Consider the following 288358-nt stretch of genomic DNA (forward strand, 5'->3'; position numbering starts at 1 on the left):
TTTTGATTTTTTTATTGAGATGGTCTCTTTATGTAGACCTGTCCTAGAGCTCATATGGTGAGCTCCATCTGGTGGCTGGCCCCCAACTCACAGAGATCCGCCTGCTTCTGCCTCTGGAGTGCCAGGATTGCCACCACCAGGCTTGTAGTGATTCTTCAGAGGGTCAGAGGATGGTGGTTAGGCGTTGCAGATCATTTGAAGGGTTAGGAATGGAGCTCAGTGGTAGAGAGAGCACCGGCTAACATACGCAAGGCCCTGTGTTCAGACCTCAGCACCACAGAGTGAAGGAAGCCGTTTGTGGTGCCACACTACCACAATCCCACACTCGGAAGGCTGAGACAGAAATGAATGTTTGAGGCTAGCCTGGGATGCACAGACCTTGTCTCAAAAAAAAAAAAAAAAAAGCAACACCTCACCAAGACACTGGGAGCAAGTCCAGGCCCGGCCCTGCAGAGTGGAGGTATGGAAGAAGTCAGCAGACAGGCGGGGTCTTTGTTCCCAAGTCCATGGTACGGTGTGGTCAAGGCCAAACTGCACGTCCCTTTATCCCGGGTCACTCAGTAGAGTCAGAACAGTGATAGTCTCCTGCAGGTCATTCGTGGAGGACAACCCTACAACAACTCCCTTCCTAGGCAAGAAGGGAAGCATCCTCCAGGTTAGAGGTCTCTTACTTTGGGCTTTCCAGTTCTACTACAGCCTGAAAACATTTGAGGAACCTAATTATTTTTAGCAGTGGTAGCCTTCTTTTTCCCATGTCCACTGGAGCTATTTATAGAATGAAGTTCTGAATTGTTATTTGAGGCCCATGGAGCTTGTCCTGTGGTCAGGCATTCCTCTCCCCTTTCCCAGGCTTCCCTGAGCTCTCTGACCGTCGCTGAGTCCAGGTCCGCCTTAAACTGGGAGAAGAACAAACCGGTGGGGTGCCCGTGTTTGCTCTGTAGTTGTTTGTCCATCAGAGGCCCTGCCTGTCGTTGACCAGCCCTTTAGTTTGGGGCTAGACATCGAAGCCTGTGTTGTCAATGATGCCTTGGAGCATTAAAGCTTTGTTCTCCTCCAGTTGGAGCGAGGCAGCGTTGAGATGGATTAGGCTAAGCCCTTGTGTAAACTAAAAGGATTAGTGTACAGGCTGCCTGCCCTGTGCCTCTCTTACTCACAGCAGCCGGATCCCCGCTGAGTCACTGAGTCACAGCCAGGCTGCTCCTTTTGCTTTCTTTAAATTTCCACAAATACCTTCTGTGTAGAGAAGTAGGAAAGAGTAAAAGGGTATGTGTGCATTTTAAAAGTAAACTGAAACTCCACTGAAGGTGTAGGTTAGTCAGTAGTGATCGCATAGGATCTGTGAGGCCCTGAGCTTGATCCACAGTGGATGTGATGGAGCATACTCATAATCCCAGCATTCCTAGGATTGGGGATGTGGAGGCAGGAGGATCAGAATTTCAAGGTCATCTTCATCTACTTACTAAGTTTAAGTCCAACCTGGACTACCTGAAACCCTGGATCAGAATGAAGTAACTAAAAATGTAAGTTACTCGACTTTACCTTAAGTTAATGAGTGAGCATGGTTGTCCTTGAGAAATGACCCAGCCAGTTACTGCTGCCTCACTCTTGGGACGCCAAGGCAGGGGGATTGCGAGTGAGTTCTTGGCTAGCCAGGGCTACAGTGTGAGGCCCTGTCTCAAAAAGCCAGGCATTTCCCGTGTTTCATCCTAAAACAAGCTGGCAAAGGCCGAGACTTGTGTTACTTGCAGTATGCCTTCTGGACACCTTCGTCTCCCCGGCTAGTCCAGATTCTGTCATTTGGTGCACTTCCACCTGGGCATACGTATTAAGACTTGGTGAAGTTGGGGGTTTTAAGCTACACTTTGTCAGAGCCAGCCGAGACTGACATAGGTGTTTAGAAACTGTCCTGGTTTCCTGAGCAGAACAGAAGCCTGGGGCCAGAGTCCACACTAGCTTCCACTTCAGTAGACCAGCCGCTTTGATCTCTAAGACTGACGGTTTGCAACAGCCACAGGCAGCTTATTCCACCAAGCCAGTGTTGGGGAGCAGCGACGGGGACCAAGATTGGGGATTACATCTTTGGGACTGTGCTCATCTGTTGCTTGGCAGTATTCATACCCAATGGCACTTACTGAGGCTGGCAGAAAGGCAGCTTGCCATCCTGAGCTTGGAAACGACTTTAATTTATAGTAAGTAAAATATATGTACTGTAAGCTACACTGTTACTGCTGTAGCTGACCAGGTCTTCATCTCTGAGCCACAGTCACCTTCCCCTTGGAGTAGGGCAAGCACACTGGCGGAATAGGTGGTAATGGTCGAGGTGTGTGCCATCACACGGAACCCACAATTTGCTGGTAAGGCCCAAAACTGAAGCTGGAGCGCTCTCTTGTGGAGAGCCCATGAAGGCCAGCTTCCAAGATGCCTCTGCACTGGAGTGTCCACCGCTGGAAGCCTCCCTGGGGTTAGAATGGAGCCTTGGGCGCTGTCACACCTCTATTGTGGATTTTAGATGTTTCTGCTTCTCAATGTTTTCTCTTTTTTCCTGCCTGCTTGCCTGCCTTTTGGACTTCTTGCTGTCTAGGGTGGCAGATGAAGCTTTCTACAAACAACCCTTCGCTGACGTGATTGGTTATGTGTATGTTGCAAAACTAATTCATTTTCTTGTTTTGATTCTTTTTGTTTAGAGTTAATGCTCCTTTTTGTCACAAGTTGCTTTGCTTTTTAAAATATTTCACATTGGCTCTGTGGGGCTGCTTGACAGTTGATAAGCTAGATATGGCCACTGCTAATCTTGTAGAATTATCACTCCACACATTCCCTGGTGACCATTTACATACTTGGGATCCTGGAGGGAAGCAAGCTTTCCAAACATGGTCCTTCATGATCTGTCTGGGAAGGGTCTGGGGCTTGGATGGCTCTGACCTCTTGTGGTTGCCGCCACTGGTTCTGCTCCAGGCCCTGTTGCCTGCCTGTCTGCCTAAGGTGGGAAGGTGGGTCTCCCCCATGGAGAGGTGATGACCCAGGATGTTAGGAGCCATGGACTGCAGCTCCATATCAGGGAGTTTGGGACAGAGAGGGGGTGCTCTGCCTTGTCAATTCTTGATCCTTAAAGAATGTGAGGTGAGTGTTGCTCACTCAGACAAAGTGGGTATCGGTCACTGTTTTTCTCTGGCCTTAGATAGCAGAAATTGCTCATTTAGTGGTTAGCTTCTGGTACCCCGTCTCCTACCCTAGCACAGATGCCCCTGCTGTGAGGTCAAGACAGTCAAAAGTGTCCAATAAGAACTTCTTCATTTTTTCCCCCAGAAAACTATCTTTCCTGGAAAAGCTTTTTTTTTGTTGTTTTTAATAGGGATCCTTATTAATGAAAACAGTATTGCTGAGGACTTGGAAATAGTCCTCACTGATTTCCTTTTTACACAGAATTAGGGATAAAAACAGCAACCACTTGTGAAGGTGGGTGGTAGCCGGAGAGCCTCGTAAGGCCCATGACCCTGAGATGGCCACCTCATTAGAAGACAGAACGGGATGAGTTTGCAGTGAGACTTGTGAAATGCTGGACTTACAGGTGGTGTTTGATTCAACTTTTACACTCTGTGGAGTAGAAATGGAGACTGGAAAGGTTGAGTCTGGGTTTGCTGGGCAGCAGGGTGGCCCAGCAAAGCCAGCTGCACGTCCCAGGCATAGGAAAAGCGGCAAGGGCATGTCTAGCTTACTGACCATCTGCATTGAGCTCATTCTCATTTTCTGTATCTGACTTAAAGTTTCTCCTTGTTTCTTTTCTTCTCTTCACCTTTAAGCACAAACATAAACCATCCTTGCTACAGCCTAGAACAGTTAAGTAAACCTTTCTCACTGCCCTAACTGTGTGTGCCATGAAGTCGCAGTGTTGTCGTGGCTCTGGGCTTCAGCAGTGTTGCCACGGTCATCCCTGGGATGGTCCACCCCGTCCCCACAGACCAGTCATCTCCATTGCTTTTGCTTTGCCCGTGATGCTTGTTGGAGTAGATGACATACATGTGTCTTCCCACTTCTACCACTGTCCTTTGGGCGTGTGCTCCTGCCCGGCAGGCCCCACTGTGGGTGGGCTGATCGCGATGTGAAAGAATGCTGGAGTGGTAGCCTGCCAAAAAGCAGCTCCTGTTGGCTCTCCTGCCAGGGTACTCCCTGAGTGGCACCAGGCACCTGGCTGGAGAGAAAATGGCAGACTTTTGGCTGAACTGGTGAACGTCCTAACAAACCCCTTCCAGAATGGCTTTAGTCTCTAGTGCCTGCTAGCATGGGAGCTTGGTCTGGAATGCCTTTTGCTCTGCCCTGTTTCTCTCCAGCCTTAGGAGTAAGTTTCAGGCTCTTGGGCGATGACCCGAGGGCTTTCTGAAGTCTCACTTTCCTTAAACCTCAGTGGAGCGCAGCACAAGCTACTCTTCAGGCCCCCGACAGCCTGCTGCTGTGCTCTGTGCAGGAAAGCCGTGCATAGGTGGCCAAGGACGGGCTTGCTCGGGCTCTGATGAGGCAAAGACAGCCATAGGGACGGACTGAGCCCTGAACCAAACACCTGTATTCCACCATTTCATACAGCAGCCTGGCTACCTGTACCAAGGAGAGCTAGCCACTTGTCTGTCTGCCCCTGCTTTGACCTGAGCCAGGGGCTCATACACTCATGCCCCTGAGTCAACAGACAATCACTTACTTTGTAGTGAGTTGTAGCAAGGCAGCCACCAGATTGCTCAAAGGTTTTTTTTACGTTAAACCAACATACTTTGTTATTGCTTCCAGGGCAGCAGAAGAAGCCTTTGTAAACGACATCGATGAGTCATCCCCAGGCACTGAATGGGAGCGGGTGGCCCGCCTGTGTGACTTTAACCCCAAGTCCAGCAAACAGGCCAAAGATGTCTCTCGCATGCGCTCAGTCCTCATCTCCCTGAAGCAGGCCCCCCTGGTGCATTGAAGAGCTACCCTGTGGAAACACTACGTCTGCAATATCTTAATCCTACTCAGTGAGGCTGTTCACGTAATTGGATTAATTATGTTGAGTTCTTTTGGACCAAACCTTTGTCTTTAGAGTTGATCATTGTTTGTGATTGCATGTTTCCTTCAACTGTGTTCTCCCTGGCATTCAGAGAAGAGAGGGGAGGCGGAGGAGGGGAGGGATGCTCCCGACAGTAGCCTCAACCCATGCTTTTGTGCATTATTCTGAGAATAAATTTCTGTTTCAAACATTATACTTGAAGCATCTTTATTGATCTTGAAATGGTGCTGCAGTGTGGAGGCAGGCTTAAAGGGGTGGGAGTGATTCTCAAGTACTTTTGGGGCTGAGAAGGCACAGCCAGTGAGCATCCAACTCTCCTTAAACTATGGTAACTCCAAATTGCTGGTGTTTGGGGGGTAGAATAGGAGTACTGGAGAGTGAACCTAGGGTCTCAGGTGTACTAGGTAAGCATGCTACCACAGCCCCATCAACACCCCTTTTTTACTTTTTGAGATGGGGTCCAATTTAAGAATGTTTAAAGGCCCCTCCATAATGCCTTACTCCTCTCCCCTGAATTCCCATAATCCTAGAACAGCTTGGTTTGGGTACCGTCTACATGCCATTGTTGACCTAGAACAGCTTGGTTTGGGTACCGTCTACATGCCATTGTTGACCTAGAACAGCTTGGTTTGGGTACCGTCTACATGCCATTGTTGACCTAGAACAGCTTGGTTTGGGTACTGTCTACATGCATTGTTGACCTAGAACAGCTTGGTTTGGGTACTGTCTACATGCCATTGTTGACCTAGAACAGCTTGGTTTGGGTACCGTCTACATGCCATTGTCTGGGTTTCCTGAAGGCAGTGTGACAGTTCTCATCTGAAATTGTCCAGATGAGAAACTAGAGGACAGAAGTGATGGCGTGTGAGTCCTAAGGCTAGACTGTAAAGGGCAACACAGCTTATGGCTGATGTGTTCAAATTTTCTACCTGGTAACCCTGGGCCACTACGTGAAAAGCTCTACTGCCGTGGAGCCACCATGCTGCAAGGAAACCCAAGTTCACCTAGAGACCACCCAGGAGACCCCTTAAGGAAGAGCAGTGCTTTGTCTCAGCTCTAGCTACTAACAAGCAGAAAGTAACTAATACAGTGGCATTTGTTAGCACTTATTTCAGGGGACAGTTAATAGGCAGAACTTTTGACTATGTATTTTGTCATCAATGAAAGAATAGATTTTAAGCTGGGTGTGCTGACTCATTGTCTATAATCCCAGCACTCTGGAAGCTGCGGCAGGATTGTTGGGAGTTCAAGATAAACCAAGGTTCTGAGTAAGACAAGTGAGATTCTGTCTCAAAAACAAACACATACAACAAAAAGCACAAATTCTAATTTAGTCAGTATTCAGACCCAAGGCTCTGAGCTCTAGGTGTTTAAGATACACACACACTCGAACACTGACTCCACTGACCAATTCTGGGTCACAGGGAACAGTGAAAAGCAGGAGGGGCAAAGTATCTGCACTTAGAAGCAAAGACCCTATGTGGACAGCAGCTCCCCTTCCAGAAGCTCTAGTCCTGCTTGCTTTCTCTGGGAAGATAAGACAGTCACCAAGGCCACCATGATTTGGACCCCAGTTTCTCATTAACCCTTATGAGTAGCTGGGCGGTGGTGGCGCACGCCTTTAATCCCAGCACTTGTGGGAGGCAGAGGCAGGCGGATCTCTGTGAGTTCGAGGCCAGCCAGGTCTACAAAGTGAGATCCAGGACAGCCAGGGCTACACAGAGAAACCCTGTCTCAAAAACAAAAACAACCTCCACGAATGAAGCATCTTTCAGCAGACATTGGGGTGTGACATCTGCCCAGTCCCTTGATTCTGGTGGCTGTTTCACAGGAGTATGCCTATGGGGAAGGCTGTGAAATGTGTAAGTTATGTTGTTAAAAACAGCAAGCATGCATTTCCCGGTGAGCTTTCCTTCATTGGGTGACAGGCTCTCTTTCTGTGGTCTGAGGAAGACTGTTAACCCGAACCTTCCCGTGATGCTAGCATTCTGAGGTCTACGGGGGTCCTGAGGCTTCAGGTCCACTGCTGTTGCTCCTGGGTGCAGGAAGTGTCGCTGGAGCCCAGAGTTTGCAGTCAGGCCACCCCATCCCCACAGCTCTGCACAGGCTCACGGGAAAGGTACACTTGGAGGGTGTGAAGCTATTCTTGGTTGTCAACTTGCTTACATCTGGAATTAATTAAAACCCAAGAGGCTAGGTACACCTGGGAGGAATTTTTAATTAAATCATTTGAAGTAGAAAGATCCACCTTTAATCTAGGCCACACATCCTGCTGACAGCCTATATAAAGAACATGGGAGAAGGAAGTGATTGCTTTTTGCCTGGTTGCTCCTGCTCTCCCTTCACTGGTACCGGAGCCTACTTCACGATTCTGATGCCCACTGAAGACCAGCTGAGACGTCCCCCTCATGGGCTGAACAACTGGATTTCCCTCGGGAGACAGCCATTGTTGGACCAGCTGGACCCAGCCTGCAAGCTATCCCAGTAATCCGTTTATACAGACCGACAGATTCCTTCCATCAGTTCTGTTCTAGAGAACACTGACTTGATACAGAAGGGCAGACAAGAAGCAAAGCTACTTCTGCAGGTGTTGCTGGAGGTTAATATCAAATTGGCCTTTTAAAAATAAGATTTATTTTGAATCACGTTTGAGGGAGGGGTATGTACATTTGAGTGAAAATGCCCTCAGCGGCTGAGGCCTTGGATCCCCTGGAGCTTGGCTGTCAGGCGGTCGAGCTGCCCTACATGAGCGCTGGGAACTGAACCGGGGTCCTCGGCAAGAGCAATAATGGCTCTTAACCACTGAGCCATCTCAGCAGCCCCGCAAATCTGCCTTTGAAGAAGCACTGATCTAAAAGAACCTGGTTCCACTAAGTAGCTCTTAGGTCTCGGTCCATGTCCACTCCCAGGAGACCTAGTGGATCCTGCGGGTTGTGTAGTCCAGAACCATGCTGGCAGCGCCAAGCAGGGCCGGGTCAACCAAATCTGAAACCACCACATCCACATCCTGTACGGAGGACAAGGCTTGCTGGCGGATGACATCCTTGACGATGTGGATATAGTGACTGGCCAGGACTCCAGACAGGATCACTAGGGAAGGGTTCATAGTGTGGAGGATGTTCACAACTCCAAGTCCCAAAGCAGTTCCAGCTGCAGGAGAGCAAAAAGCAGAAAAGTTTCCAGGAAATGCTAAATCAGACACCGGGAAGTTTAAAAGCTACGTTTAAAAGCTGTCTGGGAAGACTGGTCTGGTAGTACACAGCTTTAGTCCTGTCCCTCAGGAGACAGACGGGGGTGGGTCTCTGTGAGTAGGCCAGCCTGGTCTATGCATTGAATTCCAGAACAGCCAGGACTACATGGACAGACTCTGTCTCAAAAAACCAAAACCCAAACCAAACCATGATTTCCTCTTCCTTACATCTTGTTTTTTACTTTGAGACAGACTCTTACTGTGTAATCCAGGCTGACCTCCAGCTCTCAGCCATCTTTCCCGCCTCAGCTCCCCAGTCCTTGAGTCTCTGAGCTGCCGTTTTGTTTTAGGACAGGAGTCTCAATTACACGGCTCAGAACTCCGGGGATCAAGCAATTTTCCTGCCTCAGCCTCCTGAAAAAGAGAGGCCTATAGGAGTGCCATGACTTATTCTCCTTTGTGAGACAGGATCTCATCTGCAGCCTAGGCTGGTCTTGAACTCACTTATCATGCAAGCTGCTACCTAGCCATCTAGAGCTGATGATCTCCTAACCTCCCTGGGCCTCTCAGCTACCATCTTTCTTTCCTGGTGTCAGCACAGACAACAAAGTGAGATGCCATCTGAGAAAAAAGAGGAATGGGGGTCTAGCTTAGTGGCAGAGTGCTTGCCAGAACGTATAAGCATTGCAAAAATAGGTAAACAAAATTTTATGTGTACTGTAAGATATAATCTTAATTATGTAAACATTACAAAAACAAATAGACTGGAAAGACATTCTAATAGTTGGTGATTCTGAGTGGTAAAGCTCAAGATAGTTTTGCTTACTATTATCCTATACTCTAAATACCTATAAAGTGAACCAGTAATATTTTCAGTATAAAATAAGAATTAAAACCCATTTAAAGGCAGTGCTTCTAAACATCTTCAACACGTTTCCCTTTTCCAGGAAGTAGAAAGAGTACCTCTGAGTACACAATGCAGAGCACTGCACCTAAGGGAAACCGAGGCTCCCTGGGAGCCCTGGGGGTCTGGGACCTTAGGCTTACCAGTTCGTAAGATGCTCTGGGCCTTCACATTGCCGAGCTTGGCAGCTTGGATGAGATGGAGGGCACCCACAGGTTCGTCTTTCGGCACTGACATCCCTTCCACCAAGAGCAGGTCCTCTGAAGGAACACAGGAGAAAGAGTCGTTCGTGAGCAGTGAGCAGCCCTGAGGGAGGCCTCCATTATAGCTGTGCCTACCAGCAGCAAGCTCTAAGGAGGCATTTCTTTTCACAGCTCAGAGCTATTTATCACTTGCAAACACCCACACATTGCCACCCAAAGCCTTTGCTACCCTCTTGCTATCAGTCTGAACTTACCTACTTGGAAGACGCTCAGATCTGAAGACAGCCTCCCTGCCTGCCGCTGCCCTCACGTCTCATTCCACTCTCATTAATCTCCCTTCTCTCTCTCCACCCTCATTCACACAGACAGACACAATGCTGCACTCTGAGGTGGTCTACAAGGCACTGGCAAGGCTGAGGCCAGAGGGACATGCCTGGCCAGTACCAGCTCAGATCTGTTCCTGCTGTCACTACTGGCTACACAGGCCAGCCTACACCATTTCCTTTCTATAGGTTTCTCTTTTTCTAGAAGACTGGGATAATAATACCTAGAATTATTTTGGGAATTAAATATAGACAGTGGACATGGGTTATGTACAAAGCTGACTAGATTAAGTGCTAAATAAACAGTAGATACCTTCTTTTTGTGTGAGTGCTGTGTTTGTGTAGGTGTAGGGTGTAGATCAGGTGTATGTGTATGAGTGGAGATCAGAAGTGGATTTGGGTGTCTTTCTCAATCCCTTTCCACCTTATTTTCTGAGTCGAGGTCTCCCATGGAACCTGGAATTCACCACCTTGTCTAGACTAGGCCCCAGGGGCCCTCCTAAATCCAGCTGTTGGGATTGCAGATGTGCACCGCCATGCCTGGTTGGCTGTGGGTGCTGAAGATCCTAATGAAGTCCTCATTCTGTAAGGCAGGCACTGTACTGACTGAGCCATCCTCCAGCCCCAGCACTGGACATTCTGCTGGTCTCTGCAGCCCTGTCTTTCTGTCAGCCAGGACCTGCTGTGTTTGGGTAAGTTAAGTCACTAGGGACACACTGAGATGCTGGGTCCCCAGCCCTAGCTCTGCTTCCTTCTGTCCACGAGGTGATCAGGCCCCCGCCACGTGCTGCCATGATGACTGGGCCGGCATGGCCGTAGTACAGGGCCAGACTAGTCAGACTGAAGCCTGAACTATGAGAGCAAATGTAGCCCCAACCTTCTAAGCTTTTTTAAAGAAATAATTTAATTTTATGTGCATTGGTGTGAGGGTCAGATCCCCTGGAACTGGAGTTACAGACAGTCGTGAGCGGCCATGTGGGTGCGGGAATTGAACTGGGTCTTTTGGAAGAGCAGACAGTGCTCTTAACCACTGAGACACCCCACCCCAGGCCCAACCCTAACCCCAAAGTTTTCTGAGGCATGACCTCACTTCCTACCACTCCTGCTTAGGTGTCCTCCGTGCTCTCCCCCTGGGCCTCACTCCAGCAGCTGTCTCCCACTTCACCAGCTCCCACGCACACCTCTGACAGGCAGCATTCTTGCACGATTTTCCACACTGCAGTCTTCACTCTCCGGCCCTCTCTTGATCCTTTACCTTGTTTGTAGCTCATCCCCACCCCCACCCCCACACACACGCCTGACACAGGAACTGCACCCTGCTCTTTCCTGCATTCTCAGACTTTACTCCCATCTCGCTGTGTCTCATGTGCTCGCAGACACTAGTGCCTCAGTCCCAGCTTTAACAACCCCCTCAGTACCTGTGACCCCCCCAGCCCCCCACCTCCTAAGCATTTGCACGTGGCTATCCCACAGCACCCCACTGCCATCTGCCACCTATACCTGTTTCTCTTAATATTCCCAACTCAAGAGGTCCATCAGAAAATTAAACATCACTCTAAAACTACCCTACTTAATCCATCCTCTAGTCAGCTACCATTTTCCTCTTAGAAATCAAGAGTTTGCCGGTGGTGGTGGCGCACACCTTTAATCCCAGCACTCGGGAGGCAGAGGCAGGCAGATCTCTGAGTTTAAGGTCAGCCTGATCTGCAGAGTTCCAGGACAGCCAGGACTACACAGAGAGACTCTTGTCTTGAAAAACAACAGCAAATCAAAAGGTTATGGTTCGTTGAAGAATCTGAAATTCAGAGCAGACTTCCCTGAAGGTTTTCAATGGTTCCTCTGACCTGCTGGTCCTCCTTACACACTGTACCATTTACACACCGACACCACTGTCTCCACCCTGGAAGATTCCTTTTGGCATCAGACTTGCCTCCCTGACTCACGTATTCTCTAAAGCTCAGCTCCCAGGACGGTGCCCGACACCTCCTTTCCCTGTATGGAGGGCGGGCAGGGAAGGAACCCTGGTGTCCTCTGTACAGGTAGCCACCTCCTTGGCCACTGTTCTCAGTGCATTTGGTATACTGTAAGTTGTTCATCATTTATTTTCTCACTATAATGTATGTGGAGTTTGAGTCCTGTGCCGACTAAATGGCTGAGAAGCAAAACTCAAAGAACTCTCCCCTGGTGTCTTGGAGCTGTAAGGACAAGTGTAAGTCTGGTCAGGACCAAGGATGCCCTAGATGACAGCAATGAAGACTTAGCTCAGAATCACGGCTTCCAGGCTCAGTTCTCTGTAATTTCTACTCCCAAGTACTCCGTCTGCATTTGGCTAGTTACTTCTGAAGGAGAGGGGTACGAACCATCATGGAGCTTCTTTGCTTCCCTCTGCAAGGCCATCCCAGAGGCATACGCTTCAATACAGCCATGGCTTCCACAGGAGCAGTCAGGCCCATCCAGAGACACCACGAGGTGGCCCAGCTCTGCCGCACAGAAAGAGCTGCCGTGGATCAGCTCGTGCTGGTGGATGATCCCGCCACCAATCCCTGCAGTGAGAGACAAGTCACTGTGTGCCACTACCTGTCCGCAAGCTAGGCTGTGCCAATGCCCCATCTCTTCAGCCAGGCTTCTGGGGTTATAAAATGCCCACCTCTCTAGATCCTGAGGCTCACTAAGCACCAAGACTTTACTTGGTGCCTCTTTGGAGCTGCTGTAGATTTAACGTCTGGTTGTCCATCCCGTGGCTTACTCTGACTTCATCTGACCCACCCTGTGTGTGTGTGGGTGTCCCTCAAGCTCACACTGCCTAATCTGCACTAGAGTGAAAGGTCCCCAGGTGAGACAGTTCCCAACAGTGCCCGGGAGATCCTGGCTCTTACTGTCTTGATGGGACTTGCACAGTACACCCCTAAGTGGCTTCACTCCATTTTACCTTCCCCACCACTTCCTGCCAGCTCCCAGGTCACCTCCACAGGAAAAGGCCCACACCCAAGTCCTGTACAAGCTCTGCTTCAAGGGAAAGCAAGATAGGACAGTCTAATTGTGTTACAGGGCTTGCTTCTAGAAGCACAGAACATGGAACAGGATTCTGAGGCCATGTCTGGAATTCTACCATTCTAAAATCACAAAGACGAGTGACTGTCTTATGATGGAGTACTAATGCATTAACTCTCTAGCTAGGAGTTAAAGGACATTTTACCTTTGAAGCCTCCATTTTTTCCCCCCAAGACAGGGTTTCTCTGTGTAGTTTTGATGCCTTTCCTGGGGTCTCACTCTGTGGCCCAGGCTGGCCTCAAACTCACAGAGATCCACCTGGCTCTGCCTCCCGAGTGCTGGGATTAAAGGTGTGTGCCACCCCTGCCCAGCCGAAGCCTCCATTTTTAAGAGCTGTCCTGACATCTATTATTTTTAACTTTTATGTGCATGGGCATTTTGCCTGTGTGTATCTAATTGAAACACACGTGTGCCTGGCAGTGCCAGGGAGTGTACTGGATGCCCTGGAACTGGAGTTACAGATGGTTATGAGCCACTGTGTGGTTATGGGAATCGAACCTGGGTCCTCTGGAAGGGGAGTCCATGTTCCTAACCACTGACCTATGTCTCCAGCCTCCATTTATTACTTATTTTTGGCACTTGTTCCTCAATTCTTCTCCCTCTCACTGTAGCTCCCTGACTGCTCTGAGCTAGAAAATGGTATCCAGCTTTGTTAAAGCTGTTCAACACAAAAAAAGGACGTGCATGTCAAGACACAAGCTTAGTCAGGAGTGATGGCAGGCCATTTGAACCCAAGTCTGGAAGGCTGAGGCAGGAGACTCAAGTATTCTAGGCCAGCCTGGGCTACATGAGATCTTTCTCAGCCCAAACAACGAACAACAGGAGCCTAAAAGGAAAGTGGAATAATACAAAATTTAAGAGCTATGTAGCCATGGTTAACCTGGACATTTGCAGCAATCCTCCTGCCTCTGCCTCTCAAGTGCTAGGATTGCAGGTGTAAGCCACCATGCCTAGCTAAAATTCTTTATTCTTCTTTCTCTCGGCGATACTGGCGTCAGAAGATAGGGCTTCACATGTAGTAGACACATGCTTCTACCATGGACCGCCCAGAGAAAAGGGCGGAGGCAGCTGACTTCTGGTGTGAGCATCTCCTCGGCGGTCTACTCCAGTGGCAGGGGAAGACCAAGGCGTAGTTCCCTGAGGGCTGAAGCCAGTTCTCGAGGCCGTCCCCCTCACCTGTCCCTGTGATGAGCGTCACGAAGTTCTCCTGTCCTTTTCCCTGGCCAAACTTCCTTTCTGCCATGGCGGCACAGTTGCCATCATTGTCCACCCACACAGGGAGGTGCAGGGTGTCAGAGAGGGGCGTCCTGAGGTCCACGGAGTTCCATTCCTGTATCAGTTTGGTTGAATGCAGCACAACTCCTTCCTGGGGATTCACACGGCCACCTGTGGAAATGCCTGCGCTCCATGCCAAACAGGGAAGACAATTTTGATTACCATTTTAGGAAAGCCTGCCAACTTTCTTGGCTCCAAACAAATTAATTCACCCAACATCTCCTTGCAAATTACCAAGGACTGCAAGGGATCAGACATTTCTGAGCTAAATCTACAGCGCCCACAGACCGATAGAACCAGCCACGCTTCTCCCTAATGCTTGGCGGCATGGGGCATGCCTGGGGCCCAGACAGAACCTGGAGCCTAGTCACAGGCAGACACCCGCCCAAGGTTAAGTGTAAGGACTTGGTGAGCTGTGAACACAGAAAGGAACGTTCTTGGATCTGTAATTGCAAGTCTCACCTACTCCTAGAATTCTGCAGTTCAGTTTCACAGCCTCGGCTGCGGCTTCCACACACATCTGCAGGATTAAACTAATCCTCTCTTCGTAGGTTTTAGGATTGAACTGAGTGTACTTCTTAACTATTTCACCCTAGAAGATGAGAGAGAAAACAAAACACAGGTCTGTCTTGGAGGCCGTAGCTAAGGAGCACACTCATCCTGTGAATGATAGTCAGCTTTTTCCAGGGACAATCAGCCCTCGTGGGACGTTGCTGCCGACCGGTGTGAGCAGGACTTGTCCCTGAGATGAGCCTAAGTAATTTCCTGGACTCCATTCCAACACAAGGTTGCTGAAACAACAGCAACTCCACAGGCACGGAGGAAGACTCTCTTAGACTTGTGGTCAGCGGTGGGCAATCTAAAGCCAGTTCATTAAAAGGTCAGTTCATAAAAACCTTTCCAGGTTGACACAGTTCTCTATGTTCAATAGGGGGGAGGCAACTAAATGGTTTCCCTAGTGTTTGCAGTCAGTCAGTCATCTACTGCGTCTGAAGTCAGCAATGGTGTGACCAGGGAACTCACGACAACTTTCTGTGTGGACTGGCATTCACCATAGTGTACAGAGCACCATGCTGCGGGCTGTGACTTAATTCAAGACAGAGATAGTCCCTCCCAATTATTCTTAGTGTTCCAGGGCTTTTTTGTCTTGGGGTTTTTGTTTTGTTTTGTTTACTCACCTCAGCTGTGTATTATTTTGTTTCAGAATAATGTTATTAAAAAATCCCAAGCCAAGCGGTGATGGCACATGCCTTTATCCCAGCACTTGGGAGACAGATCTCTGAGTTCGAGGCCAGTCTGGTCTACAGATCGAGTTCCAGGACAGCCAGGGCTATACAGAGAGACCCTGTCTCAAAAATAAAAAAACCAATCCCAATAGCTTATGATCACTTTATGAAACTAAGATCCCATTGAAATGTTGACTATAATTACATTAAATTTATAATCCAATTGTGAAGTGCTGACATTTAAAATACTCAACACTTTCACCAAGGATATCTTTTCAGGCCTTTGTATGGCACTATTTCATAACTGTATTTATGTAAATAAAAGTTTTATGGTTTCGATTATTCTTAGGAATCTGGGTTGGTCTGAATCGGCTCTCCTTTTCCTTTGTATTCTTTCCTATTAGTGGAGTTTTCCACATCAAGTACAAGGGTTAAAGCTGTTTATCATTAAAGAAACTGACAGGAGCGCTTCTCAGCCTTTACTGTGATGGTCGGCAGAGCACAGCCATGCTGTCCCCAGAGGTTCCAATGTAATTAGTCCGGGCAGGAGCCAGACACTGCGAGTATTACAGCGTCTGAGCTAATGTAATGCTAATGTGCAGGCATGTCTGACACACGGTCACATAAAGAGACCCAAAATCTTTGTCACAAATTCACATAGCCAGAAATTTACTGATACATATTAATCATAACATCCAGTCATTTACTGGATCATCCTAACTTTATAATCCAGTTAATTTATTCACATGGCCTATTGACGATATTTTTGTTATGTATAATCTCCATTTTTGCTGTCCCTTGCTTTATTCCTTATTGTACAGAAAACTTTTTTCTCAATTTCAATAGAAATGTCTCTATAATTTCACCTCTAAAGAGGTGTTGGTCACTGATAAAAATCCTATGTTAAGAGAATAGTCTATTAACTTTTTAAAGTATAGGGAGGCCTTTTGGCTTCTCTTGAGAAAACTATGTTTTATTTTGCTTTTCATTAATTGACCTAATAGCAAATTTCTAATAATTTGTGTTTAAAATCTTTGCTATTTTTCAAGGACTCTTGCAACTTTACGTATCTGTGATGTCGAAGCAGATTTTCCTGTGGGCTTGTTTCCCACTGAGTCAGTAAGAGATCATCTGAGCAGTTTACTGTTTGCACAAAGCTCTGCCCGCCCGCCCTGGCAGACAGAGCTCCGGCAGTGTGCTGGTTAGCAGAGTGAAGGCATGTGTGGGCCTCTGTGAAGATCAGCGTCTGAAAATGCAAACTGGGGGAACACAGCTCACCCTGCTCCAGAAGAGGACATTCCTTCACCTGTGGGGCTCTCATCTAGGTGGGGAGGTGATCACTGGACTCCACGCTCATGGTGTCTTCAACTATAGAATTTCTGTCCTCCTGAGAGCAAAGCCCTCTCTCGTGTCTAAAAGGGTCCCATTGCCAACTCAAGAGTTACCACATTGGCTCCCTAATGGTTTACTTCTTTAAATGTCTGTTTTGTTGTATTTTCGTCTTTTGAGACAAGGTCTCGTACTGTGGCCCAGGCTGGCTTCAAACTTGCAGGAATACTCCTGCCTCAGCTTCCCAAGTACTGGGATCATAAGCATTAGCTACCACACCAGCTTGAAGTGTTAACAACCTGTAGATATGAGATAAACATTGTAATGGAGCCAAAAGTCAGCACTACAGACAAATGATGACAAACTCCCCGTGTGATTTCTAGTTCTACCTCCCACTTACACATTTTAAAAATCAATTACTCAGCCGGGCGTGGTGATACATGCCTTTAATCCCAGCACTCAGGAGGCAAAGGCAAGCGGGTCTCTGAGTTCGAAACCAGCCTGGACTACAAAGAGAGTTCCAGGACAGCCAGGGCTGTTTAAAAAAAAAAAAAATCAACCACTCATGTGAGACATAAAGTTAAGTGCTTTGCAATGACTTTACCTTCATGCTAACTATTGCCACTCTGAGATTTGTCCCTCCAAGATCAACAGCCAAGGCACTCAGAGTTTCAAGAATATGGTCAATATCTTGAGAGATGTTCTCCTTCACAGGAGGGAAGCAGAATTTCTTCTGTAGTGGCTCTTGAAGGTCAATAGATTTGAGAAACTTTAAAATCCTTGGAACAGCATTTCCATCCCCATATATCTTTGAGCTGCAATATCCAAAACAGTCAGTTCAGTGAAACGGTTCTGCCCCACACGGCAGGCGACACCAAGGGCAAGGGCGCTGAAACCGAAGTCTCCAGGTAGAAACAATGTGTACTCTTTAAAATAACCTCTGGGCTGGGGACTGCAGATGTGGTAGAGCGCTTGCTTGACAAGCATGAAGCTCTGACTTCAGTCTTTTGTACCACAAAAATAAAATAAAACAACATCCCCACAGTATGTGTGTGTGTGCTTTAAAATGTGATACACATGATAAATCACACCGCAAATTTATTTCCTGTCATTAAAAAACAAAACAAAAACCCAGAAACTACAGTCGGGCCTGGTGACATATACCTTTAATCCCAGCAAGTGGGATGTAGAGGCAGAGGGAGCTCTCTGAGTTTGAGGCTAGCCTGGCTTACACAGTGAGTTCTAGGACAGCCAAGGCTATACAACAGAGATACCTTGTCTCAAAACACAAAAACAAAAACACAACAACAACCCCACAAGTCATAACTATGTAGAACTAACTACAGTAATATCTGGACCTTTTGACCACACCGTAACTTAATACCTGAATTTGGGGCTTTCTGTCTTGATTTGTTTTTTTGCTATTTTAGAAGTTTTTTCTTTACATTTCTGAGAAATTACCATATTGAAATAGAAGGAAGAACAGCCAAAATTAAGTTTTTTTTTTTGTTTTTGTTTTTTTTTTTTTTCTCGAGACAGGGTTTCTCTGTGTAGCTTTGCGCCTTTCCTGGGACTCACTTGGTAGCCCAGGCTGGCCTTGAACTCACAGAGATCCGCCTGGCTCTGCCTCCCGAGTGCTGGGATTAAAGGCGTGCGCCACCACCACCCGGCCAAAATTAAGTTTTAAAGAAAACCCAATCCACTGTTTTCTAATATGTAGTCAAATTATACCAGAGAAACACACTGTAGGGGTAGTACCATTGTAATTAACAGAGGCAAATTTTAAAACTTCTCCACGGGAACCTGGACATCTTGTCTTCCCAGCAGCTAGGGTGCACTAATGTAAGAAGGAAAGTTCTGTAGAAATGGTTAAACCATGATGGGCCAAGCTTCCCTTGGTGCCTGAGGTAGCTCCCCTTTTAACCCCTCCACAATGAAAGGCCGTATACTCACCAAGGGTACTGTTTACCGAACTGGAGGTGGAGTGCTTGTAATATTTTATCTTGAGTGTCAGCATCCCGGACATGAAGAACATTCTCCCCTAAATAAATCCACAGACATGTTAGAAGGACTTGAAGTGTGACTATCCACAGAAAACCAAATAGCAGTGTGCCGGATTCATAACTGAGTCCTAAAACCCAGCAGACTGAAAGTACTGCTGATAAGACTTCCTTACTTAGTGAATGCTTGCTTGGTTTTGGTTTTAGAGAGAAGGTCACTCTGTAGACCTGGCTGGCACCTAACCTGTGGCACTCCCCAGTCCCCCCAAGTGACAAGATCACAGGTGTGTGCCATCACACAGAGGCTTGTTTATTTTGGCAGTCCTGCTTGACAGCCTAGGTTAGCTTCGAACTCATGTCCATCCTGAGTGGGATTACGGGCAAGTGCTGCCACACCTGGGTAGGGAGAATTAATCTAACACTGACAAACTGTTTGCCTATCTGTCTACCGAGTCCATTCTCAACTAGGCCGTCATTCGGTCAGCAGCCAGGTAGGGCTGGCCAGCTGGCTCTTGGGCAGGCATTTTCTCTCTGTTCGTCCCTTGGCCAATGTGAAACAGTAAACATCCCGAACAGCCAGGCTTCCGCCAGGCTCGGCTAAGAGGCGTGGAAGAGAGGCGTCTGGAGAGGAGGAGGACCAAAGGAGGGATGACTTCCGGAGAGCCTAAGAAGGGATGACTTCCAGAGGGCCTAAGCATGTTTGGTGGAGAAGTCAAGCATGCATGGAAGAGAAAGTTGACTGATGAGCAGGTAGGTCCAGAAGAGGCAGGAGGGGTGAGGATTTTGAGCAGAGGTAAGAAGATGAGCAGTAGATAAGCAGGAAACATATTCATCTCCCTGACCCCTGACTCCACTGAAAGAAGATTAGGAGGAAGGGGATCCTGGTGGGGAACATACATTCATGTAAGTGCAGTGACAGGAAGTACGGAGACCATACTGCCAAATCCACTCCAGAGTTCCGGGGCCACGGGTGTGTGCCACCAGGCCTGCGCCATCATGCCTAGCTCCTGTGACCTCTTATTTGGGCTCATAGCAGCTTTCAACATCATATCCTGGAAACTTTCCTTCTGAACTCTAACAATAGCACGGTCTTCTGGTTTCCCTATGACATCACCGAAAGTTCCTTTTCGGTTTTCTTTTCTGGCCTTCTAGTTCACTGTTGAACAGTTTCAAGGTTGGTCCTGGCTGCATTTTCTGCCCTATTTAGACATTCTCCCTGGATTCCTTGGTTTTAAATACTGTCTATAGCAGAGGGCCGTTAGCCTCAATATCTTTTTTGTAGTACTAGTGATGGAAGTTTTAGCTGGGAATCTGACTGTCTACCCCAAAACTATTCTTCGGCCTTCCTTGTAGCTGGATGTAGCCTGTAATGACTAGGTTCTGATGGATGTAAGAGGAAATACTTACAACTTTCAAGGCAATTGACCCTTTCTTCCTTTCCTAAAAAAAAAAAAAAAGCTAGAATACCCACCAAGAACTTAGGCTGCTTCTGATGGCTGTGGAGCTGCCACGCCAGGAAGAAAAGACTCTAACTTCCTGCTGCTTCGGGGCCTCTGTACGGCAAGTGAACTGATGTCCTACCAGACACCATCTACAGCCACCAACTGTCAAACTCATCCCCGTCTTTAAATCTCCCTGACACAGTCCGGCTCCTTGTCCTCTCTGCTTTGATGATCTAACTGGCAGCACCTGAACATGGCAACAAGCCAACTCTTTATTCCATTCTTCCCCACTGTTTCTTCTTCAGCGCCCCCATGGCATGAAAGTACATCCCACTGCTCAGTACAAAATCTAAGCATTACCATCGGTTCTCTCCATCTGCAGCTCACATGCACTGGAAGCTTAGTGACAACATCCGAATGTAATTTTTCTCTATCTTTAATACACCACTGTCTTTCTTTGGGTTGTTATTGCTGTGAGGAAACACCATGACCAAAGCAACTTGAAGAGGACAGGGTTTATTTGACTTACACTTCCACATCACAGTTCATCATCAAAGGAAGTCAGGACAGGAACTCAAGCAGGTAGGAACCTGGAGGCAGGTGCTGCTTACTGGCTTGCTCCTTGTGGCTTGCTCAGCCTGCTTTCTTAAAGAACTCAAGACTACCAGCCAAGGCATGGCACCACCCACAGTGGGCTGGGCCCTCCCCATTGATCACTAGTTAAAAATGCCCTGCCGTCTTACTATAGCCTGACCTTACAGAGACATTTTCTTAATTGAGGTCCCCTCTTGGGCTGGAGGTCCTAGGATGTATATATAAGAAAGCAAACTGAACAAGCCATAAGAGCAAGAAGTAGTTCTCCTCCATGGCCTCTGCTTCAGTTCCTGCCCCAGCTTCCCTTCATGATAAACTATAAGCTATAAGAGGAAATAAGTCCTTTCCTTCCAAAGTGTTTGCCACAGCAAAAGAAAGCCAACTAGGACATCAATATTTTAGCTTATAAGTCTGTCTCAGTTGGGGTGGTAGTGCGCACCTTTAATCCCAGCACTTGGGAGACAAAAGCAGGTGGATTATTGAGTTTGAGGCCAGCCTGGTCTACATTGCAAGTTCCTGGGCAGCCAGTGCTACACAGAGACCCTGTCTGGAGGCGAAAAAGTTTGCCTCTCATTTTTTGGGCAGAGGGAGAAAAAGGGTCTCTCTACCTGCAGTTTGCTCTGTAGACCAGGCTGGTCTTAGCTCACAGAGATCCTCCTGCCACTGCCTCCCGAGTGCTGGCATTAAAGGCGTGCGCCACACACCAGGCTCTCATCTGCTTCTTAGCTAATAGTTTACAATCAGGCTGACTTAGTATCAAGATTATATCCTTGGCATGGGCTGTTCATCCACTTCTGCCTGATCTCAGCTGAAAGTGTCTTCTTTTGAAGAGGCCTCCCTTCAGCGTTTAATGTAGCCCATCCCATTACCTTGTATTATAGTCTACACAACACCTAGAGAGCCTAGTATCTTCCTTTTGGGCTGCTTATTATCTTCCCTACACCACTAAAATGTCAATTATACAAGAGCACAACACTTGGCAGTCTCTACAAACTACCATGAAGTTCTGTTGGGTCTGCCCGTCTTTCTGAGTTCTGATTCAGAAAAGCGTAACTTTCCCTTTTCTTGATTTTCTGTTTCTTTCTTTTGGATGCTAGTTGAGCCAAAGCATACCTTTTTTTTGTTTGTTTGTTTTGTTTTCTGGTAATGTGGGCTTCCTCAATCCTTCTTTTCTAAAGCTTTCCTCCCACCATGAGGCACCTAGCACTCTTTCAATTTCTTCCTCAAAGGAAGGGTCTCACACAGCATAGGCTGGTTTTGAACTTGCTATGTAGCCAAGGACACCTTGAACTTCTGATCCCTCTGCCTCTACCTTCCGAGTGCTAGGTTTCCAGGCGTTCACTGTCACGCCTTGGTGCTGGAGACTGACCCCAGGGCTTCCTGCTTGCCGAGTGAGCACTCTGCCAACTGTCCTCATCCTTAGCTCCTTAGTCTGGTACTGCTAGCCCAGTGCCTCGTACACTGTAAGTGTTTTCTTAACAAATCTGAAAGAATCTCCATCCTGGACTTCTATTTTCCCTATAAAACAGGGAGCAGAGTAATACTGTGGGTGTGACGTAAACATAATAGAAACACAGGGCGGTGATGACAAAGAATGGAAGAAACAGCACAGGTGGAACTAATCTCCTTCGTTCTAGTCCAGTTCTTTTTCCATTAATGACATGCATTTTCCCATTAGCTACGGATACGTATTTGCACGTACACAGCATTAGAACCTGACTAATGCTGATCACATACATAGATCAGTTAGCACACGCATTAATAATCCTACTTACACTGTCATTACTTAGGACTGTCATACTCTACAGACTGAAAGGACATCGTACCAGGCTAGAATACAGACTAGCAATCATTCATACACTCGACACATTCAACTACAGTCTCTCTTAAACAAGGCCAAAGACCATAATTAAGAACCATTTAGCTCTAATTGATTTTACAAAGCAATAAAAATGCAAATAGAGCTATGAATGTGGTAATCATCTGTTATTTATAGATATTGGGCTACAATTGGTCATTCACTCACCTACTTGTTCACAAACATGTGGCCAGATATACCTAAGTATAAAAACATATACCTACACTTAACATCCTGCAACAGAGATACTTGCTCATCCAGGTTCCCTGCCACTCTACTCACAATAGCTAGGAAATGGAAACAACCTACATGTCCTTCAACCGATGATGGGTAAATCATGAAGTGTGCAGGTAAACAGACAGGACTAGAAAACACCACACCGAGGGAGGTGACCCAGGTGTAGGAACATAAACACTGTGTTCTCTGATGACCACAAGGAGAGGAGGGACAGTGTGACAGGCGCTGTATGGGGGAGGGGAAAGGGGAGGCTTCAGCTGCGGAGGGTGGAAGGAAGGTAACACAGAGTGAGGGGGAAGAAGGAAGGATGACTAACACCGAGAGTGTTGGGAAATGCGCACTCGCGCACTTTTTAAATGGAGTTATGCCACATGAGGTGGTAATGTTCTCCCTGCCCCCCACACATGCAAGAGACATAGACTAACACAATCCTCAGGGCCAAGAATGGGAAACATCCCTTGGAACTGTTGGTCGGGGGTTCAAAAGATCCCAAACAACATAGGCTACTGCCTTCTAGAAGTGGGACATAAAGACCCATTGCTGAATATACCATGCACTCTGGCCACAGGACTTAGAGGAATCCAGCTGGAACGGACCTAGGAGCCTCCTCCCCGTGGACTGGCTCGCATAGCATTGGAAGGTGCTATGTCAGAGGCCAAAGGAGAACGCCATCCATCGTCTTACCGGATGTAAAGCCTCCAGCGCACAATGACCGGGGACACGTCATCCCAGTGGTGCAGCAGTGGCATTTCAACAGCAGCTGCTCCACTGGACTCCAGGCCACTCAACAGGGGGATTCATATAAACTCAGCCAACCGTCAGGAGCTGGAGATGTCAGAGACCCTGCAGGAGAGCGGCCCCGCTCCTAACCCATAGAACGTCTACCTGCACTCTAGCTGTCCTTGTCCCCAAAGAGAAGTGTAGCTCTTCCCCCTCATCAAAGCAGCGTCTTTTTGCATCAGACAGAGACTCTTGCAGAGATTCAGAAGTGGTTGAAATGCAGAGAACAAGTGACTGTGGGGTGGCCGTCCCCAACTGTGCATCTACAACACAACCCTAGACCTAAGGCTCAGGGAAAGTCACCCAAGCGGGTGCAGAAGGTTTGAAGGGCCAGAGGACCAGAACATCTACGTTGAGATAGTGTCTTCCAGACATGACAGGGAATCCACACCCATTAAATCTCAGCAATATGGTTGCCTAAATAAGACCTGCACAATGGCATCATCAGCTGACATAACACTGTGGATGGGGGAAACTTCACAAAGCCTCACCCCTAGATGAAGAACTACAGACTCCATGGTTGTTGAGAGGGAGAATCAGGTTTCCCCAGGCACAGGCTCCTTCATAGGCTCAAGTGGTCAGCCCTGAACACATACAAATAAGCAACAGTAAATGGATTCAATAGGGGTGTGTGTGTGTGTGTGTGTGTGTGTGTGTGTGTGTGTGTGTGTGTGTGTGAAACAATAAATCAGAAGAAGTCATGGATTTGAGAGGGAGTGGAGGGGGAAAACAGGAGGAGTTGGAAAGGAAGAGGAGTAGAAGTGATGTAAATACAGCACTCATCTGTGAAGTTCTCAAAAAATAAAAACGTGGCCAGCACCAGTCCATCACATGGCTACCGAGATGAGAGACATGGTCAGCTGAGACATGGCGAAGGTAAACACCTGTTTCTCGTCCGATCTGGCGTGTGCCCAGGTTGATCACAGGTGTTCCAAAAGCGCCCACCTCTCGCACTCCACAGCTGCTATTCCCAATCATACAGCCAGCGTGGGCAACCAGCTGTATGAACTGGTCAAACGGGACGTGCTTGACTGCCCGGAAATTGGGGTGATGCTCGATGCCCTTCTTCCGCATCACTCGGACCATCTCCTTGCTCCCTGTGAAACGAGAAGGTCGAAGGATCAGAGGCAGCCATTTAATGAATGAGACAAAGAAATCATTTGTAGTGGCCAGTATAGCCCTAATCCTCGTACCAGTCATTAGGAAAACTGTCACTGAACCCCCCCCCATATTTCCACTTTCTGGTGCTGGGGTTTTCAGGAGCAGCATGTAACACGTGTAGTCAGCTCTCTGCGTCTCATCTAGCTCACTCAGTAGCAGCTGGGGGTTTCACACAGAACTCAGCAAAGAGAGTTTATTTTATTAACGCCTCAGTATAAACGTTCACCTTAATTAAGAGGCTACCAACAAGCCAGCAGTTTCTAAGCAGGAAGGTCATAGATGCCATACATGAGCCGACTGAAGTGGCTTTGCCTAACTCTGCTCCCATTTCCCCGAATACAAACTCCCGCCTTTGGGAACTAAACTTGGAGGCAATGTGGATAGGGTCTGATACCACAGCTGGTATTTCATTTTAAAATACAGCACTTTAAGACAATTTACAGCTCTAAGAAAAAGTAATAATCTCCCCTCCCTTCCTTGGTTTTCTTTTCCCGTGTGTGTGTGCGTGTGTGTGTGTGTGTGTGTGTGTGTGTGTGTGTGTGTATGTGTGTGTATGTGTGTGTGTGTGTTCTCACATCTCTGCCTTCTTAGGCTGGAATTACAGGGAGGTCACCATGCCCTGCAGGCATCTACTTGTGCACATCGGATCTAAATTCATGCCCACTCTTTCATGGCAAGTTCTTAGCTACTAAGCCATATCCCAACCTCTTCTTTAGCTTTGGGGCATAAGAATTTCTAAAAAAAAAAAAAAAAAAAAAAAAGACTTACTGACTTACTTATGTGTGTCTGTTTGCCTGTGCAGGTTTATGGTACCTCCTGCATGCAGGAGCCCACAGAGGTCAAAAGCACATCAACCCCCTGGGAACTGGAGTGCAGACCACGGTGAGCGGCCACGTGGGAACTGAAGCCAGGTGTGCTGCATAAGCAGTCCACTTTTAACAACCCTAACCATCTCTAGTCCTGCTTCCTTATTTTTTGAAACAAGGTCTCACTATATAGACCAGGTTGGCCTGAAACTCTTTTCCTAGAATTTAAAAAAAAAAAAAAAAAAAAAAGATCTTTGATTTTATCCTTTTTTACTTATGTGTATGTATGGGTGTCTCTGGGAGGTATGTTCGTGTTCATGAAGGTGCTTGCTTATGGAGGCCAGAGGGGCTGACTCTGCCTTGGAACTGTAGTTACAGGCAGTTGTGAGCTGCCCACCATGGGTGCTGGGAAACAGACCCGGAGCCTCTAACAGAACAGCACAAGCTTTTAACCCGAGTCACCTCTCCAGCCCTGGCCGGGAACTTGTGAGCCTCCTGCCTCTGCCTCCTGGGTGCTAGGATTCCAGGTGAGTGCAGGCACACCGGGCCTCGGCTGTTCCAGTCACTCTCTTCTAGCCATGTGAGGACAAGTGGTTTGTCTGCCTTAGGGCAGACAACGCCCACACGACGCTCACCAATGGACAGAAGTCATCGGGCCACCAGAAGCTGTTTTTAAAACTTTCTCTAGGTGGCAAGACAGGTAGATGGGCTCAGGATTCCCACTCCCTGGAAGGTGACTGGCCACCTCCCTCCCTAAATGCCAGCCCTCATCTACAATGAAGGAGAATATGGCGCTCCAGAAGGTCCTCCTAATCCAAGGCTCCACTTTGGCTGAAGCCTAAGCCACGTGCACTAATCTAGTCTTCCCAGGAGCCCACCTCCCTGGAACCACAGGCACACGGGGCACTGAGCCACAGACTGACAGAGTCCCCCGCTGCTCCATGGACAGCAGAGGTGTGTGCAGGGACATGACTCATTTTCCTTTAAGTCAGAATGCTTTTTTCTTTGAGTCAGTGTCCCAAGGGATCTTCCCCTCAGCCCTGAGTAGCTGTGACTGCAAATACATACCACACTACACGTCAGGGTCCATTTTTTTTTAATAGAAGAAAACTATCTCTAATTCTAACATGTACACATTCCGGAAAGTTACTACGAACAGAGCACATCATTCGGAGGTAAGCAGATATATTATAATTACTTATGCAGAACTTAAAGGAACCAAAAGAATTAGAAAAGATTTTGAAATATTGCTGTATTACCTGATCAAAATCTGGGTTGAGAGTCCTGTTTTTTCTAACAGAAAAGGTTCTTCAGAAGTAAGATGGCAACAGCTTAGCATTTCAAAGAAATGTCCCACTTCTGTTACCAAAAGAATCCCAAGAGCGCTGCAGTGAGCGATGTCAGCTACAACAACGGGGATGTGAAAATCCCTCCTCCTTGCCTAAGGTCTCAGCACTAAAACTCACAGCTATCAGGCTGTGATCAACCACAGCAGGCCTGAGGGGGCTGGGCCTCGAGATCCAAACTACTTAAGCTCAAGCTCATACTTGGAAGCATAGCTAACATAAACAGGAAAGAAAACAAAAATTAACAATGAAGGCTATCTACTGCAGCCAGGGGCATCTTACTTGCTTAGAGACACTCTTGACCTTAACCTCTGAGGCTCATCTCTCACACCCTTGGAATTTATTCTCTGTGGAAACTGGAGGGGCAGGCTAAGCATGAGAGCAAACTGCAGGGCAGTGGGGTTCTTATAAACATTTACTTCCTGTTGTTTCTACCAGAGTTGACTAAGACATCACCACATCTTCATCTACAGCAGGATGGGTAACCTTGACTGGGATGCATTTCCAAAGGGCCTTTAATGATCAGTTGGGCAAGAACAGGCGACAGTCGAGAGGCAAGTGACAGAAATTAAGGTTTGAAAAGGCAGACAGCATAACTTCATTAAGTTCCATTACCTGCATCAATATTTGGAAACAGAACTAGGGTCCTCTTGTTAAATGAGATAAGTGCATCCAGTGTTAATTCAAACATCTTTATGGAATGCTTAATGTCAGTGGTCACGGGGTGCTGCAGTGCAACAATGTAATCTTTACATTTTACATCATCACCTGTTTAAAGAAAGGCGAACCACAGTGCTTCATTAGTTAGGACTCTTCTTGTTGTTGTTGTTGTTGTTTGTTTTTTTGAGGCAGGGTCTCACTGTGTAGTCCTGATGGCCTGGAACACATTTTCAAAAGTGAAAAGGGAGAGCGCCCTTCCTATTAGGGTTAGCAGAGGTCTAAAGGATGCGCTGATACAGGCGCAGATGATCTGCGTGCCCGATCCCCTGTGCCATGGCCCATAAGGCAGCACAGCTGGAACCCAGTGCTGTGCCGTGACTCAGCTCACTCCTGACCGGTAGCCAGAGGAATGCTGTCAGCTTTAACATGGGAGCTGGGGGACTTGTAATTATCCCTACAGTAGCAGCCAGAACACAGATGTCTACGGAGAGTAGTGTGCAGGACACAACCTCCTCTCAGTCTTCGCCCCCGTCCTCCATCTTCATTCTGCGTTTACCTATTATCCTGAAAACATGCAGAAGGCGAGTCTCTCGTCTCTGGGCTTTCCAGAGGATTTTCTCTGAAAGTGAGAGGATTCCCCCTCACACCCCCAGGGGCCTGGGAATTAAACCCAGAGTTCACTAGTCAGTAGCCAGCTACAGCCCCGGGGGTTGGGCTGTTAAAGAGCTTGTAAGGGACCGTTCTATACAATGTGTTGGTAAGGAGTACACACAAGCCTCAGGGGAAGAATTAGAATGACTTCTACTTCTCATTTACCTTCTACTTCGAGTGCAATTTTTTAAAAGCTTTATTTATTATCATTATTAGTGAGGGTTCATATGCATGCTATGACTTGTAGAGCATACCTTGCAGTAGTCTCCTTCCCTCACGTGGGTTCCAGGGATCAAACTCAGGCTTGGGGGCAAGTGCCCTTACCACTAGCTGAGCCATCTCACCAGCTTTTTTTTCCCCCAAAGATTTATTTATTTATTATGTATACAGTGTTCTGCCTACATGCATGCTCGCAGGCCAGAAGAGGGCACCAGATCTCATTACAGATGGTTGTGAGCCACCATGTGGTTGCTGGGAATTGAACTCAGGACCTCTGGAAGAACAGTCAGTGCTCTTAACTGCTGAGCCATCTCTCCAGTCCCCCATCTCACCAGCTTTGATTTTTTTTTTCTTTTGAGACAGGGTCTCATGTATTATTGCAGGATGGCCTTGAACTCAATATAGCTAAAGACTACTTTGAACTCTTGATCTCCTCCCAGAGCTAGGATTACAGGAATATGCCACCATACCTGGCTAGGTGTTTTCTGTTTGTTGTGGGTTTTTTTTTTTTTTTTTTTTTTCCATTCTGAGAAGGAAAGCTCAAGCCATTCTGTTGTAATATGACTAAATTTAAAATGTAGCTAATTTGGGCTCGTCAAATTATCTATTCCTGGCAGTGAAGACTGATACTTGCTGTTGGGATGCCTCTCATTATTAAAGCTTAACATATCTTTTGACCTTGCTAGTATTTTCATTGGGGTAATAGTAATGTTCAGGTGGCCAAGCTGCATGATATAAGTGGCCTGTAAACACGGTGAAAACAAAAGAAGCTGCTAGCAGAGAAGCAAATTGTGTTATCTGTACAAAATGTGTTGTTGCCAGATACAGTTTTGGTTCACTGTCTTATGTTTTCCATTTCACCGGTTTAAAATTAAAACAAGAAGCTGGGCATTGTGTGCACACATGTAAGCCCAGTACACGGGAGAATGAGGCAGGGATGCCGCCACTTTGAGACTAGCCTGGCCTATACAGTGTGCGCCAGGATAGCCACAGCTACACAGCAAGGCCCTGTCTAAAAATAAAGGAATAAATATAAAAACTAAAAACCCAGGTTTTGCTCTTTCCATAATGAAGTATAAACGGTCAAATAGGGCTTTAAGCTTGTATTTACAATCTCACTGCATTGTTTTCTTGATTTTTAAAAAATTAGGATTCTTTTGTGGGCCTGACGTGGGGGAGTGTCCATGCTACTGCACACATGTGGAGGTCAGAGGGCAAGTCTGTGGAGCCAGGTCTCCTCCACCTCTATGGGCTGTCCGGACTGCACTGTCGAGGCGAGTCTTCGCCTGCTGGGCATCTCGCTGGCCCTGCACTCTGGCTTTCTCATGGTTTCTTTTTATTCATTAGATTCTCAGTGACATATTTTCCATGATAAAAGGAAAGCTAACGGTATGATCAGAGCAGAATGCAGGAGTATTTACTCAAAAGAAGAATGAACAGACAAAGAAGAGAGAAGAGACCAGCTCACTCCACCAGCATTACCTAGATGGGACCCTTGACGGCTGCACATCTACCCAAGGTTAAGACTTACAGAAAATGGATCAATCCCTTTTCTGTTGTGATGTGTCTAAACTAAAAACATAGCTAATCTGGGCTCCTCAAGAAGCTCAGTGGGTAAAGGTGCTGGGCCTTGCTACTGGGCCTGACACCTGAGTCTGAGCCCAGGGGCCCACAAGGTGAAAGAATCGACTCCCACAAAGTGTCCTGCGATCTCTGAGTGTCCTGTGGGGTTTGGAGAGATGACTCAGTGGGTAGACTGCTTGGTGTGCAAGCCTGAGGACCAGCGTTCAAATCCCTAGAGCCCACATAAAAGACAGGTTTGAGCCAGGCATGGTGGCACGTACCTTTTATTCCAGGACTTGGAAGGAAGGCACAGAGAGGAGGAGCTCTGTGAGTTCAAGGCTGGCCTAGTCTGAATAGCAAGTTCCAGGCCAGCTAGGGATACACAGTAGACCCCATCTCAAAACAAACAAGCAAACAACAACAACAAAAACAACCAAAAGCCCAAAAACCCTCAACGTGGCATTATGTGCCATAACCCCAGCAATGAGGTACAAGGGACAAAAGAGTCTCTGGGGCTTGTTGCCCCCCAGTTTGGCCAAATCAGTCAGCTGCAGTTTCAGTGAGAGACCAGGTGTCAAACAAACAGCAACAGAGGAAAACACTAGACATCCACCTCCGGCCTCCACAGAGTGCACATGTGCACACACAAAAGTAAAAACAACAATTTTCCATACTAAAAAATAAAATGCAGCCAAGCGGTGGTGGTGGTGGTGGTGGTGGTGGTGGTGGTGGTGGTGGTGGTGGTGGTGGTGGTGGTGCACACCTTTAACCCCAGCATGCGGGAGGCAGAGGCAGGCAGATCTCCGGGATGGAGGCCAGCCTTCCAGGACAGCCAGGACTGTTACACAGAGAACCCCTGTCTTGAAAAACCAAGAAAAAAAAAATAGAAAAAGTAAAAGTACCCTAAGCTTACACTGGAAAATAATAAAATAAATGAGGTTTACCTACTTTCTAACCTTTTCACTATTACAGCTTTTACAGAAATGGATCATAGTATACACACAGTTTTACAGTGTACTTCCCCAACACTGTGTGCCTGTGTATCCATGTGCATGCATGTGCTCATGTGGAGGCCAGCGGGCAACACTGGCTATCTCCTCAGGTGCTCTCCACCCTACCTCTTGAGACGCCTCTCTCACCAAGTCCAGAGCTTACCAATTCGGCTGCACCGGCTGCCCCCACTGTCTCCTGCACCCCACCCCTCCCCACCCCACCACGCTAGGCAAGGACATACCACCACAGCTGGCTTTTTGATGTGGATCTTAGGGATCAAACTCAGGTCTTCATGCATGTATGCCAAACATTTGACCCAGTGAGCCATCTCCTTCTCCTTTTCTCCATTTTTTGATAAAGTAAGAATTGTGCTCCTGGACAAGTATGGTAGCATATGCCTGTAATCCTAGCACTTAGGAGGTAGATGCAGGAGGATCAAGAGTTCAAGTTTATCCTGAGCTATACAATAAGTTCAAGTCCAGACTACACTAGATCCTGTCTCAAAAAAGAAAAAAAAAAAAAAAAGAAAGAAGGAGGGAGGGAGGAAGGAGAGAGAGAGAGAGAAGGAAGGAAGGAAGGAAGGAAGAAAGGAAGGAAGGAAGAAAGGAAGAAAGGAAGAAAGGGAAAGAAAGAAAGAAAATGGAAGGCCAGCAGGTTAAGTCTGTGGACCTGAGTTCCACCCCAGATCACACTGTGGAAGGAGAGGACTCCAGAGGCTTGTGCCTGACCTCCACACATATGCACATCACGTTTTGGACATATACACATATGCATGTTTGCACATAATACTAAAATTAATTTTTTAAAAACTTCATCAATCCATATATTAAAACTGTTAAAGAACTATCCTTGTGAACACTACTCACTACAATATTTAGTGGAGTAAAAGCATTCCGTATACACAAACATAGCATAGATTTTAAAAATCAATCCAGTATTTCTATTTTATAGAAAACCTTGGAGGTAAAAATAGACCACAAAGCAAGAACTGTGAAGTAAAATCTTAGCTCTCTGGTCTCTAACGGAATATTAGGTCTATGAGTTTCCAAAAAGACTGAAATATACCCAACACTTTCTGACAAAAACAACCACTGGCATGGATAAAGTCTGACATACGTACCGAGCCACATCCGAATGATGCTCATATAGTCTTTATTCTTAGCTGAGAGCAGTTTGTCGTAGGAAGGGCAGCCTGCCAAAAGGATGCGGTCATGGTCCTCGCACATGGCTATCAGGTGCTGCTCCGCACTTCTGGTGCAGCACACGTGGTAATGAGCCAGTTTGGTGATAGCATGTCTGATAGAGTCATCAATGGTCCCACTGACCTCTCCCCCTTCAATGTGAAGGATTCGGATGTTCATCAAGGCAGCAGAGGTAGCCAGAGCCAGGGCGTCAAAACGGTCTCCATGAACGATCATGATGTCAGGCTTCAGGCGATTAAGGACATCCGGTAGCTTCACTAGAGCTAGGCCCACTGACTCTACCATGGCTGCTTCGTCTTCCCCTCTGACGATCGTATGGAGCCTGGTGTTGATGTCAAAGTCATCTTGCTCAATCATGCGATAAGTGTTTCTAAAGCAGAAGCAAAACAAGGGTGTGACCCCATGTTCTGACAAAAGGAAGCAGCAGTGATACTAACTCTGAAGGAGATACCTGTTGATATTTTTGCTTGCTAAAACAAGTCATTGAACTGAAGTATCAACTACAAATAAAGAGCAAAGACCATAAATGTTCCTATACCTGATTCATGCTGTTACACAGTCAGTCCCTCCCGCCCAGAACAAGATAAAGCCTCCCCTCGGGAGGCTCCGCTGTGCCCCTCCCAGGCAGAACCAGGAGGGAAAAACAGTGAGAGAGAAGTTTTCTTTTGGTCAGGGCTTTTACTTTTTATCACTCACCTATTTTTTTTTAAAAGAAGAAATTGATACTTTAATGGGGGGGCAGTAATCAAAACAAGCTCTTTTTTTTTTTTAAACCAAAAATTAATTAATTAGTTAATTAATTAAAAGGCAGGGAACCAGGATGCCTGGCGTGGCACTATACTATACATTTCTCTTAATTTTTTAAATTAATTCTTCAGTTAGTATGCAAAAAAGTAACAGGCTCATCATGACATTTTACACACACATACCATTGTATTTTCTTCTCCCCCTCTCCCATTCCTCCTCCCCACTCCTTAGCATCTCTTCTGCTCTCAGATCACAGAGTCCATGGCCCTCTCTGGTCCCCTCTCCCCTTCAGACGTCACCCTCCCTTCAATCCACTTTCTGTTTCATGTCTATGTATAGACAGTAATTCAAATCTATGTTCTACATGAGAAAGTGAACAGGCAGTCTGTCTTTCTGAATCTGGCTTATTTTGCTTAACATAATTCTCAGCAGTTCCATCCATTTTTTCTGAGTCATAATTTCATTTTTTTTTTTTATGGCTGGATAAAATTCCACTGTCTACACATACCACCTTTCCTTAACCTATTCATCTACTGGTCAGCATCCAGGCCGGTTCCGTTACTTGTCTATTGTGAATGGTGCCATAATAAGCATGGGTATGCAAGGATCTGCTGAGTACTGACTCAGATTCCTGAGAAGCACGGTGTTTAATTTCAAATGGTTTCAAACATTCCTAGTTGTGTTTTTGTGACTGAATGAGTGATTGTTTCTCATCCTCTGCCCATGTGTGTTCGTGTGCACACGCGCGCGCGTGCGCATGTGTGTGTGTGTGTGTGTGTGTGTGTGTGTGTGTCTAGGGACTGAGCTTAGGGCCTCTTGCATTCTAAGTAAGTACTGCACTATATCACCACACTATATCCCAAGTGCTGGTTTTATTTTTTATTTTGAGACAGGTCTCACTAAGATGTCTAAACAGACCTGAACTTAAAATTCTCCTACCTAAATCTTGAGAGCAATTGGGATTATACATCCACTAATTTAAGAATATTTTTCCAGAGCCTGTAAGGGGTAGCTATGGGAGAATTACCTCATAAAAGCTGTTCTGACACTCATAGAAACTGTAACTGTTTTTCTCAAAGAGTATTTTGTAATTTGAATTGAAGATTTACTCCTAATGTTTCTCAGTAATCACAGCACTACAGGCCGCACATTTATTTCTTATGATGTAAGAAAATGATACATAAAATGATCTATTTTAATGTCTTATAAAAGTAAATTATACAAGCCAGTAATAGGAGTATTCCTAAGTCCCACCTATTTGGGACCAGAGGCAGAAGGATCAGTTAAGTCCAAGACTTGGGAACCAGCCTCAGCAACAAAGCCTAAAGGAAATAAAAGGCAGCAAGCTGATGTATCCCACTATGTGGGAGGCAGAGACAGGAGGATCACCACCAGTTCAAGTCTAGCCTGGACTTCCTAGTGATTTCCATGTTAGCCTTGGCCACATAGAGAGACTCTGTCTCAAAATAAATAAAGATAGATAGACAGATAGATAGATAGATAGATAGATAGATAGATAGATAGATAGATAGATAGATAGATAGATAGATCCAGTGATTAAATAAATAAGCAAGCAAGTAAGCAAATGCAGCAAAAATAAGCCAGGCATGGGCACATGCCTGTATTCAGAACAAGGTCATCCTTGGCTACAAAGAGTCTGATGTCTGCCTGGGCTACAAGAAACCATCTCACAAAGCAAAACAAAAATCTCCCTAAAACAAAAACTAAATAATAAATAAAATTTGTAAAATGTATTCACATAGTTTAAAACTGAAAAGGTACAAGTTATGCGAAGTCTCTTACATTCTTGTCTCTCGTTACCAAGTTCCTTCAGTTAGAAGGGGATTTACACGTACATTTTCCTAAGTACTAGTTGATCTTCCTAGTCAATAGTCTCACCATCAAGTACCACCTTTCTACCTCAGTTTCTGTAGCAACTGCCACTTCCCAGGGAGCCTCCTTCCTACCAGCCTTCCTACACAAGCTCCGTCACAGAAGAGAGCCTACTGAGACTCTCACCTCTGGCTCGAACTACAACATCCTATCACTCAAGTAGACTACCTAAGATAGCCAGATTCATTTCAATGAAAAATGAATCGATGGGAGCTACCCATAAGCCTCCTCACCACTCCTAAACTGGTTCTTACAGAAAGCGGCCACTTGGAGTTTAGGAGCCGGCAGGCATTCTGCTGACTGCTCTGGCCATGCATTACCGTCATGCTTTTAAAGTAGTCTGAAAATGAGTTTGAGTGAGCGCTAGCTTCTTTCATACGTGGTGAGGTTCCAGCGGTCTTTGGAGGCTGCATGAACATTTTCATACCACAAGGGTGCACTAAATGTATGCAGAGAGCAAAGCCAAGGCTCCTTCCTGGTGTATTCACTACACTGTTCTCTCTCAGATGATCCTTTAATTTTCAAATATACTCTGCTTACAGTACAGACCTTAATGCCACACACATAAGTTAACAACCTTGACAATATAACATTTTAATTTACCTTACAGTAAATCAGACTTTTGTAGATCTTGTTCTATATAGTACTTTACATGTGATTAACCTGTAAACCAGGGTTGTTTTTGGTTGTCATTTTGTTTATCTGTTTGGAGACAGGGTCTTACTATGCAGCCCTCACTATGTAATCCGGGCAGGCCTCAAACTCAAAGCAATCCTCCTGCCTCTGCTTTCCAAGTAGTAGGATTACAGGCACACACACAGTTCAACAGGCCATTTTGAAGAACTGCCATCAGAACTCAAAAGACACCGTGGGGTGAAATCAGGGTGTCCTGTGGGAAAGCACAGGCTTAGCTTGCTTGGGGCTCTGGGCTCACCACCCACACACACACACACACACACACACACACACACACACGGTGTTTCTTCTGTGTGCACTAACAGCAGTATTTCCAGCTGTCAATTATCAAGTATCTACTGAAGAGCATCACTGGGACAGGCTTCATCACCGTGTTGTTTTTCATCCCGACTTATAACTGAAGTAACAGACTCTTCCCAAGTTCCCCACGTACATAGAGACTAAAAAGATCTGGGGTTTGACAGTAGGTCCATAGGCCACAAAACCCACGCTCTCCCAGACACACTGCTGACGAAGCGCAGGCAACCCTGGTCTCACCCATAGTCGTCTATCAGGTGAGAGCCCAGCACCACCACATCCAGCTCAAAGAACGAAGGCTCTGTCTTGATGCCGAACATGATCGGGGCCAGTTTGGAGTAATCTGCGCGGTTGCAGGTAGCAACGCAAACCCGAAGCTTCCGGTTATTCCCGTTCTTCTCCATGACTTGCTTTTTTTTAGTTGAGAGTTTCTTGAAATAGAGTTCCTAATGACACAAAAAGGAAGTTATTGTTTGTAACTGCAGAAAACTACCACTTTTCAGCTGAAGCACTGTCGGTCAGTGTCTGTGACCTTTGCTCCGCCCCTGACCCTCCTGCACGGCACCCTCACTGGTGTGTCAAGTGAGGAGGACACTCCAGCAGGCTGACCAGACTCCTCCCTTTCTCTCACTGGCGCCCTGGAATACAATTTTCATTCAAAAGATAAATAATTGAATTCTATGAAAGTGGCCTAATTGAACTAAATGGTACATGTGTGTGTTTTGGGGGGATGTCTGCCTGCATGAGCATGTGTTCATGTACATCCTCTTGTGTACATTGCTTTGATTGACACTTCTATACTTTCTTAAGATTGTAAAAGAGATTCTGTAATTTGACTCAAATGATTAACCAGTTCATCACTTCTGGAATCATTTCTCATGATGTACTTTTTCCAAATAGTTCCGTCTTTGAAAAACAAAACCTAAAGGACTCCATATCATATGTATAAATGTCTGTGAGCCAGCTATGAATCTCTTTGCCTATTTTCTTGTGCTTTATTTAGCTTTCATAATTTCTTCATTTTTTAATTTATTTTTTATTTTACAAAACCATTCAGTTTCACATAACAGCCACAGATTCCCATGCTCCCCCCCCTACCCCCACCCCCCCATTCCCACCTCCTCCAGAGTCTGTGTGTTCAAGACCATACTAAGGAACAGAGCCAAATGTGGTGACACATGCCTTTAACCCCAGTACCAACCATAGAGACCTGGAGGTCTGTACAGACAAGCAGTGACAAATAAGTGAGGTAGCTAGGCTAAGAGTCAATGAGAGGGCAGAACAGCAAGGAAATAGAAGCCTGGGTAGACAGGAAGTCGAGCATTTTGGAAGCTGCAGAGCTGGTGAGGTAAGGTTGGTTGGTGGCTCTCACTATTTCCCTGATCTCTAAGGCTTTCATCCCTAAAAAAAAAAAAAAAAAGATAAATAAATATCAGCATTAGCTTAAAGGTACTTACTAAAAATTAAAAACAAAAAAAAAAAAACAAACAAAAAACAAAAACACTTGGTATACTCACAAGTGAGCCCAACAAAGCAGACCATAGAAATCTGGGTAGAGAATCATCTATCTGGTTAACTCCCTCATTTTACTAAAGGGGAGACACTGGTCTAGAGAGAGAAAATGACTTCCCCAAGATTCAGATCACGTCTTGGGAGAGCATGTCTTGGCCCTCACACAACACGCTCTCTGGGGAAGACAAAGGTGCGCAGAGGGAAGCTCCACCTCTAAGACCTGGTCCGCACCTCCGTGCTGAGCCTCCAAGTCGACTCCAATGCCACCGACAGCTCGGCTGTACGTCCCCAAGGCCCCTGAAAGCCAGTGTCCCAAACTGAACTCATTTTCTCCTGCAAAGCTGTCTCTCCTTGTTGTCCCCTGACTCAGTGATGCACTAGGACTCAGCCAAAGGCCGCTCTCTTGCCATTTCCGCTTCAGTTCCTCACCTCCTAAGGCCATCAATTCCCCCTCCAGCTTTTGCCGTTTCCTCCAATTGACCCCCAGCCCTTCCCTTAGATGAGCCTCGTCTGTCTGGGTCTAAGAGTTGTGCCCGTCCCTGTCCTGCCGTTCTCCCAGAGACTCTCAAAGTGACGCTTACAAGTTCATAGGTCTGACTGTCACGCCAACCAGCAGACCTCACTATGGGATAAAATGCAAATTGCTAATCTGGACCTCATCGCATTTTTTAAACCACATCTCTCCGACCTTTACTCGTGTCAAAGATCCAGCACATCAAAATGCCTGTGGTCCCACGAGTGGATCTACGCCAGCCTTAGATCTCAGCACCCGCACCTACACCTTCCTTTTTCCCCTGCCCACACTCTCCTCCTCAGGCTTCAAACCCAGCCAAGTGTCACCTGGAAAGACTTCACATAAGCCCCAGGTCCTTCTCACCCCATCCCTTTAGATGCCACCTCCCTTTCATCACTGTGGTCCTGCCACATACATGAAGACACTTTAACTCCTCTGCCTACCATCTTCCCATCTGCCCTCACCCCACACCCTTCACTTATAAAGTCAAAAATCAGAACAAGCAATGTTTGATTTAGGGGACTTGTCTCTACACGCCATGTATCATGTAATCCCAGCACTTAGAAGGCTGAGGCAGGAAGACCCAAAAATCTTGGATGCCATGAGATGAGGAAGGGACAAAGAGATGGGGGAGGAGAGAGCCACCAGGAAGGGCGGGTGGGACTTGTTTTATGAAACACTTTAAACTTTCCAGTAGCAGTGTTAAGTTTACCTCATGGATTCTGACCTCAGTGCTTCGGTTTGAGGAAGTACAGCGATATCTGGAACTTGAACTATGAACCCAAGATGTGATGGGAGCGGTTCTGCCCCCCACCAGGCTCAGCTGATGGGAGTGGTGCTGTCCCCCGCCCCCTGCCCCCACCCCTGAGGCTCAGTCTTCTGATGTGGGTACACTTCCGAGTGAGTTCCCTGACGGTGCAAGTGTCCCATGACGAGGACCACTCTGAAAGCATACTACCCAGCAGAGGCTAATCCTACCCAATGAAAAGCTCTCTAACTGTCAAATGAGCGTTCTGCCGAGAGTCTAAAGCACTGCCTAATTGTTAGAGACAAAACCGTTCTTCCAGAATGGATGTCCTAAGTGTTCCTGCACATAACCCTCCCTCCACTGACCAAATGTGAGCTGACTAAATTGTTGGGACATTTAACTTGCTGGGTGAGGCAAAGCAAACAGCTGGAGTTGGTCAATTTATTTTTCGTGGAACAGTAAATATTCCATCTGGTAGAGCTTTGTGTTTACCGGGTTACTGAGCGATTGTCCTAACTAACCCGTTAGGTATAAATTATGAAAGCACAGGGTTCTTTTTCTCTTTTTAAGGCAAAGCATTTTAAGAAAATAAAGTAGATCTTAAAACCTTTTAAAGAGGAGTAGTTCTTGAATATTAAAAATTAATTATTTCATACTGGACATGGTAGGGCACACCTTTAATCCCAGCACTTGGGAGGCAGAGGCAGCTGGATCTCTGAGAGTTCCAGACCAGCCTGGACTACACAGAAGTTCCAGGGCAGCCAGAGTTCCATGGTAAGACCCTGTCCCAATAAAAAAGCAGATAAATAAATAAATACACAAATTCATGATTGGGTGGTATATCCACATGGCTTCAGATGAAAAAGCCACAGCACACCTCAGAATACGAAGTCTGCCAGGCTGTTCTCTCTGCCACATGGCTCTTCCCCGAAGCTCACAGGACTGCTCTGCTCTCCCTTCCTTTCTTTGCCGTCTCCTTGCCTCTCCCGGTCCCCTTCATTGTTATCTGGGCTTATTTGTGTTTTCTTATTTGTTCTTTTTGTTTCTTTTTTCTTTTGAGACAGCCCTGGCTGGCCTGCCCTGGCACTCATTACATAAGCCTCTGACTCATGGTATCCCACCTGTCTAAGCATCCAAAGTGCTGGAATTACAGGCATGCACCATCCCCCTATATATATATATATTTATTTATTTATAAATACATATAACCTATAGTATGCAATTGGTAACATTTTACAAGCTGTTGCTGCATTTTTTTACTTTTAAAATACTTATTGTTATGTTTCTGAATTAAATGGGAACACGGAAAATTTAAAGGCAATGGAAACACCAAACCGACTGTGCCAGGTGTCAGCTTTTCAAATAAATGAAGGGTTATAAGAGCCTTGAAAATAAAACACTGACTGACTAAGAACTTACTGAGTCTTTAGTCTGTGTAGCGCACTGCACAGAAAACTGAGGTCAGTACGGAGCTGAGAAAGGCCTCATTTCTGATTTTAGGAACCAACATTATGGAAGGTGGCCCCAGAACACAACAGACCCCAACCATTTTGCTTTCACAAATAAGAGCAACAGAAATCAGAAACTTTAACAAACTATCTGTTATTTGTTCTGGATAAAATATTTCCAGAGGGCTGGAGAGATGGCTCAGAGGTTAACAGCACTTGACTGCTCTTCCAGAGGTCCTGAGTTCAATTCCCAGCAACCACATGGTGGCTCACAGCCATCTGTAATGAGATCTGGTGCCCTCTTCTGGCCTGCAGTCACATATGCTGTATACATAATAAATAAATAAATCTAAAAAATGTTTATTAATTAAAAAAAAATTCCCAGAGGCACTTTTTTTGTTGTTGTTTTTTGTTTTTTGAGACAGGGTTTCTCTGTGTAGCTTTGTGCCTTTCCTGGAACTCACTCTGTCGCCCAGGCTGGCCTCGAACTCACAGAGCTCCGCCTGCTCTACCTCCCAAGTGCTGGGATTAAAGGCGTGTGCCACCACTGCCCAGCTCAGAGGTACTTTTTTAAAACCTATTATTTGTATTTTTATTTATTATGTATACAGTGTTCTGCCTGCATGCATGCCAGAAGAGGGCATCATATCTCAACACAGATGGTTGTGAGCCACCATGTGGTTGCTGGGAATTGAACTCAGGACCTCTGGAAGAGTAGCCAGTACTTTTAACCTCTGAGCCACTTCTCCAGCCTGTTTTTGTATTTTTGAGACAGAGTCTATACATCCCTAACTGTCCTGGGATTTTCTCTGCAGACCAGGCTGGCCTTGAACTCACCGAGATCGGCTTGCCTTTGCTTTCTGAGTGCTGGGTTTAAAGGCTCACACCACTAAAGACACATTTTTATACTGAAGATAGTGACCAGCATATAGGATGAGTAATGTGACAAAATGGACTTAAACTACTTAAAGGGAATTTGTTTCATAAAGCACAATGTAAAGCAAGATAAAATTTGCTTCTTTACATAGTGGAATATTAGACAAAATTAAAATCAATCAAAAGTTGTCAGTGCATACTATATATCTCCATCCAAAAGTCCGAGGCCCCAAACTTTGGAGAATGCAAACGGTTTTGAGCAATGGAGCCAGTGGAATGGAATGGCCTGCGGGTAAAAGTGGAGGTCAAAGGACTAACTCCAGTATCAGTCCCGCAAGCTGAAGGAGAGTTAGGACACACAGACAAGGAGCGAACCAGCATGCTTCTGAAAGACTTCTGGGAGATGGGGGGCACCACAGGAATGCCAAGGCAAACACCCAAATAAACAAACACAGCAGGAAGGAAAGGCTGCCAGGCTGAACACTGGATCAGTGGACCAGACAATAAGAGAAATGGGAGGACACAGGGGCTTCATAAAATGCCCAACCCAGAGCCCACCTGCAAGGACTTCCAAATCTGGGGCCCATCCCATCTCAACGGGGGCTGTCAGCTTGCTTCAATCGAGCTTTTTACTTCCTTTCTCTGCCAATTCTTTGCCTGCCTCACCAACTCCCTGCTACACTTTCACCTTGTTAGAGACAGGCTGTCTGTTGTCTCCCCGGCCCCTTCCAGGATCCCAACATATGGGACTGCTGGGATTACAGCCGTTTGAATTATACAACTGATTTCACCCGGTTCTGAGGACCCAGACCAGGTCAAGTTTTCAGCTTGACACCCTCCACCAACCACCACCGGCCATCTCCCGGGCTCCAAGAAATGGCAATGCTCCATACCACATTCCACTCAACCGTGCTTTAAAAATGCTGCAAAAGGTGGTAGTGTCAATGTCCCAAACACGAGAAAGTGTTTTCTGTAAGGACGCTTGTGCAAGTAGTCACCAGCTGAGGAAACCATAGTAAACACTGCTAAGCGCTTTCAGCCAGTACTGTGCTAACAGAGCGTTATAAGCATCGTTCCACCCTATCTTATTCACTCCACTATACAGGCAGGGATACTGAGGTAAAGAAAAAAAAAATCCTCTTGCTCTAAATCACAGTTAAATATAGTTAATGACTGACAGAACCACTAAGGTCACTGCCCTACACACCCTCTGCCTTGTGTGTACACTCACAAACATCTACGAACGCAAGCCTTTCTGAAGAACTTGACACACACCTTCCTTTCCTGCAGAGCAGATGGAACTCGCCGCAATAAAATGGGCTGCAGAGTTCTCAGAACCCCGCGGCCCCGCTGTAATTCAGTGTGGCATTCCTTCCAGAGCCCCGACAGTTGGGCTAAACCATTATCTTTACGGTTAAACTGTACCCCCGCCACACCCCTCCTATCTGAGGAGCAAAGCCTAGCCCTGTGCTCGGACGATTTTACAAGCTTGTTCAGGGATGGATCCAGACGCCTACTAAATTCCCAAGGAGGCCAAGAGGCCAGATGGTCAGTGTTGGGCGGGTCTCCGAGCTCGTTTCCCAGAGCAAACCCTCTCCACCCGGGGCAGCGGCGGCCCAGCAGCTCTCTCGCGCCTCCACCCCGGGACCCAGGGCTGCTGCGCTGCCCGCTGCCCGCTGCCCGCTGCCCGCTGCCCGCTGCCCGCTGCCCGCTGCCCGCTGCCCGCGGGGACGGGCCGGAGCCTGGCCAGGCCTACCTCTGCACGCGCCGGGGCCCATTCACCCGCACGCTGAGCCTGACAGCTCCGGGATCCCACGTCGGAGCCCCGCACCCGGCGGCAGAGGCGCCCTGCCACGCAGACCCGGGGCACACGGTGGTGCGAGGCCCACAGCCGCAGCGGGAGGTGTCGGAGAGCGGCGCGAAGCTCCGTGAGTCACCGACTGACTCGTGGCCCTCGCCGGGCTCGTTCCCTCGGGCGCCACCTCAGCACTCCGCGCTCCTCTAGCCGGCCCGGACGAGCGCAGCCCCGGGCTTCCGCGACGCGCGCGACGCTCGATGACTCGGCGCTCCACCGGGCCGCGGCGCCGGCCGACGTCCCCCTGCGCCCCCATTCCCGCGGAGCGCCGAACGGTCGATCGCCCCGCCCGGCCACGGCCCCGCCCCCTCCTCGGCGTCTTTCTGGTCGCCCCGGGCGGTTGCAGAGAGCGCCTTCCGCTGTCGTGTCAGCTCCGGCAGTGGCGTCCACCCGGGTTGCCGATCCCAGGTCTCGCCTGGGGGGTGTCCTCTCCTCTGGCGAAGCCCACAGTGAAGCCCGAGTTTTCCCACGAGATGCTTGTTTCAGCCTCGCACTCAAGCTGGGAGTCATCTCATGGCCCAGGCACCAAGGCAATGCTCTGTATTCCTATTTCCAGAGTGGTCTCTGGAATTCAGACTTGCCAAGCCTGCCAGGAGGCTCTGGTGGGGTGCCGAGGGAGAAGACATACTAGCTGAGCCGAACAGTCAACTATGCGTCTCCGACCACTCCAGGGAACTAGGCAATTCTGGTACCGAATCTGGGCGTCCTTGCTTGTGCCCCGAGAAGCCAGGTTCAGGCACCCATCTTCCATAAGCCGAGAACAGCCGAATCAATAGCACAAAAAAATTAATTCAATGTGGCCATATTGGAAAGAGGAACAAAGAGATCCAAAGATACGCTCCCCACTCCCCCCTCGTTTTGGAAGCCCTAAATTGAGGTTAAAATACAGAGAGTTGGGGAGATGTGCACATCTAAGCGGTCCAGGCCACGCTGTAGTCCTGTCTGTCCATCGTTGTCTGGATTCCAATCTCCCCAGTAAAGTGTCCCGTGTGAAGTCTGTTTCCAGCACCAGGATTCAGCCTTGTCCTTCTCCCAGCATGAAATTCTTGGGGAAATTCCAGTTTGGCTCCATTGTTTAAATAGTCTGATAGATTGAGGGACACAGATGTCTCTGCCAGACTGGTGGCAACTCCGAGACCCAGGAAGGGGAAGAGGGACCTGTGCAGCTAGCTCCTGATGAAGTGCTGGCTTTTTTGTTTGTTTGTTTTAAGATTTTATTTTATTTTTAGTGTGTATTTGGGGTATGTGCACATTAGAGTGCAGGTGCCCATGGAGTCCAGAAGAGGGGATCAGATACACTGGGACTGGAGTTACAGGCAACCGTTCCTCCTGACATGGTGGAATTAATTGGCCACACCTTGTGCAGGAGAATGAGGAGCCAGACAGTAGTCTGAGCAACATACCTGCTTCCATGTCTCAAACAAGAAAAAATCATCACAAGTGAAACATTTAAAGCTATTTTTTAGTTTTTGGACACAGGATCTGACACTGTACCCAGCTAGCTGAAGCTGGCAGGGGATTCACTGTGTGGTCCAGAATGGTCTTAAATTCACAACAGTCCTCCCGACTCAACTTCTAGATGCTGTGATTAGAGGCTTGATCCACCAGCCTGACTAAGTGGCACCATTTAAACAATCTAGCAATCCTTGGGGTTTCTTGCTATAAAGCTAATGGCAAACCGCATCGAACTTTTGCATCTTGTAATCTGCTTCAGTTAAGGATGAAGCTCTGGTTTGCATGATATTTATTGTTGGATCCATGTTGGATCCAGCACAGGTCACATCATCCTGAAAAGTACGGTTAGTGGTTTTGTACAAAGGTGCCATCATGTACCTTCCTTCCTGAGGTCAGAGTAATCCTGTGTTTGTAGGACTAATCCTACTCTGTAGGATTAACCAAGCTGCCATTCATGTTTCTAACACACTTCAGATCACGTCTTTTCCAAATATCACTTGGGCTGCTTGGTGGAGAATGGACTAGCTGAGAATCAAGAATTGGTGCCAGTGAAACTGGACTGAAGTAGATAGATAAATAATTTATTTGGCTATAAGACTGATGAAACTTATGATTGATTAATTATAAGAAATTAGTAAAGAATGACTTCCAGGTTTCTAATTTTAGTAATTGGTTGGATGCTGGTGGCACTCAATAGGGTGACAAAGGCTAGGATGATGAGCAGGTTTGGGAAGAAAATATAAAAGCTTTCATTTGGAGTATGATATATCCGAGAGTCACAGGCAGCTACCAAGTAGCTAATAAGAGATATGAATCTGGACATAAATTCAGAATCCTCCAGACAAAAAAATGGCTTACTAGTTCCTACCATTGCTGAAACAAAGTGCTACAGTTTAGTGCCTGACAACAATGTGCATTCCTTAGCTTAGGCTTCTGAAGGTCAAGAGTTAGCACAGACTTCCGGGGACTGAAATCCAGGTGGTAACAGGGTACCTGCCTTTGGGAGGCTGAAACAGAGAATTCATTTGCCTTTCCTTGTGGAGAGTGACAACATTCCTTGCCTTGTCAGCACTCACAGAAAGGCTTTCCCTGCCTACGACTCTTCTGCTTTCCTTTCACTTAAAGAGACTCTTAGAACAGTAAAGTTGAGGCTCCCCAGTGGTCCAAGGTTAGCTTCCTGGCATAAAATACTTAATCACATCTGCAAATTCTGTCTCCAAAGAAGGGATAAGACATTTCACAGGAGCCATTATGTTGCCTGCCATGAGTCATATTGGAAATCATGGAAGATGTTCAAGAGAGGCATCTGGCTTTTAAAATTACATGCCACATCACTACATAGCCAGTGTAGAAAGTTAAAACAAACTAACTTCAAAAATAATGTTTAGCTGGGCATGGTGGCCCATACTGTAATCTTAGCACTTGGGAAGCTGAGGCAGGATGATTGCCATGAGTTTGATGTCAATCTGGGATATAGAGAAAGACACTGCCTTATAAAACAAACAACAAAATAGTGCTTGACAGGTAAGACAGTTCAGCAGGTAAATAATGGCACTCGCCACCAAGCCTGCGGCCTAAGTCTGATTCTCAGGCCCCACACGGTGGTGGAAAGATAAAATCCACGCCCAAGGGTTGTTCTCCAAACTCCATGTGTACACTGTGACATGTGCACACACATAAATTAAATGTAATAAAAATTTTAAAAATAAATAATGTTTAATGCTTATTTTTATTTATCATGAAATCTAGAAATGAAAATCAGAAACAAAAGGGGGCATAACAACAGATACTGAGGAAATTCAAAAAATCATCAGGTCACACGTTAAAAACCTGTATTCCACAAAATTGGAAAATCTAAAAGAAATAGATCTGGATCAGGCCCTCTGAATAGGTGTGACAGTTGATTGGTTGAATCAAGATCGGGAGCAATAGGCAGTGTGACAAGTCCTGTGCTCATTGCATGAGTTGGCTGTCTGAAACCTGGTGCTTATGCAGGGACACTTGGCTCAGTCTGGGAGGAAGGGACTGGACCTCCCTGGACTGAGTCTACCAGGTTGATCACAGTCCTCGGGGAGGTGGGAATGGGGGTGAGCTGGGGGTAAGGGAGGAGGTGGGAGGGGGAGAATAGGGGAACCCGTGGCTGATATGTAGAACTGAATGATATTGTAAAATAAAATTAAAAAAAAAACTGCACAGAGAAACCCTGTCTCGAAAAACCAACAACAACAAAGAAATAAATACTTTTCTCAATAGATACCACTGACCAATGTTAAATCAAGATCAGATAAACAGTTTAAACAGACATATAACCCTTAAGGAAATAGACTTTATTAAAAGTCTCCCAATTTAAAAAAAAAAAAACAACTACCCAGGGCCATATGGTTTTAGCTCAGAATTCTACCAGACTTTCAAAGAAAAGCTAATGCCAATACTCCTCAAATCATTTCACAAATTAGAAACAAAAAGAACATTGGCAAAATTTATTTTATGAGACCACAGTCACACTGATACACAAACCACACAAAGACTCAACAAAGAAAAAGAATTGCAGGTCAGTTTCCCTCATAAACAGATGCAAAAATACTCAATAAAATGCTTGCAAACCAAATCCAAGAACACATCAAAAAGATCATCCATCCCCATCAAGTAGGCTTCATCCTAGAGATACAGGAATTGTTCAACATATGAAAATCAGTCTATATATTCCTACCTCTGTTATAAATATCTTGTGTATTGTCACAATTTTGAAGTCATCGTTCTTTACCATACATTTTCTTATAGACTGCTTACCTTGTTTACATTTAGCCTTAGTCCTTAGGTTATTTCGGTAGATAAGACTTATAGATTTATAGTCACCTATGCTTGTCATCTCTATAGTTACATTATTAGGTTATCCAGATTTACAGATACATAGGTCAGATGGACAGGTAATCTTCAAACACTTCCTAGACCTAGAGAATATGGCATTTAAATAACTTAGAATTCTGTTGACATGAGACACAATTGCTCCTGGCAGCACTAATTTGATCCCAAGAGAATGTTGGGCTTCTAAGACATTTCCATTTGGAAGTTTGTCTTCTTGGCACAAAATGGCCTACTGGGCAAAGAACTGCCCTTGCCTCGAATGCTGACAGTATGAATGCTGTCCTTTCTGGACAAGCGGGACACAAGGAAAGCAACCACTGTACCCTGCCAAGACAGGGTAAGATGGTCTTTCAGAATTCCTGTTTCTGAAAATGGTCTGTCAGATACTCTAGGCCTGTAGCCAATTTGAATGTACCAACAATGCTGAGAAACATTAGGTGACTGTCCAGGCTGCCGGCTGTTTCTGTCTACTCTTGCAACATTCCTGAAAGTTGCTTGCATCCATCTACCATTTCTCAGGTACCATTATATTCCTTCTCAGGTCTTTGATGGGATTGAATACTAGCAGTTATAGTTACAACTCAGTATGTATATATAATATCTTAGATAGAACATATTAAGTATTAGATTCAGGTTCTTTGGGATAGGACACCTTTTGGAATGATCTTTGTAACATACCATTTACCTACACTCTAGACTTCTCTGGATTTTAGTATGTGTTTCTTGCTTGATATTGTTCACATTGATTGTAGTTCCATCTTATCTAGGTCATTATCTCTCATTACTCCTGGACAATATTTGATAACCATTCCTTTGTATATAGTCTTGTATTAAGTTAGAACCTTCTTATTTAGACAAAAGGGGGGAGATGTAGTGGGTAGCCATTCCAGCTTTGGTCTGGAAGTTCCAACCCCCATTGAGGCTTCCGCAACTATCACGCCTACAAGGCAGGGCCAAGAGAGGGCCCTGAAGACCCGAGATCCAGATGCACCGCCCTCTCTTGGTTCCCAGACCCTGGACGCTGGAGGTTGACTGAGCAGAGTTCTCCTGAGAACACCTCCGGACTGCGCTAGGGTCTTCCCAGACCCTGCGACCTACCTATACCTTCATTTGTAAGTTACACCATTAAATAAACCTCCCTTTAACTATGCGGAGTGGCCTTAATAATTTCACCAATAAATGTGATCCACCATACAAACTGAGAGAAAAAAAAAAAACACATGATCATCTCATTTGATGATGAAAAGACCTTTGACAAAATTAAATGCCCCTTCATGATAAAAGTCTTGGAGATTAGGCATAAAAGGGACATACCTAAACATAATAAAGGCAATTTACAGCAAGCTGATAGCCAACATTAAATTAAATGGAGAGAAACTCAAAGCAATTCCACTAAAATCAAGAACAAGACAAGGTTGTCTACTCTCTTCCTATCTATTTAATATAGTACTTGAAGTCTTAGCTAGAGCAATAATACAACTGAAGGAGATCAAGAGGATACATACTGAGAAGGAAGAAGTCAACATATCATTTTTTGCAGATGATATGATAGTATACATAAGTGACCCCAAAAATTCTAACAGGGAACTCCTACAGCCGATACACACCTTTAGTGAAGCGGCAGGATACAAGATAAACTAAAACAAACAAAAAAAAATCAGTAGCCCTCCTATACACAAATGACAAATGGGCTGAGAAAGAAATCAGGGAAACAACACCCTTCACCATAGCTACAAATAATATAAAATATCTTGGAATAACTCTAACCAAGTAAGTGAAAGACCTGTATGACAAAAACTTCAAGTCTTTGAAGAAAGAAATTGAAGAGAGTATGAGAAGATGGAAAGATCACCTATGTTCATGGATTGTTGGGATTAACATAGTAAAAACAGCCATTCTACCAAAAGCAACCTACAGATTCAATGCAATCCTTATCAAAATTCCAACACAATTCTTTACAGACATTGAAAGGACAATAGTCAACTTCACATGGAAAAATAAAAAACCCAAGATAGCTAAAACAATCCTGTACAATAAAAGAACTTCCCAAGTTATCACCATCCCAGATTTCAGACCATACTACAAAGCTATAGTAATAAAAGCAGCATGGTATTAGCATAAAAACAGGTTGATCAGTGGAATTGAATAGAAGACCCAGACATAAATCCACACACACCCATGGACACCTGGTTTTGATAAAGAAACCAAAAATACACAATAGAAAAAAGAAATCATCTTCAACAAATGGTACTGGTCTAACTGGATGTCTGCATGTAGAATGCAAGTAGATCCATATCACCTTGCACAAAACTCAAGTCCAAGTAGATCAAAGACCTCAACATAAAACCAGAGACACTGGAACTAACAGAAGAGGAAGTGGAGAATAGCCTTGAACACATTGGCGAGAGGACCACTTCCTGAACAGAACACTGATAGTAAAGGCACTAAGATCAATAATAATAAATGAGACCTCATGAAACTGAAAAGCTTTTATAAGGCAAAGAACACTATCAATGGGGCAAAAATGCAGCTTACAGATGGGAAAAGATTTTCTCTAACTCCACATCTGACAGAGGGCTAATATACAAAACATATAAAGAACTCAAGAAACTAGACATCAACAAATCAAATAATCCAAACAAAATGTGTACAGAACTAAACAGAGAATTATCAGATGAATCTCAAATAGCTGAGAAACACTTAAAGAAATGTTCAACATCCTTAGCCATCAGGGAAATGCAAGTCAAAACAACTATGAGATTCCTTCTTACCGTCATAATGGCTAAGATCAAAACCACAAGTGACAGATCATTCTGGTGAGGATGTGGAGCAAGGGGAACACTCCTCCATTGCTAGTAGGAGTGCAAACTTGTACAGCCACTTTGTTTTTTTGTTTTGGTTTTTTTTTTTTTTTTTTTTTTTTTGTTTTTTTTTTTTTTTTTTTTTTGGTTTTTCGAGACAGGGTTTCTCTGTGTAGCTTTGCGCCTTTCCTGGAACTCACTTGGTAGTCCAGGCTGGCCTCGAACTCACAGAGATCCGCCTGCCTCTGCCTCCCGAGTGCTGGGATTAAAGGCATGCGCCACCACCACCGGCAATGTACAGCCACTTTGTAAATCAATACGGTAATTTCTCAGAAAATTGGGAATCAATCTACTTCAAGATCCAGCTACCACTCCTGGGCATATACCCAAAGGACATTCCATCCTATCACAAAGACACTTGCTCAACTATGTTCATAGCAGCTTGATTCGTAATAATCAGAAACTAGAAACAACTAGATGTCTCCAAACAAAGAATGTATAAAGAAAATGTGGTACATATACACAATGGAGTATTATTACTCAGCTGTTAAAAACAATGACATCATGAAATTTGCAGGCAAATGGATGGAACTAGAAAAAAAATTCTGAGTGAGGTAACCAAGACCCAGAAAGACACACATGGTATGTACTCACTTATAAGTGGATATTAGCTGTAAAGTAAAGGATAATCATATACAATCCACAGACCCAGAGAAGCTAAGTAACAAAAAGGGTTCAAGGTAGGACATATGGCTCTCCCTGGGAAGGGGAAATAGAATAGATTTTTCAGGTGGAGTGGGAGTGGGTGTGAATGGGAACAGGAAGGACATAGAGGGATGGAGGGAGAGAGTACTGGGAGAGATGACTGAAATTGGGGGGCATTTAGTGGGATGTGGAAACCTAGTACAGTGTAAAGTCCCTGGAATCTACAGTGCCTCTAGTGAAGACTCCTAGTAATGGGGGTGGGGGGTACAGAGCCTGAACAAGCCATCTTCTATAACCAGGCAAGGCTTCCAGCAGTGGGACTGGGACATCAATCCAGCCACAAAACCTTTGACCTACAATCTGTCCTGCCTGCAAGATGTGTTGGGGTACTGGTGGTGGAGAATTTGTTGGGGTGGCCGACCAATGACTGGTCCAATTTGAAGTCCATGCCATGAGAGGGAGCCCATGCCTGATACTGCCTGGATGGCCAGGAATCAGAGGCTGGACAGTCCAGAGACCCAGGATAAAATTAAATATAACTGTCAAAAAAAAAAAAGGTCTATGAAATGATTCCTAATGATATTCTGCTATACTCATAGATCTGTGCCTGGCCCAACTGTAATCAGAGAGGTGTCATCCAGCAACTGATCGGGGCAGATGCAGAGACCCACAGACAAACACTAGGCAGAGACAGAGAAACCCTGCAGAAGAGGGGAGAAAGGACTGTAGGAACCAGAGGGGTCGAGGACACCACCAGAACCTGGCCCACAGAATCAACTAAGCAGAGCTCATAAGGGCTTACAGACTGAAGTGATAATCAAGGACCCTGTCAGAGCTAGGTCCTCTGCATATACATTGTGGTTGTCTAGCTTGGTGTTCTTGTGTCTCCTAACAGTGGGAGTGGCAGGTGTCTCTGACTCTTTTGCCTGCTCTTGGGACCCTTTTTCTCCTACTGGGTTGCCTTGCCCAGCCTTTCTATGACGGTTTGTGCCTAGTTTTCTTGTAACTTGTTATGCCATGTTTGATTGATATCCCTGGAGGCCTGCTCTTTTCTTTCTTTTTTTGGTTTTTAAGGGAAATGGAGAAGAAGTGGATCTGGGGGAGAGGGGAGGAGGGAGTGCTGGGAGGGGTTGGGGGAGGGAAAACTTCAGTCAGGATGTAATGTATGAGAAAAGAATAAAATAATGTTTAATGTTTATTTTATTTATCATGAAATCCAGATGCTACTGGCATAATGTTTAGCTTTGTACAACTTCAAATTGCACACTTAATATGCATGTACTTAACATTCATGTATTTAATATGAATGCACTTTTTGTATGTATGATACACAGAAACATGTTTCCATGATATTAATATTAATAATGTATTTAGAGCAAGGTATGATTTATACCTGTAATACCAACACATGGGAGGTAGAGGCAGAAGGGTCAGTTCAAGGTTATCCTTAGCTACATAATGAATTTGAAGCCAACGGGGTTACATGAGACCCTGTCTTTAAAAAAAGAAAGAGAAAGGGAAAAGAAGAAGAAAAAAGGCTGTATGCAGGGGGATAATGTAAATGTAAACACACTTTTAAAATCACAGGCTATGGATGTAGCTCAGTGGTGGAGGGCTTGCCTAGCATGTGTGAGGAGCTAGGTTCAATCCCAGCTCTGAAAAAAAAAATGCATTTTTAGACTCTGTACATACTTAAGTACAAAAAAACTTGTAAGTTTTTTTTTTGGGGGGGGGCTTGTTTGTTTGTACTTAACCAATGTCAAAAATCTTATATTTCTATAGGTAGGCAATTAGTTAGGTGTTTGTAGAGTCATTTAACATTATGTGAAGTGACCTAATCTTTTGAATTTTGGGATTTCAGAGCCACACAAGAACCTTCCACGGTGTTGTCTCTCGGTGATTGCAGATCGTTTTTCTCTGTGCAGACGAAACTGCACTTCAGGGCTTCAGCCGCTTTTCTAGTCAACGGTATGAACTGGCATATCCAAAGTCTTCCCAAGTCTACCATTTGTTTGCTTTCATCCGACTCTAATCTAAGAACATGCAGTTTATGATATATAAGATCTTTCTACAGCCGACTCATCAGCTGCGGCATAAGTGAAAACATCAGAACACAAACAGTGAAGAATATCAAGCCTTCTCATAGAAGGCCAGCCATTTCTATGGGATCCCTGACAGGTACTTAGCTGGCATTTTGGCAAGGTTTCTTACCATGGATTTCTTTTGTTCTTTTACTTGGTGATTTAATTATTATAAAGTACTCCCCTGCTCTGTATTCTACCCATTGTAGTAGTAACTGCTTGTTATCTATGTCCAGGGCTCATAACAACCTCCATGTGTTCGTCTTAGTGTTCCTATTTAAATTATTTATTGTTTTGGCTTTTGAGACAGGGTTTCTCTACTGTTCTGACTATCCTGGAACTCACTCTGTAGACCAGGCTGGCCTCAAACTCATAGGGATGCACCTGCCTCTGCCTCCCGAGTGCTGGGCTTAAAGGCACATGTCGCGATGCCCTGCAGACTTCTTTTGTACATAAACAGACAGAAGCCCAGAAACTTGGCCACATAGTGAGTTGGGGGTCACCTTGGACTATGTGAGGCACTACTACTGAGAATGTCGCTCGGTTGGCAGCGTGCTTATCTGGCATGCATGAAACCCTGGGTTCAATCTTTGGTATCATATAAAACTTGACAGTGCCTGCCTGTAATTCAACAGGTCAAGTCAGAAGGTTCAGAAGTTCAAGGTCATCCTCAGATCTGAAATACATGAGACTTGGTCCTCATTATAAAAAAATAATAATAATAAAAGGAACTTAAGGGGGGAAAAGGCAGTTGGAGGTTTATCTTAGTGTCACAGTAGTTGCCTGGGCTCAATGCCTAGCATTATGCAAGAGGTGTCAGGGGGGTGAGATCAGCTTGGCAAAGCTCTTGCATGTGTGTGCAAGCATTTGCAGGCCAGAGGTCAACCCTGGGTATTATTCCTAGGAATGTTCATCTTTGATTGTTTGTTTTGGAGACAGGGTCTCTCGTTGGTCCACAGCTCACTGATTAAGTCAGGTTGGCTAGTCAGCAATCCCCAGAGGTTCACCCATCTCTACCTCCCAGCACTGCAATGATAGGCTTGTGCCATGGAACTTAGCAGTAAGGGCGATGGTATTGAATTTTCATTTATTTATTTACCTATCACAATTTTTTATTGATTCACTGGGAATTTTACATCATACACCCCAATCCACTCATCTCCCAGTCCTTCCATATCCACCATCCACCCATGTAACCTCCCCCCAAAAGAAAATCAGGAAAAAAATTAAAACTTGAAAAACAAGTCTTGCTGGCCTCTCTGGGCATGTGGTCTATCAACCATAGTGCTGTGGACATCACTCTGTATTCTGTGACTGTGTGTTGCTCTGATTTAGTTGATAAATAAAGTGCTGATTGGCCAGTAGCCAGACAGGAAGTATAGTATAGGTGGGATAAGCAGAGAAGAGAATTCTGGGGAACAGGAAAACTGAGTCAGGAGTCATTAGCTAGACACAGAGGAAGCAAGATGTGAAGGCAGAACTGAGAAAAGGTACCAAGCCATGTGACTAAACATAAATAAGAATTATGAGTTAGTTTAAATGTAAGAGCTAGTCAGTGGTAGGCCTGAGCTAACGGCTGAGCAGTTTTAATTAATACAAGCCTCAAGTGTGTTTACTTGGGTCCAAGTGGCTGCAGGACTGGCAGGTGAGAGAGATTTGTCCTGACCATGGGCCAGGTGGGACACAGGAAAACTCCAGCCACACCACAGCCTTCTCTCACACCCATCACAGCTGTTGAGTCTCCAGTTCCGATGTGCATTTACCATTCTGTTCCTCTACCTTGCCCGCCTCTCCATCATATGTCCGTTTGTCGTAGTGGTATTGGAAGCTGTGTTGTGTCACTCGGCGCCCCCTTTTTCCCAAACAGCTTTACTTGCAAATGTTCATGACAATGAGTCATTGGTCTGGTTCATGGCTTCTGCCACCCCATCAATACTGGACCCTCACAGAAACTTCTCCCAGATATCCTGCTGTTTCCCGGAGTCATGGAGATCCTGGCTCCTGCTCCGGCAGTTCACAGATGGGGTAGATGCTGGATGGGCCAACTCAAGGCCCTGGATCTGGGCCTGGGTACCAGCTGAGTTGATCAGCCCACCAGCTCCTCTGTGTCCAGGCCACTGGGGCCAGCTCATCCTGTGCTGTCCAGACAAGGGAGAGGGCCAGCTCTCCCTCACCCACACCTCTGCCTCTGCACTCCAGGGGGGCAGGGCTTTAGGTAGCGGTACAGACTGTGGACATAAGCATGGCTTTGGGCCGTCACACTGGCCATCGACATCAACACAGACCCCCAGCTGCAGCAGGGCCGCAGATCCAGATGTGGCCCTCAGCAGCAGCTTGGGCCCGGACATGAACATGCTCTCAGGAGGCAGCGTAGGTCACCACATCAATATGGCCACCTGCAGCCGCACAGCCTACAGACATCCACATGGCTTCAGGCCACAGCACAGACCACGGACTTCTGAATGGTCTTTAGTAGTAACTCCAGCCATCGACATCAACGCAGACCCTGGCTGTGGTAGGGTCACAGACGGAGCCCTCAGCAGCAGTCTGAGCCTGGGCATAACTATGTCCTCAGATGGCGGCACAGGCCTCTCACCTCAGGCTGTCCCTCACTAACAGCGCCTATCCAGTTCCGCCTCTCTTCACAGCACACAAACCATCCCCCTTCTCCTGCTCTCCCCTCTCTCCACCACAGACTTAGCTTCTTTAATGTAAGCATCAGGTAGCTAGCACTTACCAGCTGAGCTATCTCCTCAGCCCACAAAGCTAGTGCACTCTCTCCTTCCTCCCTCTCCCTCCATATACACAGTATTCATGTGTGTGTGTGTGTGTGTGTGTGTGTGTGTGTGTGTGTGTGTGTGTGTGGTGTATATTACTGAGATGTGAACAAACAGGTAAATCAAGTGCTGATTTTGCGTTTTCCTGATATGGAAGCCGCCGTGAAGCTAAAGAAAGAACACATCCTCAGTGCCTACTCAGAAGGTGCCTGTCCGTTATCCCTGAAGACCTAGCAACAAGGCTGTGCTTAGCAAACACGTCAGTAACGGCTGGGTGGTCTGCACTAGCTCTCGGCAGCGTTTAGACAGCAGCAGACAGGGACTGGCTAGCTGGACATGAGTGGGAAAGGGGGGCATATTAAAGTCACAGACACAGATGCTACATAGGAAGCAGGACAGGTGAGCATGAGGGGAGTCCAGGGCCTGGCTTGTGTAGGACCCTGAACAGCTTCTCGCTGTCAGTGGATTTGGAAGCTGGGTTCATTTTCCTTCCCTGTTTTCTGTTTTGTTTGTTTGTTTGTTTGTTTGTTTGTTTGTATGCATGCTAGCGCTCTACCACTGTGCCACCTTCTGGAGCCTGATGCCAATGTTTTATCATTACAATAACTCTTCCTCTTCAAATGCCTGTTTCTTGAAGTCATGCAATCAGAAGACACAACAGAGCTGAAAGTCAGGGAGAAGCCCCAGATTCATCATTTTGGTCCCCAGCTCCAACTCATGATGCTGGCTGCCTGGAGAACTCTGTCAAAACAACTGCGTCTGAGTAAGAGTGTGACTGGAAAGAGGCCCTGCGTGTGCTGTGCTGTCTGGACAGGGCCAGGAGAGAGGTGGGGTGGTGGTATATCCCCCGTCTCTGCTTTGAGTCATGAAGAGGATAGTCAAGGGGTGGAAAAATGGGTAACCAGCTGCACATGGTGAATTAGGCCTGTCTGGCACCCCAGCCCTCCAGAGGCCAGCCCGGACTCCAGGGAGCTGAAGAGTATCTTGGACTACGGAGTGAGTCCCTGTTGCAAAAGCAAAACAAACAAACCAACAAAACCCCTGAGTAACCAGTTACCGTGTGCATCTGAATATTCATATGTAGTTAACAACCTTCATTTAGTTGATCTCACTCATGATACTTTGGATTAACAGGTTGTCTAGAGTGTCTAGGGTAAAGCCTGCTGTACACGCTATTGTTTATAATCTCCTCATGAAGTAGAAGAAGGTAGAAAGGATCAATTATCACACACTGACTTGTTGGTATATTTAGTGAACCACTTAAAACACTGCTTGTACAGCCTCTTGCCAAGCATGACTTCGCTTGCTACCTGGAACAGAATGGCGCAAAGGAGTAGCTGAAACAACACGCTGTTCTCTGAACAACCTGACTAATCTTGCTGCCTCACCTCCGACTGTGGTGTCAGGGTGTAAAATGAGAACACATACTGGCCCCAGCACGGGGGCCTTCAGGAGCTGGCCTGGCTTCGGCCCACCAGTGACACCGCCTGTCTTCCACTCCCATTGGTGTTGGGGTGCTTACTCTTGAAAGGTTCCTGTAGCATTCAGAACGGAGAACGGCTCCTATTGCGCTAAGTGGCCTTATACAGCTGCATTACCCCAGGAAAAACCATAAGGATTAAGATTACATTGTCTAACCACCACTTAGCCTACTCCGGGGAGTTCCAGGTCAGTGAGAGACTGCCTCAAAACAAAACAGAACAACGTGAACGGAACTCGAGGAATGACACCTGAGGGTGACCTCTGACCTCTACACAGCTGTGCACAATGTGCAAGTGGGCCTGCATATACATATGCACTCACACACATGAATACACAAACACACACACACACACACACACACACACACACACACACACACACGATTCAGAAACACACTGAAATATCAACTTTAGTATGAGATTAAAAGACAGGCTGGCAAAAAGCCTGGTTAAGGTATTCATAACTGCAAGGGGAGCCTTGCTGAAACTCATATTTCAGAGCCTCTTAATGATTCTTCATCGCTGAGGCCACTTGTCATCATGCTCTTCAGAGTTCCATGATGGCGAGCTGACTCTATGCTAATGTTCCCATGACAGAAGAGACATGTAAGTAAACACAATGTTGTTGTGTTTGCCTCTATGGAATATTGTCCTTTCATTGGGATTTTAAAATGCAGTTAGAGAAACACCCAGCCATCCTTGCTAATAAAAGTTTAGAAATCGGCACTTCCTGGGAAAGTGTGGGGGGAAAATCTAGTTTGCTTTTAACTTTGACTCTACAATATAAAGTTGAGTCAACATAATGGTTCTCTAAAATAATGTCTCACTGAAAATTATACAAGTTTGTTCTGTTGAACTTCCTGGTACTTAGCCACAGTCAACAGCACTCAACGTTAACAAGCTTCGGGAGAAACTTCATGATTTCCCAACAGAGGCTAAGGAAATAAACGTGGTACTGGTCCTTAACTCCTGGCGAGGAACAACCCATGTTTGTTGCATAGGAACATGTTGCTCAGCTGTGCTCCTGGAGCATCCGAGTCATATTTGTTAGTAAGCGTGCAGCTAGGATGAAGGAAAGGCCCCACGGGATCTTGCCGTGTAGTCCAGGTTAGCCTCAACTCTGTAGCCCAAACTGCCATCAAACTTGCTGTCCTTGCACCTTGGTCCTCGAACGCTGACATTACAGGAATGTGATACCAGACCTGGTGGTCCAAGTGGGCTGTTTAATGTCTGTGTAAAAACGGGGTTTATTGGCTCATTCTTGGAGGAGCCTGGGCTATGTCTTAAGACTCCATCTCAAACAAAACAAGGCTGCATCAATGTTTAAGGCATATCCAAATACATATAATTAACATCTCTAAAGCCTTGGCATGAACATAAGGCCTCACTGTCTCTGTTCTGTGTCTTCCATGCCCCTACTGGGATAATAACACCAATTTTATGTTTCAGATCACTTCTTTTTCTTCTCTACATCTTGCCCTGTCTCTGAATGTGAACACGGCCATGAGAGTGCTCCTGCCCTCCATGGTCCTCTATGTACTAGTCTTCAGAACTTCTTTTGTTCTTAAGCTTTCCATCATGACTTCCATGTAGACACGACCTTGGATACACACTCCAGCAGCAGCCTTCCCAGTCTGGGTCCACATGTACAGTTGCCATCGAGGCATTCCCCCACCTCGAACTCAGTACCCAGCGACTTTAAGCCCATTTCCCTCCTTTCCTCATTTTTCTCTTCTCTTTTTTCTTTCTCTCTCACCTCTCCTCTCCTCCACTTCCTCTCTCCAGGATCTCATGTGCACCAGGCTAGCCTCATCACTCACTCTATAACAGAGGACAACTTTGAATTTTTAATCCCCCTGCCTCACCTCCCCAGGGCTACTGCACCATGCTCAGGCTGATGTAGTGCTGGAGATAGAGCACAGGGCGTTGTGAATGCTGGACAAGCACCCCACCAACCGAGCTGCATCCCAGACTGGGTTTCTCTGCCTTGCACGCTTCCTTCTTTGATTCCCATGTTTGTGCTGAACGCTTGCAAGACCGAGCCCTGTCTTTCCTTCTTGTGCCTGACTTGAATTTCCAGTCCTATTTGTTCTGAAACTTAATCTGAACTCTCTATCCAAAGATAATCCTACCTCTGCTGGATTTCTGCAGCATTTGGCTTGAGTACCCATTTCATATTTATTAACTATCCAGTGCTTTAAAATGGATATATTTATAACTGTGATATTAAACATCACAGTTGGTATTCTGTGAAAACCAGTCATACTAACTACTTCCTTATCTCTGACCTAGTTCTCTAATCAGATCCCAAATTCTTTGAAGTTAGTCCTATATGCTTCTCTCTGATAGTTCCCTAAATCGGTACCTATTCAATAAAAACTGAGACATCTAACAGTGGTCCTGGATATCTCTGGTTTTTCTCTATGGCCCAAATCACTCTTTAATCAGCCTCCTTGGTCATCCTCCATCAGTTAGGCTTAAATATTCCTTTCTAAAAAAATAAAAACCATTATCACGGTGTGTGCATATGTATTTGCACACTCATGCATTGCTATGACACTCATGTGGAAGTCAGAGGACAGTTTTGGGGAGTTGGTTCTCTTCTTCTGGGTAGGACTTGAGGACCAAGCTCCAGTGGTCAGGCCTGCACAGTGAGCATTTTATCCACTGAGCCGTCTAGCTAGCTCCACAGCCCTCTTTATTGCCTGATCTTTAGAGTGATCAAGTATGAAAAATAGTAGTGAGCTGAGGAGCAAGGAGAAATTCAGTGTTGTTATAAGTAGATGTGTGGAGGCAGGAAGTAGCTAGAGATGTGGCTCAGAACAAGGCCTTGTCAGCAAGGGCCGTGCATAGGATCCTTTAATGAAGTTGGGTATTCTCTGTATTTTGAATTGAGTGATGGATTGGGAAGAGGAGCGACTATAGGAAAATAATATTTCCAAGTGATGGTAGCAGGAATTAAGAAATAGAATCCTGCTGGATGTGGTGGCACACACTTGGACCTGAAGTGGGAAGATTGTCCTGGGTTCCAGGACAGCATGGGCTACATAGTGAGATCCTGCCTCAAAAGAGAGAAGAGTGAGTGGAGAGGGAAGAGGAGAGGAGAGAGAGAGTGAATTCTGACAATGGAATCAGAAGACTGTAGAAGAAGAATGACTAGAACTGGATGGTAAAAATGAGAGTGAGGGATGGCGGTGAGTGGCCAGTGTTCCTATTCCAATATGTGAGTGATTTGGCAATGCTGGTATTGAACCCGGAGAGAGACAGACTTGGGGATGAGCGCTGGATGGGAAGGTGGGTGCTCTCGGTTTGGGTTTGCTGAGTCTGGAGACCCTTAGGGATTTTCATTAAGTTAAGGATCTAGAGGAAAGCATGGGTTAGAAATACAGATTTGTCATGGGCATGATTAATTCCACTACCTAATATCTGTTTTGTTTTGTTTGTTTATTTGTTTTAATATACTGCTCACTTTTAGCCCAAGGCACCACCTAACTATCTTTCTGGTTTTGTTTTCTCTTGTTTGTGTTGACATTGTTATTTCCAGTTGAGTTGCCCACATTTGGGGAAATCTCAGGAATCAGCACATATAGAGTGCAATGGATAAACGTTGTCCCGGGAAAGCCACCTTGGTGATCATGGCATCTCTACTGCCAGGTAAGGATCCAGAGTTTTCACCATCCCCCTTTCTCTGCCCTGACTCCTAGTTAGCGTTCCTAAGAGTTGACTAGTGTCAATTCTTTTTACAAAATTGCCTTCTGTACTTGCAAGTTCCACATCCATATTTTAAGAGTTATCAAATTTGAGGGAAAATGTGTTTGTACTAGAATGCATGGGCTTCTTTCCTTGTCATTATTTGTTAAATAATACAGCATAAAAATTGCATAGTGTTTCCATTGTACTAGTATTGTATGTGATTTAGAGGAGATTTAACTATACAGGGTGATGTGTGAAGGTCATCACTATGTGAAAATACCCTCTTTTTTTTTTTTTTTTTTTTTTTTTTGGTTTTTTGAGACAAGGTTTCTCTGTATCGTTTTGGTGCCTGTCCTGGATCTCCCTCTGTAGACCAGGCTGGCCTCGAACTCACAGAGATCTGCCAGACTCTGCCTACCCAGTGCTAGGATTAAAGGCGTGCACCACTGCTGCCCGGCCTAATACCCTCATTTTTTATAAGGGGCTTGACGATCCACAAATTTTTGAAAGCCTTGAGGCATCCTAGAGCCAACTCCCCCACCCCACCTCATGGAGACCAAAGGCTGACTACTGTTGATGTTTGTTTGATACATGTTTTGACTGTCTGACTCAAACATTATGAAATTGAATTTAATGAACTAGAAAGTTCTGTAGAAACCGCACCTCTCTCTGTGACGCTTTGTCCTGGACATGAGTGTGCTTTTGTGGACATGTCCCCTTTTTCTAACTCACTCTCTCTGTCCACACAGCCCAAGCCCCTGTTCCCCTCCAGTGGCTCTTCACATAACATTTTCTTTACATTAAGGTCTCCTAAACTACTTTTTTTTCTATTTTTCTTTTTGAGACAGAGTGCCATACTTGCCTGGAACTCACTATGGAGTCAAGGACAACTTAAATTCCAATCCTCCTGCCTCCACCTTCTGAGTGCCAGGAATTGCATGTATATACACAATACACGTGTCTTTCTCATTCTGGAAAACGTTCCACTTCCTGGGCTCATGGGACACCTACTTCCCATCTGTCTCTAACCTCTCTGGCCAGTGCACTGCCCGGAAGCCCTGTGTAAAAAGCTGGCACCCAAGATTATGATCTAGTCTTTTTCACATGTCATTTTATATTTTTGGTTGTGAGCCTAGTCTTTAACGGCTGAGCCATCTCTCCAGCCCGACATGTCATTTTAATATTCATGCTTGATCGCGTTTGCTGGAGTGTCTTAGCCATCATTTAAAGTGATTCCAAATCTGAAAACCTAGCTGAGGCTTCCGACACCAGGCCCACTAACCAGCTGTTTAAAGGACAGCTTCATGTGTCCCTGACACCTCCAGTCAAACTAGCCCAAATCCAGACTTCTTTGTCCTCATGAACCTGGGTGTTCTCCTCGACCACAGTGAATGGCATTCTAGTCTATCCAGTAACCTGAGAGACATATTGCCGCCTCGCTGTCCTTCCTCTCTCATGCTCTGCAAGCCATAAACTCTTAAGACACTTAAAAATAGGCAGAGTGGTGACTTAGAATGACTCTCACCCTTGTAATTACAGACAACCGGTGCATACTAGATCTCACTGAAGGCATGGGGGGCGGGGAGGAGGGTCAACTTCGTGTTAGCCAGAAGCTCAAAAAGTCTAAACTTGAATTTAACTGCTAAACAATAAAAATAATACTTTTCATTGAAGGCAAACTGAAACCAGCCCTCAGTGCCTTGGTGGCCCAGCTAGCTGTAGACCGTAAAGGAGGGCAGCTTGGCCCACCACTACACCACCCACCTAAACTACTGGAATGAATGACCACCATTTTTTTTTTTTTTTTTTTTTTTTTTTTTTGTGACTAGCTAATGAGCCCCTCCAGCCCAAAAAGTTCTTTTTAAAAACTTGTTTCTGATTTCTTTCCTTTGGGGAAAAAAAAAAAAAAAAAAAAACTACTGGCACATATTCATAAGACAGAGTAATGGGCGTCATAAAGACGATTTCTTTCCAGTCGTCTTGGAGTTTGGCCAAATTCACCCCGCCTCACACACACACTCCCTTCCTTCCTCCTGCCTCTGCTTCTCATTCCTTCCCTGACAAGTCCTTCTAACAGTTCCTTAACTGTAGGTGAGTTTCGCACTTAACCGTCCATTTAAATCTGACGGTGCCCTAGAGCATGTAGCTGCTCATATGCTGCAGTCAAAATTGAGCTGAAATATACATTCTAATGTAACATGCTGTGTGCTGTACCTAAATATTGATAAGCATGGAAATTTCTTTTTATTTTAGCTTAGATACTAATTAACTCAGAGAAAGCATGCCCCCCCCATATGGTCATTCAATGACTCTGGTTTGGGGTATCAATTAAGGTGGGTCTAGGTGTCATGTTTCAAAACCCAAAAAATAAGTTACACCAAACACTGTACCTTTTGGAAAGGAACAGTATTTATGAAGCAAGAAATTCAAAGAGTAAAAGCAAAACTTTTTTTAATCTGGTAAAAGCAACAGGAATCGAGAGGAAAAAATTTATTTTTCAGAAGTGGAGCAGATGGGGGTGCAGAGGGGAGGTGGGGGAGAGACTAGGAGGAGAGGAGGAAGGGGAAACTGAGGTCAGGATGTAAAAATAAATAAGTAATAATAGAAGAGTTTGTTTTTGCCTTTCTGTTTGGAAATGCAGAGACCGTGCGTGCCAGGATGACGGCAGAGACAAACGAGAACTGTACAGTGAGTGACCATAGTCACAAGCCAGAGTGAGCAGGGCAAAGACGTTTAAACATGAATAGATGTGACAGATTTAAAACCAAAGCTTCCCCCTTCCTCCTTTAGATGGCCTTGGTGTCTGACCGTGAAGCCACAGTGCTGGAGGGGCCCTGCCTTACTCACATGAGGTCCTAGGTAGCACAGTTCCCTGTGGAGACGCCTGTGTGTCTCCATCCTGTGGCACGGCTGTGTCCCCGAGATGTGGTTGGAATCGCTGAGCAACTGTCTGTCCTCCTGGTCTAGCTGGCACGGAGTGGTCATTAGTAAGCACCTGCGGTCCAGACTAACCCTTAAGCTCTGCCTCTTTGAAAAGGGGCGGAGGGTGTGGCCCTGAACTCTTCCTGTGTTCCTGGACAGTGAGTTTGAAGCAGGAGGAGAGCAGGAACCTGAGCGCCACTTCCCTGTTCGTGATATGTTGACTCAACTCGGTGATTTTATTTCCAATTAAAAAAAAAAGTGTCGGATACCTATAATGAAAATTTCTATTGTCCTTTTCACACGGTTTTCACGCAGGCACATTCAGAACACCCGTGGACGCGTTACTCTGAACAAAGCAGTTAAGAGATTAGAGACTTACTAGGATTCCTTAACAGCCACAAACCTCTCTGTTTAGAACCTTTGGCTTCTTAGACTGAAGGAAAAGCAAATCACTTTCATCTCAGCTCTGTTAGGATAGAAACTAGGCTTCAGCTTACAAAGAATGCACTTTGCCTCTTTAGTGTCCAGGGACCCCCAAAGGGATTCAGGCTAATGATCAGCTTGTCACCAAACCCACCCCTCCATTTCAATGGGAAACAGTCATTTGCACAGTTTCCTCCTGCACTCAGCCTTTTCCACCGCACGCCGACGAGGATGTTCCGTCCCACTTAAGGAAAGCACTAACTAAAATGCAGTGTGCCTTGCTGGGTGCAGTACGTTCCTGTGGTCCCAGCACTCCACAGCGTGAGGAGGGCCTTGAGTTTGAGGTCAGCTTGGAAACAGCCTGAGCTGGCGAATTTGATGTCAACTTGATGTGGGCTGTAGTCACCTGGGAGGAGGGAACCCTAACTGAGAAAATGCCTATAGATTGGGCTGTAGGCAAGCATGTACAGCATTTTCTTGGTTAATGATTGATGTTGAGTCTGGCTGTGGGACTTGCTATAAATCACCTTTATTATGTCTAGGTATGTCCATTGTATCCCTAATCTCTCCGGGACTTTTATCATGAAGGGGTGTTGGGTTTTATCAAAGGCCCTTTCTGCATCTAATGAGAAGATCATGAGGTTTTTGTCTTTACTCTGTTTACATAGTGTATCACATTTATTGATTTTCATATATTTAACCAGCCCTGCATCTCTGGGATAAAGTCTACTTAATCATGGTGGATGATCTTTTTGATGTGTTCTTGGATTTGGCTTGCAAGTATTGTATTGAGAATTTTTGTATCTATGTTCATCAGGGAAATTGGTTTGTAATTCTCTTTCTTGAGTCTTTTTGTGGTTTGTGTATCAGGGTGACTGTGGTCTCATGAACTGAATTGGGTAATGTTCCTTTTTGTGAATTTTTTTTTGTGAAATAATTTGAAAGAGTATTTGCATTAATTCTTCTTTGAAAGTCTGAGAGAATTCTGCGCTAAAACCATCTGGCCCTAGTTTTTTTGGTTGGGAGATTATTAATTGCAGCTTGTATTTCACTAGGAGTCATGGATCTGTTTGAATTGCTATTCTGCTCTTGATTTAATTTTGATAGGTGGTGTTTTTTAAAGAAAGTTATCCATTTATTTTAGATTTTTGAATTTTGTGTGGTACAGGTTTTTAAAGTATGGCATTATGATTCTCTGGATTCCCTCAGTGTCTGTTATGTCCCCCTTTTCATCTCTAATTTTATTAATTTGGATCTTCTCTTCTCACCTTTTAGTTAATTTGGCTAAGGATTTGTCAATCTTAGTCATTTTCTCAAAGAACCAACTCTTTTTTCATTAATTTTTTAAATTTATTTCTATTTTATTGATTTCAGCCTGGAATTTGATTATTTTTTTGCCTTCTATTCCTTTATTTCTTCTTTTTGTTCTAGAACTTTCAGGTGTGCTTTAAGTTGCTAGTATGAGATCTCTCTCTTTTTATTTTTTGGTTTTTTGAGACAGGGTTTCTCTGTGTAATAGTACTGGCTGTCCTAGAATTCGCTTTGTAGACCAGGCTGGCCTTGAACTCACAGAGATCCACTTGCCTCTCTGCCCCCCAAGTGCTGGAATTAAAGGTGTGAATCACTACCACCTGGCTCAATTTACATATAGGTATTTAGCACTATGAATTTGCCTTTTAGAATTACCTTAATTACATCCCTTAAGTTTGGGTATGCTGTGTGTTCATTTTCATTCAATTCTAGAAAGTCTTTCATTTCTTTCCTAATTTGTCTTGTGTAACACAAATCTTAAAAGGTCTTATAATAAAAACCCCAAAGCCAGACATTGGGGTGAAAGCTGAAACATCAGAGAAACAGAACAAGCCAGCCACACGTTCTTACCTCCACGAAACCCTCAGTCTCAAGACAGTGAGTTGCTGTTTCCTCACGCCTTATATACCTCTTTCTGTCCTGCCATCTCCCTTCCTGGGATTAAAGGCATGTTGCTTCCCCAGCAAAGGTGTGAGATCTCAAGTGCTGGGAGTAAAGGTGTGTGCCACCACTGCCTGGCTCTGTTCCCAGTGTGGCCTTGAACTCACAGAAATCCAGACGAATCTCTGCCTCCTGAGTGATAGGACTAAGGGTATGTGCCACCACTGTCTGGCGTCCATGTCTAATCTAGTACTGGCTCTGTCCTCTGATCCCCAGATTTATTGGGGTGCACAATATATTACCACATTCTTGACCTATTTTTCATCCAGTAGTGAGTTGTTCAGTTTCTGGGAGTTTGTGAGTTTTCTGTTGGTTTTATTGTTGCTGATATCCAGCTTTAATCTGCGGTAGTCAGATAGGATGCAGGGAGTTTATTTCAGTTTTCTTGCATCTGTTGAAAATTGCTTTGTGACTGAGCATGTGGTCAATTTGGGGGAAAGTTCCATGAGGTGCTGAGAAGAAAGTATGTTCTTTTGTGTTTGGGTGAAATGTTCTGGAAAGATGTGAGAGGGCTTTCCTAGAGAAGAGGGACGGTTTGGACTCACAGCTGCTCGTAGCGGGGAAGGCACAGCAGAATTTAGGGGACTCCTGAAACCTCCCAGGACCAGGAAGCAGAAACTGACGTGTGTGTGTGTGTGTGTGTGTGTGTGTGTGTGTGTGTGTGTTGTTTTAAGGAAAACTCAGATATAGAGAGAATATATTCCAACTCCCAGAAGTATATATTACATAAATTGACATTACAAATTTTTATATATGTTTGGGATTATTTTAGTTTTTGAAATTATGTAATCCAGTCTGGCCTTGAATTTCTGGTTCTTCTACCTCCACCTTCCAAGTGTCGGGATTAAAGGCATGTATCACCATGCCTGGCTCAGTATCTAGTATTTGCTCTGCCCATGACCTTGGGCTATAGGGCTGGAAGGATCCGTTGTACATGACCTCTTAAAAGGAAAGGGAGAGGGGTCAGTCAGTAAAGCTTGAGACTCTTAACCTCAGGGTCATGGGTTCATGGCCCATGTTGGGCACCAGATAAAGCGATAAATCCACGGGAGTCTGTTTAAGAAGTTTTAGGAAATTTATTAGGGTAAATTGAGGAAATACACTCATGAAAACAGAACAGAGAAGACAGCTGGAGTCATCCTCTGATCTGACCAGGAGTGAATCCACCTTGTAGGCAGGAGCAGGAGAAGGCCTTCTCCCTCTCCTTTAAGAGGTCTCGTACAATGGCAGGAAGCACCGCCTCCTTCGGGCCCACGGTCATAGGTGAAGCAAATTCCACTATATTATCTTGATTACAAAATTATATTTTAGAGTGTACATTTTGAGAAATATGATCTTGTGCTATAGTCAAGGCTGACTCAAACGCATAGCGATCTTGCCTCTGCTCCCACTGCTGGAATTAAAGGCGAGCGCTACCACGCCCAGCTACTGTGTCGTTTTTTTGTTGTTTTGTTTTGTGTTTTTGAGGCAAGGTCTCACTACATAGTCCTGGACGGGCATGCTCAACATTTAGCTACCAGGTCATTCTAGATCCTGATAGGCTGACAGTCGACTGCAGCAGTGGAGGCTGATTCCATCTCATGATGCTTTGTCACATCTGTGGACACTTTTTTTCAGATTTTGCAATACTCAGAGATTTACAGACCTATCTGTTGAAATTTAATATGTTAATTGGCTGGACCACCATACCCAGGTTTTTGTAGTTGTGGGGTAAAGGGAGGGACTGAACCAGGGTTGTAGACTTTCTAGACAAGCATTCTATTACTGGGGTAAACCACAACTCCAATACCCACATATTTACTCAAAAGTTATCCCAGGTAGTTTCCTGGGGTGTTTGAAGATGTGATTTATATTTAAAGGGATGGGCTTGAGTACAGTAGATTGCCCTCATAGCATGGGCAGGTTTCATCCAGTCCAGTCCAAGAAAAAAGCTGACCTCTCCCAAGCAGGAAGGAGTCTGTCTGTCAGTACATTCATGGGCAATATGGACACTTCCTGGATTTCTGGCCCAATTGCCTTTGATTTGAACCACAAGTCTCTCCTGAGTCTAAACAGCCTGCCACCTTCAGCCATCAGGTTTTAAGCGCAACAAGCTGCTGTGATCAACGCCTTGAGATAAATCTCTTTACAAGTATGTACAATTGATCTGTGTGTCTGGTGAGCCCTGACCAATACAGGCTGTGGTAATCTCTGGGGCCTCTTTCCCAGAGCTTTAATTCTTTGAGTTTTCTTTCAGAGAGGAAGCTTCCAAGGGAAGATTCCTTTATCAAATCCCTCACAGTGGCTCATCAGACTCACCACTGACTTCACTGGAGCCCAGAACCCTCCCTTCCAGGAGCCGAACAGCATTCTGTATGCTGATTCGCCCTTTCTCCTGGTCTAGAGACTGAAAGAGAGAAGAAACAAGGCTACTGCATAATCGCCCACAGCTGTGCTTGAAGTCAGCCTCTGCCGGTTACTCGTGAATGATCTTGGACAATTTAGCATTTCTAAGGTCCATCCTGTTCCTGGACCAATGACCGTAAAGAAGTTAGCTGGAGGGGCTGCCTAGGCAGAGCGTGTGTACACACACACACACACACACACACACACACACACACACACACACACACACACACACACGAGCGTGATGCTTGAGTTTCCTTCCTTTCCACACAGCCAGAACGATGATACTGGGTCTCCATGTCTACCTGTACTAAACACTATCTGCGATATTTTTATTTTTTATCTCTCTTAAAATCAATTCTCCTATTTTTGCTTTGTTTTTCAGTTGAGATGGGGTCTCATGTCGCCCATGCTGACTTGGAATTCACTGTGTTGGCAAGGCTGACCTTGAATTTCTGACCCTCCTTCCTCTCTTCCCCTGAGCTATGATTACAGGGGTACACACTCTCAGAACACCGTCCAAGAGTGGAGTGGTGCGAAGTGAATTCCGGGTGTTTGTGAGAAAACTCCAAGAAAACAAGAGTCTTACAACCTCAGGTTCTTCAAAAACATGGAATTGTTCTTGGGTTGTTCTTTCGTCCCCCTCCCAGGTGTAGTGGATAAGAGTGAATTTACTTCAGATTATTCATTACAACTGGCTGTTGTTATTTGTTTATATGCCTCCATGGAAACATGTTTTGTTTTGTTTGGGTTTTGCCCTGTGCAACTTGATTATGTACAGCTTGAACTCATGAGACCTTTATTTAAGTGACCATTCTTAACCCCCGGGGTATAAATTGTCTGATGCTCTGAATAAAGTTGCCTGTTGCATGAGACTTTAGTCTGCCTCATCTTTAGGCTCCATTCTCCCAGTTGCGGTGAACATACCACCAGCCCAGTTTTATGTGGTTGAAACTGGGCTCTATGCATGCCAGGAAAATGCTCTACCTCCAGCCCTTCCTTACCTCAAAATAAAAACAAAACAACAACAACAAAAAAAACGGCCTAGAAAATGGCTCGTTAAGTAAAGGAGCTTGCTGCCGCGCCTGATGACATTAATTCAGTCCCTGAAACCTTCATGGCAGAAGGAGAAAGCTGACTCCTAAATGTCCCCCTCTGACCCCATGTGTGTGCCATGGCAGACACATGCCCACAGACATATACATGCACACAAAAGAAATAAATAAAAACATCATTTTAAATGTTTAAACTTAGTTTTAATCAAACACATTTACAAAAATCATGTTTAACATGCTAATTTTCAGTACATAATTGTAGTTGCTGTTTTTGCTCTTTTACTCTTTTGGGGGGCCTGGCACCCAGATCCCAAATAAATCCCACACGGAGACTTATTCTTATTTATAAATGCCCAGCCTTTGCTTGGCTTGTGCCCAGCCAGCTTTTCTTAAATTAGCCTGTCTATCTTTTGCCTCTGGGCTTTTACTTTTCTCTATTTCTGTATACCTTTTCTTTCCTTCTTACTCCATGTCTGTAACATGAATTGATAAATAGTCTTATTAATAGAAAACCCAGGGCCAGATATTGGGGTGAAAGCTGAAACACCATCAGAGAAGCAGAGCAAGCCAGCCACAAGTTCTTACCTCTATGAAATCCTCGGCCTCAAGAGAGCGAGTTCCTATTTGCTCATGCCTTGTATACCTTTCTGTGCCCTGCTATCTTCCTTCCTTCCTAGTGCTGGGAATAAAGGTGTGTGCCACCATGCTCTGTTCCCAGGGTGGCCTTGAGCTCACAGAGATGGATCTCTGCTTCCAGAATGCTAGGATTAAAAGCATGTGCTACCACTGCCTGACCTCTATGTTTAATATAGTGGCTGGCTTTGTCTTCTGATCCCCAGGCAAGCTTTATTGGGGTACACAATATATCACCACAATGTCTGGCTGGGTGGCTGGGTGGCTGGCCCCTGAAGTCCTCCTCTCCTTGTTCTCTTGTTTCTTCTTCTTTTCCTCCCAGATTTCTCCTTCTGTTTATTCTCTCTGCCTATCCTTTCTCCAGCCTTGCTATTGGCCATTCAGTTTTTTATTAGATCATCAGGTGTTTTAGACAAGCCCAGTAACACAGTTTCACAGAGTTAAACAAATGCAGCATCAACAAAAGTAACACACCTGAAAATAATATTCTACACCTAATAGATTCATTTAGTTACTCATTCAAGACATAGAAAAGGTTTGTTTAGTGAGATTAAGAAGTTAGTTATGTACTTTTTTCTAGAAAAATTATAATGAATACATTGATAAGCATTCAGCATATGTGTACATGTGTTTATTGTATTGTATGTGTGTGAGTAATATGCATGCATGTGTGCAAATGCACACAGGCCATGGTGCACATGTGGAGGCAGGAGGACAACTTTGAAGGGCCATTTCTCCTCTTCCACAGTGGGTTTCCGGCATTGAGCTCAGGTTGCCAGACTTGTATGGCAAGTGCTTTTACCACGGAGCCCTCTTGTGACCCTAACATGCCTTTTATGTTAAGTAACTTAGCCTGGCTTTAAGTTCTGTTTGTTTATGTTTGTTTTGTTTTGTTTTGTTGAGTCAGGCTGTCTCTGCATAACTCAGACTGGCGGGGAACTTTCCATATAGCCTGGACTGGCATTGAATTTGTGAGTCTCCTGCCTCACAAGTACTGGGATTATAGATGTGTGCTACCATGTCTGGCTTGTTGTAAGCCCCTTAGTGCCCAGGCCAATCCCCAAGCCCCTGTATACTTACAGATGGGTAGACTGAGAGCTGAGGACGTCTTTACCAAGGAGCCAAGGGAGGGTGCACCAGATCCTCTGCTTTGGGCTGGAATCCTGCTTCTGCTCTTTCCTTGCCTCCGTGGAGGGAAGCAGAGACGGGGAGGGTTAGGCAAAGTGGGGCCTGTGCAGTATTATAACTAATGTTAAAACAGACCCTCTCTCCTTGCTTCTTCATCTGAAAGAAAAATGACCGAAAATGAAATGGATTTGAGGGCCCCTGCCCGTGTGTGTGTGTGTGTGTGTGTGTGTGTGTGTGTGTGTGTGTGTGTGTGTGTGTGTTCTCATCTGTCCTTCAGGTCCCTTTTCCACGCAGCTCACTGGTTCAGCTCGCACAGGGACAGTCCCACTGACCATTGCTTTATTCCTGGCTGCCTTCCTCCCTGTGTGTCGCAGGTGTCTGGGCTCATACAATGAGCCTTCAAACCACAAGGAGCAGCGAGAAGACAGGGGTGAAGGAGACGCCAACTACCGTGGTTAATTTAGCTGTCGAGCCAAGGGGATTCAGAAGCGCCATGGACGCGGCCCTCTGGGCGTGTCTGTGAGGAGTTTCTGGATTCGCTTCGTTGAGATGGGAAGGTCCAGGCTAACTGCTGGTGGCAGCAGGTGCTTCAGTCACGTGTTTCCTGCGGGGACAGGAAAGGTCACTACTACATCACCGTTGGGCTAAGCTTTGATGGCCCTGCCGCTTTGCCAGACCCTGTAACCCCAGAGCTTTAACTAACCCCATGGCTCCCAATCCCGTGTGATTTTCCAAGCCTCCTCCTGGCTGGGGCTGAGCCTCTGTCAATTTCTTTCTTTCTTTTTTTTTTTTTTTTTTTTTTTTTTGTTTTTCGAGACAGGGTTTCTCTGTGTAGCTTTGTGCCTTTCCTGGAACTCGCTTTGGAGACCAGGCTGGCCTCGAACTCACAGAGATCTGCCTGCCTCTGCCTCCTGAGTGCTGGGATTAAAGGCGTGCGCCACCACCGCCCGGCACTTTCTTTGTCTTTTACGTGTTCGAGGCTTTCCTTCCCCCTCAGGGCCTTCCTTCTGTGTGCTAGCATGGCCTTCTGTGGCAAAAACAAAATCCACCAACCCGAATCGTTCTCCCGCTCTCCCATCCTTCCCCTGAGGGAGCCATCTCTTCTTCCCTGCTTTCCCAACAAACACCAACAGAGTGGACGGGACGGGCTTCCTGCAGGATCTGCACTCGCCAGCTGTCAATTCTTACAGTCAGTTTTCCAGTCTGAGTTCAGCCCCACCACCACCTTCCTCCTACTACTGTCCACGGGAGTGGTGGCCTCTCGCGACCTTGGTCCAGCTCCGTAGCCAGTTACCCTGGGACCCTGCCTTAGCTGTGGCCCCAGATAACTTGACACTGGCTCGCCAAGGCTACTCCTGACTTATCGTCCCTCCCTGGCCCTGTGAGGTCATGGGGCCGTATCCTCTGACCTACTTTCCTATCTGCTGACACTCCTCCTGTCTCAGAGAAAGCCAGGTGTGTCATCCTGTGTCTCAGCAGTGTGACCTACCACCTGTCTTCTAGTCAGGGGGACAGTAACATGATTCATTTTCAATCTCTCTCAGAGTCCAGAGCTCAAAATGGGAATCGGAAAGCCTCATGACGAGGCTTCTGGGAAAGCCAGTGAGAGTAAGTTTAGGTTTTCAGAGGAAGTGTGATTGTGAGGCCAGTGGCTCAGAAGAACAAAAAGATGTGGAGAGGAAGGCACTCCAGAGCCAATGCTTTCTGTTAACCGGCAAGTGCGGTCAGCTGGTCGGAGGTCCGTGCAAACAGAGGCCCCTGGAGTGGAGAGCATTGTCGAGCAAAAGCTACCATAGTAGCTCTCTACCCAAAGACACCCAGGGCAGGAGAGATGGCGTAAATCTCTTTTTCCTGAACTGCTCTCCTGTTTCTAAGAGGTCTCTTTGCTTCGGTCAGCTTTGACCCTGGAGCTGCCCTCCAGCCAAGGAGCACACGGGTGCCGCTCTTGAGGTGGGGGAGGTGCTGAGGAGGAGGTCTGATGTGGACTCTAAACTTGCTCTCTTGTTCAGGAAGGTAGACAGTGGAGGGAGGAGGGTGTGTGTGTGTGGGCGGGTAAGATCTGCTCTGAAGTGAAGGCTCTAGAAACAGGATCTCTAAAGGAAGCAATTAAGAGCACCACCCAAGCGTTGGCACTGGTTTTTCTAGTTTATGACGTTAATCTTGCTCACTGTCCTTTCGCTCACCTGCTCCTCGTATTTAATATTCTGCCTCCAGCACACCCTTTTAATCGCTGGCACGCACTCTAAGTTTCCATTCACATGACTGTCCGTGCCTCCCTATCCATCTGCAAAATTAGGGCAATATCTGATTCCAAGACTTCCTGGAGAAGCTAAGCTCGGTGGTTGGCCCACACCTGTACCCCAGCATTTGGAAGCCGAGTCAGTAGGATCACTGAGGCATGGGTTCCAGGCTAGCCTGGTCAACATAGTGGATTCCAGGCCAGCCAGGGATACTTCGTAAGGCTCTGCCTTGAGAAGAGGAGACTGGGAGATGACTTATGGGTAAAAGCACTTGCTATACAAGTGGGACGTGAGTTCGAATCTGCAGAACTGACATAAAAGCCAGATGCAGTAGTGTGAGCATCTGAATCCCTCATCTCCTATGGGGACATAGGAGGTGTGGACAGGAGAAGCTCCAGAAACTCGTGGACCAGCTGGCCTGGCATCCACAGCAGAAAACCAGCCAAGAGACCCTTTCCCAGTCAAGGTGGAAGGTGGTCTTCTGAACTCCACCTTCTGAACAAATGTGTCTGAATACACACACACACACACACACACACACACACACACACACGTATATAAAAATTTATTTGTTTTTATTTATCCATTGTGATGCTGGGGACTGAACTCAGCTCTTATTCATGCTAGGCCAGTATTATACCCTAATCCTATAACATTTTAAAATGTAAAAATGTAACTTTTGTGCAAATGTAAAATTAAAATAGGGGCCTGTAGAGACAGCTTAGTAGTCAAGAGCACTGGCTGCTTTTGTGTAAGACCTGGCTCAGAATCATTTGCAACTCCAGTTCCAGGGGATTTGTGTCCTCTTCTGACCTTCCTGAGATCCTGTACAGGGTGTACATACAGAAACTTAAGCACACACATCAAATAAATAAATAAGTAATTTATTTGAACTAAATTAAATTAAAGCTTTAGAATAAACATGGGTGAAGGCTCACACTCACCTTATGCAAAGGTGCCAGTGAGCTGCTAAAACTGTCTGGTGCCAGGCATGGTGGTATATTCTTGTAAATACCAGCATTCCAGAGTGGAGGTAAGAAGATCAGGAGTTCAAGGCCAGCCTCGGCTACATAGCAAGATTAAGACTAACTTGGAATACCTGAGACCTTGTCTTTCAAAAAAATGAAAAATTTGAAGAAAGGAGGCAAGAAGCAAAGATGGTTTTGCTAATAGAGTGGCTTTCCCTCATCCACAACAGGCCCAGGATGTTGCCCAGAAGCCTGCAGCCACATGCTGAACTGAAGTATATACAATAGAAGGTCCTGTTTTTTAAAAGATATATTTTATCTTTTGTTTGATTGATTTTTGATACAGAGTTTCACTGTGTAGCCCTGCCTGATGTAGAACTTTCTATGTAAACCAAGATGGTTTGAACTCACAGAGATCCTCTTGCCTCTACCTCCCAAGTGCTGGGATTAAAGGTGTGTGCCACCACACCCGACCCTATCTGTTTTTAATTATGTGCATGTCTGTCTGTCTCTGTGCATGTATGTGCACATGAATGTAGGTGCCCACAGAGGCCAGAAGAGGATGTCAGATCCTCTGGAGCAGGAGTTACAGGTGGTTGTGACTCACCCACTGTGGGTACTAGGAAGTAAACTTGGGTCCTTTTGGGAGAGCAATAAGTACTCTCAACCACTGAACAATCTCTCCAGTGCCACAAAGAAGATTAACAACAATAATAATAGTTATAACAGTATTTTGGTATAAGTTATTTGGCTCATACCTGTAATCCTAGCATTTGGAGAGGCTGAGGCAAGAGAATTGTGTGAATTTGAGACCATCATGGGTTACATAAATCCTATCTCAAAACCAAACCAAAACAAATAATTGTTTAAACATTTATACCCAAAAGCATTGAACCTAGAAGAGACAAATTCCATGAAGGATCTCTTAGGTACCAAATCATTTATTGTAAGTAAAGAAAAGTGGGACAGATTTGGGAATTAATGGAGACTGAAAAGTTTAAACATCACTGGAAAGATTGGATATGTTGATGGAGAGGCTTGGTCTGCTAATGGTGGAGAGGCTGGGTCTACTGATGATGGAGAGGCTCATTGTAAACAGAGGCGGAGTTTTTTTTTTGTCCCAAGACCCAATCCCGAATAAACACACAAAAGCTTATATTAATTACAAAATGCTTGGCCAATAGCTCAGTCTTATTACTAACTAGCTCTTACATTTAAATTAACCCATGGCTCATGGCTTTACCTGTCCTCCAGCATTTTGCTTCTTGGGCAGCTCCCTGGCATCTCTTTTGACTCCACCCTTCTTTATCCAAGTCCTCAGGCTGATTGTCCCACCTAACTTTATCTGACTTGCTATAGGCCAAACAGCTTTATTACTAACCAATGAGAGTAATACATATTCACAGCATCTCTCCTTTGCTATCTAATCAAAAAGGAAGGTTATAATTTTAGCATAGTAAAATTATATACAACAAAACAGTTATCAAGCAATAATTATAGTTACAATATCTAGTCTATTTGTATTTGACAAAATCAAAGAAAACAATTATCCATCTTATCTTGGTGAGTCTAAAGTTTCATATCTAATTTATCTTTTATCATAACTAAGGAAAACTATAATTATTTAGTCTTCAACTTCATCAAAGACATGAGAAGGAAATAATATTACCTGAATAAGCAGGATGTGCAGGCAAGTGACTTCCAAAAAATGTGAGAAATGACAGAAACAGCTGGCTGACTAGACAGTCACTCAAGGTTCCTCTGTAATGTTGGGGCATCCATCTTCAGCCTACAGGCCTAGCATATCTGACAGACTTTCCTATGAAGCAGGGAATTTGGAAGGACTGTCCTACTTTGTCTTGGCAAAGTTCAGCAGTCACCTTTCTTGCATCTTGCTAGTCCAGTTTGTATAGTATCTGTTAGCAATTGAAGCAAGGGCAGTTTCTTTGCCCACATAGCTAGCCTTTGCCATAAAGAATACAAACTCCATAAGGAATTTCTTTGATGCCCATCATCTTTTCTGGAGTATAATGGTGCTGCCAGGAGCAGACATGTCTCGATATCTTGAAAAGCCTAAGTTTTTAAAACATTTTAAATACCATATTCTGTAGACCTTTGAAGTATTTGAAGATTACCTATCTATCCGAAATATATCTTTGTATACCTAGAAAACCTAACATGACTGATAAGTTTGACTATTACAGATGACTATTAATCTGTATTTCTTAATTATACATTACAGTTTTAATTGAGCTGCATTAAACAAGAGTAGAAATATACATATAGTATAACAAAATTAACTTTAACTTTGTATCAATAAACTAAAATCCATAACAATGTAAAGTATTTTGAGATTAACAGTTGTTTTTTGTATTAAAATAGATTCAATAATCTGCCCTTTTCCCTACCATTTCTGTATCATATCCCCTTTCTTTTAGGAAGAGATTGACTATGACCAATAACAATTTGTAACCAACCCTCCCTAAATGAAAACAAACATTTATAACCAATATTTTCTAGACTACTTCCTACTGATTGGGGGCACTGGTAATCTTTGAGGGACTGAGAAAATCAGGATAATTGTAAAGACTTGGCTGGAGTATTTTGTGAGGTGGATCATCTCAGTCAGCAGCCTTGAAGCAGTTTTGGATGCTGGATCATCCGGGCCATTTTTATTGGTGTCAGGTCCCCTTGCTCTGAAAATACACAAACTTTTAAAGGTAACATATATATCTGTATTAATACAAATATAAACTGTACATTATATACAAGCCAGTCAAAGATAATTTTTTGTTTTATGTTTGAGCAGGTAAAATATATGTCATGTGTCTTGTAGTTACTTTAGGTTTATTTTTTCATGTCTGTAGTCAGGATTTCAGGGAGTCTTCCTCGATCAAACCTGATTTTCCTTAACCCAGAATGAATCCATAGCCTCTTATTTCTTGTGGAAACAAAAGCATAACCTCTCCCGCAAAGTAACATATCTTTTGACTTAAATTTTGAAGTCAAGATAATTTAAAAATATATAGGTTAGTTTAATTTAATAGCTTTCACAATCAAATGTCTCTCAGTGTTTTCACCCATTAACAGTTAAAAAAAATCCAAAGAAAACATAATACAATATAGAATCAAGACTGTCTGTGTATTTCCCATCTTTATGTGGCTTATCATATTTTTATTACTCTATTCCCTTTTAAAGTATTTTACTATTTTTTTTTAAATCTATGACTGTTTCTACCCTTTCTCTCTCCCAAGCCTATGCACATTTTTCAAACATACTGTGACCCATTTAGAGACCTTTTTGTCTGAATCTCTCCTTACTCTGTCTCTTTAACTCTTTTTGTCTGTATGAGCAAAAACCTTAAATCTACCACACAGTGCATGGCTGGGTGATGCATCTCTATACTGCAGCCTGTGTGAGACTACATGAATCTGCCATGCTGCAGCTTGAACCCACATGCCACAGCCAGGGGACATGTCTCTGTACCACAGCCTGCATGAGAGACATGAACTAGGAAGCTGCACTTGGCTCCATTTTTGTGTGTTTAGAACCTTTTTTTAAGCTTTCTCAGGCTTTATGTAGATGTATGTGTCCCATGTTGGGCACCATATGTAAACAGAGGAGGAGTTTTTCTGTGCTGACCACCTGGTCCCAAATAAACACACAAAGCTTATATTAATTACAAAATGCTCGGCCAATAGCTCAGTCTTACTACTAACTAGCTCTTACATTTAAATTAACCCATTTCTATTCATCTATGTGTTGCCACATGGCTCGTGGATTTACCTGTCCTCTAGCATTTTGCTTCTTGGGCAGCTCCCTGGCATCTCTTTTGACTCCACCCTTCTTTATCCAAGTCCTCAGGCTGATTGTCCCACCTAACTTTATCCTGACTTGCTATAGGCCAGACAGCTTTATTATTAACCAATGAGAGTAATGCATATTCAAATCATACAAAAGGCTGCTGGTGGTGGAGAGCCTGGATATGCTGATGGTGGAAAGGCTGGGTCTGCTGATGGTGGAAAGGCTGGGTCTGTGGATGATACTCCTTACACATTCTAAGTAGACCAAGTTGTTTAAGAAGGATGCCTTTCAAAGCAAGTCTTCAATTAGCTGTTATGGGGCATAGCTTATAGCTGGAGAGTTTCTCTCCAGCTCCCGCCAAGCCCCAGCAGTCCCGCAGCCCACTTATAAAATAAACACACAGATGCTTATATTATTTAAACTCTTTGGCCTAATGGCTCAGGCTTCTAGCTATCTAGTTCTTACATCTTAAATTAACCCATTTCTATAAATCTATACCTTGCCACATGGCTTGTGGCTTACCAATATCTTACATGTTGGTACTCATGGCGGTGGCTGGCAGCATCACTCTGCCTCAGCCTTCCACTTCCCAGAATTCTCCTCTCTCCTTGTCCCACCTATACTTCCTGCCGGGCTACTGGCCAATCAGCATTTTATTTATTAACCAATCAGAGCAACACAGTTAACATACAGAACATCCCACAGCAATAGCTTACACATTCAACTTGACCACGGGTATATGGAGTGAATACATAGGATTCAGTACTGTCTGTGGTTTCTGGCCCCCACCAGGAGTCTTGGACTATGTCTTCTATGGATACAGGGAACCCTTCATCTCTGTTGCCTGTTTCTATGTCTTGGACAGTTTGTTTCTCCTGATAACAAAACACTCTTCTTGTGGGCCATAAAGCCAGTCTGGTGCTGCCTGGATCCAGACATACTGGGTCTCTCCTGATTTGCTTGTTACTCCTAGTCGCTGACTACAGGGACTCTTCTCTTATTATGGGGATTAAGGGAGGTGCTTAGGCAGCCATTTGGGCATTAGTTATTTCATTCCTGTATGAGGCAGCCTGGGGGTTCGCTGTCCATGGCCTTCCGCCAGAAACTGCCCCAACTGGCTGTGCTGATTTCTCTCTCCCTTGCGAACTCTTCACCTTTCAACCTTGCAAGCCCTCGACACAAACCAGGAAAAGAAGTCACTGTAATCTTCAATTTGCAAACCATATGACTTGCTATAATCATGCTCCACCTCGGGGCTGTCTCTTGTATCATAGTTTTCAGCTCATCTAGAGCTATGAATCGTCCTTATTTCTTATGTTTTTGATTAAGGTGTATTTCTTTGGAAGCAGGAATGTTTTCCTCTACCACCAACTGACATGGCTGTTAAAAGACATTTATTAAACCAAGTGTGGTGGCACAAACCTGTAATCCCAGCACTTGGGAAGTAGAGTCACGAGGAGCAGAAATTCAAGGTCAGGGCTGGAGAACAGCTCAGTAGTTAAGAACATATGTCGTTCTTGCAGAGGGTCTGAGTTCCATTTCCAGCACCCACGCCAGGCAGCTCACAACTGCCTAGAACTCCAGCTCTGGGGGAACCCGACACCTACTTCTGGACTCTGAGGACACCTTCATTCATAAGCACAAACCCACACATAGACAGACATAGACACACAATTTTAAAAAAAAAAAAAGAAAAATTCAAGGTCATGCTTGGCTACATACTGAGTTTGAAGCCAGCGTGGTATACATCAGACTCTGGGTTGTGGGGCGGGGTGAGAGCACACTGGGCATGTAACTTGTTTGGCATTGGTAGAGGGCCTACCCAGCATGCGTGAAACTGTGGCTTGGGATCCTCAGCACCTTATACTGTGGGCACGGTGGCACAGGCCTGCAACCCCACCCAGCACTTGGGAAGTGGAGGCAGGAGGATCAGGATTTCAAGGCTAACCTGGACTACATAGACATAGTCTCCCCCCAAAAATCAATTAGATAGTTTCAGAGTAGTTCTTTCTTTCTGCCTTCCTTTAGGATAATGACAGTTTACCAGAGAGAGCCCAGGCTCCCCTGGCTGTTGTCTGCCTCCTGCCAGGCCTGACACAGACCAGCACAACAGTGGCTCTTCTAACCAGGGCCGGTCTTTTACTTCACCATCAGGGCTTAACTCTGGTGCAGTTTCTTCTATGAAGTTCCCCCAGCTACCATGGGCTGGCAAGAGGGCACACTGGTAAAGGTGCTTGCCGCTGAGCCTGATGACTAAGTTCACTTCCTAGATCCCATGTAGAGGAAGGAGAAAAGAAACTCCTGTCTGCCTACAGGAGCTCCATAGCTTATGCACAGACAGACAGACAGACACAAATATGTAAATGTCTTAAGAAACTGCCATAGTACTTGCCCTCTAAACAGTGAGATGGCACTGGGTGTGGCTGTATGAATCCACTTATTGATTCTGTGATCTTCAGCAAGTCAGGGTAGGAGATCAGAATATGTCACCCCCAAATACACCTGTTTGGCACAAGGAATACTTTGAGGTGATTGTTTTTAAAAACACACACAGGAGAAGCTCGGCAAATGAGGGAGTAAGGAAAGTTTAATCCACAGCAGAGTTCTCCATTTGTAAGGTGTCCTCCTTTCTGTACCATGAAGAAAGATGCCTCCAAATTTCTGGAACCCCTTACCTGGAAAGTGGGCAGTGGCAGGTCTGCATCACAGACCTGACAGTGTGCTCCTGGCCACCTCCTCTACCAGTCTATTCCACGATCTTCCTCTCCACTTATTGACGATGGTATTTAAACCACAATCCAAAGCCACCCTGTTAAGATTTACCTATATCTGGCTATCTTCCTTTGGTACATGAGGTGTTTGTGTTACTGATCTTGGTTCTTTCTCTCTGGTTGACTGTCTTTTGTTTCGAGGGACCCCTTGTGACTATGAACAAAACAGAGTAGAGAGAAAATTCTCTCTCCCCTCCTGTGTTACTAAATCATCCATGCCTGGTTTTCTAATATCAAGTTGGAGGTTTTTACTCACATACAAACATGGGAGTGTTTGTAAAGATTAAAAAGCTGATCCATGCAAAGTTTGAAAAGCTGCATAAACACAATAATTGCTAAGCAAGAGTCATCCGAGTTACTCTTTCTGGGGTGCCATGGCTTTTCACTAGGGACTCACAGAGTTCGGATGCTCAGTGTGTTCTGCCTTGTGTACATTTCATTTACTTTTCACATTCTGCCATAAACCAGACATGGTGGCTCATGTCTGTAACCCCAGCACTTAGGAGACTGCAGCAGGAGGGTCACTGCAAATCGGAGGCCAGCAGGGGCTACAGAATGAGACACTGTCTCAAAACAAACAAAACAAAAACAAAGCCAGGCATTTTGCTCATGGTATATGAAATCTTTTAAAATCACCAACTCTATGACTCTTGCATTCCCAGGCATGTTTGGTCTGTTGTGGAGGCCCACAAAGGTCTCCTAGTGAGATCTGAGCTTGTATTACCTAACAGGGATGCATTAGAGGATATCTTGACCACGTGTGTGGTTACCAGGTGATTTGAAGGGTCTGCACTTGGCTGTGCCCTCGGGGAGGTCTTTTGCTCCACCCCTTGGCATTCCTATAAAAGGCATTTTAGAAGAGACAGGAGGGACTAATGGGTATTGATCCAGGCCCTCCCGAGGCTCTCCTATGTCTATCTGTTTCTCTCCCCATCTGTCTTTCTACCTAATATTTCTTATCCCTCTCTCCTCAAGAGTACCCTGGGTCCCCCACAGTCTGTGGTGTGACATTTGGCTAGCACCGGCCTTGTGCTAAAGCTCCAGGATCTTTACTTCATACATCATCTTGGATGTGTTTGTCTTCCGGGTGGAAGTCAAAGAAGCCACCCCGTGAGTCAGTGTGTCCAGCCTCCTAGAACTCGCAAAGTTGGTGTTGCGTGCATGGCAGTTACCACCGGCAGGTTGTGTGGCCTTGAACAAGTCAGTTCCACAGCTGTGAGGTTGTCCCTTATTTTCACTTGTGTTAGATTGCCTTTGTGGCCCCTCAGTGCCGTTTTGCATCCCTTGTGTCCGGTGTGGCAAGAGCTGGCTGGGGTTCCAGGTTAGAGCTTGCCTGTAAACTACGTGGTGAGGTTTAGAGGGAAGGGCAAGGAGCGGCTGTGCATGCACCAGTCTGCCGGGGTGGGTGTGGACTTCAGCTGTAGAAGCCAGTCTGTTACCAGCAGGGGCCCTGATGAAGACCTGCCCGCTCAGTCCTGAAGTGCCTGAGCATCTCGTTCCTGGGTGCTAGTTTCGTTGCCTTCCAATCATTTCTAAGAGAGCAGAGCCTTGGAATATGATATAGAATGTTTTTGTCCGGAAACCTCATTCCTCCTTCCCCGTTCCCTTCCCAGCTTCCAGCCTAGAACCGCCAGGCACTTCCTGTCTGTGTGGATTTGTCTTTTCTGAGCATTGCCCACCTCTGCCTGGCACTCTGCTTCACAGAACTGTGGGGTACCACTGCCTGGCACTCTGCTTCACAGAACTGTGGGGTACAGCTGTATGTACTCTGCTTCACAGAACTGTGGGGTTCTCTGCGCATTGGAAGTTTGTGGCAATCCTGCTTTATCAATGCTCTTTTCCAACAGTGTGGCTCACTGTCCTGTGTCACCTTCTGGGAACTTGTGTATTTCAAATATTTTCATAGGTTGTGGTGCTTTGACGTTGCTACCATAACTGCTTTGCTGTTGTATGTTCTGACGGTTCCACCAGCCAGCTGTCCCCTGCTGCCCTCTCCTCGGGGGACATGATTCATAAGGGAAATGTCCCCCACACACTCATGTGTCCAAACACTTGGTTCTTGGCTGATAGAAAGCAGCAGAACCTATCGGAAGTGGGGCTCAGCTAGAGGGCTGGGTCCTGGGGAGGGAGCTGGGAGGGAGGGGGGCTTTAGGTTTTTAGCTCAGTCTTGTTTTCTGTCCATCCTCTACTTCCTGTTCCAGCTAAGATGTGAGCAGGCAGCCTCATGTCCCTGTCACAGCCAGGAGTGCCCCCCAGCTCCATGCCTCCCCCATCATGATGAGCCCCAGACCATGAGCTGGATAAATCTCCTCCAAGTTATTATCACCAGGTGTTTGGTCACGATGACAAGAAAATTAAATACACACATAATATTGAAAGTAGCTGGTTAACAACCCAACAGTGACCTCAAGTATTTAGTGTTTTCTACATTTTCAATATCCAGACCCGACTGAGCTTAGAGAGGCAGGTGGGCTGAAGGCCGAGCTGTGACAGGAACTTGACTTCCCAGCGTGAACAGCCAAGCTGTGAGCACATCGGAAACGTTTTCCAAAGAGAGGCATCTCCCTAGACATGGAGTTGAGGAGACTCTCTTCTGAGTCCCAGAGTAAGCGTTAAATCCCCCAAACACCATTGTGAAATCCCCTGTCACAGTGCATGCACCAGGCAAGAGCCGGGTAGAGAATGGGCAGGCAGGTCGAGAGAGCCCTGTGCTGGCCACCTATGGGTCCAGCAGTGCTTGAGAGTCCCCGGGCCAAGGTTCCCCTGTGCTTAGATGAACCCTTCCCAGAGCTGAGTAAAGAACCTAGAAGTCTGACGCCGACTGTTCACCAGGGCCTGGGCCATAGAGTCGTGTACAGGCTCTCTCGGCAAGGCCTGAAGCTGAAAGCTCTGATCTCTGAGTGACTAGACTGGGTTGGGGGCGGGGGCTGCAAGGCGAAGAGAGCCTGCCAGCCAGTAAATTACGTCCTCCAGGGCAAAGAGTGTCGCAGGAAGAGGCTAGACAGGAAGGCGCACTGCCAGAGGTCACCCCAGAGCTAAGAGTCTATAAACTAGCAAGGAAACAATTACCCCCGATTTTTATCAAGTTTGGCTTTTCCTTCCGTTGAGAATGCGGGCAGCTGGGGCTGGGGAGATGACTTAGTTGGTAAAGTGTGTGTCACAAGTGTGGGAAACAGAGTACGGAACCCCAACGCATGTAAAATCTGGGTGGGAGTGACAGCCCACCTTTAATTCAAGAGGTGGAGATGGGCTCCTCGAAGCTTGCCTTATGGGTGAGCTGTGAGTTCACCCGAGAGACCCTGCCACAATGAACAAAGGAAGGAATAATCAAGGAGGGCTCCATATGTCTGCCTCAGGCCTACACAACATACATGCACGTGTATGCACTTACACACACACACACACACACACACACATACACCACAGACATGGGTTAAAGAAAAGAGTTGTGGGCAGCAGGTGTGCCAGCATGTGGAGGCAGAGGCCGGGAGAGCGGGACCAGCCAGGATCATCCTCACCTACACAGCAAGGCCTCGCCTATGTCAAGCGAGACACATGCCTCAAAACAAACAAATAACAACAGCAAACCAAACCAAACCAAACCGGGCACGGAGTCACTTGCCTTAGTCCCAGCACCCAGGAGGCAAAGGAAAGTGGATCTCTTTCTGTGAGTTCAAGGCCAGCTTGACCTAAAAAGGAAGTTTCAGGCCAGTAGAAAAAAATAATCGCTGAGCATCGTGGCTCATGCCTTAATCCCAGTGCGTGGGAAGCAGAGGCAGGAGAATCTCTGTGAGTTCAAGGTTAGTCTGTTCTACATAGTCAGTTCCAAGACGGCCTGGGCCAAAACCCAAAAACAACCAACCAACCAAAGCCAAAAAAAACAAAAACAAAAACAAAACCCAAATGAACAAAAGCAGAATAGGCAAGAAATTTGCCTATTAGGGGCACCTGCAAGTTCACCACAGCTCGGAGTTTCACATCCCCCTGTGTGTTCCATGAACCTCAAAATACCTTTTAGATTCATTTCTTTGGAACCTGCTGGTAGACGGATTGCTCACTCTTGTCATTGAATACATTAGGGAATCACTATTTCTCCTCCACACCATAGCTGCTTATATTTGGGTAACTGTGTGTCAGAGTGATTGGCCTCATCTGGAGTCCCTTGCGCTTGGTTTTTTTTGCCTTAACAGCTGGGGGAAGGTCTGAGTTTACAGCCACAGAAGGTTAAGCCCCGAGAGCGGCAGCTGCCTAAGGGGAGGTTCTAAAAACAGGAGGTAGATGAAGTTCCGTTTCCACATCCTTTTTAGAAGACACAAGCCTTTTGTTTCTCATCTCTGTTGCCCTCTGGATTTGACCAAGAGCCAACTTGGAAAACAGGATGAAGCTGTGGGAGAGGAACGCTGAAGGGCCACTGTCCCCAACATGCAGCATGAGGAGGATAAGACCCTCTGAGGCCTGGACAGGGGGCACTGGCCTGTGGTGTTTTCCAACTCAGAGCCATCCATTTCCTGTGGAGAACTGCCCTCCAAATGATACAGATGAGTTTGACAATCTTTGATGATACCGCCATACGGAGATTTTTATCAGTGTGAGTGAGTCAATCACCCCGCTCCCACTTGAGCGTCACGGGCTCCCTGCTTCATTAAGAAGGATCTTGTGGGCACTGGAAAGTGGCTCGGTGGGTATGAGTGCCAGCTGCACAAGCACTGGGACCTGGGTTCCAATCCTCAGTGCCTACGTAAAATAGTTAAGCGTGGCTGCATCCTGTTGGCCTGTAACCCTGGTGCTGGGATAGGTGGAGTGTTGTTGGGATTTGCTAGCCACTGGCTTGTCTCCAGAGTCAGGGAGAAACCCTATCTCAAGGAAATAAAGCTGAGTGACAGGCTCGAATGCCAGGATCCTCCTCTAGCCTCCAAACACAAAAGCAACCCTATACACCAATATATATTTGTATACCCACCATACAAATGCCACACACACATACACACAGCAAAAAAGAAGGCTCTTGTGAACTTGGTGTGGTGGCCCTTGCCTAGAATCCCAGGATTTAGAGAGGCAGAGGAGGATCAGCACTTACACCCTCATCCTAAGCTACGTAGCAAGTTGGAGGCTAGCCTGGTCTGATGTACATGAGGGTAACAAAAGGCTATTGTGGAGTCCAGCCACGTGTCAAGAACACGTTGACTCTTAGGACAACCCCGTGTCTTCATGGGTCCTGAGTGATGGGAGGGTGAAGCTCTGGAGCCGACAGGAAGGGGCGGGGCTGGACCAGAGGCAGAGGCTTTGAACTGGTTTGCTTGACTCATACCTAAGACTGGGGCATGAGGCTTAGCCCAGGGGCTCTGCTGCCCGGTTTCCTGCACCAGATACCTTTGCCTAGTTACCCTGAGGGAGGAGCAGGGGTTGTAGGGAGGCAGCTGCAGTGTGCACAGAGCCCCGGGTTCTTATTCGGTGAAGCTGATGCTTCCATAGGGGCATAGTGAAGAGGAAGTACAGGCCTGTTTCCCCCCTAGAATCTAGTGTTGGAAAAGAACAAAAAGCTATTGATTTGCTGCAGAGCAAACAGATAGATTGCTGGCGGGGGAGTTAAAGATGTCACGCCTGTGCTCTCCACCACCCAGCAGCGTTTCAAAGCAGCTCCTGAATGGCCGGTGGTCACAGTGGCCACCATAACAGAACATTCATGTGATGATTATAGATGCACAGACTTCCATCCTATTAAGCCTCACACCAGTGACAGCAGACAGGAACACCACACACCAGTGACAGGAACACCCACACCAGTGACAGGAACACCCACACCAGTGACAGGAACACCCACACCAGTGACAGCACCCACCCACCCCACCCCACCAGTGACAGGAACACCCACACCAGTGACAGGAACACCCACACCAGTGACAGGAACACCCACACCAGTGACAGCGGACAGGAACACCCACACCAGTGACAGGAACACCCACACCAGTGACAGGAACACCCACACCAGTGACAGGAACACCCACACCAGTGACAGCGACAGGAACACCCACACCAGTGACAGGAACACCCACACCAGTGACAGGAAAACACCCCACACCAGTGACAGCGGACAGGAACACCCACACCAGTGACAGGAACACCCACACCAGTGACAGTGGACAGGAACACCCCACACCAGTGACAGCGGACAGGAACACCCCACACCAGTGACAGGAACACCCACACAGTGACAGTGGACAGGAACACCCACACCAGTGACAGGAACACCCACACCAGTGACAGGAACACCCACACCAGTGACAGTGACAGGAACACCCACACCAGTGACAGTGGACAGGAACACCCCACACCAGTGACAGGAACACCCACACCAGTGACAGGAACACCCACACCAGTGACAGGAACACCCCACACCAGTGACAGGAACACCCACACCAGTGACAGGAACACCCACACCAGTGACAGGAACACCCACACCAGTGACAGGAACACCCACACCAGTGACAGCGGACAGGAACACCCACACCAGTGACAGGAACACCCACACCAGTGACAGGAACACCCACACCAGTGACAGGAACACCCACACCAGTGACAGGAACACCCACACAGTGACAGTGACAGGAACACCCACACCAGTGACAGGAACACCCACACCAGTGACAGTGGACAGGAACACCCACACCAGTGACAGGAACACCCCACACCAGTTACAGGAACACCCCACACCAGTGACAGGAACACCCACACATGACAGAAAAAAAAAAAAAACACAACAAGTGACAGGAAACACACCAACAAAAACACACCAGTGACAGGAACACCCCACACCAGTGACAGGAACAACACAACAAACAACACCAGTGACAGGAAAACACCAACAACAAACACACCAGTGACAGGAAAACAATGACAGCAAGGAATACTAAACTCACTTCACAAGAGGAAAGCAAAGCTCACTGAAGTTAGGAATTGATCTCTTCACATGCCCTGCCTTCTAATTTAATTTTTGTGAGTTTAAATTCCCTTGTTTTTGGCTTGAGCATGTCACACATTGGCATGGGGAGCTAAGGACAACAAGACTTTCTCCTGTGTCCAGGCTTTTCCACAGGGGAGAGGACTTGGAGGCAATGGGCCTACCTAGCTAGCCAGAGGTCTGTGTGGGGATACAGTCTTGGGAAGAGGGGAGCGGAAAGCTGGTCCCATGATAATGTTAGTCCATTTATTTCTAAAATGCTATCGCATAATTTTCCTCTGATTCTAAAAATAAAATGTGATTGGTGAAAAATTCAAACTTAAAAAAAAAAATCTGAAAGCTGAACATGGTTGCATGTGCCTACAGCATCCTGGTATTTGGGAGGCGGAGACAAGAAGATTGCCGAGTTGGAGGCCAGCCTGGTCTTTAGTCTCCTGCCTGCAGGGTTTGCAGGCAGCCCCCGCACAGGGCCCCCATCCAGTGTTTATGGATGCTCTCCTTGGGGATCTTTCAAACTTCCTGAACCTAGTAAGCTTTACAGTGGCCCGAGGCCTGGAAACCTCCGAAGCTGCTTCTGTTTTATGAGCTTACCCAGGGATGGGTGTTTCAGTTGCCCAGGCAAGGGGTCCACAGCCCTGGGCCAGTGGCACCTGCTGCCAGCCAGCCTTGGCTCACTACCAGCCTGCCAACCCTCCGCTGTTTCACAGGTGGGATGAACATTAACGCCAGCAGGTCTGGCTTCATAGACCTTAGCCTGTCCAGCAAATGTGGCCCAGCCCCTTCCTTGGGATGGAGAGGAGCTAAGCAGCTATTAGCTATTCTCAGACTTGGGGGCTCAGCTCAGACGGAGGCCCCATACATGCAAGTCCAGCGACATACAGAACTTGACATACACACTTGAACTTCTCTACTTTAGTGGCTGATTCTTGAAAAATGGCTGTCACCTTGGCCCCCTGGATTATCTACCCAGTCCCTAAACAGGTTCCCTCCCAGGTATCAAACTGGGAGTAGCTTGCCACTGGACAGCTCAGTGTATGCCTCGGGGCGGTGAGTTTCCTGTTTAATTAATGGTTTTGGTGAAAGGGATAATGCCGCAGTTGTTAATCAAAGAATTCAAGAGGCTACGTCAGGAGCCAACAAGCTTCGGAGCTAATTTAGGTCTTCGGCGCCAGACCCCCCCAGCCCCCCGGGCCACACACTGTCGACCCTCGTGTTTCTGGCTGGGTTCTTGTCTTGCCCTCTTTAAGAATGAAGTAGGTAAAGAGTTAAGGGTGATAAAACCAGGAGGATTTCATTCACAGGAGAGAACAGTTCAAACGGAAAACAGAAGGTCACCATGTAGGAGTGGCAAACGTGAGTGGAGGAGCAGAAGCCCTGAGCTCCTGGAAGCCATGGATGCTAAAAACCTGACAGGGCTGTAGTTCTCTCAGGCGGCCTGGGGATGCAACTGAGAACAGTCCTTGAAGAGCAAGTCTGGAGAGCAGGTTGCCTAGGCAAGAGCAGTAGGGTCTGTTCCCAAAGCAGGAGTGAGTCCCCTCTCTGCAGCAGGAATGGCAGGTGTCAGGAGGGTCTCTTTCTAGAGGGTCTCAAAAGCAGAAGCCTTTCCCTCTTTCTTGTCCAATGAGAGGGCCATCAGAGTCTGAAAATCAGAGAGTATCTCCCCTCTCACCATCCGGCAGAAGTCTGAGCCTAGCCAAGAGCCGGAATAACTGATGTGTTCGCTCTGCCCATGGGGTTTATAGAAGTTCTGAGAACTCTGGTTGGTTAGATGTTTGTATGCAAATGAGGTGAAGAGTAAGGACCAATCAGGAGAGAACTTGTGAGCCCCTAGACAGGAAAACAAAACCAGTTCATAATTGGGGTGGAGTCTCAAACAAATCAGTAGTTTTATTTCCCTTGATGCTGTGGTGTTTGCAGGGATGGGAGGACTTGGCTGTCAGGACAGGGGGTGGGAGGTGGGGACGGGGGTGGGGGCGCGGAGGTGGGGTGGGGGAGACACTGGGGGGTTGGAGCGCGGACATGACACGACAGTGCGCAACCGGGATTTCTGCATCTGCTACTGACCAGCCAAAGGTTTTCTTGCTTCCGTCCAGAGGCCACTGGCTCTGATGGTTGCTGGGGCTCCTCCTACCCCATCTCACCCTCACATTGAGACGGCTGATTCTCCAATCAGGTTCTTGCCTTGCCCTTAGTTCAAGGATAGAGCCCGGTGGGCAGTAAAAGTAAAACAAAGAGGAGAGCTTTGAATTGCCACGCAGGAGCATTTTAAACAGGAGGGATGGGAGAGTGGATACAGTGTCAGCCAGTCAAGACGGGTGAGCAGTGTTCTCGGCAGGCTTCAAGATGTCCTGCCGAGAGGCCAGCCCCTAAGAGCAAGTGTGCAGATCTGCAGAGGGCAGAGCTATGCGTTTCCTGTTTCCGGCAGGTCTCAAAGGCTGGGGCAGTCCCTCCATTCCTGTAGTAGAAGCTGCAGATCTTGGCTTGTCCGGGGGCCATTTATTTATTTATTTATTTATTTATTTATTTATTTATTTATTTATGTATTTATTTATTTACCTATCTATCTATCTTTTTATTTATTTATTTATTTTTATGTATATGGATGTTTTTGACTGACATGTATGTCTGTACACCACATACGTGCCTCGAGCCCTTGGAGGCCAGAAGAGGCTGTCAGAACCCTGAGGTTAGAGTTACAGGTGGTTGTGAGCTGCCATGGATGTGCTGGGAACAGAACCCAGGTCCTCTGTAGAGCTGTCAGTGTTCTTAACGGATGAGCCATCTCTACAGCCCTTCCAATAAATCTTATGTCTTCTTCCTTCCAAGAGTACCTTAGCAGCCTTGCCCCCCACCTTTAGCTACCTGAACCGTGAAAAGCCCTTGCGCAGCCTGGTCTATAGAGCCAGACAGGCCCTGAGGGGCTGTGTGTATACACCGCCGAGGAACAGACTGGAACCAATCAGGAAGAAGCTTTCAAACCTGGACAGGAGGGGTCTCATTTGAGTCCATGCTCTGTGACCCTTCCTGCCATGGGGTTGAGGCAAGCGGGTACTGAACCACTGAAGGGCCTCACAAGACAGGCTGCCCTTTCTGGGGGCTGGGGTGATGTTCTGGTCACCTTTGCACACTGGGCTGCCGTAATCTCCATCTGGAACCACCCGTCCCCCGTCCCCCATCCCCCCCCCCCCCCCGTCCCCCTCCCCCACTGTCACGGCTTACTCCAATAGGATTCTTCGCTGCGCACTGGGCATCTGATCTCCGACAGTGGTTCCAAGCTGTCAAGCAATCTGGCTGCCACTTTGAGGACAGATGGTCTCCTCCTACCCCTATGGATGCCACGCCATTCTCCAGTGCTCTCAGGATCCTTTGATAAGGTACCTTGAAATGTTACCTGAGGCAGCCAGCCTCCAGGATGGCCCCGGTGATTCCAGTCTTCTGGTGTCCACACCCTGAATTGTTCCAGGGTTGGTCTGTGTGACCAATAAAATTTGCCAAAAGGCATGTGTCTTTGTCTTTCCACTGCTATAGCAAATATCATAAACTGGGTAGCTGATAAAGAATGAATGATGGGGTTTACTTAGCTCTCGGTGCTGAAGGCATGGCACTGCTGGACAGGCTCTGGTGAGGGCCCCTCACTACATCATGACATGGCAGAAGAAAGCTCATCAGGTGAGGCACCTTGGGTCTTACTTCTTTTCATAGAAGTACTAATGCCATTGTGAGGTCCCACTCCCATGACCTTTTCTAAACCTAATGTCCTCCCTGTCTCCGTTAGGGTATCTATGGCTGTGAAGGGACACTGTGACCATGGCAACTCTTATAAAGGAAAACATCTAGCTGAGGTGGCTCTCTTACAGTTTCAGAGGTTCGGTCCATTATCATCATGGTGAGACATGGTGGCGTGCTGGCAGTCATGGTGCTGGAGAGGTAGCTCAGAGTCCTACATCTTGAAGGCAACAGGAAGCGATCTGTCTCACTGGGCCTGGCTTGAGCGTATATGAGACCTCAAAGCCCACCTCCACAGTGACACACTTCCTCCAACAAGGCCACACCTCCTAAGAGTGCCACTTCCTTTGGGGGCCATTCTCTTTCAAAACCACCACACTCCCTGAGGCCCCATCTGCAAATGTCATTAGCAGCGAGCGTATGACTTTGGGAAGTAAAGTTTTCAGTACGGAAGCTATGGGTGACAAGTATTCAAACAGTAGTTTCCAACTAGAGCACACCGTTTCAGAGATTAGGCCAAGGTTACTGAATTCTGAAAGATTTGAGCTCTGGTGTGTGTGTGTGTGTGTGTGTGTGTGTGTGTGTGTGTGTGTGTACGTGAATGTACATATGTGTGCATGAGTGCCTGTGTGTGTGCCTGTGTACACGTTTTGTGTGTGTGTGTGTGTGTGTGTGTGTGTGGTGGTTTCTTTCTTTCTTTCTTTCTTTCTTTTTTTTTTTTATGATTTGCTTTAGGGGGAACAAATCGGGGGTGTGACTGGAGCCGTACAAGAGGCCATAGGTTGAAGAACTGACTGAGCTTGGAAGCACGCAGCCCAGCTGAGGGCCTGAGTAGAAGCTCTCCAGAAACCCTGGGCAGCATGACCCGCTCGGGCTACCCCCAGAGCTCTGACCTCAGACCCTGGTGTGCTGTTTAGTGCCGTAAGCTGCCAGGAGATTTGTCCTGCAGCAAGATCATGACATCCTGCCGGGTCACCTGGCCTCTTGCTCAGGATGTGTAAACTGGACACAGGTTATCTTTCTCTTTGCCTCCCTCCCTCTTTTTCTTTATCCCTCTTAAAACAAGACAAAAACAAACAACAACAACAACAACAACAAAAATTATCCTGAAGTAAATCCAGTCACCACATTCTCCACAACATTCAATTGTTTTGTTTTGTTTTTTTCATGATTAAGAAATTTTCTACTCACTCTACATACCACCCACAGACCCCCCCTCCCTCCTCCCATCCCCCAGCCCTCTCTCCAAAGCCACCCCACATCCCCACAACCCCCAAATCAAGATCTCCCATGGGGAGTCAACAGAGTCCAGCACACTGAGCCTAGGCAGGTCCAAGCCCCTTCCCACTGCACCAAGACTGCGCAAGGTGTCATACCACAGGCACTGGATTCCCAAAAGCCTGCCCGTGCACCAGGGACAGAATCCGATCCCCCTGTTTTTAAAGAACAGCAGCTACCAACTGGGTTTGTTCTCGGTTAGTTTTAACACAAAGCCAGAGGAACATGAAGCATCATGGGATTTGATTGGCTCAGCGTGGAGGCTGGAGGCTGAGGTTTGGGGAAGATCGTGAGTGCCAGTCTGGACATGCTGAGCCGGGAGGCACTGGCCTGCAGTCAGAGACTCCAGAGAAGGAAGACTTGGGTATTGTTGACCGTTGGCAATAGCTAAAGCCAAATGTTTAGAGGGGTCACCTTGCAGGAAGGACTCTGGCTGAGAGCTCCTGTGCCTAGGAAAGGACTTGATTCTATTTTATTACATTGTCTTTACTTGTTTATTCATCCAGGTGTGTACATGCATGTGTCACGCGTGTGAAGGTAGGACAGTGTGAAGCTGGTTCTCTGCCTTCGCCATGTGGATCCCAGGGCTCGAACCTGGATCGTAGCCCTTGTCTGCAAGTGCTTTTACTCACTAAGCCATCTGCCAGACCTTTTCCCTTCCTTCTCTCCTCCCTCCCTTCCTACCTTCTGAGACAGTGTCGCATGTAGCTCAGGCTGTCCTCAAACTCATTATTAGCCAAGGATATCCTTGAACTGCTGCTCCTCCTGCCTTTCTCTCCCAAGTGCTAGAGTTACAGTTATGCACCACCACACTTGGTTTAGGCTGTGCTGGGGATGTAACCCGGGCCTCCAGCGTGCCAGGCAAGCCCTCTACCAACAGAGTTCATCCCCAGCCCCCAAGCAAATGCTGCTCTGTTGAACTTGAGGCTCTGTGGTTTTTATTGTTGTTGTTTTGAGACAAGGTCTTGCTGCACAGCCCAGCCTGGCCTCCAAAGTGACTTTCCTGCCCCGGGCTCCTAAATGCTGGGGTTACAGGCTTTTTGCCAACACACTCGGCACTGTTTAACCAAACATTTGCATGATTGCGTAAATCAGTCAGGACACACTGTTCTGCCTGTTACAGAAAGCTAGGCAGAGAGAAGCACCCATACAGGTGCTCTTCTGGCTCCCACATCCCCCATACAGGCGCCCTTCCGGCTCCCACATCCCCCATACAGGCGCCCTTCCGGCTCCCACACATCCCCCATACAGGCGCCCTTCCGGCTCCCACATCCCCCACACCCTCCGCTCCCACATCCCCCATACAGGCGCCCTTCCGGCTCCCACATCCCCCATACAGGCGCCCTTCCGGCTCCCACATCCCCCATACTGGCGCCCTTCCGGCTCCCACATCCCCGTACAGGCGCTCTTCCGGCTCCCATGAGTCAGAGGACGCACAGATGCTGGCATTTCTCAGTGCGTAGAGCAGCGATGTCAGGGGTCCATCGTCCCCTTCTCCTGTGCTTTCATGGGGCAGTGTTCTCTTCAGGCCAGCGTCTCTCACGAAAGATGGCTATAGGTAGCCATCAGGGTTACACATGATCATGTAGGGAGCAAAGGAATTCTGGGTCAACATTCTAAGTAAATCTTACAAGATTCATTTGCCCTGTGTAGGTCACAGGGCTGCCCCCAATCCTGGCTGTGCCCAGGGCAATGGATGTTCCTCGTTGTCTTTAGCTACCAAGGGCTGACTGGGTCAGGCTTGGGATACATTTCCTCCTAACATGTGGTGCATTGGGCGAAGTGCCTGGGAACTTTTAGAAGTGGGGAGCAGGGGTGGATATATGATAGGCAATGGAAGCATCTGTCGGGTAAGATGTTGCTTATTTATATAGTTAATTTTGGAGACAAGGTCTCCTTGACCTTCGGCTCTCCTGCCCCTCTTGCCTCTACCTTTTGAGTTTGGGATTTATAGGTGTATTCCACCATACCTGGTTTTGCACTCTGCCAACGGAGCTATGTCCTCAGTCCCACGCCATCTTAACGATCGAAGAATCGCCGAATGCTCTAGTCTTTTACCGGGACAGGGGAGTCAATGTTTCACTCATTGCTGAATTTCAGCCATCTGTCATCAATAGGTAGTTCCCGAATCTTCTCTCCAGACCTTCAGGGACTGACGTTGTCCTCGTAAGGAGTGTCTGCACTGACAGACAGACACCAGCCAGCGCTTGGTACAGGCACCGCTGTCATCCCCACCGAACAATTGAACTCTAGCCTTATCGTGCTGTACAGAGGAGTCTCGTCATCCAGCAGCAGTCTGAGGAAATGGAGCCTGGAGAAGTTCCGCGAATTCATACAGGTGTGTGGCTGCACAACGGGATCCACGCGGACACTCCAGCTGTGGCTCAGTTAGCTGAGTCAACCACCGGGAATGGGTGCGAGGAATCCAAAGAGCCCCAGGGTAGGGATGCAGGCCAGACAGGAGTCAGACTGAGGCCAAGCCTTGTGCCTCTCTGCCTCTCTCCCTTCTTTCCCTGGCCCCCAGAGGATTTCCTGTTACCCCACCCATCTTGGCCTTGACCTCTCTATGTAGTTGAAGTGAGCTTTGAACTCCCGACCCTTGTGCCTTTACCTCCCAACTTTGGGATTGCTCGGTGAGCCACCAAACTCCACCAAACAGCCAGAAAGGGCCTTTCAAAAATGTTTTTGACATTCGAGGTTGAAACCAGACATTCCTACAAGCCAGGCAGGCGTGTCTACCCAGCCTCTTGTTTCAGCTTCCTTCTGTCTCACAGGCAGGCTTTGTGCTTTGTGGGAGAAAATGGTCACTCAAGTCACTGTCTTTTTCTGACCCCGTTCCACCTTCTGTAGGAGACCCCCGTTAGCCTTGTGTGCGCCGAGTGTGTGGCTGCTGCCGTGGCCCCATTCTGAGTGGATATCATGGACTGCATGGCGGCTAACCCCGGAGAGCACCCACTCTAAAGGTCAGCCCGCAGGGAGCACAGCTATGTGAGCTCCTTCATTGCCTCGCACTCCCAGCCTGTGGCTGCTGGAAGGAGCCTAGAGGCAGCGGCGGCAGCAGCAGCGCCTGCCTGCGGATCCCCCACCCCCACCCCAGCTTCCTGGTCATCTGTCCAGGCAGCGCCCCAGGCTGTTCACTGTGTAGATGTAGAACCCTGATTAAGTAGCCGCTTGAGGTCCACACTTTAACTCCACCTTTGTGAGACAAATCTGGGGTGGTTTCTTCCAGCATGGCCATGGTTCCGGGTGGGATCTGGGCGGTGTATTCCTAGGAAGAGTCACAGGAAGCCAGTCCTGGGGGTTGGGGTGCACAAGGTCTCTGGGAGCAGTGGCCTCCCTGCTGGAGCCCAGGCTATGGGAGAGCTGACAGCATTAATGCTCTCTGCGCGGGCCACACTGGCTCCTGCCTTGGTGCCTCTGGGAATGTGCTGAGGATGTGGGTACGACTCTCACCCCAGCTGGATTATCACTCACCTGGGCCTAACTGCTGGTCCCACAGATCTGAGAAAGGCCTGGGGCCCCCAAGCCCGGGGGCACTGTTGTAGTCCCAGCCTCGATCCCACGGCCAAGCAGTATTTGTTGACTTTCTGTCAGGTATGGGCCCACCCAGAGCCATGATACTTTGTCCAGAACAGCACACTCCAGTTCCTGTGGAAGACAGGGCTGCCCCAGGCTGGAGCCAGCCATCCTCCATGAACCCATCTGCAACCCTGAGGGCCTCTCTTAAGAAGTCTTGGCCTGGGATCCAAGCTGCAGGAAGGAATCTCTTTCTGGGGGAAAGGAGCAATGGGGCTGTGTTACCAAGGAGACCATCTGAGTCAGCCTCATCACCACAGTGAAAACGTTCCTAACACCCAGGGTCCACACTTCTCTCCAGCTCCATCAGTCATCCGAATTGTCTGCTGGAAAATGAGCATGGCGGTACATGCCTGTAATCCCAGCGCCTGAGAGGCTGAGGCAGGAGGATCTCAACTTGTAGGCCAAGCCAAGGATGGGCTACACAGTGAGGCTCTGTGTTGAAACAAACCGGTCCCACATGTATTGGCCTGCTTGCACGCTCTCCTCGCCTTTCCGCATGCTTCAAAGCCTGCTCCAACTCTAATGTTCACGCCTCAGGTAGCCGACCCCACCAGCTTAGCTACTCACCCCGGAGCTATTCTTCACTCCCTCATCCAAGAATCACCTTGGGTTGGGCCCTATTGCTAAGCTCTCAGGGTAAAGACGTTAGCAAGCTCAAGGGGCCTTACTGGCTAGTGCAAAACACACAAGCACACATGTGTGCACAGCCCAGGGAGAAGCCATGCTCAGCAAAGGCTTTTCAGTCAGAAGGGTTGGAGTGGCCCAGAGAAGGGCTGGCCCCAGTTATGGAAGGCTTTTGGGAAGAGGTGGCCAGAGTCCTAAGAGAAGAAAGGGATAGAGTGCCCCCAGCAGGCTGAGGCTGCCAAGGGCAGCGTGCAGGGCACAGGTGTCTGCAGAGCTGAGACGGGAGGTGTCCTGGAGCAAGTTAGAAGTTTAGACAGGGAGAAGGCATCTGAGATGATGGGACTTCGCCCTGTAGGTAACAGAGAGACAGTGAGGAATTGGGGTTTGTGTTGAAGTGGATGCTGAAGGCAACCGGGTCAGAATGACTCATTTTGGAGGCTGTGAAAGGCTTGGCTATGAGTACAGGGGCGGCCAGGTGTGGTGGCACACACCTTTAATCCAAGCACACAGGAGGCAAGGTGGATGACCTGAGTTTGATCCTTAGGACCCAACTCCTGCCAGTGTCCTCTTTTACACACACACACACACACACACACACACACACACACACACACACACAGCACAGAGAGAGAGAGACAGAGAGAGAGACAGAGAGAGAGACAGAGAGAGAGAGAGAGAGAGAGAGAGAGAGAGAGAGAGAGAGAGAGAGAGAGAGAGAATAAATGTTAAAAAAAAAAGAGATGTTATTTGTTCTTGCTCTTTTGGGGGGCATCCCAGCTCCCAAATAAATCACTCACAGAAGCTTATTCTTAGTTGTAAGTGCCCAGCCTTAGCTTGGCTTAGTTTCTAGCCAGCTTTACTTAACTTTAAATTATCCCATCTACCTTTTGCCTCTGGGCTTTTCCCATTCTCTTACTTCTGTAAATCTTCCTCTTCCTCTGTGGCTTGCTGTGTAGCTGGGTGGCTGGCCCCTGGAGTCCTCCTTCTCTGGCTACTTCCTCTTTTTTTTTCCTCCTCCCAGATTTTCCCTTCTATATATTCTCTCTACCTGCCAGCCCTGTCTCTCTCTCTCTCTCTCTCTCTCTCTCTCTCTCTCTCTCTCTCTCTCTCTCTCTCTCTCTCTCACCATTGGCCATTCAGCTCTTTATTAGATCATCAACTGTTTTAGACAGGCACGGTAAACACAGCTCCATAGAGTTAGACAAATGCAATGTAAACAAAAGTAACACATCTTAAAATAATACTCCCCAACAGAGTGAGATGAGCAGGCCTAGGATGTTCCCCGACTGCCTGGGGAGCTGGGTGTGGGGTAAGCTGGCAAATGGAAGCAGTTCATATTCAGACATTCAGATAGGGTGAGTTTGTGTATGCAGGATGTTCAGGGAGGAATATTTGTGAAATTGTGTGTCTGTATGTCTGTGCATACATGCGAAATGGTGTGTGTGTGTGTGTATCTGTGTGTGTGTGTGTGTGTGTGTGTGTGTGTGTCTGTGTGTCTGTGTGTGCATACATGCCCATGCTTGCTCCCATGGAGGAAGTCAAAGCAGGGCACCTATCCCTGTCACTCCCTGTCCTGATGTTTTAGATAGGGGCTCTCTGAACCTGTGGATGAAGTGACCCTGGCTGCCAGTGGGCACTGGGATTATGGGTGTGCAGCCTCCACAGCTTTTTACGTGGGAACTGGAGATCCAAAGGTCACAGAGGTCACTGGAGATCCTCATGGTCACAACAAGCGCTGCGCTCACTAAGCCGCCTGTCTCCCCACCTTACCCCACCCCCCCTCACCCCACTCTGGTATTTGGGTTTTATTATCATTGAGAAATGATCTCATATGGTACAGGCTGACCTAAACTTGCTGCATAGCCAAGGATAACTTTGAATTTCTGATCCTCCTGCTTGAACTTCTTGAAGGTTGTTGGATTCTGGCCTATGCCAAGATGCCTGGTTCATGTGGTAACAGAGATGGAACCCAGGGCTTTGTGCAGGCCCGGCAAACAATATTGCCTGCTAGCCTCATTTGGTTTTTTTAGACAAAACACAGCTCTCATCATAAAGGAAATCAGAATTAGTCCATTCTTGACAAATTTGAATGACCATGACTTGGGACCCCAGATTCAGATCTCCCAGAGGACCAAAAATTTCTCTGTGGAAGTGGCTCGGCGAAGTTCTTCCAGGCTCACCGTGTGAGAACGTAAGGCGAGAGTCTCCGCTACAGGTTCCAGGGGCTGTATTAAGATAGTCTCTGTGGGAATATGACATCAGAGAAATCAAAGGAAGAAATGATTTCAAACAATCAACTGTGTCAAACAGTTCTGAACAGTCAAGACAGAGACTGGGAAATCTACTGATTTTAAGAACTGGACGACACCAGGATGGTAGCTGGAGGTTGGGAGTCAATTTTGGTGTTTTTCCCATGTAGGCAAAGACTTGGATATACAAGGATGGTGGACACCAGGGACTCAGCTGCAGGAGAGACACTTCTTTTGTGTGAGTGAATGAAGGACATCATTTGTAGCTATTTATATCGTCAGTGGTTAGAAATGGAAGGGATTTTAGTATATGTGCTGCCGAAGCGAGCACCGCACGCCTTTAATCCCAGCACTCGGGAGGCAGAGCCAGGCGGATCTCTGTGAGTTCGAGGCCAGCCTGGGCTACCAAGTGAGTCCCAGGAAAGGCGCAAAGCAACACAGAGAAACCCTGTCTCGAAAAACCAAAAAAAAAAAAAAAAAAAAAAAAAAAAAAAAAGAAATGGAAGGGATTACTACAGGATGGATTCATTTTATTTTTCCTGTAAAATAGAGGTGATGGCTACTTGCTGAAAATGATGGGGGTTGGGAAGAATTAGAATAAAGGTATGTGAGTGAGTAGGGTAAAGCCTGAAAAAAAATCACCATACTAGAATAAATTTATTCTCCATGAAAAAAAAAAAAAAAAAAAAAAAAAAAAAAAAAAAGATAGTCTCTGTGGTTTGGGTTGGTGAAAGCTTTGGATTAGTGGAAGTTAGTGGTGTGTGAATTTAATATATCCCAAAACATTTTCCATTCAAGAATCAGGTCAGACACAGAGGTGAGCAATGAATGGCAGGGAACTAAAGATAGCCCAGTGTAAACTGGGTCCAGATCTGCAACATTCCAACTCTCCACAGTTGGAAATCGGTCAGTCTTGTAGAATCTTTAACACAGGTGTGGCCTTTTTCTGGGAACTTCAGGTCACACGATGTAGCCCAAGCTGCCTTCAAACCTGTGATCCTCCGGCCTCTGCCTGGTTTAAAGGTGTGCACCACAATGCCCCATCCCACTTAGACTTTTAAAACCACATCAGTCCTGACCTATGCAAAGCTTATTCTCCGCACTTGGTAGTGTATAATGGCGCCTCCTGGTGGATAGTTCATTGTGGGAGCTCACAAAGGTTTCCCAGTGAAATCCACGCTTGCTTTACCCAGCAGGGCTGCATTAGGGGATGGCTGGACCACGTGCGTGGTCACCAGGTGTCTGGGATGGTGTGTGGGAGAGGTCTTTTGCCTTACCCCTTGGCATTCCTTTAAAAAGCCTTTAGTGGAGACAGAAGGGGCTGGTGGGTTGAGACCCAGGCCCTCCCGAGGCTCTCCTGTGTTTTCTGTCTCTCTCCTCTATACTTCTATCTACAAATTCCTCATTTTTCTCTGCTCAAAACTACCCTGAGGGAATAAGAGGAAGCTGGTCTCCCCCAGTTCATGAATTAGTATCTTTCATTAGCCTGGGCACTTAGAAATATCTGTTCATTTCCCCCTCATTGTTCACATTAGTTTATTCAAATCTTTGTCATTAGTCACAGAATTCAAAAGAAACACTTCAAAGGAAAATCTAGCTATTTTTAATTGGTGAGCATAGAAGGACATAGCTCCATGACATCAATCCCTATCTTCTGATCATAAAAACTGTGGGTGCCCAACTTCAGATGTGCGGTCCTTAGGAAGGTGTCCCACCCAGGGTTCAGAGAACATGCAGACAGCGGGCAGAAAAAATGTACAAGCCACAGGAGGGGATGTGAAGTCCTGTCTTCCAGACATGACATGGCTGGTGCACACCAGCTTGGCCTCTGCAGAAGGGCTGCAGGACAGGAAGGCAGCCAGAATTGTTTTTCTTTTTTTAGACAAGGTTTCCCTGTATAGCTCTTGCTGTTCTGGAACTTGCTTTGTAAACCAGGCTGGCCTCGAACTCAGAGCTCTACCTGCCTCTGCCTACTGGGTGCTAGGATTAAAGGTGTGTGCTACCACCACCCAATTTAGGCAGTCGGAATTTTAACATGGGCTGAGACATGCTAACCCAAGACCCTGCTTCTGACTGCGGAGCCATGGGCAACTGATGGCTGCTGAGGAAGGGAGCGTCACTGTGCTCGGGACTGTGGCCTCAGGTAAGTTGCTCAAGCCCCAGTGCGTGGCCACACCCACTCACATATGGCTGGCACTAACTGGACCAAGGGCAAGGCTAATAATTAGTCCTTTTTATTGACAATAGATTTTTTTTCCCTCACATAATACGAGCCGCCCACCACCGCCACCCGGTGTAGAGCATTTCTCCTTTTTGTTATGGGTGTGCTGTTGTTAGTATGAGAGATCTCCAATGTTTTATGTAGATGCTGAGAGCCATGAACTTGCCTATTAGAACCACCTTCATCGTGTCCCATTGTAGCAGACTTTTTCTCTTAGGCCACCAACCAGCCCCCAAATCATGACACAGAGACTTCTTACTAGTTATAAATGCTCAGCCTTATCGTAGCCCTTATTTCTTGCTAGCTCTTACAACTTAAACTATTCTCTTCACCTACTTTTGCCTCAGGGCTTTTTACCTTTCTTTCCTTTTGTATGTCTTACTTTCCTGCTATCTCGGTGGCTGGCATGTGGTGGCTGTGTGGCTGCGTGGGCTGCATGGCTGCGTGGGCTGCGGGGCTGTGTGGCTGCGGGGGGCTGCGTGGCTGCGTGGCTGCTGGCCCCAGGCTTGTCCCTCTCTTTATCCCTTGTTCTCTTCATTCCTTCTTTCTCAAGCCCAGATTTCTCCTCCTATTATTCTCTCTGCCTCCAGCCCCTCCTGTCCCTCTCCTGTCTAGCTATTGGCCATTCAGCTCTTTGTTTGACCAATCAGGTCCCTTAGGCGGGCAAGGTGAAACAAATGCAGCATAAACAAATGTAACACACCTTCACATAGTTAAAGTGATATTCCACAACATCCCACAAGTTTGGGTTTTTCCGTGAGTTTGTAAGCTTTCTGTTGTTTTGGTGGTTGTTGTTGATATCCAGTTTTTATCCATTTTTAATCCATGGTGGTCAAATAGGATGCATGGTAATATTTCAATTTTCTTGTATCTGTTGAGACTTGCTTTTGTGACTGAGTAAGTGGTCAATGCAAGTGTTACAGCTCTGGAGGGAAAGGAACCCAGGCAATGCCTGTGTTGGGTCAGAGGTCATGCTATAATGGGGGACAGACCGCCAAAGTCTTTTAAACTAGAAGCAAACTTTATTCCAGGAAAGAAAGAAAAAAAAACAGAGAAGAAGAAAAAAATATCACTCTGGGGCACATAAGCTTATCAGCTGAGACCACAACCAGTGCTCAGGATTCTGAGGCTGTGGCCATGGAGGTTCTGTCCTCCTTTTTATAGTAAGGGGCAAAGCATCAGGCACAGGATGCCTGCTAGGAGTCATGTAGAAATATCTACTAAAAGTTAACTTTGGTCCAGACAGTTGTTGGCTATAAGGGGGAAGGGGGTTAAAAGTTAACCCCTGGGCGGCGGTGACGGCGCACGCCTTTCGTCCCAGCACTCGGGAGGCAGAGCCAGGCGGATCTCTGTGAGTTCGAGGCCAGCCTGGGCTACCAAGTGAGTTCCAGGAAAGGCGCAAAGCTACACAGAGAAACCCTGTCTCGAAAAACAAAAACAAAAACAAACAAAAAAAAGTTACCCCCTGGCTCTTGACAGCGGAGCTGGCTATAAGCAGAGAGCCATTGTTTGAAGTTAACCTTTAGAGCTGATGACTGTCAGTTTTTTATTCTTTTAGGTTTACAATTTTATATTTCTATATTCCTGGACCCTTCCCCTACAGCTGTGAAGGGAAGGTATCCTGGATAACTACAGCTGTGAGGAGAGAGGTATCCTGACTTGTCAGGAAGTCAGGCTATACTTGAAGCTGGCTTCCAGTGGGGCATGGTCTCCCCACAGGATGTGGCAATCCCGCTTCTCTCCAAGAGAGAGCCTTTACAGCTAACCTCTGCTCCACTCCCCTAAGAGTTTCTCAGCAGAGATTCTCTCCAATCCGGCCAAAGAAGGTCTTCACCCAAAACTCATTTAGAGATTTGTTTGGGAAGGAGGAATCCAGGAGAGTGGCTGCCTCCGCCAGGGTAGAGAAGGGCGGCTGCCAGCTGAACAGGCGTGGGGCTTCTTAGGGGTGGAGCTTTTCCAGGAAGAAAAATTTCAGGGTGAGAATTGGTCAGATTTCAATCTCCTGAGCTTAGATAAGCTCAGAGATTGGCTAGATTTTGTGCTCAGCGATTGGTTGGTTTTCATGCTGGGTTGGTTAGAGGCAGAGTGTGTTTCTTTGGCTCTGGTTTCAGGGCCAAGGTGTGTTTCTTTCACTGGCCCTGGTTTCAGAGTCAGGGTGGGTTTCTTTGGCTGGCCCCTTTACCCTACAATTTTGGAGAAAATTTCATGAGGTGCTAAGAAAAAGGTATATTCTCTTGTGTTTGGGGGAACTCTTCCAAACATAATCTCATAGCGGGTAAATCCCTGCCTGTACAGGGCTCAGGGTGCCCAAAGCAAAGGAAAGTGATCTATCCACCCTTTGCTGGACTCTAATTTTTGTTAGTTTCTTTTAATGTCCTATTTATTGTTTTTACTTGCCTAGAATTCTGAGGTCTGTATGCACAATGAGGTTTTCTATCTATGTCTGAAGCTTTAGTTTTAATTGAGAGGTTTTGGCTATGGAAGCCAGGCCATTGTTGGACCCATTGCTAGGCAGGAGGTCCAATCAGGGCACCAGTTCCTAGAGGAACTTTTAAACTACTGCTCGAGCAATTTCATTCTGATTGGGGAATACTTCTACCCACCCTGAAAAGATATCTATAAAAACTAGCAAGTACTTGTATCCTCTCCTGGCAGGCAGGATCTTGGTGAAATCAGTTTTCCCAGAGTTCACTGGGGTGTTGGTCTCTAGTTCCGATTCCTTCCAGGGTAAAGTCTCTCTGCTTTGGATATACTTAAGCACAAACCTGACGTCTGGCTGAGACATTCTGCACTAGGCGGTCCTGTCGAGGTACAACATACCTTGGTGTGAGCAACTCAGAAAGTTTTGTGGACCCCTGATGAGAAGTCTGGTGAAGGTCAGTTCCCAGAGTCCCGCCAGATGCTTCTGGGAGAATGATCTCTCCCGGTGGTGAGAGATTCCACAGAGCATTCCATCTGGCATGAGTTCCAGAGCAGTGACACCTAGGCTTTGACGTGACCTTTTGTATACAGTAGTGGTTGTTATCTGAGTTGCTTCCAGAAGGGAATTTCAGAGCTTTTGCATAACTTAGTCTTGAGACGGTCCTGGAAACCCAGGAGGTCTCATATGGCTGAGAATTGCTTAGGTAGTGAGTTATTCCTTCAGACAATTCCAGATAAGAGGTTTGGTATGTGGAAACTGGTTTGCTAAAGGCTGTGTGTGTGTGTGTGTGTGTGTGTGTGTGTGTGTGTGTGTGTGTAACAATTAAAGAGGCGTTCACTAAGCCAGGAGGGAGTCAGTACATCAGAAGTTGGCTCTCCTGCTGCTGTTAAAGCCATTAAACATTCTAAAGTGACTCTCTTCAACTGACTAGCACAACACAGAACACTGACATTTCCCTCTGGTGTCCTCCATCAACCTGTGGGTTTCAGCTGTCCATTTCTTCTTTACCATGGAGTCCCAGACAGCACCAGCTCAGAGTATGTCATTAGAGGATCAATAGGCCTCACTGGTCTAGGACCATTTGTCCGGCAGCCAGGTCAGTGGCCTGGTAATGGAAGAGCCATTCTTAGGGGAAGCCAAATAGCCTCTAGGAGGGCCAAGGTGTTTTGTTATTTATCCTTTCCCTTTCCTACACGGTGAGGAACATTTCTCTATAGATCATACTGTGGACATGTGTGGTACTAAAAGCATAGCCACAGTCGTGTATATGGTGGTGGACTTTTCTTTCCCTCATCTGAGAGGAAATCAGTTCTGCACTATGGGCTGAGGTATCTGGCTTGGGCCCAAATCGTTTCAGTTCAAGTAACTGCTGTAGCTCCCATGTACTTGATTCCATCTTTCATGACAGGTATAGATGAGCACCTATAGGTCATCATCAGGCAAAAGGGTTGCAGGATTGATGGTGGTGGGTTTCTCAAATAAGACTTGAGAGTGGTCTAGGCGTATGACCTGGTACTGGGTCACATAGGCATTAGACAGTCAGCATTCTGGCGTCCTCAGAGGAGGGCCTCAGTGGAATTGGGTGCTGTGAGTATAATCCTGACCCAGAGTTAACTTGTTTTCACTAGACTACCAGTAGCTGCCACAGTTCTTAGACAGGTGGACCATCTTTTGGCTAAGGGTCCAATCATTTAGATAGGCATGGCACAGGGTGCTTCCCCTTTGGAGGTTTTGAGACATCTAGACTAGGGCTGAGCTGAAGTCAGAGCTATTTTTAAAGCCTCAAATGCTTTTTGTTTAGTTTCAGTCCAGATTAGGAACTTAGTGTCCCCCTTTGTGCTGGTGTATAGAGGCCTGGCTATTTCCACAAACTAGTATCCAGAGGCAGCGATACCCAACTGTACCCAGGAACTCTTGAACCTGTGTCTTAGCCTTTGGAGTTGGGATCTGAAGGACAGTGGCAATCCTACTATGAAACAGGCTCCTTTTGCCTCCCCTCGGCTTGTAGCCAAGATAGGCAGCCTCTGATGTACAAAGCTGGGCTATCTTAGCCGGCATTCTATAGCCCAAGGTCTGTAACTCCTGCAGAAGTTCCTCAGTGCCCCTCCCTTTTTTTTCCGAGATAGGGTTTCTCTGTGTAGCTTTGTGCCTTTCCTGGGACTCACTTGGTAGCCCAGGCTGGCCTCGAACTCACAGAGATCCGCCTGCCTCTGCCTCCCGAGTGCTGGGACTAAAGGCGTGTGCCACCACTGCCCGGCCCTCAGTGGCCCCTTTATAATCTGTTTTCCCAGAAAACCTCTGACAGATGGGCAAGAGGTCAGCATTTATTGTCTCATCAAACAAGGTTGGAGAATTTTTAAATCCTTGGGATAACCTGGTCCATGTAAGTTGCTTGCTGTAACCTCCCTCTGGGTCTATCCACTTAAAAGCAAAAATGGGTTGACTCACCTCTGCCAATGTGAGGCTGAAGAATGTATCTTTCTGGTCCACAACAGTGTACGCCTGTTTCTCTGGAAGAATTAGACTCATGAAAATCAGAGTTTCCAGGTTTCTTCTAAGGTGACTGGCAGGCACCAGGATACCTGTTTCTCCAAGCCAGGCAATTGGAACTGCAACTTCTTTTTGTTTCCAGGGTCACTGGGTATGGTTTAATGTAGATGGGATAGTTGAACAATTAGAGCTTGGTGTTGGGTAAGTCCTGGGGGTTGGCGTCTGCCCACACCTCCAGGACTCTTTGCTGTCAATCTGAGAGACAGTACAACTGTATCTTCCGGTCAGAGGCAGAACTTTCACCTAGGATATTTCCTTCTGAAAGAGGAAGACATCAAAATTTTGCTGGGTATCTGTTAAGTCTAATTTGTCCTATATCAGAGAAGGTAGTGGTGACTTTGTTTATGCAAGAGGTCTTGTCCCAGTCAGTTCTCTGTTGTTAAAATACCCTTTGAGCTACCTCCAGCAACTGGGATCTACTTAAACCTACAAATTTTTCATAACTTTTTTCTAGTATCTGGGGCCAACTGAGTAACAAAGGAAATCTTTTTAGCATTTATCTCTAAGCCTTTTTAAAAAAGACCTAGTGACTATTGTTGACAGTCTCCTTGGTCAATGTTGTACAGAAGGAAAATGTTCTGTCCAGGCTGAATTGTCCAGTACTGATCCCCCCATCCAGCCTAGGGCAATTTTTCTACCTTTTTTTTTTTCTTCAGAGAATGGTGGGTTTTATAGATTACTGGTTGAAAAGAAAGCATAAATTATGAAGAGGAAGGAGTAAAGCTTCCTCTTTTCTTCCCCAGCATGCCTGAGCACGGCCTGTGGGGGGCTTTCCCCCTTCCCTGGGGTTTTTAAGTGCAGGTAACAGAGTTGAGGGAACGGTCCCCTCCCTGTGTACATGCTTAGATGGCAGGGGGTCCCGGAGGAGAGGCTCAGTCCCTCCACACCGCCACACGGGGACTGACTTGGACTTGACTGAGTCAAGTGAAACAAACGAGTGAGTGTGCTCCAGGAGTGGGACAGATGGAGTTGTGTGTGTGTGTGTGTGTGTGTGTGTGTGTATGAGGGGGGGTTCTTGGAGGAACCTAGCAGAGAAAAAGGGATTTGGTTGGTACCACAATAGGCGGGCACAGGTCTTAAGCTAGGGGGCGAGGTCTCACACCAGAGAAAGCCACTGATCAATACAGGAAAACAGAACTGACAGAACCATACAGAAAAACAGACACACAGCAAAGATAACCAGGAGTGGCCACCTTATATTCATATACTGGAGCCAGGGAATCCAGTGATGTCTCACATGGATCCCCAATGCTGAATCAGCAGCTGCATCTGACCTCATGTGTCCAAACAGAAGGTGCCATAACCAGACTTATCTCCAGAGGTGATAGACCAGGTGACTTTCTAACTTGTTTCCTCTTGGGATGAAGTGTTTGGGAGCAGTCAATCCAAGTGAGTTCTGGGACCTGGAACAGTTGGGCACTCTGTAGGAGCTCCTTGACCACCACACTCTTCCCTGTCCTGAGATCTGAGACTCCTAGTGCCTCAAGTTCTGGTCTCTGGGGATCTTGCTGGGGCCTCCGGAAATATTGTGGGATATCTACCAGAGAAGACTGCTCAGGCACAGGTTTAAGCAAATGTATTAGCTGGCCAGCAACTGCACTAGGTGTTTGAGATCCCAGTGTAGCAACAAACCTTTCTCAGGGTGAGCTTTTAAACACAAAACATATTCTGGGTTGATGTACTTTAGTTAACAAGAACAGTTGCCAGAAGTAGAATTTCAGAAGCCAAAACTCAAGGTTAAGTGCATTTAAAGACTTTCCCAGAACTATGAACTTGATGGATTATGTATGTCTTTGTTCTCATTTCGGCAGGTAGAGCTGTCTATGTGCTGAGTTTTATAGCCTTTATGGTACTTGTATCATGGAGTGAGATGTGCTAAGGCCTGGGGCCCTGTTACAGTCTGTTACATAGCTAGGGAGGAGATTGGATTTGGAGGAGAGGAGGGAGAGATGAAGATCTGCAGTTAGCCTACCTATTTCCCTGGCTGGAGTGTGCTGTCATATTTTTAAATTGAAGCACAAATACCTTGGAATGAAAAGGAAAACATTTGAAGACTAACTTCTGTGTACAAGTACTTTCCTTATATGCACATCTGTAGATGTAACCAACAGTCTTATAAGAAACACAGAACCAATGTAAAGAAGGAAGCCAAGAGGTCAGAGCTCAGAGCTAAAACCTTCCTCCTGCGGTGGTCCTACCTCTCCAAAAGAGAGCTACTTCCTGTATGTTTGTCTTTGTACAGTCTTTATGTTCTGCCTTCTCATTGGTTGTAAACCCAAACACGTGACTGCCTCATCACTGCCTGTATGTACAGCCCTCCAGGTCTTCTATGGTATTGAGATTAAAGGCGTGTGTCTCCAATGCTGGCTGTATCCTTGACCACACAGAGATCTACCTAGCTCTTCTACCAAATGCTGGGATTAAAGGTGTGTGCCACAAAGGCCCAGCTCTGCTATGGCTTGCTATTAGCTCTGACCTCCAAGCAACTTTATTTATTAACATACAATTAAAATCACATTTCAGTACAAATAAAATACCACCATACATGTCTGTGCACCATGCGTGTGCTTGTGCCCATGGAGGCCAGATCAGGATGTCAGATCCTCTGGAACTGGAGTTCCAGATGTTAATGAGCCCCATGTGGTGCTGACAACCAAACCTACATCCTCTGCAAGAACAGTCAGTGTTCTCAGCCAGCGAGCTGTCTCTGCAGCCTTTGGGACTGCTTCAGATTTTGTGCAATGCACCTGCTACGGCTTAAGACAACAGAGTGCATCTGCTTTCATCTTGATCATTTCTAACAGTGCTTGTGGGTGAGTGGCACCTAGTTGTTGTTGTTATTATTGAGACAGGGTCTCACTTTGAAGCCTTATTATTATTATTATTATTATTATTATTATTATTATTATTGAGACAGGGTCTCACTTTGAAGCCCTGGCTCACCTAGAACTTACTGTGTATACCAGGTTGGCCTGAGTGCTGGGATTAAAGGCTTTTGCTATCATGCCTAGACTGGCACCTACTGATTTGCTTTGACACAGGGTCTCTTCCTACAGTAGGCCAGGCTGCCCCTTCAATTTAAAATCCTATTGAAGTTTGTACTGGAATTATAGGCATGTGCTACCACACCCAAACTACCACTTTTTTTTCATGACCTCAATAATTATATCATGTACGTGTATTATCTGTGTATGCATTCAGAAGACAACTTTGTTGGGTTGATTCTCTCCTTACACTTTTAGTTGGGTTTGGGTAACAACCTCAAGTCGCAGGGCTACAGAGCAAGCACTTTATACCTGCTGAACTACCTCAATGCTTTTTAATTCTTTTGAGATGGGGGTACCTTGCTATACTGCCCAGACTGCCTCAGAAGGCCTAGGCTCAAGTGATCTTTTCCCCTTCCTGGCTTGTCTTCCCCAAGTAAAATTTGGCAGTTGGGACCTGGAAACCCATTTCCTCCTGGGCTTCTGAAACTAGCATAGCCACTCCATTTCTCTCCCTGCCAGTGACCACACTGGGGCTTTCTGCGGCTGAATTCTAAGAGATATAGTACGTTTCTCCTGTTAGAGCATGATTTGGGCAGGACAGTTTCTTCTGATCTAGCAGTGATCTGATATTACCACCCCAAATCAGCAGAGATGATTACAATGTATGAGTCCTATTTCCATTTACAACAGAAATGCTCTCTATAGCTTGGAACACTTACTAGAAAACATACAGTAATATTAGGTTTCATAATAATTTTTTTTTCTCTCATGTACCCCAGACTGGTCTCAAAATCCGTATGTAGCTAAGAATGGCCTTCATCTTCCTAGCATTAGGGTTACTCTGTGCACCACAGGCCCAGTTTATGCAGTCTTGGAACCAAATCCAGGATTCATCAATCTCTACCTGCTAAGTACAATCTCCCATGCACAAAAATGACTAAGACACAGAAGGTCTACGTAGGGCAATGGGAAGGGGAGGCTTTACATTGCCAATGTTTACTCCTAAAGAGAAAGGCCAGAAGGCAGCTTGTTGGGTGTCTTCTGTGTACAACGGTGATTATAAGTAGACCACTAGGAATGAAGCTAGACTACTGTCCAAACACCATATTGTCTGACCTTGTTTTCATATGTAGGCCAAGAACCAAGGGCTTAATGTAGTTTTATATTTTGGTGGCACTGGTGGTCCATCCCAGGGAATTGCACATGCTAGCCAAGTGCTAAACCACATACAAGAGGTCAGGAGCACATGCACTGTACAGCAATTTAAGAATCCATTCCATCATCTGAAAGTGGGTTGGAAGCTGACCACCCTCAGGTTCTTCAAAATGCCCAATGCTCAGATGAAAAACGAAAACCAATTTTATTTTTATGTGTGCATGCAGAGTTTAGATGCCAGAGGACAGAAGAGGCTACTGGGTACCCTGGGAGCTGGAGCTAGTTGTGAGCTGCTGGATGAGTGGACCAAGCTCAGTTCTCCTGGCAACAGCAGCAACCTCTTATAAGGGCAGAGTCATCTCTCCAGCCCTGATCACCATTTATTTCCCTTATGTATTTATTTAAATATCTGCGGATTCTAAACATGACTTGGGAAACTAGGAACCCTGATGTTTTGACACAGGATCGCACACAGCTGTCCTCTATGTAGTCACAGCTATCCCAAACTAATCCTCTCGCCTCCCAAGTGCTGGGGTTGTCGACAGGTGCCAACACCTTCGGTCTATGTGATGCTAGGAATGAACCCAGGGTCTTATGCTAGTCAAGTACTTTACATCCAAGCTACATCCCCAGGCCTAGAACTTTGTACCTGAATTGTACCAGGGCAGCATATTGTTTATAGCAACTAAACCTGCTTTTTAAGTGAATCTTTACACCATAACAAGCTACATTAGCTATTCAAAGTGAAGTGCTTTTTAATTTGACTATAGTTTAAGGCATGATATACAATTTCAAAATGATAAAATTTAGAAGTTTGAATCTGCACTTCTTCTCTCCCCAAAGACTCAGGACCATGTGAAAGAAGAGGAAAGAATTTAACAGGAGTGCTGTGACATGTGTCTTCTGGACAGGCCATGCCAGAACACACAGTAGCTATGGTTACCTATAAAAAAAAAAAAAATCAAGCCATGATTAGCCAATGTGTTACTAGTCAGGGTTCTCTAGAGGAACAGAACTTGTAGAATGAATATATATTCACACAACAATGGCTGTCTACTCAAAACAGAAGGCTAAAGAATCCAGTAGTTGTTCAGTCCATGAGGCTGGATGTCTCAGCTGGTCTTCAGTATGCACTGCAATCCTGAAGAAGTAGGGATCTAATCCATTGAAGGAATGGACTTGCCATCCAGAGAGAGAGCAAGCTTCCTTCTTCTGTGTCCTTTATAGAGGCTGCCAAAAAAAGGCATGGTCCAGATTAAAGGTTTATCTTCCCACCTCAAAAGATATGGATTAAAAGTGCTTTTTCTTACTTCACATGATTTAATCAAGAAAATCCCACAAAGGTATACAAAGCTGCCTGGGTTTGTTAATTCCAGATGCAGTCAAAATGACAACCAAGAATAGCCATCACAGTTACAAAAAATGGGAAATGGAGACATATTGGAGGTGCCTGGGGGAGGGGGAGGGGCAAACTGGGGACGCTATGACCAGTATACATTGTCTCCACGTATAAAACTGTCTAACAATAAATACATCCTGTTAAAAGCAAGTTGGGTCAGGGGAGACAGCCAGCCAGTTAAGGATCTACCTTGCAAGCACAAGAACCCAGTTCGATTCCCAGAAGCCACATTAAAACAGAACAGAATAGAGCTGGGGATGGTGGATCCTACCTGTAAGCCCAGTGCTGAGGAGGGGTCCGGGACTACAGGGTCTGGGGCTCCCTGGAAAGCCAGACTGGAAAGCCTGCTTCTAAGTTCCAGACCAGTGAGACCCCATCTCAAAGAACAAGAGGAACACCCTGAATAACACCCAAAGTCCTCCTCTCATACATACACACAAAAGGAGTTGAGGCAAAGAGAGTAAGGTTCATTTAAAGAGGATCCCCTAAATAAAGTCCAGGCTGACCTTAAACCTTCAAGTATCGCATGTCAGGATTATAGGCATATACTACCCACCTTTAACTTGCAGTTCCTTAGAAACCAGATAACACAGAACAGTGGTCTGGACCGGAGCCATCCATTATGACAGCCACTTCCATGGGCAGTCACTGGCCATTTAAAATGTGGCCACTTCAAGTTAGATGTGTCATACAGGATTTAAGAAAATACAAAAGATCTCCTCCTTATCTACTGAAAGGATATGCGCTGGGTTGAATAATTTTTCTTCCAGTTGGGAACTGACTCCAGGACTAAGGAAGCACTCTACCTGACCAATTCTGCTTTTAAATGAGGCCACTAAACTGTCTCACAGGACTGCACTTCTACCAGACAGTACTGCCAGAAGACACTTGTGATCCGACCACATTTATCAGAATCTTATTCTAGGGGCTTCTGCTCTGTTAAACACTGTAGCCAGTGATGTTTGCTGGCACATGATGCCTGTGATACCACCAACTAAGGAGAACACTGTAAACACTTGTTCAAAGGGGGAATGAATTGGCAAGGACGAAGGCCTTACAGCATCAGCACCAATACGTCTACTTCCTATTTAAGGAAATATCTGCTGAGGATCCAATAGCTTTTAGGACAGCTCTTTTCCAGGTAATGGCTTGTAACTCAGGGTTTCTGAATGCTTTTGCTGGTGGGATACCAGACTGAGTTACCTCTCAAGAACTAGGGTACAGATTTCTTACATTTTGAGTCAAAGGAGACCTATTATACAGTCATGTATGACAACAAACAGAGGGTCCTTTTCCCTTGCTGAGTCACTTGGATGTAAACTGTCCCTAATGTACACTTGCTTTCCCAGTTACATGAGCTGTTTCCTGTGTCTTATGGTTCACTGGGGAAGAAGGGCACAGAGAACACAGAGAGGAGAGATACTTAGTTTATCTCCTATCCCTGTAGCTTGTTAGGTATGCATGTGCCCATGTGTGGCTACATTTTCTGCAGTTTGCTTGGCCTTTTAAGGAAACAAGTAGGTACCTATGTTACCATATTCATTTTGTGACTCTTAAATTGTTTATACCAATGCCAAAGAATACACTGTGAAGGAGTGAGCTTAGTGGTCAGCACCTCAACCCAGCTCTATACCCTGCTGCAGCCCATCACCCCTCCACCCCTTTGCAAACACCTTCTAAAAACACACCTAACATGAAACACAACAGATACTTTCAGTGTACATCATACATTTATTACCAACAACCCTCTCAACTCCAAAATTGGGCACAGGGATTAAAAATAAAAATTCATTGCACTACTTAGTAAAGCATTACTAGTAACTTTCATAAAAAATGTACAAACTTTGTTAAAAATTTATCAAGCCTTCAAATGATTTGGTTACAGATATTTATAATACATACATTTAAAACTATGTTAACTGATACAATGGAATATGATTTGAGGAAATGACTGAGCAAATAATTCCAACAAACACCCCTGTGAGCTTTCATAATCTTAAACAAACAGCAACATGAGGTAACCAGATGCACTATGGGGGACAGACTTCTAAAGAAGGCCCAGAGATACTGTGAAAATATTCTCAGAAGCTGGCAGGCAGATTGCACTTGAAATTATCACAAGAGGTCCAATTTTAAGAATTTTAGCAAATTACAGTTCAGGGAGTGTATAAAATCTAATATGCTTTCACAATTTCGGGTTCTGCTAAAAAAAAATTCAGGACAGAAAAAAATCTTAGTATGGTATCTTGATACTTGGAGGCCTTGAGTTGTTTTGTGGAGGCTGGAGTTTTTTAAAAAAGTACAAAATATGGTGATTCAAGCAAAAACCCAAAACCCCACACAAACCAAAATAAAAAGCCCAAACCCCAAATCTAAAAAAAAAAAAAAAAAAAAAAAAAAATAACCAAAACAAACAAAAACAAGAAAAACAAACAAACAAAAAAACCAACAAATCCCACAGCTGAGTTGGGACGGTAAAGCCAACATTGTTCTAGGAGGAAGGAGGATGAAGGCTATTAACATCCATCTGCCCCTGGTGCATCTCCCAAAGATGACGGCTACTTGGAGAGCACACTTGGTGTGCTCCTAAAATACACTAACCATTCAGTGAACAAAAGTCCAAACCACCTAAGAGCTCTGTGCTAAGAAAAGGCATTCCCAAGGAGATAGCAGTCATAACTGGTGAGGAGAATTTTATCAGGTCAGACCCTGCTGCCTCCTAAACTGCCAACTACCTCTATTTAAAACAAAACAAAACAAAAAAACAAAAAACAACTACTGGGAAGGGGCGTTTATGGTGAGCACTGCTAGAAAAAGAAAGGCTGCTCTCCAGTCTTTAGCACAATGGGCCTTGGTAGTCAGTATCTCTGTATAAATTAGGAAAGTGCTTCACTTGTGTGCATCAATAAGACAAATACTGAGTGGAGCAGTGTTAGGCTAGAGCTGTACAGGTATAAAGTTTTTGCAGCTATATAAAAGTGTACATATACTATGGACTTTTGCCATTTTAAACATGATTTTTTTAATTAAAAAATAAAGATTACACTGTATGTGATTTGGAGCTGACTTTTATATGCCAATAATTTTGGTCTTTAACACACTTTTTTATTCATTAGGAACAGGAGGGGGTATCCTAATGATTTAAAAGTAACATGTGCATTTTGCCACTGTTTAAATGTATTTCTGACACACTAACACAAATCGAGAGGCAAAGAGAAAGTAGGTCAAATCCTATTTGTCTGACTAGATAGAGGCAACAGTGTCTGGAAGAAGACAAAATTGTGCTTCTGTGTGAACTGGCTTTCCTGAACTCCAGGCTGCGAGGAGCTTAGAGACTTCAAGGGAGGGTAAGGAGCGCGGCAGTAACAAGTAGTTGAACACTCTCCCTGTCAGTAAAAAATAGGCCCAGCGCCGATTGCGAGTTGAGTGAGGTTGGCAGCGAAGGGTCACGGTTGTGACCGAAAGGCTGCAGCACGTGTGGCTGCACAGATGCCGATAACTCACAAAGGCAGACAAGGCTGAGCACACTGTGAGGAGGAGAAAGGAATCCAACGGTGCTGAAAAGTGACTTCAACAATCTGATTTATGTTCAACAAGTCTGATTTGTTTTACACAGCTAGATATCACTCAGATTAAATAAAGGTCAATTCCTGTTTGACAGCATTATTTTTATACAAAAATCCAATCTTCATTTACACTGCACGTATTCTGGGCACCTGTTATATTAAGCTTTTCTCATTTTAACATAAATTAGAACAGTAAGACATCAAAGCAAACCAGGCCTAAGAAATGAGCTGCTACAGCACTTGATCCATCCTGAAACAAAGGTTTTGATGAGAATGTTTACTGAGGGAAGAACTACAGAACTTCAGGACCGTAGTGTGGGAAACTCAATTAACACCAACAGAAATAGTTCTCTTAAACAATTTAGTTGCCCGTGGAGGCCTGAGCGAAGAACACACACCAGAAACCAGGCTGAGTTAGGTAACAGGTTTTCTTCTAGCAGAAGTCAAGGAGGCAAGATTTATGGGACCAGTGGTGTTCTTGAAAATATATTACTCAAACATCTTTGGAACAGACTACAAATCTACACATTAATAAAATCACAGGTCCTTTCTGTAAGACGCTACTGGAAATGTAAAGGAAAAACAAGAAGTATCAACACTCAGATCACTGACTGAAATGCTAATATTGCTAATGATGATGTATGATATTGCACCTTCTTTTTGGAAATAGCAAGTTGGAGACTTAAGTTTCTTTTACAACAGAACTGAAAATAATAAAAATCAGGTCATGGAGTGAGAATCTGACACTTTTTTCTTAGTGACCCATCTAGGATCACAAAGGAAGAGAAGGGGACAGCTGCCTGAAGCAAAGGAAGAAGGCTTTTTTCATTCCATTCATTGGGAGGGAAGGGGATGGAGTATTCAATGCTTAGAATTGATGCACCCTTAGCAATCAGTGTGCAACAGCAAACACAAGGGGAAAACCAGTGTACAGTACTAGTGCTGTTTAAATAACACACCAGATTATACATTGCAGCATAATTAAAACTACACACACATTCTTGGTACATGCTGGTATATAGGATCTCATACACACAGTAGCTACCATGCCCCCACACATGTAGTTGCACACTCGCACACAGATTCACTTATCACCAACAGTCATACGCTGCACTCATTTCCACTCACAGTTTCTGAAGGCTCTATATAAGGTAGATTGCTATATCATCTGGAGCTACCACTTTTTATAAAAGCACATGCTAAAAGATCACGTCCACTGTAATCTTGCAGCAACACTCGGAATGATCACACAAAAACCAGGGAATGTTAGTGCACACACGAAATTAAGCTAAAGAAAAGATCTTTGGAGTTCCAATCACACAGTTAGTATAACAATCCCATAATTGTGAAGACTAATTGTAAGCTTTTATAGTTGATTAAGTCACACAGTGCAAAGAAAGGTCCATTGACCCTTTTGGTAAAGGGAGGGCTGGAAGCCACACAGGTGAAGTTCAATGGATAGTCCATATATACACGTGATGAGGAACACCCAAACTAAATCTGTGCTCTCAGCTGGTCACTCGGAATCCCGATGCACTTCTGAAGCATCAGCTCGGCAAATTGGGCAAGTACGATTTCCCTGAAAAACAAGAGGACACTCACTGGAGTCATGTCTCATACAGTCCTACTGTTACTCCCATATGGTCTTTATATTCTGTTCCCTTAAAAAAAAAGCCAATCCTAAACCAGGTGGTGGTGCAAGCCTGCTATTCCAATGCATATAGGTGGAGGCAGGAGGACCAAGATTTTCAAGACAGCCTCAGCCACACAAGACTCTGTTTTAAAACAAAACAACAACAAAAAAAACAAAACAAAGCAAGACAACCTACACAAATCTCCAAGACTGATTTTGTTAAACTCAGAAACATGACTCGTTCTTCTCATTCTCCTGTTCCACGAGGGCTGTATATAGGTGTATCCCAACAGCCTGGCTCTAGCCTTCACTCCTTTTTTTCTTTTTAAAGGCAGGGGCTCTATTTTGTAGCTCTAGCTGTCCTGGAACTCATTATGTAGATCAGGCCAACCTTAACTCAAGGAGATCCACCTGCCTTTGTCTCCTGAGAGCTGGGATAAACAAGATACAGTCGTACACAAATGGTTCCACTTACTCCTTTTCCTGGCTCCTAAAGCATTTTTTTCTCTATTTCCACAGATGGAAAAAACACAACACATCCCTTACTGTCTTACCTGCTGCAATCCACTCCTCACCAGACACTAACGGCCACATCACGATGGATGGCACTCAGAGCACTCAGTCTTTTCATCTGACTGTCACTACACACTATGACTGGCTTACTCCCATCCTATTCCATCTTCCTTCCTGAACACCCATCCTTCCTGTCTCGTTCCCATCTCCGTCTCTGAACAGTGGCCAAGGAGGTTTTTAAAGCAAGAGTGTAGCTGCACCCTTCCCCTTGCTTTCAGAATCAAGAATAAACTCATCCATGCTTCAGCATGGCTTTGCAATCTATCCAGGCACATCTCTGAGTCCCTCCTGTGTGTATCACCCCCTCACACTCTCCACTCTACTAATAGTTGCATGGACTGGTGGTTCCAGGACCATCCCCTGCTCACACGTTAGGACTTTGCACAACCCATGTTTTTGTTTTGTTTTTCCTACAAAGTTCATACTCTTCATCTTCAGGATTTAGTTTGCTCACTTCTTCTCTTCTTCATTAGGCAGGTCTCACTTTCCTGACTTAGCCTCCCCTCAAGTGCTAGGATTACAGGTATGCACCAGCAAACACCAGTTCTACCTTAACTGATTTCTTTATTAGACTAGTAAGTTTCCTAATTATCACATTCTACACAAAAACCCAAAGATGACTATTTAAATTATTTATATTTTATTCAAATAATTAAGACTATGCAGAGAAATACTTGAAAAGGACAAGAAGCCTCAGCAGTCACTCTGACAGACCACTGCTATTCTTAATCTTAGAGCTTTTCCATATGTACGAGAGAAGGACTGGTCAGAATTAAGTAAAAAGCCTATTCTCCATAAAAATCTCTGGCAAAAAAAAAAAAAAAAAAAAAAAAAAAAAAAAAAAAAAAAAAAAAAAAAAGTGCCAGTGAGTCCCATCCAAACTCTGATTAAAAAACATTCTGACTTGCCGGGCGGTGGTGGCGAACGCCTTTAATCCCAGTACTCGGGAGGCAGAGGTAGGCGGATCGCTGTGAGTTTGAGGCCAGCCTGGGCTACCAAGTGAGTTCCAGGAAAGGTGCAAAGCTACACAGAGAAACCCTGTCTCAAAAAACCAAAAAAAAAAAAAAAAAAAAAAAAAAAAAACAAAACAAAAACATTCTGACTCTTAAAGAGCCCAAGCCCAGGTCTTGAACGACCCCAGGATAAAACTTGAGCACACTGGTAACAGGACCAAACAACCCCCCCCCCCCCAACTCTCACGCAACTGCCACCACACTGATGGCTGCAGTTTTCTTGACTGCATTCTTTCAAACAATGCTGGAAACTGAACCCAGAAATCACCCGTGCTGGGCACATGCAGTGCTATGACCTCCAGTCTTGCAGCCGCTCTTTAATGAACTTTCCAGTGCTTCTTCTAAAAGCTAGGCGTCCATTTATCTCCTATACCCAACTCCCCCTAAACCATGGACTCACTCAGATGAACATATGGTCAATAAGAATACAAAACAGTTATTTTCTGTACGCTTGTGATCACTTTACCTTAAGCCATTTATCGACACACTTGGCATGGAACTCGTGATTACAGGGTAAGACTCTAAGAAGCTGCCTTGACTCAAAATCACACATGCATACTACACACCTGGAAAAGAGCAAAAAGGTCATTTTTGGTTTTCTATTTATTATGACTATCACAATTACAAAGCCATTCTCAGTTATCAAAATATTACTTAATTTTTTAAAAACTGCCACTATTCCTGAAAATGATACTGCTGAGTTCTTTCTTTTCTAACAGATTATCAACACATTTCTGGTTAAGGAGCTGGAGAGATGGTTCAATGGTTAACAGCACTTGTAAGCATGAGGACCCAAGTCTGAAGCCACAGCATCCATGTAAAGATCTGGGCATGTGTGGCATGGAGGGGACCTTGCTGGGGCTTGTAACCCTGGCACCCAGAGGCAGACACAGGGACATCTGAGAGCTCCTGGTTGGCCTGTCTAGACGCAGCAGCAAAGGAGCTTAGTGGGAGACAATAAAGTGGAGAACACTCAATGTCCTGTGAATGCACAAGTGTGTGCACCATCCACACGCAGGCACTACAGACTACATGCAAATATGTAACACACAGCCAGGCAGTGGTGGCGCACGCCTTTAATCCCAGCACTCAGGAAGCAGAGCAGGCGGATCTCTGTGAGTTCAAGGCCAGCCTGGGCTACAGAGTGAGATCCAGGACAGGTACCAAAACTACACAGAGAAACCCTGTCTTGAAAAACCAAAAAAGTAACACCCACATCTACCAAAAATTACAAAAAAGTATATTTCTGATTTCTATCAAGTTACTTTGAAAACTAAAGCCACTATACCATTGATACTGTATTATTTTTAGAAGTACTGGAATAAAGTTAAGCATGGTAGTTCACACCTCTAATCTCAGTACCTGAGACAGGTAGGAGGATCTCTGTGAGTTTGAGGCCAGCCTAGTCTAGTGGGTTTCAGGACAGCCAGGGCTACAGAGTAGGATATTCACATGAAAAAGAGCCAAAGTAGAACCCTAAATTTGACACGGTATAAAAAATTAACCATGCTGGGGAGGTGGCTTGGTGGACAAAGTCTGTTGCATAAGTATGAAGACCAGAGTTCAGATCCAAAAGGACCCACATAAAAGCTGGGATCACTGGGACAACTGGCTAACGAGTCAACGAGGTTGAGTGAATCAGTGAGAGGCCCTGCCTTAAAGAATTAAGCGGAGAATGTTTGAAGACACTTGATAACAACTTCTGACTTCTATGTGCACACACATGCATGTGTACCTGCGTATACACAACAAACATATACATACACAAAAATAATTTACCTAAAAAAATGGATCAAAATTCTAGATTAAGAGAAAAAAAACAGTAAATTTTTGTGATCTAGAAGTAGATATAATTTTTTGACACGAGGAAAATATCAGCCTCAACAGAAAAGCAAACAATAAAATGGAACTAAAACAAGATTAATCAAAATTAGTTGGGGATACACCAAAGTAGTAGAGTGCTTGACTGCCACGTGTTAAGGCCCTAGGTTTGATCCTCAACATCATAAAAAAAAAAATTTAAGAAATTTGTTTTTTAAAGGATACCATCAAGAAACGGCAAAAAGGATATAGTTTAGAGGCAGGGTGCTATGTTCTCGTTTTGGTTCCTAGCACTACAAAACCAAAATCTACTAAGACAACCTACAAAACGGAAGAAATCTGGGGAAGGAATGTCTATATTCATGTGTGTGCATACAGGAGGAAGTGTCTATATGCGGGTGTGTATGTGTGCACAGGAGGGAATGTCCATATGCGTGTGCGTGTGCGTGTGTGTGTGTGTGTGTGTTTGTGTTACATATACACATCAGGTTCCTCCTCAATCACTCTCCACCCTTCCTTCCTTAACCACCTTTACACCGACTCCTGCCACACTTGGCACTCAGGTTGCTGGCCTGCAGCACACCTTTAGCTCTGGAGCCATCTTACTAGGCTGGCTGTCAGCAAGCTCCAGGAAGTCTCCTGTCTCTCCTTCCCTTGCTGGGATTATAGGAGGCATGGCCATGGCCCCCTGACCCCAGTTAAAAGTGGGTTCTACGTGCTTGAACTCAGGTCCTCAGGCAAGCACTTTACCCATGAGCTATCTATCTCCCAGCCAAACCTGGTTTGTTTTTAAGATTATCACTACAACATTTCTCCCTTCCCCTTTCTTTCTCCAAGCCCTCCCATATAGCACTCCTGTTCTTTCAAATTCATGGCCGCTTTTTTCACTAATTGTTATTGCATGCATATATATTCCTAAATACAACCTGCTCAGTCTATATAATGTTACCTGTATGCATGCTGTCAGGGATGGCCTATTCATGCTGGATAACCAAAGACAGAGTCTCTTACTTGCCAAACAGGCTAGGCTGGCAATCCCCGGGATCTGACCACCTCTGCCCTCCCAGCATTGGGATTCTAAGTGCCCACTCCACACTTGGCCATTGTACATGGGTGCTGGGAATGGAACTCAGGTCCTCACACTTGTTCAACAAGCACTTTAAGACCAAACCATCTCCTAAGCCCACAGAGTGGGAGACATTACTGAACATCTTTTATCTGCAAGGGATTTTTATCTTTAATATTCAAGAAACTTCTTCAGTTTGCTAACAAAAAAGACAACCCAATTTGAAAATCCACGGTAACTGGAAAAGGCATTTCTCAAAGAAACTACACACACACACACACACACACACACACACGCTGCAGGCCAATGAACACAAGAAAAGATGTTGAAAGTTGGCATCCTCCAGTGAAAGGCAAGTCACACCTCGGTAGGTTAACATTTTAAACCCAGCAGGACAACCCAGAGACAAGAGAACGTGCTAAAAACACAGCAACTGAAATCTCTGTGCATGGCTCTCAGGAACATAAAGTGGGAAAACTGTGACAACTCTCAGAAAGTTAAACCTAGGGCTATGAACTTAACTTAGCAACTCACTTCCAGGCAATTCACTTCCACCCAAGAGAAATGAAAACATAAATCCACAGAAAAATGTTTACCCAAATGTTCCAAGTAGCATTATTCCTAAGAGTCAAACAGTGGAAACAACCTAAATGTCCACCAACTAAAGAAAGGATAAGCATGGTATATCTATACTATGGAATATTTTTAGCCATAAAAATGAATACTTGATACAAACTGCTATACAGGGACCTGGAAAAAGTTATGCTATGTTGACTTCCTGGGCAAACTGAAGACTACAGTATCATAGCAGTGTTTCTTAACCTGTGGGTTGTGACCCCTTGTGGGAAATGAGGTGGGGTGGGGGTTGGGGGATCAAACAATACTTTCACAAGGGTCGCATATCAGATATCCTGCATATTAGACATTTACATTACAATTCCTAACAGTAGCAAAATTACAGTTATGAAGTAGCAACAAAATAATTTTATAGTTGGGGGTCACAACTTGAGCGGCTGTATTAAAGGGTTGAGAACCACTGTATTGTAGGAGCCCAGATATGTGGTATCTAGAGACAGAGGAGAAAGTCACAAAGAAAGAGAGTTGAGAAGACATGGGAAGTAGCTCCTAACGAGTGAGAGGAAACCATCCTGCAGAGCAATGAATGGAGATGGCTGCTCACCTTTACAACCATGCTAAAAACAGTGAACGCTGTGAGTTTCAGCTCCTTCCACAACAGCAGAGTCCATATGACCAAGAACTACCTTACTGGCCAGCATAGATCCAGAACAGGCAACTTACCCTTTTCAATTATCTGACACTCAAAACTTTTACTTCCCAACAGTAAGAGAAAACCGTGAGCAGGAGCATCACAGAAAGAAACACACTTACAGAGTCTGCTCCGACTGGTGGTTGTTGGGGTTGAACCTGTAGGAAGGCAGCTGTTCAATATCTGCTTTAGTCAGTCCCCGCGGCTTCGCCTCTCCCAGCCGCTCCGCCAGGTTTAGCAGGGCCTAAAAGAAGGGAAGGAAACAGATTGTCATCTTGTTTTACATATTCTACTGGACTAGTATCATGATAGTTTAATTTCCCATGTATGTGCACATGCACACACACACACAGTACCATGGAGCACATGGAGAGGTCAGAGGACAACGTGTGTGGTGTGGGGGTAGGGGAGGAATCAATTCTCTTTGCACCAGGAGGGGCCCAGGGATTGAACTCAGGTCATCAAGGATTATTGGCAAGAGCTTTTACCCACTGTGCGGTCTCTTTGGCTATCCACTGGAGTAACTTCTAATTTTTTTTTAATTTAATTATTATTTTTTAAACAAGATGTTACTTTGTAGCCTAGGCTGTCATGGAATTCAGTATGTAGCTCAGGCTAGCTTCAAGCTCATGGCAATCATCCTGGCTTTGGCCTCTCAAGTGCTGGGATTGCTGGTGTGAGCCTTTTATTTTACAAAGAAAACTCTGGCTAGAAGTGAGTGGGGTTGCTAGGATAACAACTTTACCTTGACTCCTTTCATATTTCTCTGAGGCTGCACCCTGACTTTTTCAGATTTTTCACATTTGCTTTCTATGCTCACAAGAACAGTCATGTCCAGTCTGAAAGTCAATCTCTCCTGTATCTGTTTTAAGTGGTATTTTTCAGGAGAGGAAGGGCACAGCCACCATAGGAGTGATAACCAATTGCACAAGAATTACAAGATGCTTTTATCAAAGACAGATCATTTTCCAATACAGTACAGAGATGAATATGCAACAGGGCCAGCTGCTCTAGTCAAAGTGTCTTTGGCTCAACAGGTAGGGGCACTTGCCACTAATCCTGACAACCTTAGCTTAATTAATCTCCAGACAGGAAAACCAACTCCTACAAATCACCTCCACTATGGCAAAGGTGCACAACCAGACAGACAGACAGACAGACACACACAGACAGACAGACACACACACACAGACACACATACACACACACACACACGTTTTAAAGATGTTAGTTTAGGATATGACTATATTGTATGAACTACTTTAACACATGCAAAATGAGCCCCAGGGAGGTGGATTCCATCTACTACATATTTATTAAAAATAAGACTTTAAAAGAATACAACAGGGCTGAAAAGATGGCTGTGGTACTTTGAATGTACCTGGCCCCCAGAAGCACTAGTAGGAGGTTTGGCCTTGTTGGAGGAAGTGTGTCACTGTGGGGACAGCCTTTGAGATCTCCTATGCTCAAGCTACACCCAGAGTGGAACTCAGTTTGTTTCCTGTTGCCTGCTGATCAGGATGTAGCACTCTCAGCTCCTTCCCCAGCACCATGTCTGCCTGCATGCTGCCATGCTTCCCACCATAATGATAATGGACTAAACCTCTGAAACTCTAAGTCACCCTATTAAATGCTTTTCTTGATAAAAGAGTTACCATGGTCATGGAGTCTCTTCATTGAAACCCTAAATAAGACAATGGCTCAGCAGTTAAGAGCACTGGCTGCTCCTCCAGAGAATCTTGGTTTAATTCCCAGCACCCACAAGGGGCTCACAACCATCCGACACCCTCCTCTGACCTCCAAGGGCATCAGGCACATACATGGTGCACAAATATACATGCAGGCAAAACATCTATGCTCATAAAAAAAATTAAACAAAAATCACAATAACAGTACCATGTCAAAAAATTTAACATCAAATATCCAATTAATGACCAAATATTACTGATTATTTTCAAAACAAGTATTTTATCCAAATTGGAATCCAATGCCAATTACAATGCTATGTGTAATATGTTAGGCAGTGGAGGTTAGGAGTGAGCTGTTGGAGCCCTTGGAGCTGGAGTTACAGGTGTTTATGAGTCCCCTTACATGGGTGCCGGGATCTTAACCCTGCCTTTGATAAAGCACTAAGTACTTAAAGGGTGAGACATCTCTCCAGCCCCTCAAGTCTCTTTTAATCCTTGTATTTGCTGAAGAAACCAGGTCAAAGACCTGTAGAAATCCCAGTGTGCGGCTATGAGTGTAGCTCAGTTGGTGGAGTGCTTGCTTAGCACGCACAAGACCCTGGACTCCAGCCCCAGCACATCAAACCAGGTATGGGGGAACCATTAATAGCAGCACTTAAAGATAGAGACAGGAATAATCACAAGTTCAAGGCTATATAACAAATTAAAAGTCAACGTGGGGAACCTGTCTCAAAATAAAAAAACAAACACAAATACAGACATTCCCAGTGTGACTCTAATGACTTCCACTTTTGACCTATTTGGTTCAACATACTTCCTGCCCACTATACTTTCTGTACTCTGAAAGATCTGACTCCTCTATGAGCATCAGGCCCACTGTGTCCAACAGTTAAATCACTAGGTACTCAAGAACCTGTGGTGCTATTAATTCATCAAGGCTGGCAAAATGATACTAATTTCATCATTATTCAAAGAAATTTTCTTATAATGAGTAACTTCCTCACACCAAATTGTACTGGATAGTATATAAAGAAAAGGAAGGATAAAAAAAGACCAATGAATTGAGTTTTTACAAGTATTTAACATAAATTCATATTTAAAATGCTTGATGTATCCTAGGATGTTACAACTATCATGTTTATTGATTATACACCAGTACCTCATTCTTCCGGGACTTTCAATGGCTCATTACTTATCTGCTTTAACCTACAATTAGGTTGCCTTTTCACAAAGACAAGTGTCCTGCTGTATAGCTCAGGCTGATCTTGAACTCAAGATCCTCCTGACTCAGACTATCAAGCACCAACCCCAATATCACACCTCAGATCTCCATTTTCTCCCTTTCTTAAGACATGGTGGTCTTGTTCTGTGGCCTGGACTAGTCTCAACCCTGCCATACTTCGGCTTCCCACTCCTGAGCGCTGCCGCCCCGGCTGTGCCCCCCAGGCCACTCTCCTCCTTCCCCTTTAGTCACACACCACAGTGTCCAACACTTCCCGCCCTCAGCCTTATGCAAACACAAATAACACCCCTTTCTAAGATCCGGCTCAAACATCTCCGCTTCCACAGATCTTTCCAGAACACGTCATCAGAACCCACCACTTTCTCACCATGTGCATTCCTTCCCTGGAATTTAACTTGAACACCATGAGTCTACTTACTGTAATAGGTATGTGGAAAACGTCCACATATCCTAGGGATGCTGACCAATTCTATGACTTATTTGTATCTTAAAATGCGGTTAACCTAATAAATGTTTATGTGAAAGTATAGGACAATTACACACAATACTCCCTAAATTAATTCACACTTCATCTACTAACCTCGTAATTTTCTACTTCTCCATCTTCCACATCCAATTCAAAGCTGAAAGTTGGGCCCACTGCAGGTGGTACTGGAAGCATTGATCTATAAATAAAACCAAGGAAGTGTTAATATGTTATTACATTAACACAAACAACAGAGGACAAAGGTCAAATGACAGGGAGAAGAACGGTCAGTGTTTACTGGGGGCAACTCCTGAAAGGCACTGACTCTACTGGGAACAGGACACGCCATCTACAACGGCATAACAAGATAAATGTGAAGGCCGGAGATGGCTCCGCAGCTAAAGGAGCTCTATCAAACCCGATAGTCTGAACTTGATCCCCAGAACCCGGGTAGTGGAAGGACAAAACCTGACTCCCACAAGTGGCCTTGACTTCCACAAGTGGCCAAGGTATGCACACAGGCATATGTGCACATGTTTACATTTAATAAATGCAATGTAATAAAAAATTTTAAATGTAGAGATAGACTTAATAGAACATGTAAGGCCTATATAATAAAAACTGCTAGGATAAACAGAATATGTAAGTAGACTAGAAAAATTACTAGTTATCACTATTCTACCATATTGATCTATGGATTTAACACAAAACTTCATTAAGCTTAAAGTCTTTTAGTACAAAATGGATGCTGATTTTAAAATTTACCTGGAAATGCAGAAATAAAAAAATTAAATAGAAACATTTTTTCAGCTAAGTTGGAAGGTTATATTATCTTATTTTAAGAAAAAGAGACAGGAAAGGGAGGTATGTGGTAAGGGGGAGGAGGGGTAACTAAATTATCAGAAAAATAACTTGCAGTTGAAAGACTACATGTACTCTCAGATATTTGTCTTAGAAAGTAATTATAGACATGTGACTAAGACCCAGCCAACGAAGTATCAACAATAGCAGTGTTTCATTCTGGGAAAGGTCAAGAGAAGCAGGTAGGCAGAGGAACCTGTTTTCTTTTTAAACTTTCATTTCTTTGAGATAGGGTCTTGCTATGTAACCCTGCCTGTCTTGGTACTTTTGCTTTCCTACTTCCGTTTCCTGACTCCTGGATTAGAGCGTACCCCCACACTCAGCTTCCCACTCCCACTCCTGCTAACTAGTCTACTGACATGCTGGCTGAAGCATGAGGGTCATGAGCACTCCCTATGATTGAGGACATACGACTCCATTCCCATAGACCCAAGGCTAACAAACCACCCTGGGCCTGGCCTACTTCTATGCTTCAGTATGTCAGAAAGAAATAAAAAACCTATTACGTTTATTTAACCCACAATGTTCATGACAGGAAAACTAGTTCTAAAATGCAGAATTGACTTCTTGTCTTTTCCAAGAAAACCACCACCAAAAGCTGGATAATCAACAGTAATTCTAGGGCCAAAGAGATGGCTCAGTAAAGGTCCTCTCAGCAAGTCTGGTCATCTGAGTTTGATCCCTAGAATTCATGTGGTAGAGAGAACAGACCTTCCCAAGGTGTCCTCTGACCTTTCACATATAAGCCATAGCATGTGTTTCCCCACACCATGCATAAATGTAAAAGGGTTTTGTTTGTTTGTCTTGAAGTGACGACAGGGGCTAAAAAGATGGCTCAGCAGTTAAGAGCACTTGCTGTTCTTGCAGAGGACCTGGGTTCAGATCCCACTACCCAAACAGTTGCTCTCAACCATCAGTAACTGCAGTTCCAGAGATCTAATGCCCTCTTCTGGTCTCTACAGGCACTGCATGCACACAAGGTATACATACACACTTGCAGGCAAAAGACACACAAAATAAAAATCTAAAAAAAGTGATTCTAACTGTGCAAGTGCCACATACTTTAATTATTCCACCTTATAATTTGCTAGATAATTTGTGCTGGATTTTTTTCCTCCCCCCATTTCTTCCCTAATTGGCTCTTAGCCCCACAACCACCTAACCTATTTTAACACATACTAAGTCACAGGCCACAAAGAAGACATTCATAAAGCAGGCTCTCAAGAGAATTCAGTAGAAGGAACTTACAGCACATATGGCAGTAAGCTGGGATGATAAGGGGGAGGTGGTATTGGCTGCTGGGATCGGTATCTACTGCGTCCTGTGAGTCTCCGAGGCATAAACGGAGGGTAAGGCTGTGGGAGAGCAAAGGGTAAGAATGATCATTCTATGTTTACAAACAGTGTCAAATAATTTCCTTTTTTTTAGACTAAAAAAAAAATCACTGTGTGTGCATAATGTGTGTACATGTCACAGCATTCATGTGACGGTCAAAGGGCAAGTCTATGGAGTTGGATCTCTCCTCCTACCATTGTGAGAAGTCTGGAATGGAATCAAGTTGCCAGGCTTACATGGCAAACACCTTTAATCTCTGAGCTACCTTGCTAGTCCCAACTTGGGTTTTTGTTTGTGTTGTGTCGTTTATGGTTTTTTGTTTTTTTGAGACAAAGTCTCTCTACATAGCCCTAGCTGTCCTGGATCTCGCTCTATAGACTGGCTGGCCTCCAACTCACAGAGATACAGTTGCCTCTGCCTCCCGAGTGCTGGGATTAAGGGTATGTGCCAGAACATTCAGCTTCCAGACTTGTTTTTTGAAGATAGTTTTGTCATCTAGTGCAGACTGGCCAGGAACTTGAAGCAATCCTCCTGCCTCTTTCTACCTTCTCAGTGCGGGGATTACAGGCCTGGGCCACCATGCCCAACCGCCATTTACTTGGTTCTTTTTTTTTTTTTTTTTTTTTTTTGTTTTTTCGAGACAGGGTTTCTCTGAGTAGTTTTGCGCCTTTCCTGGAGCTCACTTGGTAGCCCAGGCTGGCCTCGAACTCACAGCGATCCGCCTGGCTCTGCCTCCCGAGTGCTGGGATTAAAAGGTGTGTGCCACCACCGCCCGGCCATTTACTTGGTTCTTAAAACACTGTTTACATGGCATTAATTAGTTCTTCAATGTTAATATAGATGAAACAACCAAGGATTAAAATAGACATGCAAGTGATTTTAAGAATACATGAGTTCTGAACATTTCCAGAGTCACAATGAACAACTAGATAGGCTGTCAAACAAATAAACGAATACAACAATGCATGACGACTTACTACGCCAAAGGACACCTCCTGATGCAAAGGATCATGTGTCAGGAACTGCAAAGGAGCTGACGGAGGTAATGTTGGGGGATGGGCCGAAGGGGGATAAGTAAAACTGCCTACTTGAAGATGCTCTCCTAAGAGTTCCACTTCATTTTCTATCCTCTGAAGAGGCTGTGAAGAGGGGAAAAAAAAAAATCAATATACTCCTGAGGCTTTTTTAAATTAGAAGACAATGAAAAATATTTTCAAAGCCAAGGTTGTCTTGATACATCAAACTAAAATACAGGAGAACACAAAACTTCCTACCTTGAATTTTAGTTTGTTAAGTATTTCCTTTAACCGTTATAATACATGTCTTTTACTACTCAAACTATCTTAAAATGGGAGGAAAAAAATCACAGTAAGTCAATTAGATAGAAGTTTAAGTTTGAGTTGTCATAATACACTGAACAACAGAGAATTTTCAGACACTGAGCACCCCCAAGAAGAGAAGAGAGACTTGGGGGGGGGCACTGAGGAGAGGAGGAGGAAGGAGAAGAAGGGAGAGAGAAAAGGAGAGGAAGGAGGGAGGAGAAGAAAGCTCTTTGGGGCTGCAGAGGTGGCTAAGAGGTTGTTGCTCTGCCAGGCAGAATTCAGTTCCCAGCATCCTTATTGGGTGGCTGGCAACGAAGTGAAACTTCAGCTCCAGGAGGCTCTGAGACACCCTCTTCTGGTCTCTATAGGCACAGCTCTCTACACACGTGGTGTACACACACACACACACACACACACACACACACACACACACACACACCTCTCCTCTCCCCTCTCCTTTCTATAAGTTAGTACTAACAATTACAAGGTTTCCATTTTTCAATTTAGAAATACATGAAAGAGGCCAGTCAGCCGGCTCAGGAGGTACTGGTGCTTACTGAGCAATACTGGCAACCTGACTTCAAGTTCTAGAATGCACATAAAAGGTGGAAGAAAACCAACTCCAAAGTTGTCCTCTGACTTCCACAAGCCATGCCCAACCCCCACCCCCAACTACAGAATGCACACACACATAATAGACTTAAAAATCATTAGAACATACAAAATGGGAAAAAAAAAAAAAAGACAGTACCAATTTGGTGGAATTTTTCTTTGCTTTTAAAGAAAGCAGATATGAAGGAACAATAAAAATTTACTTAGGTAAGTAATACTAAAATAACTAAGAAAAAATAAGCCAACTCTAAAGTATGTTTAAACCAGTTTATATATCTATAAATTCCTTTAATTCTTTTAAGAGCTGTAAGAAGTCTGGTGGTGGTGGCACACGCCTTTAATCCCAGCACTTGGGAGGCAGAGGCATTCAAGGCCAGCCTGGTCTACAGAGTGAGATCCAGGACAGGCACCAAAACTACTCAGAGAAACCCTGTCTTGAAAAAACAAACAAAGAGCTGTAAGAATACCAGAATTTAAATGGCAATTGCTTACATTTACTAAACTAATTACCCTAACCTAAACATTCTGGGAAAACTAGAAACATGAACAGCAATACCTACCGATCGTGACTGCTGTGTTTGGAAAGGGACAAATTGGCCTGGTGGTGGCAAGTGAGGAGGATGATGGGGAGACAGGTGAGGAGGATGTATAAGAAATGGATCGCTAGAAATAAGGGGCGGAAACGCAGCATATGGTACTGGTAAGTGCTGAACTGAACATGCCTGAAGCATCTGTAAGGAAAAAAAATCATTACTTTTAGGTTAAAAATGTCAGAATATACAATTTTCTTGACAAAGATATAAATCAAATTGCCACACCTCCCCAGACTCATACAAAAATGTCTAACTATAGTAAGTACTAGAATATTTTTTTGTTTGTTTGTTTTGTTTTTCGAGACAGGGTTGCCCTGTGTAGCTTTGCGCCTTTCCTGGAACTCACTCTGTAGTCCAGGCTGACTTCAAACTCACAGAGATCCTCCTGCCTCTGCTTCCCAGTGCTGGGATTAAAGGTATGCACCACCACCGCCCGGCTCTAGAATATTTCCGTATCTACAAGCTAAAATTGGTAAACAGTGTAGTGCTCTGGAAGAGCAGCTAGTGCTCTTAAAAGCTGAGTCATCTCTCCAGGTCCAATAATCGCATTTTCATTAACAGGTTTCTCATGGTGAAAAACAAGACAGGCACTCGGAGTGCTCACTGAAGCCCCAGTAAGGGCTAAGACTGCTAACTGCTGAAGATTACATTACTAAGCCTAAAGCCAATCTTTATAAAGGTTTAATTATAAACTTTATATATAGGAAGAAATGTGGTTTAAAACACTTAAATGGATATATTTTAATCACTGTACATAGAATGCATCATAATTTAAAGCTAACCCTGCTTTCCCCTCCCAAGTGCTAGAGTTATAGGTTTGTTTAATGGTCACTATAATTGTGCTGAGATTTTTATTGCAGTAAAATTAAACTTTTTACTTGGAAGTGAAGCTACAAAGGCAGTTCTTAAATCCTATCTTTAGCCATCCTAGGGGAGGACTACTGAACTTTTAAGTCATAAACAATTCCCGGCTGGCATGCTATTTTAAATAATAAGATCAAATGAGAATAAAGACACAGACTTACTGGAGGAGGCACACTACAGACAGGTAGGTGTTGTCCACTGAAGACCACAGAGCATCCTGGGACCTGTTGTGTACTGCAAGCAGGGATGTGCTGGCCTGTGCAGAGTGGAATCCCATGGGGTGCCACCGTGGTTACTGTGTAGGAGACAGGAACTGTTCCTTGATGGAGCTTTTAAAGAAGAAAATAGAACTTTTGAGAAAATGTTACCTATTTTAAAAATTAACCTTTGAGGGTCTGGAGAGGCAGCTCAGTTGGTAGTGTATTTTTCATATGAGTTCTTGGGTTTGACACCACATCACATAAACTAGGCACAGTGGCTTAAACATGGAATCTTGGTATTGGGGGGTGGAAACAAGACAATCAGAAATTCAAGGTCATTTTTTACTTATCCAGTGTATTAAAAGACAGCTTGGGCTAAATGAGACTCTGCCCAAACAAACATTTACTGATTCCCCCATCTGCTATATAGATTTTCACAATGAACTTCCTCCATGTTGTTCTTTTTCAAACACAGCCTATGTAGTAGTATAAGTTAGCCTCTCACTATGCTGCCAAATGTGGGTCTTGAACTCCCGATCCCCTGCTTTCCCCTCCCAAGTGCTGGAGTTGTAGGTTTGTGACAGCATTCCTTGCTTCCTCCAGGAGTTTCAACCAGAATAATTATTGTCTTTGTATAGGAAAGATAACTTCTATATACACCATCTCACAGAACAAGAGCTAAATCCTTTCACCAAAGACTGGAAAGAGGGGATGGAGAAGGCTCAGTGATTAAGAGCGCTTGTTGCTCTTGTAGAGGACCTTCGGTCAGTGCCCAGCACTCACGTGGTAGCTCATGACCATTCATAACCAAGGGAACCAACACCCTCTTCAGACCTCCACAGGCACCAGGCATGCATGTGGTACACATACACATATGTATGCAAAACACTCATGTATAAAACAAATCAATCTACAAAACAACTTACTGCTATGTTAACTTTTTAGCCTGCTTTGTAGAGCAAAACTTCTAAAAACAAATCTTTTACAAAAATTCAAGCTTGTGGTTTTTGTAAAGATTTATTCTGTTTTTTAAATATATGTGTGGGTGTTTTGTCTGCATGTATGTCTGTAGAACATGTGAGTGCAGTGCCCACTGAAACCAGAAGGCAACAGATCCCCTGGAACTGGAGTGACAGATGGCTGTGAGCTATCAATTTGGATGCTGGACTTGAACCTGGGTCCTTCTCCAATAGCAGCCATAGCTCTTAGCTGCTGGGCCCTCTCTTCAGCCCAAGTATGTCTGTGCTTGTTCAATCTAACATAAAAAGATTTTTATTTATTATTATTTAGTTGCAACAAGTGAAACAATGGTGGTATTAAAAGACTAAATCTGGCTTAGGGATCCAGGGCCTAGTGTAAGCGTGTTTGCTCAAAGCCTCGGGTTCAATAACCAGCACCCACCGTGAATATGTAAGTAGTGCCAAACTTCCCCCTTTCCACCTAATGTTGCAGCCACTATGCCTTCCCCTCTTTTTTTTTTTTTTTTTTAGGTTAATCAGGTGTTTCAAACATACTTGTTTGTTAATAGTCATCATGATGAAGGTACTCAAACTGTTATTACCCTTTTGCCAATACAAACACATTTAAAAAAAAATCACCATGCTGTTTTATAATAGTAGTAACATTACTTATCTCAAACCATATTGGGCAAAGAGATGGGGATATATTTCCGATTTTTAAAAAAAGAGATTTGTTTATCATTTGTGTATGTGTGTGCCTGTGTGTTTATGTGCATGTATCTGTGAAGGACAGAGGTTGTCAGAACCCCTACAACTGGGTTGCAGGCAGTTTTGAACCATCCTAAAGAACCAATTTCAGGTCCTCTGTAAGAGCAGAAAACACTCAACTCTGCCATCTTTCTAGCCCCATGATCAAAATTTTAAAATTATCATCTAATCACCTACAAAGGCTGTATGAAGTAAATCACACTCCAACAGTAATGTAAAAGAACCCAATTCCTAGCATCTCTCCTCAGATTTGTTAAGACTAAGATGCTTGCAAATCAGACTGGAAAATGGTATAGTACGCTTAAGTTAAATTTGCATTTCTCTAACTAGAGAGGTTAAACATTTTTCGGCATAGGTTATTAACCATTTAGACTTTCTTTTCCATAGCCTCTACTGTTTACTCATGGCCTGTCTTCTACTTTGTCATAACCATGTTTGGTGACCTGGAGCTCACTGATTCAGCTTGAGCTGGCTCCTAACCATCTGTAACTTCAATTCCAGGGGATCTCACACCTTTTTCTTGCCTCCACGGGCACCAGATATGCACACAGTATATAGACATACATGAAAGCAAAACACCCACATATATAAAATAAACAAAACATTTTTAAAAAAATCGTATGAGATAATCATTTGCTTGAAACTTTATGCCAAGGGTTAAGTCCAACAATTTCTTTTCTTAAAAGGCAAGGCAGAAAGTAGTACTTTAGATTTGTGGGCTGCCTTGGACTGAATAAAGCAGCTGTGGGATATACAGACGTGTGGAGCTGAGTAAGAACAAAACTTTACAGAAACACATCTGCAGTGATGGCGCATGTCTTTAATCCCAGCACTCGGCAGGCAGAGGCAGATGGATCTCTGTGAGTTCAAGGCCAGCCTGGTCTACAAAGTGAGTTCCAGGACAGCCAGGGTTACAGAGAGAAACCTTGACTCTCTAAAAGAAAAAAACTTTACAAAACCGACTAGCAGCATTTTGTTCCTTCCTGCTATCAATTATTATAGATTTAAAAAAAAAATAGCGTCATAGAAATTAGGATCAACCTTTCAAAATTATACTAAAAACCTACTGTAATTATATTTGGGACTACATTAACTCTATAGTCTATGCTTTAATTGAGAACCAACAGGTTTTACAAAACTGGATCTTTCAAGCCAAATGTTTACTTTTTGCACAGGTTTTCTATATTCACTCAACAATTTTGTAATTTTCTTTAAACAATTCTTTGAAGCACTTGTTAAGATTGATTCTTCTTTCATGTTAATGTTTTTTAGTTTTTAACCTGTGTAGAATTTTAAATAATTTTTTCATTTATTCATTTATTTTTAGAGACAAGGTTTCCCTGTAGCCCTAGTTGGCCTCAAACACAGAGATTTGCTGCAGAATGCTGGGATCAAAGGTGTGTGCTACAACACCTGGATAAATTTCCTTTATTAAAAGGAATGGAGAACTTAAACAGCTACATTTCAGGAATTAAAGAAACCTACAACAAAAATCAGCGACTCCCATTAAAGCGTCACTAACTTGTACTGTTTGTATTTCCAGGGCGTTGTTACTGTACCTGGTCATGGATGTCAACCATGACTGCATTCTGCTGGGGTGGATGAGCAGCTGGATGTAACAGACGGGGAGATACATTCGGAGGGTGGAAGGCTCGAGGTTCCTCTATTGCTTGCTGCTGTGCATAAGGGAGATGGTGATAGTTTTCATCTTGACTAATGGAATTATGTCGAGAGAGACGATCCCTTCTTCCTCGCTGACGCCTAACAGGAGGACTATAATAAGATAAATGCCAAAAAGAAGGTCATTACTATGTTTACTAATTAGGAGTCTGTATTATCTATTATCTATAAATAATAAATACTAAGGTAAGCTGAGGTAATAAATAATTGCTATGGTTCCCAATCGATTTTAAAAACTGACCAATTTAAATATAAAATTCACCAGTAACTTTTAACATGCATGGTTCTGCAGGGATCACTATGTTACTCTGACAGGGATTTTCTATTACCCTCATTTCAATATTTATTAATGGAATTGTTTCATAAGAAAAAGCTACCATTCCTCTTTTTTTACGCATTTTTATTGGGGTGGAGGTGGTGATGCATACCATGGTGTATTTGTGCAGCTCAGAGGACAACCTCCCGGAGTTCATGCTTTCCTTTCACTATGTGGGTCCTGGGGATCAAACTCATGCTGTCAGACTTGGCACCAAGCACCCCCACACTCTGAGCTACCTTGGCAGCCCAGCCAGCACTTTCTTCTCATCTATTTACTTAGTTGTTTGTTCTCAGTGTGGACTCTTGAGCATTTATTTGCTGGGTTGTGATTCATACTGTTGTTTTATGGGTGCTAAGTGTCCCTCACTCCTCCTTAGGATTGCCGTGAGTGAAGAGCATGGTTCTTTGTGTAAATTGAGAAACAAAAACTAGTTATTATCTCATCTATAAACATATCCTGTCATCCATTTCCTATCTTAGGTTTTTATCTGGTGCAAATTCTGTACATTTTTCTTTTTTTTTTTCCCCAATTTTTTTTTTTTAGCCAGGGATTCTCTATGTAGTTTTGGTGCCTGTCCTGGATCAGCTCTGTAGATCAGGCTGGCCTCAAAATCACAGAGATCCGTCTGCCTCTGCCTCCCGAGTGTTGGGATTAAAAGCATGCACGCCGCCGCCTGGCTTTTCTGTACATTTAAATGAGATATATGTGCAAAGGTTTCAATAGTATTCTCTACAGTAATAATGATCTAGACGTGACTATTAACCAATAGTAGGTGGATAAACTGTCATACTTTAATGTAAGATATACCACAGTAAAAATAAATGCTGTTTCCATGAACATTAAACACAGAATGCTTAATAAAGTCAAAGAAGAATACAAAATCCCAAACTGTATTGTTTAAGAATATAAGCCAGGCAGTGGTGGTGCACACCTTTAATCCCAGCACTTGGGAGGCAGAGCCAGGCGGATCTCTGTGAGTTCGAGGCCAGCCTGGACTACTGAATGAATTCCAGGAAAGGCACAAAGCTGCACAGAGAAACCCTGTCTCGAAAAACCAAAATAAATAACTAAATAAATAGATGAATGAATGAATGAATAAATAACTAAAAATTAAAAAATAAATAAAAATATATATAAGCTGTTGGGCAGTGATGGCCTACACCTTTAATCCCAGCATTAGGGAGGCAGAAGCAGGCGGATCTGAGTTCAAGGCCAGCCTGGTCTACAGAGTGAGTTCCAGGATAGCCAGGGCTACACAGAGAAACCCTGTCTGGGGGGTGGGGGTGGGGAGGAAGTGTGTGTGTGTGTGTGTGTGTGTGTGTATTCAAAACTATAATGAACAGGGGGGATCCATACACTACAAATTTACTCCCTGGGAAGGAAGAAGGCAGAGCATGGCATGGCAGTGGGGGTGGGGTGGGCAGTTCATGAGAGGCCAGTTTTAACCTAGGAGTTGCTACATGTTATCTTTTTGACTGTACATTTGTTTCCATATCCTGAATGCACAAACAAGTTTTCCATAAAATAGGAAAAAACTATATACAGCCAGGTATTTAAGCTATAACATTTATAGACAATCCTATTTATGCATACTTATATTTAAGAGCTATGAAATAATTTGCCTGGTAGCCACACTTTACTTTACTTAAATATTTCCATGTAATTGCCTAATATAGTACTGGGACAGAATATAACTCTGACATGGATTTATTTTGGCTGATTTGGGATATTAGTGGTAGTTTGAAGACCTATTTAATCATCTCAGAATATTGTAACAAATCATCATAACCTAGATGTCTTAAACAAGACCTTATCCTCTCAAAGTTCAGTCTCTGATCAAGGTGTAACACATCTGGTGTTCTGATGAGCGCTCTGTTCTTGGCTTGCAAACACTTGTGTCTTATCATCATGTCTGTACACAGTGAGCTGACGCCTCTACTTGTAAGAATACGAACGCTATTTGACAAGGGCCCCATCCTTAAGACCTCAGTCAACCTCAACAACCTCCTCAGAAGTCCCATCTCCCAAGACAACCATAATGAGGGTTAAAGCTTCAATCCATGAGCTCTTTGTGCACGGACAAAAAAAACATTTAGTTAGTTAACACTTTTCTAACTTGATCATTTATTCCTCTGATTATTACTATTGTGTACATGGAAATAGGTACCTCAACCCAAATGAGACATTGATCTCCTGAAATAAGGAAGTGATCTCTGGCAACTAAAGGGCAAGGAGCTGAGGAAGAATTAACTCCTCTGAGAAGGAAAGGCAAGGACCAAGCTCTACTGAAAAGGCAAACTGAATATCATCCTAACATCACACCAGTTTTGTTAAAAAACAAAACAAAACACAGCTCTTAAAAGATAGAAGAAGCCGGGCGGTGGTGGCGCACGCCTTTAATCCCAGCACTCGGGAGGCAGAGCCAGGCGGATCTCTGTGAGTTCGAGGCCAGCCTGGGCTACCAAGTGAGCTCCAGGAAAGGCGCAAAGCTACGCAGAGAAACCCTGTCTTGAAAAACCAAAAAAAAAAAAAAAAACCAAAAAAAAAAAAAAAAAAAAGATAGAAGAATACTGGAAAGGCAGAAGCAGGCCATCTCTAAGTTCTAATGAATTCTTATAGTTATGAAGTATAGAACACATTTTTCAGTTATCTAGATTGTAGTAGCCCATAAGAAGGTGTGTGTTGTGGGGTACTGAATGAAGGATTTTGTAGATACTGGGTAAATAATCTACCTTTAAGCTTTAGTTTCATAATCAGTCCTAAATCATAAGGTAGCCAAATTTATATATAATGTCATAGATTGACTTCAGATCACTTAAGTGTCTTTCAGTCTCTTCACTTACTAATGAAGAGCTTAATGAACTCTTTATAACCTGATAGGAACCTAAACAACTTTAAATAATTTTATGCATGAATATACACATTTGCATACTTACAGGCTTATAAAATGTCTACAAAAACATGGTTGCTGACACTAGAAAACAACCGACCAGTGGAAGGAGAGTAAGGAGACAGACAGTAATCAACTAACCTTCTTCGGTTGCGTGCAGGTGTGTTGCATCGTTCCCCTGAGAAGTGATGTTGGTTTGGTCGGACTGAAGGGGGCTGCCTATTTGATGTCATCTCCCATGGTCGCATTGGTGGGGAGGGAGCTGGTGATGCTGACGTATAATCAAAGACTGAATGAGAGAGGCGCTGTCTCTTAGGACTTGGACTATCTTCACTCTGCCAATGCAACAAAATGATCAAATGAAAAAACCATGTAAGAGCTTCCCATTACTGCATATGCAGTATGTATTTAAAAAGATAGTTGCCATAAAAAAATAAAGAACATACACTGCACTAATCAATCCAAATTAAAAATCCTAAATTAAGAAATGTAGGGGCAGGGGCAAAGAGAAAAGGGGTTGCACAATAAATACTTACAAACGAAAAATGAAGTGTTTCAAAACTACCATGCTAGATAACATATAAAGTCTAAACTGAGCAGCTAACTTGTATATAGCACCTGACTTTCTAGAAGTCCTAATCTACCTGAGAAACGTCATTATTCTTTAGGTAGTGATGACAAATTTGCTTAGGGAGAGGCCCCCCCCTCTTCCTGAGTAGACCCCGAAATTGATGCTAAATCACACCTCTACCATTCTTGTTTGGGCTGTTACAGTTACTTCTTCCATGACAGTTACATGGACAAAATAAAGTTTATATAAAGCAGAGTCAACTGGTTAAGACTGACGATTCTTTTTAGAGTGTCACAGCACTTTGAGAATATCCTCCAAGGTCACAGTGTAAGCTCTGTAGCTATAAAATTCATATGATCATGTAACTGCTACTAACTCCAGGATTCCCTAGCCAATTCAATTCCCAATTAAGTCTCACCAAAACTGACAAAATTCCAAATTAGCTGAAATCTGACAGGGCTATGTATTTTTGGAAGTACTGTTCCTATTTCTAACCTACACTCCCAAGTTCTAATTATTAGGCATTAGAGTACTTTTGGTTGGTTTACAAAATAAATTGTTTTTTGTGGTGAACACAAATACATCAAACATTAGCAAAATATACAGGGATACATACTACAATATTATTTTTTTAAGAGGTTTGTTTTTATTTCATGTGTATGGGTGCTGTGCACCATGAGCATCCAATAACTATGCAGACCAGAAGAGGATATCAGGTCCTCTGGAACTAGAGAGTTACAAAAGGTTAGCAGCCATGTGGGTGCTGGGAACTGAACCCAGGTCCTCTGCAAGAGCAACAAGTGCTTTCAACTGGTGAGCCATCTTTCTAGGCCCAACAACATCCTATTTTCAAAGAGATAAGAAACCAAATGATTTTAGGGACAAAGAAAATTAATACATGGAGCTGAGCCTACAGTATAATTCTAACACCTGGGAGATGAAGGCCAGAAGATTGATAACCTGAGGTCATCCTTGGTTACTTAGTAAGTTCAAGGCCAGCTTTATATTATATGAGACCTTGTCTCTTTAAAAAAAAAAAAAAAGGCTACAAGGTTACACTTTGACCTTTCCAAATTATTTAGCAAGTATTTCACCAATATATCACCTAACCTATACTCTTATTATTTAAGTATACTTATTTTATTCTTTCTTTTTTCTTTTCTTTCTTTTTTTTTTTTTTTTTTTTTTTTTTGATTTTCGTGACAGTGTTCTCTGTATAGCTTTGCGCCTTTCCTGAATCTCGCTCTGTAGACCAGGCTGGCCTCGAACTCACAGAGATCCGCCTGCCTCTGCCTCCCAAGTGCTGGGATTAAAGGCGTGCGCCACCACTGCCCGGCATAGTATACTTATTTTAATAAGAAAGCCAGGGGTGAGACTCCCCAAACTTTAAGCACACACAAAGGCAAGAGATTACTGCCAAGTAGCTCAGGCAAGCCTCCAACTTGCTCTATAGTGAAGAATGACTTTGAACTCTAATTTTCCTGCCTCCTTGTCCTCAGTGCTTTGGTTACAGGCCCAGTTTATGTGGTACCCTAAACAGACATTTGTTTTTGAAGACAGTGTTTGAGTAACCCAGGCTGGCCTCGAACTCAGAGAGATCCGCCTGCCTCTGCCTCTCGAGTGTTGGGATTAAAGGTGTGTGCCATGGCTGCCTGACGAGAATTCTTTACTGTAACAGTGGGCTACCTTTTTCAATGTATCTGATGTCAACAATTTAAACGTGGTTCCTATCTCTATGTACAGAACACTGGTACAAATTAGGTCAAGGGATGAGAGAGGGCAGGAGGGTATAGGTGCAGTTTAACAATCAACAACAGAAGCAGAGGCAGGGTCCAGCTCTACTTGAGGACTAAAATGTGCCTGATTTAACAACCATTGTACTCTTCATTCCAAGAGAGGAAGGAATCAGCTTGTATTGGGAGGGGTGTAAAGGTCCATCTTGACTGTCAACATGATGAGGTAGAGAATAACCACGGAGTCAAGCCTGTAAGCATGTCTAAGAAAGTTTCTAAATGAGATTCGGAGGCGCGATCCATCCTAAGTACGGTGGCCCCATTCCCTGGGCTGGGGTGTTAGACTATACCAACAAAGGAAGCCCATTTTTGAATGTGGGGCACTCCACTGCTTCATGTTCCCCCTGCCACAATGGACTCTAACCTCAAACTGTGAGCTAAAATCAGTTTTCCTGCCTAACTTAGTCAGTTATTTTGTTGCAGCAACAAGAAAATAAACTTAGGTTTCTTCCAGTTTTATTCAAAACTTCATCTTAGAGCAAGCATAGCATGACCTAAAAGTCTCTAATTCTCCTTGAAACTCGCAGACTTTCTCTACAAGTCTTATCTTTAACAGAATATGAAGTTTCTAATTTACCTTAAAAAAAAAAGTCAGGCCGGGCGGAGGTGGCGCATGCCTTTTAATCCCAGCACTCGGGAGGCAGAGCCAGGCGGATCTCTGTGAGTTCGAGGCAGCCTGGGTACAATGACTCCAGAAAGCGCAAAACACAAGAAACCCTGTCTCGAAAAACCAAAAAAGAAAAAAAAAAAAAAAAAGTCAATTGAACATATTCCAGGGACAACAAACTCACTGAATTGTATCCACCTTTCATAAATGTGAGAAGGACAGCCCACCAAACCACAACACAACAACACAACAGAAAAGGAAAGAAGGCAGGGCTGGAGAGATGGCTTAGCATGTAAGAGCACATATTTGCTCTTCCAGGGTATGGCTCCCATTACCCAGGTAGGTGGATCACAAACCCTGTCACAACTGCAGGGGCTGTGTATGTGCTCACGCTCACATGTGCACATACACACATGCACACACTAGAGCACACACTCAAATAGAATCTTAAAAAAAAAAAACTTTTAGAAAGGTGGCAAAATAAAAGTTACAAATAAGGTGGTCCCGGTGGAGGCCTGTGCTGACCGCCCACATGCAGGTCTTTGAGTGGACGCACCCCAACATCTACCCCATCTATGATCTGCTGAAGCACGGGAAGTGACTGGTCCTGCGGAACCACAGCCGCAGGATCTCCATGACTGGGGCAATAGCCGATATCCGAGGGGAGTTTCAGTGAGGGTCCAGTATTGATGATGCACCAGAACCAGACCAACAACTCATTGCAACCAACATTTGCAAGTGCAGCTGCTTGGACAAAAGGGTGTAGCACATGACACGCTGCAGCTCCCTGTATGACGGAGACAGGGACGACGGAGGAGGAGGAGGAGGAGCAGCAGATTTTTTTAAAAATTTCTTTTGTTGTGAGGGAGGCTAGAAGAGTGGAAGGAGGACATGAAAGGACTGGGAAATGAGTGGGATTTCAGTACACGATGTGAAATTTCCAAAGAATCAATTTTTAAAAAATGTGTTTAAAAAAAAGTTACAAAGGAGTTATCTAGGAAAAGCCAAAGACAAGGAAAGAGAACATAGTAAGGGAATGACTTTCTGAGGATTTCCTTCTCGTGTGGTAACCAGATTTTATTTATTTTATTTAATTTTATTTAAGTATGAGTGTATGCAGGTAGCCTAGGAGGCCAGAACAGGATTTAAGATCCCTTACATCTGGAGTTACAAGCATTTGTGTGCTGTCTTAAGTGGGTGTTGGGATCCAAACTCCAATGTTCATAGTAAGAACAGGAAGTGTTCTTAACCACTGAGAATGTTGAGTAATGTCTGCAGCAAGCCAGGTTTTTTAGGGGAGAAGTACAGCCGGAGCTAACAAATGACACTCATTTTGACATGAGAATTAGCTAATGTATCAGTATCTCCTCAGGACTTCCTAAGATCGATCTTTCTCACCCAGAAAACCTACAGGGCAGTAACCGAGCAGAGAAAGTCTCTGGTCATCCCTTAGAGAAAATACAGTGAAGGCTTTGCTCTAAAGGTAGAGGGAAGACTATCTAAGTACCATTAACAAAGTTATAATGCTTTTACTTTTCAATAAACCCCAGGGATTACAGTGTACCATATGACTCGTTAGAGGGAGTAATATAACTAGTTAGAGGGTATAGTAGATGACTAGACAGAGGGCATAGTATATGACTAGTTAGTTAGAGGGAGTGATGACTAGTTAGTTAGAGGGTATAGTATATGACTAGTTAATTAAAGGGTATAACATATGACTAGCATGGGTAGAGCTCTAGATTCAGTTGCCAACAGCTTTTAAAACAAAAAACAAAAAACCACTAAGCACAGGTGGCTCTAATTTTAACTTTGTTTTCTTTTTAAACATGGGTTTAATCTACTGCATTTGTAATTACTAAGTTTAAATTTAATAATATTAATTCCCAAAACCTCCAAGGGAATATGGAGAATACAGAAAATAAAAACTTACTATTAGTGCCAGTAGTTAAGTGTATTATTTAGAGACTTATTTTTGGAAAGGGAAGATCCCTGGCTGGTCTGAAACTTACTATGTATACCAGGCTGTTCTCCAACTCAGAGATCTGTCTGTTTTTACCTCCCACACTGAGATTACATGCATGTGAGACCATGCCCAACCTTAAGTCAGTTCTTTTCCTTTCTTTTTTTTCTTCTTTCCTTTGGGTTTGTTTGTTTTTTGAAACAAAGTCTCTCTACGTAGCCTTGGCTGTCCCAGAACGATATGTAGACCAGATAGATCTTGAACTTGCAGAAATCCATCTCCATCAGCCTCAGGAGTGCTTAGGTTAAAGGTGCTTGCTACTAAGCCTGGCTTTAAATTTCTTAAGTATCAGTCACCTACCAACAACACTGAACTTCTGTGCACAGATAATTCTGTAATTAAAATGGCAGTCAATATGCCATTCAATTCACAGACAACTAGGCCTCCTAAAAAGTTAGGTGTTAAATACTTACAAAATGTATTTATAGAAATGCATGTAGCTATTTAAAGGTAATATGATATAGAAAACACAACACAGCGAGAATCAGATGAGTCCCTTGATCCACCAATAACTGGATGAACTGTGCACCTTGGTGAACTTTTTAAAGCCTATTTCCTTACCTAGAACAAGATGCCTATTTTATTCTGAGTTGAAAACATGGACAATAAACACATACAGAAAATCCACCACAAATTCTAAAAGGATACCAGACTGAAGTGGCCTGGATCACCTACAGGTGATAACACATGCCAGACTTAATGTATTCTTTTAACACCAGTTCCAGGTCATTTCTAGAGAAAACTAAAAATGAGTGGTTTCTATTGGAAACATTTAGTCTTGGTCATCAACTATGTCAATACTTTGGGCAGGCTTTCCATACACACACACACACACACACACACACACACACACACACACACACACACACACACACCAACCCCTACCAACCATTCAAAAGTGATTCTGTAGATGTGGCTTGTTCTGTAGTAATAGTAATACTGATTTCCATTATTAAAACATGATTCTTTAGGAGTATGGAGTCAAAGTTCAGAAGCCAGTGATTTGTATGAGCAGATCCAAGTAATCTTGTTAATCCAACGATGATTTTAATATATGTGGACTGGTTTTCACTTTATATTAAAATCTTAACATCCTTTTTTTTTTTTTTTTTTTAAATCTACAGGTACAAAGAGGTACAGAAAGCAAGTACCTATGTACCCTCTCAGAAATATGTATCACTATAACATTCTGGGCATTAAACATCTAAGTAGTGATGGCTTAAAACACATGCTTTCATTTTTTCCTTCTGTACACACCTTACATATTTTAGTACTTTCTATTTTCTTACAGAAACTGAATGATTAGGACAAATGATTAAGACAAAAAAGTTTTTTTAAACAGAATATTCAGTGGTCAAATAATGAACAGTAGCTCAAGAGAAGACACTTTTCAGAATTGCTGGCTGGAAGGTATACTGAAGAAGTCAGTCCTCTAAGAAGAGCATTTATTCCCACAGACAACAGAAAATCAGAGGCTACTGAGAAGTCTGTTTAAGCTTCCTAGAAACAAGCTAGGATGGTGGCTGTCAGCCCTGTGTAGGGAAAGGGTAAACATATAAGAACCTGGAAGAAGAAAGCTTTGAAGGGAGCATCCTCTTGAACGGTAGTGTTCTGATCACTTGGGAGAAGAGGGAACAGGCTCGGAAGTCTCACCCTTTCACAAATCCCCTTGTTAGGATGGCCAGGCAGAGGTGCTGAATTGGCCCCGGGAGATATCTGGGAAAAAGAGGGAGAAGAAAAGGATAGTTCATGGCTAGCCATACCAATATGGACAATCAAGCCTAGGAAGGACAGTCTGGGTTTTGTGGTATTTGACAATTCTGTCAGCAGAGAGATTGGGGGTGGGGGGGTAACTTTAAACATCAATACATACAGGAGGCAGAGACCGCCTCTAGCAATGGAGCTTCCCACACAAAAAGGCTTGAGATAAAAACTGCACAGTTCAGGAACTTAGGTCTTATTCCTCAAAATTCCACTGATGAGCTCTTTCGTTGGTGTTAACTCTAAAACCCTAACAGTCAGGTTTCATGGTAAGAAGACCTGAGGTAAAATCACCTAAGTATAGTGATGAATGTCTACCTAGACTCTTTTTTTTCTCAATGCATTTTTACAACTTTTAGTTGACCTTACAAGTGACCATGGTGAAAAAGATAAGATTTGACAATATCTATAGTAAAATTTCCATACTCTCAGCTGTAAGACTGTACAACATATAACATATAGTAACCTTAAGTTTAACTGGGGATAGCATCTCCACTCTATTAAACTTTAGCTATGTTCATTCAGTACTAGGGAGACTGAGGCAAGAATATCCCAAGTTATAAGTCAGCCTGGGCTAGAAATCAAGATCCTGTTCTCAAGATTAAAAATTTAAAAAAGAGAAGAAAATCATCAAACAGTAGGGAAAGGACAAACAACAAAACGAGGGAACCAAAGACACATGCCTAAGCCTGAAAGTGAACAAATGCCGCTTAAAGACGCTAGACTGTGGGTTCAACCCCCTTAAACTTGTGGGATACTTAACCTGTAGCATCTGAGAACCATGAACATCACTCTTCCACTATGCTGTGACAGTGAAATTCTCCTTGGGGACTCCAGGTTTAAGGACGTGCTTGTCCTCACACTAAAAACCATGTGCTCAACACTGTCTGGCTTCTACAGTTCCTGCCTCATTCCTTCCCTCAGTGTTAAGATTTAAGGGTCTCCTCGGGGACAGGCATCTTTTGTTTCCTACCTTCAAGAAGTATACACTATAAAAGGAGGAGGAAGGGGGAAAGACAGACAAACAGGTAAATCATCGTATAGAAGTATTCTGACAGCAGCAGACACTGAGTACTCTGCTCTGGTAACTGGACGAGAGCAGTGTAGTAAGGAACCAGACAACTTTCAGTATGGTGGACAGTAAAGAAGAGGCTAGATAGGAAAGCAGGGAAATTATGACATTGAATGTTATAAAATGTGCTGTGGTCATCTCTAGCCCATCTGTAATTTTGTGGTTGGTGTGTTATAAACCTGATAGATAAGCGTATCTAGTGATAAGAAGAAAAATACTGCCAAAGGCCCCACTACCACCATCCAGAAGTTACAGGAGTACTGGTTAGTTTACTACACAGAATGTTTTGGATATAACTATAGTTTATCTCTGTATCACAAACACAATATGCTAATGTTCTTTACCTTTATGAGTATGTACTGATGAATAAAGTAGTATTTTCTGTCTTTCAAGAGCTAAGAGACAGAAAGACAGACAGATGCAGAGGCACGCGCACACACACACACACACACACACACACACACACACACACACACACAAAATTAACAGAACTAAGCTATAAAGATTAAAGAAAAAGTCCCAATGAGTTTATTTTAATTAAAAAGGAAAGGCCAGCAAGACGGCTCAGTGGGTAAAGGCCCTTGCCACCAAGCCTGATGACCTGAGTTAGATCCCTGGAACCCACATGGTGGTGGGGAAGAGAATCTACTCCTAGAAGTTTGTCTTCTGACCTCGACATGTGTCATGGTTTGAATGTGCGCCACCCCACTACCACCACAGATAAATGTGAAAAAGGACATGACAAAACAGATGCAAGTAGCCAACTACAGTATGACATTTAAATGCTATAAAGCAAACCAGCACTGGAACATAACCAGTCTGAAAACAAAAGGTAGATTTGATTCCCAGCATAGCACAAGGAGCTTATACCTGTAGACAGCACTCTAGAGGCTGAGATAGGGCTGCTAACAAATTCCAGACCAGTCTTACATAGCAAGTCCCTTTCTCAAAACAACAAAACAAATCCAAAGCAGATTAGGTGTATTTGCCACTCTTGATCATCACTAAATAAGGAACTTCACACATTCTCCCCAAATGAGCTGTTCCTTCTGCCAGTTTATATTCTACCTGCCATTCTCTTAGGATTCTTATTCTCACAGTAAGTAAATTTTGGATGTTTTGTCTGTGGGTGTCTGTGCACCATGTAATGCCAGGTACCCCTGGAGGCTAGAAGAGGGTATTGGATCACCTGAACTGGAATTACGTACAGTTGTGAGCTGCCATGTGGGTACTAGGAACCGAACTCAAGTCCTCTGCAAGAGATGCCAATGCTCTTAATTAGTCACTTACCATCAACCACCATACCCAAACAGTCTTACAAATCACAAGCACAAGTACCTGGCTGGTAAAACAGAAATCAGAGTCAGCTTTATTCTTCCCTCTTTGATCCTTTGGAGATTTTAAGATTTCCATCATCAGGGGCTGGAGAGATAGCTCAGAGGTTAAGAGCACCAGCTGCTCTTCCAGAGGTCCTGAGTTCAATTCCCAGCATCCACATGGCAGCACACAATTGTCTATAACTTCATTTCCAGGGGATCTAACATCCTCACACAGACATACATGCAAGCAAAACACCAATGCATATAAAAAATAAAAAGGAACCATCAAAATAGAATTTAAAAAGATTTCCATCATAAGTAAAACATAAAAACAAAACAAAACAAACTATGGCGCCCTTGGCTCCTGTTGTCATAAGATAATAATAACTTTCAAGTATATCTTTTCCTATTTCCAATAGTTTCCTTCTGTCAGAAACTTCATTTATCTCTGAACAGAGGACAAACAATATTGTAGAAGAGTTATATTCAAGTCCTATAGTCTATGATAAAACCACTGCTGGGCTTGATCAAAACCAGCGAAGGCCCTCCCAGTAAGTTCATAGGAACATTTATTTATGTGTAATATATGGTAAGAAAATGTCCTATATAAGATGTCACTGTAAATGCTCACCACTCTAATCCTCCCCATTCCACTTGATAGAGAACATGGGGGGGGGGGTGCCAAAGTGGGAGTGTCTTTCAGAGTTCTCAAGATTCCAATGGTGGATTTTAAGTTCATCAGGAGGGAAGCCATCATAAGAGAGCCTGACTTAATCAGAGAAAGTTCTAAAAACAGAACTGAGCCGCCGTTCTTGAAAAGCTCTCCTATCAGCCTTTCAAACCAAGCTGTAGTACTCTGAGAAGATGAGAGAAGGGTGGGAACTGAGGACAGCAGGCCCTGGCACTGGAGCAGTTACCAGATGACAATGAGTAAATGGGGAATACCACATTCTATCAACCAATGATTTCAAACTAAAGAATGTGAGCTCCTGCCAGCTAACATAAGAAGCAGAAGACCCAGTAGCTAACTCATACCAGGACATCTCATACAAGGTTTTTGATTGGAACCAAGCACACCTTTAATGCCAGTGCTCGATCCCAGGCGGATCTCTGTGAGTTCAAGGCCAGCCTGGGCTACAAAGTGAGTTCCAGGAAAGGAGCCAAAGCTACACAGAGAAGCCCTGTCTCAAAAAAAAAAAAAAAAAAAAAAAAAAAAAAAAAAAAAAAAAAACAAACAACAACAAAAACTCGCCAAGGATTTTGGTTGGTTGATTTTTTTTCAAGGCAAGGTCTCACTATGTAGCTCTGGCTGTCCTAGAACTCATAAGTAGACCATGCTAGCCTTGAATTCAGAGACCTGTCTCTGCCTCCCAAAATCTGGGATTAAAGTCCTGCAACATCATGACTGGCCTTGATACAAGTTAATTTTAAGGTAACAGATTTTGTAATTCAGATTCCAGGTAATCTGATATACACAACAGAGAACTAACATAGTACATCTGAGTGCACACAACTAAGGTGAAGTGAACAGAACTCAAACCTTCATTATGAGAGCATAAACCAAGACATTGTTATAGGATTAGCATATTCCATGGCAGGGCGCTTGCCTTACATGCACAGGACCTTACATTTGATTCCTCAGAGCGCCCTCTCCACTCCAAGGATATTTTTATTTAAACAAATACAATCTCAGCCTGATAGTAGCTAACTTTATGCCAGGAAATGAAACTGGACCCTGTGCTGACTAGTTTTTGCCAACCTGACACAAACTAGAGTCTCATCTAGGAGACGGAAGCTCAACAGAGAAAATGTACCATAAAACTGGCCTATAGGCTGGGCATGGTGGTATATACCTTTAACACAGCAGAAAGATCTGTGTTCAAGACCAGCATGCTCTAGTGAGGTCTAGGCTAGTGAGAGCTGCACAGCAGAGACCCTATCTCAAATAAATAAAACCAGTATATACATTTTAAAAGGCCTGTGTAAGGCATTATTTTGATTAATGACTGATGTGGAAGGGCCCGGCTCACTATAAACAAGCAGTACCACCCCTGGGCAGGTGGTCCTGGATTACATTAGAAAGCAGGCTGAGCACGACAGTAAGCAGTGTTTTCCATGCCCTCTACTTCAGTTCCTGCCTTAACTCCCCTTCATGATGGACCATAAGCTATATAAATGAAATAAGCGGTTTGCTCCCCAAGTTCTTTCAGTAATGGTGTTTAATCAAAGCCACAGGACGCAAACTACAACAGGCTCTCTGATTTGTATGCACTGTACAGCAGGTTTAACTGGACTGACTAGAGCCGTGCACCTCAGAAAGACCAAACAGAACCTTAAACCCAGGATCTATTAATTCACTAATGTATCTTGTAGTTTAACTTTAAAAACAACATTGTGATGGTACACACCTTTGATCCCAGCACTCTGGGAGGCAAAGGCAGGCAGATCTCTGAGTTCAAGGCCAGCCTGGTTTACAAAGTGAGTTCCAGGATAGCCAGGGCTACACAGAGAAACCCTGTCTTGGGGGGGGGGGGAGATCATCAATAAATCAATATAAAAAATTAACTTGTTACCTTGTAAAAACTGTTTTAGGCATAATTTCACTGATTTTTTTTCCCTTGGTTAACCCTAAGGTTGTACCATAGTCCTAAACTGATACAATTCTGTCAGTCTCTAGCCTCCTTGAACATTACTGATATTTGGTAACTGCAGCCTATGTTTAGGATGCAGCTTATATCTGCCACAGAACCACAAGTAAGAGGGGAGTAAATCTGCAACCTCAGAACTTCTTGTTTTTTAATGTTTGTTTACATGTAACTGCATGACTAATTCACTGAGTATAACTAGGAAGTAAGACTAATGTTTACATATACCTACCAAGCATCAATGCACTAGCAGTTTATGATACTTTCTGTTTATGGGGTCCTTCTCTGTTTGGGTAGTTATAACATCAATAGTCAACAATCTAATCCTCGTCTTGGAGATTGACACAGTTATAAGATATTGTGCTAAAATAACAGGATTTAAGAGGAGACACTGTTCCTTCTAAGATTGCTTCTAACGGTAGCTTTCTACTATATTCAGTTAGTTTTGTTTTGTCTTTCATAAAAAATGAATGAAGCAGAGATTCAGCAGTCTTCTGGGCCCACTTTTTTTTTCCTTTTTAAATACAGGGATGGCCTTAAACTCACAATCATCCTGCCTCAGACTCCCAAATATTGGAATTAAGGATGTAAACCACAACATCCAGGATAGTACTAAATAATGTGGCTTTTACAAATTACGCTGCTCAAAACTCTAGTTCAGTCCCTAGGATCTACACGTGCCAGTTCTGGTACAGGTGAGACATACATATAAAATAAATGTAATTATTTAAAAAATTCACAGCATTTTTGTATTAGTCTTTTCTTTCCTTAATCACTTTTTATTCCTCGGTAGATTTTATTTTTCTGAAAACCTTTCAATTAATCTTTTTTAATCATAATCGTTGATGTATATCAATTGTATAAATAAACAAATGTAATAAATTGTGGCATAAAAAGCCGAAACCAAATGCTGAAACTAAAATATGTGCTTTGAAGGGGGGTGGGGTGGGAGGAGGGTGGGGACAAAATTATGGGAACCTGAAATGTTACATCACAATTGTAATATAACTGTAACTGCAGAACTCTAGAGGCTCAGAAGTGTAAACAACCTTGGCTACACAGTAAATGAGGCCAGTATGGTCTGTAGGAGACCTTGTCTCAACAAACAAGTCAAACTAAAACAAGACAAAAACTATGGGTAAATATGTGGAACATCATAAATTTGAGATAAATTTTAGTTTAGAAAACACATATACTGTGTTTAGCACTGTGTCACTATTGCCTAGAAGTGTATATCACAGAATATACTCTACTGAGAGAATAATCTCCCACACTGATCAAATCAGCTTTTCTGAATTATGTCCCAAGTTTATTATGAATCTGTTTAGAATCAAACAGGCTAATGAAAACTTGGGGTGCTAGGGAAATGGCTCAAGGGTAATCTGCTTGGCTCACAACCATAAGAACTTGAGTTCTAGCCGGGCGGCGGCGCACGCCTTTAGTCCCAGCACTTGGGAGGCAGAGGCAGGTGGATCTCTGAGTTCGAGGCCAGCCTACCAAGTGAGTTCCAGGAAAGGCGCAAAGCTATACAGAGAAACCCTGTCTCGAAAAAACCAAAAAAATAAAAATAAAAAAAGAACAGGGGGCATCTGTAATCACAGTGCTCCTGTGGAGAAATGAGCAACAGAGATAGGAGAATCCATGAAACTCACCAGCCAGTGTGTATACAGCAGTGTGTAAATGACCGTCTTAAGACGGTAGTTAAGGATGAATAACCAAGGTTGTCCTTTATGTGGGCCATTTTTTGAAAAGCCACCAGGCACTAATTAGGGTAAAAACTAGTAATAATTCTATTTCAGGGAGGGTGATCACTGTTTAGCACTGGAATTCATGTGTTAAGTAAAACTTATTCCCATTCTTGAATTAAGACAAACTAAGTGGATGTGTGTCTCTGTGAAAACAACCCAAGACTGCTCCCTTCCCCAGTCCAGAGTTCCAAAGCACAGCAAGAGAGAAGTGAGACACATACCACTAAGTATAACGGCCAGACCAGCTGGGAGAAATGAGACTGTGCATATCACCCTGTACTCCATCTGTTTATATTTATCTTTAATTTACTATACAGAATTCACTCATTTATTTTCTTTAGAGAATGTCATAATAGGCATTCAGTATCTACTAATAGATGGAATAGAACCAGAACTATATGGTACAAATGAACACTTAATGCTTGTGTTCCCTGCAGACAAAATGAAAGCAAACTATGAATGAAGTAAAGTAGAAGTTAAAACTATATTCATATATGCACTTAATTGGAAAACAAGCAAAAAGAAATCTGTAAGGAACCATAGACACCATGCAACAATATTTCAACTCAAGAACTACCTTCCCAATAAAAGATTACAAAACAGTGCTTCCAAACCAAACTAAAGGCAGCACAAAATACAGAACAAGTGAACAACAAACATCTTGACCAATGGTCTTTCTACACTGCTCAACTACCTAACCATTTTCACGATTTTATTTAAGGATTTCTCACTCACATTCCCTATTTAACCTAAGTAAAAATATACGCACAGACAACCTGACAATGTTAACACAAGTTATTAAAGCCTTCCCAATGCGAAGGGCAAAGGGAAAGACAACAGATCTACACTCTCCATATGACGCTTGCAAACTCCCTTAGCACTCTTTGTTTCAATCTTCTCTAGTAAAGAAAAGTCTCTGTACCTACCCAGATTTACACTTGCCAACTTACTTTAAAACAAGGCCCGGAGGAATGGCTTAGCAGGTAAAGATGCTTGCTGTCAAGCCCCAGACCTATCAATTTCCAGAACCCGTGAGGCAGAAGCACAGAACAAACAAGGCTAAGTTGTCCACATACATTTATTATTTTTAATATATTTTAAAAAATTAAGATGGGCATAAATTTTAACAAGTGTAAAAACACAACTACCTTTTCAGACACCAGTGGTGGAAAAATTAAGAGTATTTAACTACAATTCTTTCATAACCTACAGAGAGGATATGAAGCCCAAAAGACCTGTTGGGGGCAGAACCTATTAGCAGCCTCTAATTCCTCCGGTTCTTGTAGGAATAATTCAAATCGAAAATGACAGGAATCAACTCTAAAGTAGATGCCTAAATGAATAGGCTTAGGATGACCAGGTTTTCAAAACGAAAAACACACTATACTAGTACATTTATAAGCCAGAAGGTACTCTATAACAAGCAAAATTGTCGTCTTTTAAGTGTTCTTCATTTCTACACCAAATTTGACGTTTTGATCTTTTATTTTCTGTTTTTCATAAGCTGGATTTCTCAATTAGACGGTGTTTCAGAAAATGAACAAAATTTTACTTTATTTCGACTATGATTCAAATGTGATTGAAATTCTTAAGTCTAGTTACAAAGCTGTCTGCTAGTTAAAGAAACTGGTAAGTAAATGTTACTACAATATTATCTGCGAAAACAGGCAGTACGGCAGGCTTAAGAATTCTAAGAAAGTACTGTGTGTGAGCGCCGAAATACATTTCAATGTCCACCGCCTAATCTCAATTCATACGACGCTAGCAATAACTATATTTAAGTCTTCAACTCTATGTATGGTAGAATTGGCGTGTTCAATAGCACACACCAATTCTGCAACACAAAAGCGCTGTCCACGCCGGATCACACACAGGAAAATAACTTAGTTCTCTTTGGCCTGCCTTCAATAGCCCGAAACACTCCCGTTTCAAAAACCAACCTCTCTCATTCTTCAGCCCTGAAAGGAAAAACTTCCATCCACTGAGAACAAAAACCGAGCCCGTACAAAAACCCGCGGAGGAGGCAGAAGGCCGCGAGAGAGGACCCCTCCGACCGGGTTCTGCGTTCTCCCAGGTGACATCATTTCACCTGCGTCTCGGCCGGGCAGGGGCGAGCCGGCTCCCCGCCGCGGCGGGAACAAAGAGCGCCGGGCTGCCGGGAAACGTCCGCCAAGCGCGGCCCGCCGGCTCCCAACCTCCCGCGGCCAGTACCGCCCTCGTGCGGGAGCCAACGGCTGCGGGGCCAGTACCTGCGAGGGGAGGCTCCGCCCTGCGGGGCTGCTCCCGCCGCTCCGGGCCGGGCCGCCGCCTCCTATTGTGACCACTCGCCCCGCCGGCGGCCAGCTCGCCAGGGCCGCCGTCCCCGGGCCTCCTCGCCCCCGGAACCTCGGTTCCGACTGAGGCGCTGTCACGGCGCTTCCTTCCTCCTGGCACCATCACACGGGCCTCGTCAGGAAACCACGGCTCCACGCCCAGCCCTGAAGGAGTCGGCTAGCGCCTCCGAGGCCCCATCCTTTCCGCCCAGCGTCCCAACCGCCCGGGCCTCCGGAGGGCCGCCCGCCAGCCGCACGAGGGGCCCCGCCCCACTGCACCCCGCCTCGGCGCTCGCGGACCGGCACCGGCCGCGCCGGCGCAGTGGATTGCGCTGCGCGCGCAGGCGATACCCTAGGCGCTAGGTCTCCGGCCGCGGAGCTCCAGGGCCTCCCGCCTCTGGATCGCGGACGCCTGCCCCTCCCTCCTCCTCCTCCTCACAAACCTAGCCAGCCAAGAGCAGGACCGCCAGAGAGCTCCGCCTCTTCCCCCGCGCCGAGCCCCCTTTGTTTCCACCCGCGGGGGCGGGGCTGCGCGCGTCCAGGCCGCTCGGGCCAGTTCCGGCAACAGAGCCGGTGCGCAGCGCTGCTGCGCAGCCCCGCCCAGCTCACTCGCCAGGCCGGCGCGAGCAGCGAAGGTGGGGAGGTGGGGCAGCGCCTTCCAGCGCGGGCTGCCCCTAACACAGAGGCGGCTTCCGCTCCAGCCAGCAACTCCAAAACTCAGCAGAGGAGCAGTAAACCTCACAATATCATGTGTAGTTACATGACGGAAGAAGTAGGAATTTTTATTGATGTACACACAGGGTCTCACAAACAAGCAGGCTTGTATCTAACTTGTCCGACCCGTCAGGACGAGTCGGACAGATTCTCTGACTTTGCTGATAGAAAATAGACTCGAAAGCCGAAGCCGCCTGGCTCACGACTGAATTCAAGACCCAACAGAGACGACAATGCCTATAATGGCGCAATAAACACAAGGAAAAAGATTGCTGAATGCCATTGGAATTATGGAAGCGGTGGGCGTTTTAAGCAGATAGAAATTAGAAGAGTCTTTAAAGGTTGATGTTTAAAAAGGGAAGTGAAACTGTAAAGGAACAGTGAGCAGAAAACCCAGACTCAACAAGGCATAGTGGCCTCACACTGGGAAGCTAAGAAAGGACTTCGGAGAGGTTGAGGTCCGCCTGGTCTACTGTATTGGAATGCGGTCTAAAAATCTAGGGTGGGGGTAGGAGGGGGGGAAGAGGACCTAGGAAAGAAAGCAATCAAGCTTAGACACTGCTTCTGTAGACTGCTTAAACCTTTCTCTTTCCTTCTGAATCTCAGTGGCCTTGGGTAACAGAAACAGATCTAAAATGTTTCAGGATCTTTTTGGACCTTATACACTCTTAATAACACCATATGGTAATTGTGTACGGTCACCAGTATCAGACTGAGCACCAGTGCTCTACTGTGACCAAGGTCCACAATTTCAGGTGCTTAGCAACTGCTGAATCAAAGGTCTAGCACAAAGAAGCTGGAATGAGACAGCAGGTCCTGTGCAGCACCCACCCACCCCCCACCCCCCACCGCAGTTCTACACTCCCTTACGGAGCCAATTAGTGACACCTCACCCTACCCAAGGCCTCTGCCAGTTTTGTAGAGCAACCAGTTTGGAGACACAAAGTTGTAAGTCCCAAACAAGGCTTTGGGTGCATACAGTGGATCCATTTTCTCTAAATGCCTCTCCTCCTCCTCCTCTTCCTCCTCCTCCTGCTCCTGCTCCTCCTCCTTCTCTCCCTTTCCTCCCTTTCTTTGAGACAGGGTCTCACTATGTAGCTTTGACTGTCCTAGAACTCACTCTTAGACCAGACTGGCTTCAAACTCAGAGATATGCCTGCCTCTGCTGGGATTAAAGGTGATTAGAGGCATGTGCTACTACACAAAGCTTCTAAATGTTTTTAACCCCCAAATCTGATACTCACAGAAACACCGTAAGTGGTATGCTTTTCATGAGGGACACCTGACAACTTTAATATGGTGGGGCTGTAATTATATCTGAGTAGTTGTTCAACAGTAGTCCAGCTAAAGCTTTGCTTGCTTTTTCCACAATAGCAGAAAGCCCTGTTGGCAAGAGCCGCTTTAAAAACAAAAAAACAAACAAAAAAAAAAACTTTCTCTAAGGGAATTTTCTACAACTGCACAGTCCAGAAGGTATCAGCTAGCTCCATGTGGCATGGCACTTGGAATGTGTGTAACTAGTGCATGCTAGCAAATGAACACCATTTTAAAGTTGCACGTGCAGCATCTGAAGGCAAAGCTGTCGCTCTGGTGAGAGCTTTTTGAGAACTCTGACTCCAAGGCTCCCCTTTACAACTGGTTTTCATGACAGGTGGAAATTATGAATGGCTACAAAACTTCTTAAAGTATACAAGACATTTAAGTTCCTTTCTAAAAAAATGTATCAAATCACTGCCTATCAAACAAGAAGACACTGAAATGCCTTCAAATGCCTCTGGTAGTTATTTAGCGATCAGCCCAGGTGCCCTACATTCTAATGCAAAGGAGTAACAGCAGTCATTAAAAACCTTGCTAGGCATCCACCATCATACAGAAACCATAAAAGATTTTAGATTCGATGGCCAAGTGAGAATTCACACCACTCCAATTCTGATTCTAGCCTCATTTTCTCAAGGATTTGATTAACAATTCTTTTCTCTCTCTCTCTCTTGGGACATTTCTAACACACTAACACACCATTGGTTTTCTCTAAGTTTTTAGCTAATGGTTTGGTGTTCATCTGTTGTTACATTATTTAAAAACTCTTCCAGGCGTAAGTGTAGCTCAGTGATAGAGCATGTGTCTAGCATGCCGAAAGCCTTGAGGTGCATCCCCAACACACAGACACACACCTTCGCACTTAGATCATTAAGGAATTTTCTAAGAGATTTATTTTTTCCTTTTCATGTTTAGTCATACATATAACCTAGAATTTGATTTGATCAAGCGGTAATCAAGTTGGCTTTTTCTGGCCCGGTGTGGTGGCATATGCCTCTGATCCCGGGATTTGAGAGGTTAAGGCAGAAGATTATGAATTCCAGTCCAGTATGCACTGTGTAACAAGACACTGTCTCAAAAAGAAAACAGTTCTTCTCACTCTCATAGATTGTGTCCACTGTTTATCTGTTGAAGGAGGTCATCTTTTCTTGCTTTCAAAACTACTTATTAGTCTTTTGAATTTCAATAAAAACAATAATTCTAAAGAAAGGACAGAAGGAAAGAAAAAGAACAAGTAGGATTTTTTGTTTGTTTGTTTTTTGTTTGTTTGTGTAGCTCTGTAGACCAGGCTGGCCTGGAACTCACAGAGATCTGCCTGCCTGTCTCCCGAGTGACGGGATTAGAGGTGTGTGCCACTACTGCCCACATAGGACTTGAACTAGGACTCCATTGAATCTAGAGATGAATGAAGAGGAGTGATGGCTTTGATAAAGTTGACTCCTCCAGCACCTGAGCAAGATGAGGCCTTCTACTGGCTGAGCTCAATGATCAAAAAAAATCATTTTTCCAATGATGCTTCACAATTTTCTGTAATTATCTTACATTTCAGTTCTTGGGTTTATTCCAATTGTGACCTCTAATTCAGCTATTAATTAAATATCAACCCTTGAGGCTTTTTAAAATATGCAGTCCTGTTTAAGTTCTGGATATTCAGCCAAAAATAATAAAACTGCTCATTTTTTTTCTTGCCAACATATATCTATCTTAGTGTCTCACTGCACTGGCTGGTAAGTTCCCTCCAGTGCAGAGGGAAACTGCCATGGTAAGACCTGGCGTTTCCTAAGTAAATCTAGACAACTGTCAACATTGGAGAATGGAGTTTTTGGGGTTTGGTTTGGTTTGCTTTGGTTTTGGTAGATTCTATTAATAACTTAAGGAATCTCTTCTATTTCTAATTTGCTGAAAATGCATGTAAATGGTTGTTTAATTTTTGTTAAAATTTTCTTTGTACATCATGATTTTTTGTTGTTAAGGTACAAACTACATTGGTTGAATTTTGACTATTAAACCAACTTTATATTGCTAATAAATCCATTTGGGTCTTATTATATTGTCCTTTTAAATACTGATGGATTTGGTATGCTTATATTCTTTAGGACATTTACTCTGTGTCCTTGTGCATAGGTATAATTTTCCATTTTTAATGTCCACACCAGATTTTATTACAAATATTTTTGTTAGTCTTAGGAAATATCAGAGCCAGTTTCTGTGTCTGTCTGTCTGTCTGTCTGTCTGTCTGTCTCTCTCTCTCTCTCTCTCCTGTGCTCTAGAAATGAATGAAGGACTGGAGGACCAGTGTGTTATACCTCCTCTGAACATTTGGAAAACTCATTGACTACCAAACCTGTACCTGGAATTAAAAAGGTTTTAGGTGCTTAGTCTTTTTATTTTCTAACTAAGAGGAAAACAACTATAATATTAGGATGGGTACACACACACACACACATACTGCTCACAGTCTGCTTTTGGAAAACTACAACCCAATTGCAAATTTGGAAAACATTATAAATATATTTTCTTTTTTTTCTTTCTTTCTTTTTTGGGGGGCAGGTTTGGTTTTTCAAGATAGGGTTTCTCTGTGTAGCTTTGCGCCTTTCCTGGAACTCACTCTGTAGCCCAGGCTGGCCTCGAACTCACAGAGATCCGCCTGCCTCTGCCTCCCGAGTGCTGGGATTAAAGGTGTGCGCCACCACAGCCCAGGTAAATATATTTTCCAGCACATTACATAAACAATAATTACAAGCTTAGAGAAGTGCTACTTTATGCTGTCAGATGGTAAATAAAAGTTGTTTTTCAGATTAATTTGCTTTACCATATACTAAGGATACAAGAGAATGGTTGTCTGAAGGACTGTTCTATGAAAAAGAAGGCTATGAGGCTGCAGGCTGTATTTATTTGTTTAAGATACTTCAATAATAAAATAATGCAATATTTAATAAATGCCTATTTCTTCATTGAACTGTAAGCTCTTTGAAGGCAGTTCATATTTCTACTTGTCTGTCACAGATGCCCATGTTGGAGGTATGCTGGATGGCAAAAAAGGTTCAGAGATGGGAAAGGTCATTTCCTATTTTAAGACCTTAAAAACATGATTAAGAAATGCACATGAAGAATCACTGGTCTTGGCCTTGGCAGCCATCTTCCAGTAATGCTGTGGGCATCATTGTAAACAAGGGCAAGATTCTTGCCAAAAGAATGAACTGCAGACTGGGCACATCAGGCACTCTAAGAATCGAGACAGCTTCCACAACCAGGTGAAAGAAACAATCAGGAGAAAAGGGAAGCCGAGGAGAAGGGCACCTGGGGCCGGTGGGAGCACGGGCCTGCCCCACCCGGAGAAGCACACTTTGTGAGGACTGACAGAAAGGAAGGAGCCTGAGCTGCTGGAGCCCATTCCATGTGAATTCATGACCTACTGTACAAAGAGAAATAAAGGACCTGGACTGGAAAGTGTTTTTCTTAAGTTGAAATGTGGTGTCTCTTCCTCGAAAGAAAACGTTGAAGCAAATTTTAATTGTACTAGTTCACTGTGTCTTTCTTATTCAAATTTTACCAAATTTGTCCTGCTAAATGATACGGGTTAGTGTGCAGAAAATATATTCTTGATTAGGGAAGAAAAAGAGAAGAAGAGAAAGAAGGAAGAAAGGGAGGGAGAGAGGGAGGGAGACAGAGACAGAGAGAGAAAGGGAAGGAAAGAAGGAAGGTCAGAAGGAAGAGAGAGAGAGAGAGAGAGAGAGAGAGAGAGGAGAGGAGAGGGAGGGAGGGAGGGAGGGAGGGAGGGAGGGAAGAAGGGAGGAAGAATCACTTGTCTAGCCAGGCATGGTGCCACCCATCTTTAATGCCAACACTTAGGAGGCAAAGACTAGTGGATCTCTATGAAATGGAGGTGAACCTCATCTATACAGTGAGTTCCAGGCCAGCCAGGGTTACATATTGAGAGCCTGTCTCAAAATCAAACAAAAGAATCATTTGTCCTGATATTGAAAAACCATTCATATGGAAAATACCCAGGACAAGGCCTTCTTGCTGGAAGCCTCTGAATTCTAATGGTTAATACTGTCAGGAGTAGAGCTATTCTCCTCACATCCACAGCAGACATCCTGATGGTAACCCCAATCCAACAAGCCCAGCCTCTAGGCTGAGTTAGTGGCCTCTTGTTTGTGTTCTAATGTCGTATTAATCATTCTACCTCACAGTTATGTATTTACCTGATTCTTCTGCCCCAAGACTGTAAACCTCCTAAAGTCAACACTGAGCCTTAATGAAATCCGGCAAGAGATCACAAGAACTACCTGCCACATGTAGTTAATAGTTCAATTGATAAGTAATTATCTCACTAAAGTGGCAATTCCATTTTTCTCAATAGGCAAACTCCTAAGAATAGGGCATAAAAAATTAAGGAAAGGGGGGAAAGAGGCAGAAGAGAAAAAAAAAACCCACTAACAACAAAACACTTCAAAACTTTTCATAAAGCTTGTTTTGCTCACTTACTCTCCTCCTAAAAGTATGTTTTCCACTAAACTCCGGTGAAAGAGCCTGATAAGATGAAAGCTTCTAATGGGTGAAGAGAACAGCCTCGTCCATCTGCAAGCAGGCCAAGGTGGTATCCACGTAAACAATCCGCATACGCTGTTTCACAAGAAATGTTAACACCTGTCCACAGGAACATTTAATTAATTAGCAGCAACTTCCAATTACAGTTGCTAAAACCCAGAAGGGGGCAGCAAAGGCCCGTCCAACCCCAAGTCCACCGAAAGTCTTCCTTGGTATGTTACCTTCTGGGGGGGGGGGGGGGGCCGCAGCTGAGTGGTCAGGGGGCTGTTCCCACTGTGCAAGTGAGGGACGACAGAGGTGGGGCCACAGACACCCGCAAAAGAGAAAAACATGCCAGTGAAGATGAGGAGTGGGTGAGAGAAAAGCCAGGCTGAAAAGCCATCAGCCAAGGAATTCAAAAGATTACTCAATCTGCATGCCCAGGACCAACAGAGTCAGAACAGGAAAACAGAGATGGACAGCCTACGAGACAGAGAGAGCCAAGAGCACACGCATGCATGGTGCAGCGTACTCCTCTTGAGGACAGGATGTGCAGGAAGGAACTGACCCTGAAGCAATAAGGTTCCCTCTGCATTGTCTGCCTGTGTGTGTGTGTGTGTGTGTGTGTGTGTGTGTGTGTGTGTGTGTGTGTATCCTTTTGTGAATGTGTATATGTGATTGTATGCAAGAACACGGCAGTCCCATGCCTCAGAACATGTGTTCAAGTCAGAGGATGACCTTAAGTGTTGTGACAGGATCTCTTGTTTTTGCTGTGCCTAGGCCAAGATAGCTGGCCCAAGAGCTTCTAGGGGTTCTCCTGTCTCCGTTTATTTTCCCCTCTGCAGCACTGGGATTACAAATATATGCTATCATGCCCAGTTTAATGTGGGTTCAGGGAATTCAAACTCAGGTCCTCATGTTTGGGCAAGCTTTACCCACTGATCATTTCCCCAGCCTTTTTATGCCTTTTAAAACAGAGCTGTTAGATTAAAAAAAAAAAAAAAAAAAAAAAAAAAAGAGCATCTTGAGAACAACTGTAATTATAACTCTCACTATAATATTACTCTATAGGCTTAATCTTAGGTGTATCCTATCATAACAGCATAGCTTTACCAAGTCCACTGTACAGCCAGACATAGGAAAAAGCTAAGCACAGATTTGTTATTCTTTCCAACAAAGCCTACACTTTTATTGTTAGAGATGGTCTTTTAATCATGAAAATTCTTATAAAATGTAGTCTAGCATACATTTGAAAACATATCCATAAAGCAAACGTGTAGCAGTGGAGTGGCTTGTTCAAAGAATACATGCTTCACATTTTTTCTAGATACAATCTAAATTGCTCCTAAAAGATTGTGCCAATTTTTTTTTTAACTGCAACCAAGAGTAAATGCAAATAGTTTCGAGTCTATTCTGGAGTAGAAAAGAGCAGTGTTTTTTTCAGGGTACTGCCTTGGAAAGAGGATAACTCCAGGGACAGCAGCGAGCCAAGCACTAGAGCAGGAAGAGGAAAGCCTGAGGCTGAACCTAAGCCAGTGGACTTTGAGAACAGCGCCACTTCACATCCAAATTATACACTCTCTTTGTTACAATGCCCATCTGCTAAATCCTGGAGGCTTTACTATGGTTTATATGAACTGTCTGTACTAAACTAGGAACTGGGTCCATACTTAAGCTAAAAGGATTCATGGGACCAACGTGAATAGCAGCTTGCTGTAAAAGCTAGTGACCAAAAGACCACTGGGTTAAAGGACCTGCTGAAAAGACAATCCTCAGAACACAGAGTTCCAGAACTATCTGGGGAGGAGAGACTGATAAAACTAGTCAGCTACAGCTAACAGAAGCAACAAGACATTAAGGAGAAGTGTAATCAAAGTCAGTGAAATAGGAAGTAAAATGAATTTACTTACAAACATGCTTCAAAAAATTAAAATAAAAAGCTGGTTTAAAGAAAAATTAAGGAACAGAGCAGCACAGACAAGTTCCTTCATTTCAGGGACAACCAGGAAAAAAAGGTAATCACTGATGAATAGGAACAGATGGAGATGAGATTCTTAAAAGATTTTGGATGTAAGACATGTTACATGTTCTCGGTTGACTGGACCACATGAACACCTTTTTTACTTCACCGTGTTTGAGAAGAAACAAGCTTTCTCTAGGGAATTCTAGTGTACCTCATGTATCTGCATAATACAACTAATCCAGCTGATACACACTGCCATGGAGAATCCTAGTACTCGCACATGTATGAAATGTAAACGACTCAATGAACTGACAGGAGTTCCTGCTACGGATACATTTTTATAATGCTGCCAACGTGAGTGATGTTGTGGACACTGTGATACACACTACACATTCACAAAGCCTGCAGCTTCCTGCCTATGCCACATTCTACAGACCCTTCCAGGCTTCATCTCAGGATGCCTGAGCAGAATTCTAATCAGCACAAATCAAAACCTTTAAAAAATGCTTAAAATAATGTAACTTTTTATGGGGTAAATAAAAAAATTTAAGCTCCTACAGAAATCTAGTATTTTTGGCGTGTTGTTGTTGTTAACAATGGAGCTTTCTTTTGATCAAAAATTAGAAGTGTTCGGGCTAGTCTTATCTAAACCTGACACACACTAGCATCATTTTGGAAGAGGGGACCTCAACTGAGAAAATGCACCAGCAGATTCACCTCTGGGTAAGCCTAGGGTGCATTTTCCTTGCTTGCTGAATGATGTGGAAGGGTCCATCTCCCTGTGGGCAGGAACATCCCAGGCTGGTGGTCTGGGGTTCTATAAGAAAGCAGAATCAGCACGGTAGTGCTGGCGCACGCCTTTAATCCCAGCACTCGGGAGGCAGAGGCAGGCGGATCTCTGTGAGTTCCAGGCCAGCCTGGGCTACAGAGTGAAATCCAGGACAGGCACCAAAACTACACAGAGAAACCCTGTCTTGAAAAAAGAAAAAAGAGAAAAGAAAAGGAGGGGGAGGGGGAAGGGGAGGGGGAGGGAGGGGAGGGGAGGGGAGGGAAGAAAAAAGGAAAGGAAAGAAGGAAAGGAAAGGAAAGAAAAGAAAAGAGGGGAGGGGAGGGGTGGGAGGAGGGGAGGAGGGAAGGGAAGGGAAGGGAAAGGGGAAAGAAAAAGAAAAGAAAAGAAAAGAAGCCGGGTGGTGGTGGCACATGCCTTTAATCCCAGCACTCGGGAGGCAGAGCCAGGCGAATCTCTGTGAGTTCGAGGCCAGCCTGGTCTACAGAGTGAGTTCCAGGAAAGGCGCAAAGCTACACAGAGAAACTCTGTCTCGAAAAACAAAAACAAAAACAAAAACAAAACAAAAAAAAAAAAAAAAAAAAAGAAAAGAAAAAGCAGGATGAGTAAGCCATGAGGAGCAAACTAGTATAAGCTAGTAAGCAGTTACTTAATGGTTCCTGCTTCAGTTCCTGTCTTGAGTTCCTGCTCTGACTTGGATGGTGGGCTATAAACTCTAAGATAAATGCTTTCCTCCCCAAATTGTTTTTGTTCGTGATGATTTATCATAGTAATAGAAACCCTACAAAGATATTACCCATGCTTTCTTGTTCCAACAGTGTCTTATAAGTAAAATAATAAATATATCACATAACAAACAATAGTTTGAAGGCAAACAAAAATGTCAACAATACTATTAAGATATATATCAATATATCATACTTCCAATTACCTCAGCTATTTTACAATAAAACAAGGTAAGAATCCATGTAAAAAAAAAAAAAACACACACACACACACCCAGTTGCATAATGCCAAATATTAAATAAATTCCAGGTATACCAGGAAAGATGATGCAAAATAAGAAAATACAGGTAAGGCAGGCAAGATAGCTCAGTTGATAAAGCTTCCCAAGTGACGAGCTGAGTTTGGTCCTAAGGCCCCACATGGTGGAAGGAGAGAACTGACTTCTGAAAACTGCTCTGAGCCCCACCTTACCACAGCACACACATGCCTCTACTCACAAAATCAACTTGATAAGATTTAGAATCTCTTGGGAGATCAGCCTCTGGGCATACCTGTAGGGAATTATCTTGATTAGGTTAATGGAGGTGGAAAGACCAGCCAGCTGTGGTGGCACCATTCCCTGGACTGAAATCCTGGACTAGATACAAAGTAAACAACTAGTTGAGCAGGCACATTCATCCCTTTGTTTCTTGACTATGGGTGCAATGTGACCAGCTAGCTGTCTCCTGCTCCTGTATCTGTGACTCTCCATCATGACAGGCGGCATCTCCAACTGGGAGGCAGAAATAAGTCCCTTCTCCTTTAAGCTGTTTTTGTCAATGTATGCTACCACAGTGACAGAGAAACAGAAGAGCACCCAGCATCATTCATCACTGTGGCAATACAGTAAGACTATAATGAGATGCTACTTCACAATCACTAGAAAGATTAGAACTTAAAACACAATCTAAACATGTGGCAAGGAAGTGGAAAATGTGACCCTCACACACTGCTGACAGGAAAGGAAAAGGTATAGCACTTTGGAAAACTGTTAGTTCCTGAAAATGTTAAACAAAAATCTACCATGTGACCAAAAAGCAAATACATGCAAATGTTCAGAGGATCATTATTTATAGTAACTACAAAATGGAAACAATCCTAATGTCTACCAACTGATGAACAGATAAACAAAATGTGTTATATCCATGCAATCAAATATTATTCACCATTAAGCCGTATAAAATATTAATTTATGCTAGAGTATAAACCTTGAAATGATCATGCAAGTGACAGAAGCCAGACATAAAAGGTTACATACACTATATAAAATCCATGTAATACTGAAAGAGGGCTGGCGTGTAGCTCAAGTAGAATGCTTGCCTAGTATGCACAAAACCCTGGGTTCCAGCCACAGAACTCCGGAGAACAAAACATCTCCCTGCAAAGAGCCACCAAGGCACTGATATCCAAGTCCTGTGAGCTGTATACAGAAAGATAAATGGTTGTTGGGTACTAAGGAAATGAATGACAGGTGACTGCTACTATTTGGGGTTTTTTGGGGGTATGGAGGGATGAGATTTGAGGATGTTCTAAAAGTAAATGGTTATGATAATTATACAATTTTTTTTAACAAACTGGCCAAGAGAAAAAATCTTTCCTAAAAAGCAGGCCAATTGACTCTGACAACCTCAAGGTCTGAAACAGTACCACACGGCGAGTTCCACGAGGGGCAACTCACCCACTACCACACTGGGGACAATCCATACACACACAACCCACACACATTACACACATCATACAATTAGCAACATTATTCAATATATTGAACAATATTGTACACTAAATACATTTCGTAGGACTCATAATTCTTACTATTCTTACCAATTCTCTTTATCTATTTCACCCTTCTATTATGGACATACCCTGAGGTGACCACTAATTTTGAGTCACCGCACTTGGGTCATCCCCTCCTACTGGAGAGTACACGAAAAGCCTGTGAATGGCTTCTAGCTAGGAACATGGCAAAAATGAGGTGACTGATGTCATTCCTACAATTACGTTTCATTACATAATAGTCCATCTGAGCTGTCTGGAGTCTCCTTTTGGTCTTGAAGCAGAGAGACATGCTGTGAAGCAGCTATGAAAGGCTCACAGGGCAGGACTGTGTGCAGCCGCTAGAACCTATTGCTGGCCGGAGGCATGGAGGAGCTCACTCCTCAGTCACACAGCTACAGGAACATGAATTCTGCCAACAACCTGAATGAACCTGGAGGAAGCAGATCTGCCTTAACTGGGATTCCTAATGAGAACATAGCACTGTTGGACCTTGTGAAACCCTGAGACGACCATTTAGCCATGCTAGACTTTCTAGCCACATAAAGCAGGAGATAATAACATTATTAAAAGCCTTTTAGGCAATGTATTTCATAGAAAGACTATACCTTCTTGACAGTACACTAGCCTGGAGTGGTCCTCCTCCTACAGTATCAGCACACCTCTACACCTGGGAGTTTATCGTTTTCTTCTTACTCTTAACCGGTTTGGGATTAACTATTGGGAGTTAAGTAAGGAGAAAAACAAACTTGTTTTTCTCTGCTCTCAAGAACACAAAAATTGACACAGAAGACTTCTTAAAATGTAAGGCTTTCCGTACCAACAATAAGCAAGGCCACAGCAGCCTCTGATGGATGTCCTCCCATCCAGCCCCTGGCTAGCTGTCCTTGACCTCAGTTCTGACTGTCTACCTGGAAAAGTGGCAGAGCCCACAGGCTTAGGGCTCAGCCCCCAACCTGGAACAATTCTTTACACATTTTGTTATTGTTTGTTTGGCATCTGAGGGGCTGTCTGCTCTGTTTTGAGACAAGTGTGCACCCCTACACTCAGCTCCCCTCACAATTCAGAGGCTGAAACAAGCCTCAGTTTGTGGCCTGTGCTTTTGAACAACTAGCTATATACTAGGTTTCCCACAATCCCTCCCAGGTTTGATAAATTTACTTGATTAGATTACAGAACTCCGGAAAACATGTGCTTAGTTGCCTACTATAAAGGACACTACAAAGAATACGGATGAGCTGGGCGATGGTGGCGCACACCTTTAATCCCAGCACTCGGGGAGGCAGAGGAAGGCGGATCTCTGTGAGTTCGAGCCCAGCCTGGGCTACAGAGTGAGTTCCAGGACAGGCTCCAAAGCTACACAGAGAAACCCTGTCTTGAAAAACCAAAAAGAATACGGATGAAGAGATGCATAACAGGCTGAGGCCGAGGGGGGTACACAGAGCTTCCTGCCCTCTCTACAAGAACATTCTATATGGAAGCACTCCATCTCCAGCCATTGGTTTTCTTACAGGGAGATCGCTGTCTACATAGGGACGACTAAGCAAGGGCAACCATATCTTAGTATTATTGGGTCTGGACCTGGTTGTTCAGACTCTCTAGTACTCCGTACTTTGTGTAGCAGCAATACCATAGCCAGTGAAATAGGCCTGAAGAAGAATTATTACTAATTGAAATCTTTCCTCAGATTCTTTAGTATTCCCTTCTTTATGGATTGGGAGAATGAAGGCCCTTGCCACTTGTATCATACAAAGTAGGTCAAAGAATTCCTTTATGGCCAGCTCCAAGGCAGAAACAAAATTAGAATTTTCTGAAATGCCTTGGGAGTTAGTTATGAGCCACTAACCATGAACAAAAATGTACCATAGTATCAAATATATTTTGGTTCATGGTCCTATACTATCTACACATTATATCTCTTGACTCTTTTGTACAGATTAATAATTTATGATCTGAATTCTACTAAAAATGTCACCTCTATTCGGTCGAGTGATACACTCCTTTAATTCCTGCATTTGAGAGACTGAGGCAGAAAGATCAGGAATTGATCACCAACCTATGTTACATGAGACCCTGTCAAAAAAAAAGTCGATTCTACTTGGTGTTCACATGCATGTTATGTTCTCTGCTTGTCTTGGAGAGCCAGTCTCGTGTAGCACAGCCTGTTTTCTCAGTCCCCAGCCTTCCTGTCTTCACCTGAGTGCTGGGACTACACGGGTCACTATCTCTGACTCCTTGCTCAGCTTCTATTTTCAGTTTTTCAGTCATTTTTGTTGTATGCCTGTTTCTTGTATAAAATACAGGGTTGAAAGTTTGTTCTTTAACCAGGTCTGTCACTTAACAGGCAGCGTTAACATTCACATCTTCTATAAGCACTTAACTCTACTACAGTATTGTATTTTGTTCACCTCTACCCATGTCCTCTGCGCCTCTTCAACCCTCGCTGCAGGTTATGAGTAAGCGAGGCTTTACTTCAAGCTGGTTTGCACAATTCTCTCATGAAAACACTGGGATCCTCTGGTGGGGCAGGGGATTAGAGGTGCGTCACCACACGAGCCACTTGACATGGGTCTGGGGTGAACTCGGGTTTCACTCCCTGAGCCATCTCCCCAGGCCCAACCAGAAACTTTCTGATTACTCAAAAAACTGAGAGGGTCTGGCAGCAAGATGGCTTACTAAGTAAAGATACCTGACACAAATGTGCCTTGGTGTGCACACACTCTCTAAATAAAATGCAAACAAAGTTTATAGTGTTTCTAATTTCAGATTAACTATGTTCAAGGAGGAAATCTGTAAAACATTCTAAAATCTGAAACATTTCCAGTCCTAATCATTTCAGACAAGGGATCTACCCTATTCCTAACTGCTTGTCTAAATAAATAAACACTGTTTAAATTTTTGAAATTGATTTCTTATTTTAAGCTAATGGAACTTTCTCTATTAATGTATAAATAAAGGACTTTAAGATAAATGACTGACATACATGTCCCTAAGAAGCAGCCCCTAAAAATTTTCTCTGTGTTGAAATTGGTCTTCCTTAATTAGAACTTCAGTCTACGAGTGGCCTCATGGTCTAGGTACCATCAGTTCCTTCCATTCAGAACCACTACACCCAGAGTAACTTCAGATGCCCTCTAACCCAAATGGGTTTCCTCACTATCAACCTATTCTCATCATGAGTGTACCTTAAAAGCCACGTTAAGAACATTTCTGAGGCTGTATTAATTAGCAACAAAAAATGCTATCTGCTAAGATGAGGTAGAAAGCGGAGGGAGCCCTGAGTGAGTGTGTTAAGAAGGGGGGTGAAGTTGGAGATGAAATTGTGAGTAAATGTGTATTATTGACATGAGCACAGCCATGTCAAGGATCCAAAGCCTCAGAATCATGGGTCTGACAAAGCCTTCCCCAGGTGAGGCTCAAAGGGCTGGCAAAGCCTTCCTCTGGCCCAAGTGCATGTACTTAGGAACGATGGACCAGGTGTGTAAGAACTGTGGCTTCCTCCACCTACAAGACTGCAACCTGAGACAGCCCTCCTGCAGCGACCTCCTTTCTGAGACTAGCTATCCGCTCCTTTAAAAAAATGACTAAGCAACATCTCAAAACATTTTCATCGCCGGGCAGTGGTGGTGCATGCCTTTAATCCCAGCACTCAGGAGGCAGAGGCAGGCGGATCTCTGTGAGTTCCAGGCCAGCCTGGTCTCCAAAGTGAGTTTCAGGAAAGGCGCAAAGCTGCACAGAGAAACCCTGTCTCGAAAAACCAAAAAAAAAAAAAAAAAATTTTATCATCCCCAGCATGTGTTGCACTTAATAAACACACTAAGGCGCTTGGTTGTTGCATAGTTGGTGCCTTTCACACACACACACTGCCCACCAGATCTGCTGTGTCTGTCTGTTCTTCATTCCCTGGTCACCCCAGTCAGGTTTCTAAGTCCAGGCTGTGCTGGACTCAGCAAGCTGGTGCTCCGACTGGTACCCTGGAGTATGTAGAATCTGCGTTGGTCAGAGCAGCGGATGCTCCTCGAGAAGCAGATAAATAAAGATAAAGGTGAAGGAAAGTGGGGTGCAATTCTAAGCTTCAAGTAAAAACATGGGGCAAGCAGAATCTAGACAGGCAGTTCTTGGCTGCACTTTGTGAGGAGATTTTGAGGACCTGCAGATGAGGAGTGAGAACACAGCAGGTCCATCAACTTTTAGACTGTTCTGGAGACGTGTCCTTTGTTCCCACAGAAGGGAGAGTGAGTTTGGATACGGATGATGAAAAGGGAAACACTGACTCCACATGTAACAATCTACTGCTGCTGCCCTAGCTCGAGAGTCCTTAGTACTCCTCCCTCCCACCAAACCCACCGCTGGCTTCTGCCAAACCACTGCAGAGCTGCACTGAAGTCACACTGGGTGACACAGATCCTGTTTCCCTGGTGTGCTAGACGGGGACAGCTCTGTAGAAAACCGAAGTGGCATAACCTGAAAAAGCAGAAACCCAGGCTGGGTAAAGAACCTAAATACAGCAAAGTGGAAACTCAAGCTATGCGGGAGGGGGCTTCATCGCCGTCCACACCCGCACGGTGGGTCCTTTAACCTGTCTTCTTTTTCTTAATGGGGGGGGGGGAGGAATGAAAATTAAAGGTATTGGTAGCTAAGATGAAATATGTGAACCAGTTTCTTTAATGAGTTCACACATCATAGTGTTTTAAATAAACATAAGAGAATAGTTATATTTAAGCATTATATTAAGTACTTTTGAGAACAAAGTGTTCTCAAAAGAAGAAAAAATGGCTAAGAAATATCTCAAAATTTTTTCATTGTCCCCAGCAATTACAAAAACGCAAATGATGCCGGGCGGTGGTGGCGCACGCCTTTAATCCCAGCACTCGAGCAGACCAGCGATCTCTGTGAGTCGAGGCCAGCCTGGGCTACAAGTGAGCTCCAGAAAAGCACAAAGCTACACAGAGAAACCCTGTCTCGAAAAAAAAAAAAAAAAAAAAAAAACCGCAAATGAAAAACACTCTGAGATTTCATCTAACCAGAGTCTAAACAGCAAACATCAACAAAATAACTGACAACAAACTAAAGGGAGTGGGGAAGGGAATCCTCACTCACAAACACTGGTCCAGCACTCTGGAAATCAGTGTGCGGAATTCTCTACAGACTAAAATAACCCTGCCCATGACTACAGCAGCGGTACTACTTACTCTAGCATAGGCCCAAAGGACTTGCCTTCTACTCCAGACACCTGCTCAGCCACGTTCACTGCTGACCTGTCCACAGTGGCTAGGAAATGGAAACAATCCGAAGTCCTTCATGATAATAACATGTGCTATGTACACCTATGGGCTACTACTCGGCTGTAAAATGAAAACATCAACTTTGCAAGTAAATGAATGGAACCAGAAAAGATCATATAGGCTGGGCAGTGGTGGTGGTGGTGGTGGTGGTGCCGCACGCCTTTAATCCGGGCACTAGGGAGGCAGAGGCAGGGGGATCTTTGAGTTCAAGGTCAGCCTGGACTACAGAGCAAGTACCAGGACAGCCAGACCCAGAAATATGAACACTGAATGTTCTTTCATCTGAGGCTCCTAGCTCCAAATCCTCAGGTGTGAGTTACACATCCTGGAGTAACTGCAGAAACCAGGGAAGCAAAAAGGGACCATTGCCCAGGGAGGGGGAGGGGAGCAGCAGAGGGGAAGAACAGGATCTGACCAGGGAGATGGAAAAACAGGGGAGGGCGCTAATGAGGGACAGGAAAGGGAGATGAATACAACAGAAGGAAAGGAGGCTCAAACAACAATAAAGGTGTTTGAAAAAGTCATAATCATACTTTAACAATCCGCCTTAAAAAAAAAAAAAAAACTAATGCACACGAGTCGGTGTATAAAAATACATACATAGTTTAAATGAACTTTTCTTTGTCATCTGGACTGACAATGTTCCCTCCGAGAGCCAGAGACCATCTAACAAAAAACCCCAACTCTAGGCATGAGAAGCCCTCTTCTGAGTTTCGGTCAAGAGACTCTCCAAATGTTATAGACTATTGCTAATGCTGCCTCCCAGAGGTAGAAGGCAAGTCCCTATTACTACAGACACCACACAATTGAGACGCAGGGCTCTGAGGCCCCTGAGAGGAACTGACCTGAACACCTGCTCCCGGGGGACTAGATTTCATGTAACGGAAGGCACCATGCAAGCTCCCAAGGGAGGGAAGCAACCAACAGTCCTACCCAGCTATGACGCCTAAGAACCACAACCACCACCAGCATGGCCCGATAAACCTAGGGCACAGTAGTGGCATGTCTATTTTGGCAGTAATCAACAACTCTCTAATTGGACTTAAGCCCCACTCAATAAGAGCGAAATCATTCCTGACACTAGAACGCAGACAACTACCCAGGACAAGTGAAGTCATGGTCCTTAGAGGAGAACCTACAACCACCACTTTACTAACCCAGCATCATCCCTAACTACATCTAAACATTTGTCCTTACACCCACAAGTAAGTGTACCTCAACTCTCATCAAGTAAACTTCTCTTACCAACAGGCCATTACAGAAAACCACAACCGATCAAAATGATGAGCTGTGAAGCCCAGTCCTAACAGATACATCTCCAAAACAATTCCTGTACTTAAGGCTCAAGGATCACTGTGGAAGAACGGGCAGAAAGACTGTAAGACCCAGAGGAAAAGGGAGTTTGCTGCAAGTGTGTCTTTTAGTAATGTCAGAAGCTATACAAGGACAATATACATAACAAAGACAGAGGAAAGCACATGAGGCCTCAACCCTAGACCAAAACCTACAGGCAATCAAGGAACGCTGAGAGCAGGAGAACGTCTTCCCCAGGAAGCACACACATCTATTGGTTATCCCATACCAAATGGTCAGTCCCAAAAACAAGCATACATACAAAATAACATTACACAGACCAAGAAGGGTGTACATACATCCATATTCCTAAATACATCTCTCTCTGTGTGTGTGTGTGTGTGTAGCAATAATTAGTGAAAAAAGAAGTCATGAGTGTGTGTGTGTGTGTGTGTGTGTGTGTGTGTGTGTAACAACAATTAATGAAAAAAGAGGCCTCCCAAGTGTTGGGATCAACACTTGGCATGCACCACCACCGCCCAGATAAAAAGTTTGTTTTTTATAAGTTCATTCATTCATTCATACATACATTCTGTGTGTGTGTGTGTGTGTGTGTGTGTGTGTGTGTGTGTGTGTACGTACATGTCACAATGTGAAGTTGGAGGACAATTTACAGGGGTCTGTTCTCTCTTTCTACCAGATGGGTCCTGCAGAGCAAACTCATCAGGCTAACTTGATAGCTCTCAAATGTTTGGATATTCTATTTCATCCTTAAGTCAGACCCATGCCCTATGTCAGATATGTTCTCATTGCAAAACTATCTCCTTATTCCCAAACTGACACTTGTTTAGGTAGGTTAGCCTCAGTATCAGAAAGATGCAACAGCAGTAACAGTTTCATAGTACCCTTTACATTGTTAAAATGCTGTGTGACTGACTGTCCCATTGGAAACAATGCAGCACAGCAATGCATGATGGGAGGACCTTTACAGAGCAGCATGGACTCTGAGCATGAAGCAGGACAGAGGTGTCATGGAAAGGGAGCCTGGAATAACAACCTGTGGGAAGTGGAGGAAGTTCTGAGTGCATGAGGTCCTCAGTAAATGTGTGCTGTAGATGTGGGCACTGCCATACCAAGGACCCTAGCCTCAGATCCAGAAGGAACCAGTTTAGCTCCCCTTTTTGTCTGACCATGAATGTTGATGGTATGGACAGAAAATGGCTACCACAGTTCCTCCGTTATTTATGGCCTGAAGGCTGCTCCCCTACAGAGACCATGCCTATCAAGATTAGTTCAACGTCTCCTTGATGTAGCTGTATACTTTAACTCATCTCCTTGTTCAGCTGTATGCAATAACCTTTCTGTTCAACTCTACACAATAAACACACTGTGCTTCTGGGGTGCTGAAGTTTTTCCATCCAAGAGGCCCTCACCATCTAATCCCAGCTTTATGTCTGTGTGTCCATCTGTTCTTCACTCCCTTGGCATCCCAGTCAGGTCTATCCCTAGAGCCATGTTAGACAGGGCAAAGACCAAAGGACTAGGCAGGAAAAGACTGAGGACTGCCCACCAACTGACTCCTCACTGGAGCTCCACAGGGCCTCCATCCACCACTGCAGACACTGCCTATGCTCATCACAACTGACTCCTCACTGGAGCTCCACAGGGCCTCCATCCATCCACACACTGCAGACAGAAAAAACAGAACACTGCCTTATGCTCATCACAACTGACTCCTCACTGGAGCTCCACAGGGCCTCCACACACTGCAGACACTGATGCCATATCTGCCCTCATGCTCATCACAACTGACTCCTCACTGGAGCTCCACAGGGCCTCCATCCACCACTGCAGACACTGCCTATGCTCATCACAACTGACTCCTCACTGGAGCTCCACAGGGCCTCCACCACTGCAGACACTGCCTATGCTCATCACAACTGACTCCTCACTGGAGCTCCACAGGGCCCCTCGCAGCTCCACCACTGCACTGCAGACACTGCCTCCTCCACTGCCCTCATGCTACATCACAACTGACTCCTCACTGGAGCTCCACAGGGCCTCCATCCACCACTGCAGACACTGCCTATGCTCATCACAACTGACTTGGTAAAACTAAAGAAGAAAAGTTTTTTTCACAAAGTACAGTGCAGACATCAGCTAAGTGATGGGGATCTGAATTCCAGTAGTCTATTTACAGTGTGATCTTTGGTAAATTATTTATTTACTCTGTATCTTATATTCAACTATAAAACAGGAATAAGGCAGTCCCTACTTAAAAGAATACTGTGACTACCCTATTTTAGAAGGTAATCTTTCTCTAATTTCTCTACACCTCTTCTCTGCTTTATTCTGTATGTTATAAACAAATAACCATTTAATAATATACTTCTTATCTAACTTCTCCCCTTGCAGAAGGCATACTTCCAAATGTTCTGTTTTGTTCAGTCCACTACTTCTAATATTTGAATAGCTCTTAAGGAAAGATTCAAATAAATTTCAAAAGTGTGCCACCTATATGGCAGAGTGTAGCAGAAAAGGGGATAGGGGAGGGAAAGAAGTTGAGGTGAACAAAAACAGAGGGGACACAGTGAGTTCATTACGCCAATTCAACTTCTTTTTAAGATTTATTTATTTGTTATGTATACAGCATGTATGACTGCAGGCCAGAAGAGGGCACCAGATCTCACTGTAGATGGTTGTGAACCACCATGTAGTTGCTGGGAATTGAACTCAGGATCTCTGGAAGAGCACTCAGTGCTCTTAACCTCTGAGCCATCTCTCCAGCCCCAATTCCACTTCTTATCTGGGAAAATCAACTCCCATTTGTTATAAAGTCAGGGGCTAATGCAAATACAGAAATCTGATTTTTTTTTTGTTTTGTTTTGTTTTGTTTTTGTTTTTCAAGACAGGGTTTCTCTGTGTAGCTTTGTGCCTTTCCAAGAACTCACTTTGGAGACCAGGCTGGCCTTGAACTCACAGAGATCCGCCTGCCTCTGCCTCCCAAGTGCTGGGATAAAAAGGTGTGCGCCACCACCGCCCAACCAGAAATCTGATTTTTAAGTGTTAGGGCCCCTTCCATGTCTAATCAACTATTTAAAATCTGAAAAGGAATTGGAAATGTGGCTTATAGTTTGTTATTTGGGAAACAGAGGCAGGAGAATTATAAATTCTTGGCCAGCCTGGGTATTGTATAACAGTTTCCTCTGAAACACTCCATCCTGCAGGGAAGCTCCTTAAGCAGGAAGGTAAACAACTCAAAAGAGCTTCAGGAAGTCCCCGAAACTAAACAGACTCACTAGGCTCCTCCCTACCAGAGTAAGCAATGAAAGTGGAAAGTCATCCATATGCAAAGAGGCTGAGCTGCCAAGAAGACACTCAGACCAGACCAGCTGCCTGGAAGAAGCAGGAACCAGCTGAGCTACCTGGAAGAGGTTTAGACCAACTGAGAGACCTGGAAAGGAAATTTTACATCCTCTTGAGCTGCCTGGAGGCCGTGGAGTGTACTCCAGGTTCCCAGCTTTGTGAGCTGTCCCCCACCCTTGGTGATGCTGATGTCTTTGAGTCATTTCTGCTCCTGTAAGTAACCCCTCACTCATATTCCTGTAAGTAACCCCAATAAAACTCAGGGTTCACCAAGTTGGACTTTGGTGGTATCTGTACTTTGATCTGTGTTAGCTCCCTATCTGGGCTGAGTAGATGTGTGTGTGTTGCATCTCCCCAAGAAGAGTTTGGTCACAAAACATTGGGTAACTGAATCTTTGTCTCAAACATGTAAGGTAGGAGGAGACTGTGGTGATATGTCCCCCAATATATTGTGCACCCTAATAAAGCTTATCTGAGGATCAGAGGAAAAAGCCAGCCACTATATCAAACACAGAAGTCAGACAATGGTAACACATACCTTTAATCCTAGCATTCAGGAGGCAGAGATCCATGTGGATCTCTGTGAGTTCAAGGCCACACTGGGGAACAGAGCCAGGCATGATGACACATGCCTTTAATCCCAGCATTAACCATGGAGGTCTGGAGGTCTGTACAGACAGACAGGAAGTGCTGTAGCTGGGTGGAGAGAGAAAGTGAGATGCAGAACAGAAAGGCATATAGTTATGGGGAGTATACAGGAAGTAGCTCACTGACTGAGGATTTCAAGGTGGTAAGAGTGTGGCTGGCTTCTTTCTGCTTTTCTGATCTCTCAGTTTTTTATTAATAAGACCGTTTAGCAATTTGTGTTAGAGGAGACCAGATGCGATGAGATGAGGTGAGACAAGGCGAAGCCAGACCAGAGCCAAGAGTCAGCAAGATAGCAGAGCAGGTAACGGCACTTGCCACACGGGCCTGACCCCTGGAACCCACTTAAAGGTAAGAGAACCAACTCCACAAAGTGGCCTTCTGACCTCCACACAGATGCTCTCACTCATGATACCCTCCCCCAATAAAATGAAAGAATAATAAAATACTAAAATAATAAACGCTGCCATCTGTACCATCTACCTCTTAATGGATATCATTCCACTTACCAAGATCAACCTTTTTGTTTAAATTGAGACAGGGCCCAACTATGTAGCCCTGGCTGGCCTAAAACTTGCTATGTAAATCAGGCTGGCCTGGAACCAGAGATCCATCTGCCTGCCTCTAGCTCCGGAGTGCTAGCACTAAAGGCTGTGCCATCACATTTAGCCCTACCTTTCCTTTTCTCTAATTCTTACTGTATCTTATTGTAACATAATATATAATTGACATTTACTTTTTATTATCTGTTTTCCCCAGTTACACTGTAAAATCATGAAAAAAAAAAAAACCAGGAATTTTTATCCATCTTGTATAATGATGTATTCCCTGATGCCTAGAAATATAGCTCTCCATCAAATATTATTTGCTGGCTCTAATCAACAGAGTGAGCTCTCAGTACATAGACAAGAGAGTCCTCTCGTTCCACCCTGAGAAACACAGTGTACAACAGCAGTTGGGGGGGGGGGGAGAAGACAGGCTTGGACTGTCTTTGGTCTGCTGGCCAAACATTATCCTTTAAAATTCTCTTCTCACCAGGTGGTGGTGGTGCACACCTTTAATCCCAGCACTTTTGAGGCAGAGGCAGGTGGATCTCTGTGAGTTCCAGGACAGCCAGAGCTACAGAGACACTCTGTCTCAAAGAAAAGAAAAAAAAAAAAATCTCTCCTCCTCTCCCTGTCTCCATCCATATATGGTGGGGGGTGTCCCATTATGAATTATGAAAAACATAAAGACTGGAAACTGAGAACCATTTTGAGGGAGATGGAAGTACTTAAGAGAGACAGAATCTCATCCCTAGTCTCTAAGACCAAGAAGCTCACGTTGGTTTCTAGACCGACAATGCAGTGGCAGAGTCCAGAAGCTGAACCGCAGATAGCTTTACATCGTTGGCTACTAACCGACAAAGTGATTTCATCTCTTTCTGCTTTTATCACTCTTATTTTCTAAACTCTGTATATTAAATTTTAGGAAGTCTCTTTCAGTCAACTCCCTGTGAAAATTTAGAGATGAAACCCATGGCTCTGGATGGCTGTGACAGGAAAGGAGACTCTGGAATGCTCTGCAGCTGACAGAAGCAGTAAGACAGACCATCACCACCAACACGTTTGGAAAGTCTCAAGGAAGGCAAGTTTCTCAGTCTTTTCCCCTTTTATTTTTGATATTATAAAGGTCTTGCGTAACCCAGGAGGCTTGGAACTTACTAGGAAGTAGAGATGCCCTTGAATCCTCCTGCCTCCACCACCAAGTGCCAGGACTGCAGATGTGCACTATCAAGCCCACCTTAAAAAAAAACAAACCACAATGGCCAAGCATGATGGCTCACATTCTTTAATCCCAGAACTTTGGTAGTATGAGTTCAAGGCCAAGCCTGGTCTTACACAGCAAGTCCCAGGCCAGTCCCAAAGCTACATAGTGAGACCTTTCCTAAAACAAAAACAAAAGCCAACCCACAACGAAACAAACCCACCATTAATTTGGACATGATTTTAAAATGAAACAACTCAGGTCCAAAGTAGTAAAGTAAACACACACACACACACACACACACACACACACACACACACACACACACAATCACATTAAAAGAATAAGAAAGAAAAGGGGGAAAAGTGATGACAATGTATAATCAACTATAAAATTAAACAAATTTGGAATGTCTGTGATATTTCCAACTAGAAGCACATGAATTGCTAACTGCTCAGAGCACAGGTTGGTATGTTAAAATAAGCCTTATGTCCAGCCTGAGAAAGAGGAAGGACAGAGACACAGAAAGGGACCTGGAGCTCTAGGCAGGAGCCCAGCCACCTCTTCCGAGGGCTGAGCTGCAGGTGTTCTGGAGCAGTCCAATAATCCAACATACAAACCAGTAAGACCGCCTGTACGCGGCGTCTCCACATGACACCCTCAAGCCACCCCGGGGGCCTGAGGTCCAGAGTTACACAGGTGACTCCAGCAGCACAGAAAGGGTGGCATGCATTCTCACGGTGGCAGACATCAACAAGGACCTCACCTTGTCACTGTCATCATGACAAATGTGGTCGTGATGGATGGACTGGCACTGAAAAGAAGCACCAACACTACCTACGAGAAAAAGAAGGGAGAGTTAAGCAGCAGTAATCCCTCATGTTAAAACTGCTTCACCAATCCAGGAGACCTATGTCCATCATCCCATCTAGCCCGTGAACAAGCCTGTGAAGCAGCAGGCGAGATTACTGGTGGATTTTCACAAGTTCCCCATGCAGGCGCACGAGGGCAGGAGTCAGCCAACAACCGGTAGGACCAGGTTCTTCTTCTACCGTGTGGGTCCTCAGGACCCAGCTGGGCCTCAGGCTTGCTAGCAGTCAGCTTACCCACTTAGCAATCTGTGGGCACTATTTGTAGCTTCTTCACAGAAGGAAAAAACAGACACTGACTGATCCACAAAAAGCAACAGTGAGGAGGCAGATCTGAAACTGAAGCCTGGTTAGCACACCCCTGACTCACACTCTGAAACACAGCAAGTGGTCTACTGTCCAGGGAGACCCCCCAAGTAAACACATCCTTCAGTAAGGCGAACCCCTACTGATGAAGATGTAATTACATTCCTGTTCCGTGTACACAGATCTTGAGGCTGACCCTATAAATTCAACATATAAAATACAATTTACCCAGGCTCGATGGCACATGCACTTTGGAAGCTGAAGCAGAAAGATCAAGAGTCCAAACACAAAGGACAAAGGGACAAAGAGCAGACTTTGAGACAGTAGAGTCTCTTTTGTTTTTTAAGTCTATGTCAAGTAAGATTTCAAGAACTGCTAGGCATGGTGGCATACACCCTCAATCCCAGCACCGATGGATCTCTGTGCATGAGGCCAGCCTGGTCTACACAGTGAGTTCCAGACTAGCAAGGCTGTATGATAAGACTCTGTCTCAAAACAAAACAAAGATATGAAATATAAACACAAATATAATTGGAACAAATAACTGTTGTGAGGTTTATGTGTGCATCTCTCTATGATACCAAAGCTTGCCTTGAATTTGTGCTCATCTCTCGAGCTGACCATAGGCATGGACACTACACAAGTTCTAATCACCTGGGCCTTTTTTTCTATAGTTTTTGGTTCCTATTTCACATTATACGCAAAACAGCAATTAAAAGCTCTATATAATATTTTTAAAAAAGGAAGCCAGATGTAGTGGCATAGGCCTTTAATCCCAGCATTTGGGAGGCAGATGTAGCCAGAAGAAAGGCTAGCTCAGTTGGTAGAGCATGAGACTCAATCTCAGGATCATGGGTTCGTGCCCCACATTGGGTGCCAAAATGTAGCTGGAAGTTTCTCCAGTCCTGCCCTGCCCCAGGGTCTGGACAAATCTCTCCCACCCGCAGCCCACAGCCACTTGGTCCCAAGTAAACACACAGGTTTATATTAATTACAAACTGTATGACCTATGGGTCAGGCTTCTTGTTAGCTAGCTCTTATAACTTAACTCAACCCATTTCTATTCATCTATATGTTGCCATGTGGCCGTGATGTTACCAGTCTGCTAGCATCTTGTTGCTCCTTGGGTGGTGGACTGGCGTCTGCCAACTCCACCCTTTTCTCATCTTCAGTTCGAATGTACCACCTAACCTTATCCTGCCCTGCCATAGGTCAGTGCAGCTTTATTTATCAACCAATCAGAGCAACACACATTCACAGCATACAGAAAGACATCCCACAGTAGGCAGAGGCAGGTGGATTTCTATGAGTTTGAGGCCAGCCTGGTCTACATAAAGAGTTCCTGGCTAGCCAAGGATATACAGTGAGACGAAAGGAAGAAAGGTAGAAAAATAGATAGGAAGGAAGGAGGGAGGGAGGGAGGGAGGGAGGGAGGGAGGGAGGGAGGGAGGGAGGGAGGGAGGGGAAGAGAGAAAAGAAGCCAGTCTTAGGGAGAAAAAAGTAGAGGGTTTTTCCTAGCACTTGGGAGGCAGAGCCAGGTAGATCTCTGAGTTTGAGGCCAACCTGGTCTACAGAGTAAGATCCATGACAGGCACCAAAACTACACAGAGAAACCCTGTCTCGAAAAACTAAAAAAGTAGAGGGTTTTGTTTTGAATATATAATCTCAAAGAAGATGGAAAAATGCAGAGACAGGAAGATCACCATAATCACATCAAGCCAATCTAGTCTATACATGGTGTTCTAGGCCAGCCAGGGGGGGAAAAATCTATGTGGGGTGTGTGTGTGTGTGTGTGTGTGTGTGTGTGTGTGTGTGTGTGTGTGTGTGTGTGTGAGAGAGAAGGGGGGACTAATGTGCTTTTATTGCTAGGGATTGAACAAGGACCTCATGCATTCTAGGCAAGTGCTCCACCACTGAGCTCTATCTCTAGCACACACCCGGTCCCAATTTTCTGAAAAGCATACTGCCATGAATGAAAAGTTAGCACACAGAAACTAAACATGGTGATGCATATCTGTAATCCCAGCACATGGAAAGAAAAGCAGGTGGGATCTGTGTGAGTTCAAGACCAGCCTGGTCTATACAATTGAGCTCCAGGCCAGTCAGGATTATATAGTGAGACTCTGTCTCAAAAATAAAAATAGAATAAAGTAAAATAACAATCTCACTTATAAGAATAAGAATAAAAATCAGGCTGATAAGATAGCTCAGTAGAAAGGTGCTTGCTGCCTGACAATCCTGAGTTCAATCCCAGGACCCACACAGTAGAAGGAGAGAAAGGATTCCTGCAAGCTGTGCTCGGACTCCAAAAGTACCAACAAACATCCTCTGTACTCCTCACACCAAATAAATACGATGAAGTCGTATTCCTGTAACTGGTTATTATTAACACAGCATACTGGAGACTGTTGGACTGGCAAAGAGAACTGTAGGATCTGACATTTACAGGCACACTCCAAACAGACAGCAGTTCATTCTCACATAAAACTCATGTATTTAAGCCAACAGAAAGATCAGATGTGGCTGGGAGCTCCTTGTGGAACACTGTCTAATGACTGTAGTTGGGGCCATCAACACAACCTCAGCTCCATCAGGCCTGGAGCAAATGAAAACTCCAAACAGCTGATTTAGGAAATCTCTTCTAAAAGAGAGTATTATAAAATAAATGAAACTAGGATGGAATTCTAGCAGTTGAGAGGATAAGACAGGAGGATTGAACGTTAAACATCAGGCTGGGGATATGGCTTAGTGGGCAAAAGTGCTGGACACTCAAGCATGCAGCCCTGAAGCAGACTCCCCGAGCCCACACACGGACACTAGCATCCCTAGTCCTAGCACTCCCATGGGCAGATGGGGTGCAAAGACAGAAGAATCCCAGAAGCTCAAGGGCCCACTGGCCTGGTGTGTCCAGAGGAAAAACCAAGATGAAAGAAAGGCTGGCACCGGAGGTTGCCCTCTGAACTCCATACACGTCAATGTCTGTCACTGCAAACACACAAGCATGCATGCACGCACGCATACACGCATGCACCCGCCCCTACAGAAAGTTCGAGGCCAGCCTGGGCTACATAGCACAAAATATTCAAATAAACAGAAATGAACAAACAAGCCAGATGTGGTAATACATGCCTGTAGTTACTCCAGATATTAAGGTAAGAGGTTCACTTGAGCCCAGAAATTTGTGGCCACCCTAGGCAAGTTAGTGAGATCCTATTTCTAAAACATGAAATGAAATTAGGGCTGAGGCTATAGCTCAGTGCTCAAGTATTTGCCTAGCATGTGTCAGGCCTTGGGTTGGATCCACAGCCTGAAATAAACAAGCCAACGTCACTCTCCAGCCTCCAGACACTCGTGGTAACACACACACACACACACACACACACACACACACACACACACACTGTTTTCTTTGTGTGTATCTGGGGAATGCACATGAGTATGCAGGGGCATGTGCCCACGTGGAGGCCATAGCAGGGATGCCAGGCGTCTTCCTCTACCATTGCTCACATTACTGTCTTAAGTCTGGGTCTACTGCTGAACCACAAGTCGCAGTTTCTACTTCCACCTGGACCAGAAGCGCTGCGGGGACACAGCAGACAAAGGCAGGTTGGAAAGAGTCGGAAGGCATGTGAAGAGGGCTGGGGCTGTAGCCCAGCGCTGAAGCACTTGCCTATCAGTCACGAAGCCTAGTTCGACCCCCAGGACTTCAAAGAAGAGTGTGAAATCCAGGGGGAGAGCAGAAGAATAAAAACCCAAGTATGGAACCCAAAATTTACAGAAACTAGAGAACACAAAGAAGTCAAAGCTGCAACAATGACAGGAGAATAGAGAAGTTACAGAGCCGGAGTCTACCTCAGTTAGGCTTTTCATCCATGGGGTTATAGCCGAAACACGAACAACAGATGTTGTCTGTCATGTTCAGAGACTGCTGAGTGCCAACAGTCAACTCGGAACACTCATCTCCCTCGACCTATGGGTAGTGCTAGTGCTAGTATCTATCCAGAGGATACAGCTCTCCTCCTCAAAATACTTTTCTTCAGGTTGCCACAGTAAAACAAGGTCACATGACACCTGTCTTCAACCTTAGGAGGAACTAGCAAACCGTTTCCAAAGCGACTGCATCATTTTACAATCCCAGCAAGGGTATTTTCAGTCGTTTCTGAAGAACAGCCCACTTTGGAGTCCTGTCAGAATGCAGGACTGTGTAATCGTAGGAAAGTCACTCGACAAATCATATGCCTCTCTCACTGGAGAATGGGAGCAACATTATCAGCTCAGATGGAAGTCACACAGTACCTGAGAGTTAAGGTTAAACAAACGAAAAGCTAGTAACATGCATGAACACGAGCAATACAACATACCTACAAAAGGTATGTCACCTGCAACACCGGCTGTCACAGAGTGCGTGTGAGGCTAAATTTAGCACGTCTAGCTTGAAACTGTCAGATTGTCACGGGGGGGGGGGGGGTGCCAGTGCTCATACCCATGTACACATGCAAGCCACATGTTCTGTTTATCACACTCAGTCCCTTCCCCTGGAGACAAGGACTCTCATTAAACTTGGAGCTAGTCTGGTGGTCAGCAAGCTCCAGGAAGGCTCCTGTCTACACCCCCACAGCACTGGGGATACAGGACATGCCAGGCTTTTTATTGGGGATTTTCCTGAGGATTTGAAATTAGATCTTCTTATTTACACAGTGTTCCTACCCACTGAGCCATCTCCCAGGCCCAAATTGTTACTTGTGTATCAACAGAGAAAGTTAGCAGCATCCACCTCCTTTCTCCAGATTTCCTGAGACTGTCTCATTTGTTAGCCGGAAAGGCTTTCTGGCATCATCAACGTAAGAATGAATGGTTGAAAATAACTCTGTTCTTCCTATGGACTATTTACAGCTCTCCTGAAAACTACTGACATGGAAAAACCATCAAAACAGACTAGTATTTTTTTTTTAAAGTAAACTTCAAAACAATAAATATAGTAAGTTATTTATAAAAACAATCAAACCGGGCATGCCTTTAATCTTAGCACCTATAAGGCAGAGGCAGGAAGATTTCTGTGAATTTGAGGCCAGCCTGATTTATCCAGCAAGCTCTAGGACAGTCAGGACTACACAGAGAGACCCTGTCTCAGGAAAAAAAAATCATAAAAATTGAAAATACAAACTATCCACAGTACCCACCCTAAAAAGGATTAATAGGGCAGTGCCATGTTTTTGTACTATTTTCACTTTCTATAATTGTAAGCTTGACTTGTATGATTACCAAAGAAGGATGGAGGCGACCTCTCCGTGGGTAAAAGCACGTGCAGGTAAGCCTGACAACAGGACAACTGTCCTGGTGCTGAGGCCAGCTGGCCTGGCGTGAGCAGCACAGCAGCGAACAACAGAGAGCACTGCCTCAAACACGGTGGAAGGGAGTGAGGACAGACTCTCAAGGTTGTCCTCCACCCACCCACGCCATGCACAACCACACCCAGAGAGAGAGAGACAGAGAGGTAACCAAAGATTGTTACTTACACAATTAAAGTACAATCATATAACCTTAAATACTAATTATGTAAACTTAGACACTAATTTAACCTTCCTATTCAAACTTTTCCCCCTGAAGTACCTCATGGTCTAAGCACCTTGAAAGCCCACAGCAGGTAGTTTTGGTTCCATCGGCCAAGGCCCCAGTGGCTGGAGTACTGCGGCCACGCACAGCGGAGGGAATAGGGCTCCAGAAGGAGGGAGCAGAAGGGAGAGCAGAGCGAGCTGGTGGCAGAGCAAGGCTAAGACGCTGTGACGCTGTGACGCTGTGACGGACACCTGCTCACACACACACCCAAGGAGCTGACTGCAAAGGCTCGGTGTGAAAGCGCCCTTTCCTCCATGCTGTCAGGCACTGCCTGTCAGAAAGCAACCTCTGCTCAGCCGGGAAGACATCTGCTGTGACTTCAGCTATCTAAGTGCAACCCAGCCAAGCCTTCCAGGAAAACCAGCAGACACATAAAATCTAAGTCACTCCATTTCACAGGCACTTTACCTGCTCCTCAGGGTCACTCAATTACTCTACCAATTATTCTTTCAGTATTGATCGCCTCACTTCAGATTAATTCCAAAACTATCCATCCTCTCCCATACGTTATCTCACCAGACACTCCTTCATCCACACAACTACCTACTTCTAGAACTAGAAACCAGGTGTAGTGGCACAGGCAAGGATCACAGGACTCAGGAGGCACAGGTGGGAGGCTTTTCTGTTTGTTAGATATGGGGTGCAAGTGTGTCTATGTGTGTGTACACCACATGTGTGGGTGCTCTGAGTCCAGAAGACAGTGTTGGGCTCCCGCAGGTGGAGACACAAGTGGTTCTATGAGGCCTGATGTGGGCACTGAGGATAGAACTCTGGTCCTCTGGAAGAACAGCAAGCATACTTAACTACTGAGCCATCTCTGTATTCCTTAAAAAAATCATTTTTGAGACAGGGTCTCGATTCGTAGCCCTCGCTGGGCTGGAACTTGCTGTATAGACCAGAACTCAACAGAGATCTTCCCAGAGGCAGGAGTTTAAGTCTGGCCTGGTCTACACATCAAATTCCAACCAGTCAAGATCCTGTCTAGAAAAGAAAACAAGAAGAGAGGGAGGGAGGGAGGGAGGGAGGGAGGGAGGGAGGGAGGGAGGGAGGGAGGGAGGGAGGGAGGGAGGGCAGGATAGGCTGACCCTAACACCCTCCATACAGATGTGATCAAACTGCCCAGTGTATTGAAAAGCGCCCTTCTGACATGTAACTGAAGTGCACGGTAAGAATGGTCATGAAATTCCACTGCAGAATCCAATAGATTCCCCTCCAGTCAGTCGGTCACGGCTGGAAAAGCAGACTCCCACAGAAGTCTGTGGCTAGAAAAGAAACCGGACACTTGGAGGACAGGCTACAGCAGCTGGCTCCCAAGGAAAGGGACTGAGCTGGGCCCTGTTTAGTTCCTAACCCAACTTCTCTACCATTAGTCACGTCGCCCAATCCAAGAAAGGCTAAGGAAATTCAGGGAGTGAAGCCCTCCCTCCCTCCGCATGGAAACAGTGCTAGGAGAAAGAATCTGTCACTGATCAGCCATCGTCAGACTCATGTTTTTATTTAAGTTTGGCTGTTTTTACTTACTGTGTTTGTTAAATCCAAGTGAGTTTTAAGCTTCGAGAGGGTTGACTATTAATGGACTCTCCACAGGCACAAGAGTGAGCAGCAAGGTGCAGCTGGGAGGTGAGGGGTGGGGAATAATGATGGGTCAGACCGTAAAACCCCTGAAGACCTGAAAGGAGCAGGACAGGAAAACTACCCGCGCGCATGCGTGCAAGGAGCTTCAGTAGTGACAGCAGCAGGTAAAGGGTGGCTCAGCACCCACCCCAGGAGGAGGTGACAGCCATGGACAGACAGAGTGCCAGTGTGAGGAAAGACCAACGCCCCACATGCTCACGATGAAAAAGGAAACAAAGCAACTGTCTATCATTTATATACAAGCACAGTAACCACTTAGTTCCTGAGACATGTTAAGACTCAAATACCAGTTAGGAATCACTACAAGCATAAAGACAATTAGCATACACTGCTACAAAAATTTCAAGACAGGGCTGGCGAGCTGGCTTGGCAGTTAAGAGCACTGACTGCTCTTCCAGAGGACCTGGGTTCAATCCCCAGCACCCACATGGCAGCTCACAACTGTCTGTAACTCCTAGATCCGACACCCTCACACAGATATATATATATATATAATGCATGTAAAAAAAATTATTCCAAACCTCAAGCCAGAAAAACCAGAAAGCAACAGAAAGAATGACTAAATATGAAGACATGGACTCAACAATGAGTCAGACGATCTCTAAACTGGAAGAAAAAAACCTGCAAAAGCAACCAGACCCACACTGACATGCACCTGTAGTCCCAGCACTTGGAAGAAAGAGGCAGAAGAGTCCAATATTCACAGTCATCCTCTGGTATCAGACTGTCTCCCCTAAAAAAAGAAGGAAACATGGGGACAGAGGTGTTGGGGAAGAGTGAGTGGAGAGGAAGGGTCCTGGACCAGAACCTATTGGCTCTGACACTGAGGACACAGGGTCTACACTAAAACGCACACAGACAAAATTAAAATTCTCGCTAAAGCAACATCCCAGCTTGAAACATCAAGTTCACCCTGCCTTTAGGAACACCATAGCTACTTCTTATATTTTTCAGGACAAAAAAAGTTTACAAGCTAAAGAGTAAAATCTGAATTAACAATGAAAGTCCATCCCCTTCCAAATGCTGTTGGTGCTTTTTCCTAACCTGAAAACTTAGCATCGCTTCATACTGTAACCTTCAAACTCTTCTTGGCTGGTGAGACAGAAGCTCAGTGGTTAAGGCCCTTCCAGCCCCAGCCCCAATGAGAAAGAGAACAGACTGTGCGGTGTCCTCTCACTCCCACACAAGCTGCAGTGTCCTCCACCAAAACAGCAAACGCAAGAAAGAAAGTCAGGACTGGCCGGTGGTGGCAGCGCACGCCTTTAATCCCAGCACTCGGGAGGCAAAGGCAAGCCGATCTCTGTGAGTTCAAGACTGGTCTGGTCTATAGTGAGTTCCAGAACTAAACAGAGAAACCCTGTCCCAAAAAACAAACAAACAAACAAGTAAGAACTGGAGAGATGGCTGAGCAGTTAAGAGTGCATGCTGCTCTTCCAAAGGCTCCAAGTTCAGCTGCCAGCACACAACTGCCTATGCTCCATGGAATCCTATGCTCTCTGGTCTCTGCAGGGACCTGCACACACACAGTACACACTCATAAAGACACACATACACACATAAATAAAAATAAAAATGCTTTTCAAAGAACCAGTTTTCTTTCTCTTCATCATCTTTCGTGGAGCTCACTGATTCAGACATTATCGTCCCAGACCCCAAACAATACCTGTATATAAACACAAAGGCTCAGATTTCCTAGGCTAGGATGGGAATATAGCTCAGTTATAAAGTATATGTTACGTACTTGAGGTCCTGGGTTCAATTTCAAGCACTATACAGAAGAAAAAAGAAAGAAAGAAAGAAAATAATCAGAAACCCTCTCAGGCTCCCAGGACACACAGTACCTCACTAGGGTTCAGAATCCATAGGCTGACGCTGGGGTCCAGTGGGAGAGAGAGCCTTTGCCTAGCACACATAAGGGCCCGGGTGTGATTCCTGGCACTGGAGGGGAGGCAGGAAATCTACATGAATGAACCAGCTCACTATTAGTAAAAAGTGTGTTACATCCTGATGCTTCCCTTCTAAAACAGCAGAGAAAATACGAACTTAAATCAGCAATAGATAGTTAAGAATCAGAAGCAAAAAAAAAAAAAAAAAAAAAAAAAAATCAGAAGCAAAGACCAGGAAGGAAAAGACATACAGAATAAAGTTAATCACAAAATGCTTTCTGGGAAAATGCAAACATGGTTGAGAAATTAAATACAGTTAAGTTGCTGGACAAAGACAGCATCAATGGGACTCCACGACACACAACAGCCTGAGAGATCTATGATGACAACAGAGGAGGAGGAGGAGGAGGAGGAGGAGGAGGAGGAGGATCAAGTTCTAAAGGTGCAAAATACGGTTTTAAAACCACTCATAACAGCAAATTTCTTAGAGCTGGAAAAAGAGATGTCAATCCAGATATGAAGCGCTTAGAAGCCCAAGCAACAGACCAGAGAAGACTCGGCCTTCGTCACAATTAGGACAAAGACATCGTCTCAGCAGCAGCAGCAGCAGCAGCAGCAGCAGCAGCAGCAGCAGCAGGCACACCATGTCCCCTGGGCAGACTGGCAGCATGGCAGCAGATTATTCAGCTGGAACTTTACAGCCAGGAGGCCCGGGCAGACGCATTTCAATTCTGACTCAACTGCCAACCCAGACCACTATAGCCAGCAAAACCGTCTGTTGTAACTGAAAGGCAAATAAACACTTTCCATGATAAAAATAGGCTGAAGGAATGCATAAGCACTAAGCCAGCTCCATAGAAAATACTTACAGGAATCCTTTGGACTGAACAGAAAAACAAATTCCTCCACGAATCCACAGCAAAGAATAAACCACACTAGGATAATAGTTAAGCAAGAGAGGAAAAAGAAAAAAACCACTACAAAATCAACAAATGGTGGGAATTAATACCGGCTCTTCAACAGTAACTGAGTACTAAGGTCTCAATTCCCCAACCAAACTACAGGGGCTCCCACACCACTGGGCTCCTCGAGCACCTGCAATCACACGCACAGACCTACACATAGGCATGGGCACACACAATTGAAAATAAAAATAAATCTTTGGAAAAAAGGGCACAGACTAGTAGACTGGATCAAAAGACAGGAACCATCTCATCTACTTGCTGCCTCCAGAAACAGACGTCACTACAAAGGCAGATGTCACCCTAGGATGAAAGAATGGAAAAAGATCCAAGTCAACGGGCCTAGGAAAGAAGCAGGTGCCACTGTTCCCATAGCTAACGAAACAGACTTCCCACCAAACTAGTGAGAAAATATAAAGAGAGTCACTTCATACTGACTAAGGGAATGTAAGAGGACCTTAAGATTCTAAAAGCATGCCTCAAGCAGCTGCACCCGATTTCCTAACAAATAATATCAGATTTAAGCCAGATTAACTCTAGCACAATACTAGTGGGTGACTTTAATACCCAACTCTTATCAATTGACATCTCCCTAACAAAAAATAAACAGAAATATGCAAATTAAATGACATTATAGATCAAATGGACTTAACAGACATCTATAGACTATTCCATCCAAACTCTGCAGAATATACATTATTCCCATGGAACTTTCTCCAAAATAGATCACATAATCTGAGACAAAGCAAGTCTCAACAAATGCAGGAAAACAATCCCTTGTAGTCTCCCTGATCACAATGGAATAAGACTACCAGAGGTGATGGCGCTCACCTTTAATCCCAACACCCAGGAGGCAGAGGCAGGGGGATCTCTGTGAGTTTGAGGCCAGCCTGGTCTACAAAGTGACTTCCAGGACAGCAGGGCTATTACACAGAGAAACCCTGTCATGGACCACAACAACAAAAAAGCCAGAGAGAGCACAAATAAATGATACATCTGAAAGCCCTCAAAAATGAAGAATAAGCCAAACCCCAAATCAGTAGATGAAAAGAAATCAAGATCAGGGCAGGAATCAATTAAATGGAAACAAAAATAGCAACAAAGAATCAATGTAACAAGAAGTTGGTTCTTTGAAAAGTACAACTGACATACCCTTAGCCAGACTAATCAAAAGACAAAAATTAATAAAATTAGAGACTCAGATTAATAAAATTAAAGATAAAAGGAGAGCCACTGCAACAGATACCAACCAAATTCAGAAAATCACTAGGTTTTATCTTAAAAATAGGCATCATAAATAAAAAAATAGGAATACAAATAAAAAAACCCCAAATTTACCTTTTTTTTTTTTTTTTGTTTTGTTTTGTTTTGTTTTTGTTTTTTGAGACAGGGTTTCTCTGTGTAGCTTTGCGCCTTTTTCCTGGAACTCACTAGGTAGTCCAGGCTGGCCTCGAACTCACAGAGATCCACCAGGCCCTGCTCAAGTGCTGGGATTAAAGGCGTGTGCCACCACCGCCTGGCCACCTTTTTTTTTTTTTTTTTTTTTAAAGACAGTGTCTATGCATCCTGGAGCTCTCTATGTGGACCAGGCTGGCCTTGAACTCACAGAGATCCACCTGCCTCTGCCTCCCAACTGCTAGGATTCAACGTGTGCACCACCACCACCACCTAGAAGTTAACTTTAAAAACAAAACCTCCACAACAACAAAACTCACAGTGTCACCTGGAATGACAGCCTAAGGAGGATGACCTGGAGGGACCCTTCTTTCTCTCCTCCACCTCCGAGAAAGTTCACCTCCGAGTGGCCGTGAGCTCCCCTCCCACAGTGCGGCGGCACTTGGGGCTTTAGAGCCTGGGTTGTCTGGCTCTCCCCACTCGACCTCCCTCCTTGATGCTTGAGGACCACAGGACCTTACCCAGGGCCTTCAGCCCTCCAAGTCAAACACCGACTCTACCATGGCGCAGATAAACTTCTGTTCTGGAGTCTGAGGGAAGGAAGAGCTGATATAAACAGCTCATAAACTCAGGGTTGCCCCAGGTCCTCTGAGCTGAGCCCATGACTCATGCACCAGTTTACTGAAACGCTTGTCCTCCTTGTGCTTCTTGGAGGGAAAACCTGGGACTTAGAAATGATTTAACAATTTCTGACAGGACTGAGAACAGAACCTAGGGAAACTCATGTGCTGGACAACTGTTCACAAGCTACAGCTCCAGCTCTTTTAAAATAAATAAATAAATAAATTTAAAAAAAACTTCTTAATTTCTTTGTATTTAAACAAAAGCTGGGGGCTGGAGCGATGGCTCAGTGTTAAGAGCACCAGCTGCTCTTCCAGAGGACCAGGGTTCAATGCCCAGCAACTACATGGCAGCTCACAACTGTCTGTAATCCAGCTCAAAGTGACCTACACTCACACAGACACACATGCAGGCAAACCACCAATGCACATAAAATAAAAAATAAATAAATCATTAAAAAACAAAAACCTGGGCAGTGGTGGCACACGCCTTTAATCTCAGTGCTCAGGAGGCAGAGGCAGGCAGATCTCTGTGAGTTCGAGGCCAGCCTGGTCCATAAAGAGAGTTCCAGGACAGCCAGGGCTACACAGAGAATCCTGTCTGAAAAACAAACCAACAAAAAGCTGGAACCAGTGAGGTAACTCAGCTGGTAAAGACTCAAGCCTGAGAGCCTGCGGGTGACAGAGGGACACATATAGATGTAAAGAAAGAACCCAGTCCACACAGTAATCCTCTGATTGCCACTTGGGGCCAAAGCATACATGCATCCATACCCACACAAAATAATAGACAATGCATTTTTCTTCAATTACATTTAAAAATTAAAGCCAGGCATGGGGGCATAAATCTGTAATCACAGAACCCTGGGGCAAAGGGAGGGGAATCAGGAACTCAAAGTCTGGCTCTACTACATACTGAATTCAAAGCCAGTCTGAGCTATCCGAGACCCTATCTCAAAAAAAACAAACAACAACAACCTTAAAAAAACCACGACTACACCAAATCTGAAATCTAGTTGTTGACTAAGTTTAAATACACATCAAGCTATGCTGACTAGCTCTTGTGGTTCTATGTAGCTAGAAGACCTAAACCAAACACTATTATTTCTGAATCTTCAAACAGCTATGCATTTCAAGGCCTAAATAACATGGGAACGAGAACATATATAACATGAGGAAATGCCCATTAACGAACAGCCTGTCTAAATAGGTAGTCGGGCCAGCAAGACGACTCGGATGGTAAAGGTACTCACTGCTAATGTCTGACAGCCTGGGTTCAACCCTGGACACGGTGGAAGGAGAGAAACAGCCCCTCCAAGTCATCCTCCGACCCGACACATGCCTCATGCACTGACATACACAATTAGGAACGTTAAAGAAATCTCAACTAAAAACTCTCAGTGGTGGCGCACGCCTTTAATCCCAGCACTCGGGAGGCAGTGCCAGGCGGATCTCTGTGAGTTCGAGGCCAGCCTCAGAAAAAACACCAAAAAAACAAAACAAAACAAAAACTGTCTCAGTCACTCTCCCCCCAGCCACTCCCCCTCAGTCATTCCCCCCTCAGTCACCTCCCTCAGTCACCCCTCCCCATCAGTCACCCCCCCATCAGTCCCCTCCCCATCAGTCACCCTCCCCAATAGTCACCCCCCAGTTACTCTCTGATGCTGCGATAAAATAACTATGAAAAAGCAACTTAAGGGAGACAAGAGTGTGTTCTGTCTCACAGTTCAAAGGTGCATCTATCTATCATGGTGGGAAACAGCTGGTGACATCACATCCACAATCAGAGAGAAATCAATGAATGTGTCTTTTGGTTCTCCATTTATGACCATGCCTCCCTCATCTCGATAAGCCTCAGACTTTTAACACTGAAAAAAAAAAAGTAGCTATATTTAGAACAAAGGGAAAAGACCTTCACCTTGAACTTTAGCAGTTTTTTATTTTCTTCTCTATCATCGTGCATTTCCAATAAGAGGACACGCACACGCTTCAGCACGTGTGGAGGTCAGAGGACACTGTGCAGCGAGCTCGCTCCTTCCACCCTCCCAGGGCTCCAAGGTTCGATCTCGGGATGTCAGGCTGCTGTGGCAAGCACCTGGCCCACTGAGGTTCTGTCCCGGAGCAGAAAGTACTGTCACGGCAACAGTCCTTATCTTCAAGTTCTTAACCAGGAGCACTGAAGAGGTGATTCTCCACTGAATACTGAAAGTCTGCATGCAGCTCAAGAGTGCTAGCTGTCAATGTGTACACAAAACCTTTCACAGCTCCCTAAAGCTACCTACTGTTTATACTGAGACCACAATGGAGGTCCCCAGAGGACACCAAAGGCAGAGTGAGCATCAGTCTACTGCCCCAAACCATATCCCCACTACTGTGTTTCTATTCACCATGTTCAATACATCAGCGTACTGAAGAGACATTAGCAAAGCCTGCTTTCTTACACAGACTTCTCAGAAGGGCTGACTATTCTGGATATCAGAGATTGAGCCTGCAATCAGAAAATCTCAGTTATCACAGGAAAAGGAAAACAAGGAGGAGCGTTAACTAAGCAAACACTAGCCCTATCCCTGGACAGAGCAAGCTGTTTTCTTTTTACTAAATCCTTTTCATAAAGTAGTGTCTCGGGACAAATAGTCTAGCCCTACAGTTGACCAGTCGTGTTCAAGTCAACCCTCTACAACTCAGTGTTCACATCTTTAAAATGGAAAGGTACAGTGGACATAACGGAGATGCCTATGATCCTAACACTTGAAGAGGCAAGAGGATCAAAAGTTCGAGGCCAGCTCGGGCTACATAGCAAGACCCAGTTGTGAAAACTGAAGGTAGAGGAAGGAGAGATGGATCTGAACACGTAAGGTGTTCTTCACTGTGGCCCAGGGCATCTGGAACATCATGCATGCTTGTATTCTTTGCCATATTCCCCTGAAAGTTCCTATTTCCTCATCCAAAACCAGCACGTGACTGCTGAAGGTTGAAACAGACCTGAAGAACACCCAACTGAGCTCGGCACATGCTTGCAATCCCAGTAGTTCCGAAAGGAGAAGGAGTTGAGGGTCATCCTTGACTACACAGCAAATTTGAAGCTAGCCTGGACTACTTGAACAACCACTCGATACCTGAATTTACTCTGTAAATGCTTGTAATTGGTTAATGATGGGTTTCCGGTTTGTTTTTGTTTTTTTAGCAGAATGATTTTCTTCATAGCACCACTAGTCACAAGCAGAAGCTGGTACAGATTAGGAATGCCTATCAGAGATAGATATTTCTTTTAACACAGAGTAAAGTAAGTCAATAGAAAGTTTATTAATGTGTTAAAAGCTCCCACAAATCTGACTTTTGTGTCATAAATTTTAATGAAGAAAAATGACCAATTTATATAATCTGTGTATTAATTTTCAAATAGAAATATAAATGCAGCACTGGAAATTGTAAGTGTGTGTGTCACACACACTTACACACACACACACACACACACACACACACACACACACTCTGCGTTGTACATGTAGAGATCAAAGGATAATCTGAAGTCAATTCTCTCTTTCCACCCTGTGGGTCCTGGGGATTAAAGCCAGGTCTTCAGGCTTAGTGGCAGACACCCTGACCTGCTGAGCCCTAGTCCAGCCCTTGAAAATTATTTTAACCATTTGACTAGGTAGATATGATTTATGATACAGCCCATTAGCATACACTGGCCACCTCCTAGGAACGTCATGGTTGTCAGAACTGTGATACCTCAGTAAAACCCCCCACTCTATCCCCTACAGACAAAGAGAAGCTTAAACCAGGATTCCTAAGTGTAGATAAGAACTTAGACCCCTTTTCCCCAGGTGGCTGTATCTGCTACATGGACTTTGGAAAACAGTCAGGATATTCGACCAAAAGACTAAAAAGGGAGGCGGGTTAAAATAAATTATATGGTCTGTGCCTTTAAGAACTAGCCTCACAAAGAAAGGGGAGCGCTCCTTCCAACCTCCCTGCTGTGAGTGAGAGATTTGGAAGAGCCTCCCTGGAGGCTTGTAAACTTAGAAAACACGTTACTTTTGCATTCTGTACCTAAAGTCTCCAGTGGTGGCTTTGGGGACGTGATCTAGGCACAAGACCCTCACTCTATTGTCTCAAAAAGGGGGCCTTAGACAAAGATATCTCAATGTAGATAGACCTAGGCCAGTTTCAAGTCCCCAGAAATGATGGCGCCAGCCCCAGGAACAAAAGAACAGAGTCAGGATGTCTGATGGTAACCAGTTAACCACGAGATGCCCCTCTCCGGAGATAACATGACCAGACCCCGGAGAGGAGTTGTAAAACTCCTGACAGGACAAACAGATAAGTTAGAATAAGATAAAGTCCAGGCCCGGGAAAAACTGGACCAATCAAAGATGGACCCGTACTAACCCCCTCCCCTCTAAGAAATTTTATGGGTTTTGCCTATAAAAACTAACTTCCCCAAGAAAGAGTAACTCTTCTCGGCCTCACTTGAGATGGCTTGAGATGAGTTCCCTGTCATGACTTGAAACCTTGCTTTTGCATTCTGGTATGCTCGTCCTTGGTGGTCTCTCTGGGGGTTACGATCTGGGCACAACAAGAACTAGATGCTCCTGGCATCTAGTGAATAGGAGTCAGGCACATGACTAAACACCCAATAGTGCAAAGAATATGCCCTTCACGTGCAGGTAATATGAATGAGTATACCATGTTAATGGAAGGTTTCTTAGATGAACCTAGCATTACTATGCCAAGAATATGTATTTTAGTATGTACAGGCATACATGTAGGCCAAACACCCACACACATAAAATAATGTGGAAGGGGAGGACAGTGTGGGAGCCACAGAGGTTTCCTAGTGGGATCTGAGCTTGCCTCGCCCAGCAGGGCTGCATAGGCTGCATAGTCAGGGGATGGACTGACCACATGCGTGGTTACCAGGTGATTGGAAAGGTCTGCACTTGGCTGTGCTGGGGGAGGTCTTTTGCTCCAGCCCTTGGCATTCCTTTAAAAAGCCCTTTAGAAGTGACAGAAGGGGCCGATGGATAAGGATCCAGGCCCTCCAGAGACTGTCCTGTGTTTCTATCTGTCTCTCTTTCCCCTCTGTATTTCTATCTAAATCTCTTATTCCTCACTCCTCCTTTTTACCCTGGGGAAAAAAGGTGGGGGTGGGCCCCCACAAACAAGACAAAACAGAGGAATGGCTGCTGCTTGAGACTACCCATGGTTCAAAAAATTTAGAGTGCGTCCTACTCTGGATTGGAGGTTACTCAGCTGAAAAAGTTTTCCAGACTTCTCACTGTGTCAGAGGGATTCTTAATCAGCATGTTGTATGTACAAGGGTTCTTCTGTTTGGGATACTGTGAAAGGTCCGTTTTCCTCCCTAGACAGTACATAGTGGTGGACACCTTAGTTCTTTTCACCAAAGCCACACTATTCAATCCTTTTGTGTATTTATAATCATACATTGTTAGGTCCCTGTTTTTAAATTGTGACACCATTTAACATCAACTTACCATTTTAACCACTGAAAACGCATAATACAGGGGTATTAATTATATTCCTAATGTGTGTGAACAGTTGCGCTGCTATTTTCAAAGCATTTTCATTACCTCAAACAGAAAACCTGTATATTCAATAACTTCTCTCCTCACCAATGTCCTCTTTAAAAAAAAAAAACTATAGTTTCAAAAAACTTACTTTCAAGTTATGATATGCTGCCACCAGGTGGTGAGAGGGTGTCATAGCTGCCCATGACTGGCATGGGGGCAGGCAGTTTCACCTTTGCTAAAAATTAGAATAGTAACACCTTCTATATAATGAACCTTTAGCTCCCTCCAAAGCCCACAGCAAGTATGGAGACGAGCTGGAATGCAGGTTGGTAGCAGAGCCACTGCTTAGTATGTGCCTGAGTCTCAAGTGCCGCCACAGAAAATAAAGACTAAAGACTAGTAACTAACTTCATACAGACTTTAAACAAATGAAGTTCGGGAAGATGTTTAAAGACAAGAAAAGGAATCTAAACTAGTGACTGTGTCACTGATTCAATAATCATCACTTTACCTTTCCAAGGTTCAAATGAACAAGTTTTAGTCTGGTAACAAATGATCTCCATTTTTTTTGGGGGGGGGGGGGCGGGCAGGGGTAGTTACCAGGGGATTGATTGCAGGGTTGTGTTTGCTTAGCAAGTGATCGACATGGTCTTTTTGCTTGTGTTTGTTTTGGGAAGGGGTGCTGGGTGGCTGGCCTTGATCTTGATCTGCTTCTCCCCAGAAGCTTAGACTATGGGTGCACACCATCATTACTGTGTTTTGTTGGTTTGTTGTTCTTGTTGTTGTAATTTTGTTTGTCTGTTTGTTTTTTGAGACAAGGTTTCTCTGTATAGTCCTGGCTGTCCTGAAACTCACTCTGTAGATCAGGCTGGCCTTGAACTCACAGAGATCTGCCTGCCTCTGCCTCCTGAGTGCTGGGATCAAAGACATGTGCCACCACCACCCTGCCCAGCTGAGACAGGATATTGTTATGTAGCCCACACCAGCCTTAAATTCAAAATCCTTCTTCCTCAGCCTCCCAAATGTTGGAATAACACATATGTCCAACTCCAAAGTATTTCTTTGGCAGGAAAATTATTATCTAGATCTGTTTCATTTTTTTCTTTTTAGCTTTAAATTCATATATTAGCACACATGACTCCAAACAGCCAAACAACGGTGAGCAGCGAGAACAATGCTGGAGGAACACAACACCCTATTTCAGATTCCACCACAGAACTGCGGTGATCAGCTCAGCACGCGCACAAGCGCCACATGGACTAATGCGGCAGAAGCAAAGCTGCACAACTATAGCTGCCCTTAGTCACAACAAAAGGGCCAAACCACACACTGGAGGAAAGAGTCTCTTCAACAGACAGTGCTAGGAAACCAGATGGGGGGGGGAAAAAAACTAAAATTAGATCCCTATCTCTCACTGCGTAAGAATCAATTCAAAATGATCAAAGACAGGAAAACATTTCAGGACAGAGGCACAGGCAATGATTTTCTGAATACAACTCCAATATCTCAAGAAATAATAGCAGGAATTGAAAAATGGGGACTGCAGCATTTCTGCCCAGCAAAGGAAACAATCCCAAGTGAAGACAGCCTATAGACTAAGAGAAAAAATCACCAGCTATTCGTCCTTCTGGGAATTAATATACAAAATACATGAAGAATTTAAAACACTGTGGTTCAAAAGAACAAATAATATAAGCAGTAAGTAAACAGACACTTCTCAAAAGAAACACAAATAGCCCATAAAAGCACACACACACAAAAAAAAAGTTCATCATCTTTAGTCCTGGGGAAATTACAAATTAAAACTATGCTGCAGGCTGGTTTTGTACTGGTGATGTAGTTAAATTGCAGAGTTCTTGCCGAGCTGCACAAAGCTCCTATGTTTGAACTCCAGCATATAAACTGGGGCACAGTGTTACATGCTTGTAATGGCAGCACTGTGAAGGCAGCGGCAAGAGGACCAGAGTTCAAGGCCAGCCTGAGACAGGTAAGATCCTGTCTCAAAACCTTCACTGAGAGCAGCACGCACCTACAACCCTAGGGCTGGGGAAGCTGAGGCTGGGGAAGCTGAGGCTGGGGCTCTCAGGGCCACCCTGAGACCTTGTTTACAAAACAAAGCCCCTCAAAAGAAAATGAGCTTAGACTCCAACTCCCCAGTCATACAGCTATTCTCAGGAACACAAAAGACCAGGGGTAAGTGGACTGCACGCCTTTAATCCAAGGCAGAGCCAAGAGGATCTCTGTGAGTTTGAGGCCAGCCTGGTCTACAGAGCAAGGTCCAGGACAGGCACCAAAACTACAGAGAAACCTTGTCTCAAAAAACTAAAAAAAAAAAAAAAAAAAAAAAAAAAAAAAAAAAAAACCAACAAAAAAGCATGATGGTTCCTGGCTATAATCCCAGCATTTGGAAGGCTGGGGCAAGATGATTCCATGAGTTCAAGACCAGCCTATGTTATGCAGTGAGATTGCTAAGGGTGTCAGCCTATGCCTGTATTCTCTGCAACTGGGAGTCTAAATTACAAAGATGTCTTCAAATTCAAGGCCAGCATGGTCTACAAAGTTAAGATCATTCCAAAAAGCCAAACAGGTGAGGAGATAGTTCAGTTGGTGATGTGCTCGCTGCAGAAGTATAAACACCAAGTTTGATCCCCAGACCCATGTAAAAAGCCAGGTGTGGGGGCTGGAGAGATGGCTCAGAGGTTAAGAGTACTGGCTGTTCTTCCAGAGGTCCTGAGTTCAATTCCCAGCAACCACATGGTGGCTCACAACCATCTGTAATGAGATCTGATGCCCTCTTCTGTCATGCAGGTATACACACAGGCAGAACACTGTATACATAATAAATAAATCTTAAAAAAAAAAAAAAAAACAAAAAACCCAGGTGTGAGGGCTAACACCAGGGAGGCAAGACAAACAGATCCCTGGGGTTAGCTTTCCAGCCAGCCAGTAACAAACTCTGTTTCAAAACATACAGTGGAACACACACACACACACACACACACACACACACACACACACACACACAAAGTCCTAATCAAAAAATCATTTAATTTGGGAAAAATGGACAGACCTGAAGATCATTATATTAAGCAAAACAAGACAACCTCAGAGAACTATATTTTCTCTCATATGTGAAACAAAGAATGTGTGGTTTTGTTTTTTGTTTGTTTTTTTTTTTTTTTTTTTTTTTTTTTTTTCCGAGACAGGGTTTCACTGTGTAGCTTTCCGCCTTTCCTGGAACTCGCTCAGTAGCCCAGGCTGGCCTCGAACTCACAGAGATCTGCCTGGCTCTGCCTCCCGAGTGCTGGGATTAAAGGCGTGTGCCACCACCGCCCGGCAAGAATGTGCGTTTTTAAAGGCCATGAAAGTAGAGAGGGAACTACCTGGAGCCTGGGAGAGGGGAAAGGAACCAGAGGGTAGAGAGGACCAAAGGACAGCAATGAGTGTATGAACTACTTTGTATAATAAATATAAGCTATGGAAAATGCATCGTAATGGTACAGCACCGGCTAATGTGCAAGGCCTTGGACTCGACCCCTAGTACTACAGAAAGAAAACACATCCGTACACTGAAAAGCTAAGGCCTGGGTTGGAAAATGGCTGGGGGGGGGGGGGAGTGAGAGCAAAATGCTTATTGTTCAAGCATGAAGACAGACCCGAGTCTGGATTTCCAGAACCTACATGTCTGTAATCCCAGCATTCCACAGAAAGACAGGGTCCCACACTGTACTGCAAGTGAGCCTGGAATTCCCTATGATCCTTCTGCCTCGGTTTACCAATTGCTGAGATTACAGGTGTAAGTCGTCATACCTGATTTAACCATTACTAACCTTTAAAATTAGACTGAGATGTAACTGACACATCATAAAATTCACCCTGTTAAGCTTCATTAGTTTGTTGAGGACATTCGTAGTTACACACTGCTCACAGCTAATTGAAGAGGATTTTTATCACCCCAAGAAGAAATGCCCATTAGCAGTCACCCAACTTCTTCTCTGCCTTCTCCAGCAGCTGTGGATAAACCAACAGATAGATATTCCTACCACAGAAGATTTGCCTATTTGGGACATTTTATATTAAGGAAAGCATACGGGATAAGAGGGGGGGTTTGTGCCTAGTTCCCCCATGCTGTAGCATGTATCAAAGGCCTTGTTTTGTTTTATAAATAATATTGCATGGGATAGACATACCCCATCTTGTGTATCCAGTCACTAGCTGACAGATATTTGGGTTGTGCCCACATCTGGGCTATTATGAAGAATGAATGATCTGCAAACGTCTGTTTTTACATAAAATTGCACTTTCAACTTTCCTGTGTGCACACCTCCGAGTGGAATTACTGGGTCCTACCATAACTGCTGACCCTCTTGAGAAACTGCTCAGCGGCTTCCCACGGTGGCCGAAGCGCTTCACTCCCCACAGTTGAAACTGTTGTTTCAAAATTACATAGAGTAAGGTTGAAGGAGTGGGTGGAGATGCAGAGGAATAGAATTGTCAGTCCTGGGTGACAGATACACATGTGTTCACCATATTTGCAAATTTCCATTAACAAGTGCTATAATGTATCATAGATAGGACTTCCATGCATTTTAAAACTCCAGAAAACTAGTTTTACATGTCAGTAATACAGAAATATACGCCTTCAAGCACTTCACTGCTTTTCTCTGTCTTTGCTTGATTTCATTTATTGGGTGGGGGGCATTCGTGCCACAGCGCACATGGAGAAGTCTCCTTCCACTTTACATGGTCCTGGGTGTCAAGCTCAGGCCTGCATCAACAGGAGGCAGGAAGAGCTTTGCAGAGCCATCTCACCAGCTGGGAGGTATTTGTTTGTTTTAATTTTAGTACATCTAGTACATTCATTTATTGAGCTTGTGTACATATGTGTGGGTGAATGTAGGTGTGCATGTCATGCCATGGGTGAGGGCCAGAGGTTGACTTAGGTCCCTGGTTTGAACTCAGGTCTTCCAGCTTAGCAGCAGGGAGCCTCACCCCTTCAGTCATGTCACCAACTCCTCAGGCATTTTTTTAAACTTAAGGTAAAACTTTGTGCTTTATAAAAGCATCAGTTTCTCCCGTACCACTGTGTGCGTGCGTGTGCGCACGTGTGCGTGCGCCTGTGTGTGACAGAGTGGGAGAGGGAGAGCTATCTTTCTAGTTTAGGATGACAGAAAAAAGGCTCTCCTACCAATTCAGGATTCTTCTGCCTCAACCTACTAAGTGCTCCAATTACAGACATCTGTTACTTCCCTCTGGCTAGTATATACTGATCTTAAATCCTCTACTACATATCAGTTCTGTTTTGTTTGTCGACTTGAAACAACCTAGGAAGAGACTCTCCATGAGGGCTGTGTGAAGAGACTGACTGGGACTGTGTCTCTGGGGTTCTCTTGACTGTTCGCTGGGACAGAGAATCCGGAAGTCTGTAAGTGAACTGAGAGCAAGCTCATGTGCTAGGCTCTTGACCGTGGATGTGACCAGTGTCTTCAGTCCTGCGCCTGACTCCCCCACAATGACAGGCTCTAACCTGGAACTGTGAGCCTAATAAGCTCTCTCCCTTAAGTTGCCTTATCAAGGTATTTTATCACAGAAACAGGAAAGGAAACTCAGATTTATATTTATGCTGATTAACCAAAAGCATGTTTCATCCAACAGCTACAAATGTGAACAACACCAGGGCTGGAGAAAGGACTGTCTGAGAGGGTATGTGCTCTCTCAGGAACTGCTCTTCAAGAAGAGAGAGGAAAAACTGGGACTGGGATTCAGGCAGTGATACATATACCAAGTCTAGCAGCAGAAAGCGATGGACTCAATCCTCAGAACCTCAGAATCCTCAGAGGGACTGGAAAGGGCAGGGGGGGCAGGAAGGAAGGGCTTGGAGGCGGTGAGAGTCAGGACAAGGAGCAGCTAAGGTCTCAAATCAGAACAAAACCACAGAAAAATACTAGGTAAGTTCCAATGCAATGGGAGCCCCTCAAGTTTTAAGTAGGCATGTGACCCATTCGGTCTCCCTGGCCCACTGCAGAGAGAAAATAGGATGGAGGCCACAGAGTGGTATGTGGACCAGTTCAAATGCTACTTACTGCATGCAGTAGTTCAGAGAGAGAGAGAGAGAGAGAAGAGAGAGAGAGAGAGAGAGAGAGAGAGAGAGACAGAGAGAGAGAGAGAGAGAGAGAGAGAGAGAGAGAGAGGGAGGGAGGAGAGGGAGAGAGAAGAAGAAGGCCTCAATGGGAAGAAACGGAAGGATACAGGATACTTTGTGTCTCTATGGAGTCCTGGCTGACCTGGACCCTATCATCTTCCTGCTTTGGCCTTGCCAGAGCTGGAATCACAGGCACCCGTCACCAAGCCCCGCAGTCTTCATACCCTTGTGTGTTCTGCTTGTAAGGGCCTAAGGCCAGCCTGTCTGCAGTCAGCTCTCTCTGTCCCCACTGGGGCTCCGGGGTCTAAGGCCAGCCTGTTGGCAGTCAGCTCTCTCTGTCCCCACACGGGTTCCGGGGATCCAACACAAGTCAGCAGACTCAGGGACAAGCACTGTCACCCACTGAGCCATCTTGGTGGCTTGTGAGGTGCATTTTGGAGCTGGAATAAAAAGGCCTTGGAGAATGATGTGATGAGGAGAGGTATACAAGAAAATTGCAGATGCCAAAACCATTCCCAGATTTCCAACTAACTTAAGCAATTGAGTGCCATATTCTCATGAAAAACACTAGGAAGTAGGTAGTCTGCCTGGATAATAATAGTTTGGGATATGTTAAGTATGAATTTCTTGTAAAATACAAATTTGAAAATTCTCAGCATATACGTGGTATTTATATCTCTGGAAACAAATGCTATCGTCTAGAAAAAGAACATAGAAAAGAGGTGAGGGCACAGGCCCAAGTCCTAAGGATGAGGAAGTGATGGGGAAAAGAGACCATCAAAAAGTTTACACAAAGGGAGAGTCATCTGAAGTGGTGGGAAACACCTCTGACCCCAGCATTGGGAGAGGAGGAGGAAAATTAGTAAGCGTCTTCCAGCAGCCTGATGGCTGGAGTTTAGACCCCTACATGGTGGGAAGTCCTGCAACTTTTCATCTAACTTCCAGATAGATGAAGCTGGGCATGGTAGCACACACCTTTAATCCCAGCACTTGGGAGGCAGAGGCAGGCGGATCTCCATGAATTCAAAGGCTAGCCTGATCTACAAATCAAGTTCCAGGATAGCCAGGGCTGTTACACAGAGAAACCCTGAAAAACCAAAAATAGATAGATAGATAGATAGATAGATAGATAGATAGATAGATAGATAGATAGATAGATATCCAGTGAGAAGTAGACAGACAGACAGACAGACAGACAGACAAAGAGATCCAGTGAGAAGTGGCCTGGTACCTCGGTTGCTGAATCAGTCATTGATGATGGTAAGAAGCTGTTTCAGGGAGGTAGAAAGGGTCAACCCAACAGGCTGCAGGTGGCTAACAGCCTGTTTCTGACTTAGCCAATTTTTCCCCACCTTTAGCCAGGAAACAGGTAAATAATCTCACCTCACTCTGCTCTACCAAGCCTCCCCCTTCACACAGTCCCCTCCAAGCCAGGGCCAGCACTCTCCCCAGCTGCATTCCTTCCCTGGCCATGGTTGATTCACATCCTCTCAGAACAAAGGCAAAACCCAACCTGGTTGAAATGCAAATCTTAATCATATTTTAGGGATCAAGTTTGCATCAGATTATGATTCATATAGATCACCTCTTCATGTAACCCATAATATAGATTCTACGGAAACCAGATTCTGGAAAATGCAGTACTTACCAAATGAAGTACTTACTAATTTGCATTGACTGTATCTTAAGAAGGGAAGGAAGGGGGTGGAGAAGAAAAGAGCATGCCTTTAATCCAGCACCCAGGAGGCAGAGCCAAGAGGACCTCTGAGTCTGAGGCCAGCCTGGTCTACAGAGCGAGTTCCAGGACAGGCACCAAACAAAGCTACACAGAGAAACCTGTCTCAAAAAAGCAAACAAAAAAGAGAATGAAAGGAAACGTGAAAACAAAATGGATTTGGATCCAAATAATTGTGAATCTGGCTACATAAAAGGCATGAGGCATTTAAAAACTCATCTTCAAAAAGCATATGTAACATAAAAAACAAGATAAATAAACACTCCGAATGATATTTACAAAAGAAAAAAAGACAGTAGAGAAATAGAGAGGCACTAAAATACTTGTCTTGAAATTATAAGGAATAAAAATATTACTTTTAGCTCTGCTCCTAACAATGACAAAAACTTAGAAAGCCTTCATCTAAGTGAACCAGTAATGCATGCAACACTCTCAATATCATTAAGTCATTAAAGAATACAAAGCCAGGTGGTGGTGGTGGTGGTGGTGGTGGTGGTGGTGGTGGTGGTGGTAGTAGCAGTAGTGGCGCACGCCTTTAATCCCAGCACTTGGGAGGCAGAGGTAGGTGGATCTCTGAGTTCAAGACCTTTGGTCTACAGAACAAATCCAGGACAGCCAGAGCAACACAGTGAAACCCTGTCTCAAAAAAAAGAAAAAGAAGAAGAAGGAGAAGGAGAAGGGAAAGGAAAGGAAAAGGAAAAGAAGTAGAACTAGGACCTTCGTGTGTTGCTAAGAGGTGCACAACTGCACAAGTGTGTTGGGGAGAGGGGCAGCTCCTCGGGTTAAACAGAATCCTGGACCTATTAACTTTACTCCCAGGTAGGTTGTATAGGCACACATGAGAAAAGAAACATACATTCATGTAAACCTTCCACACAAATGCTTGCAGTATTCACAGGAGTCCAACAGTGGCTGAGACCTTTCTGTCCATTAACTGATGGGTGGCTGGATAAAATGTGATCTATACATATAATGAATATTGTTTGGTCATAAAAGGAACAAAGCACTGATATTGTTCATAAAAGTGCATATTTTTCTGATTCCATTTATACAGGAGGTATGGAATAGGTGCCCAGGACTGCACCTGAGTGGGAAGTGCTGGGTAAGTGAAAACATGCTCTAATCAGAGGGGGCGATAGGGATAGAAACTTGGAGTCCACCAACTCAGAGTTACACTCGCAGTAAGTGGACTGTGTGGTGTGTAACGGAAAGTCTACTGTTGGCAGATGGGTTTTGTTTTGTCTTGGGTTTTGAGACAGGACCTTGCTCCGCATACCAAAAGCCTCCTGCCTCAACCAGAGAGCTGGAATTAGACAACTATTTGAGGAGTGAGGCAGTGGGCACAGGGGCAGCTCTAGGGCACTTCCACTCTTCCGTTTGTTTACTTGCTTCGTTACACAGTGTGGTGACTTCCTGAGCTGCAGACCTGGAAAATGCCAATGTTTCTAAGTGTATGTTATACATGCAACAACAAAAAATTTTTCTAAGATTTATTTATTTATTTATTATGTATACAGTGTTCTGCCTGCATGTATGCCTGCAGGCCAGGAGAGGGCACCAGATCTCATTACAGATGGTTGTGAGCCACCATGTGGTTGCTGGGAATTGAACTCAGGACCTCTGGAAGAACAGTCAGTGCTCTTAACCTCTGAGCCATCTTTCCAGCCCGCACCAAAGATTTTTAAGAAGACTAATTAGAGAGGCTGAAGAGATGGCTCAGTGGTTAAGACACTTACTGCTCTTCCAGAGGACCCAGGGTTCAATTCCCAGCACCCACAAGACAGTTCACATGTGTCTGTAATTCCAGTTCCAGGGGACCTGAAACCTATGGCAAAATACCAATACACACAAAATAAAAATAGATAATTTTTTTTAAAAAAACCCAATTAAAAAAAAAAGAGTAACTAGATTAACTTGGGGAAAAAATGTAAAAAATACCTGGAGTTTCAAAAGCACACGCAGGGCTGAACTCAGTGGCGTGGTGCCTGCTTAGCATACAGAAGACCCAAGCACACTCCTCAGCACAAACAAATGCAGTATGGTCCCACTTTCTGTACACTGGCACACTCACGGAGTCTATAAAACAGCACTACATGGATATTCACAACCGTTCTTACTCACCTCCACAGCACTCGAATTCAGCGCCCTCTGTTGTCCCAGTTACAGATGTCTGAGTTTTTGACAGTATTTATTTTTGTAGCCAGAAGACAACAAATGTGTACCTTTTGTTTGTTTTGAGACAGGGTTTCCCTGTCCTGACTGTTCTGGAACTCACTCTATAGACTAGGCTGGCCTCAAACTCACAGAGATCCACTTGCCTCTGCCTCCCGAGTGCTGGGATTAAAGGCATACGCCACCATACTTGGCTTAACAAATGTATACTTTTGAATACCTTTTTCCAGCTTTCTTTACATTTTAATTGATCATTACTATGTGTGTGGTGTGTGTGAGTGCTGCACGCCACTGTGCTGCCGTGTGCATGTGCAGGTCAGAGTGGTTTATCACAGCCACAGAAAAGTGACTCAGAGTCCTACTGTCTCACCTGCCCTCGTTACACACCCCTTCAGGGCCCATGTAGTCCAAGCAAGCTCTACCACTGAGCCATAACCCCAGCCCCAAGAACAGACTCTTTTTTAAAGACATGGTCTCACTATGCAGTCTCGGCTGCTCTGGAATTATGCAGACTAGACTGACTGGCCTTGAACTCACAGAGGTCTGCCTACTCTGCCCTCCTAGTGCTAAAATTAAAGGTGTGTGCTGCCAAGTTAATAAACTCTTAAGAAGGCACAGTGAAGGAATTTAGTAAGGATGAGAACAGAAGTTGATGAATTAGTAAACAGATACAGAAATAATTCAAGAGCAGGTTTTTGTTGTTTCATTGGGTTTTGTTGGGGGGTTACTTTGTCTGATCTTGCAGTACTGGGTGTCAGTCTAGGGCTTCACGAATTCCAGGTAATCACTCTACCACGGAGCCACACATACTCCCAGCCAAGGACAGACTCTTCTTTCTTTCTTTTTATTTTTTGAGAAACAGTCTGACTATGTAGCCTTGGCTGGTCTGAAATTAGCTATAAAAGAAAACAGGCTGGCCTGAAATCAGAGCTCTGCCTGCCTCTGTCTCCCAAGTGCTAGGATTAAAGGGGTGCCCCATATGAATAAATTCCTTAAAGACCATCATTTATGGGCCCAAAAGATGGTTCAGTGGGTGCAGGAACTTGCCACCGAGCCCGCTGACCTGAGCTTGCTCTTTCAGAACTCAAATGGTAAAGGAAGAGAACCGACTCCTACAGCTGTCCCTGACCTCCACACTCGAGCACGGCACTCAAAGGCACGGGACACACTAACACACCAAAATAAACTTTTTAAAAAGTAAGTAAAGGCAGTGATTTAAACACTAGTAACAGGGCTCTGCTCTGCTGTCTGGCTGCCGTGTGAGCTGCTCCACACTGCCAGACCCTCCCCGCCATGACATACTCCAACACGCTCACAAGCACATCTTAAGGTAGCTATCAAAAGAATCACGAGCCGGGCAGTGGTGGCGCACACCTTTAATCCCAGCACTCAGGGGCAGAGCTAGGCAGATCTCTGTGAGTTCGAGGCCAGCCTGGTCTACAGAGTGAATTCCAGGACAGCCATGACTGTTTCACAGAGAAACACTGTCTCGGAAAAAAAAAGAAAGAAAGAAAGAATTAAGACTCCATCATAGTAATTCTGACACCTGGAAAGCTGGGGCATGAGGAGTACCTCAAGTCTTTGTTTTTTGTTTTGTTTCTGTGTTTTTTGAGGTAGGGTCAGCTGGAATTCCTATGCGGACCAGGCTGGCTGCAAACTCACAGAGATCTGCCTGCCTCTGCCTCTGCCTCTGCCTCTGCCTCTGCCTCTGCCTCTGCCTCCTACCAGGCCTGGCTGAGAACTGTCTCAAGACTGAACTGCAGAGGATGCCGGCTCTGTTCCCAGCACCCACATCAAGCAGCTCACTTAGACCTGTAAATCCAGCTTCAGTGGCTATGACTCCCTTTTCTACCAGGCACGTACCTTTAATCTCAGAACTCAGGAGGCAGAGGCAGGTAGAGTCGGGTGGATCTCTGAGTTCAAGTTCCAGGCCAGCCACGGTTAAATAGTGAGACCCTGACTTTAAAAAAGAAGGAGCTGGGCGGCGGGGCGGGCGGCGGCGGCGGCGGCGGCGGCGGCGGCGGCGGCGGCGGCGGCGGTGGTGGTGGTGCACACCTTTAATCCCAGCACTCCGGAGGCAGAGCAGGTGGATCTCTGTGAGTTCGAGGCCAGCCTGGTCTACAGAGCGAGATCCAGGAAAGGCGCAAAGCTTTTCACAGAGAAACCCTGTCTGGGAATAAATAAATAATAAATAAATAAATAAATAAATAAATAAATAAATAAATAAATAAATAAATAAATAAGGAGGGAGGGAGGGAGGGAGGGAGGGAGGGAGGGAGGGAGGGAGGGAGGAGGGAGGGAGGGAGGAGAGAGGAGAGAGAGAGAGAGAGAGAGAGAGAGAAAGAAAGAAAGAAAGAAAGAAAGAAAGAAAGAAAGAAAGAAAGAAAAGGGAGTTGAATTAAATAAACTAAAACAAAATAAAGACAGGTACTACCTCTCACCACCAAATATTTTTCTATGGAATATTTGCTACCAAAATCCTGATTATCAATAATGGCATGAAAAGGCACTCTCTCATGAATATGTATCAAAACTTCAAATATTAGTAAGTAAATCCACAATTATTAGGCTTACTCCAGAAATTCAGAGGCAATACCATATTGAAAATGAAATTCAGAATGTAAATTGCTTACAAGACACTACAGTAAGGGGTAGGTAAGTTGAAGAGAATGTGGCACAAAAAAAAAAAAAACAAAAAACAAAAAAACAAAAAAACAAAAAAAAAAAAAACTCTGTATAAACAAAAACTGTCTTCCACTTGTCCGGCTTCAGCAGTCCAACAATTAACGCCCGCAAGAGAAAAACCACATGAACAGACGAAAAGAGGAACAGGAGTCTAAATTCAGTGTATGTCAATAAGAAAGCTGTCCTAGTGGACTCGGAAAAAATTAAATAAGATATCCCCCAAAATTCAGGTTATCAGTCCATTTAGAGCCAGGAATAGAGGACACACCTACAATCCCAGCACAGGAAGATCCTCAGGTAGAGCAGGATGATCACAAGTTTGAGGCTAGTCTGGGCTACACAGATTCATGTATCTGTCTGCATGCATGTATGCCTGCCTGACAGAAGAGGGCGCCAGACCTCATTACAGATGGTTGAGCCACCCTGTGGATGCTGGGAACTCAGGACCTCTCTAAGCCATCTCTCTAGCCAACAGATTCATTTTTTAATTAATTTACAAAAGACCAACATATTTATCTAACAGTATGATTCAAAAGACATGACCAAAAATTCCTGTCAAAAGCAATAATAAAGCCGGGCGGTGGTGGTGCATGCCTTAAATCCCAGCACTCGGGAGGCAGAGGCAGGTGGATCTCTGTGCGTTTGAGGCCAGCCTGATCTACAAAATGAGTTCCAGGACAGCCAAGGCTACACAGAGAAACCCTCTCTTGAAAATCCAAAAAGCAATAGTAAAAGGTATTAAATTATTAACAAATGCAAATTAAAACTATGAAGCCTCACTAATACACTCTGGCATGTTAAAACATACAGGGAAATCATGGTATTAGACAAAGTCTCAGTAAGGAGAAAATGTTGAGCATTTCTTACACTGGTCTGGGAGTGTAGCTGAGTTACTCGATTTCCTGCCTAGCATGGAGAAAGGTCTGGGCTGAATGCTCAGCACTGTTTCAAGCGGGTACGGTGGTGTACATCTGGAATCCCAGCACTTGGGAGGTGGAGGCAGGTAGACTGCACACTTAACTGCCTGGCAAATTCAAGTGAGCCTGGGCTAATAAGACCTGTCCTTAATTTGTTTTTTAGGGATAGGGAGATGCCTCAGTGAGTAAAGTACTTGCTTTGGGGTTGTGGGTGGGATACATGCTATGGCACACATTCGGAACCAGAGGACAATCTGTAGATAGTTTTGTCCACAAGCCCAACAACCCAAATCCAATCCCCAGGAACCATAGTGAAGAAAGAACTCCTACGAGTTGTCCTCTGACCCCCACACGTCCTGGGGCGGGCATGATTGTACAGTGGCACTCCCATATAGCTTCACACAGACACACAAAGAAATGTTTAAAAAAGGAGTACAGGACCAGAAGTGTCTCAGGTGGAGTGCTTGCCTGGCATGGTGAAGCTCTGGGGTGGACTAGCCGGGAACAAACAACAGAAACAAGTCAATAAGCAAAAGGAAAATGCTGCACAGGAAGCTCAGGTAGAGACGTGGCTGAGCTGGTACAGCACTTGCTTCCAATGCACAAAGCCCTGGGTTCGATCCCAGCACAAAAAAAAAAAAAAAAAAAAAAAAAAAAAAAAAAAAAAACCTGGAAGGTGAAAGAAGGAACATCAGAATCTCAATGTTATCTTCAGCTACGTATGGAGTTCAGGGAAGCCTGGGATACAAAGGACCCTGTCTCAAATAAATCAAGTCCCATCCTCCACAACCCTGTCTCTTCTCAGAAGTTATAACCTTTGGCCAAGAATAACGTCTCACACTTGTAATCCCAGCACTGAAAAGGCAGAGACAGGCAGACTGACAAGAGCTCAAGTCTAACCTAGGCTAACACAGTAGATTCAGGCCAGCCCGGGCTACAGTCTCTCTCCAAAATAAGAAGAGCTCATCTTTTTTCTCAACCATTTATTTGGTGGAGTGACCTCTTTCAGGATAAAAAGCTATAGGAGTAATATCCCATAATAAAATACAATTAACTGTATTTTGTATTTGTACTTATTTTTGTTTTTTGGTCCTGGGGGTTGAACTAGGGCCTTATACCTGCTAGGTGAGGACTCTACCACTGAGCTACACCTCCTTCTTTGTTTGCTAGTTTGAGATTAGGTCTTAAGTAGCCCATACTGGCCTCCAACTCATATACAGCTTGAGATGATCTTGACCTTCTGACATTCCTAGAATGCTGGGATTACAGGCATCAGAGACCGTGCCCAGTTTTCACTCGTGAAGCAAAGTTGGTAGTTCAGTAAGGGCACCTTAGAAAGCAATGCACACTGAAGAGCATGTTCGCAAGGAGGTGCCACGAGAAGGAATACAGCCCTCGAGTGTAGGTATAGGCTTCTCGGTCTTCACTCTCCGTTTTTTACCTTTTCCCTTACCATTTTCATTCCAGTTCGGAAATAATCCAAGACAGGCCTGGTGGCTCAGGCCCTGCAACAGGGAGGCTGAGGCTGAGACTGAATTCAAGGCAGACTGGCCGGCAGAGCAAGCCTGGGCCAGCCTGCAGAACTTATTCAAATACCGCCTCCAGTGTAAAAGGGGCTGCTTCAAGAGCTCCTCTGCACAGAAAGGAAAGAGAGGGAAAAGGAGGGAGGAAGGGGAGGGGAGGCACGCAGGGAGGGAGCTAGGAGGGAGCCTAGCATGCACAAAGCCCGGGTTCCATCTCAGCAGGGCATAAAAACAGGCAAACTGGCACATCTAGCAATCCCAGCCAGCATTCAAAAGGGGGAGGCAGGAGGATCGCCAATTCACACTCATCCCCTCAACAGTGAGTCTGAAGCTGGCCTGAGATACATAAGACCCAGCTGTTAAAACAAAACAAAGGCAAAATATCAGACTCCACCTAAGCAAGGTGAACCCAAAGCTAAGGCACCATCCACGTGACTACTTAACACACACAAGTTCAAGGACAGCCAGCACCTTACCTCCTGGCTACTCCAAACATGCAACACCATCTCTTGGGGCTCTGTATTTAATTTTTTCCCTTTTTATTTTATGCATATGGGTGTTTTGTGCTCATGTATGTCTTTGTACCACATGTATACAAGTGCCTGAGAAGGCCAGGAATGGATGTCACATTACCTGGACTGGAGTTGGACAGTTGTGAACTGTCATGTGGTACTGGAAATCAAACCTGGCCCTCTGAAAGAGCAGGAAGTGCTCTTAACCACGTGCCTGTCCGCCCGAAGTCCTTGCAATGTTCCAAAGTTCTTCACATTTTTCGGAAGTAAAGGTGAGAAGCACTGGCTTAACTCAGAGTATACCCCTAACACCATCCCTATTACCCTTCACCCTCCACACCGCGCTTATGAGAGGCTTCTGGGGACAAGCAATGGGTGAGCCTAACGAAGAGCAGCTGTCTATCATCTCTAAATGCGAGCCCACCACTGCCAGTCAAGGGAAGACAGCAGCACTGCATGCCCGAGAGAGAGCAGGGTAGCAGTGCCACACGTGACCGACTACACCCAGTACCGGGAGCCAGCCTCCTGGAAATGGAGTCCTCTTGGTTGACAGTGTTATATCAAGTTATTTTTCTTTCAAAATAAGACAATTCTGACTTTGATTCCAAATATAACAAAAGCAACAGGTCTAGCTTATATTGTATTGGGAACCCATCATTTTAAACAATGGAGATGGAACTTCTTTGCTGGGCATACTCTTCCAAAATATACAAGTATAACTCACCTCTTACGGGCAGGGAGAAATGTCCACCACACTGTACCTTTAATTTCTTGCTATCTCAAAACCTGCGCCCTGAGCACCTCCCCCATCTTCCTCCATGCGCTCAGATAGGCTCTGTGCACAACACTTTCTGAGGGAGGCTGCGGGTGACCCGCACACACACCTGTGCCTAACAAACTCTTGCACAGCCTCAAAGCGCAGTCCTGCTTCACTCCTAACAACTGCTTTCTGAAGCACTGGCTGGCAGTCTCATCTCGGGCTCCTAGCAGGCTCCTGCCCACCCCCTCCACCACCCCCTCCACCCCCACCCCCGGCAGCACAGCCCCCTCTCTGGTTCCCAGGCACAGGAAGTAACATGGTAAAGTTGTGGGGCCCAGGCCCAATTTGATTTGCCTCTCCCTCTTTAAAGCAACTTTGGGAATTAAAATCTCTAAATCTTTCTTTCATATAAAACAAGGGAATTTAATAGTCTTAAAATAAATTTGAGCCTTGGGTTTTTAATTACAGAATATTAAGAAAAATAATAACAATTTACCAAATAGCTTTATCTCAAAAGGAAACATCTTTATATCTCAGCTGTGTTATTAAATCACTTTGGTACAGGGCTGGTGAGATGGCTCACTAGGTAAAGGCACTCACCTCCAAGCCTGAGCTTGATCCAGGGGACACACATGGCACAGACTATCCTCTAACTCAGGTGCACACATATATAGGTGGGTGGGTGGGTGGGTGGATGAAATAAAAAATAAAAATAGCCGGCGGTGGTGCCACACGCCTTTAATCCCAGCACTGGGAGGCAGAGGCAGGTGGATCTTTGTGAGTTCCAGGCCAGCCTGGTCTACAGAGTGAGTTCTAGGAAAGGCTCCAAAATTACACAGAGAAATCGGGGAGGGGGGGCACATAGATAGATAGATAGATAGATAGATAGATAGATAGATAGATAGATAGATAGATAGATAGATTAGATTAGATTAGATAAATGTTCTGGTATGGTAGTTCATTTCTATCCATGTCTTACCCCTTTAAACTTCCCCAACAACTCCAGAATAGTCTGTCAAGATTACTTCTAGGGCCCATGAAATAGCTCAGCAGGTAAGGCCTTTGACAGAAAGCCCGGCACCCTGAGCTCCACTCCCAGAACCCATGTAAAGGTGGAAGGAAGAGAACAGACTCGACAAAGCTGTCTTCTCACCACACACACACACACACTGTAGCACATTCACTACACACACACACACACACACACACACACACACTGTAGCACATTCACTACACACACACACACACACACTGTAGCACATTCACCACACACACACACACACACTGTAGCACATTCACCACACACACACACACACACACACACAGTAGCACATTCACTACACACACACACACACACACACACTGTAGCACATTCACCACACACACACACACTGTAGCACATTCACTACACACACACACACACACACACACACACACAGTAGCACATTCAACACACACACACACACTGTAGCACATCCACTACACACACACACACACACACACACACACACACTAACAACTTCTCAACTTTATGACTGCAGCTCTTATTTGTGCATGTGGATAGGCTTGTCATGTAGCAGTCTGAGGACAAATGCAGGAATTGATTCTCTCCTTCCACCATGTGGGTTCCAGGGATCAAATTCATACCATCAAGTTTCATGGCCAGTGTCTTTACCCACCAGCATCTTTCCTAATTTAATCAAATAAATAAATAAACAAATAAATAAGCTTTAGCTGGCGGCGGCGGCGGCGGCGGCGGCGGTGCACACCTTTAATCCCAGCACTCGGAAGGCAGAGCCAAGTGGAGTTCGAGACCAGCCTGGTCATCCAGGACAGATGCAAACACAGGGAAACCCTGTCTCGAAAAACCAAAAAAATAAAATAAAATGAACTTTAAAAATAGCATCAGTTATGGAGGGCACAGTGGTGCATACCTTTAATCCCAGCACCTGGGAGGCAGAGGCAGGCAGATCTCTGAGTTCAAGGCCAGCCTGGTCTACAGTGAGTTCCAGAGCAACCTGGGCTAGACAGAGAAACTGTCTTTTTTCTTTTTTTTTAAATGGTTTTTTTTTTTTTTTTCGAGACAGGGTTTCTCTGTGTAGTTTTGTGCCTTTCCTGGAACTCCCTTTGTAGACCAGGCTGGCCTCAAACTCACAGAGATCCACCTGCCTCTGCCTCCCGAGTGCTGGGATTAAAGGTGTGCGCCACCAACACCCGACTGAAAAACTCTGTCTTGAAAAAACAAAACAAACAAACAATCTACAAGCAGGTCCAAGTGGCAAACACCTGTATCCCTAACACAGGGGAGGAGGCAAAAGCAGAGAGAGAGATTGAGTTTTTACCTGGTTTTACCTAGCAAAACTTTATCACAAAAAACAGCAAAATAAGGACTGAGAAAATGACTCAGAGGGTGAAGAGCGCACTGTGCACGCATAAAGACCTGCATTTGGATCCCCGGCACCCACACAAACAGCCAGTCACGCGGGAACACCTGTGATCTCAGCGGTGGGGTGGCAGAAACCTGTCTCAAAGGTAGAAAGCGATGTAGGAAGATAGCCATCAACCTCTGGCCTTCGCACATATCAATGTGTGTGTCGCCTGTTTTTTTTTGGGGGGGGGCTAGAGAGGGCAGGTCTCATATAGTCTAGACTGGACTCATACCTGATATGTGACTAAAGCTGACCTTGTAATCATCCTGCTTCTGCCTCCCAGGAGCTGGGATTACAGACATGTGCTACCACACTGGCTCAGAATTCACTTTGAAATATTCTGTTTTACCATAATTTAAACTCAAAATATGTACAGCATTGCCTGAACATTCCAGATCAACTTCTAACTTGAGAGGCAGTTGTGGTTGTCTGGGGTGGGGACTCACGCATGCTAGCCAAATGCTCTATCACTGGTATTCCAGTTCACTTCAGTTCTAATCTCAACACCAAGTTCACAGAGTTACAGAAATTTTTTTAAGAAGTCAAAGGTTTTGAATTGTTGCCATGATGGTCTTGAATTTAGGATTTTTCTTTCTTTCTTTGTTAATAGCAATTTTTACCTAAATCTTACAGATCTCATTAAATGACAGTATTAATTTTGTTTTGTTTTGTTTGTTTGTTGTTTTTTGTGACAGGATTTCTCTGTGTAGCTTTGGTGCCTGTTCTGGAACTCATTCTATAGACCAGGTCGCCTCAAACTCACAGAGATCCACCTGCCTCTGCCTCTTAAGTGTTGGACAATAATAATTTCTAACTGCCCCCAATAATTCATGCAGTTTTAAAGAGTAATAAGGTCACCTGATTTCTTAGCTCATGTCCTTGCTATTAAAATGTCAACAACCTCTTCCTTAAGAGCCTGCAATAAACAAACAAACTAGGGTAAAGATTGAGTTGGTAATTCAAAACTCAAAAGTGGGCTATTTTTCTCAAAGTCTGTTAAGTATTTCACCTAAATTGGACCTTAAAATTCCACAGAACGTTTTCTAAATAATTTTCTAGAATGACCTACCACTGCCTAGGAGCTTATTCCAAATGTAACATGTAACTACTTAGGAGAAGACTTACTTATGTCAGAGTCCTACATCAGGCCACGCATGACCTAACTACTGACAGAGAAAGAGCAAACATTCCAAGCAATTTGGGAGCAGTTCATTTGGAAATCACTATGCTAGATTATCTTCCTTAAACAACACACTGTCTCAAATATCAACGCAATCCCAGGCCTCCAACTAATTAATGCTTGGGATGTTCATAGTCTTATGCTGCTAAATTAAAGAATATGCTTTACTTTAGCATAGACAAATCTGAATTAACCGGAGAAATTAAGGTGGTATATGTATATGCACATATATACAGCAACATGCCAACAGACAGAGGTCAAAGGTCTCACCTACCACCCTGTTCCGAGGCTAGGCCTCTTTTTCCCTGTCGCCCTGTGATGCACTCCAGGCTAGGTGGCCTGCAAACCTCTAGACAATGCTGCCTCCAATTCCAATATCCCCATAAAAGTGCTGGGATCCCAGGTGCACACTCCCAGGTCGGGTGTTTATGAGAGAGAGTTCCAGGAATCTTGCAGGCAAACACGTTACCCGACTGAGCCATTTCACCAGAGGAGAAATCAGGGTTAAAGACCCCCAAACCAAACATCCGTTCTTACACTGACGGGGAGAGGGAAGACAAGAACACCGTAATCACAACAAAAGGGTTCATCAGGTCATGCAGAGTCACAGCTTTCTTTGACAAGCTTGCTTCAACAGCCAAACAAGCACTTGGTTAAGATTCTAGAACCAAGGCGGGCGTAGTGGCACCGCACACCTTTAATCCCAGAACTGGGAGGCAGAGGCAGGTGCATCTCTGAATTTCAAGGCCAGCCTCGTCTACAGAGTGAGTTCCAAGACAGCGAGGGCTCTGTAGAGAGACACTTTCTCAAAAAAAAAAAAAAAAAAAACCACCAAAATTCTAGAACCACAGAATGAGAGAGATTTTATAAAAAGATTTCAGGACTTATATAGCTCAGTCCTAGCATGTTCAAGGCCCTGAGTTTAATTCCCAGGACTTTTTTTAAAAGCAATTTTAATATGCCTAATTCAAACTGATTTTACTCCAGGGCACATATACAATTCCCACTTCTTAAATAAAAAGGTAAATAATGAAGTCGCACCCACACCTGTACATCAGGAAAACCAAGAGTTCAAGGTACCCTGGTAGCCTAAGTTACACAGCAAGACCCCATCTCCAAGAAGGAGGAGGCAGAGAAGGTAGAGGAGTGGGGGAGGGGAGGAGGGGAGATGGGAAGTGAAAATCATAAACTGCAACATGTTTAATTTAGAACTTTAAAAATACATATATTTTTCAGGAGGGACAAAGATAAACTAAAGACTTCAAATTCTTGCTGGGTTTGAGGGTACACACCTGTAACCCCATGGGGACTCAGAAACTGAAGGATCCCTGACTCAAACATAAAATACCTTACTTTTATTTCCTTTTATTCCTGTCCAATGTCTGTTACCACAACTAATGACAGCATTAAGAAAGGCTCTCCATCTCTAAGTGAGATGCAAAGAGGCAGGCCAGGTAAGAACAGATTCCAGAAGGAGGCTGCCTGGGTCCCACGCAGATGACACTTTCGTGGAGGGCAGTACTGGGGACTCAACCCAGGCAGGACCTTGTGCACACTAGGCAAATACTCTGCACTCAGCTCCAGCCCAGTTGCACAGAGCTGTAGTATCTACGAGGTTCCTGGCCCTCTCTCTCCACACTCGGTTCTTCATCTGTACAGTGAGTATGACGGTGTATACAGACACCTTAGAGAGCCACCACCAGGGTGAATCCATCGGAGTAAGTGACTTACAACAGAAGCTCACAGCATAAGCACACTTTCACTGGCCAAGTTACCCAGGAGTTAAGGCTAGGGTGGGCACAGTGGCCCAAGCCTGCAATTCCAGCACGCAGGACCCTGGGGGCAGGCTGCTTAGGATCCAAGAGCTGGATCTGCGAGCCGCAGGCCAATGCGAGATCTTGTCTAAAACTCATGTGGACAGAACCTAAGGAATGGCACCTGAAGTGCCACTCTTCGTGTGTGTGTGTGTGTGTGTGTGTGTGTGTGTGTGCGAGCAGAGAGAGAGAGAGAGAGAGAGAGAGAGAGAGAGAGAGAGAGAGAGAGAGAGAAGACTGGGAAATCAGTTGAAAGGGAATATGCATGTCAAGCTGAAGCAAGAATAATAGATTATAACAAAACCCCAATTAAGTTAACATTAAACACTAGACAAAAAGTGAGCCTTTTCAAAAAGTTCTATTTCTACTGTTTGGGGAGAGGGGACACCAAACTGCACGTGTGGAGGTCAGAGGACAACTTGCAGGGGTTGATTCTCCCCTTCCACCATGCGGGTCCCAGGGATTGAACTCAGGCTGTCAAGCTTGGAGGCAGGTATCCCTACCTGCTAAGCCATCTCAGTGGCCCAAACTTTCATTTATTTTAAATTATTTTATATGGATGGGAGTTTTGTCTGTATGTAGATGTGCACTATGTTCATGCCTGACACCTGAGGAAGCCATAAGAGGGCATCAGATCTCCTAGGACCAGAGTTAGAGACAGTTGTGAGCTGCCATGTGGGTGCTGGGAATATGTCTTCTGGAAGAACAGCCAGAGCTCTTAACCACTGGGCCATCTCTACAGCCCCCAAACTTTCTAAAATAAATATGGTATACATGTCTGCATGTATGTATATTCACACGTACATGGGTACATGTGTGCAACTACATGTGGTGTGTGCATGAGTGTGGAGGCCCAAGGCTGACATGAAGAGTCTTCCTCAATTGCTTTCAATCTTACCACTCAGGCAGGGTCTCTCGACTAAATCCAGAACTCACTGTTAAGACTAGTCTAGTCTAGCTAACTAGCTTGCTCTGAGAATCCTGTATCTCTGCTTTCTGAGCACTGGAATTACAGGTGGGCTCCCACACCCACCGCATTGATTTATGTGGGGCTGTAGATTCAAACTCTGATCTTTATGCTTGTGTGGCAAGTGCTTTAATCAGTGAGCCATCTCTGGTGATTAGATCATGTACTTTTAAAAGATTAATTATCAGGATTATAATACCGTACCTATTTTTGTTTGTTTTTTAAACAGGGCCTCCTGTAGTACTGGATAGCCTAAAAGTCCACATATAAGGACAGCCTGATTCTCCTGCCTCCACCCCTCAAGTGTTGGGATCATGAGGGTGCTGTGGATGATTTGATAAATAAAACACTGGGGCGGCAGGTGGTGGCTCACACCTTTAATCCCAGCACTCGGAGGCAGAGGCAGGCAGATCTCTGTGAGTTCGAGGCCAGCCTGGACTACAGAGTAAGTTCCAGGAAAGCCAGGGCTACACAGAGAAACCTTGTCTCAAAAAAACAAAAAAAAACAAAAAAAAAAAAAAAAAAACAAAACAAAACACTGATTGCCAGTAGCCAGGCAGGAAGTATAGGCAGGACTAACAGAGAGGAGAAAAGGAAAGGACAGGAAGGCAGGGAGGAGAGACACCAGCTGCTGTCCAGGGAGCATCATGTAGAGGCAACAGGTAAAGCCATGGAACACGTGGCGACATACAGATTAACAAAATTGGGCTTAGCATAGAGTAAGAGCTAGACAATGGCAGGCCTGAGCTAATGGCCGAGCAGTTTATATAATATAAGAGTTGGTGTGTTTATTTTATAAGTGGGCTCTGGGGCTGGCGGGGCTTGGCGGGAGCTGGAGAGTACATGAGGGCGCACACCACGGCCAGCCACTCTCTTAGTATACTACTGATTAGTATAACTTTTGTCCTCCGCCCTCTTGTTAAGGGCCAAGAACCCCTAAAACACATTTGTTCTCATGTCAGCCACTGTCAGACGCCCTCAATGCAGTGCTATTGCGTGCGTGCATCCATCCCCCTGACACCCTAGCTCTGTCTAGTGCATTGCAGACACCATTTCACCACATCATTCCTTTTGGTGGCCACCAGACTACAGGGAAACAGTCAAGAAGTAATTTTTCCAAAAGAAACGTATTTACAAATCAAACAGTCCAGATAATAGTGGACAATTTAAGCTGGGAAGTGGTGGCGCACACCTTTAATCCCAGCACTGGGAAGGCAGAGGCAAAGGCAGCTCTATGAGTTCAAGGCCAGCCTGGGCTACAGAACAAGTTCCAGGAAAGCCAGGGCTACAAGAGAAATCTATCTTGAAGAACAAAACAAAAAACAAACAAAAAAAAAAAACCTTTTCAAAGGATTATGTGGACAGAGTCTTACTGGGAATTGAACCTATAGACCCATGCAAGCTGAGGAAATACTCTACCAACTGAGCTATAGTCCTGGGTCCTGCACAGGGTTTCCAGCAGTATTTATGTGGAGATAAGTACAAGGCCGATTTCTGTAAATCAGTACAAAATCGTGTTAAAAGAATCAGAGGCCAACTGTGAATCTGACTCTCACAAATAAGATGAGCCAGCTTACAAACTGTACATTCCCATAAGGTATATGCTATCAACCTATACAGAAGGTATGTCAATACAAATTATGAACAGGGTCCTTTATTCTCACCCTAAAAATACTATGGTCTACTATGCTGTTTGTTTTGTGATGTTTGGTTTGTTTTGTTTCATTTTTAGGTAACAGAGTCAACCTAGCCTCGAACTCAAATAATCAAGGATAACCTTGAAGTCTTCCTGCTCCCTTTCCCAAATGCTTGGATTGCTGGGTGTGGGATTACCATACCCAGTTTATAGGGTGCTGAGAACAGAACCTGAGGATTCACACACACACTAGGCAGGCATTCCACTGAGTTAACCTCTACACACAATTGTTTGGTGCATTCCTTTCCTTTCTTAAAAGTAATTTGTTGGGCGGTGGTGGTGCATGCTTTTAATTCCAGTACTCAGGAGGCAGAGGCAGGCGGATCTCTGTGAGTTCAAGGCCAGCCTGGTCTACAAAGTGAGTTCCAGGAAAGGCACAAAGCTACACAGAGAAACCCTGTCTTGAAAAATCAAAAAAATTTCTAAAAGCATTTTGTTTGAGATACTAGTAATAAGTAATATGGTGATTGCTTACATACTGAGAAAAAACAGGCTGGGTATGTAGTACTTGCCTATAATCCCAGTATTTAGGAGGCTTAGAAGGATTCAGAGTTCAAGGTCAGCCTGGACTACATAGTGAGACAGACAAGACAGACAGACAGACAGACAGACAGACACACACACACACACACACACACACCTTGTTACGAATGTTAGTACAAGCCTTTAATCCCAGCACTCTGGAGGCTGAGGTAAGTAAGCTCTTTGAGTTCAGGGCCAGCCTGGCCTACATGGTAAGTCCCAGAACAACACAGAGTGATCCTGTCTCAGACAGTGTTAGAATTCCTAGCCACTCCCCCAGCTACGTGACCACTCATTTTTTTGCAAAATGCTTAGTCATCCAGGGCCTTACTCTGTGTGCTGCGTGATCACTTAATCTATAAGCATGCATGGTGTAGCTACATAAGCCCATATGCGCACATGGGGGGGGCAGACCTATAAAAGCGGGTTCCACTTATCCTCCCCTCTCTTCCTGCATGGTCATTCCCCATAGGCCTGGGCACACCCCTTCTGTTCCCTTCCCTTAATAAACTCTTAGAGTGGGTTTTTCTCATGGCTTTTCTCGCACAGTAAACAGTGCCACTTAATGAATGATAGATGATAGATAGATAGATAGATAGATAGATAGATAGATAGATAGATAGATAGATAGAAAATTTTAAAGGGGAGGTGCAGTTGGAAAGATGGCTCGGTGGTCAAGAGCACTGACTGAACTGCCAGAGGACCAAAGTTTGATTCCCAGCAGCAACATGGCAGCTCACCACCACCTGTCACTCCAGTTCCAAGGGATCTAGTGCCCTCTTCTGGAATCTTTGGACACTGCACACGTGTGGAGCACTGACAGAGATGCAGAAAAGCATCCATACATATAAAATAAATTAAAAAGCTTTTACAGGAAAGGTAGATGGGCAGGAAAGACAGAGAGGGAGGGAGGGGGAGGGGGAAGGAGGGAGGGAGGGAGGAGGAGGGGGAGGGAGGAGGGAAGGGGGAGGGAGGAGGGAGGGACGCATTTTCACTAAATGACTAACAACAAAGCTTATATACCCGGGGACTGTTGAGACACCTCTGTGGGTGACAGGCATTTGCCCATAAGCCTGATGCCCTGAATTCAATCCCTGAACCCATCTGATGATAGAACCAATTCCTAAAAGGTGTCACCCGATGTCCAAACGTGTGTGTGTGTGTGTGTGTGTGTGTGTGTGTGTGTGTGTGTGTGTACACGCACACGCACACACACACACACACACACACACACACACACAGAGTCTACGGGATGTTAGCCTAATGCTTGCCCTAAACTGGGCGTGGTGACACACATAATCTCAGCACTGAGGAGGAAGAGGCAGAAGGATCAGAAGTCCAGTCACTCTCAGCTACTTAGCAAATCTGAGGTAAGACTGGGCTACATGAGTCCCTATCTCAAAAAAATTCTAAAAGGAGCCAGGCGGTGGTGACGCACGCCTTTAATCCCAGCACTTGGGAGGCAGAGCAGGTGGATCTCTGTGAGTTCGAGGCCAGCCTGGTCTACAAAGTGAGTTCCAGGAAAGGTGCAAAACTACACAGAAAAATCCTGTCTTGAAAAACCAAAAAAAGAAAAAGGAAAAACCATACACAAAATTGAAAGCCAGGCTGATTGGTAGAGGGCTGTAATCCCAAAACTCAGAGAGCTGGGGCAGGATGACCACAAGTTCAAAGCCTGCCTGGGTAACATAGTGAGAGCCTGTTTCCAACAAAGCGAACAAAATTCCATTAGAGGGGCTGGAGAGATGGCTCAGTGGTTAAAAGCACTTGCTGCCCTTGCAGCGGACCCAGGTTCGGCTCCCAGCCAACTCAAGGCTATCACCTGCTAACTCTAACTCCAAGGGATCCAACAACCTCTTCTAGCGTCCATGGGCACACTCAGACATACATACATATAAATACAAATACAAGGTAAACACAGATACCCACACACCTTCTTCTGAAGTACTTTTCTATTATAATTTCAGAATAGAAAAAAAATGTCCCAGGCAAAGTCTTGTGCTTTTTAAAGCTTCAAGTATTTTGCAAGCAGTAGATTTAAAACTCTGAAATGTATTCACTTAAACACGCTCTTGTCAGCATCACACCAGCGTTCCATTATCCACTTTTGGATGCTGTCTCCAGATAATTTTTAATCCCCGCCTGACTTTTCCTTACCAACAAGAACGTGGATACCATCTTTACCCCGCCTGCCCCCGTTACTTGGTTGTGCTTAGGGAATTATAATTACAGTGATCCCGCCTCTTAGAACATCCGCAAAGCACAAAGCCTCTTTGTATGATTTCGGGAAGGGTGTGCTTTCCAGGCTCACAGGAAGATGATGAGAGGCAGCAAGGGAGGAAGAAGCGCTGGATCTGCTATGGTGGTCTGGGTTCTGCTTTCTACTGTCCGCAGGGGCTCTTTCCCCACCCCCAGTCCCTTTCTCTTCTTCTTTTAGAGACAAAGTCCTACAAGGTAGCTCTGGCTGGCCTGATAATACTATGCAGTCCAGGCTGGTCTCAAACTCCAGCAATCCTCCTGTCTCAGCCATCCTCACCTTTGGGGGTTTTCTTATGGGTGACCATTAAGAATCCTGCTCAGCTCATCCTGACACTCAGCCCAGAAGGAAGGGGGAAGAAAGGAGCCTGCATCTCGGCACCTCGGCACTGGCTGACATGAAGGCCGAGGCTACACCGAGTCAGTCCCCGGGCTGTGCTTTACTGTCACTACTCGGAGATGCTGTGAGGCAGCAATAAGAATCTAGAAGGGGCCAGGCAGTAATGGCGCACACCTTTAATCCCAGCACTCGGGAGGCAGAGGCAGGCGGATCTCTGTGAGTTCGAGGCCAGTCTGGGCTACCAAGTGAGTTCTTGGAAAGGCAAAAAGCTACACAGAGAAACCCTGTCTCGAAAAACCAAAACCAAAAAAAAAAGAGAGAGAGAGAGAGAGAATCGAAAAAGGACACAAACCTAGTTTTTATGTTAAGCAAGACACTTAACAATAAACCAAACAAACAAAATACTCATTTGTTACTGATAAGCATCTCAGCTCCTTGATATTTGTGAAGGCAACTATGAAAATGAAATTTTTTTTACTTCCAGCCTACCCAAGCTTAGCTTGCTTGGCAAGCGGTGCTAAAACGTGTTACTGCAGGACAGACAGGCACCTTCTCTTCACCTCCAGGGGCATACCAAACCCTACACAGGGCACCTACTACCTGCAGCTCTTTCTTTCGTACAGACGTCTCTTCCTCCTACCACTCTTCTTCATTTGTTCAACAAACTCAATTAGTATATTCAGCAAAATGCGCGCGCGCGCACACACACACACACACACACACACACACTCACACTCCTTAATTTCTACACGTATTTTACCACAAAGGTGGAAATGCAGAAATAGCTTTCTGTCTCATGACTTGACAGAGACACAGTGAAGCATCATCCTACACCTGCCCAACATCACTCCAATTTCTGTTCTACTCCAAAAGAGCAGTGGGAAGTCCGGTCTGTCCTTGGTACTTCTCCTCCTTCTCTCTCCCAGAAAAACATGAAACAGCAGGAAGCATAAACAACCTCAATGGAAAATACAAATGGGTAAATATTTTTTAAATTGGCTAAAAAGACTCAGGTCTATGAAATTCAGGAATGCTATACTGTAGGAGTGGGAAACAGAGACAGAAAAATCACATTACACCCCCCAAAGTGACCGTAACAGCAAATATGGTAGGCTGCTCCCTTCTCGTCTTCATTTTACCAACGCCTGTCTCATCTTTCTTATGGCTAGCTCTCCTGCTGTTTCCCATGCACCATCTTCTGGCTTTTTCTCTATGGATTCTCCAGTCTCATAATAAAGTTCAGCAGATAAAGCTGGATTCTTTGATTCAGGCTGATGTGGTGGTAGAAAGCCAGGACGGAAATCCTCGTAATGATAAACCCCGGTGGGGAGCTGAACACACGTCAGCAGTGAGGTGCTCACTCACCATTCACTGAGATGCTGGGTTAACTCTCAGAATGTGACTAAGCTGGTAGAGTACCTGCCTAGCATGCACGAAGTAAAACAGGACTGTAATCCCAGCACTCAGGTGGTGGAGGAAGGAGGAGCACAAGTTCCAGGCAGACCAGGCCACACGACAAATCTGAGAACAGCCTGGGATACATGAGACCCTGCTCAAGACAGAAACAAACAAGAAATATTCACACGAGAATTGTTTCAGAGCCTCAACTCCACACCAAGCCAGCCTCCAATACAGAACCACAGGAAGAATGAATGATACAGTCCCTGCGGCACCCAGAGGCCCAAAGCTGGCAGGCCATGCCAGGCAAGACTTCACTTCTGGGAGACTGAGAACCAGGTGCCCTTCGGAGGTACGCAGTGCCCATCTCTTAGAATGTCCGTATTTAGGGAGGGAGGAGAATGTCATTGTGAGATGTGGAAGCCAGAGGAGAGCCTGCAGGGGTCAGTTCTCTCCTTTCATCATGTGAGGATCAATGATCGAACCCAGGTCACCAAACTTGGTGGCAAACAACTTTGTCCACTGAACCATTTTGCCAGCCCTTGGGTGCTCATCCTGACAAAAGGATTCACCACCTGCACTTGCTACCTGAAATAGGTGGTCTTGTTCTGGAGGCCATGTATAGCTGTCTTGTTTAAAATAAATTAAATTAACCAATTAAAAAGATTAAAAACTACCCGAAGCCATGTTGTACCTCTAAAATGGGTTATCAGAAAGCACCTCAGCAAAACCAGGCATTTCACAAATTCCATCTTCAGAAACTCTCACCTAATAAAGAAAACTCTTTGTTGTTGTTGTTGTTGTTGTTGTTGTTATTTTGGTTTGGGTTGGTTTTTTTTAAAATATTTATTTATTTATTTATTATTTATACAGAAGAGGGTGCCAGATCTCATTACAGATGGTTGTGAGCCACCATGTGGGTGCTGGGAATTGAACTCAGGACCTCTGGAAGAGCAGTCGGTGCTCTTAACCTCTGAGCCATCTCTCCAGCCTGGTTTTTGTTTTTTTTTTGAGACACGTTTCTTTGTGTAGCCTTGGCTGGCCTGGAATTCTAGACCAGGCTAGCCTGAAACTCACAAAGATCCACCTGCCTCTGCCTCTGAGTGCTGGGATTAAAGGTGTGTGCCACACCTGGCTAATATAAATTCTTTTTTTTTTTTTTTTTTTTTGGTTTTTCGAGACAGGGTTTCTTGTGTAGTTTGCACTTTCTGATCTCGCTCTGTACACAGCTGGCTGAACTCACAAGATTCGCCTGCCTCTACCTTCCAAGTGCTGGGATTAAAGGCCACCACCCCTGGTTAATATAAAATTCTTAAATGAATCAAGCCTAAAGATATAACGTCTAAGGAAAACCAGTAAATTTGGGAGAAGAAACTTGCAACTCAAGCAACTGTTTCCTAACACCTAAAACTTCTATATATGGTTTCATGGCTGAAGCTCAAATGTAGGTAATAAGCCAAAACCTCCAACATCTCCATTATCTGCAGCTCAGTAAGCCGCTTTTCTCTAAGAAGGAGTGACGGATACCTGAGAGATGGCTCATCAGGTAAAGGCACTTGTGGCCACGTCTGATGACCTGAGTTCAACAGTTGGAACCTGCATCGTGAGGGAGAAAATGGACTCCTAAATGTTGTCCTCCAACCTCTGCATCTGCATCCACCCAACAAAATGAATATATAAACGGGAAGAGAAGAGGCGGGCGTGGGGACTGAGAGTGCAGCCCAGTGGGGTGCATGCTTATGAGCATGGACAAGGCTCTGAGGTCGATCCCCAGGCCCTCTCAAACCCCTACACATTTACCTTCTGGGGTCTGCTTTCTGTTAGACCTCTTTTTGTTCTTCTCCCAACTAGAAAGTGACATTGTTGACAATGAGGCCTGTAAGTTCTAATAAAAAGTCCTCTTAAGTGAGCCCCTTGGCTACCTGCCTAAGAGGAATTGGCAAACTGGATTAAGATGGGCATAGCCAAGAGGATATGCACACCTAAAATCCTAGCAGTGGGGAAGTGAAGCAGGAAAACCTGGGGTTTATGACCAACCTCAGCTATATAGAAACTAGAAGCCAGTTTGAGATACATGAGACCCTGCCTCAAAAAACTACAAAGAATACTGGAGATTTAGCTTAGTTGGGTATCTAGCTTAGCCTGGCATGCACCAAACCTCAACACAGCATAAAATGGGTTTGGTGGTGTAGGCCTATAACCCCAGCATCTCCATCACTCAGGCGTAAGCAAAAGGATTAGAAGTTCAAGTTCAGCCACACAGCAAGTTTGGTGCTAGCCTGAAACACATGAGACTGCCTCTAAGGGGAGGTGGGTTAGAAAATAGGCTATGGGTGATGACATACAATCCTACCCTTAGCATAATTTCTGAATGAGCATATGTGTAGTATGTATGCCCACACATACATGTTCACATGCTGGGAATGCATGTGTGTCCAGGTGTGAACACATTCATATGGCGGCCAGAGGTGGGCATTGTGTCTTCTTAGGTGATTCTCCACCTTGGGTCTCTCACTGGAACCTAAAGCTTGCCAATCTGGCTAGTCTAGCTAGCCAGCTTACTTGGGGATCCTCTGTCTCTAGCTCCCAAGCACTGGGATTATAGTGGCTGCCTGGCATCTGCCCGGTGCCAAGGATCTGCACTCTGGTCCTCGGGCTTGCTCAGCCATCTCCCCAGCTGCTCCACAAAGGAAGTAAGCATTCCGGGGGCCTAGGCCTGCACTCAGAAGCTTGAAGCAGGAAGAGGGAGAGGAAGGCTGGCCTGCACTATAAGGACTCTGTTTCAAACAAAGTGGTAAGCATCACAGGGTTCAAACCATACCCAGACATGGAGCAGTAACAAAGTACAGCCCAGAGGAGGGCCTGGAGACAGGGCTCTCTAACAAATGAAAACCAGTCTTCAAACTCTAGCGAGCATCCGAGGCAGGTGTCTGGGCCCCGTCTTCTACCTACCAGGTCAGAGTGCACAGCAACACTGACTTTCTCACAACACCCACACTGCTGATCTAGAATCCTCCACATCCATCAGCAATCCCAAAATGAAAGTTAGCCATGCTGGAAAGACATGGCTCAGCAGGTGAGAACTGGCCACTCTACCCAGCACTCCCAGAGCTATTCACAACCATAACTGTGGTTCCAGAAGATCCAACGCCCTCTTCCAGCCTCCTCAGGCACCAGACACGCTGCTCTACACAGTCATAATGCAGGCAAAACACCCACACTTATATTTTTTTAATTAAAAATAATTTTTAAAGTCTTTTCTTTTTTTTAGTTACTCATGGCAAAACTAGGTTACAGGTCAGAAAAGGTAAAAAAGGAGCAGCAGCCCCGCCGTCCCCACACCACGCTGGACTAGACGCTGTAGTTACAGATCTGCTGTCCCCACACCACGCTGGACTAGACGCTGTAGTTACAGACCCGCCGTCCCCACACCACGCTGGACTAGACGCTGTAGTTACAGACCCGCCGTCCCCACACCACGCTGGACTAGACGCTGTAGTTACAGACCCACTGTCCCCACACCACGCTGGACTAGACGCTGTAGTTACAGATCCACTGATCCCAACCATGCTGCACTAGACGCTGTAGTTACAGATCCACTGTCCCCACACCACGCTGGACTAGACGCTGTAGTTACAGACCCGGTGTTATGGGATAAAATTCTGTGTTCTATAAACAAGAAAATGCTTTACAAATGAGAAATATTTCAAACATCTGAAAAATATTTAGAATAATATACTTAATCTCTATACCCCACATCCAACATTAACAAATCCTAATTTGTAATTACCTGATTTGAATTTAAGTAATATTAAGTATAATTAAAGCTCTTTACATACCAGTCTTATCCTATGCTTCATCTTCTCTACCCAAAGATAAGCACTACTTGTGAATTTTTATAGTTTCTATGCATGTACATACATTACTATGTATGTATATAACCACAAATAGTCAAGTTTTCAAAATATACAAGTGGAAAAAATTTGTAAAAATTCTCCTGGGATTTGTTTTCCCAATCCATATCAACTTTCTGATATACATCCATTTTTAATGCATTAGCTATACTTTACTGGGGTGGAGACAAGTTTTTAAGTAGTCCATGCTGGCCTCGTACCTGCTCTACCTCCAGAGTACTAGAATTACAGGTTTGTGACACCATTGCTGCTTTTATTCATTTTTTCACAGCCCTGTAATGTTCAGTTGTGGGGGACCTTGGGCGTGTGTATTCAGCGTACGAATGAATGAATGCACGTGTGTTTAGGTACTGCTGCCTAGGCAGGCTCATGTGAAAGCCAGAGGCATTTTGGTATCTCCATCTACCACTGTCCACCGTGGGTTTTGACACAGTTTTTCTCTCACTGAATCTATAGCTAGACTGGTTAGCCATGAGACCCACAGGGCACATCTATCATCTCCACTCTGCCCAGCTGGCTTTTACAATCCGAAGTTGGGTATTCGTGCTTTCAAGGCAAGCACTGTAACTGGAGAGCCATCTCCTCAGTCTGGCAAGGAAGGGTCTTTCCAAAAATGCATGGATGGCCCTATTGGTGCCATCCATCCATAAGCTGGGCCAGGAGTCTTGTACTTCTTTTGTATTTATTATTGTCTTTACACGTTTTAGATAAATGGGTATGTCAACCAGCTTTCAACTAGATATTTGTTACATGACTGCTCTCCAAGGTGGTTGTAACCACTTACATTCCCGCTAACAGTATACAAAAGTACAGTTCCTCATCCCAGAACTCAGGAAGCAAAGATTGATCTCCGTAAGTTCAAGGCCAACTTGGTCTACAAAGCAAGTTCCAGGCCAGCCAGGACTGCATAGTGAGACCCTGTCTTTGGAGACACAGTTTTGTGGCAGAGTGCTTGCTTAGCACGTGGGAGGCACTAGGGTCTATCCCCAGCACGGCAACAACAAAGCAACCAAAGTGTATTTCCCTCCAGTCCTGCCCTCATCAGAGCACTTCAGTTCCGCCCGGTGAGCTATGACGCGGTGTGCTCTGCTGTCCTGTCTGCATTTGTCTGAGTACAAGTCTCTGACACATACATTTTCTTATACATATATGTGCATGTATGTGGACATGTCTACTATATATTTCTTACACTCATGGTTTGTTTGCACTATTAGGAATTGAACCCAGGGCCTGAAGTATGCTAAACAAGCACTCAACCTTCTGATTACATTTCAAAACAGGATCTTGAGGCTGAAGAGACGGCTCAGCAGTTAAGATCACTGGCTGCTCTTGCAGAGGAACCAGGTTCAAATCCCAGCATCCACATGAAGGCTCACAGCAGCCTGTAACTCCAGTTCCAGAATACCTGACACCCTGCTCTGGCCTCCATGGGCACCGCATACATGTGATGTGCACACACACACACACACACATACACACACACACAGAAACAAAATCCCAGGGTCTGCCTAAGTAGACCAGGCTTCAAACTTGCTGGCTCCCTGCATGCTGTGGTGAGCAGCAGCAGGCCCGGAACTCTTGATCCCTCAACTGCAGTCTTTCCACTGCCGGGATTACAACCCCAGAGCACCCTTCCAGCAGTGGCCAAGATGGACCGCTCAGGTCCTGTGCAGGTCGGTAAAGAAACAGCTGATTTTAAGGAGTCAATCCGCACAAAGGCCTTAATTAATTCATTTGCTAATTAGTCTTTCTCCTCCCTCTTTTGGTCAAGCCTTACTTCCAAGACAATACCGTAGGCACTTGGAGTCTGTATCCTTAGGGGTGAGAACGAAGGGAGGTGATGCTAAGGCCAGCGTGTGTCTATAAAAATATTACAACTGTCCTTACTCAAAGAACACGGAATTACGTCAGACCGATAGGTAAACTCTACCCTGCAGACAGCCTTCTTCTTCACTCGGAGACCCGTGTCAAACTTATCACATTTAACTCCCTCGGCAGCATCACAATCTTTTCTCTCCAAAAGAGCTGCCCTCCTCCTCCCTCCCCTTCAGCAATCCCTCCGTCTCCCTTCCCCCTCGGTGACTGCATACCCTCTCCTTTTCCCCATTCCACGGCTGCTACTGGACTTTCTTTACTGCCTGCTATCCGTCGGTTATCTCGCTCCCTCTCCTCTGGAACTGACATGCTTGCTCCTTTCCTAAGATGCACTCAAAGTAAAAGCAACCCACCTACTCACCCCAGTGAAAACGGACTGCTCCTTCCTGCATTGTACAGCAGGAGGGGGACTTATCCCAACCCTCCCAACTTCCTTCCCCCTTCAGGCCTGGGACAGCTGCTCTTCCTCTGGGAATTCTCTAAGTGCGCTAAGTCCAGGCCATCTTGAAAAGAACTCGTGTGGCCTTCCGTGGCTTGCATGCTTTTTACCAGGGCCAGGTATGTATTTGTGTTCGGGGCAGGAACGAAACTCGGGCAATTTCCTGGAAAAGACACCTTATGAGGAGGCCTCTTTCCCCTTTCCCGCTGGGCTGGCTTAGCCTGTGCACTGATGAGCAGCATGACCTGGAGGAGACCAACGGTCCCCGAGATAAGTTTCCAAAGCTCTTCTCCACTAACTCAATAAAACCTCTCGGAGCACATACACCCCCACACACACCCCACCCCCGGCAGGAGTCTTTCTCCCTCCAGCTCCCCAAATCAGCTTCCCGGGGCACCAAGCTCCCAAGGCAGCTCCCGTTTCTCCTTCCCACCCCTCCAGGTCGGGCCCCCAAAACGGGCTAGCTAGCTACCCTGGTGGGTGTGCCAGGGCGCAGGCCCCAGCCCCCTCCCCGCAACCACTCCAGTTCTCCGGGGCTAGGGACTCTGCCTCCTCCCAGCCCCCTCGGCTGGCGGCCCGCGCCAGCTCCAGGGTGGCCCTGGTTCCCAGCCAAGACACGACTCTTAGCTGGCTTTGTGACCTTGGGCAAGTCACTTCCCCCCGGTAAGCCTCAGTTTCCTTCCCGGCCGTGCCGATCCCTCCCGAGGTCCTGCCCTGCCCACCCCGCAGGAGGGGGCTGCCCAGCGGGTGCGAAAACGCTTTGTGAGGCGCTCGGCTCGGCAGAGGTGCGGGGCTCCGGGGGGCTCCCGGGCTGGACAAAGCTGTTGGCGGACCAGGCTCCTCCCTCTCCGCGGGACCCCTGCCCCGGACTGACCCTCGCCCCTCCCCGCACTGCCCGCTCCGCGCCGCCCCGCCCCGCCCCGCCGGCGGACCCCGTACCTGCTCCGGACGCTCTGCCGCAGGCGCCGCCACCCTGCGCCCCGGTCCGAAGAGGCCCGTGGCCCGGAGGGCTCAGGCGGCCGGCGGCGGCAGCCTCGGGCCGGGGCGGCGGCGGGGGTGGCGGGGGGCGCGGGCGGCGCGGGGGCCCGAGCTCGGCGGGGCCCGGCCTGGGAGACGACGGCCGAGGCTGGAAGTGCGCGGCGGCGGCGGCCGCGGCGGCGGCAGCTGAGGCGGCGGCGGCGGCGACCGCGACCGCGGCGGCGGCGCTTCCGCTCATGGCGGGGCCGCGGGCAGCAGCTCGGGCTGCGACTCGACTCCGGCACGGCGGGCGCTGGCTGGGCCCGGGCCGGCGGCGAAGGAGGCTGTGGCGGCGGCGACGGAGGCGGCTCCCGGCGGGCCAGAAGGCGGAGCCCGGCCGCGGCGGCGGCGGCGGCGGAGGGGGCGGGGACGCCGGGGGGCGGGGAAGCCGCGCCGCGCCGCCAATGAGCGCCGGGCTCGGAGCCGCGGCTCCCGGGCGGCGTCCAGGGGGATCCTCGGCCGCCGCGGCCCGCCCAGGCGGGGAGGCCCCGACCGAAGCCCTCGGCATCCGCGCCCCCCCCAACCCCGCGCCGCTCCGCCCCCGGCCCGCCCCCGGGGCGCGGCCGCGGGCCTCAGGGCCCAGGCCGACCGCTGCGCAGGCCCTGCCGCTCCGCCGCCTCGGGCGGTGTCTGCACCGGGGAGTGTGCCCGGGTCCGCCCCGGTTAGCCTCGGCCCGCCCGGCGTTCCACGGCCTGCGCGGGCGCCGGCCTGCTCCCCGCCGCTGCCCCCCCTGCACGTCGATCCTCCCTCTCGGCTGTTTGCTCAAAGTTTGTGCCTTTGAGACACTTAGCGGAGAAACTCTCCCTTCGCTTCTGAGGCTGATTGGTGATCGATCAGGCTCCGCGGACCCCCCGGGGGAACCGCAGGGGCGGAGACCGAAGAGGTGGAGGAGACGAGCGCCCTTCCCTGGGTCCTGGAGACCCATTTTGAATTCCCAGCCAAACCCTGTAGGGCACAGCCCTGGCCCTCACCCCCAGCCCTGACTTTCTCTTCCTCTTTCTCACTTTAAATGTCCTTGTTGGTGAAGCACTTGACAGGAAGCCGGCCAGGCAAACTGGGCCTGATCTCAGAAGAGGGAGAGGCTGTGAACTGAGGAAACACTTGGGGGTGTACTGAAGCCTTTCCTATTATTGGGGGAAGATTGCTGCGGATTCAGAATCTTCCCCCACCCTCCGGGCCTGCCCTCTCTTTCTCAAATGCGATGTTGGCGGCTGAACCCATTTCCTCCCCTTCGTTCTCTGGCTCTCGTTATCCGTGGAAGAGCAAAATAAACTCAACCATGTGCCGAGCGCCTCCAAGTACAGACATGTGGGTAAGGGTGCAGCTCAGCTGCTGGCTAGATTGTTCTAATAAAATATTAGCCTCGGCCTTTCCTTGCGTCGTGCAAAGCGAGGAAGGCAGGGCGAGGAGGGCGATCTTTGGCAACTGGAATTGAAAAGAGACGCTTTAACTCCACATTGACACTAGACGATGCTGCATTGTCTTTCATCGTTAGCAATGCTCAGAAATGGAGAAGCGATGATAATGAAGATATTGTCTGGGCCTTCAGAGAGCTTGCAATCTCCTTGGAGTTCAGAGTCTTAGACATGAAGCATGAAAGCCACCTCGGGGGAGGTCATTCGTGATCACGTAAGCAATCTGTGGCCAAACTTCTGAGCTACACCCAACCTATCTCAAAAACAAAAAACAAAACAAAACTCTTAAAGGTGAGTATTTCACCAAGAAGGACAGGTTGGGGGAAGCTGTACCGGAACACAGTGGGATTACCTTTGACCAAAGGACCTGAGTTCCGTCCATGAGTGTCTTGTCACAGAGTCTCAGGTAATGTATTTTCAGGCTGGGGCCTCCATGCTAATGCCCACTGAAGAACATCTGTAAACCACTGTTCAGGGGCACCTTTCCCTTCATGAGTCTCAGCAGTCCTAAGCAAAGTTTAGTCGCTTTTTATCCCCAAAGTTCACACACCAGCTCCCGATCTTACAAGTGGAAGTTGGAGCAAACACTTTAACTGACAGCGCTGAAAGGAGCAGGCTAGTCAGCCCAAAGAACTCACCCAAGGATGCCTCGAGGCCAGGCAGGAATAAGGGAGAGGGGCCAGCAAAGCCCTGAGTCACGTCACCACGCCCCCAAGACAGGCAAATGAAAGCATGGCCAGGTCCTGTCTGCTGTGGCCCTTATCACTTCAATTGCCACCCTCTGCTGGTGTTAGTAAGGAGAGACGAACATTGTGGGTGTAGGAAAACCGCAGGTGTAACCGGGTTGGGGTATAGCTGAGGCATCAGTGCCAACCGGGAAGCCGAGATGTGGTGCATGTACACAGGGCACTGTTATTCAGCTGTAACGAATGATGAAAGCTCATCATTTGCAGCTAAATAAGTGGAACTGAAAAACATTCTGTTGAGACAAGTATTGCATGTTCCTCTCACATGAGAAAAATTTTGCAAAGTAGACCTGATAGGCCATTGAGATGGCTCAGCAGGTAAAGACACCCGTGGCCAAGTCTGACAACCAGAGTTCCGTGCAAAGACCCACATGGAGGAAGAAGAGTTGGTTCTTGCAAGTCAATGGACTCCTCTGACTTCCACACAATCTCTATGGCATGCAAATGTGAGTGTGCATGCACGTGCATGCGCACACACACTCACAAATAGATAAATGTGATAATTTTTTTAATTAAAAAAAAAAAGTAGGCCCAGTGGTGGTGTTGGTGGTGGCACACGCCTTTAATCCCAACACTCGGGAGGCAGAGGCAGGTAGATCTCTGTGAGTTCGAGGCTAGCCTGGTCTACAGAGAGTTCTAGGACAGCCTGGGCTACACAGAGAAATCCTGTCTCAAAAAAAAAAAAAAAAAAAAAAAAAAAAAAAAAAAAAAAAAAAACCTTTAAAAGAAAATTAGACCTGAAAGATAAACATGGTCACACGTGCCGATAATCCTAGCACTGGGAAGGAAGAGGCATGAGGAGGAGGGCAGATTTAAAACCAGTCTGAGCTAGCTACATAAAGAGAACTTGTACTTTATGCACAAATGAATAAATTAAAAATTATAAATAGAAAAATAAAAATGATGTTAAAAATCAACAGGCAAATAGAATAGTGATTACTGGACATTGGGAAGGGTGGGAAATAGGTGGTTGGATTTGATTGGTGCTAATTTGTTTATGGCAATGTCAGACTGAACCCTGTTAATGTGCATAATTAATATGTGTTTAAAAGACATGGCCAGATTACGAAGTCGTGAATGCCATATTGAGGAGGAATTTGAGCTTACTTATAAAGTGAAGGGCTTGTTGGAGTCACCGTGACTAGGACATACTTTGGAAACACTTAGGCGGCGGCTATAAGGAAGTGGCTTGGAAGGAAACAAAAAGGCAGGAAAACAGGCTACAGAGCTTTTAGGCAAAGGGTGAGGAAAATCCAAACGGAGGCAGATGGTAGGAATGGACGGGCAGAAGGGGTAGAGTCCAAGCGGCGGGTGGGGCCGGAGAGATGGCTCAGCGGCTACGAGCACCGTCCTTTATTAATTTACTCTCGAGTGCGTGTGTGTGTGTGTGTGTGTGTGTGTGTGTGTGTGTGTGTGTGTGTGTGTGCAGGCACGCGTGCACACATCCACATGCTTCTGTGTGTGTTTAGGCCAGGAGATGACTTGCTGGAACCAGTTCTTGCCTTCTTCCCTGTGGAGTCTTAAGAATCTAACTCAATAGCCGGCGGTCCTTGTGCCTTAAGGGGTACCAAATACATAAACTGACTTAAACCAGAGTCTCCTGCTCTCTGCACTGTGCTTCCCATCTATCAGGATTGTATAACCATCACCTTGATGCTCAAGTCAAAAATACTCGTTATTCTGTGCCAGGCAGTGGTGGCCCACCCTTTAATCCCAGCACTCGGGAGGCAGAGGCAGGCGAGTCTCAAGGGCAGTTCAAGGGCAGCCTGGTCTACAGAGTGAGATCCAGGAAAGGCGCAAAGCTACATGAGAAACCCTGTCTTGGAAAAAAAAAAAAAAAAAAAAATCTAACTCAAGTTGCTAAGACTGGTGGTGGTGCCTTTATCTGCTAAGCCATCTCACTTGTTTGCTCTTTCAGAAGACCTGGGTTCAATTTACACCACTTACTTGGCAGCTCACAGCCTCTGTAACTTCTGTTCCTGGGGAATCTGACACCCTCTTCTCACCTCCACAGGCACCAGGCACACGTGTGTGCACAGACATGCATGCAAACAAAAAAGGGCATAAGTATTGAGGTAGAAGAATAACCAGTATTTTTGTTTGCTTTCTAGACAAGAGTCTCACTATATAGCTCTGGCTGGCCTGGAACTCACTCTGTAGACCAGGCTGCCCTTGAACTCGCCTGCCTCTGCCTCCTGAGTGCTGGGATTAAAGGGTGGGCCACCACTGCCTGGCACAGAATAACGAGTATTTTTGACTTGAGCAACAAGGTGATGGTTATACAATCCTGATAGATGGGAAGCACAGTGCAGAGAGCAGGAGAGTCTGGTTTAAGTCGGTTTATGTATTTGGTACCCCTTAAGGCACAAGGACTGAGATTTTAGATTTTTGTCTAAATCATTTTATTTAATAGCATGCTTTCCAGATTCACCCAAGAGGTAGCACCCACCTTCCTCTCTAATGCTGAATCATTCTCTTATGTGTCCTCACCACCTTTGGTCACCCAGTCTTCCAGTCGTCTGTCTAGGGACACTTTTTTGGGTTGCTTTCCCTCTTTGAGTATTGTGAATAGCACTACTGCAAATGTTGACTCTTTGAGTATTGTGAATAACACTACTGCAAATGTTGACTCTTTGAGTATTGTGAATAGCACTACTGCAAATGTTGGATGATTTATTTGTTTGAATCCCTCCTTTCAATTATTTTGAATGCGCTCCAGTGAATGGAGTTGCATCAACTGAAAATATAGTATTTCTATTTAAATTTTTCCCTTCTTTTTTTTTGAGACAGGGTGTATTAGCTACTTTTCTGTTACTGTGTTAATCCATATCCAAAGGCGACTCATAGGAGAAAGAATTTACTTTTGCTTGGGTTCCAGAGGGAGAGTCCATTAGGTCTTGAGAAGGCTCCATAAGATACTTACTGCAAACCCAGAAGGAGCTATTTTATGAAAAAGTATAAAACAATAACAGACCTATAGTTGTATGTAAACTTTTTTTTTTTGTGGGGGGGGCGGGATTCAAGACAGGGTTTCTCTGTGTAGTTTTTTGTGCCTTTCCTGAAACTCACTCAGTAGCCCAGGCTGGCCTTGAACTCACAGAGATCCGCCTGGCTCTGCCTCCCAAGTGCTGGGATTAAAGGCATGTGCCACCACAGCCCGGCTTAGTTGTATGTAAAGTTAAGGAAAAAAAAAAAAAGAGCAAAATGGTCATGCAAGTATTACAGAAGAGTGCTTTTTGTCTTTTACTAGCTGAAGAAGAACTCAGGGAAGATGAAGCCCAATGGAAGTTATCATGGCTCCTGGCAACACAGTAGAAACATCAAAGCCTAATGAAGAATGAAGAGGTTGAATCGGGAGAGAAGGTGTTTTGTCCTATTTTATTTTTACTTTAGAAGCTCAGGATTTTTGCTAGTTAGTTGTTGGCCAGGGTCTCATATACCAGGTTGGCCTTGAACTCCTGATCCTTCTGCCTCCACCTTTAAGTTTGAGAATTACAGACATGGGATGCCACCACATCTGGCAAGCAGATGACGAGTTTGACCATCAATACCACGTACACTTGTTCACCAGCCCACCACAAACACATGTGGAGCTCCACAAAGGTTTCTCTGATTTCCTGGAGAAGGTGGCCATTTTTCTCACTGTTGTGAAACCGAGGTGTGTGAATCTCTGGTCTCGTCTCGTTTTCGTTTGTGTATGTAACTGGAGGTTAACTCCCAGCATCTTACCTGCAAGGCAAGTGTTCCACTGCTGAGCTGTATGCCCAGCCCGAGTCCTTTAGACTAGACTCCCTCACTACAAGTACCACTGCTACCCCAATTTTTTTGTTTTTGTTTTTGTTTTTTTTTACGACAAAACTTCCTGTAGTCCAGGCTGGCTGTTAAACCTCTGATCCACCTGCCTCCACTTCCCAGATTATGGGGTTAATGATGGGCACTATTACACCTGACTTACCTTAATTTTTTTTTTAATACTTTTGCTTTCCAGAAAGACTGTGGCCATTTATTTATCGACTTATTTACTGATTTTTACTTCAATATAGGAAATCGACTTGATTGTATGTCTTATCTGAAAGCCACCTCTTGTTTTATTTATTTATTATTATTTCTCTTTTATTTATCATTTCCTCTATTTTTGTTTTTGTTTGCTTTGGTTTTTTGGACACAGTCTCCTGTAGTCCAGGCTGGCCTCAAACACAGACTCATTATGTAGCTAAAGGTGACCTTGGTCTTCCTGCCTCCACCTCCCAAGTGCTACAATTACTGTCATGCACACCACACGTGACTTCTCCAATCTCAACACCACCACACACAGGCCTTCTCCAATCTTACTCCCTTTCTTCCTTGAAGGCCATCATTCCAGCAGACTTCAGGTTTGTAGATGTTTACTTAACATGTATATTATGTTTTAAAGACATGTATTTTCTACTTAGGGAAATAGAATTGTATATCTCCCTCCACCTTTATTTTCTCTTCCTCACTAAAGCATGTTAGGTATGTATGTATGTATATACACGCGCACGCACGCACGCACGCACGCACGCACGCACGCCATAGTATGTGAGTGAAGGTCAGAGAACAGTTTGTGGAAGTCAGCTCTCTCCTTCCACCATACAGTCCCGAAGAGTGAACTCAGATCATAAGCTTGGTGACAAGCCTCTTTCTGCAGTAAGATGTCTGGCTAGCCCCAGGGGTTTTCTTAAAGGAGGAAGAGTTTGCTATATATAGAACGCTCACAGCCGGTCATGGTGGCACACATCTATAATCCCAATATTTGAGAGGTAGAGGCAGGATGATCATGAGTTCAAGGCCAGCCTTGGCTACATGACACTTCAAGGTCAGCTGGGGCTCTATGAGACTTTCTCTCAAGAATAGACAAATGAAGTCGGGCGGTGGTGGCACACGCCTTTAATCCCAGCTCTCAGGAGACAGAGGCAGGCGATCTTCGTGAGTTTGAGGCCATCCTGTCTACAAAGCCAGTTCCAGGACATCCAGAGCTAACAGCTTGTCTTAAACAAAACAAAACAAACAAAAGATTAGACAGATAAACTCTAATCTGCCGCTACTAATGACTGCCTAATACTCATGTTGCTCAAGGACTTGTTCAGTAATGAACATCTGAACTGCCTCCAACTCTCCACAACCAAAAACAGTGCCGCAACACAGAAAAGATAACATGGGTTTATAATCCCAGTACTCAGGATGCAGAAGCAGGAACATCACCCCAAGTTCAAGGCCAGCTCGCTCTACTTAGTGAATTCCATATAGGCCAGGAATACACAGCAAAACCCTATCAAAAGAGAGAAATTCCAAAAACATTTTAATGAATATCTTCACACCCTTTAATAGGAGCTGTGAGGAGGGCTCTTTGATTATAAATACAGTAGGAGAGTATGTCGTACTTCTCCAGAATTACAGGTATGAGCCACCACACCAGCTCCATTTTTAGTTTTTCATTTACTGGGAAGTGTGGGTTTTTGTTTTTATTTAGTCTTTTTTTTTTTTTTCCTTTTTTAAAATTTTTGTTTTGAGGAAAAGGCTCAGGTAGCTCAGGCTGAACTCAAACTCTCAATATATAGGCAAAGATAATCCTAAACTCCTGATCCTCCTGCCTCGACCTTCTGAGTGCTAGAGAGGTAGAATCCAGGGCTTCAACCATGCTAGGGAAGCACTCTACTGACTGAACTACAGCCCCTCCCAACCCTCCTGACCGACCAACCCCCTCACCTCCCACCCCCGCCATGTGTGTGTGTTTCTTTAACCACATTCTTTTAGGACGTGGTGGTTCTCAACCTGTGGCCTTTACCCCTTTGGCAGCTGCATGTAAGATATCCTGAGTATCAGATATTTACATTACTATCCGTAACAATAGCAAAATTATAGTTATGAAGTAGCAAAAAAAAATAATTTTATGATGTGGGGTCACCACAACATGAGGAACTGTATTAAAAGGTCACAGCATTGGGAAGGTTGAGAACCACTGTTCTAGGTTGTTGTTTTTTTTTAAGTCACATCCTTAAGCCTGTGTTCATCTGTTCTTTTAAAGACCAATTTGGTCTATAATTGATTGTAATACATTGAATAAGTGTGCTATATGAGTCATTATGGGACTTGGGGTGAGGCAGGAAGAGACAGAGTCTTAGAATGGAGGAGAAGAAAACTCATTTACCAGCATCAAAAATACTATGACACCACTGAGTGCGATAGCTTAGTCTTTTTGTTGTTGTTGTTGTTTTGGTTTTTTTCAAGACAGGGTTTCTCTGTGTAGCTCTGACTGTCCTGTAACTGGCTTTGTAGACCAGACTGGCCTCAAACTCACAGAGATCTGCCTGCTCACTACCACTTCCCAGCTAATAGCACTTAGTCTTTAATCCCTGCACTCAGGAGGCAGAGGCAGGTGATTATCTGTGAGTTTGAGGCCAGCCTGGTCTACAGAGCAAATTCTAGGACAGCCAGGGCTGCATAGTGAAACTCTCTCTAAAAAAAAAAAATTAAAAATTAAATCCTATGACACCAACTCCTTTGTCAGGAACTGAGTAATTAAAGAGAAAGAATGAAACATTTAACCTGCCATTGAGGAAGAAATTAGATTCTTCCCTGTTTGATGAAGGGAAATCCTTCTTTACAAAAGAATGTCAGCTAATACATGTACTAGAATTGATAAAATTAGAAAATCACCATTTTGCAATCTCCGGTGAGATAATTGATTCGGGGAAGGATCATTTGGAAACATTAAACTATTTCCAAAGAAAGAAAAAAATGACCAATCTGCTATTGTATGAATTCCCCACCATTCACTTTTTCACAAACATTTCCAATTTCCTTTCTGCCCTAGTGAAAGACAATGGTGACTTTTCAATTGCAAAATACAGTCACCTTTTCTCAAAAGGTCCGGTCTTCCATGATCTCTTCATAGCCTTTGACAGGAGAGGGCACTTCCCTTTCTTTGTAACGATCTCCTTTTACCCACAGAAGATGGGGCATCAGCTGCACAGCAAATCCCTCTAACATGCAGGGGCTTAAACAAACTCTCCTTTCTCATGACTTGCTGTAGACCAAGCTCTGGAGAGTAGCTGGGGCTGGATTCACCTAAAAGCTTGCCTGGGCTAGACACCAAGATGATCCTTTCAACCTAGGCATGGTGGTATATGCCTCCAATCCTAGCACTTAGGAGGCAGAGGCAGGCAGTCCTCTGTGAGTCTCAGACTAGTCCGGTCTACAGAGTGAGACCTTGTCTAAAGAAAAAGACGTTTGAACCTTCCTGAGGCTGGCTGAACCAGCTGGGTATCAATTCCAGTGTACTCCCCCACCTCACATTGTTGGCTTTAGCTGCTTTTCAGCAGTGTGGATCCAGGGTAAGTAAACTTATTTTAGGTATGTGAGTATTTGCCTACATGTATGTGTGTGCGACACACGCATACCTAGTGACTAGAGAGGTCAGAAAGGGCATCAGATCCCCCGAGACTGGCATGTGGGTGCTGGGAATGGAACTCAGGTCCTCTGCAAGAGCAACAAGTGCTCTTAACCACTGAGCCAACCCTAGCACCTAGGTAGACTTCCTGTATACCTAGCTTCTCCCAGAGCACGTGCCCCAGGCAGAAGCTACAAGGCTTCTTTTTTTTTTGTTTTTTTTTTTTTTGTTTTTTTTTTTTGTTTTTCGAGACAGGGTTTCTCTGTGTAGCTTTGTGCCTCTCCTGGAACTCACTTAGTAGCCCAGGCTGGCCTCGAACTCACAGAGATCCACCTGGCTCTGCCTCCCGAGTGCTGGGATTAAAGGCGTGCGCCACCACCGCCCGGCTACAAGGCTTCTTATAAGACAATTTATGATATTTTATTTCCTACTCAATATATAAATGTTCATCGTCGATTAAAACAATGAATCCAGCATTGTTTCTTTTTTGTTTGCTGTGGTTTGTTGTTGTTTGTTGTTTGAAACAGATTCTCATATATTCCAGTCTGATCCAAACTTAGGAAGTGGCAAGGTTACCCTTGAACTCCTGACCTATCTCCACTTCCCAAATGCCGGGATGACAGCCCATATACCACTGTGCTTGGCCAACATTGGTTCCTTTAGAGAAGAAAAGAACCCTAAAAACCCAACACTAAATATAAAACCCATCCATGTTTTGAGACAGAATACCCAGCTCTGTTACCCAGACTGGTCTTGAATACCTAGTCTCAAGTGATCCTCCTGTCTCAGCCTTTAGAATAGCCCATGCTACCATGCTTTGGTTTTCTTCTTTCATTTCTGTCTCTCTCCTTCTTTCCCTCCCTCCCTCCTCTCTATGTCTCCCTCCTCTGTCTCCCTCCCTTTCTCAGCCCTGGGGATTGAATCCAGGGCCCTCCACACACAAGAATTCTACCTCCCAGCTGCTTCTCCACACTTCTTTCCGTTTTGAGAGTGGCTTTCACAAAAGTTTCCAGACTGGCCTTGAACTCACACTGTAGCCCAGGCTGCCCTTGAACTTTTGACCTTTTCATTTCAGCTTCCCAAGACTTTGAGATTACACTCCTGCGTCACCAGGCCCAGCTTTTTGTTTCAATTTTTGCTCTTGTCGGTGATTACTGTTTAATTTTTAATGATGTATTTAGCCATATCTAGCTCAAAAGAAAATTTGAAAATTCCCACCAAGCCTTTCAAAAGCAATTTAGTTTTGGGCTCTTTTGTTGTTGTTTGCTTGTTTGTTTGTTTGTTATCCAAGACAGGCTTTCTCTGTGTAGCCCTGGTTGTTTTTGAACACACTTTGTAGACCAGGCTGGCCTCAAACTCACAGGGGTCCACCTGACTCTGCCTCCTGAGTGCTGGGATTAAAGGCATGAGCCTCCATACCCTTCCAATTTGGTTTTCATAGACCCAGGAATTGTTTCCTCTTGCCTTTGTTAATATTTATTTAAATAACGGAGTTTCAGTAATAAATACAGCCATTATAAACAAGTTTGGAGATAAAAATTTTGCCTCAGCTGATAGATCAGTAAGGACGAGTAAGCTTACTGTCTGGTTAATATGTTCATATACATGGGTGTTCATTAGCACATTTTACATAAGCATCAAGAGGGTTGGTGAATCTAGCTAGAGAGTCACAGAATTAGAAGGTTTTGTGTCTTTCTTTTTGATATTTTGAGACAGGATCTTCTTATAGCCCAGGCTGGCCTTGAATTTGAAATTCTCCCAACTTAGCTCTCTAAGCTCTGGGATCCAGACGTGTGCCCCCATATCCAGCTAAAATTTTCTAATGTATCTTTTTCCAGATTTTTTTTTTTTAGGTTTCTTAGTAACATTAAAAATATTGTTTCTGCATATGGGTGTGTCCGTCTATATGAGTGGATGGCACTTGTATGAGAGGAAGCCAGAGAAAGCATCAACTATCTCAACTAGAATTGAGACAGTTAGGAGCTGCCCAAGGTGGGTGCTAGGAGCCAAACTTGGGTCTTCTAGAAGAGCATCAAGAGATCACTGAGTCATCTCTCCAGCCTCTTAAAAACATTTTTTAAATGGTGTGTGTGTGTGTGTGTGTGTGTGTGTGTGTGTGTGTGTGTATACACATATAGGCATGTTTTGTCAAAGGACAACTTGTAGGAATCCGTTCTCTCTTTCCCCCAGAGTCCAAAGGATTTAATTTCAATGGCAATGCATGGTAGCAGGAACTTTACCTTCTGAACCATCTTGCCAGCTCTCCGATGTATCTTTTATTGAACCTCTTGATAGGAAGTAACATAAACCACCTTAAGAAACACAAAGCTTGTCGGCTGGTACAATGCCAAGTCAAGGCGTAAATGATGTGATGCCCACTTCCAGTCTTCCTCCATCATATGTTGACATCATGTTAGACTCCATCTGATGGCAAGATTGTGGCAGCAGCTGCTGGCACAGAGCAGCCAACGTGAATCTTTCTCAGTGATCCGAGCCAAAGTCTCCAACTACTCTTCGTAGGCTAAGAATGCGTATGTACAACCCTTGTGCTGACCTGTGGCCAGGGCAACGGGACAAACTGATTGACTTAGGAATGAGTCCCATGCCTCCCTGAGGCCTGACCTAACCCAGTGGACTGAAAAGAATTGCCTCGGAGCGTCACAGCCTTGTTGAAGTCCATTCCTGAGGTAAAGATTGGTGGGGAAGGCAGAACCATCTGCTGCCTGAGGGCAATTCTAGCATGAGGTTCTCCTCTGTCCCCCTTCCTCTGTAACCCAGCATATTTCCCTGCACAGAGCAGGCATTGCTTAGGCTTAGTACCAAGGAGAAATTTGCATTTTCCTCTCCATCCACTGCGCACCTCACTGCATTTTATGGGGAAGAATTTACCAAGCAGGACATCAGTCTTCATTTGGCTGCGTCTTGTCATCTTTTGATCTTTTGTGCAGTCCAGGGGCCTCAAAGCATGGGTTCCTCCAGGGTTTGGAAGCAAAGACCCAGAGAGCGGTGCTCCTTACAGCTCTCCCAAGGAAGTACTTTGTCTGTCTCGCACGGTTGTTTTCCAGCACTCCATCTGGTGAGACTGAGGCGTCCCTGTTTCCTTTTGGGCGTCACTTTTGGGGGGTTCTTCTAGGGTCCTCCCCCATCCTCCTCCCTGAACTTAGCTTCCCCTGGCCCCTTGCTTCCCTACAGCCACAGCTGCTTGGCTCGAGGGCACTCAGTCGGCACTGTCGCCTAGGCAACCCAGAAGGGGGCTTCAATCTACTGTCTCCCCAGAGGAGCTGGGCTGGCCCAGAGCCAGGAAGAGGCAGGGGGCAGGGGACCTGACTGGCCCTGAGCAGAGCATGTTGGGAAATAAACAGACTGCTGGTGCGCTGCCTGCCATGAGGGGGGTGGGGGGAAAGTCATGGGTGTGATTGTGTGTTGAACCAGCGAATGGCCAAGGATACCAGCAACCAATTAAGGGAATAGAATGGGACAGAGAAAGTCCGCGTCGTGCGGATCTTTAGACCTGGGTTTAAAGGCTGAGCCTTAGTGTTAATTTCTAGGGTTGTCATAACAAAATACCATAAACTGGGTGCTTAAAACAACAGGAATTTATTGCCTAAGTCCTAAGGTCCAGAAGTCCAAAATCTCTGAAACCTGTAGTGGGATTCTCCTATGTTTCTTACCAACTACTGGTGGTTTGCTAGTAACCTCCCGCATCCTTTGCTTATGGCTAGGTAGCTCTAGTTACTACTTTGGGGTTCAGTGACATTATCCCTGTTTTATTTCCTGAGGCCTTCTGCTAAGGACAGTAGTAAGGGCAGGGCCCACCTTACTCTGTAGGAGGTCAACTCCCCCCCCCCTTTTTTTTTTTTTTTTTTTGGTGGGGGAGGTGGATATTTTTGAGACGGTGGCTTTAAACTCACTCTGCAGAGCAGGGTGGCCTTGAACTCCCGATCTTCCTGCCTTCACCTCCTGATGGCTGGGATTACAGGCATGTGCTGTACACCTACCTTTGCCCTCATTTAGTACAGGAGAGCCACGAAGGGCCCTGGAACCGACAGCAGTGTGTCAGCCTGTGAGACTCTGTTTGTCATCAGATGCTTTGTGTGTCTCAGGGCTGGTGGAGGAAGAGCGGTCCCTTTCTCCAGTCACTAAGTCACAGCACAGCCATGTCGTCGAATCACGACAAACAAGCAACCTAGCCCAGGTTTGGGGGTGACTCAGAAGTGAGCCTGTCATTGGTCAGCTGTGTCAACCTCGGAAGCTGATAAGGTATCCGTGAGTTTCTATTTTGTAGAGTTGTCAGAAGGAGTGTGTGTGTGTGTGTGTGTGTGTGTGTGTGTGTGTGTGTGTGTGCATGCGCGCGCTTGTGAGAGAGGGAGGGGGAGGAGAGAAAGAGAGAGAGAGACTGAACAAAGAAACTGGACATGTTGGCATCTGTTTGGAGTCCCAGCACTCAGGAAGCGAAGGCCGGAGGATCGAGAATTCCAGGCCAACCTGGGCGGTCTAAATAGTAAAACCATGGTTCAACACAAACAAAACAGAAATGAAACGAATGCCTGACAAATAACTCAGTAAAGGGTCACAATTATTATGCAAAAGCAAACGGCTCCTTTGGCGAAGGAGAGCAGGAGAAGCCCTCAGCCGCGCTGGCTGCCACTCTGCGAACCCCGGAACTTCAGCCCTCCCCTTCAGGAACAGCCAGTGCTCACATGGGCACCAAACTTCCAGGTTTCCCAGCACTAGCTCATCCCTTCCTCTGTCCCTAGGCCATCTTCATGGCAATCCCATGGGACAGGAGGGCTGCCACCGTCTGAGACCCAGGTGAGTCCCCTCAGAGACCCTCAACAGACGATGCTTCATGTCTCGCTCCCAAGTGCAGTCCTGCCCTGTCTTTACCCTTCCCTCCCACTGGAAGGCCCTTAATGCGACATAGTCATTAACAGGGTAAGAGAAGTTACAGATAACCATTGGGGAAAATAGCTCTGATATACTGTGGATTGAAAAAAAATCAGATTGCAAATTTACTATTTATAGTAATGCTATATGACTATGTTTATTTAGCACACGTATATTTACAGGTGCATACGGTCGTCAGGAAGGCTGCACATGGTGGCAAACTCTGAAACTGAGAGGTGGATGGTGGCCGGCGAGGACTTTTATGCCATTTCTTTTTTTTTTTTTTTCAAAGAGTGTGTATTATTTTTATCATGAAAGCATTTGGTATTCAAGCAACATTATAGGCAGACCTTGAGTATGCTCTGATTTTCTTCAAGGAAATCCTTCATGAATATGTATAGACTACCTCTGGAAAGATATTTAAGAAGCTGATGGCAGTGCTTGCCTCTAGAGAGGAAGTCTGAGGGACTGTTGTTTGCAGGCAAGGATGGAAGAAAATGGACTTCTCGCTGTATCTTCTTTTATAAGATTTAATTTGTTTTCAACCAAGTGCATGCATTATAAATTCAAATAAGTTGAAAGAATATTATTAAAAGCTTCAGTGGTTTATAATTACCAGTGAATAATTTGTAACCCACCTTCTGACTGATTACAACACACCAGTTATTCCTACTGGATTGGATACTAAAGCCAAATGCTCACATTCAAGCTCAGGGCTTTTCATTCTGAGTCGGAGAGTTTTTCTATTATGTTACCAGTGTGTTAGTAACTTCAAGGGGCACACCTTCACAAACCCACTGTCCTCCAGACCCAGCTTCAGAATCAACAAGCCGTGGCAGGAAGTCATGACCATGGAACTAATTTACAAACCTATCTTTAACAGAACCAAAAAAGTCAGGTCACAAATTTACTTCTTTTTTTTTTTTTTTTTTTTTTTTTTCTGGAGCTGAGGACCAAACCCAGGGCCTTGCACTTGCTAAGCAAGCGCTCTACCACTGAGCCAAATCCCCAACCCCACAAATTTACTTCTTATGATAATATTTTATCCTTGTATATATATTTAACACACATTCTGTATTGTTTTACCCTCTGCCCTTTTTTCCTTGAAGTATAGCTTACTTGTAAGAAAAAAAAAGTGTATTTGGTTTAATTAATTATGTTATGATTGTTGTTTGGGTGTGTGTGTGTGTGTGTGTGTGTGTGTGTGTGTGTACATATACATACAAGCATGTGCCACAGCACTTTTGTGGAGGTCAGGGACAACTTGCAGGAGTTGGTTATCTCCTCTGCCATGTGGGTCCCAGGGATTGAACTCAGGATGTCGGGCTTGGCACCAAGCCTGTCCATGTCCCTTATTGTTGTTGTTTTGAGGCAAGGCCTCACTCCGCAGAGCCCAGACTGGCCTGGAACTCATATGTACTCCAGGCTGGCCTCAAACTTAAAGCAATCCTCCTGCCTCAGCTGTTCAAGTGCTAAGATTACAACTGTGAGTCATGTTGTGTGTTGTGTCCCCCCCCCCCCCCCCCGCCACTCCAGCTCTCACTCCAGTGAATTTTTATATATGCCCTACTGATGTAACCAGCACCAAGATCAAAATATAGCTGCTCCATCTCTCTGGTTGGTTCTTCCCCACCCTCTCTAGTCCTTACATCTGAAGATAGCCCTTGTTGGGATTCCTGTCTCCAGAGACTAACATTAACCTGTTTGGGGGTGTCATATAAGTGGAGCACACAGTGTCTCCTCCTCTTCCTTGTCTGTTTCCTTGCGCTCACACTAGTTAGTGTAACCTCTCCATGTGGTGGTGTGTAGCAGCTGTTTGATCTTTACCAGACTGGAAGTGCAATCATAGGATGTGTGTATATTTAACTGTATGTATCCTGTCACACAGCTGCCCACTTGTAAGAAAGGTCCACTCGTTCCCCAGCCTCAGACCCTCCGCCCCATCAGTCTTTCATTTTAGCCATTGTAGTAGGTAGGACCTGCCAACTCTGCGGTGACCCTTCTTGGCTCCATGGTCCCCCGTCTGTTTGGTCCTCCATTCTGACAGACTTCGGTGCACTCTGAATGCCTGACCACTCTTCTGCACCTTCGTGCCTGGGATCAAGCCCTAACCTCCCCTGACCCCAACCCCTGATCAAATCCTAGCACTCATCACAAACAAATCCAATCTCAGCCTGAGCCCTGTCTCCAGCGGAGACTAAGCCCTAATGTGAATCACAGACTGCCCTCTTGGACCAGCACACGCTGAGTCCTAATCACAGCCACAGGGTGGCCCCGCCCCCAGTTCTAGCCACTGACTCCATGAGACTTCACTCCCCTCTTAGACGGTGATTTAAATGGACCTAATCTGAACTCAGTACGGAGGACACAGAAGGGCCAAACACACTGTCCAAAATGATCAGAAAACCTGAACCTGCAAGAATGAAATGCATCATAAAGCAAACTGCTGTCCCAAAAGTGTCTCCTTGATGATCAGATGTTAACTGTGACTGAATCTTCCTAAGTTAGAGAAAGAAACTACAATCAACCCCACTCTGATATGTAATAAGGAACAGGCTGGGGGTGGAAGTGGGGGTGTGTGTCTCAAGGAAGCCTCGAGCTAAGCTAGTCCTGCAGACGGTGGTAGAAAGAGACTAACCTTCCTCCTGTCCTCACAAGATGGCAGGTTTATTTTAAGGGTGTTTTTAACAGCTTGAGAAATGGATTCCGAGAATGTTAGGGGAAACCTCTGATTTGGGAGCTTTTGTCCGTGATGTCTTAATTTTTTTTTTTTTAAACAGTGTATTTGACTCCTGGTGAGGTTTGTTCCTTCATTAAATTCTGATCATATTGCTGTTTACATCATCACCACCACCACCCCCTGCAGTGGCTGTTGGGAAGGAAAAAAGATTCAGAGCCTTCAAGAAGGAAGATTGCTTGGCTCTGTTTGCTCTGTCTGCTAATCAGCAGCAAGCTGAGAAAGTCATTTTCACTCTTGTGCATGTCCTTGAGAAAGCGTGGTTTCCTCTTTAACACTCCGAGGAGTGACCCAGCAAAGGCCCGGGCCTCTGAGGACTGGCTAGGGGAGCCTCAGGAGGGGAAAAACAGGCGTTCACAGATGCAAGTATTTTTTCCTCTCTGGAACAAAAGTCCTGGTTAGTGTGAGATTGAGATCTCCAAATTCTTAAACATTTAAGTGGGCAAAACAACTCGCAGGTTGCGGTCACGTGACGTGACCCGTGGAAAAGACACTGGGATTTGTGTCAGAAAACCTGGACAGTTCTGCCGCCATCTGTGTGGCCTTTACTAACCCTCTTCTGTCTCTAGGCCTCCTCCAGGTCTGCAATGATAGCAATACAGTAACACTGTGATGAGGTCTTTTGTATACAGTGTCTTATTTAATCTTTATAATGATCCGGATGAGACGGGAACTTTTATTCTTCCAAATTTACTGAGTGGCTGGCAGGGATTTAGAAAGATTAGAATTTGTCAAAGGTCCTAGGCATGGTGGTGCATGCCTTTAGTTCAGCACTCCTGAAGCAGAGGCAGGTGGATCTCTTTGAGTTCAAGGCCAGCCTGGTCTACATAGGAAGTTTTAGACCGGTCCAGCCAATGCTACATAATAAGACTCTGTCTCAAAAACCCAGAAAAATAAAACAAAAACAAACAAACAAAAAACCATTTACTAAAGGTAACACACAACCACACAGTCTGTCTGTGTAGTTTTGGTTTTAATATAACCCTTCATCGTTGTTATTTGTCACTGATTTGCAGATTGACTTTGTTTCACATCTTTGTGTTTGTCTTTGGGTACCAAATACTACTTGGCTCAAGAAGGAAGTTATCTTTTTGTTGGTGTATCTCTTGAAAAGGGTATGGGTGAAGGTTTCCCCTTTCTCATTTTTTTTTTCCTGTTTTTAATTACATTTATTTTGTATGTTGGAGAGGGCACTTGAGTGTTAAGGTAGGCACATGGAGGTCAGAGGATGCCTTCCAGGAGTTGGATCTCTCTTTCCACCGAGATCAAACCGAAACCACAGGCACAGCCGCGGTCACCTCCCTCCGCTGAGCCTTCTTGCCAGTCCGGCCCTTTCTCCTTGTCTTAGGACAGACTTGGGTAAATGTCCTAGCTCTATCCTAGAGATGCCAGTTACAGAACCAGGCAGAGGGTTAGTTACTGTCACTGTTAGTTTTTCTGTCACTGAAATCACAGTACCTGACAGAAACAAAAAGAGGAAAGACATTTTGACTCACAGGTTTAGAGGGCTTTAGTTCATTGTGATGGGGAAAGCATGGAGGAACAGCTTAGGTCATGGTGGCAGGAGTCTGTGGCTAATGCTGCTCACATTACAGAGGGCCAGGAAGCAGATCCTGAGGCTTGAACCTCCGGCTGGACTATCACTTTCTTTCTTTCCTTTTTGTTTGTTTGTTTGTTGAGACAGGGTTTCTCTGTGTAGCCCTGGCTGTCCTGGAACTTATTCTGTAGACCAGGCTGGCCTTGAACTCACAGAGAGTCACCTGCCTCTGCCTCCTGAGTGCTGGGATTAAAGGTGTGCACCGTCGTCGCTGCCACTACCACCAGCCAGTGAGCTATCACTTTCAAAAGCCTTCCCCTAATGACCTACTTCTGCCAATAGGTCCCACCTCTGGAAGTTTCCATAGCCTCCTAAAATAGTGCCACCAGCTGAAGAATAAATATTCAGAACATGAGCCTGTGGGGTTCATTTCAGATTCCCATAGCAGACAGCATCACTTATGCTAAAAATAACTCCTGACTGCTCAGGTGTCTCTGGGACAGAATGTATCGGTACCCAAAGGAAGCTTTGACTTTAGGCTTCCCTAGTTATAGCGACTCTTCCTTGCTGGTTCTTTGGTTGTGGTACTGGAGAATGAACCCAGGGCCTTGAGGTTGTTAAACAAGTGTGAAGGCTGATCTGGATTGTCAGCTTGCCTACACCTGGAGTCAACTAAAACCCAAGCATTTGGGCATGCCTGTGCAGGGTTTTCTTGATTGGATTATTTGGGATGGGAAGACCCACCCTATGCCTGGATTGCACCATCGGTGGCAGCCCATGAAAGGATGTGGAAGCAGGATGCTTGTGCTTTTCTTCATGCTTGCCCTCACTTTTGTTGGCATGCTCATATATCCTGCAGCTGGTATTACAACACAAGTCCTTTGGGAGTCCAACGTAGATTTGAAGACCAGCAGAGACATTTGGCCTCATGGACTGAGCACCTTTGAAAGACCACAGCCATTTTGGACTAGCTGGACCACAGCCTGTGAGCCCCTCTAGCAGATGCCCTTGTAGTGTTCATTCTATCAGCTCTGCTGCTCTAGAGAACCTTGGCTGACACATTGAGTGGGCTGCTGAGCCACTGCCCTAGCTCTGCAGTGACCCACAGAACAGGGGTCCTCTCCTAGGAGCCTCCTGACAGGTATGACCACAAGTCACAAGGTCTTAATTCCTATCTGGAACATCTCCAAATTAGGATCACTATTGCACCTGCTGACCCTACCTCCTTGCCCCTTGAGTCAGTTAGGAGCATCAAGAAGCCTAGTCCACTGGGTCACTACAAGAGTGCCCCTCCCCCAAAGCACAACCTCCAGATGATGTCTCCTTGGCACAGTCTCATCTTGGACCCTTCAAGTTAATATGATGCCAACCAAGGCTGATGGTATTTGAATGGGGTTCAATGTCTACTTGAAGTTAAACACAACTTAATAGTGGGCATTTCAGTGGCAATCCTGATCACGTGAAGTTGAAGATGGGATTCCAACCCTTTTGTATCTAACCCTAGAGCCGTGGTTCTCAGCACTGGCCCAATAGTGGTCTGGCATTGAAATGCTGTTGAATCACTTGTAACAAGAGACACAGCAATGAAAAAGAGCAGCCCCTACATTCAGTGTAGATGAATCTCTCAGATGGCAATGCAGGACAAAAGCCAGACAAAAAAGAATACAAACTGAATAATTCCACCTATCTAAGGTCCAAACACAGGCAAAACTAACCCACATAGCGGTTCTCCCAAAGGCCCCTGACTGGAGGTGGAATAGGATCCCTCCAGGAAGCTCTAAATATTCTGTGTGTTGGTTGAAGTACTGCTTAGTGGTGGGGTACTTAGCTAACGCACAAAGATCTGGATTTAAAGATCCCCTCCGTCACATAAAATGGGCATGGTGGCTAGGCTATAATCCTAGCACTCTGGAAGTGGACTCAGGAGGATCAGAAGTTTGGCCTGGCATGGTGGTGTAAACCTTTAATCCTAGCACTCAGAGGCAGAGGCAGAGGCAGGTTGATCTCTGTGAGTTTGGGGCCAGCCTGGTCTACATGGTGTGTTTGAGGACAGACAGAGATATAGAGAGACCCTGTCTCAAAAAAATGAAAACAAAACAAAACAAACAAACAAACAAAACCACACACACACACACACACACACACACACACACACACACACACACACACAGGAGGAAAAAAAGGAGGAAAAGAAAAGAAAATTGTTCAAGATAACTCAAGAAAGGACAATGACTACTGAGTGGAAATTTGGGGAATTAGAATATGAAAATCTTTCACAAAGTGTCAGAGACCTTACAACTTTCCTAACACACCATGACCTGTGTCGCATCCAGTTATTACTTATTTCCTGTGCTAGACTTTGGGATACAGAATGAGAGACTGGTCCCAGGTCTGTCTGTCTGTCTGTCTGTCTGTCTCTCTCTCTCTCTCTCTCTCTCTCTCTCTCTCAGAGTACTGTTAAGACCACTACTCAGAAAAGTGATGTCTAGAATTTTAAACTTGTGTGTGTATGTGTGTGTGAATGTGTGCAGACATGGGGCCAGAGGACAACATCACATCTTTCTCTATTGCTCTTTGCCTTATTTCCCTGAGAATAAGAGTTTTCTCATGGACCTGAGGTTTGCTCCTTTTTGCTAGGCTAGCTGGACACCAGGTTCCTAAAATCTGCCTGTCTCCACCTGTAATGTTGGGCTTGCAGGTACATATGGCCATGCCTGGCCTTTTAAAAAGATTTTATTTGTGATTGTGTGTGTGTGTGTGTGTGTGTGTGTGTGTGTGTGTGTGTGTATGACCGACTGACTATGTGCACATGTGTGCATGTGCTGTCAGAGGCCAGAAGAAGTGTAAGATCTCCTGGAGCTGGAGTTACAGCCGTTGTGAGCCACTGAATGTGGGTGCTTGGAAATGAACTTGGGCCCTCTGCAAAAGCAGTGGACACATGCGAACCATTTCTCCAGCTCCGTTCCTGGCTTTTTAAGAGCAGGGGATTAGAATTCAAGTTCTCATGCTTATGTAGCAGGCTCTCTGACCTACTCCCTAGCCACAATGACTGAGGTTTTACTTGCCAGTTTGTACGATGAAATTCCTTTCAAAATGAAGCCCACCGACGACCCCAGGGCCTTGGGTTTCTAGAAACTCTGGTGTCCCCATGTCATTTCCCCTAAGTTCTTGCCTGACAGTATCTGGCCCACAGTCTTTCTTTTTGTGTGGTTCTGGGAGTCAAACCAAGGCCTTGCCTGCACTAACGAAGAGCTCTATCACTGGACCACTCTTATAGCTACCTCCAGGCTTTTTTTCCATTAAAGAAACAATATTCCACTTTATTTTTGTTATTTATTTACAACCAATCCAAATATGATACACTAAGAAAAGCATTGTTTGTTATTAAGAAAACAAAAAAATGATGTAAAATGACCCTGGGGATCCTTGTTGCGAACACCTGGAGAGTTCCAATTATCTCCTGGGTGATGTCATTTTCTGCACGCCACTTCCCCCAGACATGTTAGGAGGACCCGGTCTCTCTGGAATTCTCTGGTTTTCCCACAGCAGTTTGTTTATTCCGTCAGGATAACACTTATCACATTGCGTTTATGCAATCTCTCACCCACGTTTATAATTCCGGTGCGCTGTTTGCAGCATGGGCGTGGCTAACACCAAGAGAACCTCGAAAGGGGAGGGCTGTGTGTTGCTGTCCACGGTCCTGAACTTCCAAAGCTTTCTGTGGCGTACATGTTTTCTTATCATGGATTCGCTAATTACACTCGACCAACCTCACTAAAGAATTCTGAGCAGGCAAGGGAGAGGTAAACACATGATAAAAGAATGAGGACTCAGAGAGAGGCAGACAGAGGCTGCCAGAGAAGAGCCATTGAGAGGAGGCCAGGGAAGAACAACAACAAATAAGAAATGTTTTTCAAAGAATGTCATCAGAGTCAAGAAAGATGGACAGCTAGCCAGATGTAGTGGCGCATGCCTGTAATCCCAGCATTTAGGAGATGGAGACAGGAGGTTCTGAGTTCATCCTTGACTACACAGGGAATTTGAGGACAAACTGTCCTTAAAAGAGGAAGAGGAGGAGGAGGGAGGAGAAAAAGAGGAGGGAGAGAAGGGAGAAGAGGAGGATGGGGGAGGAAGGGGAAGCAGGAGGAGAAGAAAGGGGGAGGAGTTGGCTCACACCTCCTTAGGGTTCTACTGACAGATGATGGCTTCAGGCAGAGGGAGAGACATGTTCTTCAATGGTGTAGCCAGGGGTTAAGTCGTCCATGTACCATGGGGCTGCAGAGATGGCTCAGAGGTTAAGTTGTCCATGTTCCTGTAAGTGACCCTACTTAAACTCATTGGTGTATATGTGGAGTTAAGCTCCCAGGGGAAAAAAGCAACAACTAGATTGAAGATTTTGCCAGGCTGACTGGTTAGAACTTTGTGATTGTGAATGAATGAAAACCTGAGGACATGGCTGCTGTAGGTATGGGTTGAGGAGAAGGGTTATTGTAGATATGAGGGAGAATTTAGCCAGAGGCACCTGGAAGGGTCAAGACTGAGCATGACCAGCAGACTGAAGCAGGTCATGGGGGGCACGATAAAGTAAAAGGGGGGATAAGAGGCCCGGAGTGAGCCCGCAGACCAATTGGCCAAAAGACCACCTGACCATAGTGGCTGAGGTTATATAGAAGAGAGAGGCTGGGGGAAGGGAAGAGAAAGCCCGGCCCCGGGAGGGATAGGTTTAGGGTAGGGGGTGGGGTGAGAAGCGCTGGGAGGAGCCACAGGTACTGAGGGATGCTGGGAGAGCTGGCCAGAGTCTGCTTTAATATGTCAATAGGCTCCTCAGTTAGCCTTTTGTTCTTGGTTTTTTTTTTTTTTGTTTGTTTGTTTTTTGATACCTAACACTGAAGAGTTGGAATTTTACAAATCTGGGACCAAATTATCCAGGGCTATCTTTAGTACTCTCTAATGGCCAATTCATTGACTGGGTCTGTGTATGACTTAACATTTTTGTGGTTATCAGGAAAAATCTTTTGAAATGCGTGAACAGACCACTAGTTTCCACCAACGGGAGCAAAGAATGTCATCAGATGGAGTCTGAGGCCTATTACAGAGACCCCTCCCTTTGCTGTTACCTGGTGTTTTCATCCATGTGTTTTTATTATATTGTATTTATTATTTATTATTCTAGGTATGGTGGAGGAGAAAAGAAAGCTTATTGTAGATAAAAGGGAGAGTATAGGTAGAGGCAGGGACATCTGAGAGTCCAGAGTGGGCGTGGCCAGACTAAGCAAGGCCAAGTGGAAGACCGGAGGTGGGGTGGGGGTGGTGGGGGTGAGGGTGGGGTGGGGTGGGACACACCAGGTGCAGCAGCCAGGAGTCCAAAGGTCCAAAAGGGAGGTTAACCAAAATGTCTGGATTATATAGGGAAGAGCTTCTGGGGGAAAAGCAGGGTGTGCCGGCCATACCCTGTAACAGGTAGGGACTGAGGGATGCTGGGAGAACCTGAAGGTCAGCTTTGATATGCTAAATGGGCACCTCAGCCATCTGTCCTGGCTTTAAAACTTAACAGTCTGTACATGTGTTTATGTATATGGACATGTATTTGGAGGGCAGAGGACCTGGGGATCAAACTGAGGTCCTGAGTCTTGGCAGAAAGTGTCTTTGCCCACTGAGCATCTCATCAGCCCTCCACTAGTGTGTTTTTTATTTTTATTTATTTATTTATTTATCTATTTATCTATTTATTTTTGAGCTGAGGACTGAACCCAGGGCCTTGCGCTTGCCAGGCAAGTGCTCTACCACTGAGCTAAATCCCCAACCCTGGTGTGTTTTTTAAATGCCTTGATTTATGTCTTCTGTTCTCTAACTATAAACACATATAATTCTTTCCATGTTGGTACATGTTGAGGCAAACCTGAATCTATGTTTCCCAGGTCATGCTAACTCATACTTGGCTCCAGAGCACACTTTTATTTCCTTCTGAGGTGAGAACTGTGTTTTGTACCAACAGATATTTAAAGATGTGTCATAAGTTTGTGTTCTATGTGGTACAAAGTTGTGCAAATGTTGATATGAGGAACTATGTTATGTTTGTGCAGACAGAGAATCAACATGTCTTGGGATGGAGACGAGGGAGACATGATCTCGTTCACGCCCAAATTTGTGTGTGTTTGCTTTTCCATCTTGATTGCATTTGATGAGTTTTAAAACAAGTGCCGAGGGGCTGGAGCTACGGCTTGGATGGTGCTTACTCAGCAAGCCAAAGCCCTGGATCCACCCCCCAGGGATTTACTGCATAAACTGTGTGTGGTACATGCCTGTGATTCCAGCACTCTGGAAATCAGGGCAAGATGAACAGAAGTTCAAGGGCCTCATTGGCTCCATAGAATGCTGAAGTGCAGCCAGGGCTACACAAGACTCTAGCTCAATAAATAAAAAAATATAAAGTCACTCTTGATTTTATTCAAAAGGCCAAGGAGTGACTAAATTAATTAATAATTAAACAAATGCTTCTGGAGCCAGGGATGCAGTTCAGTGGTGTAGGATTTGCCTAGCATGAACGAAGCTCTGGGCTCATTCATTAGTAGCATATACACACATCCACAAATTTCAAAATTCTTTTAGTGAAGGATTTGTATAGAGACATCTGTTTTACAGGTAACTCCAGGTACTTTTAATGACTCCTGCATCAATACTGGGTACAAGAAGTTCTCTCCCTCTGTGAAATTTGGAGGGTGGATTGGTTTTTCCCATAATTCCCCTATGCTTGCCTCGCCAAGCCAGTGGTTCCCTCCTGCAAAAGATTCTTACACAGATCTTGTTTCATATTCATGCTAGGTGCTAAAAATGCATTATCTCAGTTAATTCCCCCAAACAGCCCACCATATCATGGTAATTGTTCTCATTACAATTAGATTCATGTCATGGATCTTTGAGGTTGTTTGTGAATAGCGGAGACAATGAACAGTGATTAAAAAATGTCAAGGGTCTATATATAGTCACCTGTCTCACTCCCAAAATAGCCTTTGAATATTTGAAGTCATAAGACATATCTTATTCATCAGTAAATTCTCAACATTACCTAGTATGGTTTCTAACACACAGTACGGGCTCAGAAATATTTGTGAATAAATGAATCAATTAATTGAAATGTACAATAATTAGCATTGTATTTGAATAATTGAATATATTTATACATAATAGAGCAAAAATACATAAGGGAAATTGTAAAACTTCTTTTTCTTTTCTTTTTTTGGTTTTTCGAGACAGGGTTTCTCTGTGTAGCTTTGCGCCTTTCCTGGGACTCACTTGGTAGCCCAGGCTGGCCTCGAACTCACAGAGATCCACCTGGCTCTGCCTCCCGAGTGCTGGGACTAAAGGCGTGCGCCACCACCGCCCGGCCAAAACTTCTTAACTGTAGTGAAAAGGTTAGAAAAAGGTCTATATACAATTTCCGAGAGACGAAAAAGTGCTCCCTACATAGACCAGGCTGGTCTCCAATCTGTAGCCATCCTCCTGCCTCCTGACATGAGCACTGGGATTGCAGGTATATGCTGCTGTGCCTAGCCCCACAAAATGCATTTAATTTTCAGTTAAGGATAGAGAACAACAATAGTGAAATAACCCCCTTACATAAACCAAAACTCATTAGTTGGGGATTAAAGTGTGTGTGTGTGTGTGGGGGGGGTCCTCCAGTTTATATTCTTCCTTCTGTCTCTTCTTCCTCTTCCTTTCTTGTTCCCAAAAAAATATGGGGATCCTCTGTATTGATGCCCATGAAGGTTTCAACTTGACTTCCAAAGAATTTACTCTTATTGAAGCAAACACACCCATCTCACCCCACACAGGACACAAAATAGTTTCTTTTAGAGCCAAATATGAACGCCCATGGCCTGAGAACACAGATTCAGGCTGCCCCAAGTCCCATGTTTGAGCATGCTAACAGGCCCACGAAGCTTTACAGCAACCGAACGAAGCAAGTCACAAACGAGGCACTTTTCTGATAGGGTCATCTGGGAGGGGTCCCTGCTAAGGCCGCAGATGCTATCTGAGGGCATTCTTAGCATTTTAATCGTTGGAAGCTTCTGGTCTGTTGAGTTAATACATTCCAAAGGGTTTCACCTGCTAGTCACATGGATATTAGATCAGCCACAGAGGTGGGTAAGGAATGGCTATTAACTGAGTAGAGCCGGGTGTGGTGGCACCCACCTGTGGTGGTATTGTGTTCTCCAAAATATTGTGTACTCTAATAAATTTATCTGGGGTCGGAGAACAGACAGCCACTAGATACAAAGGCTAGAAAATGGTGGCACTCACACCTTTAATCCTAGCATTCCAGAGATAGATATCCCTCTGGATCTCTGTGAGTTCAAGGCCACATTGGAAACAGCCAAGCATGGTGACACATGCCTTTAATCCCAGAAAGCCAGCCTTTAATCCCAGGGAGTGGGGGTAGAAAGCAAAAAGATATATAAGGCGTGAGGACGAGAAACTAAAAGCATTTGGCTGGTTAAGCATTTGGCTGGTTAAGCTTTCAGGCTTTGGAGCAACACAGTTCAGCTGAGATTCATTCTGGATGAGGACTCAGGGCATCCAGTCTGAGGAAACAAGACCAGCTGAGAAGTTGACCAGGTGAGGTTAGCTGTGGCTTGTTCTGTCTCTCTGATCTACCAGTATGGACCCCAATAACTCGCCTCGGGTGTGATTTTATTAATAAGAACTTTTAAAATTCCTGCTACACCCACCTCTAATCCTAGCACTGGGAGGTCAAGGCAGCAGCTGTCTGGAGGTCTAAGACCAGCCTTAGGGTAGCATAACAAGTTCCATTTGCTTTACAGAGCTACATAGAGACCCCATCTCAAAATGGGGGAGAGGTTAGAGATAGCCCCAAATAAATTGCACCTGGGCTCCGGACCTGCAACATTCCAGCCTCTCCACACTCAGCCTTGCAGCAAGTTCGGGGTGAGTGAGACTTCTTTCCTGGTGCTTTCCTTCACAGGCTCTAGTCAAAAGGGAAAGGTCATGACCCTAGGACCCCTCCACAAGGTGCAATGTTCTACAGTGATCTCAAGCCCACGACTTTGCTCTGAGCTGCCTTCTTGCCCTCATGCACCCCATTGTAGATGGAGTGTTCTTTGGTCTGCCAGCTCACAAATAATGACACAGAGACTTATTGTTAATTATGAAAGTTCGGCCTTAGCTTAGACTTGTTTCTGACTAGTTCTTTTTAGTTTGTTTGGGTTTTTTTGTTTGTTTTGTTTTTCCAGACAGGGTTTCTCTGTGTAGTTTTGGTGCCTGTCCTGGATCTCAATCTGTAGACTAGGCTGGCCTCGAACTCACAGAGATCCGTCTGCCTCTGCCTCCCAAGTGCTGGGATTAAAGGTGTGCACCACCACCCCACCCCACCCCGGCTGACTAGTTCTTATAACTTAAATTGACCCGTATTTTTTAATCTACGTCCTGTTGCATGGCTCATTACCTCATTTCTCTATACTGCCCACCATGCTTCCTCCGAGTCTATCGACTCTGCCTTTCTTTTTCCCAGAGTCCTTTCTGCCCTGGAAGTCCCGCTTAGTCTCTTCCTGCCTAGTTACTGGCTAGTCAGTTCTTTATTAAACCAATCAGAAGGCACCTTGGCAAAGACACATCTTCACAGTGTAAACAAATATTTGACAACACCCCATCTTGGAAGACTTGCCTGATCTTGTTTTCTTAACACAGAACCAAAAAAAAAAAAAAAAAAAAAAAAAAAAAAAACCAAGCCTCCTCCCTCCTCAGTCTGTGAGCACCTGCAGGAGCTGGCAAACTGCAATAATAATCAGGCTGTCATGCCTCGAAATCATGTTAAAGCAACTCAGAAAAGGGACTGTAACAACTGGGAGGCTCTCTAGAACCTCCAATGCAACTGCATCGTTTGCAGTATCCGGATGCCAGAGGCCGGAAGGGTAGACAGAGGACACTCCCACAGACACACGGCAATTCCTTACCAGTGCTCTGCTGAAGCACAGGCTCCCAGCCTCCCTGTTTTCTGTGATTGTTTAGTTCCTGATGTTTCTTCTGCTGATGGGTAAGACCTCAGGCCGGGACCTGAGCAGTGACTGAAACATGACCGCAAGGCAACAGAAGCCTGCACGCCTGGGGTTATTAGCTTATTCTAGATCGTGCAAGATTGCCTTTTTTTTTGTTTGTTTCTTTTATTTGTTTATTTCAGACAAAGTTTTGCTATGTAGCCCAGGCTGGCCTTGAACTCATGGCCATCTCCCTTGATGCAGCCTCCTGAATGCTGGAATTATGGGTATGTATCTGAGTACAGAGCTGGGATAAGCTTTTAGGACAGAAACCATTTTTTTAAAAAAATATTTTACGTGTGTGTGTGTGTGTGTGTGTGTGTGTGTGTGTGTGTGTGTGTGTGTGTGTAAGCACACACGCATATACACTTGGCATGCAGGTGCCCACAGAGGCCACAAGAGGACGTTGACTCTCCTAGAGCTGGATTTATGGATAGTTGACAACTGTTCACCACGGGCGCTGGCAACTCCAGCTCCCAAGTTTTTGTTTCATTTTGTTTTGTTTGAGACAGGGTTTCTCTGTGTAGCCTTGGTGTGTTGGAGCGGCACTATTGGAGGTGTGGCCTTGTGGGAGGAAGTGTGTCACTGTGGGGGCGGGCTTTGAGGTCTCCTTTGCTCCAGCTTCTCTCAGTGTGACAGTCAGCTGACTTCCTGTTGCCTGCAGCCTCCGCTCCAGCTCCACATCTGCCTCCATGCTGCCATGCTCCCTCCCATTCATGGTCATAATGGTCTGAACCTCTGAAATTGTAAGCGAACCCCCCTCAGTTAAATGTTTTCTTTATAAGAGTTGCCTTGGTCATGTGTCTTCAGAGAAACAGAAGTCTTAAGACACTTGGCCCTCCTGGAACTTGTTCTATAGACCAGGCTGGCCTCAAACTCTTAGAGATCTGCCTGCCTCTGAATCCCAAATGCTGGGATTAAAGATGTGCGTCACCACTGCCTGGCTTCCACCTTTTTTTTTTTTTAAACGTTTTAAAATTTGATTTACTGTCGGGCGGTGGAGACATGCACACCTTTAATCCCAATACTCGGGAGGCAGAGCCAGGCGGATCTCTATGAGTTCGAGGCCAGCCTGGTCTACAGAGCAAGTTCCAGGAAAGGCACAAAGCTACACAGAGAAACACCGTCTCAAAAAGCCAAAAAAAAATTTTTTTTTATTTATTTTTTTAAATGTTCTTTGTTTGTTTGTTTGTAGTATATGAGTGCTCTATCTGCATATACGCCTGCAGGCCAGAAGAGGGCATCAGATCTCATTCTAGATGGCTGGAGCCACCATGTGATTGCTGGGAATTGGACTCAGGACTTCTGGAAGAGCAGCCAGTGCTCTTCAATGGTGAACCATTTCTCCAGCCCCCAACTTTTTTTTTTTTTTTAAAGTTAGGGTCTCAGGTAGAGCAGGCTACCTCAAATTCACTATGTATGGGAGGATGGTCTTATGACCTTAAACAGCAGATCCCTGTCTCTGCCTCCCAAGCGCTGGGGTTACAGGTATGTCCCACGACATCTGGTTTATGCAGTGTTCAGGATGAAACCCAGGCCAGTGTATGCAAAGAAATCACCCTACCAATTGAGCTGCATCCCCAGCTGAGTGACACAAATTATTCTCATTAATCTTTTTTTTTTTTTCAAGTCAGGGTTTCTCCATGTAGTGCCTGTCCTGGATCTCACTCTATAGACCAGGCTGGCCTCGAACTCACAGAGTCATTCATCTTAATGTTCAAGAAATACAAGGGCTGGCGAAATGGTTGAACAGTTAAGAGTACTCACTGCTCTTCCAGCGGACCCATATTCTGTTCCTACCACCCACATAATGGCTTGCAATGCTCTGTAACTCCAGTTCCAGAAGATCTGGTGCCCTCTTCTGGCTCCTCAGGCACCAGGCACACACATGGTGCACAGTCATATATATATAATATATATATATATATATATATATATATATATATAATATATGAAATGTACATTAAGCTTTGGTTTTTGAAAATTTTCTCTTACATTTTAACTTACATGGTGTGTATGTATGTGGGTAACTTGTATGTATGTGGGTAACTTGTATGTATGTGGGTAACTTGTATGTATGTGGGTAACTTGTATGTATGTGGACGTCAGAAGAGAGCTTTCTATCCGTCCACCAGGTGGATCCTGGGAATCCAACTCAAGTCCTCAGACTTGGTGCAAGGACCCTACCCACTGAGCCATCTCACCAACCTAATGCGAGTTTGTAGAGGAGATGAAAGAGTGATCAATAATTTCCCTTTTTCTTGGGTTTGGAGAGGTTAAGAGCACTGGCTATTCTTGCAGAGGATGTGGGTTTGCTCTCAGTATTAAGCAGCTCACAACCGCCTGTAACTGGAGTCCTACGGAGTCTGATACCCTCTTCTGACCTCCTTGGGCTCCAGACATGCATGAATGCACATACATATATGTAAACACTCACACATACATTAAAAAATATAAATAAACAAATCTTTAAAAGGTGTCAGGCACACACCTTTAATCCTGGTGCTCAGGAGGCAGAGGCAGATGGATCTCTGTGAGTTAGAGTCCACTCTGGTCTACACAATGAATTCCAGGTCATCCAGGGTTACATAGTGAGGCACTTTCTGGAAAAGCAAAAAGGTTATTTTAACTATCAGCCCCACTGATGTAATGGTATTATACAGGATTCCCATTCTGGGGGTGAGGAGGTGGTTCAGTGGGTAAGGTGTTTGCGTTAAAGTATGAACACATGAGTGCTGGTTCCAAGTAGGTTTGTAAAAGCCAGGGTATGGTGAGGTGGCACACAGTTATTTATAACCTCAGAGCTGGGGCAAGACAGATCTTGCAGAGTTTACTGGCCATCCAGTCTAGCCAATCCACATGTCCACGTTCAGTGAAGAGACCCTATCTCAAAACTAAGGTAGACAATTATTTAGGAGGACACCCAGTATTAACTTCTGGCTTCCACACTTATGACCACACTTGTGTGCCTGCACCCACACACTGACACACACTCCCACATGAACACATATATAGCATACATACACCTACACATTAAATTAATTAAGTAAGTAAGTAAAGCTTTCAGCCTGTGAATATAACTTAGTTGGTAGAGTGCTTGCTTAGCATACATCAAGCCCTGGGTTTGATCCCAAACTGAATGTAGTGGTGTAAGCCTGAAATCCCATAATTTGGGAGATGATGCAGGAGGATTAGGAATTAAAGTCTTCTTCTATCATAGCAAGTTTAGGGCTGGCCTGAGCTCCATGAAACCTTTTTTTTTTTTTTTTTTGAAGAAAAGTGGGGCTGGAGAGATGTCTCAGAGGTTAAAAGCACTGCTGTGGGATGTCTTTCTGTATGCTGTGAATATGTGTTGCTCTGATTGGTTGATTAAATAAAGCTGTTTTGGCCTGTGGCAAGAAAGCTTACAGCCAGATGGGAGATCCAAGCAGAGATACAGAGGAAAGAAGATCGGAGTTGAGGAGACACCAGCCCACTACTAAAGGAGCACCATGCCAGCAGATCTATAATGCCACGGCCACATGGCAACATATAAATTAATAGGAATGGGTTGAATTAGGTTGAAAGAGCTGATCCACAGGCCATTTTGTAAGTTTGTAAGTAATATAAGCTTCTGTGTATTTACTTGGGACCAAATGGCTGCAGGGTGCGGGTAAGAGAGAATCAGGTGGGAGAGGTTCATCCTGGCCGTGGGGCCGGGCAGGACTGGAGAAACTTTGGGCTACAGAGCACTAGCTGCTCTTCCAGAGGTCCTGAGTTCAATTCCCAGCAACCACATGGTGGCTCACAACCATGTATAATTCATTCCAGTTCTCTCTTTCTGGCCTACATTGTAGGCATAGATGCAGACAGAACACTGTATACATAAGAGAGAGAGAGAGAGAGAGAGAGAGAGAGAGAGAGAGAGAGAGAGAGAGAGAGAGAAGCAAAGGGGGGCAGATGAGATGGGTCATCAAGTTAAGACATTAATTGCCAAGCCTGATGACCTGAATTCAACCCTGGAGCCCACATGATGAAAGAAGAGAACCAACACACACACTAAATAAAAGAGTAAATAAATAAAGTTTTAAAGTAAAAAATAAAGGGAGCTGGTGAGAGAGCTTGACCTGAGTTCAGTCCCTGGAATCCACAGTGGAAGGAGAGAACCAAGTCCTGGAAATTCCCTCTCACTTACACAGGCATGTCCACACACACACACACACACACACACACACACACACACACACACACACACAATGACAATAAAATACATGTTTAAAAGTTAGTACATGAATCCCAAACAAACTGTGTTATACTTTGTCCTTCCAACATAAGATGAAGGACTTAACCAATATAGCTGCTCAGGACGTTGTAAGAAAACAACTACTTAATGTGAAAGGGATAATTAGACATTTGGCATGTTTAGCAGGCCTGGGCTAAATGCAGCCGGAGGTGGACACTTTATTGAGTAGGAGAAGAAGGCTGCCGGATAAGGGAGCCAGACTGTGTTTGGGAACTCGATGGGAATGACCACACGTTCAAATGTATCCTCTTGGATTAGCAAAGGGTGGTGGAGCAGCCCTGTGACCTCTTTCCTATAATCACAAGTGACAATGGAAAGATCGGGGTTTGAATCTCGATCCTGTAGGAAGCTTATGGCCTCCGCTGAGTCACATAGCCCCTCTGAGTTTATTAACTGACTTGGTTGTGAGGGATCATCATAGGGCTGTCAAGAGGCTTTGAAAGGGACAGTGAAAGACGGAGGGTTGGGGGAGGAGGAGGACAAAAGAGGAAGCCAGGTGGGAGGGACTATAAGAAGAATGGGGCTGGTGAAATGATTTCAGACTTCGCCTGCTGAAATAGTCGTTCTTGCTACAAGCTGCTAGGTTCTCTTATGAACACATGTCTAAGGTGGCAGATGAATATATTTAAATTTTTTTTTCCCCTGAAACGTAACTCTCCATCAGGATGTGCCAGAGAGATGCCAAGGAAAGATAGCAGAAGGAGGTAAAATCCCTGAATGAAGTCGGTGATACAGGGACTTCTGCATGGACAGTGCGAGACAAGTCCTCTTGGTCTCCTGACCATCTCCTTGTTGGACTCTGGCGATGTCCATGTACCTTCTGGTGGGATTGACGTGTCGCTTCACAGGCTTCTTGGTTTGTTTGTCATTGGCAGCAGATGACAATGCTCCGGGGTGCTAGCATCGTGTTCTAGTCATTTTATTCCCGTTTCCCCACAGAACCTACCTGCAGGATATGTAGTTGTAGCGTACATGAGCCTGAGTCTAGGATTTGGAACCATGACCTTTGAGGGAAGACGGAAGTCCAGGGGACAGTTGGCCTGGAAAAGGACAACTATGGGGGACAGATTCCCTGTTTTCAAATATTCGAAAGAATATCTGGAGGCCACATTTGCAATGGACTCTGTGGTCCAAATGTCCAGCTGGGACTAAGGAAGTGAGTTTTCAGCAGCTGTTGTACAGCAGGTGTCTACAGGTAACAACAACGCTTTGCAGCCTAGAAAATCGCTAAGATGGTATGTTTCTATTTAGTTATTTATTTGTGTGTGTGGGTGGGTAGGTGGGTGCTTCACCATATGTGTGCATGTGGCAGGTATCTTCCGTCATCTTTTTTTTTTTTTTTTTTGAGGCAGGGTCATATATGGAATCTGGTGTTCACCAGCCAGTACTCCTCGGGATCCTCCTCTCTCTGTCTACCAGTGCTGAAATTACAGGTGTGTGCCACCACACCCAGCTCTAAAGCTGGGAACTAGGAATCCCTGCTCAGGTCCTCATGTGAACCCAGAGAGCTCTTTACCCACTGAGCATCCCCCATCCCTATTTCATTGTTTTACATTCATGATTAGCATTTTGAAACAAGGTCTCACTGTGTAGTCCAGGTTGGCCTCAACGTCGTGATCCAAAATACACAGGTATCTGCAGTAGTTACTTTTCTGTTGCTGTGATGAAATGCCATGACTGAGGCAACTTACAGAAGGGAGAGTTTATGTGGGTTTATGGTTCCGTTATCAGCGCAGGAGGCATGGCAGCTGAGGGCTGGAATGGGAAACGAGGGATCTTCAACCATGAGCACAAAGCAGAGAGAATGAGCCAGAAGTGGGGCAAGGCTATGAACTCTCAAAGCCCTCCTCAGTGCTCTGTTCCTCCAGTGAGGCTGCACATCACATCCCCACAAGCTCCCCAAGCACCAGCTGCTCAAATGCCTGAGCCCGTGGGGGACATTCCCATTCAAACTACCAGATCACTCCCTGGCCTCCTTGGGCTCATGCCCACATCTATCATAATAAAAAAAAAATGCATTGAGTTCAACTCCAAAAATCTCCACAGTCTTTAACAGTCTCACATTGTTCAAAAGTCCAAAGTTGCCTCTAGGACTCAAGGTAATCTCTGGGGACTGTCACTCCTGTAAAATAAAAAAGCAAATTACAAGCCGTGTGCCACGCTTTAATCCAGCATCAGCAAGCAGCGGATCTTGTGATTCGAGCACCTGGCTACCAATGACCAGAAAGGCAAAGCTACAAGAGAAACCTGTCCGAAAAAAAAAAAAAAAAAAAAAAAAAAAAAAACAAAAAAAAAAAAAAACAAAAAAAGCAAATTACACACTTCCAGCATTCAATGGCACAAAATATACATTAGCATTCCAAAAGGGAGGTCTTGGGGTACTGTGAGGAAATATTGGTCCAAAGTAAGATGGAAACACAGCAGGACAAACTCCAAACTCTACTGCTCCATGTCTGGTCAAAGAACGAGAGCTTAGATGACTCAGTCCTGCCAGCATCGCTGCCTGCAGCCTGCATCGCTGCCTGCAGCCTGCATCTCTGTCTTGGGCTGGCTGCGTTTCCTGTGTACAGCTCTCTTTAGCTGACGACATCTTATGGTTCTGGGATCTCCCACATATTAAGGCTTTTGCCACAATCCAGGCTTCACGTTCACAGCTTCACACAATGGCTTCTCCGGGCCTTCTGGATTCCAGACCCTCTTGCAACAGCTCCAGCCCTGGTACAGCAACTCTCTGAAACCGCAGAGGGAGAGTCCACAACCGCCTCGCTCTTGCGTGCTTCATGCCCCTAAGCCAGTAAGTAGCACGTGGATGACGACACTACCTAGTTCATCTGCCGGCTTGGGATCGAGCCTCACCTCTCCAACCATCAGCAGAAACTTTGATGTGTTGAAACTTTCTAGCAGTAGAAGAACCCTCAAGCTCCATTCGCCAAGTTGAGAGCTTAGCTGGGTGGGGTCTTTCCCCGAAGGCACCCCTCCCACTACGGCAGGGCCCTGCAGGACTGCACGTATAGCTCTTAGGAGTTTGTTTTCCCATCTGCACCTGAAGGTGGGAGAAGAAAGTCTACTTTCTATACTTGTGCCCATTTCCACCAGTATATAATTTATAATGTTGAGAAATAAAAGAGCTGGGAGTGATGGTGCACACCTTTAATCCCAGCACTCGGGAGAGAGAGGCAGACAGTTCCATGAGTTCACAGTCAGCCTGGTCTATATAGCAAGTTCTAGGACAGACAGGGCTACATAGTGAGACCCTGTCTTGAAAGAGAGAGAGAGAGAGAGAGAAGAGAGAGAGAGAGAGAGAGAGAGAGAGAAAGAGAAAGAGAAAGAGAGAGAGAGAGAGAAGATTTTGGGGAGTTTTGTTTTATTTTGAGATTCTCTTGTAGCCCAGGCGAGCTTAAACTCACTGTGTAACCAAGAATGACCCTGAACTTCTGATTCTCGTGTCTCTCCTGATTCTCATGTCTCTGTCTCCCAAATGCTAAGATTATAGGCATGAGCCACCACACCTGGTTTATGTGGTGTTGGACATCAAACCCAGGGCCTAGGCAAGCAATCTATCAGCTGAGCTATGGCTCCGGAGTCCAGAACTTTTCTTTATAATAATTTCATATCCAGAACCTAATTTTTGTTTTAGTTTTCTGAAATAGGGTCTTGCTTTGCTCCTCTGGTTGGCCTTGAACTCTTGGTCCTTCTGCCTGTTTCCTCAGGGTGTGTGTGTGTGTGTGTGTGTGTGTGTGTGTTTGTTCAGGTGTATATGAATGAACATGTGTGTGCATTCGTGTGAAGGCCAGAGGTCAACCTTCAGAGTTCCTCTGGTTTGAATGAGAATGGTCCCCACAGGTTCTTGTGTTTGAATACTTGGTCCCCGGTTGATGGAACTGCTTGGAAAAGATTAAAAGGTGTGGCCTTGCAGGAAGGGGGGGGGCTTTGAGGTTTCAAAAGCCCACACTGTCTCAGTCAATGTTCTATTGATGTGAAGAGACACCATGACCAAGGCAACTCTTACAAAGGAAAATAATTTAATTGGGCTGGCTTACAGGTTCAGAGATTTAGTCCACTACTGTCATGGAGGGAAGCATGACAGTCTGCAGGCAGACATGGTTCTGGAGAAGGAGCCAAGAGTTCTGTATCTGGCTGGGCATGGCAGCACACACCTTTCTTTAATCCCAGCACTTGGGAGGCAGAGACAGGCAGATCTCTGTCAGTACAAGGCCAGCCTGGTCTACAGTTCGAGGACAGCCAGGGCTATTACACAGAAAAACCCTGTCTAAAAAAAAAAAAAAAAAAAAGAATTCTGTATCTGGATTGGTAGGAAGAGAAAGACACTGGGCCTGGCTTGAGACTTTGAAATCCCAAAGCCTACCCCCAGTGACTCGTCGTTTCCTCCAAGAGGCCACATCTCCTAATCCCTGTCAAGTAGTGCCACCCATTAATGACAAAGCGTCCAAATATTGGAGCCTATGGAGGCCATTCTTTCAAACCATCACACACACCATTCCCAGTGAGCTCAGTCTGCCTGGAGATTATCTCAAGATGTAAGGTCCCAGCTTCTGCTCCAGCACCATGCCTGCCTGCCAGCTACCATGCTCCCTGCCAAGATGGTCAAGGGCTCCAACCCTCTGAAACCGTGAGGGCCAAATTAAAAGATGTCTTCTATAAGTTGCCTTGCTCATGGTGTCTTATCACAGCAACAGAAAAGTAACCACAGTAGAGTTATTTCTTCGGGTTTCATCCACTTTGTTTTGATTTCTGAGAAAAGAACTCTCATTGGCCTGGGGCTCCACAACTAACCTATGTTGGCTGGAGAGAGAATAAAGAGAACAGGGTTTGGTGGCGCACGCCTTTAATCCCAGCACAGAAGGATCTCTGCAAGCTCAAGGCCAACCTGGTCTACACAGTGAGTTCCAGGATAGGAAGGACTAAATATAGAGACCCTGTCTCACACTCCAACCACCATTGAATAAAAGCAAAGAACTAGAACATGAAACACACAACCGCTTCATGAGAGGTCTCGGGGAAAAGCTATTTCTTTCTCTACCCACTCCAGCTCCCTAAGTCTTTCACTTCCTGACCCTCTACTCCCATATTTTAAGATAGGGTCTCCTGTGTAGCCCAGGCTAGCCCTGAGCTCAGGCTCACCCTGCCTGTCTCCTGAGTGCTGATCTTAGGAATGTGCACTGCTCATACTTCCACTACTCACTGTTTACACCACCTTCTCTCTCTCTGCAACCCCAACTTGTGCCTGCTCCCCTCCTCCCCACACTTGCTCCCCCCTTCCCCCTCTCCTCTTCCCACTTCCCCCTCCCCTCCCCATGAAACACTTCAGGCCTACCTGTACCTTCAGCTTGTGTTCGTGTGTTCAATGTATGCCTGTGCATGTGTGTGCAGGGGAGCTCGCCTGTGCAGGCATGTGTGGAGGCCAGCAGTTGACATCGGGATATCTTCCTCAACCATTTCTCTACCTTGTTTTTTTGAGATAGGGTCTCTCACTGAACCCAGAGATCTCCATTTTGGTTAGATTGGCTGGCCATGAACCCCCAGGATCTGCATGTTTCTGTCCCCCGGTGCTGAGGCACATGCCTGACTTTAACATGGATGCTGAAGAATCTAAACTGAGGCTTCGTGCTTGTGAAGCAAACACTTGACATACTGAAGCCATCTCCCCAGCACCTTCTGTTTGCTTTTAGAGACAGGGTTTCATGCAGTCTAAGCTAGCTTTGCACTCAGTCATGTAGACAGGGATGACCTTGAACTTCTGATCCTCCTGCCTCCACCTTCTGAGGGCTAGGATTCCAGGCCTGCAGCACCACACCCAGTTTCTATTCTTAATTTTTTATTTCCCTGGATAGAGAGCAGGTGCAGGAAGCAGAAAGAAGAATTTGAAATGCTAACATTCAGTGTTTTCTCCTTTTATCCTTATCTCAATCATTAATATTTGCAGAATGAGTTCTGAGAAAACACAGGAATCCTTTGATCATTGTCGAGTATTCCAGAAGAGAGTTCATATAATTCGAGGTGGGTTGATCAAAGTCTACAAAGTGCTTCAGAGGCAGGCAGCCAGGCATGGTGGCTCAGGCCTGTAACCTCGGTGTTTGGAGGCAGAGGTGGGAGCCTCAGGAATTCAACTTTATTTTCAGATACACAGTGAGTTCAAGTTGTCTGGGAGAGTATTTCCCAAGGAGGGAAGCCCCACCCTGAATGTGGTTGGCCTTGTTCTCAGGGTCTGGGTTCCCTTGCTGAGAAAGGTGCTGAGAGCATCAGCATCCATCTCTCTGCTTCCTGACCAGGGATGCACTGGAACCCAACACCTCCTTCATCTTCCACCATGACTTTCCTACCATGATGGGCTTGTATCTTTAAACTATGAGCAAAGTCACCCCTTCCTTTCTTCTTCTGCTTTTAGCATGTGTTTATTATCACATTACTTATTTATTTATCTTGTATCTCTGTGTGTGCATGTGTGGAAAGAGAGGGTACGAGCCACCGCACTCCATGGAGCCTGGAGGGGAGTCAGTTCCCTTTTTTACCAGGTGGGTCCTGAGGATTGAACTTGGGCTCTCAGGCTATGTGGCAGTCACCTGTACCCACTGCACTACCTCGCCATGGCCCTTCCCCTTTCCTCAGTTGCTGTTGTCAGGTTTTTGTTGTTGGTTGGGGTTTTGTTTGTTTGTTTTGCTTGCGTTATAGCAGTAAGAAGAGTAACATAGATGGAGGATGTGGTTCAGTTGATGAAGTGTTTACCTGGTGTTCCTGAAGTCCTAGGTTCAATTCCAGTGCCACATAAACCGGGTGTGGTAGCGTGCCTATAATCCCACACTCAGGAGCCTGAGGTTAGAGGATCACACATTTGAGGCCAATTTGAGTTACACAGGCAGACAAAGCAAAGCATCTCCCCTGAGCGACCAGCAGGATGACTCATCAGGTAAAGGCGCTTGCCACGAAGCTGGGCCATCTGAGTTTGATCCCTGAGGCGCATGTGGTGGAAGGAGAGCACAATTCCTAAAGTTTTCCTCCGACTTCCACATGAGCACTGTGGTGTACACACACACATACCACACACACACACACATACCACACACACACACATACACACAACACACACACACACACACACCACACACACACACATACACACACACACACACACACACATACCACACACACACACACACACATACACACACACACACAACACACACACACACACACATACCACACACACACACACACATACACACACACACACACACACCACACATACACACCACACACACACACATACACACACACACACACACACACACACACACACACACACACACACACACATACCACACACACACACATACACACACACACACCACACACACACACACACACACACACACACAGCACACCACACACACACACACACACACCCCCCCACACACACACATACACAATAAAGTGTACATTGCAAGCAGGAGGACCTGAGTTTTTGTTTGTTTGGTTTGGTTTTGGTTTTGGTTTTGGTTTTTTGAGACAGGGTTTCTCTGTGTAGCTTTGGAGCCTGTCCTTGCTCTGTAGACCAGATTGGCCTCAAACTCACAGAGATCTGCCTGAAGGACCTGAGTTTTATCCCCATACCCAAGTCCAAAAGCTGGGTGTCATGGCGCGCTCAGTTGTATCTTTGTGCTGGGAAAGTGTAGACACACAGACCCCTGGAGCACGCTAGCCAGCCAGTCTAGTCTAGTTGGTAAGAGTCACCCCCGTGAGGGACACTGTCTCTCACTGGAAACAGGTGGATGGTGCTTGAATGACTCCAGAAGTTGTCCTCTGCCTTCCCCCTGTAAGTGCACCACTCCCCACGGATACCCACGCACATAAACACATACACAAAACAAACAAACCCCACCAAACAGCAGCAAAACCGAAACATAAACAACAACAACCCCAGAAGGGTTCTCAGAGTAAAAGGAGCAAAGTGATCCTGCACAAGAGACCAGCTTCAGCTGGCCCTGAACCCACCTCTGACGGTCTGCCAGTTTCTGAGAACCCCTCACTTACCCTGATGCCAGTCGTGTCTGGCATGGACAGGAGTGCATCTTCTCTCAGCCCGGCAGAATTCCGGAAAGACACTGTCCCTCCGGCACAGAGCTGTTTATAACATGGGAGCAAGGTTTAATTCAGAGGAATTCCTGACTGTAACGAGAGCAGAGAGAGGCAAGGCAGCGCAGGGGCATTGGTGAGGACAGAACCCTGTTATCCAGGGTGTCGTGTATTTACATGGAGGGACCTCCTGCAATGGAGCTGTTGAGTCTGGAAGGAGACAAGGCACATATGGGCCTGGACATTCTCCTCTTTCTCTTTTTCTCTGGTACAAGCCCATATGGATATAATTAATATTCTAGAGTGTTCTTTAAACTGTAAGTGTTGTGTGAGACCAGCAATTTTCTGGACTCAAATGAGGCTCAGGGATGTGTTGCTAAGAGCTATCTTGTACTTTGGATGGAGAAAGCATTACAATTGTGGATACATACAGTTCAGTGGTAGAGTGCTTATCTTGAATACCCGAGGTCCTGGAGAGAAAACAAACCACACACACACACACACACACACACACACACACACACACACACACACACAACCAGACTTCAAGAAAAAGAGAAAAGACTTGAGAGAAATGAGCATAGTTAAGGTTCTCCAGATACTAGAGAGTCTGGGAGTCTGGGGTACCAGGAAATACATGGCAGGAGGGTCTGGGGTGCGTGTTGGAGAGTGACAGGAAGGGAAGATGGAAGCCAAGTGTAGCCTTACTAGCATGTGCATCTTGAAATCAAGAGTCATATTTATCAAGCACCTAACGGTTTCCAGTGATTACGATGGTGTCTCGCTTAGGAGAAAGAATGGAAGACACTTGACACTCTGTTTAAAGAACTGTGTACTACCTTGTGGGTGATGGGACTTGGAGCCTGAATTCAGTTGCCATAGTTCACTTTCTCTTTATCTCCTTCACGGTGCATATCAAGGACCTCTAAAATACTTTCTGTCATGGGCCACGAGCTCAGAAATCCCAGGCTGCACAGCCAGTGGCATTTAAACTAATAAACACGGCGAACCAAGGGAGTCCATATGTGTACTAGACAGAAGTCAAGTGTGTATGTTTGAGTCAAGTGTATGCAACATATGAGTGAGCAGAAGCAGCAAACATAACCTTTAGGAAAAGACAACAGGCAAGTGCAAGCTACAAGAAAACAGAACATGCATTATTCATACTGCAAAACAAATCCAAGGCAAGAAATGTCTATTTAGCTATTTACCTAGAGAAAGCCGCTACTGAACAATGCCTACAGGGATGGGCCAAATTTACAAGGAAAGTATCTTTGGTTTTCTTTTTCTCTTGTCTGTCTGTCTTTCTTTCTTTCTTTCTTTCTTTCTTTCTTTCTTTCTTTCTTTCTTTCTTTCTTTCTTTCTTTCTTTCTTTCCTTCCTTCCTTCCTCCCTCCCTCCCTCCCTCCCTCCCTCCCTCCCTTCCTTTCCACAGCAAGCTGAGGCCAGAGTGGACCATGAGACACCTGAATTAAAAAATGGGTAGTGTAGCCAGGCAGTGGTGGCACACACCTTTAATCCCAGCACTCATGAGGCAGAGGCAGGTGGATCTCTGAGTTCAAGGTTAGCATGGTCTACAGATCAAGTTTCAGGACGCAAGGACTCCACAGAGAATCCTTGTCTCAAAAAAACCAAACAAACAAAAATGGGTAGTGGTGGTAGCGGGAGGCTGGTGAGATGGCTCTGTGTGTAAAAACACTTGCCACTAAGCTTGACAGCTTCAACTTTACCCCCAGAACCCGCAGGGTGGGAGCAGAGAGCTGATTCCCTAAAGTTGTCTCTGATCTCCACAGTACCTTTGTCCCCTGCCCCACCAAATAAATAAACATGACAAAGGTAAGGGAGCTGGGCTAGAGAGAGAGGTGGCTGGGCGCCCTGAGTTCAAACTCCAGAACCCACATAAACATGGAAGGAGAAAACCAAGTCCACAAAACTGTCCTCTGACTCCATGCATGCACTTAAGGCATGCATACACGTGTAGAATAAATTAAAACAAAAGATGAGGGACCTGCCAGCATGGGAAGGATGCATGGTGGCAGTTTAGCTTCTCAAACGCACAAGTAGTGTGATCAGGGAAGTGGAAAACCAGGGAGGAGGGCTCAGAGCCACACAGGCTAGAGAAACAGCGTCTGAACAACCGGAGAGCCGGAGAAGAAAGGCTCAGAGCCACACAGGCTAGAGAAACAGCGTCTGAATAACCGGAGAGCCGGAGAAGGGAGAGAAGAACCAACACCGTGAACTCAGAGTACAACCACAACAAGAAAACGACTGGAAGTCTGGTGTGGTGGCACACATCTGTGAAGCCGGCACTTGGGAGGTGGGGGAGGAAGATCAGGAGTTCAAGGCCAGCCTGGGCTACATGATATCCTCAAGAAAGAAAAATGTTAAATTTCTACAGAACTTGACAATTATTAGTAAGAAGACAGTAGAGTTTGGTTTCTTTTTTTCCCTGACTTCTTGCAGGGAGAAAAAAAATAACTCTTGAGAATGAAAAGATGTTGGGGTAGTGACCTTCTTATGGTAAGTAGTGCCCTACCCCGTTTTGTAATGGAAGAGATGTTGCCAACTCATGGTTCAGGTGAAGCTGATGCATTTCTATGTGCAGTTACTGATGTGGCCTGGCCCCCCAGCTCAGAGTCCTGACGCTGTTTCCTGTCCCACCCGCTCTCACTATTCTAAGCTACCCTAAAGCATGCAGTGGCATGTTTCACACAGCACCGAGGACACACAACAGCTAGGTAGACACCATGACTAGAAGTGGGCAACCATCTATGAGAAAGGTGAAAGGATCAAGAGAGCCACAGTTTTCCAGACACTGGATTAACCCCGGGAATTGTGTGGATCTAGACACGCGAGGAAAAAGAACCTCCTGCTGCTCCTCCTGACAGCCGTTGTGTCCTTGTAGCTGAACTCATCTCTGTGGCAGAAGACTCGTGGCTAACAGTGATGCTGACTAACCTTGTTCCTAACTTCAGAGACGGGCGTGTGACAAAGGCCTAAGCCAGTTCACACAGAATATTCCCGTAAGGGCAGGAGCTATCCAGTGATAGGCTCAAGAGCCAAGTCAGGACAGTTAGAGCTAAAGAAATCCACTCTGCAAGACATCTGTGTGAATTGAGCCCTGTAAAGACAAGCAGAAGTCTCTTTTCTGCAGTAACTGAGCAAGTAGTTACAAGGTAGATGGCTGGAGCTCCGGCCGCCTCTTCTCTCCTTGAGGAGAATCTGAGGCTCCAGCCAGCATAGAGAAAGCTGGACCTTTTAGTGACGTCGTTTGAGTCATTTGAGCCTTGTCTGGAGTCTGCCCTACCACTGGGGTTCTATGTATGAGAGCCAATACATTTCCTCTGTTGAAGCTAGCTTAGGTTTGGATTCTCTGTAACATGAAATGGCAAGGATCTCTAGTTTCATTGTACTTTTCAAAGATAGATCTACCAATTTATTTTCCGTTCTGCATGCCTTTCTTATGGTGCGACTGATAATCTTCCCGCAGTAGGTGGGTTCTGTGCTCACAACTCTTGAGAAGGTCAGGCTCCTGGCTGCTGTAACCGACACAGCACATTGAACCTCTGAGACTTCAGAGGCTGAGGCATCAAAAGGCCCAGGTTCCTCCTCTGTCTCATCACTCGACCCTTGCTTTCGAAACTCCACAGAGTGTCAGGAAATTGCCTTTGACAGGGCACATGTAGGCATTGTAACCAGTAGCCCTAGGTGAGGTCTCAGCTGACAGACAGAATAAGTCACAAGACACAAGTGAAGGAGCCTTGGGGTGACTCCAGCCCCCAGGCCTCACGTACTCCAGGCAAAATCCCAGCCAGCACAGAGCAGAGGCGAGCCCTTGTAGCTACGTGACCTGTCTGATATGCCAACCCCCAGGAGTTAGGGAATAAAATAAATACCAGAGATTGTTTTAATGCAACTCACTTTAGGGAGTAATTTCTTCCACAGCAATAAATGAACTATTACAGAGCCTTAATTAATACAATTCATATTCTAAGAATAGTGGAGGATTGGAAACAGCACCACTTGCTTGCTTAGCATCATGCATCAGGCCCTGGGTTCAATCCCCAGCTTCATAAAATTAGGTGTGGTGGTAAACACCAGGAATCCCAGCACTTGGGATAATCCTTGTCTCTGCAGTATAGAAATAAATGTAATAAAAATTAAGAACAAAACAAAAACCCAAGGTAGACCACTCCTGAAGAATGATACACAAGTTTGACCTCCAGCTTCCACAGGCACACACATACATACACACACACATGCATATGAACATGTACACACCCTTCCACACACTCACATTCACACACACATACCACAAACACACAGAGCAAAGAGTTCTCTCACCCTCTATGTCTTTTTAGTTGGTACTTACATACCCATCCTCTCTGCCTCCCAGAAAACAATTGCTCTGATTTCTTTTTTTTTAAGATTCCTTTTTTAAGATTTATTATTTATTATGTGTACAGTATTCTGTCTGCAGACCAGAAGAGAGCATCAGATCTCATTTTAAATGGTTGCGAGCCACCATGTGGTTGCTGGGGATTGAACTCAGGACCTCTGGAGGAGCAGTCACTGCTCTTAACCTCTGAGCCATCTCTCCAGCCCAATTGCTCTGATTTCTGATTAGTTTTGCCCCTTTGAATGTCAAGAACATAATCTAGTGTGTGTCATGCTGCCTTCACTCAGCACAGCTTTTTGATTCAGATGTTTTTGTGTGAAATCATAGTTTCTTCTCATGGGTGAGTAGTATTCATGGTGTGGCTATGTCTATCCATGTCCTTGTTGGATTTGTTCCAAGTTTAAAGTACGGTAAAGTAATATGAGCATCATTCAGTATTGTGAGGGATATGTTTTTATTTCCTGAGAGGGTGGCTGCTAAGTCACTGGGTAAGAAGATGCTTAAGTTCATAAGAAATACTGAACAGTTTATCTAAGTAATTGTCTTATTTTGTGCTCTTCTCAATAGCAAATGAGAGTTCTGGTTACCCTACCTTTGCCAATATTTGGTATGGTTAGTCTTTTGGTATCTGTCTCATGATCTTTTTAAGTTCCATTTCCCTAGGAATAAAACCTTTTTCTTTTTTTTTAAATCTCTGTTTCCCTACTCTGCTTCGAGGCCACTCCTTGTGGGATGAGGAGTAAATAGTGATGTTAGGGTTTGGATGGGAAGCATCCTCCCCAAAGGGCACCTGTTGAAAGCCTGGTGGTGCTATTGTGCAGGGACCGAATTGTGAGGTCATTAAGCTCATCAATGTGTTAATCCATCTGTGAATAATTGAATGAGCTAGGAGGATGTGGGTCAATGAGAGCACCATTTTGAGGGGTGTGCCTACTTTCTACTTTCTTCTTTGGCTTTCTCTCTCTGGTTCCTGTACCATAAAGTGGGTCACTTTGCTCCCTGACATGTTTCCTGTCCTGGGGTACTGCCTCCTGGCTCACAGGTTCAGAAGCAATGGGACCACGTGCCCATGGACTGATACCTTTGAAACTGTGAGCCCAGAGAAATCTTTCTGGGGCCGGAGAAGTTGCTCAGTGGTTAAGAGCAGTTGCTGTTCTTGCAGAGGACCAAGGTTCGATTCCCAGTGCTTACGAAGTAGCTCCAACCATCTCTAACTTCAGCAGCAGGAAATCCAACACCCTCTTCTGGTCTCCTGGGAGCACCAGGCATGCATGTGGTACACATACATACATGCAGGCAAACACTCATAATATAAAATAAAAACATTTTTTTTTAAAAGTGCATACTGCTCATGCTGAGAACCTGAGTTAGGTTCCTAGCACCAAGTTTTGTGGCTTACAACTGCCTGTAACTCCTCCTCTCCCTCCTCTCCCTCCTTCTTGAGACAGGGTCTCACTTGTAATGTAGCCCAAGCTGGTTTCTATTCCTCCATATATATGGGTATTTTTGGTGCCTGGTATCTGTAGAGGTCCAAAGAGGACATCAGATCCCCTGGAACTGAGGTTACAGATGGTGGTAAGGCACCAAGTAGGTGCTGGGAACAAAATGTGGGTCTTCCAGAAGAGCAGTCTGTGTTCATAACCTAACTGCTAAGCCATCTCATCACCCATAACTGTTTTCTAATCAAGGGTAATAGTATTTGCTTTCTTACAGGGGAAATGCCTTGAGCCATTCAGAAAATAACTGTTTGTTTTTTTCAAACCACAGAGAAACTCCAAAGCTTAAGAAAATCAACAATAGAGCCAGTTAGATTGCTCAGCAGATGAAAATACTGATGTCCTGAGTTCAGTCTCCAGGATCCAGGGTGGAAAGAGAGCATCAGCTCCTGACAGTTGCACTATAGCCTCCACATGTGCCCCTACTCATACACACACACACACACACACATACACACACACACACACAAATAAATAAATAAAATACAAATTTAAAAAGTAAACAACTTAGCTGTATCCAGCATTGTGGGTATGCATCTGTGATCTGATCTCGACACTGGGTAATCAGAGGCAGGAGGATCATCACAAGTTGGAGGCCAGTGTCCACTACCTACCTAACTCCGGGACAGTTAGGGTTACATAGGGAGATCCTGTCTTTTAAAAAAAAAAACCATATAGATATATAAAAAAGTAAAAAGAAAACCAAATTCTATAAAAGCAAGCCACAGATGCTTGGGCCACATTTCAATTTCCAGAAATATGGTGCAGTGACAGAAAAAGAATGGGTTTGGGAGTTAGAAGTCCTGACTTTTTCTTTCTCGTCTCTCTTCTTTCTTTCATTTTTGGAGACAGGCTCTCCCTCTGTAGTCCATGTTGGCTTTGGACTAGGTCTTGGTCTGTTTTCTATTGCTGTGAAGAGACACCATGACCAAGGCAACATATAAAACCAAACCAAACCAAGCCATTGAATTTGGGACTTGCTTACAGTGTCAAAGGGTTGGTGCATGACCATCATGGCAAAGAGGGTGGTGGCAGGCAGGCAGGCAGGCACCGGAGGAGTAGCTGAGTGTTTACTTCTGATCCACAGGCATGAGGCAGAGCCAGACTGTGCTTAGCATGGGCTTTTGAAATCTCAAAAGTTCCCCCTAACTCCAGCCCCCCATTGACATATACCATTCAACAAGAACACACCCCTACTCTAACAGGCCACACCTCCTTCCAAAAACAGTTCCACCATCTAGGGACCAAGCATTCAAATATATGAGCCTATGGGAGTCATCTTATTCAAACCACCACAGACTTCCTATGTGTCCAAACTGGCCTCAAAGTCTCTGAGATCCACCCTGCCCCCAACCTCCCAGGTGTGGGGATTACAGGTAGTAGCTACCATGTCTAGCTAAAGTCAGGGATTTTATACTTCTGAGTGATGGGGATCTCAGATAAATCATTTGGTTTTCCTACATTCCAGTTTACTCTTCTGAAATATGTAATAAACGCTGTAGAGGCTTCTATAAAGATGAAGTACATTGATAATTGCTATAATTTAATGATAATGTATTGCAGTTAGAATACACTTTTTCTGGTACTAGGGTACTTTATTCATATTAAGTGAGTGCTTTATCACTGAGCTACACTCCTACTTACCTAATTGTTGATAAGCAAATTAGAAATATTTGCAACCTGGGCAGTGATGGTGAATGCCTTTAATTCCAGCATGGCAGAGGCAGGTAGATCTCCAAATTTGAGACCAGCCTTGTCTACAGAGCAAGTTCCAGGACAGCCAGGGCTACACAGAGAAACCTGTCTTGAAAACAAAACAAAACAGAAAAGAAATATTTGTTTTCTGGGCAGCCTCCAACTTACCCCAATCAATATTTGATAATCACTTTTAAGAAATATTTGCTAAGGGATGGGGAATGAGAACATAGGGGAATGGGAAGTTTAAGCTAGAACAGGAACAGAGTGGGAGAGCAAGGAAAGAGATGCCATGAGAGAGCAAGACATCACTGAATAGGGAGAAACAAATGTTAGGGAAGTTCCCAGAAATCCACAAGGATAATAACCCCACCTTAGACTATTGGCAATAGTTGAGAGGGTGCCTGAACTAGACTACTCTGGTGATCAGATTGGTGAATACCCTAACTGTCATCATAGAGCCTTCATCCAGTGACTGATGGAAGCAGATGCAGAGTTCCACAGCCAGGTGCCAGGCTGAGCTCCAGGAGCCCAATCGATGAGAGAGGAGGGATTCTAGGAACAAGGGACATTGAGATCATGATGGGAAAATGTATAGAGATGGCTAGCCAAACTAGTAGAAATGTATGAACTATGGACCAATAGCTGTGGAGTCCCCATGGGACTGGACTAGGCCCTCTGGATAGGTGAGACAGTTGTTTAGCTTGAACTGTTTAGGGGGCCCCTAGGCAGTGGGATCGGGGTCCATCCTTGGTGCATGAGGGGGCTTTTTGGAGCCTGGTGCCTATGGTGGGACACCTTGTGCAGCCTTGGTGCAGGGAGGAGGGACTTGGACCTGCCTCAACTGAGTACCAGGCTCTGCTGACTCCTCATGGGAGACCTTGCCTTTTAGGAGGTGGGGATGGGAGGTGGGTTGGGGGAAAAGGCTGGGGGTGGGAGGAGAGGGGGATCTGTGGTTGGTATGTAAAATGAATAGAAAATTTCTTTTTTTTTTTTTTTTTGGTTTTTTGAGACAGGGTTTCTCTGTGTAGCTTTGCGCCTTTCCTGGAACTCGCTTTGGAGACCAGGCTGGCCTCGAACTCACAGAGATCCACCTGCCTCTGCCTCCCGAGTGCTGGGATTAAAGGCGTGCGCCACCACTGCCCGGCCTAGAAAATTTCTTAATAATAATAAAAAGGAAATATTTGCTATACATGATCCATTTCATTGTTATAATTTTATAGTATTTATATGTTAAACTTTTATTGCATTATTCTCTCTCTCTCTTTGTGTGTGTGTGTGTGTGTGTGTGTGTGTGTGTGTGTGTGTGTGTGTGTGTGTAGGTGCCACAGCAAGTAAAGAGGCCAGAGGACAACCTGTGGGAATTGGTTCTCTTTTTATAGCATGTGGGGCCTGGAGCCTGAACTCACTCAGGTGTCCTGCCTTGTCAGGGAGCACCTTTACCACTGGGCTATCTCATCAGTCCACTGTGTATATTTTTTTTATTGTGGAAATTTCAAACAAACACAAAAGGAAAAAGGATACCTAAGTGCTTTCAAAGCTTCGGTGTGCCTGTAGAGCCAGGGATCTGGCCAGTACAGATTCTGTGCAGCAGATCTGAAGAGGGACCTGAGGCTCTGCATCTCTCACAAGTTCTCAGATGGCGTTTTGTGTAGCGAGGATGAACAGGCTTGCAAGTGTCAAAATTCATCCTTCACAACTCCTAACTCTTAGCTAATGTTGCTTCTACCTTCTTACCCAGCTGGCCTCTTTCTGAACTATCTTGAAGTAAATCTCAGATGTCCTATCTTTTTTTTTTTTTTTTTAAAGTGGCAAGCCCAGTGCCACTTTGAGATCTTTGGCAGCAGTTAACTGCAACTCACACACAATTGAGCCTGTATGATAATGAGTATTTAGAGATGGGTAATGCCTGGGGGGCGCTCACCAACCTAAGACAAAGCGCCTGTGTGGCCTGGGCAGACGTCTCTATGACGGGTAAGGTGACCTGCTGACATCCCACACAACCTAAATCAGAAGCTCATTTTTTAGTGAAAGGGGGACCTGTAGGGCCCTAGCCCCCATTTTGGGTAACTGTTGCCTTGCTTGCTGACCTTGACCTTGATATCCTCCCTATGCTAATTCCCTGCTGGTTTCCACCCTCCTGAATGCTTAAGGGAAGTTCCTTGTCTGTGTATCCTGAATAATGGGCATTAACAGCTTAGATGCAATATTGTAAAACATCAGTAGTGAACTTCTGCCCCCCTCCCCACGGGGTTCTCCCATTGTGCTATAAGCCTGTATTTAAGACCTCTTCCCTCCTTCAATAAACAGCATTCAGCATTAAATTAATTAATTAATTAAAAAAAAACAATCAAACGTAACCTAGGCTTACCCCAAACTTGCTGGGTAACTGAGGATCATCTTGACTCTCCCTCCCAAGTGTAGGGGTCACAGGCACCATCATTCCTGGCTCATGGGGTGCTGGGCTAATGCTTGCAAAGCCAACACTCTGGCTCTGAGCATCACCCCTGGCCCCTTTCCTTGCTTTTTGTTCTTTGCTTTTTTGAGACACAGCTCACTGAATTGTCCTGGCTAGCTTTGACCTTGTGAAGATCTCCCTATACCTCCCAAGTGCTGGGATCACAGGCCTATCACACTTGGCTAAAACAAAGGTAATTAATTTGTTTTGCTTGTTCCTGTTTAAAATGGGTTTCAATATGCAGCTTAGACTGGCCTTTGAAATCATGATCTTCCTGCCTCTATCACCTGAGGGTTAGGGTATAGGTATGATTTACCACACAGGTTTAATTACATTTTTAAAAAGTTGTGGGGAGCTGGGTGTTGATTTGAATCTCAGTACTTAAGAGGCAGAGGCGGGTAGATCTCTAGGAGTTCAAGGCCAGTCTGGTCTCCAGGCCAGCCAAGGCTATATTACAAGACCATATATTTAAAAAAAAAAAATCGGGGAGGGCGTGGACGCCACAGCACGAGTGTGGAGGTCAGGGGGACTTTATGGAGTCACTTCTGTCCTTTCATCTTTACCTGGGTCCTGGGGTTGAACTCAGGACACAAGGCTTTGTGGGCAAGCATGTCTGTATCGTACCAACCATCTCACAGGCCCTAGGCACAGCTTGGAAAGGCTTTTGTTCATCATTTTGCTCCTGGACTTAGGGGTCTAGACTACTTCCATGTTGACTAGAACTCAGACACTGGATTTTGAGGAAACCCCCAATTAACAGTGGGCATATAACCCTAGCATTCTGTGTGTGAGACAGGGTCTCTGCAGTCCAGGCTGGCCTTAAACTCTGACTGTGAGGGTGACATTGATTCCTGAGCCTTCTGTCTCCAAAGACTTTTTAAGTTTAATTAGGAATTATTCAGGGGCTGGGGATTTAGCTCAGTGGTAGAGCGCTTGCCTAGCAAGCGCAAGGCCTTGGTTCGGTCCCCAGCTCTGGAAAAAAAAGGAAAAAAAAAATTAGGAATTATTCAAATTTATGGAGTGTAACCCAATGCTCAATACATGTATTTTATATATATATCATATTATATACTACCTACAGTAATATATAATATATTAAATATAATTGCATATTATATATAACTACACATATTATATATCATATTATATATCATATACAATTAGACAATATTATATATAATAATATATAATATGTGGTAATATTGTATATAATATTATATATATATATTTTTTTTTTTTTCTTTTCTCTCTCTCTTTCTGAGAGCTTTGCAATTGCTAGGCAAACACTCTGTCACTGAACCATACCCACCACTAATCCTGTATGCATCTCCTTCTCACCTGCTCCTAAGCTGAGGACCAAACCCAGGGCATTGTGCTTTTTAGGCAAACACTCTACCACTGAGCTAAATCCCTAACCCCATGAATGAATCTTTAAAAAACATTTCCTTTGAAACTTCAGCATTATACAGTCATCAGCCTCTCTGAAATTCAAAGATTGGGGGGAGATGCCTCAGTGAATGCAGCGCTGCTGTGTAATCAAGAGGACCCGAGTCTAAATCCTAAGAGTCCATGGGGCAGGACTGGATATATGTAATCCCAGCATTCTTACAAAGAGGTGGGAGGAGAACCCTTAGATGCTTGAGAGCCGGGTAGCTTGGTGTAGGCAAGTGGGAGACAAAACAGAAACTCTTTAAGGGGCTGAAGAGAAGGCTCAATAGTTAAGAACACTGGCTGCTCTTCCAGATGACTCAGGTACCATGCCCAGCACCCACGTGGTGGCTCGCTACCATCTGTAACTCCAGTTCTGAGGGATTTGACACTCTTCTGGCCTCTGGCACCAAGTATGAACATGGTACACAGACGTCCATGCAGGCAAAACACTCATATACACAAAATTAAAGAGGGGGGGGGAAGACTCTGACTCATCAAAGAAAACGAAGTGGAAAACAAGAATCTGCTCTATGGTTGTCCTGTGACGAGCTCATGTATGCTATGTCATGTGTGTGTTCATATCTGGATTCAGTGCCTTTGAACCCCATGGCCTCACTCATGATGGGCATATGCTCTTTCCTAGATCTCAGGTTTGGCTTTTTTTTTTTCATGACAAGGATGCTTCATAGATGATTCTGTGGTGTACATGTCTATCAGGAGTTACATAATGATGATCGTCCTTCTGTCCATAATCATTTTAAGGCAGCCATCTTCCTAAGCGATGGGATCGGTGGTTAGAGTATGCTGCCACCAAGTGGTAACAGTAAGAAACTGCTCTGAGATCCTAGGAAGTGAGATTTTCCTACAACTAATTACAAACCCCACCCCGCAACACATTGAGGTGCTGGATATGGAACCCAGGGCCTTGCCTGTGTATACTAGGCAAGGGTTCTACCACTGAGCTATATCCCTAAGTCATTCAGCCCTACTTAAATGGGTAGATAGATAAATGGGGTCTCACCATGTACCTGTGGTTGGCCTGGAACTTGCCATGCAAAACAGGTTGGCTGCAAACTCATGGCAATCTTCCTGCCTCAGCCTTCAAAGTGCTTGGATTGGATTGTAGGCACATGTTACCATGCCTGGCACCACAATGTTTCTTTAACATGACGTTTACAGGCAATGTTTTTGGTTTTGTTGTTGTTGTCTAAATACAGGTCTTGTGTATCCCAGACTGGACTTTAACTCACTATGAAGTCCAGAGATAACCTTGAACTTCTCATCCTCCTGCTTCCATATCCAGAGTGCTGGGATTATAGGCATGCCATCAGATCCAGTCTTAAGCCATTTTTGGGAGAGAGCCTAGGGTTCACACATGCTAGGCAAGAATCCTATCAACTCGGCTGCAAGAGCTTAACAAGCTACTTTTTAGAGTAAACTGATGTTGTGACTCCACGGCACATTGTAAGAGCTAGAAGGCATTAAGCCCAAGAACCACGTGTCTCACAACATCCGGGTTACTAAAGCCAAGCATGTCAGCACATGCCTACAGTCCTCTCAATTGAGGGGTGAAGCAGGAGGGTTGTTCAAGTTTTGAGCCAGTCTTTGATAAGTGGTGAATATAAGGTCAGCCAGAGCTGCATAGCAAGACCTTGTTTAAAAAAAAATAAACGACAAAACAAAAACAAAACAAAACACAAGCCCAGCCAAACCAAACCACCATGCAGGGAACTTCTCTTCCAGGGAATCCAACACCCGCTTCTGGTCTCCACAGGCAAGGTTCTCAGGGTTTCTGAGAACTCATTTTGCCCTCCCAGCAACCCTCTAGAGGAGACTGAAGCTGGTCTGGGTGCTACTTTTACCCATGTTAGAGTTCCTCTGTGCCCTGGCA

At 45.1% G+C, this 288358-nt stretch overlaps 3 protein-coding genes, 1 long non-coding RNA gene and 1 pseudogene across 18 annotated transcripts in view; 1 reads left to right on the forward strand and 4 right to left on the reverse strand.

Moving 5' to 3' along the window:
- The window catches only part of Clta (clathrin light chain A), an 18172-nt gene extending 12950 nt beyond the window's left edge, over positions 1-5222 (forward strand). The window contains exons 5-7 of one of the 4 annotated variants that reach the window (XM_028894742.2): positions 2582-2635; positions 3801-3836; positions 4777-5222. In XM_028894742.2, coding sequence (XP_028750575.1) covers positions 2582-2635; positions 3801-3836; positions 4777-4948 — 262 coding nt within the window. In that variant the 3' untranslated portion in view covers positions 4949-5222. The remainder of the gene's footprint in view (positions 1-2581; positions 2636-3800; positions 3837-4776) is intronic. The other 3 variants (XM_028894743.2, XM_028894745.2, XM_028894746.2) reach the window with 3 other exon arrangements.
- Positions 5030-5702, reverse strand: LOC114710580. The gene is made up of 2 exons (XR_003737079.1): positions 5600-5702; positions 5030-5555 (listed from the first exon to the last, which is right to left on the reverse strand). It is a non-coding gene; the product is annotated as an uncharacterized LOC114710580 (long non-coding RNA).
- A 1527-nt stretch (positions 5703-7229) lies between these two features.
- On the reverse strand, positions 7230-63444 carry Gne (glucosamine (UDP-N-acetyl)-2-epimerase/N-acetylmannosamine kinase). Of its 3 annotated transcripts, none has more exons than XM_037202562.1 (12): positions 63334-63444; positions 35916-36121; positions 31961-32412; positions 27370-27522; positions 24326-24538; positions 18484-18571; positions 17135-17345; positions 14438-14567; positions 13877-14098; positions 12010-12192; positions 9267-9383; positions 7230-8179 (listed from the first exon to the last, which is right to left on the reverse strand). In XM_037202562.1, exons 1-12 carry the CDS (start codon positions 63382-63384, stop codon positions 7944-7946), a joined length of 2262 nt encoding a protein of 753 aa, XP_037058457.1. In that variant the 5' UTR covers positions 63385-63444; the 3' UTR covers positions 7230-7943. The 3 variants fall into 3 exon arrangements, with proteins under 3 accessions (XP_037058457.1, XP_028750574.1, XP_028750573.1); XM_028894741.2 differs by lacking the exon at positions 63334-63444 and adding an exon at positions 42530-42823; XM_028894740.2 differs by lacking the exon at positions 63334-63444 and adding an exon at positions 36877-36894.
- Positions 60327-60455, reverse strand: LOC114710592 (annotated as a pseudogene).
- Positions 63445-115500: 52056 nt separating the features above from the next.
- Positions 115501-234045, reverse strand: Rnf38 (ring finger protein 38). Of its 10 annotated transcripts, none has more exons than XM_028894763.2 (13): positions 233754-233839; positions 179479-179549; positions 145322-145384; positions 138816-139009; positions 135345-135558; positions 132020-132187; positions 130962-131132; positions 129445-129606; positions 128381-128487; positions 126386-126470; positions 122997-123118; positions 119187-119286; positions 115501-117080 (listed from the first exon to the last, which is right to left on the reverse strand). In XM_028894763.2, exons 4-13 carry the CDS (start codon positions 138920-138922, stop codon positions 117018-117020), a joined length of 1299 nt encoding a protein of 432 aa, XP_028750596.1. In that variant the 5' UTR covers positions 138923-139009; positions 145322-145384; positions 179479-179549; positions 233754-233839; the 3' UTR covers positions 115501-117017. The 10 variants fall into 10 exon arrangements, with proteins under 10 accessions (XP_028750596.1, XP_028750594.1, XP_028750597.2 ...); XM_028894761.2 differs by having other exon boundaries at positions 145232-145384; XM_028894764.2 differs by lacking the exon at positions 145322-145384 and having other exon boundaries at positions 233754-234045.
- Positions 234046-288358: the final 54313 nt, after the last annotated feature.

This window comes from Peromyscus leucopus, chromosome 2 (genome assembly GCF_004664715.2).
Source record: "Peromyscus leucopus breed LL Stock chromosome 2, UCI_PerLeu_2.1, whole genome shotgun sequence".
Classification (NCBI taxonomy): domain Eukaryota; kingdom Metazoa; phylum Chordata; class Mammalia; order Rodentia; family Cricetidae; genus Peromyscus; species Peromyscus leucopus.

Excerpts from the sequence above, each read along its gene's own strand:
- Gne (XM_037202562.1), bottom strand. The coding sequence starts at position 63,384 with ATGGAGACACACAGGCGTCTCCACAGGGAACTGTGCTACCTAGGACCT. Across the intron at positions 36,122-63,333 it reads TGTGCTACCTAGGACCTCAT|GAACTCTATTTCAAGAAACT; the intron begins GTGAGTAAGGCA and ends TTGTGTCATTAG. Across the intron at positions 14,099-14,437 it reads CTGCAGAATTCTAGGAGTAG|GCATTTCCACAGGTGGCCGT; the intron begins GTGAGACTTGCA and ends CATGGAGCGCAG.
- Rnf38 (XM_028894764.2), bottom strand. The coding sequence starts at position 234,030 with ATGAGCGGAAGCGCCGCCGCCGCGGTCGCGGTCGCCGCCGCCGCCGCC. Across the intron at positions 126,471-128,380 it reads AGCTTACTGCCATATGTGCT|ATCAATGCTTCCAGTACCAC; the intron begins GTAAGTTCCTTC and ends TTTTATTTATAG. Across the intron at positions 119,287-122,996 it reads CACCAGTCGGAGCAGACTCT|GTGTGTAGTATGCATGTGTG; the intron begins GTAAGTGTGTTT and ends GCTCTTTTCCAG.